The sequence below is a fragment of the Sphaerodactylus townsendi genome, linkage group LG08 (genome assembly GCF_021028975.2).
Source record: "Sphaerodactylus townsendi isolate TG3544 linkage group LG08, MPM_Stown_v2.3, whole genome shotgun sequence".
In the NCBI taxonomy this organism is placed as follows: domain Eukaryota; kingdom Metazoa; phylum Chordata; class Lepidosauria; order Squamata; family Sphaerodactylidae; genus Sphaerodactylus; species Sphaerodactylus townsendi.
The window spans coordinates 97,428,286-97,667,687 of record NC_059432.1 but is presented as its reverse complement, the minus strand read 5'-3'; the positions used below and the strand labels follow the sequence as shown (position 1 = coordinate 97,667,687).

Below are 239,402 nucleotides of genomic sequence, written 5' to 3'. Positions count from 1 at the left end.
AAGACTGTCAGCTGCTCTCTCCTTGGAGGAGGGTTATTCCACCTACGCATGCAACAAACTGGGCCAGATCTCAACTCGGTGGGAAGAATCTAGCAGCCTGTGAATTGGTACCCCCATAAGTTGTTGCAAAAACTGGAGGCAATTGCAAGATTAGATATTTTTGGAAGTTGCAGGATGCTTGCAACTGGGTCCCCGAAGCAGTGCAGCAGCAGAGGAACACGAAACAAGAAAGACAACCATTAGGAACAGCATGTAAACCAGAAATAAGAAAACCCGTTAAATCAGCAGAAAGCAAAATAAATAATATGAGTTGAAAACACCCACACAAACCAACATAATAATTTATCTGATAGTTAAGCATGGGCCCATCGGCAGATACATAAATCAGCAGATACAAAAATCAACATATGGGGCACACTACTACAGAAAACAGATAGTTCTGAAAATTTGCGGGGCTCCCCCAATTTAAAAAAAAATCTGAAAACAATTAAACATAAGAACATATGGACAAGCCTGCTGGATCAGACCAGAGTCCATCTAGTCCAGCACTCTGCTACTCGCAGTGGCCCACCAGGTGCCTTTGGGAGCTCACATGCAGGAGGTGAAAGCAATGGCCTTCTGCTGCTGCTGCTCCTGAGCACCTGGTCTGCTAAGGCATTTGCAACCTCAGATCAAGGAGGATCAAGATTGGTAGCCATAGATCGACTTCTCCTCCATAAATCTGTCCAAGCCCTTTTTAAAGCTATCCAGGTTAGTGACCATCACCACCTCCTGTGGCAGCATATTCCAAACACCAATCACACGTTGCGTGAAAAAATGTTTCCTTTTATTAGTCCTAATTCTTCCCCCCAGCATTTTCAATGAATGCCCCGTGGTTCTAGTATTGTGAGAAAGAGAGAAAAAATTATCTCTGTCAACATTTTCTACCCCATGCATAATTTTACAGACTTCAATCATATCCCCCCCCCCCTCAGATGTCTCCTCTCCAAACTAAAGAGTCCCAAACGCTGCAGCCTACATGGAGGGGGGCTGTTAAATATGGATGTTTAAATAATTAAATATGGATGTTTAAATCATTCCCAAATCTCCTCCTCTGTCAATAGAGTCCCATGGTGGTGATGACAGGAGTGGCCAGGAGCTAAGCCAACCTTAACAGTGATGACACCGAGGGTAATGGGCCCAGGAGCTGCAGCGGAGTGGAGTGATCATAGAGCCATGGTGGCGAACCTTTGGCACTCCAGATGTTATGGACTACAATTCCCATCAGCCCCTGCCAGCATGGCCAATTGTAGGGGCTGATGGGAATTGTAGTCCATATCATCTGGAGTGCCAAAGGTTCGCCACCACTGTCATAGAGGTTGGGAGCCATACCAGGCTCATTAGCAGCAGCAGCATCATCAAAAGTGAGGGGGCCAAAGACACAGATAGCCTGGGGGAAGAAAGCTAACAGGGGTGAAGGATCCCCTGCAAACATTGTGGGTTCCCATGGGTCCAAAACTAATGCACATAAAATAATGGGGATCTGTAGTGGGACAAAATGGTCAGAAGGGCACCTTTATAACCGAGTGTGGACTAGGTACAGCATTGCCTGTATGCAGTGGTGGGACTCAGCAGGTTTGCACCACTTCAGCAGAACCGGTTGTTAAAATGGTGTTTGTAAACAACCAGTTGTTAAATTATTTGAATCCCACCACCAGAACTGGTTGTTAAATTATTTGAATCCCACCGCTGCCTGTATGTCAAGTTGGCCAGTTGACTCTTCTCATTGTCATTTAATGTTGTACTTCTAGTCCTATTGCATTGTCCAACTACATTGTTTATTATATAGCATATACTACATTGTCACTATTGCTCGCTTTGTTTAGTAGTCTACTTGTAGTTCTACTGCATTTTGCACCAAGGTCCTATACTGCATGATTACATTTTTCTCTTTCACTCTCAGTGCTCTTGAGTCTCAGTGAGAAAGGTGGCCTACAAATAAGGTAAATAACTAAATAAAAGTAAACTCCAACTGGTCAAAGGATAAAACTACTGGGGGCCCTTCAGAATAGACAACAACGTCTGGAGGATCAAAAACAAGGGGGAATGTGGGATCTCCTTAAGTAGAGACTAGAAGATGCTCTGGGTTGGGAAATTCCTGGAAATTTGAGGATACAGCTTGGTGAGGGGAAGGACCTGAGTAAGGTATTGTGCTGCCAGCAGGCAGGGACGGGAGCAGGTCTGACCCTGCAGGTAAAGCGGGTGGCAAGCACAAGCGCAGTCAGGTCACAGTCCAATGAGTCAAGGCAGGGGGCTGACAAGACGTAGTCAGGTCACAGTCCAATAGGTCAAGGCAGGCTGGGAATCAATGAAGAACCAGGCACACAGTGGCTACATGTAACACACTTGTTGCACCCAGGCAGAAGCAAGCTCACAGCACAACTTATATGGAGAGCCTTGTTCAAGGGGCTGAGATTCTGCAAGGAGTTAATCCTCATAAGATGCAGAAACTTCTAATCACCCCTATCTTGCTGCCAAATGAACACTCCTTCTTTGCTTTTGCAGTAGCAGCCTCTGCTTCTGCCTCCTATGCACAGCTGGCTCATCACTGGATTCCCTAGGATGATCTTCAAGCTCCTCCCCCTGTATGTCATCAGGCAGGGAAGGGCTGGGCGTTGGCTCTGCTGCCTGGTCTTCCTCAGGAGCAGCCACCTCTGGCTGCACTGTGTCCTCAGGTTCTGCCTCAGAGTCCTCTGTGTCCTGGTAAGTAACCAGGGGCTGGCCCATGACAGGTATAATGCCATACCATCCAAACTCCAGAGTTGCCATGCTAACTCATCCCTGTAATCTAGAGTTCAGCTGAAATTATGTGAGATCTCCAGGCCCCACCTGGAAGTTAGCAATCCCACCAACAAAAACATCTTGTGCTGCTTGAACACCGAGGTAGTTTCCCTCATTGATGGCACAGGGCAGACCCACCAAGCTCACTTTTAGAGATTATGGCAGAGTGGAGATTTCCCAGTCCTCTTCAAACACCGTAACTGTAGAACAATGTGTTTTATCTCCTGTAGAAGTGCAATTGAATGTCAGGAAGAACTTTTGGGTTCTAGCAGGGAAAATCAAGTTCTTGTGTGAAGTAATGCTTTGGCCATCAGTTGGCAGTTACTCATCTCAATTATTATTTTGGAAAACAGATTGCTGGTAACCTTGAAGGGATTATTGTATAACATTTCGAAGTCTGAGCTGGCATGGCTGCTTGTCAAGGGAAAGAATAGAACGCTGTAAACCATGCAGAGCCTATCCATCCGATCAGACAAGAGTCCAAATTGTAAATAATGAAATTAAATGCAGTGACTGACTAGAGAACTGTAACTTGAGTATAAATGAGAGTCTGACTCACATCAGGTCCCACAGACTAAGGAGACAGATAAATGCTCATTAAAGAAAGCCTGGTTTTCGGCAGCAGGGATGGGCCATTTAAAACGCTAAAGTAAAATTGATTTCTTTATCAGCCTCAATAGAGAAATTGCAGGAAGTGAACAAAAGGCCTTCTGACTAACAATGGGGAATTTAGGAGAGTAAAACAAGCCGTCCGCAGCTGCAAAGGGCTGTGAATAGGTTTGCCCACAGATGCTATTTAGACGGATTTTCCCCCCACAACAATACTCACCATTACGCTATTGTTTAAAGCCATTTCTATCCACTGCACTTTATCCCTGTGGCCCATTGGTGATTAAGCAGCCAGGGTCTTTATCAGAGGACACATTAAATTGATTTTGCTGTATTGCTGCAAGGACTGATAGAGGAATTTAAATAAATTTAAATAACAAGAAGGTTTCCCCCCCCCCTCCCCCCATAACAACTAGTTATGGTTGCTTGGAATGGCCAGTGACAGAAAGGGGGAGAGGATGGGGGTGCCGGTGAAGTCGGTGTGACATCACTTCCAGTAAAAACCTGGAAGTGACATCATACATGTTTAGGAATTGTCAGAAACTGCTTGGTAAAATAGTAGAGTTTCAATGTATTGTCGAAGGCTTTCACAGCCGATTCACCTGAAATGGTCTGAAATTTGGGTTGTTGTGTTGTGGGTCTGGGTTCAGGATTTTGTTCCTAACATTTCGCCTGCACCTCTGAAGATGCCAGCCACAGATGCAGGCGAACGTTAGGAACAAAATCCACCAGACCATGGCCACACAGCCCGGAAAACCCTCCAGAACCAGTAGAGTTTCAAGCGATTCCTCAAGAAGACAAATATCACCCAATGGCAATTTTTAAATATTATCTCTCTAACCAGCTTCAGCAGCAGTGGTAGAAAATGGGACCTGGTGTAGGATAACCCCACTAGTAGAACTGTTTTCTGCTAAAAGGGCTGCCATCTCACATGCACATTATCAAGTAACAAACTCTGAATTCAACAGATGTTAATGACTAGGCAAGAGGGAGACAGCCTTGCTAGTGTTTGAAGAACCAAATTTTGACAGTAAGAAGGTCCGATTTCAGAGTCTTGATGAGATTCTCTTTTGGCAGGAAGTCGGAAGCTTTAAAGAGTTTGTTCATGTGATAGGACTACGGTTGAAACACTTGACCATTCTTTGTTTCTATGCCCTAAATACAATAAGATACGCATGAAATACATGAATTCCATTTTCTTGCAATGTTCTCAGTGGCATGAGTGTTATAAGATACCCAATCTCCTGAACAGCTCTGATGTGCTCTTTTGTGAAACTGTTGCAAATTTTATACTGGAAATTAGTAATTTTAGCAATTTTAACTGTATTTCTTAACCTTGTTTTGTTTTAAAATTTTGTCCCGTTTTATATGCCAATAAAGGCTTGTGTTGGTGTAAGTCGGAAGCTTTAATAAGTCGATAAGTCTTTTCCCCAACTTGTATTGTCCATGGAAGTCATGCGATGCACGAACCATTAAGCAGATGCATTATATTTACATTTAAAGAGGATTTTTGATATTAACCTTCCTTCCTAGTGTTGTGGGACATGGGCTAAGACGCACACAGAAAATAGTTTTTTTGTGGAAATTTGTAATTTAGAGATGATCAGACATGAATTTGAGATGTTTGAACAATACTAACCATTCCTTACGAGAGTTCCCAGATGTGAATCTTAAGACCAGCATTGACTGTTCTTGAATAATAAAGATGCATCTGTGTATTCACAGGTATGGCTAAATTGCACCTGGGTGCACATTTTCAAATTTCAGATAAGAAAAATGAATGACCACATGTCTTATTGAGTCAAGAATCTGCAGATCAGTCCTAAATATTCCTGGAAACAAGGCCATTCACCAAGGTCTACTATGCATTTAACTAGGTGTATCAGTGATGGGTCACGCCAAATAGGTATGAAACAGGGAGGGCATAAAATGGAGAAATTATATCTGGGGGAAAAGGGTGATGATCCTTTGTTGTATCAGTGCTGGGCTCCTACAACTATGTTGCCTTTAAGAAGGTTCTAGCTGCTCTAGCAGATGAGACACATTTCTTGTTAAATCCATAAAATGAAAACTTGCATCACCAATTTGTCTTGGGGCTGAGCAGGGCAAGGAGAGAGGTTTTAACTCTCTAATTGCCAGTCTGTTTTTCTATTTGAAACCTGGCTCACTGCTTTGTTACACACATTTTGAAGAGGAAAATCGTGACTTTGTTTTTTTCCCCTTTAAAATGCTATGAAACAATCTGGAGCTCAGTTTCAGACTGGGAAAATGAGTACGATGAAATACTCTCCCTTCTCAACACATCCTGAGGCAAATTGAGGCTGATATTTGCATGTTATAGAACCAATAAGACCCTGTTAAACTCTGAGTAGAGTGGGGCCAGGAGAAAAGCAGCCATAGTGGAGGCAAGAGAGAGGTCAGGAAAAGAAACATGACAGTGTTCAGTATCCCTAGCCCACCCTTTCTCCTAAGCTTGCCAACCTCCAGGTGTGGCCTAGAATTTACAACTGATCTCCAGACTACAAAGATCAGGTCCTTTGGAGCATATGGCAACTTCAGATGGTAATCTTTGTAGTACACCATAGATTCTAGATGAGATGCCTCCTCAAATTTCCCCTTCTCCAGGAACTGAACCCAGGAGCAGCAGTGACGTAGGAAGTTAAGAGCAGGTGCATTCTGATCTGGAGGAACCGGGTTTGATTCCCTGCTCTGCCGCTGAGCTGTGGAGCCTTATCTGGGGAAGTCAGATTAGCCTGTGCACTCCCACACACGCCAGCTGGGTGACCTTGGGCTAGTCACAGTTCTTCTGAGCTCTCTCAGTCCCACCTACCTAACAGGGTGTTTGTTGTGAGGGGGGAAGGGCAAGGAGATTGTAAGCCCCTTTGAGTCTCCTACAGGAGAGAAAGGGGGGGGATATAAATCCAAACTCCTCTTCATTATCTTCAGGAATTTCTCAGGCCAAAGTCGGCAGCCCTACTTTCCCCTCATGAAACTGCCCCCCAACCTTCCAGCTACTTTATAGATTTCAGCAGTAATCTCTGTTCAAAATCAAGATATCTGTTATTCTTGAGTTTAACTAGACTAGAGCTTAGCTTTGGCTTCCCCCTCCTCATGCCTAATCTTGTGTCCAAAGCTTGAAAGGCAAAATAGGCAGGGAAAATATTCATGCCCCTTCCGTGGCTACACTCCTCTCTGGGCATGACACGAAGGGAAAGGATAATTACCAACTTAGTACCACTATGGTCAATGATGTCTACATTTACTAACAGTCCAATCCTATGCAGGGTGTGTGTGTGTGTGGGCTCAGGGAGCCAGAATGGGGATGCATCAGCATATTTGCCCACTCCACTGGCGTACACCAGTGGGGAGGACAAATTGGGAGGCAGACAGACACTGCACAGCTCAGCGGTGCCCAACCTGGAAATGCCTACTACCTGAATAGCTGTACCAGCCTAAACTTGGCCACTAGCACAGTTGGGGGTGAGTTAGGGGCATCCCCAGGATTTCCACCAGGGCTTTTGAGCTAGGAATGCCCCTGGTGTGGGCCTTGGACTTAAGCCACCCCAAAGGTTGGTGTAACTCTATTGAGCCATGTAGAGGACTTTTAGGCGGCTGGATTTTTGTCTTCCAAACCTTCAAAGATTTCTTTTTTTTTTGGTTTTGCTTTCTCCCTGCACCATTTGAAAGCTCTCCGGACACCCCCCTCCCCAACCACTGGAACCCTGTGAATTTGGCTGCCCATCTTCTTATGTATGCACAAAGAATAATGATTCTCACAGTGTTAACCTAATATACAGTACACAAATATTTTTAAACAATTGCTACCAGCAATAAGTATTACAAAATTCAAGCCCATCAAAGTAATTCAAGTCTATCGTGAAACTAATAAGGTCTGTTGTTGACAAGGGAAAAACCTCGTGGCCCACAGCCCAACGGGCCTTTCCTGGTGGTGTTACAGGCCAATCCACCCCTGGGCTGATGTAGTGTTCCTGACTCTGTCCTAGGAAATACTCCGATATTTGGGGGTAGTGCCTGTGGAGGGGTGGATTTTGGGAGGGATTTTGCCTAGAATTCATAGTATACCACAGAGTACCATTTTCTCCAAAGAAGCTGATTCCTGTAATCTGAAGATTTGTTGTAATGCCAGGAAAATCCTAGGGAGATGTGATAGCTGAACCAATGGCATAGAATCAAAGAGCCTAACCAGTCTGTGTGCAAGTGCTGCCAAGCTACTTCCAACTTATGATGACCTGATGAATCAATGCCCTCCAAAACATCCTATCATGAACAGCCTTGCTGAAGTCTTGGAAACTAAGGCCCCTTCCGCACATGCAGAATAATGCACTTTCAATCCGCTTTCACAATTGTTGCCAGTGGATTTTGCTATTCCACACAGTAAAATCCAGCTGCAAAGTGGATTGAAAGTCATACATCTACCTTTCCATCTGGCCTCCCGTGGGCACGGGGGATGGAAGTGCAGCTAGACGCCATCTGTATTTTTATGGGTTCTTGTATTATACATACTGATGTATTAAATTATGGTTTTACGTATGTTTTAAACTGTTGTTCACCACCCTGAGCCCTTAGGGGGAGGGTGGTATATAAAACTTTTATTATTATTATTATTATTATTATACACATAACAACACAGCACAAGTGTCTGGAATTCATCTCTGAATATCGAGTCCTTCCCAAGGACCTAGGATATTAGAGGTATTTGCGTAGAATATGTGCAGTTCCTAGAAGTGCTGCTTTCTGCAGCATGTGGACTGATTTATTTATTAATTATTATTATTATTCTGAATGTGCAGAAGGGGCCCAAGGGTTGCGGCTTCCTTGACTGAGTCGGTCCATCTCATGTTAGCTTAACCAATGGTGTTGGTATTTTCCAAATGGACTATGTTTGCTTCCCTTTCTCTGCCCCTTTGAAGCCTGTGCATAACTCAATTGGCTTGTTGTGGAATCAAATTAAGCTTCTGTCCAAACTATTAATTTGCATCTAGCACGGTTTAACATACTGCCCCAAATAGAGGTTACTGCTTTTTATTTTACTGCTTGCCCTGTAATTCTAATTCTAAATAGATTCCTCCGTGAGTTTCAAAACCATTAGCACCATCTGCTGAAAGAAACTATGAAGAACATGCATTCCCCCTGAAACAGCTTCTGTCACAATCCTAGAGAAGACAACCACGATCCAGTTTTTGTGAGGGGTTTATTCACCATAATTTATGGCAGATTATGCAGAACTATACAGCGAGCAACCATGGTTTTTGTTTTAATTACAACTGAACAGTTTATCTTCTGAAGGGAATGCAGGTTGTTCTGTGAAGGCAGGATAAGACTGAAATATTGAATGCATAAAACCTTGGGGGGGGGGGTTGAAGACAGTGAGGGAAGGAGACAGGAATGATGTTGTGCTTATGATGCATATGGCAGACAGGCCTGATTTGACCGTATTTCACCCAGCCCTCACCCAAGGGTTCCCAACTTATCCTAGAAAGGGCTTTCTTTCTCTCTATGGTACCTGCTGCCACCACCTGACCTTTGTAGGAATTTCCTACTGGGGAGGGTCAGCACGCTCCAGCTTCCTTGCCAACTGCACAGCCTTGCCTATGTGTCTCCTGCTTCCCTTCTCCTGGGTATGATAGGGATGGTTTATGGCCTGGTGCTCCCCTGGAGGAATAGCTGCTTGCCAACTGCCAGCCTTCCCCCTGACATCCTCCTTTTAAAATACAGTGGAACCTTGGTTTTTGTTGGTAATCCGTCAAAAAAATCGATTAAAACCAAAACCAATGAAAACCAAGGCAAACTTTTTCATAGGAATCAATGTAAATCCAATTAATCCATTCTAGGCACTCCAAAAAACATACCAAAACCACATTTTTTTGCTGAATAAACATAGTGTTTAATGATGAAAACAGTAACAAACAATAACACTAGGACCAGCTTCAGAGCCAGTGGACCAATGTCGCAGCAGAAAGCTGTCCAAAGAGGTCTGTTTCTGACGCCTCTTTAAGATTTGTCTGAAATGGGGCAAGCCATTGTCATTAAACAAGTTGTAGACATGGCCTGCAACAGCTTTGTCCGGGTGATTTTTGCACCTTACTGCAAATCGATGAAAACCGAGACAAATTTTTCACTGAAAAAAATCAATGAAAACCGAAACCGGTGAAAACCGAAGGCAATGAAAACTGAGGTTCCACTGTTTTGTGTCCAAGACAATGGAAGGCTATGTGGTACATAGCACTGCTACCAGCATCCAACATTAAGAAGTATTCATTAAAAAGAAAATGTTTACAAGCATAATTTTAGCACAGCACCAGACTGAGCAAGGAATTCAAAAGCAACGAGGGACTGACACAAATCTACTGTCTGTTTCTCTGTACACACCCTATCAGTTGTTAAAATAGGGCAGGGCTGGCTCTTATGCTTAGGATGTTTCAGCAGCTTACAGATTCTCCATTGTCTGGAAGAAATCCTTCAACTCCTTGAGCAAGCACATGGTCAAAATGGCTGCTGCCTCCAGAACCCCAGCAAGAGATCTGTTTCCTTTAACTGTCTCAGCCAGAAGAGGGCTCCTCTCTGCTCCCAAGGGTTTTATCAGTTCCCAGTCCCCATCCCCTTGATGTGGTCCATCTGGGTCAAGGAAGCTTTTCCTACTGGATCCAGGCATCTTCTTCCTGAGGCCCCTCTGTCTTTTTGAGACCTCCAGATCTATGATACCTGCTTGGAAAAGGAGGGGGGGCTTAACCCATCCCATTGTCTCTCACTACCTGAATTAACATTTCAAAAGTTGTTGGGCACGGCTGGATGCTTTCTACTCAGAGGAAATCACAATGCAACCTAACTTCCAGTGAATACCCAATGTGACGCTTTTGTCTGAATCCTAGAGTGTCACTTCTGCTTGGTGATGTCACTTCTGGAAATTTTTGAAAGTGATGGTGCAATTCCAGTTTTCATGGCCACTTCCCACCACCACTACTCTGAGCAGTGGTGGTCAGGGTGGGTTGAGGTCTGCTCCTTATAGGGTTCTCCTATTGCAGGGGTCTTCAAACTATGGCCCTCCAGATGTTCAGAGACTACAATTCCCATGAGCCCTACCACTTGGCCATGCTGGCAGGGGCTGATGGGAATTGTAGTCCAGGAACATCTGGAGGGCCATAGTTTGAAGACCCCTGTCCTATTGCAAATGCACCTGGAGTTCTCCTATTGCAACTAATCTGTAGACAACGAAGATCAGTTTCCCTGCAGAAAATGGCTCCTTTGAAGGATGGATTCTAACGCACTATACCCTGCTGTGGTCCCTCCCCTCCCCAGGCTTCACCCCACCCCCATATTCATGAATTTCCCAGCACAGAACTGGCAATTGAAAGTAGAGGTTGCCACAACAATGGCTATCCAAATGACTGCCATAAAGGCTGGATCTAACCATAAAATGTTGGGAGATTCCATCAAATGCTAGGACATTTATATTATTTAGTCAATTTCTATCCCACCATTTTTATTTCTTATGAATAGGAGGCATCCAGCCTTAACTTTAGAAATGTTAATACAAGTTACAACAATCTAAAAATGCATTCAATGTTACAATAAATCAGCATCATAATCAGATTTTAAAAATCCCTTTTAAAATCCCTAAAAGCAATTAATAACCCCCTCCCTGCTCCCCCGCCCAATTCAAAAATTCTCCTATGATTCAGCCAACTGTTTCCAATTGGGTACTTCCTGCAGACCTAAAGGCATCCTCCAAAGGTGGAGGAAACCCAAGGGTGGTTCTTTGGATTGGGACAGAAATTCCTTTGCACTCTGTAAAAACTGTCTGAAACGTTCCAGGCCAAACACAAACGCTTCTAAACCCGCTGTTCATCCTGAGCGGTCCGGAGTCCATCTCAGTCTCTAACCTAGAACAGCGCGCACGTGCAAGATGAATGAAAGCGAAGGCCACCCACCCCCGCGCTGACGCAAACCAATGACGACACGCCGGGAGGACCGCGCCGTACGGCAAAGCTCGGAAGCGTAGTCACATGGCAAAGACGCGACTCGGATCTTCTCACGGGGCGGGGCCGTCGGGTGCATTAGCCAATAACCGATGCGGAGGCCTTTCCCTGTTCGTGAGAAGAGCCCAAAGGCTTTTTTTTTAACATCCCATGCGCAGGCGCACTCGCGCCGCCACAGAGGGAACGCCGGCGGGCTGGAAGGTTTTTCCCCTGCCTTTCGCGGGAGGGCTGGTCTGCGCATGCGCGTTGCCGTGACGCTCCTTCAGCCCGTTCCTTTCCTGTGGGAGGTAAGTCCTCGCCCGGCGGCGCGTGCGGACCTCTCCGCTTTCCGTCCAATCAGCCACGCGCGCGGTTGTATTTGGGGGTGGGGGGCCAGCGACGGTTGTGAGGAGGATGAGGGGCAGAGGCGCGCGTGAGGGAGGGCGGCAGGGGGCTCCGTTAGGCCGGGCATGAGGCAGCTCCTTCTTGAGACTCGGGCCATTGACACGAGGCCCAGTCTTGAGGGCTGCGCCTCTCTCTGCTGCGGCTTGCCTGCTGCTTCCTGTGTGGGAGGAGAGACGGTTCAGCCTCGCTGGCATTCCAGTGTGGGGGGCAAGGCGATTAGGAAACAGCTTGGCCCAGCCAGCCTTCCCTCCGCTTGAGTAACCACCTCGATGCTTCTCCCTTATCCCACTTACTGGATCCTAATGGGTGCAGTGGCGGGTGAAGGTTGTGGCAGAGGGAGCAAAGCGGACAGATGTGGTTGATACCCGTTCTGGACTCAATCCTCCCATGTGGGGGGGGGGTGCGGTTTAAGCCTAAAACCGTGTAGAAAAGGGACGTTTGGGCGGGCTCAAGGAGGACAGTAGTACCAAATACCTGCTGGAAAAGTTGTTTTTGACCTGCCTTTCTGAGGTGCCCCACCACTTCTTCAAAAGCTGTTGGGAGAGGAGCTCTGGCACAGGGCCAGAATACAGCCTCCCCTGCCCCTTCTTGCAGCAGCTCGTGTTCTTGGAGCATCGAGGTTATGTGCAAGATTGCTAAGTCATGGATTTCCCTCCTTTCCTGAAAATCTGGTTGGGCACACCCAAAAACGCTTGAATGCTGGGATAAGCAGATACGAAGGGAGGCAAGGCTTCTATATTGCTCAGGTGGAGTAGGGAGTTTTGGCTGATGCAGCTTACCACGCAGGAATGTAAAAGGCTTTGCCTGCTAACATTTTTGTCCTTCAGCATGAAGGTATAGGATCCCCGTTTTCTTTTGCTCTTGGTAGCAGCTGCAGCTTTCCCCGTCAGCCGGGCCTGACACACCCTTTTCAACTTGCAGACTGTTAAAAATTAGTTTGATGTGAGATCACTAGATGATCAATAGGTTGGTTTCGGCTTCCAGAGTGAAAACTCGTAATGTCATTAGAGTTAATATGGGCGGACTTCAAAGAAACCCTTCCAGCGCAGGTTGTAATATGAGTTGCTACTGCTTAATAAAAGCTGTAATAACATAGCCACACTCAGCATCCAATGCCGGTTTTCCCCCTCCGGTTCTTAACGTACTTCCTCTCTCCACGTAACTTTATCCCAAGGATAAGCAGCCAGGTTCAAACTGTAGTTGTTGCCAGCCTTCTCTGTGGCTGGAGGTTTCCTTCTGCAGCCTTCCCATCCTATCAGTCCTGTTGCCATTTGATGTTCATAGAATCATAGAATTGGGGGAAAAAACCCCAAAGGCCATCAAGTCCAACCCCTGCAATGCAGGAATACATAAAGCACAATGTTCCTGAATGTTATGGTAGGTGCATGCACATGTGGCTCCAGAGAACCACAGCAGCACTGCAAATTATTCATTGTTATTAGTTATTATTTATTTGATCCTTCCCCTTTCAGGCTCAGGGCAGTTAGCAAAATATTCATACAGTATAAATAAAACAATCACAAAGCTGTATATCCAAATTTACATAGTTAAAAACCTAACTGGCTAAGATGGTGCACAAATAGTAATGATTGTCTCTTGTTGTTCACAAAGACTTCAGTTTTAACACCAACGGACATGCATCACTAATCGGGTCCAGCAGGAGAGACCACTTGATGCACCTTTGAAAAGCTTTCATTATTCCACACTGACGAGTCTCACAGTGGTGGTAAAAAGTGCTGTCAGGTCACAACCAACTGTGCCTCGATGTATGGAAAGCAGGTTACAGATGCAGTGTAGAGTCGTCACCCCCCACCCCACACACACACAGAGGAATGGGCTTTATCAGCCATTAGGTTGTGTGTTGTAATGTTTGAACTGGACTTGGATATATAGCAGTTAATCTTCCACATATTGGTTTGGCTTGAGACACCTTATTTGTAAGCCAATTGTTATCCTTGTCCTCTGCAGTCTTTCTATCAGTTTGAGGAGTGGGTTAAAGCAGGGCTTTGAGCCTTTTATGGACTAATCTGAAGTGGTTCCTGAGCTTAGCCATCAGTCTAGTTTCCTTTGGTACACTATAGTATCCTAACATGAATAGATATACTGATGCAAGTTGGGTTAGCTATACCATAAGAAACGTAACAAATGTGTACTTGGAATGAGAGCAGAGATGACACAGGGCTGTTTTATGCTGGATTGGAAAAAATACTGCTTGTAAGGTTGCTGACAGCTGGAGTGTGGTGACCAGAGGAGAGGGTGTTAGTTTATGTACAAGATGTACTCTAAAGTACCAGATTTTATTCCATAGTTGACTATTGTGTTCTGTGAAAGGGATGGGCAAAGTTCAACATGGATGAGTTGATTGTCTCACTTTGTAGCATCTGCTAGAATACACATCACATAATGGCTGATGAAGTTGACTTCACCACTGGAGATGCCGGTGCTTCTGCCACCTACCCCATGCAGTGTTCTGCACTTCGCAAGAACGGATTTGTGGTGCTCAAGGGACGTCCCTGCAAGATTGTGGAAATGTCCACTTCGAAGACTGGCAAACATGGTCATGCCAAGGTAATATCTTGGTATAGTTTCATTCAGTGTTTTGTATTTTTAAATTCTGGTACATGACTGCTGCTAATACTAAACAATCACCAGCAACAATGTAAGGTACAAACCTACTGTAACGTTTTAAAATTTTATGTGGGTTTTTTAATTGAGAGGTAAGTTGTAGACGGAAGGGGGATGAGAAAGCGAGGTAATTGGTTGACGCTGGGGCATGACTGAGACAAGTATGCTGAACTGAGGGAGTCAGAGTGTATGTAGAACTAGGTGTAGAGTGTGTGTAACCTACTCCTTGCATGGCAACTGTAATTGGCTGCCTTCTTATATATTGCTGCTGGCTGAGTTCTTTGCATGGAGTAAAGATATAGCAGAGAGGTGTCTCAGTACTGTACACAAGATTGGCCAGCAAGACTGACTAGCAAACTGATGTCTGTCCCAAGTTCTGTTTGTGCCTTTGAACATCTGATATTTGGTCCCAGCCTTCCCGTGGCAGCCATTTTGTGGTGGTGGCCAGTCCCCACCCTCCAAATTTCCAAAGAACCCACCAGCTCCACAAGATTGGGGACTCTGAGCTATATGCTTCTGTAGGTGCTGCCCCATGTGTTTGAGCTTGGGTGCCTCATTCAGGAATGTGCAACGGTTGCACGTTTTCCCCATAGCACTGGTACTTACCCTTCTTTTACCTCTGAATAATTCAGTTTTGCGTAGTTTGTGGAATCCAGGAGAATGGCAGTCTTCCTAACTTCATCAGGCAGGCCATTCCATAAGATGGGGGCCTCAACAGAGAGTGCGTGTGTACAGGCAGTTGTTGATTTTACCAAGTTTTCAGGTGGTGCCTGCAGAAGGCCCTGTTCAGACAAGATAAGCTGTTTTGGCAGAGCATCGCGGAAGAGGAAGTCTTGCAGATATGAGGACCAAGGCCATGAAGAGCTTTGTATTTGATAGCCAGTGCCTTCATTGAGCCCAGTAATGGGTGGCCAATGGAGTGACTGCAGAATGGAAATGGTACACATACTCTTCCTAATTCCCTATAATAACCTAACTGGTGTTCTGCACCAGCTGGAGTCTCTAAATTGACTTCGAGGGCAAGACCTTTCTAGAGTGTATTACATCCATCTAGTCTTGATAGCTCCAGTGTATGAATCCAGCTGGCCAGATAAGCAGTGTCAAGGTAGGGGACCCTCTTATGTGTTTGACTGATTTGGAAGACTGTGTTTTTAAGCTGCATTAACTTTATTCTCCAGCACCAGTGCTAGATCCAGTATAACCCCTAGATTTTTAACCCAGTCAGAGGGGATCGGCTGCATCCTTGCATTTGCCAACAGGTTTGAACTACTATAGTCTGTCTCAGAAAAAGGTGTGGATAGGGTTGTGTGTTCCCCTGCCACAGAACTCAACATGCTGGATCTGTTGTAGAATGCTCCACCTGGGTCCTAGCCCCCAATTAGCCCTACTCCCCCCATCTGTTTGAAAGTAAAATTACATTTCGACATTCAGTCTTGTACCAAAGCACCCCATTCAGTAATGCACAAAGTAATTGTTTTGACAAAGGCAGTGCTTAAAAATGAATTCTCATATTCATTCAAGACTGTTCGAATGCAGAATTTTCTTGACCGCTGGACCTCAACTGACTGTACGAATATCTTTTTCTGAGACTACAGTGAGACGGGCTGCAGTACAACAATGATAAGATGGGCTTGTAATGCAGGCGTTGTTTATTTCATCCGTAGCAGCTCTCTGAGTAGTAGAAATTAGTTTTACATGTATACATGATAATTCAGAGCACTGGATGGAAGCAAGATTGTCACTGCCGATTCCTCTCCCCCAGCTTCAAGGAGACAGTAAAGTAGAATAATGTAGGAGGCAAAATGGTGAAGCCTAATTCAGATATAGGGATGTACGTAAAGAAGCTTTAGGCATCTAGTTAACTTTACTACATGAGATTATTAATGTAGGAAGAAGTACACATCAGTGTTGTTGCTTCGGTTTGGGTATAACGATGGTGGTGGAAAGCGTTGTCCTGTTTCATCTGATTTATGGCAACCCCAGTGGGGTTTTCAAGGCAGAAGAGGAAAAGAGGTGGTTTGCTATTGCTAACTCTGCATAGCAACTCTGGACTGCCTTGGTGGTCTCTGATCCAAGTACTGACCAAGGCCAACCTTGCTTAGTTTCTGAGATCAAGCTAGGCTGGGCCATCCAGGGTAGAGTCACTACAGAATCCTTGCTTTTGGCTTATCTTTTTATTGAAACTTGCTTATTTACATCTTTGACTCAGTGCTGCCGTGGAAGGTTGCTGGGTGACCAAGGCGCTGTTCTATGAAGGAGCTGATAATCAGTACATACACCCATATTTGTGTGTGTGCCCTCGAATCACAGCTGACTCCCGTGACTCCATACGGTTTTCAAGATAAGAGCTATACAGAGCTGATTTGCCACTGCCTGCCTCTGTGTAGGCTGAGAGTTCTGAGCGAACTGTGACTGACTCAAGGTCACCCAATAGGCTTCATGTGGAGGAGTGGGGAATCAGATCTGATTCTCTAGATTCCACTCATAACAACTATGCCGTGCTGGCACCCATATGTATAGTTCTTCAAAATCTTGTTCCACAATAGCTTGCTGTCACAGCTGATAGGATTCACATTCGTGGCAAACTAATTATCTTATAATTTGAGATACCATACTACGCTCTTTAAACTTATATATCTTCTGAAAAAGGAAGTTCTATGTAAACATATTCTTGTTACTATTAACCTTAGCCAAGAATATTAAAAATAGAGATTACAGTTTTCTCATACATATATTATCTGTTGGATCCCAGTTCTCACACCACATCTTTGAACTATATTGTCACTTCTATATTTAGCTGGACATTCTTGCTATTAGGCGTTTCTTGCACCTGGCTGACATATCACCATTAATATGAATTGTACTGTTTCTAATCTGTCAGTAGCTATATTAATCTTATTCTTTTGTTCATTACTTTCTCCAGGGCTGTTCTGTTCTGGAAACCTGTGTCATATTTAGCTGAGAGATCTGCCCAATTTTAGCATGCAGAAGAATTGTCCATTATGTTTTTAGCTGCTTCCCCATATTTCTGACTATATTTGTGAACGTGAGTTTTGTGCTTTCAATAATTTAAGTCTAAATATGTAATAAATATTATTTTCAGGTCCATCTAGTTGGCATTGATGTTTTCACTGGCAAAAAATATGAAGATATATGTCCTTCCACTCACAACATGGATGTACCTAATATCAAGAGGAATGACTATCAGGTAAGCGCACATTTGAATCTAGGCCACTGGAGTTTTTTGTTGTCTAGGAATAATGTGATAACATAAAACAAGTTGCTGTTTTTTACTGGTAAAAAATTCTCTTCCTTGATTAATTTTGACTAGCCAAGGGTTCGTCAGTGCTGGTAGCAGCGTCTGATTTCCCATGCTGTCTCAGGAAAGAGCTATTTTCCTACTTATTTTGTTTGGCAGTGGTTATACTCATCAATAGTTCCTTACCCTTGTGTGAGTTCCTTGCTTTAATGGCAAAATAGTAAAGCGAAATGGAAGATTTAGACTTGTTTTAACATATTGGTCCTAACAATCTCAGTCTTTCATACTACATTATTGATAACATCTCTGTACTAACAAAAATCAGCTGTATTTAAGAATCTTTGGTAGGTTCTATACTATGTAAATTTTGGTGCATCTTACCAAAAGTTTAGAGGTTTAGATTTAAATGGACTTAGCACTCTTATAGTCTCATCCTACAGTAAGATGTACCTATGCTATTTTGCTAAAACTGAAGATGATGATCTGTAATGGTTAAACACAGATTAGTAAGGGATAGTAAGGGAACAGAAACTGATATTTTGCAGTATTTTGAAATGACTTCCCATTTGAATGTGGCAGCAGTTTTCTGTGTTTGCTGATCAAAGTGGTGAAATTTGTGAAGATTGCTTAAATATTAAGAAACTTGGTTTTGAATGACATCACAAATCCATGGCTGAAGTTCTACAAATAGCACTAGCCGTATTTAAAAGCAGATATAAAATTATTTAGGAAGAGCCCTGTGAGAAGCTGCAGTACAGCAGGCTCCGCTCGTGACATGAGTTTGATCCAAATAGAAATCAAATAGCTGTTTCAAGGTTGACTCAGCCTTCCATCCTTCTGAGGTTGGTAAAATTAGTTCCCAGCTTGCTGAGGATAAAATGTAGATAACTGGGGAATGCTATGGCGAACCACCTCACGAACATAATCTGCCTATATTTTGTCTCACCAAAAGAATAAACCAAAATTGGAACTTCATTCACCACATGCTGGACCATCTTTGTTTTAGCATGCTCTCTTTGGGTCCTGGTGCCTACTTAGTTCTGCTCCAAATGGAACATTGAAACACAGGCGGATTCCACATGGGCCAAAAACAGCGGTGTGAAAACCCTTTTACACCATTTTAAATCATTTCACACCACTGTTTTTGGCCCATGCGGAATCCACCACAGACAGTCCAGCATGTGGCAAACGATGTTACAATTTTTCTCTTGGTGAATCAGAGTATAGTCAAGATAATGATGTGACATTATCCTGTGGGTTAGCAATGACCTGGTGCTTGCACAGGGCCTACCTTTACCTTTATGAAACTACTTGGCTGTTGTAGAATATCCTGTACGGATTTCTCATTTCTTAGGAAATCTGTTTTGACTCAATCACTACCAAAAGCGGGATGTGTAGCTTCACTGCACTCTCTGCTAAGCTGAAACTCTCAATGCTTAAAAAGGTTATGTCCAGGTTGTATATCCTGGAACCCTGAACGGAAAACTCCCTTGTCTCAATCACAAGGTAAATAAGTCCAGAGAGCAAAACGCACATGACTCATGCTCAGCTTAATGCAGCCACTGCTGTGCAATCTAGCCTGTTCTCCTCAGGTAAATGTACAGTTTCATTAGCAAAGTGAAAACTAAATAAAGGTTGTCTTTTAAAAAATTTCTTCCAGCTAATCTGTATTCAGGATGGTTACCTCTCTTTGCTGACAGAAAGTGGTGAAGTTCGTGAGGATCTGAAGGTGCCAGAAGGTGACCTAGGCAAAGAAATAGAGGGGAAATACAATGCAGGCGAGGACTTCCAGGTAAGAACATAGAGAACTAAATTCAGTTGAGGTGATGCGAGAAGATGGCCAGGTGGGCCTTTTAATATCCTGAGCCTCTGGGGTGAATTGAAGGAATCGCAGGTGCTATCCTTGATTGCCTGAAAGAACTATTGCAAATAGCATTTCTCTGATTCTTCTGTTTCTCATTCTCTGTCAGAAGGGTGGAGCACAAATGCCCATGTCAGACTTGGGTTTCTCAGGACCCATTCCTAAAGATGTTAAACGTTTTAGGGTGGTCAACCTGACCTTCCCTACTGTAATGTTTTTATTTGGACAAAAATAGCCTATCAAGATAAGAATTTCAGTATTTTTTAAAAAACATTCAGTAGGAAGTAACTTTGCTGTGCCCTCTTGCATACTGATAGAACATTCTATCTTGTTCTAGATAATTGACTCGTGTTCCCTATATAACATTTTTAAAATTAATTTATTCAAAACTGTTTGGGGAGCACTTTGTGAAAAATGGATTAGAATGTGAGAAATCGGGGGGAGGGCGGTATACAAATCTAATCAATCAATCAATCCTGGTCCACGACACACAGCGCTGCGATCAGTTGCCTTAACTATATCAGTTTGTAAATATAATCTGTTTGTTTTTTCCTCCGTAGGTGTCGGTCATGTGTGCAATGAGTGAAGAATGTGCCGTAGCCATAAAACCTTGCAAATAGGGCCACCAGGATGGGAGCAGCTGCTTAGGTCCCGGCAACTGCAGATCTTGTATTTTAGTTCTGATAATCACCAAAGCTATAACCTTCACTAGCAACCTCGTGTCTTTGTTTGAAAATAGTGCTGACTAATGTTGCAAGCCATTTGGCAATATTAAAAAATTGCTGAAGCTCAAGTGCTTACAGGAATGGCAAGGCAGTCAAAACTGTCATTTTAGATCATGAGGTATCAAACTAGTTTGCTTTGCTCAAGTGGGACTTTGTGAAGCCGTGCCAATACCCAGGTAGTACTAAGTTTGGATCAAAGGACGTGTTCAACATTTTAAACAAAAACGAAAATAAAACCGATTTTATCTTAAATACCGCTGAGTTGTGGCTTGCACTAAAACGTGAATAGCAAGTGAGCTAGAGACAAGGGAACTCGTGATCAAAATGCCAGTGCTGAAGGCCATGTGCAACTATCTCTGTAGTCTTGTTGGTTCAGTCTTAACACAAGTCACCATTTGCCTGCGATGCAAACATCCAGAATATTGGGTGCTTTCATACTCTGGTTAATAGTGCACAAAAGTGTGGGGGCAGGGTTGGGGGCGGGGAAGATTCACTAGAGGCCTTTGATTTCAACATGCAGTTCAGTCACTCTTCTGCTAGTTAATGGAAGGGAATGCCTCCAGTATAAAACAGAAATGGGTTTTTAGCTCTGTTTAGTTTTGTAGCACAAGTAGACTTCTCTTTTGGCTTGAGTAGGACTTGGAGCAACCGTGCACATACTGACTTATACGGAGGCTAAATGTGAACACGTTTCAGCCAGCTGAATATAGGCCAGGAGCTGTCAAATCTAGTAAAGGATTATATATGAGTGCTTTATAAGTGTAGGCACTTTGGGGCTTAGGATATGGGGTAACTCTAAATCTACTTGTGCAAGACTTAATTACACTGAACAAACAAATGCCTAATATAATTGAATAACTAATAACTAGTCTATATGATCTTCCATGTGTAAGATCATACTTCTGCTTGGTGTTTTGGGGGAAGAGCCTAATTACTTAAATTTGCCTTAATGTTAGTAGCAACTGACTAACTTGAACTAATGACTTTGGGTTGTTATAACATGCCTAGTTCATTACTGGCAGCTTTCTTTTTGGCAGGATTTTGAGCTTCAGTTAGGGAAAAAATGGTTGCCCTTAATTAATGAGGTTGGACTAGTGGTGAACGGTAAACTGCACCAGGGTTTCTCAGTAGGCTATCAAGCAAGTATCTATGCAGAGACAGGGCACAAGACAGCTTGATTTGGCAATAAACACTCTGGAACTAAGCACAGTCTTGACATAGTTGTAAATTTTACTACACATTTCATGATCTAGGGCTACTAGAAAGCGGAAGGGGTTTGGGATAATGCTAGAATCTAATCATGTGATCATTCGTAAATAGTTGGTTTCCATATTCAGAGTAGAAATGGAAAGTCCCAGTTTGAAACATTAGCTAGTCACATTGATCATGATCTCACGTGCAGTTATCTGCCAGGCATGAACAGCTAAGAGAAGTGAACCGATGTCAGAAAAATGGAAGGGTTCTGTTAGCATCCTACTACTTGCATCACCTTAATAGGTACAGGTAATGGTCTGGAGGTTTCTGGCTTAAATGTATTATTAAAATGTCCCCCTCCTGTTTGTTTGTTTTTTAAAGGAAAAAAGGGGGTGTTTTATAATTTCAACTTTATTTTTTTAGCTATCTGGCATCATGGGTAATCTAGCCTAGGTGAATACAGAAATACAGCATCTGATGGACAGATGGTACATTGGGCACTATTCCATATACAACTGTGCAATTTTTCAGTTAAACTACAGTATTTGCAAGACTATAGCAAAGCCATTTCACTTGTAGAGGGCAATCTGTCTACAGACCCATCAGGTTTACAGTAAACTTAACTTTGTTAATAAAAGCTTGAAGTGCTGTATCTTTCAGGTACTTTGAGCTATTTCAGGGTAATTGTGCTTCTCTGAATTCTGAATGGTTCTTACTTTGTAGTTGAAAAGTGAATGCAGTTCCAAGAGCAGGCTCAAGCTCTTCTAACAAGCTGTCGCCCAAAAATGAAGGCTGAACAGCTCGTTCCTGCTGTTACTTTGTGCTGGCCCAAGCTTTCATGTGTTGGGGTCCATTTATGTCTTATGGTTTTTCCTTAATGTGCTGTTGGTGTTCTCGCCTCAAGTGTTAGGGAATTGTTTTTTTTTTTAAAAAAGAAACCCAAATTTACCTCTTTGTCTCTTTGTGTTCCACAAAACCGCTGCTAGTTGAGCCATGACTTGAATATACAGTCTTCTCAGGGCTGCTCTTGCGAAGAACTGAAAGAGCTTAAGTTGATTATTTTAACAGAGCTGCTTGAAAGTCTTACAGGGTTTTGTATTCCATAAATTTATAGCATGCTTATGATGCAAATAGAGTTCTAGTATATCGAGCGTTAGCCTAAAGGAGTCAAACATTTGTGACCAGCCTACTCCAGTGACTAGATTACATGTTTGACTGCAGTAAGCTTTAAGTGTTGGAATGTCGACTGTGTCTGGAAACATGAATAGAGAAAGCCGTGCTTAAGTATTTTCATTCTGTGTAACATACAAAACTCATACATTATATTATAATCAACATTTGTCACAGTATAGCTCAGACACTGGTCCCTGTAGCTTTTATCTGCATTGTGGTGTCTAGGCCTTTTAGAACTCTGAATGCTTGTGATCAGTGACTGTTACATTAAAAACTGAAAATGTTAAAAGTGTGCAGACATAGGGGTCTTTTTTTATTGTGACACATATTTGTTCAGACAAGTATGCAATATATCTTCTGGCTAGTGAATGGATGCGTTGTTCATTATAGAAAAGTGACTTTAAAAGCAAAACTTGAAAGGTTTGTACTTTTCTGCATTTCTGTAATAGTGAAGTATTCATGTGTTAAAGAGTTTTTGGCTTTTAACAATTGTTTTATTGAAATGTTTGAATTATGACTTGGGTCACAGCAAAAAGAATAAAGTTTCAATAAACCTTAAGACTATCCGCTTTGGTTTTTGCAATCAGATGTTTTATGGGTACTTCACGATAGATGTTTTAAATACAACAATGGTAGCAAGAGTCCTGAAGACTGCAGGCATCTACGGGACAGTAGTTGGTTTATCTCAATGTACTGACATGGCCCCACCCCAGATGTTCCATTTCCCATTGCTTAACACATCCCATATACTTAACTGATGTGGTAGCCTTGCCAAAGAACTATTTCAAGGAGGTTTATGTAGCTAGATGAGGTAGGCCAGAGATAAAATCTGCACGATGAGATTGTGGAATGGACCTTTATTTCACATATCTTCTATGTCCCTGCTACAGAGGTGTCCAACTCTGGCGCTTCAGATGTTCATGGACTACAATTCCTATCAGCCCCTGCTGGTATGGCCAGTTGGCCCTGCCAGCAGGGGCTGATGGGAATTGTAGTCCACGAACATCCCAAGCGCCAGAGTTGGACACCCCTGCCCTATTGGCTTCTGCTTGAAAACAGCAGAACCTGCCTGCCACTTCTAACAGGCCATTTACTGTGGTGGTGAGAGGTTTTAGTGTTCCTTTTGAAGAAACAGGAGTTGCAACCTCTCATCCAATTCCTCTCCTTGAGGTCCGCTATCCTGCTGCAGCTTTAATCCATGCATGTGTTGTGAATAAATTCCCAGCCGTGGGGGTGGGGGTGTATCTGGCATTCTGGAATTACAACTGATATTCAGAGATCAGTTTTCCTGGAGAAAATGGCAGCATTGGAGACTGGACAACCTGGCATCACGTCCCTACTGAGCTACCTCCCCTCTAGGCTCTGCCACCAAATGTCCAAGAACCACTTGGAGTTGGAAACCCAACGCCTCCTAACTGCAGTGTTTTTTTGGGGGTGGGGTCATAATGAAGATATTTACTTTCAAATGGAGAAACATCCCTATGCCTTTTAAAGACTAGAAAAAAGGCAGAAAAGCCGTCAGAACAAGTTCTAATTGCTATCTTTCCATTTGGGGTGGATTTGTCTGTTCTGCAGCCTTTTAAATCACCAGCTCTGCCAAAAAAAAAAAAGGTTTCCAACTTTCAGGCCTCCAGAATTTTGCCTTTGAAACTACTGCTTAATGGAATGTAGTGTGCCATACTTATGTTTTTAAGTTCTAAATGATACGTCGAGGCATGGGCTGAAGACAGGGCTACGTCTTTACCGGCTGAATTGCTACCTGCCGCCAGGATGTTAAGGTTCGGGAATCCCTGGTAACTTGCAACGGAAGCAAACTTGATCACCCCTTTTTAAAATCTGAATGTTCACACGCATTCCAGTCTATTCCCAGCGCTCCAGCCTCGCACGTGGACAAAACCCATCGAGGCCAGTCCCTTGAGAAGAACACAGTCCCAGCTCACTCAATGCAACTCTGCACAATCTACAGGTGCGGATGTGACGTATTTCTCTGCATTTCCGGAAATGCCAAAACCAGGCTGATCCTTGGTCCCATAGAGGAACAGGTTTTTTATTCACAGTTTAAAATACCTGGTTATTTTGGCTAACACATTTTTGAGTGATAAACACGAAAACTGCTCCTACAAGGCAAATTCTATGGGTGTGAACCGAATTAGTTGATTGGGAGGCTAGGGGTCATCTTCTGGCAGCTTGAAAACTTGATGCATAAGCTTATTAAAGTATAAAGCTATTAAAGCACAAGCTCTGCTTTGCCAGACATGCTAAACCTGGGGTGTCCAATTGTCGCCCTGCAGATGTTCCTAGACTACGATTCCCATCATGCTGGCAGGGGCTGATGGGAATCGTAACCCAGGAACATCTGGAGGGCCAGAATTGGACATCGCTGGGCTAGCTAGCCTGTTACAACATCATCTACGGCGACAGAATCATTCCACAGGAGCATCCACATTAGTCTGTGGCCCAAAGCGATCTAGTCCCCGAAAGTTTATGCTGCAATAAAACCGTGTTACTCTTGAAGACTACACAGGGCTCCTGCTCAGTGGTGGGATCCAAAATTTTTAATAACAGGTTCCGATGGTGGTGGGATTCAAACAGTGGCGTCGCCGCACAGACGCACCTCCACTCCCTATTGGGCAGGGAGGTTGCTTTAGTAACCCCTTCTCGGCGCTCGGTTGGATCCCATCTCTGCTCCTGCTTATTCCAGATGCACATATTTTTGGAGACATCTTCATTTCTTCCCTTCCTGTCAGGCTCGTGCCACCTCCATAGCCACTCACTGTACTCTTATGTGAGGTCGACGGAATCCCTGGATGCCATTGACAAAGTCATGTTCGTTTACCCTTCCTCTATGACCGACCTCGGCGTGCCGTGCGTCATTACGTCACTGAACAGCTGGCTATAAATACCGGTTCTCGCACCGCGTTCTTCCTTTTAGGAGGGCTTCTCCGAAATGGCGCCGGTGAGCTTCTTTTCAAAGCAGTCGCGGGGCAAGCGTGTTGCGGGTGGAAGGAAGGGTGCTGGTGCGGGTGCTGCTAACCCAGTCTTTCCCTCCTTATGGTTCTGGTACCAGACTGAGTTGGTCGTTCCCTTTCTCTCCCCGCGTGCGTCTTCTGTGCTGACTTGGAAACAGGGTTGTTTGCACCTTCTGTCACCTTCTCAGCGCCCAAAAGTCTGGGTGCTCCCGGGTAAAAGGGATCACAGCCCACCCAGGTCTGGATTTACCTGCAGCTTCTCCCAGGGTCTATGATAGACCACTGGAAAAATAGAGCCCCTTGGAAATCCACGCTGAGGCTTAAATTTCTCCAGCAGGAAACTGGTCTTTAAATTCTGGGAGACTTGTTCTAATTATGGGACTGACACTGAACACATTTATATATGCAGTTTTAGCATCTGTAAAGATCTTGATTTTATTAACTTCATTCGCACTCCATCCTTCTCCATAATGTGGTCCCAAAGCGACTTAAGTCACTCCATTTTTAATCATAGCAACTGAAGTAGATTGGGCTGAGAGGGTGTGATTGGCCATAGGTAGCCCAGCAAGCTTCAGTGGCAGAATGGGAATTCGAACTTGGGGCTCAGAGATCGTGGTCCAATTCTATAACCGCTGCACTTTGCTGACTATCAAATCTGCAGCGTAATTGACTGTTTCCTATATTATTCGGAGGCAAGTCAAGATTTGCTGTTGAACTTCCTGGCCTGGAGCATCCTACCCCAGCTCGCTTTATTCCACTTTGTTCCTGCCCTTATGACCCATCTGTAAGAGTATGGCTGATTTTTTTGGGGGTGGGGGGGGGGTTCTTGACCCATAGTTTGAGAACCGCTAATGCGGGTTAAAAATCCCTTGTCCACGACAATCTATTTTTCCCCCCTGTCATGCTCAGCCTTGGAAGCGGTTGGTATGGTTTGTTGCTCATTGATCCTTGTTTGCTGTGTATGAACTGAAAATGAGCCTCAGAACATAAGAATTATGTGTAGTACAAAAGCTTCCTTTGTAGCATGCTATGTGGAGAGGGTTGACTGAATGCAAAAAACTTGAAAACCGCTGGAAAATTGTTGCTAAACTGTAAGTAATGGCTGTTTCTGTTCTTGTATTTACAGTCATATATGTAAATTGGGATTTCCATGTGTGAGTGCACTGGTAGATAATTCCACGAGCGTAGCTGTGCTAGTCTGTTCTAGCAAAGTAAATGATGCAGCTTGATTACTGTACAGTCATTGTAAGAGTGGGGGGAAGAACTGAGATTGCCCCAATGGATGGGTGACAATCAATCCCAGTTATTCTCTAGTACTTTTTGTAGTTCACTTGACTGCTTGGAATGGGCAAATACAGATGAACACATAAGAGTGTTTGATTCATAGTAATTGCTCCCTGATTCCCTTTGCTATGGAGTCATGGTCTTAGTTTTGTTAATTTGGCAGAAAGACTCATCGGGCATCATGTGGTGTCAGAGTGAAGTCAGGGCTGATAATCTTGGTTCTGACCTGTGCCTTGGTGGTTTGGGATTCTCTTTATGAATTGTGTAGATACTCAGCAGTTTGCATTGGTAGTTAATGGTCTTGCCTTTGAGTACTGTGAGAAGAAAGCAAACAACTAGTGTCTGTCGAAGGCTTTCACGGCTGGATTCAATTGTTGTGGGGAGTCATTCCGTGCTGTAAGGATCTTGTTCCTAGCGTTCCAGGATCTTGCGGTTGGCATCTTCAGAGATGTATCACAGAGGGACAGACTTCTCTCTGTGATACACCTCTGAAGATGCCAGCCACAGATGCAGGTGAAACGTTAGGAACAAGATCCACCAGATCACGGCCACACAGCCCGGAAAACCCACCACAACCAATTGGTGTCTGCGTTGTTCTGTATGTAGGGTAAGAGATCTTACTGTCCGAAGGTATTTAAAAGCTTCAAGTTAAAAACCTATTGTAATAAACGTAAAATAAATGTTACCATTCATGGTGCTTCTCTTTCTTTCCAGAAAAAAGATAAAAAGCTTAAAAAAACTATTTGCAAGTATAACCTTGATCTCACCCGTCCGGTAGAAGATGGAATATTTGATTCAGGAAATTTTGTAAGTAGTTCCACTGTTTACATGTCTCTAGTTTGGGTTAAGTGGTGAGAAAATAGCAATATGTATTGAACCTCAGTGATGATAACAAAATCTGATCTTTTTAAAGGGGAGGTAGCATGTATATAAAGTTTTTACTTGAATTCATAATGAAACATTTACTTGCTAAGGGAGATAATAACAGAAATCTTGCTGTTCCCTGCCTCCTCCAACCTCGCCTACTAGTTGCATTTTCCATTGTCTGTAATAACGCTGACTACAAAATAATACTATATTTTAATTACTATAAATAATTACTATAAAGTAATAACACTGATTGTTGGGCTAGGGTTCCTTCCCTAGTCCCACAGCTAGGGCACCATTCCCTAGTGTTGCATTTTTTTTCTTTGTTGAATTAGGAGCAGTTCCTGAAGGAAAAAGTTAAAGTGAATGGAAAAACAGGAAACCTGGGAAATGTAGTTCACATTGAACGCTTTAAGAACAAGGTCACTGTGACGTCTGAGAGGCCGTTGTCGAAAAGGTAGGCTTTTCTATTCCAGGTGGCATGTTCTCTCTCTGAGGAAGAGGGCATCTTGATCTTGGGTGACTTCCTCTAGGTGCTCAGGGAGGCGGGACACATTTTGTTCATTTTTTTCTTCTGTGTGGGAGCCACCTGAGCCCAGTTGGTTTCCTTCCTCAAACCAGGGTAGCCGCTGGGAAATAGCTCTTCACCGCAACTACCCCACCTTTTTTTAATCCCGTTTGTTCCTTTTGACCAGGGGTCCCCAAACTAAGGCCCAGGGGCCAAATGTGGCCCCCTGAAGGCATTTATCCGGCCCGCCAGGCATGGCGGCGATGGCTCCATTCATGTGCAGTGGGGGCTCGAGGGAGAGGAGGAACTGGCCCCAATGGCTGTTGATTGCAGTTACATGATGGCACCCCCAAATCTCCATGAATTTTCTGACCCGGAGTTGGAAACCTTACATGTGGCAACGCCTGCTCCGCCCTTCCCTCTTGGCTACTCCATGTGTTGCTGTCAGGCTTTCCGTTCCGCCTCACTCCCATTGGCATCAGCCAGGCTGGCGAATCGCTCGCTGCTAGGGAGGAAGATACCTGATCCTGGGTTAGATGGAATGCTTCATTGGGAAAGTTCTGCTTTTTTTTTTTTACAGGGGAAGGTATTCCACAGCCTCCCCAACAATATTTGGAGCCCACCCTGTACTTGACATACTTTGGTCACTGTTCTAAAAATAGACCACGACAGAAAGGCTGAAAGGTGAAATCAAACATTTTACAATCATTTGGGCATAGGAATTTGTTCATAGTTTTTTTTAGTCCGGCCCTCCAACAGTCTGAGGGACAATGAACTGGCCCCCTGTTTAAAAAGTTTGGGGACCCCTGCTTTTGACTGTTCGTTGACTCTTTTTCTTGCTTTCTGCAATTCTAGGGAGTTTTTAACTCTCCCAGTCATTGGGGACAAATTGGATAAGTTCCTGATTAAGGCCAGAGGGCATCTTGTCCACCCATCGCAAAAGTATAATTATAACGTAAATGGACTGCAGAGAAAGGGAAGATGGCAAGGAATTCATAGAACCATGAATGTTTAATACAGTTAAGCACCAAGGAAAGAGCATCAATATTCTTCAATTTCACCAAAACCAGCTTCTTTTCTTCCTTGCGGTTCTACATTTTTCTTCACTAGAACAGTGTTTTTTTACACCTGTTCTTGTTATGCTCCTCCCAATTCTTGGTTTAGCTTGGGGAATACTCAGCTTGGCTCAGGAAGCTCCTGCGTGGGGAACAGGAAGCGAGAAAATTGAGCAACTGGTGGGAATAGCCCATAATCAAGATTTCCTCCTTAGGACACAAGGAACCCTCATATTGAATATCCCAGGGTATTTGGATAATCTTGTGAATGGTTTAAACTTCACATAGTGGTATTTTGAGGAATTAAGGTCTTCCTCTGAAATACCTTGGCTTAATAGAATAACTTGAATCATATATAATATCATTTTTCATAATGGCTTGGAATAACTAGATTCCATTTGTGCGGATGAAAGTGTTTCTTCCTTAAGAGTGCAACTTTCTCACTTCAAGCAGAGTTTTGGAGGTGAGAAAAATTGCACTCCATGGTTTGAATTTCTTTCTGTCTGTGAAAGCATTCTGGTGGATCCACGACACTGTTGATATAGAATGCTTCATGTCTTTCTCAGCAAGGTGGGCTTTGTTTGACCCTGCATTATGAATAGGGGGGCTTGCTTGCTCAAGGCCAAACGTCAAATTCACGGGGGGAAATGACAGTTTACTAGGGGTCATCTCGGTACACGATTCAATTTCTTAGCCACCCTGCTAGCCCTTGGTATAATTAAGGGTATGTCTGCTTACTTTATTCTTAAACTTTTATTAGTCTAGGTCAGGGGTTCCTAACTATTTTGAGGCTTTAGGCATCTTTGGAATTTTAAAGGGGTGTGTAAATTCCACTCCAAACTATCTGCCATGGGGGGTGGAGCCAAACCCAAAATGGCTCCCTCCAGAGTTGGAGCTAATCGGAATAGCTTCCTTCTCACACTGCTTGTGTTTTAAAGGTACCTGAAGTATCTCACTAAGAAGTACCTCAAGAAGAACAATCTGCGTGACTGGCTGCGTGTGGTCGCATCTGACAAGGAGACCTACGAACTGCGGTATTTCCAGATCAGTCATGACGATGAAGAGTCTGAAGCTGAGGAATGAGCAAGGGCTTTTGTGAGGGAGTGTTTTGTTTGACGAGCAGTGTACTAATAAACTTTCTGTTCGTGAGAACATGTTAAATTATTGTGTCTGTGTTAAGTGCCATCAAGTCACTTTCTGACTCACAGTGATCCTATGAGTCAGAGTACTCCAGAATGTTCTGTTGCTAATAGCCTTGCTCTAGTCTTGCATACTGAAGGCTCTGGCTTCCTTCATAGAGTCAGTCCATGTCACGGTGGATGTTCTTTTCCTGCTGCTTTCAACTTTTTCTGGCCTTGTCTTTTCCAGTGACTCTTTATCCTCTCGTAGGGCAATTCCGCACACGAGTAAAATAGGTTAGACCCAGTTCCCTGAGAAGGGTACTAACCTAGGTCGAAGCCATTGTTGTTCCCCACTGCTGTTCCCCACTGCAACCAGCTTGATCCCAGCTCGGAGGGCGGAATCATCCTGTGCCTCTTCGCTGCTCCGTTTAGATTGGCTACTGTTCTACGGTCATGTTCCGTCTATCCCTACACACGTTATAAAAAAAATTCCACAGAAATGGAGGGATGAAGGTGGTGTTTTTTGATTGGCCAGCTGTACGCATGCCCGAAACACTCAGCTGTGATTGGCTGAATGGGGGACTCCTGGCACCAGAGATTCCGTGCTTCACTGGAATCAAGCTGAGTTCGAGCGTGGTTCCCTGAAAAAGTAGTAGTTCCCAACTGGAGTTGGAAATTTGACCATTACACGGGACGAAGCTGGTACAAAACCAATTTGATCCCAGTGGCTGTGCGGAGCACTTAGGTCGAACGCAGCTCGAACTTAGGTCGATAACGCAAGTGCGGAATCGACCATAATGTGACCAAAGTATGATAGCCTCAGTTTAGTTATTTTAGTTTCTACAAACAATATATACCCTGAATTAAACCCAAAGTTCCCGAGGGCTTCTGGGATTCATTGCTCTCCACAAAAGGCCATCCTGATGAACTGTAATTTGTCCACCTCTTGCAGTCAAGGTCTCTGCGAAACAGGGGAACCGTGCTTCTCAGCTGCCTTTACATATTAAAGCACATAATATAATAATATCTGAAAGATTAACTTAAGCTTGTATCTGATGGTGTGGGCTCTCGTTCTTGAAAATATGCTGGAATAAAATCTTGTGAATTGTTTAAGTACCACTAGACATTTTAATCTTAATCCCCGAGAATGAAAAAAAAAGGATTCTACATTTAAGTGACTTTCACCCCTTCCAGGGACATCAACATTTTTGATATAATAGAGTTGAAAATAGCTAGTTGGGCAGCGAGTTTATATTTTGTGCAAAAAACTAATGCCGTAGTTCAATCAGTTGTAAGCAACTTCTTGCCCACTAGTGGACAGTATCGCACCATAGTATCTATGAAATAGCACAAAAGGTGGCCTAGCAGTTCTAAATCAACATCTCATATGTACAGTTCTCTGAATTCAGATGTAGGTGAGTTTTTTTCCTTTTTAAAAAGCATTTGCATTCAGACAACTGCTAAACCTTTATGCAGGTTGGGAAACTATAGGACACTTTTCACACAATCTATTAGTAGAGGGAGATTACCATTCTCTTCTAAGATGTCTAGGTTAGCACGGTGGTTTGTGAACTTTCATCTACTACAGCCTACCAGGTATGCAGCATGGTTATCAAATATCTCACCAACCTCGCATAAAAACGACATAAAACATCTCTGCAGATAAGTGAAGAAGAATAGTGTGCAGTTGATTTGCAACAGACATGGCAACAATACCAACTGTGGGGCATTCAACGCAAGAGGAGCAGAGATGGTTTTTGATTATCTTCCTCTGCATAGCAACCATGGTCTTTGCTGCTGTCCATACTTGGCTTCTGAGCTCTAATGAACTTGGGCTAAGCAGGGCTATCCATGCTAACGTTCCAGTCAAGGCAATTTTATAAAAGTGAATTATGTAGGCAATACGATACATAGATCTCAGCCATTCACTGAGGTTTTTGTGCCTCATGACCATCATCCAATTCCATGTTAGATTTGATCCCTTTTTCCCCCTGTATGCCATGTGTTAAAAAAAACCTCTGGGAGAAATATGGGATATTTATTCTGACAGTGGGGAAAGCAGTACAAAACAATGTTCCTTTGCTTGCTGTCCGTGCTAATGGTGATTGCTTATAATCCTGAATGCCCATCACTCGCCTCCCAAATACTGGCTGGATCCCCAAGGTCTGTATATTGACCTTGGGGAGTGTCACCCCAAGATGTAAAAAAGTGGACTGTTCTGCAAAGGAGAAAGACCAGAAAATAGGGACTGACCCTAAATAAGGGCAGTCAGAGTCTCTGCTCAGATATTAAGCCTTGTCCTTGTTAACAGTTGCCAGAACTGCGCTCTAGTATCAGTGCAGTGCCTCTGCCTAGACTCTAGAATTTCTCTTTGGAATCCCAAAACAGAACCATAATAAAAATCTACATTCCAAAAAGCAGGAAGGATGCCACATACTTTGGGGCCTGCGCTCAAGTGACAAGTCAAAGTAGCTTTATCTGTCATGGATAGAACAGAGGTGCAAACCCACTCTTCTGGGATTTCGATTAAACGGACATTTGTTCATTGTAGGCAGTTGCAGTCTATCCTAGTTGACAATTTTCTCCCTAGGAATTTGATAGGAAGTCACATGCAGGACGGCTAGCAGGGTCTGGAAAAACATACATGCTTCTGATTTTTGTTGTATTTGGCTGGCACAAAGCAGTAGTAATTTATTGTGCTGTAATTTGGACAGTTACAAGTGGGTTGGGAAATGCTGTGTTTCCTGCACGCCTGTTGTTCGTCCTTTTGTAGTATCCTGCTTGAATGAAAGCTATTCATCCCAGGTGCTCAGCCAATGTATGAAGAAAATAGTGGATTTGATGGGCCTTTGGTCTGACCCAGCATGGCTCTTATATTTAGTGTTCTCAGTCTTTGGGCTCTTGAAAACAGCAGGTGGGTTGGGGGGGACAGGTGCCCTCCTCCCCACCACGGTCCAGATGAGAATTCTCTCCCCACCCCACCCCCCGTCACGGCTTTTGTAAACTGAGGGAATTTTATCCCTCAAATGGCACTGATATCCCTGTGATGGACTTGGGGAGGCTGTCACGTCTTAGCCAAGAAACTCCCTGGGTGACAGTCTCATCTTCACCCGCCCCTGTCATGAGGAAAAAATGGATGGAAAGCAAGGTCCTGAGCTCTTCAGAGGAAGGGGGGAAGAGAAAATTTTGAAAGGGAGTCCCCCTTTTAAAAATACCTTAAACTTCCTAAATTTGTATACTATTTTTATTAATTTTCTCATATATAATTGACAAACAAAAAATAATATACAGCTATCTATGAACTGTATAAGTATTGACTCATTGGAAGGAAGGAAGGAAGGAAGGAAGGAAGGAAGGAAGGAAGGAAGGAAGGAAGGAAGGAAGGAAGGAAGGAAGGAAGGAAGGAAGGAAGGAAGGAAGGAAGGAAGGAAGGAAGGAAGGATCCACTTGGTTTTTTGTGTTTGTGGTTAGCTTCTTTTAAAAATATAATTGAAATCCAGCTGTTGATCCTGTGACTAGGTTTAGTGCTGTGCAAAGATCACACAGATGTCAAGGCTATGGAAGAGAAACAGACACTTAAAAAAAGTTCCACTCTCTTATCAGCAAAAGCACGGCCCAGAGATTGAGGGAAACAAGCGAAGCTCCATTAAAATAGCCATTTGGGAACAATCATGTCAACACAGGGGCTTATTGGCAGTTTTCAGCAAAGCCCTATCAGTAGCAGCAGTATACCAGCGACAACTGCATGCCTCTTGTTTTCGGAGCTTTGGAGTTGAGATAAATTGTGTTATGTGTGGGCTAAACAAATGTTGCCCGATTAGCAAGCGATACTCTTGAAAACAAAGAGCCCGTTGTCCCCTTGATACAGGGATGCGAGACTCAACCAGAATGGTTGCATTGGCTTGCTTTCCCACTCAGTACTGTGAATAAAATAAAAGCTGGGTGGAGGGACAGAAGATTAAAAGAGTACCTAATGTTTATTTTTCTTCATGATACACTGAAGGGGAAACCCCCCAGGATATTTGATCAACTAACACGAACTTTCTGTTTGCTTCTTCACCTTTGCCCCTGAATGTGTTATTAATTTCAGGAGTCTGGGCTTGTTCATTGGTAGGTCCATTACACACAGTGAATGCTGCATAGCCAGCCAAAGCTTACACGTGTACGTGCTTGGATTCACAGGTTATATCAAACATGGACAGGAATGAGAGCAGGAGCAACAGGTGAAAGCCGCTATGGTGTGGTATTTACCCTGTTTCCCCGAATATAAGGCATCCCCTGAAAATAAGACATAGTAGAGGTTTTGCTGACGTGCGAAATATAAGGCATGCCCCAAAAGTAAGACGTAGCAAAGTTTTTGTTTAAAAGCACACCCGACAAACAGAACACAGAAAAATAAGACATCCCCTGAAAATAAGACATAGCGCATCTTTAGGAGCAAAAATTAATATAAGACACTGTCTAATTTTCGGGGAAACACGGTAGGGTGTTGGATGAGAATTTGGGGAACTTGGGTTCTGCTCTGTAAAACTTGCTGGGTATCCTATGGCCAGTCCCCCCTCTCAGCCTAGCCAACCTTACAGGGCTGTTGTGAGGATAAACTGAAGGGAGAACCACGCACACCACTCTGAACTCCGTGCTTCCCTATATGGCAACCCTATAAATTCATGACCTCCAAAACATCCTGTTGTTAACAGCTCTTGCTCTGTGGTGCCAAAGACAAATTTATCACTATATGGATGTTTTAAAGTGCTAAACAAGCTTTGTCTGCTTTGTGATTTTCTGGTATAAACTATTATTTTTATTTTATCTGGTTTTATTTTGTGAGCTGTCTTGAGCAGGTCTCTGAAAAGGCAGCATATAAATATTTGTAACAAATACATTCTTGCCAATTTCTTGGAAACTAATTGCCGTTTGCACAGGGCCCAATAGTCATTTCTCTGGGCTTGGTACAAATTCATAACACACGTGCACAACACTCCTATAACGCCACAGTGTTTTCTTCTGAGTTGTGAAAGGAAAAAAAGGCATATTTTATCTCTGAAATTATGTCAGTCAACCTTATTTATTTATTGGTTGAGCAGACGTAACCATTGTTTTTTGTTAATTAATTGAAGTCATGCAAGACATTGTAAATTTTGTTTCCTTCTTATTTGGAAACTTTCTATGTTTTAATCTAATAAAGCAATATTAAAAAAAGGAAAAAACACCTTATTTATTTATTGTATTAAATTTCTATCCCACCTTATCTCTGTAGGGCTCAGGGCGGGTTGCAACATAAAATTATACAATCAATAAAAATCATTAAAATAGCAATACAAATATTAAAAACAATAAAACTCCAACGCCTACTAAATAACAAAACAGATGTTTGTAGGTAATACAATCCCCATCGCCGCCTCACCCACCCCTTCCCCCCGGAAGGCCAAAAGGAGATGATCTTACATCAATCAATCCAGCTGGCTAGATGAGAAAGGCCTGGTGGAACAGCCAAGTCTTGCAGGCCCTGTGGAATTGTGATAGCTCCTGCAGGGCTCTGACATCGCTTGTTCCACCAGGCTGGAGATAGAGCTGTAAAAGCCCTAGCTCTCGTTGAAGCCAGACAGATATCTCTTGGGCTGGGGATCGTGAAAAGGTTTCCCTCTGACGACCGGAGGGGCCTTTGAGGGCAATATGGGGAGATGCATTCTGGAAGATATGTAGGTCCAATACCGCTCACGGCCTTTAAGGTCAATACCAATACTTTGAAAATGACCCAATATGCTAATCAAAGGCTTTTCCCGCTTTCCCATGTCTTAGACCCATGGTGGTGAACCTTTGGCACTCCAGATGTTATGGACTACAATTCCCACCAACCCCTGCCAGCATGGCCAATTGGGAATTGTAGTCCATAACATCTGGAGTGTCAAAGGTTCACCACCACTGTCTTACCTCCTGACGTCTTGACAGGTTCAGACCGTGAAAGTTTCCCACTATGGATCAGCAACAGTTCCCCGCCAACATGGCCAATTGGCCACGTTGGCAGGGGCTGATGGGATCTGTAGTCCATGAACATCTGGAGAGCTGCAGGTTGCAGACCCCTGTCCTAGGGGAGGCATTTAGAAAAAAACGTCTGCAATACAGCTTGTATGTGGTGACACGCTTTATGCTTCCCGAACCTATTAAACATTAATCCAGAAACTGGAAAATGGTTAATAATAAGCTTATTCCTACTTAAGAAGGGGGAAAAATTAGTGAAGGTGAAATGAAGATACTGCTGCTTAACTGGATGTGAGGTTTAAAAGCCTTCCTTGTGGGTTTTTAATAGATATGGACGTAATCTGAATATTATGGTTACCTTTGAATTCAGATCATTTGATACAGCAGCTCAGAGGACAAGCTGTGATCCGGGAGGTAGGTACCCAGTCCAAATCTTAATTTCTGCCCCAAACAGTTACACTCGCCTTTAGCAAGCCATATCTTCAACCTGGGAATAAAAAAGTACAAGACTGTTACAATATCATGAGTGTCATGACCAGGGATCCCTGTGGCCTTAGCCATAGTGTTCCTGTCACCTCAGGAACCTTCCACAAGCCTCAGATATTCTCAACCTAGATAGCGACGCAGGGAACCACTGCTAGTGGTTGACAGGCCTTCCAGCAGACAGCCACACCACCAAATGGCCTTTTCCTGCCTGATCCTCTGACTCCCAGGGGCTTTTATAGCTTCCTTTCCCCTACAGCCCCTCACTCTGAGCCCTACTTCCTTCCTGTAAGTGTTCTTCTGCTCCCTTTAAAGCTCTTACACCTTTCTTTGCTCTTGGCCCGTGGGAGGAAAGCAAGGGCTGGCCTCCTGCCAGATGGGGCTCTGAGGCAAGCTCTACCTTTGCTGGTCCTGGTCAGGGATACCTGCTGCCTGTGCTCTGGGTCCCAGTATAAATTGGGCCCCCACATGTTCAACCATTATGTCTAATACATTAGTCCCAGCACACTTCTGGTTTTGACAGGTCCTGAGACAAACTGAGGAATTCCGTTGGATGTAGTTGGGCCCATATATTAGTGGCTACTGCTCTGAGTGGAGAAAGTAGCTGATAATTAACCAGGGAGTACTTCAGCTCTATGTCTACGCCTGAAGCGGACCAGGGGAAAACACCTGCCCAGGGTGCCCCCCACCTCCGCTTGCCTTAGTTGGTGGATGAGGGCGGCGGCGGTCCTGGACAGCCAGGCCGGACCGGGCCGAGGGGTGATTGGCGCCCCCCCCCAATTGACCCTCCCATGTTCCTCTGGCAGATACGCCACTGATCTATACCTTAAAATGGGAAATTTCTGGTGATTTTGAGGGGATGGAGCTTGAAGAGAGCAAGGTTTGGGAAGGCAAGGAATGTCAGTGGAGTATGATGCCATTTTCTTCTGGAGCACTCTATTGTCTGGATATAAGAAGAAGAAGAAGAGTTTGGATTTATATCCCCCCTTTCTCTCCTGCAGGAGACTCAAAGGGGCTTAGAATCTCCTCGCCCTTCCCCCCCCCCTCACAACAAACACCCTGTGAGGTAGGTGGGGCTGAGAGAGCTCCGAGAAGCTGTGACTAGCCCAAGGTCACCCAGCTGGCGTGTGTGGGAGTGCACAGGCTAATCTGAATCCCCCAGATAAGCCTCCACAGCTCAGGCGGCAGAGCTGGGAATCAAACCTGGTTCCTCCAGATTAGATACACGAGCTCTTAACCTCCTATGCCACTGCTGTTATACAGTTATACAGCTATACAACTGTAATACCAGAAGATCCCCAGGCCTCATATGAAGATCCGTAATTCCCCTTATGCCACTATCGATCACCTTTCAAGTTGCTTTCTCTGACAGAGCTCCCTCACTGGAATTTATCACAATAGAAAAACAGAAGGAAGGTGATTTCCCAGTAGGTGGAGCAAGATGCAGAGGAATCTTTTTTGCATGCCGCTGAAGTTCTCTGTGACTCTTGCCTCATACAGAAAAAAATAAGAACTCGCTCATTGCATGCAACTAATTGCTGATTGCTGCATCGAAACCTCTCTCCCCCACATTTATAAGTCTCCACACATAAGGAACCTTTTCTTTGCCAAAAAAGAGTCATTTCTGAAAGCTATCGCCATCAGAGGTGGCACTCGGAGCCCTCTCTGTGGGCACGCGCACACAGAGTTTGTCATGTGGGGGTGGAAAATCATCCCCCACACAGACACATCTAGGCTGGCCTGGGCCACTGAGCACGACATGCGCACACCGTGCTGAGCAGGGAAAACTCGGCTGGTGGGCCTGGTGCCTGTGCTCCAGGTGACTGTTGCCTGAGGGGGGGGGGGAGCAGAGGAGGCAGAGATGCTAGAGAGGCACAGAGCGGTGCATGCGGGACTTGCTGGAGGCTACAGCAGACTGGCCCCTGCTCGAGCGGGTGGGGTGGAGGAAGACAGAGCCAACCGTTTTTTTCTAAACTAAAACCTCAGCATTCAAGTTAAATTTCCGGGTTGGCACTTTGCAATAAATAAGTGGGTAAATAAATAAATAAGCGATAAATAAGTTTGGGTTGCAATTTGGGCACTCGGTCTCGAAAAGGTTTGCCATCACTGACCTATAGAGGTGTGGTCAGCTTCCCACCTCACTGACCATCCTTGCTGCCACTCTCAGCGCCATTGCCTGGCGCTGCTTCTCCGGCTGCCCCATGACCTCAAGTGGTCATCAAAAGGCTTTATCTTTGAGGAGAGCCCAGGAATGACGCTGCTGAGGGGGCTGCCAGAGCTGAGCGCTAGCTGCTGTGTTGTCGCCTGTAGTGTGAGTTCTGATGGAACTCGTGCTACTTGGGGAGAGTAGCGCGCAGCAGATGGTAAGTGGGGAAACGACCATGTGACTTCATGGAAAGCCATATGGAGAAAGATGAGAACAACAGATACACAGAGAGAGGAGGGATCAGAGGACAACTCCCAGCTGAAGACAAAGAGTAAGTGGGGAAATGACCACACATCTCTAGGTCAGTGATGGCAAACTTTTTCGAGACCAAGTGCCCAAATTGCAACCCAAACTTATTTATCGCTTATTTATTTATTTACCCACTTATTTATTGCAAAGTGCCAACCCGGAAATTTAACTTGAATGCTGAGGTTTTATTGGGTATTCCACCCAAGCACATAACACTTTTACACTCTTAGAGTGATGTAGTGCCACCCCCCTGGATCCAGGCCTGCTGAGTCGCTCACTCCAATACATTTTAGCCTGGCCATTGGCAATGCTGGAGGTGACAGATGCCAGCTCTTGAAACGGTGCCACCCATTTCTGGATCCAAGCCGCCAGTAGTGCGAGGAGGAGCCATTATGATGAGCTTATTGCATTGTTCTCTGATTTTGTAATCCAGATAGCTCACACTGTCAATTGTGCATAATATAATGTTTCATAACATGATCCTCTGGTCTTGTAATCCCTGAAGCATCATCTGGACGATGTTGCATTTTTAGTACAATGTTCCCTTATGTTTGTGGGTTGTCTGTATCATGCTGTTCTGGCTACATTGTTTTATGTGGTAATTTGCTCTGAGTTTAAGCAAGAAAGGGGGACGATAAACAAAATAAGTGGATGCTGTGATCAGCAAATAACTATCTACTGGTGTTCCTGACTCAAAACATGTCTGGCTGGCCTCAACCAGGGTCAAGGCATTCTTGGCCAGCCCTAGTTTCTAACCTTCTTCCAGGGAAGGAATCAAAGCTCAGGGAAAGGGATCAGAATCAAGGAGTCAAGAAACTTTCTGCTTGGCTTGAGAGCATTTGCTGTACCTTCCATGTCCATTCTGTTCCATCTTTGGTGTTTTATTATCAGTTTGGGGACCTTATATTAGGATATACTCTTATTGCCTGCCAGCATGGTCAATTGACCATGCTGGCAGGGGCTGATGGGAATTGTAGTCCATAACATCTGGAGTGCCAAAGGTTCGCCACCACTCCAGTCCTTCCCTTGATCCACCAGGAAGCATAAGTTTACCCCTTTCACTAGTCCAAGCTGTACCATGGTTCTCCAAGCAGTGTCTTCTGCCCGTATTACCTGTCTGCTCTCCCTAAATGTGCAGCTGTGGGCATTCACAGCAGTCTCTCCATCCAACAGCAAAGACAAGGCAATGCATTTGAGAATTACCAGTTTTACAATCTGACCATTTCCTCCACCCCCACCTCTATGCTGGGCTACCCATTTTGTTTGCATCTTTACACTGAATTCCTTATAGTCTTTTGCACAGGTGGTACAGAGGCGTAGTGGCTAAGAGCAGTGGCTAAGAGCAGGTGCACTCTGATCTGGAGGAACCAGGTTTGATTCCCAGTTTCGTCGCTGCTGTGGGAGGAGCCTGGGAATTTCAGGATTGCTTCACACAGCTGCTCTTGTTGAACATGGCTGAAGCTGTGCCTCTGTTTGCCACAGGTAAGACAGGGGGGAGGGCAGGAGATAGTTTCTTTGAGTCTTCCTAAGGGAGAGAAGGGGGACAGCAACCAAACCCCTCCTCCCTCCCTCCTCCTCCTCCTCCTCCTCCTCCTCCTCCTCTTCTTCTTCTTCTTCTTCTTCTTCTTCTTCTTCTTCTTCTTCTTCTTCTTCTTCTTCTTCTTCTTCTTCTATAAAACAGCCTTGCACTTAAAATAAAGTCTGGGCTTACATCAGTGGTGGGATTCAAATAATTTAACAACTGGTTCCGGTGGTGGGATTCAAATATTGTAACAACTGGTTGTTTACTAGCACCATTTTAACAACCGGTTCTGCCGAAGTGGTGCGAACCTGCTGAATCCCACCATTGGCTTACATGTTTACTCTTGCCCACTCTCAGTCCGTTATTGGCCCTTTCCGCACAAACCTTTTAAAACATTTTGAGGCAGAAAACAAGATGTTTCCTCCTTGGAGTTCCACATTGTTTTTACCTCAAAATGTTTTAAATAAATCCCCCTTTAAAATGATTCTCTGGCTGAAAAATTTTCAAAACATCTTCAGTTGCTGTATGATCTATTGACTATGGGCCTTTCCCCACTTACCTTAAGCCCCGCGCTACTTGAGGAGAGTAGCGCGGGGTCCCCCGGCACTCCCCACGAGTTGAGGGGCTTTGCGATAGCGCCTCTCGGGACGCTGTCAGCTGTCGGGGCACTGGCCACAAGTGGGTATCCCAGGCGCTCTTTCCACCTGCACCTTTTGAGGACACGTGGGGTTGTGGGGATGCCGCTGAGAGCAGCGCACGGCATAGGGGGGATCGAAGAGAGTGGGGAAAGGCCCTATGTTCTCCACATTTCTCTGCTTCCCTGAACTTCCTCCTTGGTGCTCACTTCCCACTCACCTGTTTATTTGCAGCATTTTTTTTTATTTTGCGGAGTGGTGGTAGTGGTTGACAATCTTTGAAGCAACAAGTATACAAGCAGTATAGAATGCAGCACCAGGCTGTTAAGCTTTGGAACATCAATTCAACACAGAACTTTTTTTTAAAAAAAAATCACATAATGGCAACCAGGAATAGTTTGAAGGGGGGTGAATGATGAAGAAGAAGAAGAAGAAGAAGAAGAAGAAGAAGAAGAGGAGGAGGAGGAGGAGGAGGAGGAGGAGTTTGGATTTATATCCCCCCTTTCTCTCCTGTAGGAGACTCAAAGGGGCTGACAATCTCCTTGCCCTTCCCCCCTCACAACAAACACCCTGTGAGGTAGGTGGGGCTGAGAGAGCTCCGAGAAGCTGTGACTAGCCCAAGGTCACCCAGCTGGCGTGTGTGGGAGTGCACAGGCTAATCTGAATTGCCTAGATAAGCCTCCACAGCTCAGGCAGCAGAGCAGGGAATCAAACCCGGTTCCTCCAGATTAGATACACGAGCTCTTAACCTCCTATGCCAATGCAGACATATATTGTTGTAAAGGGGGCGGGGGGGATGAAATGAAAATGATTTAGATACATTTTAGAAGATTTGTGCCGAAAGGACCACTGTTTCTCCCAAGTGCTTCGAGTACAGCTTTCATTTCATTTTCTAAAATGGCAGGTTCTTCTTAAAAAGATTCTTCTTTTGATTCTCATTGGCTTACCTTCACAAATTGCCCATACTGACATGTATATTATATGGGCAGTTTGTCTCCTAACTGAAAACAAGATCCTCAGGCTGTTTGGAGCATGTTTCTAGAGCAAGATCTCATGGGCTAGAGGTTAAGAATTCTATTACCAGCAATTCTTTGCTTTCAACTGTTTCAAATGGCAAACATTTATGATGAAAAAGAAAACGAGCATAATTCAGACAACGATTGGATGGCAAACCTTTGATCTTCACCAGAGCGCTTCCGTTATCTTTTTTAAATTTTTTAATATGGAAAGAATAATACAATTTGTTCCAAATCCTTTGTGCTCATTTCTGGGGAGGGGCTGGCTGGTGATCGTCCGTGCCGTAGTGATCTCCAAAATCGTATTTGCATTCACTACATTCTTACAGGGGTTGCCAGGTGCCAAAGATAACATCTGGATCAGCAATTTCTCATAAACGACTGGAACACAGAAAAGCAAGGAGAATCAGAAGAAGCCAGGGATCCAAAAATAAATTCAAGGTGCACAAACAACCCAATTGAAACCAGATGAGAAACTGAGTCTTTGTTTTGGTACAGAAGGCAGAGAAATGCTTTCTTCTCCGGGCTGAGCGAACCATGAAAGATTAATGTGCTTCCAGTCTGTCAATATCCCTGTAAAGCCAGCAACCGTACCTAGGAGTTGGTTTTGGAATATTCACCTGGCTTATCAAACACGTCAAGCCCGATTAGCAAAATTAGTACTGTTTAGATTAGTTAAAAGTTCTTCCTTTCCAGCGTCAAGCGATGGCCAGGGATAACTGTGTTTATTTTATTTCTGCAAGTACTATTGACAACATAATGTATACAATTATGTTGCCAGCAATTAGACTTGCAAGAAAAGCAAACCGGCACGGGAAACCAGTGGGGTTCTGAAATGAGTCAAGGGTTGTAAAACAGCTCTGGTCTCAGAAGTTTATGAACTCTGAGGAGGAGATGGTGACTTGGCTGTCTGTTGACATTTCTGTTTGATAAGGCAAGTTCTTTTTGGCAGGAGAGCAGGAAGAATCTCTCCTTCAAGATCTCCTTCCACTTGTGTCACCCTGGGAGGCCATATCTGCATTATACTTGGACTGGCAACTCCTTTTTTCCCCCTCCATCCATTGGATGAGTCTGCCCTGGATCAAGAGCATCAAACATGTCCTGTGAGTTGAGTTCTGAACCCAAAACTCAAATCCTAGGTATGCAGAGGGCCTGCTGTTGTTTGAGCCTGCAGTGTCCAAAGAGAAGTGGCTTAAACATACTTTGGCCCTTTCCCCACTTACCTTAAGCCCCGCACTACTCTCCTCAAATAGCGCGGGGTCCCGGGGCACTCCCCACGACAGGGGCAGCGACAGTGCAGCCGCCCCAACGCTGCCGCTGTCGTGCCCCCTCAGTGTGCGGCATCCCTGGCGCTGGAGAAAACGGCACCTTTTGATGACCCCGTGGGGATGCCCAGGTGCGTGCCAGGGATGCCGCACACTGGGGGGATCGGGGTGAGTGGGGAAACGCCCAGTGTTTTCCTGACTCGAGAGAGGCACTACCTCTTCTGTTAGGGAACTTTAATGTGTTCTGACGGCTGCACATGTACTGCAGGTGGGGCAAATAGTGACACCCCAGGAAAGGAAATCAGGGCTGGGAGACAGACTTAAACTCCCCCTCCCTTGTGTGCCGCAGTCCTGATTCCAGTTAAACCTGGGGACTGTGTTCTGAGCAAGGAATTTGCAGTTCTTATTGTGTGGATCTGGATGGGACGCCAGGAAACTTGGAGTTTCTAAGACATACAGGTTGCACGTGGATGTCCTCATCTGCTAACTAGGCAAAAGCAGGAGGCCAGGCTTGCTTGCTGTATTTATACAAGGTCTGATCAGTTCAGAAGCTTAATCCTATCTACAACGGAAAACACTGTAAGTCTAGATTTCCACAGGAACCTTAGGGTTTGCAACACTGCCTCGGAGAATGCTCAGAGATTTGGTGAGGGATGCCTAGGGAAGGTGGAGTTGGAGGAGAATGTGATGTCACTTCCGAGTGACGCTCTAGGCTTCCTTTCTGTTGGTGTATGCAAGTGTCAACTCTTCAGTCATGAAAGAGTTAATGATGCTGTTTGTTAGTAAACACTAGCAAATTAGCATAATCAATGGGAGTCTCAAGTAACTAGTTACCTGCATTGATTGTCACTGGCTAATCAATATATTGAAATAGACTGTGTGTCTATTGCAAGATATACAATACACGCACATACGCCATTGAGAGGAAGTTGTAAAAGTAAGTTCCCATCTTCGTTCTTAGTCAGAGTCACACTTTTTCACATTTCACTCCATGATTCTATGAATTGGGAGCCTTTAAAAGTGTAATTGTGAAGAATCTGATAAAATGAGGGCAACACTGTTCTGAGGTCCTTAGAGGACGTTCAGTTATGCATAATGATGATGACAGAAATCAAAAACTCTTGCTGTTCGTAGTCTCATGAAGTACAGAGATCCAGTCATGCATCTTTTACAGGTATGTTTGGCCTTGTAAACATTCCGTAGATTTTTATTTTAGGATGGAAGCCATCAGCCATTCCAGAGGTTTTTATTTCAGTTAGTTGTTTATAATAATGATTTTGGAAGGGTAAAGCCCTCTGGAAAATAGTTATGTGCCTCTTTCTTCTTGCTGCCATTGGTTTGAAATGAGATATTCCATTCAAAACAGTTCCTCGCTTCCATTTGAGGGCCTGAACCCAATAAAATCTTTGAATCGCTGACAGAAGTCTACAAACAATGTGTGAAAAACCTACCATTTTGATGCAGTGGCCAGAATGGTAGGTGTCTGTACTTTCGTTTCATTTTTGTGGCATCTTTTATGCTTTTCGAGTTTTGCTCAGAAGGATGATAAAAGGAACTTATAATATAACTTATAAAATCTTCAAACAGTCCTTTCTGGATCAGTGGTTTCAAACTTGCAGCTTTCTAGGAAGCCGATTACGAACTTGTCTAGATGCCACATTTGCATGCCTTTGTCTAGATACCACATGTACATGCCTCTGTGCAGGCAGACCAGAGCTGTGGAAACAATACGGGTTGCTGTCGTGCCTTCGCATGGAGGCGCATTTTTGTTTTCTGTCTTACCTCCCTCCGCTGCTTAGCTATGCAGCAGGCAGGCATGAATCCCCACAGCCATGCTGACAGTGACATAGGTATAGATTTTTAATGGGGTAGGTTCAGTGATTGAGCTGACTTTCCGGCTGTTTCATTCCATGCATTGTTTCAAGCAAGCTGGACATGTAACAGGAGGGGTTTGAACCTGTGAAACCCGCCCCCCCTTACCTACGTTCTGAATGCTGATGTTTCAGATGGCATGAGACGTCCCTGTGACCCTACATGGCTATGCAGCTGCAAGACGGGGACTTTTTTAAAAAGGGAAGCGTGGCCGATTTAATGCATCTCCTGTCCAGCTGTTCGCTCACGAGTGGCTGCAACCCAGGTTTAAACAAAAAAAATTGTGGATAGTGTGATTCTCAAAAAACCCAGTTCGGGGCACTTAATACGGGGCAGCCTTGCTTTAGGGGCGGGAGCTGTGCGAAGTCCCCCCCCCCCCAAAAACGGGTTTTTTACTGTCCCTATCCCGGCTTTATTGGCCTGTGCGGAAGGGGCCTGAGTGTAAACCAGTTCTGCCCTTTTCTGCATGAATTTTTTTTTAAAAAAAATGTTGATTCAGGCCCAATACTGCTTTGATTTATTCTCTGAAATTCTGCATAAATTTTTCTGGCCTTAGTTTTCACTTCGATTTTTTTTTTGGCTCTCCTCTCCCGGGCTGTGTGCGTATTCGCTCTTTTGAGGCCACTTTTACCTCGATCTTTTTCTGGAAGCCAATTTTGAGCCAGCGTTTTTCTATAAGGTTTGCTTTGTCCCGCCCACCTCCAACCCACTTTTCAATGATTGGCTGCCATCATTATTAAACCACTCCCTTCCCGCTAAAAACAAGTGATTTCGATTTTTAGGGCTTTTTTTTTAAAAAAAAAAGGCTGTGTGTGCTCTGACATGACTAATAATGACTGATGACAACAGCGCTGTCCCTTGAAAGTCCTCACTATTTAAGCCACATGCAAAAGAATATAAGCTGACTCAAGAATTGTAAAAATGCACAGGGGGACAGATGTACTGAAGGACCCTGCCCAAACTGATTCCAGTGCTTGTGAATAGACAAGAAAATAAGGAGTAACTCAAGAGCAAGGAAAAGGTCTTTGTTGGAAGATGAACAGGGAGTTCAGCAGGAAAGTGATACCATAGAGTCCACCCTCCAAATCTACCAATTTTCCAAGGGAACTGATGTCTGTAGTTGTAATCAGAGGTGGGATCCAGCAGGTTCTCACAGGTTCCCGAGAGTAGGTTACTAATTATTTGTGTGTGCCGAGAGGGGGTTACTAATTGGTGATTTTGCCATGTGATTTTTGCCTTAGTTACGCCCCTCCTCTCAGCAGTAGTGCGCAGAACTTGAAGCAGTCTAGCAGGAGGTGCACCGGCGTGCGTGGCAGCCTGTACCTGCATGCATTCGTTTCCCACCCAAGGACAGCCCCGCCCAGGAATGCCCCGCCCCATAGTGCCCCACCCAGCCCCATTGGCGCTACGCCACAGTTTGAATCCCACCACCATGGGAACCTGTTACTAAAATTTTTGGATCCCACCACTGGTTGTAATTCCAGGAGAACTCCACCCTCCCCACCCTGTAATCTGGCCAGATAGTTAGCAATTCTGGACTGGGAAATTCCTAGAAATTCGGAAGCAGAGCATGGAGACATGTGGAGACAGAGAATGAGGCATACAGCACCCCAGAAGCAGTGGTGGGATCCAAAATTTTTAATAACAGGTTCTGATGGTGGTGGGATTCAAACAGTTGGGCTTCCACACACACGCACCTCCAGTCCCTATTGGGCAGGGAGGTTGCTTTAGTAACCCCTTCTCGGCACTCAGAAAAAATTAGTAACCACTTCTAGAGAAGTGGTGAGAACTGGTTGGATCCCACCTCTGCCCAGAAGCCATTTTTGTTGGTGAAAATGGAGTAAGAGGGAAGCCAGAAGTTCTTCCTGTCTTCTTACAGTGCTCTAGAGCCAAATGGAACCTAGCACTGTTAGAGAGCAGCAGTGGCATAGTGGTTAAGAGCAGGTGCACTCTAATCTGGAGAACTGGGTTCAATTCCCCGCTCTTCCACTTGAGCTGTGGAGGCTTATCTGGGGAACTAGATTAGCCTGTGCACCCCAGCACATGCCATCCGGGTAACCTTGGCTAGTCACAGCTCTACGGAGCTCTCTCAACCCTACCCACCTCACATGGTGTTTGTTGTGGTGAGGGAGGGAAAGGAAATTTTAAGTCCCTTTGAGTCTCCTTACACAAGAGAAAGGGGGGATATAAATCCAAACTCCTCCAAACTCCTCCTCCTCTTCTTCTAGACACCCTTTTCTTCTGTGTGACAATGACTTGGGACAGGTGCCCTGGTCCCAACATGTGAAAGATATAGTTGGAACCTTAGTAATGTCTGAAAACTTGTCTAGGTTTCAAAGGCCTTTGCATTTACTATCTCACTTTGGCTCATTCCGCACATGCAGAATAATGCACTTTCAAACTGCTTTCAATGCTCTTTGAAGCTGTGCGGAATGGCAAAATCCACTTGCAAACAGTTGTGAAAGTGGTTTGAAAATGCATTATCTTGCATGTGCGGAAGGGGCCTAAGCCTTCTGACAACCTTGCAGAGCAGGCCAGTGTTTTTCTTATGTAGAGTGGGGCTGCAGCATGAGTGTTTAAATATTCTAGGAAATTCATGACTTTCAAAACCTTTCAACTGCCAAGTATCTTTCTGGGACCTTTTATCCATGAAATACCGCATACAATCCATCTTCTTCAGAAAAGAATGCCGTTCTGTAATGTTTTAAGTCACCTTGCCAATTAAAGCATGGGATATGGCAGAAAAAAACTCAGTGATGAAAGGTCTTTTAAAATGGGTGGGGGAAGGGAGCCTAGAAATTTAAACAAAGCCGGACCACATTAAAGATACTAATTGGAGCTTTGCTCTGAAAAGACAACCTGTCCAGAAGAGAATCCTACTTTCCTTCAACAGTTTCAAAATAAACTCAGTGATTATGTTTTGAGGTTTGGGAAAGAAAATTATATGTGGTGGTCATTTGACGGCAGGGATTGTTGTGCTTTCTTGTAACTTGAGGCCCTGTTAGTTTCACAAAACAGAATAACAAAAGAATGATTAGAAAAGGAAGAATCGTAATCCATGAAAACTTGTGCCCCATGAAAACTTGTGCCCGAGGAGCTGCATTTCAGGGGGGCTTTGGGGCTACAGGAGGAGGGTGATGGACAAGTCATGCTTTGCTCTTGAAAATCCTTCCATCTGCAGAGATTTTTGTCAGGCTCCAATGTAGGGTTGCCAACCTCCAGTGGTGGGATCCAAAAATTTTAGTAACAGGTTCCCATGGTGGTGGGATTCAAACTGTGGCTAGCGCCAATGGGGTTGGGCGGGACATTCCAGGGGCGTGGCTGAGCATTCACGGGGCGGGGCATTCCTGGGCGGGGCTGTGGCAAGGACGCAGCCACTGTGCTGGTCTTTGGGCGGGAAACGAATGCACGCAGGCGCAGGCTGCCATGCACGCCGGTGCACCTCCTGCCAGACTGCTTCAAGTTCTGCGCGCTACTGCTGAGAGGAGGGGCGTAATTAAGGCAAAAATCACGTGGCAAAATCACCAATTAGTAACCCCCTCTCGGCACACACAAATAATTAGTAACCTACTCTCGGGAACCTGTGAGAACCTGCTGGATCCCACCTCTGAACTGACCTCCAGGCACCAGAGATCAGTCCATCGGGAAAAAACGGCTGCTTTGGAAAGTGGGCTTTTTGGTATCGTACTCCATTGAAGTCCCTCCCCAAACACCACCTTCCTTAGATTCCACCCCACAGATCTCCAGGTATTTCCCAGTCTGGGGCTGGCAACCCTACTGAGGCCCAGTCTGCAACATGCTACATGATTCTAATTCATTTTGCTGTAAAAGGCTCAAACAGGTGAACCTTGAAATTTGGCCTGCTGCAACTTTTATTTGTGAGGCCAGGCTTGATTTAATACCTGCTATGAAGGAATTGCTCAACTTTTGTTTATACAAAAGTCAGAAACATTCGGCACAGGTGAGGCTTTTTGAAGTAAAATTTACACTATTTGTCTTCTTTGAGGGGAATGTAAAGGTCAGGTTAATAAAGCGTTATAACATGAATGTGGCTTGTAATGGAAAAATAGGAAGGAGGAACTTGTGATGGTTACAAAAAAGTGATATTTTGTAATTCAAGATTTATCTACAGTGGTTCACAGAAAAGTATTAGTAAGTATTAATACTTTTCTGTGAACCACTGTAGATAAATCATTAAATACTGAGATTGATCTCTCTTGGCTTTGTGTCATAAACATAAGCTTCATCAAACATCAGTTCTTAAATTGGAGGAGAAAGGAACGAATACATGATTTCCCAATTTTCTTCTTTAAACTGGCCTGGGATCACTCCTTTTGCTAGAGCTATTTCCCATTAAACGATTCTGGATCACCCTCTTAACACTGGAGCTATTTCCTTTTATAACTGACCATGAATTCTTCCTGATCTTAAAACAAAGTGTGTTTTCTCACTCCAGAGAAGAATCTTCTACAGACAGCTTGCAGCTCACTCTGCTGGCTCCAACTCTGTCCATTAGCAGCTCGCCTTCAGTGGTCAGTTCAGTGTTCTATCATCCCTAGACTTCCATTTGGATTCCCTGTCAATCAAGGAGTTCTATGACTGGGACAACTCCTCAGAATGCAGCTGTCCATCACACCTGCTTTCAGCACCTGTCTTTGAATGTGAGTGAATGAAAATGGGTGTTTTCCTTTTTACAGAGAATAGTCAGGGGTCTAAGGGCCAGAGTGTGCTGAAGTTTTCTGATTTGAACTCAAACTGTGTAATTTGGCCTCAAGAAGCCACTGTGAGTTGAGGGTCCCAATACAGATTGGGAATGGAGCAGGCAAGGTTTAACTTTTTCCCCGCACATCTTTGGAAACGGCTCCTACATGTTCTGTCAGGATAAAAGATAGGCACAGCAAGGATAAGAGGTAAGCGAAGAATCCTCCCCACTCCTTTTACCATTAAGCTGCATCCAACTCAAGGCAAGAGATGTTTACAAGTGTCTTTCCCACTGCCTGCCTCTGCATAGCAACCTCCTTGGTGGTTTCCCATCCAAGTGCTAACCAGGGCCATCCCTGCTTAACTTCTTAAATCTGAAGTTTCCCTACAGGGTCTAAAAGCAGCTGGTTTGGAACACTTCCAATGGGGGGGGGAGGACTCAGGGGAGTGAAAGACAACCCTTCTCCAGCACCATTCGCCTGATCCCCCTCCCAAAACACACAGCTGCTTTCTAGGATCCACAGTGCAATCCTCAGCAAAGATTCACCCTGCTAAGTCAGTATAACTCTGCTTAAGATTTCACTGTGGTCCCTTCCGCACATGCAGAATAATGCACTTTCAATCCACTTCCAGTGCACTTTGCCGATGGATTTTACTGTGCGGAATAGCAAAATCCACTTGCAAACAGTTGTGGAAGTGGATTGAAAGTGCATTATTTTGCATGAGCGGAAGGGACCCTTATCCCACACATCTGGAATTCCAACTGCAAACTTCTAGCACTGCATATAGCCTTGCCTCTAATACCTACGTTCTGTCCTTTGGCAGTCCATTTCTCCCAGCTATTTCATTAAGTAGTCTGAGCTGGACGGTCATTATATTAAAAGCATCTGCAGATTTTAAGGATCAATCTACACATACCAAAGTATATTGTGGAATAAAATATTTTAATTTACAGGCCCAACCTCCTTCTCTAGGCAAAATCCCACTAATAATTCGGCGATGTGAGGAATATCAGAAAGTTCTTTTGGGCAATAGGGTACTATTTAGTGCAGGAAACTTGGGAAAAGCAGATACCTATGTACAGGAAAATATTAAATACAGTTTAGACACTGTATTTTTTTCAAGTTTTTGTTTAAAGCATTAGAAATAGATCATGATTATGGGCTCGGGAGGGTAGACAATAAAGAAACCCTCCCTTCCTGTTTCCAAACTGACTTCCTCTCAGGAAAAGGTTCAGCAAATATATGTGATTTATTTTTTATCCATACATCAAAACTCGTCACAATTACCAAGTCCACACTGAAACTCGAACAGCACAAACATTCAAAATATCCCTGTTAATGGCTGTTTTCTTTCTCATCTGCATATCTCAGAACCGCCTCTCTTCTCCAATAAGTGCACGTGAAATGATGTCGAGTTGCAAGTCAGCTTTTGGTGATCATGTAGCGTTTTCAAAGCAAGAATATATAGTTTACTTTTGCCAATGGGATGAGAGACAGTGACTCATCTCTGTTAATTTGAAGCCGCAGTGGCGATTTTGGCACTCTAGATAAGATGGATCATACTTCCCATCAGCTCCCTTCCAGCATGGGCTAATTGGCCATGCTGGCATGGGGCTGATGGGAATTGTAGTCCATAACATCTGGAGTGCCAAAGGTTTGCCACCACTGACCTAGGGCAATCCTAAGAAGGTCTACTCTGAAGTAGATTCTATGGCACGCCAAAAGACTTACTCCCAGGTAAGTGTGCACAGGGTTGCAGCCCCACTGTGTTTGTTATCGAGGGGAGATTAAAATTAAGCCGGGATAGGTTTGAATCTGGGATTTCTCAATGCCTGCTGTGCAGCATGAAAGCCAAGGCATTATAAATCTCCAAATGGGAGTTGTGGCTCAGTGGCAGAGTGCAGGCCAGGTATGCAGAAGATCCCAGAGAGCCAGTGTGGTGGAGTGGTTAAGAGCAGGTGGATTCTAATCTGGAGAACTGGGTTTGATTCCCAACTCCACCTGAGTGGCAGAGGCTTATCTAATGAACCAGATGTGTTTCCACACTCCTGCATTCCTGCTGGGTGAACTTGGGCTAGTCACAGTTCTTGGGAACTCTCTCAACCCCACCTACCTCACAAGGGATCTGTTGTGTGGAGAGGAAGGGAAAGGAGCTTGTAAGCCATCTTGGGTCTCCTTACAGGAGAGAAAGGTGGGGTATAAATCCAAATTCTTCTTCTTTTTCTTTGTCAGATAACTTTGACTCTTGAAAATTCATACTATGGAAACTTTGACTCTTGAAAATTCATACTATGTTAAGGTGCTCCTGGGCCAGAAACTTGCTCTTCTACTGGCAGACCTGACCAACACAGCAACTCACCTGAAACCATTGATTAAAGGAGTTTCAGTCTGGATCCCTTGTGGAGAATGGCGAGACGAAATTAAGAAATAAATGAATGCAATAAATAAATGCAATAATTAAAGTATTCCTAGAAGGATCCTCTTAAAGTCTGTTGCACACAGCTGGGTGATTTTCAGGCCAATCAGCCTTGTTTTCCTATAAAACATCTGCACCTCCTATAGCAGTACTAAAGAAGAAGCAGGGGAAGGATCATAAATTGATGGGGGGAAGTTAATTGTCCAGCTGCTTCCCAGATGTGCATGATACAGCTTTTTAAATGAACATATTTTCCAGAAACAAGTGTATATTTTCCTGGCTGTTTGCCTCGATAAGGCAGATAGGTGTGTCCGTGTGCACGTGCTCATAGCTATAAACCTTTGAAAATTCCCACCCTGTTTTCTGTTGATCGGTCTGTGTAACACACCTGCTTGCTGCATCTTGCTGTTTAAACCAGAGTCTGATCTGGGCCCCATTTGACCCCATTTAGACATTAAGCCACTGTCTGAATAGCTAATGCCTTTGGCTTTTCTCTGCCCACACTGTGCAGATTTCTGTACCTCCTGAATTATCTTCCAGAAATAGCCTGAGGGTCCAGAGAGATGTTGAAGGTGGTCGAATCCCCACTACCGTCTTAGCCAGGTTTCAGAACACAAACTAACCAGGTTTGAGGGATTGGCCGACCAGCCGTTAGGTTTCAGAACACAAACTGCACCATCTTCGCAGTGCCCTGAAACCTGGCTAAGACGGTAGTGGGGATTCGACTGGGGAAGTTGTCCCTCAAACCTGGTTAGTTTGTGTTCTGAAACCTGGCTAAGACGGTAGTGGGGATTCGACCGGAGCCAAGTGCCCCCCCCCCCCATTTTTGCCATCAAGTCAAAGCTGACTTATGGTGGTCCTGTAGGGTTTTCAAGACCAGAGAGGTCTTGAAAACCCTACAGGACCCTTGAATCATGGTTTGTTTCATATCCCCAAACTGAAATTCTAATCAACAGTTCAGTATTTCCTAAGAACCCAGGGGGATGACCCCCCCTGACATTCAGCATGTGCAGAGAATACTCAGATCTGCCCAATTGCACCTTAAGCATCATGCTGGCAGAGGATGATTCGAACTGTAGTCCATAACATCTGGAGGGCCACAAGTATGACACCTGTGCAGGAGCTGAGGACGCTGTTCACGGCACACATCTGTACAATAGAACGGGACCTTTGGCAACAGGGCATTTATCATACATGCTCACACAGCCATGCTCAGCCGGCCCTGTCAAAATCCTTTCTGCAAACAATCTGTCCTTGCTCATCCCATGTGGCAAAGTCCTTTCTGTTGTATGGGGATCAGATACTATGCCGTGAAGCAAAGATTCAAGATAACATTATGTATACAACCTAGCTCGATTGAATCCTTCAGCTTTACAAATGTTCTATTTTTAACAGAAAAATCCACTTTTTAAAACATTGTTTTATGTGGATAAGGCAGGATAGGTAGAGGGCTCTTAATATATGTTCAAGGATCTCGAGCATGTGCCTTCAAGTGACTGAAAGAAGTCCAAAATTGGAGGCAGAAGGAAATTTTACGACCCCCTTCCCAATTGATTTGCAACGAACTCCTAAAGCAGATTGTTTCTATTGGTATTCTATCTGCATTCACATCTTGCTAGAAATGGAAAAAAGCTTGGATGCTTCAACAGCTGCAAAAGGAAAGGATTGTGGAATAAAATATGTTGGGGGAAAGCATGTTGCTAGGCAACACCATATCCCATTTCTTCCAGTTCTCCTTTCTTTCCCTTGAGGACCATCAGGTCTTACAGCGACTCAGTAATCTGAAAGTTGCAGCTATAAATTGAAGCCAAGCTCCTTGACAGCAGGCACAAGCTTTAGGAGATGCTGATACCAGAAATGGAGCATCACAGAATCAGTCAGTTGAAACCGACTTGGTGGAAACAACAGTAGTTACATAAGAATGGTCTTGATGAATCCAACTGAGGTCCACCAAGAGACCAGCATTCTGCCTCTAACTGCTTTTCGGTTTAACCGCATTGAGGATGAAGCCTTTTTATGTGAGTCCCAAACATCTGGAATTCTCTAATTCTATACCTGGAAATTCTGTTGAACGTAATGGCTAATAGATTTTATTCTGGTTTTTCCACAACAAGCTCAGGGTGGTTTACATTTTGGATTTATGACAACAAAAAGGTTGGCAATGACATAAGAACATAAGAACAAGCCAGCTGGATCAGACCAGAGTCCATCTAGTCCAGCTCTCTGCTACTCGCAGTGGCCCACCAGGTGCCTTTGGGAGCTCACATGCAGGAGGTGAAAGCATGGCTTTCTGCGGCTATTGCTCCCAAGCACCTGGTCTGTTAAGGCATTTGCAATCTCAGATCAAAGAGGATCGAGATTGGTAGCCATAAATCGACTTCTCCCCCATAAATCTATCCAAGATTTATGGACAAAATTGTATAACAGAACAACAGAAAGCCTCATATTGATTCACCATTCGTCTATGGAAGTCAGCATTATCTATTGTAACTGTTACCAGGTCAACAGAGTCTGTGGCAGGGGTCTAGCACGATCCCCTTCATTGCAGTTGCTCTCCCCTCTAAAAAAAGATTCTCCACGTAACGAGCTGCCCCTGTGCAAATTTCCCCAGCTTCATTATTTTGAAATCCATGTTCTGTAGCTGCATTTCTGTTTTCACCATTCACGGTTGGACTCACTTCTGATTTCACCATTATAAAGATACAGTCAAAGATTCTGAATCAGGAAGTGGGAGCTGCCCAAAAAGTCCTGTTGCTGATGGATGCACCCCAAATTCTGAAGCGTGAGATGTGTTCACTGACAATGCTAGAGGCCATGTGAGACCCTAATGCCCCACCAGGGGGCCTCAATGGGGTTCATCAGTTGCCCTCTACAGTAGATGTTACACTTGTTAAAGATTTCCCAACTTCCGATTTGACTCTGGAATTCTTCTTTCCCCCCGCCCTCTAATAGAGATCTTTATTCACATGACAGGGATAAGCTCCATTTATGCAGCTTTCTCATAAAGGATAATCTTCATACGTTAATTTTCCTTGCCAAGGAAAGAAGATGACCTTTGATTTAAAACAGAAGTCCAGAGGGACCTTAAAGACATTTAAAGGCATTTATTTCATGAGTCACAGCTCACTTCCTCAGGTATGATTCATGAAAAGTCATACTGAAATAAATGTTGTTAGTTTTTAAGGTGCCACTGGGCTTCTATTTTTCCAAAACAGACTAACATGGCCAATCCTTTGGAATTACTTTGACATTAGCCTTTCAGATCTTTATCTCAGTCCAGATTCTAGGTGGTGTGTATGTACAATTGCATAAACAAGCATATCACATCTCATGAGAAAGCATGGGTCCCCGGAAGAATGGGAACCAAGACACTGTTCATGCAAATCCGGATGGTTTTCATTACGTTTGCTTTGCTCCTTGCCATCTTCCTTTCTCTGCCACCATGTTTCTATTTGCACGTAAGCAATCATTCATACTGCCTGTTGTTCTGAGGAGAAAATTGTTCCCACTAGGAATGAAAAGGATGGCTTTAATTTCCTTCCTTTAGACCAGACTTCAATATGGCCCCTCAGTCATCAAAGGCAATTTGGAGGCTAACAAAGGGAGACCAGATTTCATTTTATAATGAACAGCCCTCATAATGACAAACCTAATTTTGGAAAAGTAGTTTCTACCAGAGGATCTGACATTGGAAAGGTCTTGATCAGGGATTCTGGGAAGAAATAAAGACTTCCTGTGTTTTATATGCCTGCTCCCTCGTACCTATATTTTGCTTGTCAGTTGACATTTTTGAATTCATGAAACTGCCTTCTACTGCCTTCTGTCATTGGCTTGTGAAGCCCAATGCTTTCTATTCTGACTGGCAGAAGCTCTCCAGGGTCTTGGGTAGAAAAATTTTCACCTAGGTCAGGGGTCTGCAACCTGCGGCTCTCCAGATGTTCATGGACTCCAATCCCCATCAACCCTGCCACCATGGCCAATTGGGTTGATGGGAATTGTAGTCTATGAACATCTGGAGAGCCATAGGTTGCAGACCCCTGACCTAGGGGGGCTAATCTCTATCGTCGGGACATCAGTTGTAATATCAGGAAATCTCCAGGTCTCACCTGGAGGTTGGCAAACTATTAATCACAGAACTCGGACACTCTGGCCCACACCTGACAGATCTTCTACTGCCAGTTGGCTTTTCCAATGGACTCCTGCAGCAAGAGAGAGCAAAGATGCTGGAACTTCGGAGGAAAATGAACACCGTTTTCCCTGCCTTGTTTTGCTATTGTAATGTTCTCTCATTTTGCAATACAACTTCTTGTACTGTTTGTTTATGTATAGTGCCACTTTCGCAGCCCATTTTGTGATGCCATCTTCTCAACTAGCGTTGAAGTGTAAGAAGACTCAAAGTGGCTTGCAAGCTCTTTTCCCTTCATCTCCCCACAACAGACACCTGGTGAGGCAGATGGGGCTGAGAGAGTTCTGAGAGAACTGTGACTGGCCCAAGGTCACCCGGCAGGCTTTGTGAGTCAGAGTGAGGAGATAAATTGGGTTCAGCAGGTTAGAGCTGCCCACCACTCATGTGGAGGAGTGGGGAATCAAATCAGGTTCTTCAGATTAGAGTTCACTGCTCCTAAGCATTACACAATGCTGGCTCTCAATAGAAGTTTCTCCCACAATGAAAACTTCCTCTTCTTCTCTGCAGAAACTGTGTATCTAAGCACTGAATGGAACACTGCGCAATCCAAGAGAAGGTTTTTTTTTAATTACTCAGAGCCCACTTTCAAAACCTTTTGTGCCCTCACCCCTATAAAACTATTCATGCAAGTCAAGAGGAGAGAATTCCAGACCCAAAGATAACATGGTTGCTGCTGCCTTCCTTCACTTTCATCAGGCAACACGCGGATAGATTTTTAACAATATGATTCCCCTATGTAGGAGGTGCCCTGTTGATAGCAATTGGAGCTCAAGTTTCTCGTAACTGGACATTCCACTGTGGGGGCCCAACCGTTTTCCCAAGGAGTCGTGCTGAGTAAGCTGGACAGAGCTACATAGGTTTAGGAATATTTTGTTATAGGCTGTGTCGCCTTTGTTAGATAAGCAAGAACCAAGAACATGGTTTACTGAAATGCCATTCATAAGAACATAAGAACATAAGAACTAGCCTGCTGGATCAGACCAGAGTCCATCTAGTCCAGCACTCTGCTACTCGCAGTGGCCCACCAGGTGCCTTTGGGAGCTCACATGCAGGATGTGAAAGCAATGGCCTTCTGCGGCTGTTGCTCCTGAGTACCTGGTCTGCTAAGGCATTTGCAATCTCAGATCAAGGAGGATCAAGATTGGTAGCCATAGATCAGGGGTAGGGAACCTGCGGCTCTCCAGATGTTCAGGAACTACAATTCCCATCAGCCCCTTTCAGCATGGCCAATTGGCCATGCTGGCAGGGGCTGATGGGAATTGTAGTTCCTGAACATCTGGAGAGCCCAGGTTCCCTACCCCTGCCATAGATCGACTTCTCCTCCATAAATCTGTCCAAGCCCTTTTTAAAGCTGGAGAGTTCAGACTGGAGGGTTGCGGGGGTGGGGAGTTGATTTCAGGAAGGTGGGGAAGTTTTTTGAGTCAGCTCTCTGTTCTGAATGGCATTTCAGTAAACCATGTTCTTGGTTTTTGAGCTAGGCCACTGCAGTGAACTGCTGGAAGAGGGAGCAATCTATTATGACAAATTCTGGCATGTTGGCATGATGTGCAGTGCAGAAAGCTGTTTTGAAGAACAGAAGGTTAGAGCCATAGAGTTCAAAGGAGCTTAACTGGGCTTTCTAGTTCAACTCCCTTTTCAGTGCTGGATATCCAAATACATCATATTCCTGCTTCAGTTGGAGGACTTCTGACAAAGGAGAAAACAGGCACCCACACCAATAATTGGATCTTTTTCAGTTGAACTATTCTAATCTTTAGGCTCATTCCGCACATGCAGAATAATGCACTTTCAAACTGCTTTCAGTGCTCTTTGAAGCTGTGCGGAATAACAAAATCCACTTGCAAACAGTTGTGAAAGTGGTTTGAAAATGCATTATTTTGCATGTGCAGAAGGGGCCTTAGGAAGCTTCCCTTAACTGAAAACTATCTAAAGCAGATGTCTAGTAATAGGCATAGAAGACATAAACTGGATCATACCAAGTGAACTGGCCAAATGGTAGCATCATGCTCTTAACTTTGGGGCACCCTGTGAAATTGATGGGCAATAGATGGACAAAAGAAACTATATGTTCATTCAAATTGACATTAGGGTGTATCCTATGATCCTATAAGGAACCTTCTTCCAGTTTAAGGATCTTTGTCCAATTTAAGTGACTTTTCCTCCAACAAAACAGCCATTAAAGTTGGAAGAAGTCTCTTCAGGTTGGAGGAAGGGTTCCAGAGGTGGGATCCAGCAGGTTCTCACAGGTTCCCGAGAGTAGGTTACTAATTATTTGTGTGTGCCGAGAGGGGGTTACTAATTGGTGATTTTGCCACGTAATTTTTGCCTTAGTTACGCCCCTCCTCTCAGCAGTAGCACGCAGAACTTGAAGCAGTCTAGCAGGAGGTGCACCAGCGTGCATGGCAGCCTGCACCTGTGTGCATTCGTTTCCCGCCCAAGGACCGGCGCAGCGGCTGCGTCCTTGCCACAGCCCCGCCCAGGAATGCCCCGCCCCTGGAATGCCCGTCCACGCCCCCGTCGTCCCCCGCCCAGCCCCATTGGTGCTACGCCACAGTTTGAATCCCACCACCATGGGAACCTGTTACTAAAATTTTTGGATCCCACCACTGAAGGGTTCTTCTTGTTTAAGGTTGCCCTCGGATGACTGCTTCAGGCTCTGCTGCTGGGCACCTTTTCAGCACAAAAAGTACGTGGTTGTACTCAGCTTGTCCTGCCGATTCCGGAACTGTAAAATATTCCCTTCAATTTTTTGTCCAATGATTCTCATATCACGGCTTTGTGTCTTCAAAGACAGCTCATCCATTTTTTTTAAAAAGGAAAAGCTATATATTGCCAGAATCAGCAGGACGAGCTGAATTGGCAGGACGAGCTGAGTACAACCATGACCTTTTTGGGCTGAAACAGCACCCAGCAGCAGAGCCTACAGAGCAAATGTCCGGGGTAACCTTCACCAAATAGCTGCAGGCATGGAGAATCCCTGCGGCACCATAAAATGCAGGGCTCAAGAGTTTTAAACTCAGGCGGGAGGAAATGATGGGCGATAGAAAAAAAGCCTCTTTCTCCTCTCTGACACCTTTTTTTGTCTGTGTTGTTTGAACAAAAATGATGGGGTGGGACATTTTTTAAAAGACTTATATGTGCTGTGCATATAATGGACCTCTCTCTCACTTAACTAGCCCTGATCTCTTAATCGGCATTAAACGTTTCTGACTGCGCTCTCATGCCAATGTGAATAGGACCTCACCCTTCGTCCTGTCATAGCTATCAGCTATACATTTACTTTTCCATCTTACCTTCAAAGAACCCACAGAACAACTCTAGAAAATACATTGGTAGTATCAGAACAAATCATGTTTTCTCTCTGAAGGGTAGCCAGTTGATTGGCCCTTTCCACACCTACCGTTTGCTGCGTGCTACTGCCCCCAAATAGTGCGTGGTCCAGCGGTGCTCCCCACAAGTCCGGGCGGTGACAACGCAGCCGCCCCGACTCTGCGCTCTAACGTCCCTTCAGCGCACGTCATTTCTGACGCTGAAGAAACGGCACCTTCTGACTGCCCCGCGCAGAGCACGGGGCAGTGGGGAACACGACCCCAGGGCGGAAATCGCGCACGCTCAGAGTAGCGCGCTGCAAGGCCCAATTGACAGCTTATTTTTCCATGGGATCTGAATCTTGACCATTAAATCATTATTTCCTAATGCTGCAAAAGTCATCAACCCGCCCCTTCTGAAGAAGATTAAATCCTGAATTTTGGGGGTGTGTGTGTGGTGAATTCTCCGAGTAGTCTACCAAACCAGCTTTTCCCAGGAAGGTTCACGATCACTCTTCACTTCACACATTCAGCCCTAACTATCACACTAGACTTAATATTATTTTCACCCATTTAGATCTTCCCCCACACAGCTCCTGCCACATCTGTTGCTGGGAGTCTGCCAGTGGTGGTGATTTAAAGGCTTCAGTCACAGGCCACCGACTCTGTGAGTCAGTCTATTAAATGCTTCCAGAAAGTTCTCCCAGTGATTATTTCAAAGCCATTGGGAAGCTCTTTGGAATGTTCGCGGGGCTTTATGTCAAAACGTTCAGCAAATATCACACAAGCTCACTAATTTCAGAGGGAATTTCTGGATTATTATGCAAACATGCTTAGCATTTTGAAAAGGTTGTTCTTTTAACTGAAATCTTCCCCCACTTTTTCCTCCAGTAAAAATTTGGCTGAATATTACAAACTCTCAACTTTGGGAAACACCTTTTCTGTGAATACCTTCTGTTAAAAACCTCTGTGTTGCAAAAAAATTCTTAAAAATTCTTTTCTGTGAGTACCTGCTGTAAAACCTCTGTGTTGCAAAAATTCTTAAGTATTGTAGATCTATTTGTTCAAGGGGACAATGGTTTGTCCTATTAGGCCTTACCATGGCCCTGCTTGGATCGAGTCTTTTCTAGAACACTCCACATCAATGCCTCACAGCGGAAAAACTAGTCATAGGGCCTTTCCCCACTTACCTTAAGCCCCGCGCTACTTGAGGAGAGTAGCGCAGGGTCCCCCGGCACTCCCCATGAGAGGGGCGGCGACAGCGCAGCCGCCCCGATGCTGCCGCTGTCGCGCCCCCTCAGTGCGCAGCATCTCTGGCGCTCTTGCAAAGGGCGCCTTTTGATGACCCCGCGCAGAGTGCGGGGTCGTGGGGACTGAGAGCAGCGCGCGGCATAGTGGGGGATTAAGGTAAGTGGGGAAAGGCCCATAGTGGGTTTCAACCTCTGTGTCAGGGAGCCTTGGTTTCACAGAATTTTAGAGTCCTAGAACTAGAAGGGGGCTTATAGGCTATCTTCTAGTCCATCTCCCTCTGTTAGTGAAAGTTTCTCACTGAAGAACCCCTGAAAAGATTCCAAGAGAATAGTGAAAGAAAACAGTATCTCTCATCTAAAATATCTGAAGGCATGCCGCACAGAAAGGGAGAAAGACTAGGAACAAAAAAAAAGACAAGTTACATGTTATAGCTGTCTCTGAGTTGGCTTCAAGGATTTTCAGTCAGATGTTGTTCAGCGAGTTCTCTGCTGGGGATGAAACTTTGAAGTGTACAGGGTCCAGTCTGGATCAAAACTGTGTTGAATGGGAAGAGGAGGTTTAAGCACCCCCCTCGTGCCATCTGAAATAACCACAATGTGAAGTTTGACCTTTGTTCTCTGATGCTTTGTAGGACAAAGATCTAATGGTCTTCACTTACAGCAAGGTTGAGTTCCACTGAACATTAGAAGAAATGTCCTAATGGTAACTGTAGTCCAATAATTGAACCCCTTACTTAAAGGTGATTGGGTTCTCCATTGCTGGAGACCTTCAAGCAGAGGCTGGACAGACATTCGCTGCCAATCAGTGGTGGGATTCAAATAATTCAAATAAAAAAATTTAACAACTGGTTCCCATGGTGGGATTCAAATAATTTAACAACTGGTTGTTTACAAGCACCATTTTAGCAACCGGTTCTGCCGAAGCGGTGCTGAACTGGCTGAATCCCATCACTGCTGCCAATGCTCTTGCTTTGCATTTCTTTCATGGAAGAGGGAGATGGACTAGATAGCCTATAAGCCTCCTTCTAGTTCTAGGACTCTGTAATTCTGTGTATATGCCTAATAAAGGTTCTGGATTGGATTGGATTGGATAATTCTTGAAACCAACCACCCTGCTTTTCTCCAAATGCCTCAAGTCCAGGCTGTTAACCTGTTTTTAATATTTGTTTTACATTCATATTGATTGATTTTTTTTCAATCAATAGATTGAAGCCTCTTTGACAATAGATTGATTTGTTTGTTTGTTTTCTTTTAAAACATGACAGTAGCTTTTGTCATTGTGAACAGCAAAGTGGGATAGAACTATATGAAATAAAATTGAAGACCTGCAGTCTTCCAGTTGCTTCCTCCAGAGTAATCTTTCACAGATGGAGCAGCCGTATAGAATGGCTTCAGAGCGAGCATCATAAGACTCACAGACAGAATAATCCAAATTGAAATGCTCTTAATTGTGGATGAATCCTGCTCAGGTTAACAGTGTTTATCAATAGTCATGCATAGCTGCAGAAATGCATGAAGTATCCATTTCTGAATCATTCATCCTAAGGCTTCCTTAAACTGCACATTTAGCCCCCCAAACCCAGCTTAGACAGCATTACCTCAGGCTGAATTGGGCCAGCTTGGTATAATGGTTATTCTAAGTAGGATCTTGGAGACTCGGGCTCATTCCGCACAAGTAGAATAATGTACTTTCAAACTGCTTTCAGTGCTCTTTGAAGCTGTGCGGAATAGCAAAATCCACTTGCAAGTAGTTGTGAAAGTGGTTTGAAAACACATTATTTTGCGTGTGCGGAAGGGGCCTCAGCCACAGAAATTTGCTGGGTGATCTTAGGCCAGTCACACATATTCATCCCCACCTACTTCACAGGGTGGCACAATAGAATTCAATAGCTTTAGGCTGGAAAGAAAAGAAAAAATGGACAATCCAGAAATGGTTGGAATATATGTGGGAACAAGTGACACTAGACATTTTCGATATAGTAACAAAAAATAAACTGTGGCAAGATAAACAAGGTGAAATTTTGAAGATATGGACAAAATCTGCGGACTGAATGAAAGAAGCTGGAATCAATGAGGAGATATGGGAGAAGAGATTACAAAGAATGAACTTACTGCTGTTTGTTTGATAAAACTATGAAGAAAATACAGGGGGGAGGGGAAAAAGGGGAAAATGTATTGTTTGAAAACGAATGAAGAAGAGTATTAATATAAAATGGAATATTCAAATGATACAGTAAAAATTTTTTTCAAAAAAATAGAATTCACTCCAAAACTGCCATTTTGTTTCAGGGAACTGTTGTTCTCAGGAAATTGCCAGCTCCCACCTGGAGTTTGGCAACCCTAGCCAACAGGGCTTCCACAGAGCAAATTCTCTTGCAGTTTCCCAGCCCCATTCACTGGCAAAGACCAACCTGGGTGGAAATGGCCATATTGAGGATCTGTAAAGGATTCAATGGTGTTGATGGTGAAGTAACCTTGAGTGCATTCCACAGCCCGGGCGATGGGCCAGATGCATCGGCGGAGACTTTATCTTTGCGCGGGAGATGAAGTCTCCGTTCCCATGGGAATCAGGAAGGGGGGATGGGGTGAATGGTATTATAACCTGTGCTTCTGGCGGGAAGTGTCATTCCTGCCACTGCGTGTACTTGAGCTTTCTAAGATGTCTTAATAAATGGACTTTCATTACCACAAAAGCCTTTTATTTCAGCGCCTATGGAATTCTTACATTGTGGCAGGAAATCCAATTCATCTATATCTTTGGGCAGTGGACCTCCTTTGTCTTGGCGCATGGAGAGGTTGGAATGTTACTGCGAAGGCGCGGTAGCTCCCCCAAAGAGGGCTCCCACCTTCCCCTTCTGGATCTAGAGAAACCGCAGGAGAACGGGCCCTGCCAGTGGCTCTTTCCGCCCTCAGACAGCACGAAGTCTTCCTTTACCCGCTGGAACGAGTGGACGGACGACGACGATGGGGACTTCCATGAGTCGTTTGGGGCCGTCCATGGATCGAGCGCCTGTGGAACGGATCTCTACCCGTTCTCGTGGATTACAAACCTCAGATGCAACCTGTCATGGAGGAGACGGCTTGACCACCTTTCATAAAGCGGCAACCCAGGAATCCATTGAACGCATTCCTGGACTCGGTGATTTTGGTGATGCTCCCAAGGAACCACCGCGGCACAGCACTGGGGCCCATTCAAATGACACCGGACTCAACCTGGAATTGGGAGGGTATCCGCATCGCTTCCCAATCGGATTCCCCATCCCGTCCGGGCGACCGCACCTGAGGTGCCTCGGGAGCCACCGGTGGCGGCGGGCTACGGTGTCTCCGAGGGCTCGCCCTGATGACGAAGAGTCTGAAGAAAGCCTGCATTCCCAGCCGGACCGGTTTCCTCTCCCATCGAGAAGACTGGGATGAGGAAGTAGGGCTTACTTCGAAGATGCCCAAGCTGCATGGAACCGCGGAACGCCAGCTATGGGAGGAGGAACGGCACAGTTGCAGCAAGAGCGCTAAACCCTGCAGAGGGACCGGAACAGCAACGAAAGAAGTCCAGCTCGAGTTGGACCGCGCCAAAGACGCCCAACGGCACAATATGCCCAGAATCTGTCAGTCCATGATAAAGTCCTGAACAGTCCAGACTGGATTTGTTAACGGCAACGCCGAAAAGCCGCTCAGGTCCCGCGCACGCAAAGTGAACTCACTGAAGCCCTTAAACGGGACCTAACTGCTTAAATTAGGGCGAAAAGCTGCTTTGCATGCTAATTCAAGATGTACAATGCAGAGAGGAGCTGGCTGCTTTGGAGAGGGAACTAAGGAGGCAGCAGACCAGAGTGGGCCGCAAGTTGGAACCTATGCTGTTACTGATCATGCCGGTGCCAGGGGCCACGCGACTGGGTCCTGCCACCCAAATGCCAGCTGCACCGCCAGCCTTCCATTCCAGCCCCCCCTGTACAACAGCAGCTTCGCCCAACCTGCTCAGCCAGCGCAATCCACCTCCCAGCAGGCTTTCAAGAGCCGCCGAACGGGCTACTTTCGCCCCTGATACCAGCCCGCTTTGATGGGACCGCCTAAACTTCCTACTTCATCTTGCAACTCAATGCCCACTTTGAAGACTATGATGATCTCTACCGGTCTGAACGCTGGAAAAAATACGGGACATCGCTCAGTCCTAGATGGGCGGCAATGACTGGTTCGTGGACTGTTTTGGATTTGCAGGATGAGGACTCTCGCACAGTGCCCGTGATTCCTCCAAGCTTTGAGAGCTGCTTTCAAGATCCAGGCCGAGAATGAAGCTATCCGCATCTTCATCAAAACCATCCAGCAAGGCAAACCGCCTCGCTTGCAGAATTTGTCCCGGTGGAATTTCGTATGCGGCCGGCTGCTCGACTTCCTCCTGAGTGGCCTGAACGCATGAGATGCGAATACTTCTCGGATGCTGTGGATAGCAAGCTACGTGGAAACTGTGTTTTAATCCGGTTCCTCGTACTATTGCAGATTGGATCCAGTTGGGGTCTCAAGTGGCGCCTCGCTTTGGAATACGCCACAAGGAGGCCGCCCCACGCTCAAACCACTACCGTGGCTCCACTACCGCTTCCAGCCGCTTCTACCGAAACCAATTTCCCAAACGCCGTCACGACTTGGGTTGTGTCTTTACCGCGGAGGGCCAGGTCATCTAGCCAACTGTCCCAAGAAGCAAAACCAACCGCCCAGCTCCGCTGCACTCCGCCTGCCAAACCACCACGAGGGTCAGGGGTCAGCTTCCCACTGGCTCGCCTAAAGCGGTGGACCGAAGGCGACCCAGAGGAGGGGAAGCAGCTGTCTGTCTTTCTTCAGCCCCCATGGACGTGGGCCCGACTCCTGACGCGGTGAGTGAAGGCAGCGCCCCATTACTGTTCAAGCATTTCTGGCCAACCCCGCTAAACACACTCGCATTATAGCCTCGGCCCTTGTGGATTCCGGCTGCTCCCACTGCTTAATGCGCCCCAGGTGGCAGAGGAGCTAGGTCTGGACGGTCTCCCTGGCTAAGCCCATACCATTCACCCAAATGGACGGCAGCCCCTCGAAACGGCGCTGACCGCCCAATTCAAAACACAGCCGGGTTCTCCTCCGCTATACCGCACCATTGGGAGAAAATTAGTTTCATTTTAGCTTCAGTGGCCAAACACTCCATAGTTTTGGGCATGCCTTGGTTGTTGTTACATGAACCAAAATTCATTTTGGAAAGAAAGGATCCTAGAATTCACTGACCCTCCCCGCGTGAACACATGAATTGGGAAGAAAATCCAACGCCTCCTGACACTTCTCTCTGGCTTCCTCAGTGATTGCTCCCGATTCTATTGACATCCCACCTGCATATCTGTGATCTAGCCAGAGTTTTTCAGGAGCAGGAATGCGATCAATTGCCACCCCACAGAGAGACACTGACTGTAAAATTGTCATACAACCAGGGGCGAAACTGCCCAAGGGTAGAATCTACCGCGATGAGTCCCAATGAGGAGAAGGAACTTCGTGCTTTCTTTCTTAGACAAGAACCTTGCTCATGGGTTTCATACGGGCGGGCTACCAAACACACACACGCTGCTCCCGCTTTTGTTTGTCAAAAGAAAGATGGCCTTTACGGCTTTGCACAGATTATTATCGAGGTCTCAATGCGGTCTCCTGTCCAATAAATATCCTTTTGCCTGGATCAAGGACCTTTTAGATGCACTCGGCAAAGGGACGATTTTACTAAAATTAGACTTGAGAGAAGCTTACTACAGAGTCAGAATTGCTGAAGGATATGAACACCCGGACGCGCTTAATACAAAGTTTGGACAGTTTGAATATTTAATAATGCCATTCGGCTATGGGGCCCCCGGAGCTGGTATTCTTATCAACTAAGTTCTCCATGATTTACTGTACAAGGGAGTTGGTTGTATATTTAGATGACGCTTTTAATTTACTCGCGAAACTATAGAAGAGCATGAAATGTTGGTCCGAGAGGTATTGAAACGCTTTGCTTGACAACTCTCTCTTTGCCAAACTCTCCAAATGCTGCTTTTCTATCAGACCTCCATTGACTATTTGGTTAATGGATCTCAGCCTCGAGGGCTTAAAATGGATCCTGCTAAAATTGATGCAGTCCTCCAATGGCCTGCCCTCACCAACCGCAAAGAACTCCAGTCAGCTTCTTGTCTTTGCTAATTTCATCGGGATTTTATACCCCAATTTGTTGAACTGACTCTCCTCTCACAGACCTCTTACGCATCTAAGGGTAAGATTCACTGTCCGCCAAGCCCGGCCCCTTCTCTGGTCTGAGGAATGTCAAACAGCCTTTCAACTATTAAAATCTGGCGCTTACTTCACCGAACCTATCCTAAAACACCCCGACCCAGATCTCCCGTTTGTGGTTCACGTGACTGGACAAAGCACTCGGGCAGCCCTGTTGCAGAGAAAAAATAAAGATGGTAGACTGGTTCCGTGCTTATTTGTCTAAAAAAATTTCTGGTGCCGAACTCAACTGGACTGTGGGAGACAAGGAGACTGCGCCATCAAAGCAGCACTCTCCACTTGGCGCCACTGGCTGGAGGGGGCTAAGCACCCTTTTCAAGTTTGGTCGGATCATAAAAACCTGGCAGCTCTTTCCACCCCTCAAGATGTCTCGCAAACAACTTCGCTGATTTCTTTCTTTCAAGCTTCTCATTTACAGTCCATTTTTTCCTGGGAAACTAACAAACTGGCTGACGCCAGGCTTCGCCGCTTGCACTGGGAGGGGTGGAGCTGCCTTTATGCAGACATTCCACGCACCGCTTCTTTCCTCCCAGTTGGGGTTGGCTGTCATCCCGATCTCAACGCCCGCCTCCCTCCACCACCCTCGCTCCCAGTCTCGCTCTCCTTTCCTGGGCGGAATTGGAGGAGGCGGCTGCATGAGCCCCCATCGGCTGAAGGGGACTCCCAATTGGCGCTTTGGAGAATGGAGTTTGGCGGAGGGGGAATGTTGGCACGCACGCCTCCCTCCGCAGCAAGTTCTTGAAGCTTGCCACGCATGCCCGCTCGGCTGGACATTTTGGCTTTTTGAAAACTCTGCACTTAGCCCGCCGGGTAGTTCTGGTGGCGCGAATGCGCAAAGACATTGAGGCTTTACATTAAAGGCTGCCTCGGTTTGTGCAGAAGCCAAAACCATCCCGGAAAGCCCCATGGACTGTTGAAACCTTCTCCCGGTAGCTTCCTCACTTGGGAAGTCATCTCCATGGATTTCATTACCGACGATTTGCCCGAAAGTCATGGCAACACGGTTTTATGGGTGGTGGTAGACTTATTCTCTAAGCTTCCATTTTATTCCATGTGCTTCCATCCCCTCTGCTCCTAAGTTGGCACGGCTGTTTATTCAACATGTTTACCGTCTCCATTCCTCGTTGTGGTATAGCTCCTCGTAATCGCCCCAATTCATCTCAAAGTTCTGGAAAGCTGCTTTTGGGATTGTTGGGAGTCGCCTCTCGCCGTCACTTCTACCACGCTCAAAGTGACGGCGTAGACGGTGAGAACGAACAGAACCCTAGAGCAGTATTTACGTTGTTACACCAACTACCACCAAGACAATTGGTGCGAAGCTATTCCGCTTATGGAGTATGCAGCCTACAATAATGCGGTTCATAGTAGTACAAAGAAAACCCCTTGAAATTGTGTCTGGTCGCCTCTTCCTCACAAGAGCCATTAACTACCTGGGCAGCTGCTTGGACCCCCCAGAATTCCAACAATGGATTTCATCCCTAGCCGAGGGATGGAAGTCGGTCCAGACCGCTTTACAGCAAGCAAAGGACTCCTTAAAACTGCAAGCGGATAAACACCGCCAGATTTCCTCTCAGGGCTCCTGGGTGTATTTATCTACAAAAAATCTCAGAGACGTGCATAAATTTTCCAAACTTGGCAAGAGATTTGTGGGACCTTTTCAAATTACTAAAGTGATTAATGATGTCACTGCCCGCTTAGATTTGGCTCTAACTCTCTTAGTAACATCCATCCTGTCTTCCATTCCAGCTTGCTCAAGGAGGCTCCCCGGCCTTCGATGCCTGGTAGACCTCACCGGAGAGGCCCCTCCCACTATTATTGATGGCCACAAGCACTACGAGATTGACGCTTATCCTGGACTCTCGCTTTAATCGCAGAACCGCTTGCAATATTTAGTTTCTTGGGTGGGATATTCCTCTGGGTATAATCAATGGGTTTATTCCTAAAACATTGAAGCCCCCACCCTTATTTCTGCTTTCCACCGCGCCTTTCCGCATACACCTGGGGGGAAGGGGCCTTCTTTAGGCGTGGCAGAGTGTAAAGGCTTCAATGGTGTTGATGGTGAAGTAACCTTGAGTGCATTCCACAGCCCGGGCGATGGGCTAGATGCATCGGGCGGAGACTTTATCTTTGGCGCTGGAGATGAAGTCTCCGCTCCCAGGGGAATCAGGAAGGGGGGATGGGGTGAATGGTATTATAACCTGTGCTTCTGGCGGGAAGTGTCATTCCTGCCACTGCGTGTACTTGAGCTTTCTAAGATGTCTTAATAAATGGACTTTCATTACCAAAGCCTTTTATTTCTGCGTCTATGGAATTCCTTACAGGATCGAACATAGCAACTTGTGCATGCACTGTGTGGGCTTTACCATCAGCAAAGGCATAGCAAGGGGGGAAAGCGCCTGGTGCACCGGTGCATCCTCCACCCCCGCCCCACCCTCACAGGGGCGCGTGCCCGGTGCGTTGCACCCCCTTCCCCTTGGAGCTAGGCCTCTGCCATCAAGTTATGACTCTTCACAGATGTTGCCTGTCCAGTAATCAAGTGAATGAGAGAGGAGACATAGGGGTATAAAATTCTGGGTGCCTGGATTGTACCATGGCTAGGGTTGGGGGATTGCTGGGAATCTGAGCAAGAGAGAATAGAAGCAAGACTGTCATGATCTGGTCTCATGTGTGTTCTTCTGAACGTGAAAGACCCAAATGTGAAAAACAGAAAGAATTCTTATTTGGGGACCCACAGTTAGCCTTATTAATTAGCAGGAGTGAGCAGTACCTCAGATACATGGATTACACTCCCATCACTCGCGAGGGGCTGATGGGAATTGTAGTCCATAACATCTGGAGTGCCAAAGGTTTGCCACCACGGTTCTACACACTCCTGCTGAATGTTGGCGGTTGTTGATGCTGTAAAGCAGTGTGAAGAAACTAAAGGCCTTTGGGAACTGAGCGTGGAGGAGTTCTTAGTCTGACTTTTTCCATACCTAGCCATGACTCAAAATACTTGTCCTGTGAGAAAAGATTTGACCCCCCAAGACGTATCAGAACAGAGATAAAGGTACAGAATAACACGTCTTCTCTTTGCTTTTATTTAATCAGGTTAAAGAAGTGCTCTGTGGTAGGCAGTTTCTGCAGATGTTCTGCAAAATTCTCAGCCACCGTTGGCTCCTCCTGAGTTCAGAATTAGCTTTTCTTTCGAGCTCTGACTCATCCCTCTTTCACATTTATTGATAACGATTTCTCCACTAGAGTTGCATTTCCTGGCATTAATTTTTAAGGCAACAGGCTGTTTTTGAGTCAGAATCCAATTCCACAGGTCTGTTTGCTAGGCAGAGTTCTGAAAGTCGCTCCAAGCCTCCTGCTCAGTTCCCCCCTCTTAATAGTGCAGGTCTGCTACTTCGATGATGGGCGCAGTGCTCTCAATCAGAATAAAATATAACAGACTGAGAATCGGGATGTCTGTGTCGTTTACTCTAATTTGCCATTACAAGTTTGATCCAGAATCTCACAGAAGGCAAATCTGTATGTGGGTTGAGGGTGCGTGGGAAGAGACCAGGAGCTCTGTAAAACAGTGATGTGATTGCGATAGGCAGCAATCTTCTGCATACACATCAGTTTTAAACCCTTGTGAAAATGATAGGGATTATTTCTGGGCAAGCATGGCCAAGATCAGCAGGACCAGTTCACTTCTCAAATGACTCCAGGGGGTCCTAAACCCAGGGAGAGGGGAGATGGTAAGGAAGGAGGCAGTAGGTGTGAAAGCTTCTCAATGCCTCTGGTGCCACTTCTCAATGCCTCTGGTGCCGCTTCTCAGTGTCTCTGGTGCGGCCTGGGGTTCCCAAAGAGAGTGCCCCTGGGTGTCTTCTGTAGCTTGCCTTGGCCCCTGCTGTGGGTTGCTTCTGCTGGGTAATGATACTCTAGAGTGCTGTTATTGCTGTTCATAGCAGGGCCGGAGCGAGGGAGAACTGCGCCCCTGCCATGCCCCTGCCTGCCCCTGGAATGCCCCCACCCTGTGCCCCCCGGTGTGTTTCACCCCCCACCTCTTTGGCGCTACGCCACTGGTTCATAGTCACAATGCAACCGCCATACAGGGATATTCTCCACCATTTATTTCTCCTTACATCTACCATTTCCTTCCCCACTCCCATCACTGGACAGCAGGCTTTTTGCCAGCTTTCAAATTACAGTGCAAAAGGAAAAAAATGGTAAGAAGAAGAGTTTGGATTTATACCCCACCGTTCTCTCCTGTAAGGAGACTCAAGGTGGCTTACAAGCTCCTTTCCCGTCCTCTCCCCACAACATACACCTTGTGAGATAGGTGGGGCTGAGAGAGTCCTGAGAGAACTGTAACTAGCCCAAGGTCACCCAGCAGGAATGTAGGAGTGTGGAAACACATCTGGTTCACCAGACAAGCCTCCACCATTTAGGTGGAGGATTGGGGAATCAAACCTGGTTCTCCAGATTAGAATCCATCTGCTCTTAACCACTACACCACGCTGGCTCTAGGATGAATGATTCAGAAATTGATGCTTTGGGAGAATAGATAGTTCAACCAAGATAAACCTTAAGGGTGGATGTCAGCATAATGATGCTGTGCAGAATCGTAGAATCACAGAGTTGGAAGAGACCACAAGGGCCATTCAAGGGCAACCCCCTGCCACGCAGGAATACACAGACAAAGCTGCTATTTTTCCTTCAAGGGTCAACGATCTCTTCATCAGATGACATTTGCTGAAGGGAACTTTGACTCCTGAAAGCTTATACCAAGGAAATCTTGTCTGTGTTACTGGACTCGAATCTTACTATTGTTCTATAGAGCAACCTGAACCTATGCTCTTTTACCAGCTGGAAAAACTTACATGTAGTCCTGTAAGGCAATGCTAAAACCAAACTGTGTATGGTGGCATATGGTGGTGTGTGTAGGTGTGTGTGTTTGTGTGTGTGGCATTGCGAGAGCCAAGTGATAGAACATGTTTTGTGAGAGGAAGGTCTCACACTCTGATTCCTGTATCTTTAATTCAGTGGGACAAACACCATCTCTTTGGAGCCCAGGAATGGCTCGGATAGGTCGAATCCCCACGTAATTTGCACACAGATCCAAACCTGTTCGTTGTGAAACTGTGTCCTCTTCATCAGAGTTTCTCCCTCCCCACCGCAGCGAGCACACAGCAGACACACCTGGTTGCAGAACTCTTAGCAATCCCCACTACCAGGCTAGCTCGCTTCGCCGGTCTCCCCTGATTGGCTGGCGTGCCTTGATGGGGTGGGACCTTTTCCCACTGCAGAAATGTACATTGTTAATCGTTACCTGTGTAAACAGTTAATTGTTAAACACTTAATTGTTACCTGTGTAAACCATTAACGATTCAAAGTTACATGTTTGACTGTTTAACGTTTGCGTCCCCTTCTGCTGGCCTTCTGCTGGCCGACTGCAAAAGCGGAAACGAAACCAAGGAAAGGCTGCACGTGCATCGCAGCGCTGATTGGTTGCCCGAATTTCGCATCACACTCCAGGACAGGAAACAAGTCAGGGTTTCAACCCTCATCCCTCCCCTCAGATCAGCTCTGAACCGTGTTAATTGGGTCTATGCCACTTGCAACCAGGTCCTGCCGGAACATGGATTAACGGGGAGAACGAGCGCCAGAAACGGAATCTGCCACGCAAGCAATGGGGAGGTCGTCCCTCAAACCTGGTTAGTTTGTGTTCTGAAACCTGGCTAAGACGGTAGTGGGGATTCAACCATAGAAAGACATAAGAGTAATAGACTGGTTAAGAGTGGTGGACTCTAATCTGGAGAACTGGCTTTATTTCCTAGCTCTTCCCCATGAAGCCTACTGCTTGACTTTGGCCTAGTCAAAGTTCTCTCAGGTTTCTCTCAGACCCAGCTGCCTCATAAGGTTTCTATTGTAGGAAGGAAAGGTGATCACAAGCTGTTTTGAGTCTCCTTAAGTGGGGTGAAGAAAACAACTCTTCTCTTTCTTCCCCCTTCTGTTTTGACCCCAGTTCAAATTGGCACCTGTCAATTATATTCGAAGCAGGTACACATCTAAGAGAAAGTTCTCAAGACACCCCTCAAACTTTGTATGCACTGGACTCCTGATGATTAAGTCTGGTTCTGTTTGTGGATCTCCCTTTCAGGTGAAGGAGATTAAAAACAAAACAAAACCCAAACCCATATATCCTCTCCAGTTATTTGGATGGAATGCAAAAATAATCAAAACTTAGAATCGATGGGTATTTTATGCTGTCAGCCCCACTATAGTTGTGACTACTGCCTCAGGAACGTTACAAGCAGTCTTTTTCCACCTTAATGCATTCAGACATTTGAGTGGCACTGAGCCTCAAAGTCTGGAGGTCGGTTTGCTGCAACAACTCACAACCCATCAAGTCGACTGATTTATTGAGGCATGGACTATCACTCAGCAAGAGACCTAGAGCGAAATGTGATAGCTGAAGAGAGATGACGGGTCGGCGATAAACAACGTGTTGAAGGGCTCCTGTGTAAAATCTGTTAGATGCAGACATCTAGAATGTCATGCTTCTTATCTATGGCCTTAGGCAGGTAAGAGCCTTTTCTCTTCACTTCTTTCTTTTTGTCACAAAGGATCAGTGCACATAAAGCATTTGGCTCAGACTCCCTACCAGTCTTATGACCAGTTCGTACTACCTGAACAATACAGGCGGTATAACCTTTTCAGATCAACCTTTTTAGATCAGAGGAGTTGATCTGAAAGTATTATATGTTCACTGTGAATGTACCTGTTTCTCTCTGGGGGCAAGCTCTGGAAAAAGGGTTTTTTTTCCCAGTGTAGTTCAGCTTGAACCGGAGAAATTTGGCCGTGGAGGATACCACTGTGTGATTTTGGAGAAGTGGAGATGAAGATGGGCAAATAAATGGGCAAACATCTGCCTAGCTCTCCAGTAAATATCCTGGCTGGTCTGTTGGAGGTGGTGGTATTGAACCATTCACTATTGTTGCAGGAATTTCACCTGTCTGCTCCCAGCACTTTTATCAGCACCCTGGCCCCACCCGCTTTTGACCTGGTGAGGCTGGGTCAAGATATCTTTTCCCCGTAGGTCAGGTAGCTCTTCCTGATGCCCCTGTGCAGAGGTGGGATCCAGCAGGTTCTCACAGGTTCCCGAGAGTAGGTTACTAATTATTTGTGTGTGCTGAGAGGGGGTTACTAATTGGTGATTTTGCCACGTGATTTTGCTTTAGTTACTCTCCCTCCTCAGCAGTAGTGCTGTGAACTTGAAGCAGTCTAGCAGGAGGTGCACCGGGCGCGTGGCAGCCTTCCGCGCCTGCGCAGCATTTGTTTCTGGCCAAGTGATTCATGGCCAAGGCTCCTTGCCACAGCCCCTCAAATGGGGCCCACCCAGCCCCATTGGCGCTGTGCCACTGTTTGAATCCCACCACCATGGGAACCTGTTACATAAATTTTTGGATCCCACCACTGCTTTTCCCCCTAGGTCAGGTAGCTCTTCCTGATGTCCCTCTGGCATCTTTTAAGTCCTCCAAATCTATGGTACCTTACTGGCGAAGGCGTGGAATAAGCCCATTTCTCCACAGCCACAACGACACTACATCTCTTGGCAAAACACATGCTTAGAGATGTTTAGCTTTGGGAAAGGGTAGGGAAGGAGAGACATGATAGAGAGTGTGGAGGGAATAGTCAGGGAGAACCTCTTCTCCATCTCTTATAATACTAGATCGTGGGGACATCCGCTGAAGCTGAACAGTGAGAAATTCAAACAAACAAGAGGAAGTATTGCTTCACACAACGCGTAACTAAATTGTGGAACTCCCTGCCCCAGGATGTGGTGATGGCTGTCAATTTGGTAAGCTTTAAGAGGGTAGTGGATAGGTGGTCCATGGCTACTAGTCAAAACGGACACTAGTCATGATGCACCCCCATTCTCTCCCATATCAGAAAAGCATGCGTACTCTATTAGGTGCTGTGGAACACAGGCTGGATAATGCTGCTGCAGTCATCTTCTTCGTGGACTTCCTAGAGGCACCAGGCTGGTCACTGTGTGGACAGATTTGGTCTGATCCTGCAGGGCTTTTCTGATATTCTTAATTTCATTTTAATCTGGAAGATGCTGTGATGTTTGCTAGGAAGTCTTGAGGTATGTTCTGTCAGCGGCCCATATCTGCGCTCCTTTGATTTGACAGGTGCTTCTAATCCAGAATTCTTATTTTCCATTTGATGGTCGACTGCTGTCATCCTCGTATATATGCATGTAACGCTTTCAGACTCACTCCTATCGTGACAGGAACAGAGAAATAACATCGCAAGATACCTCTGAGCAGATATTTTTAAAGCGGGAGATAAACACCGGTAAGGAGTCTGGGGATGATGCCAGAAAAAATGAGTTGATGGAGCTTCCATGTGAGTCTTGACTGTACTAGATGTGTGAGCATAATCATGCATTTTCCCACTGGTGCAAGCTTATGGACACTTTAAATCATTCCAAAGCTAGGGATGAGGTAGGGTTGCCAACTCTGAGATTAAGGAGGCTCAGGAAGGTGGAATTTGGGGAAGGGAGATACCTCACTGGAGTGTAATGCCATAAACTTCACCCCCCAAAGCAGCCGTTTGCTCCAAGGCAGAGGTGTCAAACTCGTGGCCCTCCAGATGTTATGGACTACAGTTCCCATCGTCCCTGCCAGCATCATGCTGGCAGGGGATGATGGGAACTGTAGTCCATAACATCTGGAGGGCCACGAGTTTGACACCTGTGCTCCAAGGTAACTGATCTGTATTGTCTGGAGATCATTTGGAATTCTGGGAGATCTCCAGGCCCTACCTGGTGGTTGGAAACCCTAAGATGTTGGCACCTTTGGAAGGCTGATACCGTAGGTCAATTTTTTCCTCTTTCCCATAAATGGCAAAGAGTTACAAAGAACAATACAGTTGAGAAAGTGTTGATATTTGGAGGAAAAGCCATTTGCCTTCTGGTGGTGCATGGGAAGAAGACGCCATGCTGCAGTTAAGCAGTTGCGATTAAGGCCTCTAGGCTCAAGTAGTGTAATATGTAAACAAACCTGCTGGGTTCCTTCATGAGCAGCTGGCATCCTTTCTTTGGAGGACATGAACAGGTCTTCCTAAGTTCCTGCTACGACTATTATCGTAACACTAGAACAGGCTCACCCATCAAAGCTCTTGGGTGGCATTAGATTCCAGACAGTCAAAAGGAAACGCTTCTTCCCTCAGTGGGAACAATGAGATATAAATAAAATAAAATGTACAGAGCAGGATCAAAAGCAGCTGAGGAAATGGGACAAACGGAAAGGGTTAACTCACCCCACTCCTCTTGTGCCTGATTCCGCAGCTATGTTATATTGTATTACATACATATTACATATATACATTAAGCACACACACATACTACATATGCATATACAGATCATTCCTCTGTAGAAAATGGCTGCTTCGGAGGGCAAGCTCTATGGTATTATACTTGAGGGACCGTGTCTCCCCATATTGCCCCGTTTGGTCTTCAGAGGAGAACCTACTAGAGGTTCCCGGCCCAAAACGCATCCAGCTGGCCTCTACCAGGGCCAGGGGCCCCCTCTGGTGGAACAGGCTTCCTAGGGAGACCAAGGCCCTGTGGGACCTACACAGTTTCCGCAGGGCTTGTAAAACAGACCTGTTCCGCCAGGCATTTGACCAGCCAGGTTGATTGTTGACCCAACTACATCTGGTCTCCAATTACATCTGGCCTCCGGTGGGCTCAGTTGGGGGGGGGGAGTGCGGATTGAGTTTTATCGCCATCTGTTTATATTTTTTTAAGTTCCTGTTAGTATTGGTAGTTTGAGTGTTTTTAGAGTGTTAGATCATAATTTATGCTGTTTTATTCTGTTGTTTGCTGCCCTGAGCCTTTCGGGGGAGGGCGGCCTATAAATTTAATCAATCAATCAATCAATCAATCAATCAATCAATCAATCAATCAATCAATCAATTAATAAGTAAGTGAGTAAGTAAGTAAGTAAGTAAGTAAGTAAGTAAGTAAGTAAATAAATAAATAAATAAATAAATGCCAAGCCAAGATTCCTTTCTCCCCTAAACCCTGCCCTGAGCTTCATCCCCAAATCTCTAGGAATTTCTCTGCTCTGTGTTGGCAAAGAGCGTATGTGAATCAGCGGGATCCAGTTGCTGCTTGGGATGGTCAGGAAGGAGTCCCCAGCTTCAGTCCTGGTAGGGGCAGAAGTGGGCTGTTAACCATGCCATGGCAGGGCAGACAGGTGTCGCGGCGCTTACCCCAGAACATCATCAGCATGCCAAGTGTCGTTCCACCCCAAATTTTTCACCAGGAGTCCCTGTGAGCTCATGTCTTGACAGTATTGACAAAACAGAATATCAGTTTTGCGGTGTCTTTTGCAAACAAATGGTGCTCGCTTGTCGACACCAAAGCAATTTGGTAAGGATCTCCGATATGTAATTCATATAGGAAAGAATAAAGATGGCAGTCATTCGTTAGGTGTTTCCAAGGGTGTCAAGGATAAATGGATCTTCATCTGTGGCTGCGAGAAACTAGAAATATGATTGTGCTCAGTCTCACCCGCAAGCTTAATGAAACATCATCCATCTTTCATGAGGAAATGGGATGCAAAGCTTCCCGAAAAGATTTGTATGTGACAAATCAGCTGCCAGGCTGGTAAAATGCCTTCAAAGCCGGCAGAATACTTACGTGGTCTTTGAGGTCTTTCTCTACACTGGCTTGACTGTCAGGAAGGAGAAAGTTCTTTTGTCCCAGAGGCAATCCTTGAACCTTTGGAATGCTCCCAGAAAAATATTAAAAGCAGGGTCTGTTCCACACAGCTGAAATAAGATGTCCTGAGGATGCAAATAAAGGCATCTGGGGAAGGCAACTCTGCACAGTCTTTTCCCCAAGATGTCCTTAGGATGCCTTATTTCTGCTCAATACGTCTTTTTAAAAAAACCACTTCAAAGCAGTGGTGGGATCCAAAAATTTCAGTAACAGGTTTCCATGGTGATGGGATTCAAACTGTGGCATAGCGCCAATGGGGCTGGGCGGGGCACAACGGGGGCTGGGCGGGGCATTCTGGGGGCGGGGCATTCCTGGGCGGGGCTGTGGCAAGGACGCAGCCGCTGCACCAGTCCTTGGGGGGAAACAAATGCACAAAGGCGGAGGCTGCCACGCATGCCAGTGCACCTCCTGCTATATTGCTTCAAGTTCTGTGCGCTACTGCTGAGAGGAGGGGCATAACTAAGGCAAAAATCACATGGCAAAATCACCAATTAGTAACCCCCTCTCGGCACACACAAATAATTAGTAACCTACTCTCGGGAACCTGTGAGAACCTGCTGGATCCCACCTCTGCTTCAAAGTGCACCTTTTCCCCCTAAGTTGCTTGCAAGACGTCTCCTGCCTGACTGTGCAGAATGCAGAGCTCAGGAGGCATCTTATGTTTCGCGCCCAACTGTTTTGCTCTCTGGTCGGTTTCACCCTCAGCTTGTGTCCAACATTTTGTGTGCTGCTGAAGGGATTCTCCCTGCCACCGTTTGCTGAAGGTTACTCTAGGAATCCCGCGGCGCCTAGACAGCCCGGTCTATCAGTTCACCAGCATGGCCACTGGCTAGCGCTGATAGAGGCTGATGGGAATTGTAGTTCCTGAACATCTGGAGAGCCGCAGGTTCCCTACCCCTGCTCTAGGATGTTTGCTCTGCAAGGCTCTGATCCTGGGTGCCTTTTCAGCCCAAAAAATACACAGTTGTACTCAGTTGGTTCTGCCAATTCTGGCAATGTAAAGTTTTTCTATTAAAAAAAAAATATTTTTTTGGAAAAGCTATCATTGTACTTTCAACAAAATTGATCATTTCTGTGGAGATCAACTGTAATAGCAGGAGATCTCCACCCACTTCTTGGAGATTGGCAACTCTATTTCTCACTGATCCATTATGAAGACCAGGGTGGGGGGAGGTCTGTTGCTCCTTAGAGTCCCCATCTTTTTACCCTGCAGGTACTTTGGGAATTCTGACACAGCATGATGGATACATGATGGGTACAGCTACAAAATGGCTTCCACAGGAGGAAGATGGAGCCAGCTGCAAAATGGCTGCCACAGCTTACCTTCAGCCACACATTGAAGATCCTTGTGTTGTAGAGACAGCTGCTGCCAAAGCAATGTTTTGAAAAAATTTGCACAGCCAATCAAATATCCAGCAGACAATCAGAAGCCTTGCTGGGCCAAAGCCCCAGTAAATCTAGGAGGGCTTTAGCTACTTCCCTCAAGCAGCAAGGCATTTTGCCTCGGTGAAGTCTTTCCCCTCTCCAAGCTATGCCCTCAGAATCCCCAGCGATTTTCAAAGCTAGAGAAGGCAACCTTACTTGGTGGGCCTCAGGAAAGCTTTCAGTGGGCACCTTGGTTGGGGACCCCAGCATCAGAGGAAGGACAGAGAGTAAAATTAAGAAGTAAAACTGAGATCTCAACGGACTGAGCTTGGCTGGACCACGTCTTCTTTTCCATGACCACATCACTACTGACTCGAGTGTTGATTCAAAAGAAAATCAACTATGCATCATAAACCAAATGTAGCAGGCTCTCCCCTCTCTTTTTATCCCTCATCCATTTGAAAGACATTGCAAAAAATTACAGGACAATATTATGTCCAGAATCCCCAAAATAGTGACTCCATTATCCCAATATCTATACCATTATAGGGAAACGATTTTATTGGTTTTATGTCTTTTAATTATTTTTGTTTTTGTTTTTGTTAATTTTTGATCTGTACACCGCTCTGAGCCCTTCACGGGAGAGCGGTTTATTAAGTCAAATAAATAAAAACAAAAAAATAAAAAAATAAAATTCTGACTCCTTCTTTTTTTCTCTTTCTCTCTCTTTGAGGTACTCAAGAGTTAGCACACAAGAACTCCCTGTATTCTCAGCTGTATCATTATTTTTGAAAACCAGTTTTTTGTTCGGCTCGTTGATAGTTTAGAACCAAAATGAGTGGCAGGCTCCTCTTCTAGCAGAACTACGTGCTGGTCTCTTTCGCTGTGGTCTTCATTTCGCGGGGTTTAACGACAGCTGCCCCACCCCAACAAACGGCTAATTGGATAGAAAATGCTTTCCCTGGAAAAGTACACAGTGGAGACGAAATGAAGCCACACTAGGGGACACTTTTAATTAAGCCACATCAATAGAACATTCCCTTTGATGAAATGCCAAGGGTCAAAACGGCAGAGACGGAAGAGAGGACTTTAAGGTGAAAATTACACAGAGTACCCAGTGGAAATTTATTTAATGAAATAAATAGCACAAAGATATTTCATCATGACCCAGAGAGAGAGAGAGAGAGAGAGAGAGAGAGAGAGAGAGAGAGAGAGAGAGAGAGAGAGAGAGAGAGAGAATAACCCACAATATTTTAAAAGAATCACCGTTGCTATGTTCCCTCCACGTTTATTTCTGCCCCATCCTCTTGAAATTCACGAGGCTTCTGTACTCATAACTGAGGGTTATGAATCCAGCTCATGGCTGTCTTCATTTGATATTTTACACGCTCCCTTTGTAATCCAATCCTTCTCATAGTAGTTGGCAAACAAATGTAAAAACAATGAAAGAACAAAGAAGGCACAAGAACTGACAAAGATGAGGAAATGAGAGCCCTCTTTTCGTGAATGGAGTTGGGTCCAGAGAAGCAACCAGCTGTTTACTCCCTTTCTCTGATGGCCTCAGGGAAGGTAGATAGCAGCTCTCTCACAGGTCTTTTCAACACAAATCCCTCCAAATGTTTGTAAAACTTTTTCGATTCCCCTCCCCCCTTTACCACAATGTATGTCTGCCCTCATCCCAGTGGTGGGATCCAAAAATTTTAGTAACAGGTTCCCATGGTGGTGGGATTCAAACTGTGGCGTAGCACCAATGGGGCTGGGCGGGGCATGACGGGGGCGTGGCCGGGCATTCCGGGGCGGGGCATTCCTGGGCAGGGCTGTGGCAAGGACACAGCTGCTGCGCTGGTCCTTGGGCGGGAAACGAATGCACGCAGGCGCAGGCTGCCACGCACGCCGGTGCACCTCCTGCTAGACTGCTTCAAGTTCTATGCGCTACTGCTGAGAGGAGGGGCGTAACTAAGGCAAAAATCACATGGCAAAATCACCAATTAGTAACCCCCTCTCGGCACACACAAATAATTAGTAACCTACTCTCGGGAACCTGCGAGAACCTGTTGGATCCCACCTCTGCCTCATCCCCTCCAAATGATTCCTTGCCGCCATTTTGTGATGTTTCCCTTTTTGTTTGAGAATGTTGTCTGAATGATGCTTCCACACTTCACAGCGGAGGGCTACAATATTCTGGGGCTGCTGTAGTCCATCCTTCAATTATGAGTGCCCTCCCCACAAATAAAGAAAGCTGCAGGAAAAACAGACAAAGGGCAAAGAGTGGGCTGAGAAAATGGTGCCGAGGAGGAGGTTCAGGGAAGTCAGAGAGGTCCGGGGAATGTCTTAAAGGGATCGCACAGGCAAATGAAGCCATTTTGAAAACGTTTCAAGAATCATTTTAAAAGAGCATTCATTTAAAATGTTTTCAGACTGCAAATAAAATGTTTTGGGGTAAAAACAATGCGGAACCTCACAAAAGCAGCGTTTAATTTTCTGTCTCAAGACGTTTTAAAGTATCTGTATGGAAAGGGCCGCAGGCTCTCTCAACTGCAACTGGATCCACGCAGAATGGAAGGACGTGTCTGTTTGAGGTATTCAAAGCACTGTAGTGCTGGGTTCCCCAAACATTTAACTAAGGGAAAAATATCAGCACACAATCTCCATTGGTGGAAGTTTGGGTTTTGTAGACTCGACCCAGTTCTGGTTGCACACATTATGCATGGAAGTGAATGAAGATGTGCACACCAAGAAATCCCTGTTAATTAAATGAGCCGCTACTTGACTCAGCAGAAACAAACTTTTGTAGTGGTCTATTCATTAGCCAGCTCAACAGGGACTTGCTGGGGAAATAAACAGAGGCATGTAACCCTGGGCAGTGGATTTCTTCTCTGCCTAATGCACCCTAGTCCTGATTCAGCAAAATACCAGTTCCCGCTCTAGAAAGTTTGTGGGCTGTGCAATCAATGCCTCTTGATTCTGCTTTTTCAAGTCCTGTAAATGTAATTCCATAGAGATCAAAATATCTGGGGGCCGGAGGGGAGGGGGGTAACCAAAGGATACTCACACAGTCCATTTCAGTGTTTGCTATAGCTGGTGTCTGTTTTGAATGAATCATTTAGGAACTATCAAGGACAGTCTGATACTTGTCACATATCAAGCATTGTGCTCTCTTCCAATCCTGTGATTTTATGACTCTATGATCCATTTACAGCCATCATTTTCCTCACTGTGCCATCCCACCAGGGAGTTTTTTGAGGGTTATAGCAATTATTGATTGCTATTATCGGTGCCACACAATAAACTGCAGTTCATTGAAACCGCAAAACACTGCTGCATTCTCACTGAACTTTACTATTCATTGGGAAACTTGCTGAAATGTCCTTGCTTAAGTACAACTCAGCCTCTCTCTGCTGCCAGCAATAACATTTGCCACAATTTCTAAAAAGAACACAGTGTGTCCTTGGGGAACACAAGTAGTACTGGAACTAGCCCAGAAGCAAATCACTCCCCTAAAAATTCATAGCATTATCTCACAATGGATGCATAATTGGGAAATTGTTTCTCATAATGATGATTCACACTTTAATGTGGGAACAGTTACACCAGAGACCCATTTTTCTTTTAATCCAGTCACGGTACAACACTGAAATACTACTTCTTATATCTTTTCTATTCAGACACTCATTTACCTTTAGGGAAGAGAAGAAGTAGCTGATAATTTCTATATGATCTGTAGGGAGGAGCTGACTTTTCCTCTAGTCTCGTTTACCTCACAGTGAAGTGTGGTTCCTCATTGGCTACTTGATAGTTAGATGCCTCTTCAAGGGCTTTGGAGGAAGAAGAAGAAGAAGAAGAAGAAGAAGAAGAAGAAGAAGAAGAAGAAGAAGAAGAAGAAGAAGAAGAAGAAGAAGAAGAAGAAGAAGAAGAAGAAGAAGAAGAAGAAGAAGAAGAAGATTGGATTTATGTCCCCTCTTTCTCTCCTGTAGGAGACTCAAAGGGGCTTACAATCTCCTTGCCCTTCCCCCCTCACAACAAACACCCTGTGAGGTAGGTGGGGCTGAGAGAGCTCCGAAGAACTGTGACTAGCCCAAGGTCACCCAGCTGGCGTGTGTGGGAGTGCACAGCTAATCTGAATTCCCCAGATAAGCCTCCACAGCTCAGGCAGCAGAGCTGGGAATCAAACCCAGTTCCTCCAGATTAGATACACGAGCTCTTAACCTCCTACGCCACTGCTGCTATTGACGATGCCCTATATCCCACCTGTTTGGGCAGACGCTAGAAAGAAACTGTTTGGGGTTGGAATATTGCTAGCCAAGGAAACAGAAGTCTGTGGGGTTTTTTTTGCACATATGGGGTGTACTTTGAGGGAGGGTTACTGGATAGGGGGAATGGGGGGACAAAACCTCAGGGGTCATTAAACCTCTGGGAATCAAGTCAGGTATCTCGTTTTCATTGAATGTTTGGGTTGGGTCTTGTTAGGTCTCAGAACCTTAAGCCAATAAACGGTCTCTGAAGTATGGATCAGTAGCGTTTACTGAAGGATGGCTTACATGATGTTACTTCTGACACCAAACCAGAAGTGATGTCATTACATCAGTGCAGCGGTCTAGGATTCACCCCAAACTCTATCAGCTTGACATGACGATGTTACTTCTGGTTTTACACTGGAAATGACACCGCATATTGGCATGACACTGGCATGATCGTCTCCGCCCTTCAGCATCTCCCTGTGGGTTGCCAGGTACACTCCCCTAAAGAAAATTTGAAGCTTTTCTGTAGCCGAAAGAGCCTTCCACCAACTTAAGTAGCTCTTACCTCAAGGAAAGAAGTTCGAGGATGGCTCTGTAGGTTCAAGACCGGCTCCTTAAGATGGAGGAACTTCCTCCAGCCAAGCTTGAATACATGCCACTATCTGTGGAGGAGTTATTGTATCTGCAGGAAGTGTCCCTAGTGCAAAATATTATGTGTCGAGTACTCAGAAAATGTTATTTCCCCACAACAGAGGAGCAGCTTTCGGAGAAGATGAGCAGACTGTGAACCACAAATGAAGAACAAATGAAGACTTATTATGCAACAACCTGATTGTTTGGAAAGGCTTGCTGACAGAGTTCCAAGATCGACTCTGTTGTGTCTTACTGCATTTTTCAGCAGTATGCTTGATGGCAGTTTTGCAGTTGTTGTTGTTTTGTCCTAGTAGTAGTCAGTGGTGGGATCCAAAAATTTTAGTAACAGGTTCCCATGGTGGTGGGATTCAAACAGTGGCATAGTGCCAATGGGGCGTGGCGGGGCATGACGGGGGTGTGACCGGGCATTCCGGGGGCAGGACAGTAATAATTTCTCTGTTACTGTAAAAAACTCTTACTGTAAAAAAAAGTTCCTAATTTCCACCTGGTGTCTTTCTGTCCATAATTTAAACTCATTATAGCAAGTCCTATCGTCTACTGCCAACAGAAACAACTACTTCTCCTCTAATTGACTGCCTGTCAAATACTTAATACTTTCAAATACTTAATTTTGTTTCTAGAAATCAAAAGAAGGATACTTTCCTTAAACAAGGAACTTTACCATATTTCTAAAACATGTTTTTAAAAACAGTCCAACAGGGAGAATTATCCCGTTTTCTACCTTCGCTAACCAGCCACATAGGACACAACAGGACTTTATGATTTTTGGACCTAATGGAATTTCTAATGGAAAAGCAGACCCAATTAGTAACCCCCTCTCGGCACACACAAATAATTAGTAACCGGAATAATAGATGATATAAGAGTAAATAGAACTTTGGAACCAATGTATAAAATAATGATTAGAGCAGCACATGCAGTGTTAGCGTTGGGCTGGAAAGATAACAAGAAATGGACAGTCTCAAAATGGTTAGAATATATTTGGGAACAAATACAGCTAGAAATTTTTGAGAGACTGGCAAAAATACACTATGGCAAGAGAAATTAGAAGATATTATAAAATTATGGACATTGTATGAGAAATGGATGGAAAAAGCTGGATTTAACGAAAAACAATGGAACAAGAGAATAAAAAGAATGAACCTTCTGCTGCTTGCGTGAATAACCAATGAAAATAAGGAGGGGAGGGGGAGAAAAAGGAAAAATGTATAGTTTGAATAAACATATTGAATGTAACAAATATAACAATATTCTATACAATAAAAATTATATATATAAAAAACAAATAATTAGTAACCCCCTCTCGGCACACCCAAATAATTAGGAACCCACTCTCGGGAACTGGTGAGAACCTGCTGGATCCCACCTCTGGTAGTAGTGCTGTGAGACCTCAAGATAGCAATATGCTTGTGAGTCGCCAGTTGCATGCAGTGCCAAGCCAGCTGTGACAAGGTCTTCCTGAAGCCAGGTGTGGAGAGCATCACCCTATCCTCTGCTCTGGGGTGTGAGTGGGTGGCAGTTGCTTGGCTCCCTTGCTGTGAGGAATAGCCATGCTGATGCTTCCAATAAATGCCCTGCTGTAAGAAATGAACTGCACAACGTCACTTAACGCTACCACAAGCTTTTGAGCTATAGGGGAGGGCAATTGAGACTTGGTATAGGGTATTGTGTGTTAATCCAGGTTCTCCGATGTTAGGATCATATCATCCCCTGCCAGCATGATGCTGGCAGGGGATGATGGGAACTGTAGTCCATAACATCTGGAGGGCCGCGAGTTTGACATCTATGGTATAGGGGTAGATAGGATCCTCTCGGACTTGTCCTTCGTCGGCTCCTGCTGCTGTTACCCAGAATGCTGTTTTTAAGGGCTCTTTCCTTCTCTCTCCCTTTGTCCCCCATAAGAGCTGGATGCGTTCTGCAATCTCTTCCCATCCTAGCTTAGATAGATAGCTAGAGTCATTTTTTCCTGCCCTGTTTATCCGATAGGGAGTTCTCTTTCAGTAAAGAACTTCTATTTCTTTTCTGAGCGACAAGCCTAAGTGCGAGCTTATTCCTCACACAGCCAAACGATAGAACTGAGAAGATGTACAGAGACTCACCTCTGTCTTCTTGTCTGAGGTCCTGAAGCTGCCTCAGGCTGAACCAGATCCTTACTCTGAATTAGACCATCGGTCCAGAACTGTCTATTCAGACTGGCAGAGGCTCTCCAGGGCCTCAGGCAACTGTCTGTCACATCACCTACTGGCTGGTCCTTTTAAATGGAAATGTCAGGGATTGAACCTGGCACCTTCCGCGTGCCAAGCAGATGTTCTATTGCAGGGCCATGGCACAAAAGACAAGGAGAAACATATGCTTTGGATTTATTAATCTTATTCCTCTCAGTTTGACAAGGGATGTTCCAGAAAGGTTTTGACCCATTATGCACGGAGTGTTTCCCGCGAGGCTCCTTTCCCCTGTAGGGGGTGTGTGTCTCCTTGTGTTTCCTTATTTGCATGCGAGGAGGTTCCTCACTGCCTGCTGCATGGCTTGCCTGCCCACACTTCCAGGTTGCTCCCCTGTTTAGTGCAACATTGAACATTGCTGGCTTCCCCCCCTTTTAAATGCAATATTGATATCCCTTATACCGATATTGTGTGAGCAACTATCACTGCTTTTTGTTTTTTGAGGGAAATGCAGGCCATTGATCCCTTTGAGGAGTGCCCCCCCCAACTCCTCACAGGAATCAACAGCCAGCATTTCCCTAAAACCCCTACAAAAATGATGATAGCAGCCCACACAATATTGATATAAGGAATATTAATGTTACATTTAAGGGATTAAAAAAAGCTTGCAGTATTCAGTCTTGCACTGGACAGGGAAATGACCCAGAAGGAGCAAAACCCCGAAGCAAGGGGGAGACATTAGGGTTTCCCTGCTCTCGCTAACCAAGGGGCTTCCAGGATCTTCAGCGCCGGGATTGTGTCAATACAGGTGGGATTGTGTCAATACAGAAATTTATGCCTCAGAGGAAATACCCTCACTGCAGGATAGAGTACCAGTAAATAATCGGCCTTTGTCAATAAATTGTTCCTTAAGAAGCAAAGCATTATCTCCAACTGTATCTGTTTTTTCTATTACGCAAAAGAATTTGATTCTCTTTCACATGTGCATATTTGCAGGGGTGTAGCAAGGGGAAACTGTGCCCAGGGCACGTGCGCACCCTGCGCTCCGCTGCTGCTCGCCCATGCCCTGCCCCTGAACACCCCCCATGCCCTGGCCACGCCCCTACCATGTCGCGTGCCTGAGGTGTTGCGTCCCCCCATTCCGTTGGTGCTACGCCACTGCATAGTTGTGTATTTACTTTTCAATGGCAATATCTCCTGCTGTGACTGTGTGTTTCTGTGTCTATGTGTACAAAGGGGCATGCTGGGGTCCTTAATGATTTTAAGTTCAATGGGCCCCCTTGACATTACCACCACCACCCCAGTATTTTTTGGTGAAAATAATTTGGCATTGACAGGCTCCATGTGGTGCTTAGCTGAAGCTTAGTGAGACTGTGTATAAATCCAGGTCAGTGTACAAGTAGCATATCTATGTGGGTGGAAATGACAAGATAGCTCTCCTTTTCAGCAGGATGTCAGCCAGGAGGGAAAGACCCTTGTAGGGCTGACAGTCTCCATGTGGACTATCTCTTGGGATTACAACTGATCAATTTGGGATTACAACTATCTCTTGGGATTACAACAGACAAAGATGTGGAGAAAATGGCTGCTTTGGAGGACAGATTCTATGGTGTTGTACCCTGCTCACGTCCTTCCCCTACTGAAGCTCGACCCTGCTTAGGCTCCACCCCAAATCTTCAAGAATTTCCCAATCCAGACTGGGCATGCCATAAGGACATACGAATACAAGATAAGCAATGCTGGACCAGCAGTGACGAAGGGAAGGGAAACTGCACCCGGGATATGAACTGCCCCTGCGCCAACTCCAGCCCCACCCCCTCCCACCCGGAAACGCCCCCACCCCCTCCATGTGACTGCAATGGCGGCGCCCGGGGCAAGCTGCCCCAGATGTCCCCATTGCAGCTCCGCCCCTGTGGACCAGGCCGAGGCCTATCATGTCCTGCAGTCTGTTAACACAGTGGCCAACCAGGTGCCTCTAGGAAGCCCACAAAGAAAATGAATGCAGCAGCGTCATCCTGCCTATGACCCACAGCACCCAGCATAATATATTCAGTCCACAGAACTGGACTCTCTTACATGTTCGCAGTATTTACTTCACACAGTCTTGTGGAATATGAGTTCCAAGAAACGGGTCATGTTTGGTCTAGAGTGCTGAGGAATAGACCCTGGACAGGGCAATAGGAAAGGGTTTGGAGATCACTGAGTCACCTGAGTAGTATTTAAACATATTTATGGGCAGAATGAAACGTTCCCAAAAATCTCATCTACAGTAATGAAGCATGCTGTTCACATAAACCTTTCATAGCACCACTAACTGCCATTGATGGATTCCATTGGGGGATATTTGGATTTCATCACATACAGAATTTATTTAAAGTCACACCAAACACAACTGCAAAAAACACTTGTAAAATAAATTTTTTTAACACTGACAGAGACATGCCCACACAGAGGGTATGAGGAATCTATGTTCGTATACCCCACCCTTATCACTCTGCCTTTCCATTTGCAAACTCGAAAAACAAGGAAATGACATCCGAAATATCAGTTGGATACTGTCCCGAAAGAGGCAGGGTTAGCAAAGGGTTGCGTACTAGCTTTGTTCGTGTAAACTGACATGATCAATTTGTTCCATTAGGGCTCCCGTGCTTTTTGTAAATCCCCCTGGCCCTGATCTTTGCAATGTACAAAACATTACTTCAGAGAAACTGAAATCTTCAAAGGGTACCTATTCAGAGCTCAAATGTCACAGATAAGTCATGTTTAGTGTTTAGATAAAACCTCACTTCCTAAAGGATTGTGCATGTACCGTGCACTGATACCCTTCTCTCTTAGATCTGGTTTCCATGGTGACACTCTTTTATATTACCTAGTGGGATTCACCAGATTAAAATGGCAGCCTTGAGGCAATTAAAATATATGAAACTTCAGCTTTATTTACATTTCTCTGTGCGGGGAAACATAATACTTGATGCAGATAGGAAACAAGGATCCCTGGGACTCAAACAAAAGGAAATAAAAGCTGTCAGTGTTTGTCTTAGGCGTGATGAATAATTGTTTGTCAGTGACATAAAACCATTGCAGACAATAGACTGTTCAGTAGAATATCTGCAACACAGAAAACAAACCATCCAGAGAGAAAGAGGATTTTGCATTTGGAGTTTGGAAAAATAAGTATTCAAAAAGTGTGATATAAACAGTAACACTGAAAAAGTTGGCAAAAATTGTCAATTTGTAATATGCATTTTGCTCTTTGAAGGTAAATTTTTATTGTGTTCCAGATGCTCGTTGCATGAAATTGTTACTCCATGCATAATTCAGATTGGGAACTAGGTGTATGCATAATTCAGATTGAAAACTAGGTGGATCTGCAGATGGGGTTCTTCAGACGAGTCAGGCGAGGCCAATAGCTGCTGCTGGCACATGCTCAGAAATTATTTAATTTCCCAATTTAAAAAATGTTCAGCTTTTCCTAGAGCTGAAACTGACTTCAAGCTTTTTTATTTTAGAAAAGCCACTAGGCTGCAACTAGGCTGGCAAGCTCTGGGCACTTTTGCACATGCAGAATAATGCCATTTCAATCCACTCTCAACGCACTTTCACATTGTTTACAAGTGGACTTTGCTATTTTACACAGTAAAATTCAGCTGCAAAGTGCATTGAAAATGGGTTGAAAGTGCATCATTCTGCATGTGTGAAGGAGCCCTCTAAGTTGGGAAATACCTGGATATTTTGGGTGTGGGACCCAGGGAAGGGTTAGCCATTTTCTTCAGCGGAACGCATCTTTCTAGCCTGGAGATCAGCTATAAAAATGAGAGATCTCTAGGGCCCACCGGGAGGCTGGCAACCCTATTTGCAGCTCAGGAAGGCAACAAAACTGTCCATGCAGGCAAAGAACGAAGGCAATGAAACTTGGTTGAATGAGTGGGTGCTTTCAAAATTTCCAGAAAAAGTAGAGGGTGTCCTCACAAAATGGCAGCCATGGAAGATTGGGTCAATTACAAAATGGCTGCCATGTGAGATAGCTACAAAATGTTGGCAGATTCCAAATCAATCATCCTCCTGTGAGGAAGGTAGCTGTCTCCACATTGGTGCAGACCCAAGATGATACCTCCTGCTCTAAGAAACTGGTTTGCTTTGAGGGAAACAAGCACATTAGCATGGGTAAATATATTGGTGGGCCCCGTGATGCTCAAGACTGTGGATATCACAAGCATCCCCTTTAAGCAGGGGGAAAGGTGTGCGGTTTCTTTAGGCTGGGTCTGAGGGGCAAGGAAAATGAAGCAGATTTTTCAAACGAAAGATTGGAGGCTCCCTCCGATAAAGTTACACATTTCTTCCACCTCTCAGCTTTCAGAAGAAGCTGAGGAAGAGAGTTAGTATGAGAAGATGAGAGAGAGAGAGAGAGAGAGAGAGGTGTACAGCATACTCAAGTTTCTGACACTGAGCGAGTTTCTACTAAATCCATCCCATCTCCTGGTAGCTCAAACAGCAGTGACATTTGGAGAATCAGACTTAAACTATAGCCTCACTGTGTGCTAAATTCAGCCTCGGTTACAATTTGATTTTAAAAAATAGCTTGTGTAGGAATGAAATATGGCAATGAAGGATTCCCGGTTCAGCGTGGCCCTTCCTGGCTCATCTGTTTTCATATTAAAATTTTGCTAGGAAAGCCTAGCTGATTAATCTTAGCCAATTCAGTATGCAGTGTGTCAGAACCGTAGACTGAGATCAGGAAATTGTGCTGTAGGAGAACTGTTCTGTAACAGAGGTAAAATTTTTGACTGGAAATCCAGCCCCCGACACAGCCTTGGACCTCATTGCCCCTTAAGGTTTATTTATTTGTTTAAAACCAGTTTATGCTGCCTTTCATAGCCAAATAATGTCCCCAAGGCAGAGAACATAAAACTTTAGAACATTAGAACATTAAAACAGCATTTGCAAGAATGTGTAAAGCAATACCATAAAGCATATAAACCCAGAACCTGGGAGGAGGGCCAGTAGTGGTTATTGGGGAATATGTCAAACCAAAAAAACAAATCTCTGCAACTGCTGGTGTATGGCAACGGTAGAGGGAGATGGAGGAATCTCCTTGGGGAGGGAGTTCCAGACATTGGTCACCACAGCTGAAGGCAATTTCTCAGGTTACCATCCATCTAGCCACAGGTGTCAAACTCGCGGCCCTCCAGACGTTATGGACTACAGTTCCCATCATCCCCTGCCTGGCAGGATGATGGGAACTGTAGTTTATAACATCTGGAGGGCCGTGAGTTTGACACCTACAATTAGCCTAAGATGGCATAGGCACCTAAGATGGCATAGGCATAGGAGCCGCAATGGCGTAGTGGGTAAGAGCGCTCTTATCTGGAGAACTGGGTTTGATTCACCACTCTGCCACTTGAGCTGTGAAGGCTCATTCATTCATTCATTCATTCATTCATTCATTCATTCATTCATTCATTCATTCATTCATTCATTCATTCATTCAGTTAGTTAGTTATTATTAGATTTTTATAACCGCCCACCCCTGGAGGGCTCTGGGCGGTGTACAGCAAGGCATCCAGAAACAAGAATACATAGATAAATTCACAAATTAAAACTCCATAAAAAACTGAGGAAGTAGGTTAGCCTGTGCCCTCTACCACATGCCAGCTGAGTGACCTTGGGCTAGTCACAGTTTTTTGGAGCTCTCTCAGCCCCACCTACCTCGCAGGGTGTTTGTTGTGGGGGTGGGGGAGAAGGGAAAGGAGATGGTAAGCCCCTTTGAGTCTCCTTTCAGGATAGAAAGGAGGGGAGGTATAAATCCAAACTCTTCTTCTTCTAAGTGAGCCACCCCACTCCCCATGATGACCAGAGCGGACAAGTAGGTTCATATGGGAGAAGGTGGTCCTGAAAGTATTCTGCCCTTAAATCAAAGTCGCTAGGTCACAGGACTATAGTGACAGGGGAAGATATAACTGGCAAATTCTGCTGTCGATTTGCAGGGAAAGCAGGCGAAGGAGGAAAAAAAAAGGGAGGCGTGTAAGGAAACCATGATGGACGTGTAGAGGCCTTTCAACTGAGCTGAGATTTAAAAGCAACATGTACAAGAAATGGAAAAGGGGGGAAATTACTAAAGAGGAATGCAAACAAATAGCCGGGATGTGTGGGGAAAAAGTCAGAAAAGCTAAAGTGAAGAATGAGCTCAGGGTTGCCAGAGAGTTTAAAAACAATAAAAAGCCTTTTTAAAAAAAATTATGTCTGTATTAAGTTCACCTTGAACCAATAAATAAATGGCTATGGCCGACGTGTTTTTTCCACACCAAGTCATATTGTCTGTTGTCATAACTGTTATTGTTGTAGGTGAAGGGTGGCAGATCCTTCCCTTGGTTGGCAAACGTTCCACATGCAAAAGCACCGACGTGAAATCAGAAGTGACGTTTACTGCAATATCTGGCTCAGGATCGTTAGATAATTGACACCTCGATCATACGTAGCAATTAAAGAAGATTTGTGCGTAGACATGTGCACTGCCGGAGAGATATTTCCCTGAATGTTTCATAGGCCTTGTGCAGACTAGCTGACTGGAGTGGGAGGGGTGGGTATCAGAATGGCAACATATAACAATCTAGAAATGTGCAAAAGGGTGTGTTCATGTGATGCAAATCAATTAGAAACATTAACTCACCAATTATTCCGTTGTCCTAAATCGGCAAGTATTAGAGTCAAATACTCTAGGTCAGTGATGGCGAACCTTTTCGAGACCGAGTGCCCAAATGGCAACGCAAAACCCACTTATTTATCGCCACGTGCCAACACGGCAAATTAACCTGAATACTGAGGTTTTAGTTTAGAAAAAACGGTGGGCTCCGAGGCATGCATTACTCGGGAGTAAGCTTGGTGGTAGTCGGTGACTTTGCTTTGAAGTAACTGTGCAACTCTTCCAATGGGTGAATCACGACCCTAGGAGGGTTTTCTCAGAAGCAAGCCCCACTGCCAGCAACCAAGCTGACTCCCAGGTAAAGGATCGTGCTTTAGTTCTTCGCATGAAAATCAGTGGGGTTTAACAGCACTTAACAGGGTTACCTACACTGCTTCCCCAAAACTGGGTCTTAGGTTTAATGCTAATAATCGAGCCCAGCAGGCCAGGCCAGCCTTGATGTGGGGGGGAGGGAACTCTGTTTGCCCGTGCCCACAGAGAGGGCTCTGAGTGCCACCTCTGGCACCTGTGCCATAGGTTCACCACCACTGCTGTAGGTTGCTTTCTATGATACCTAGCGAGCTGGATGAACTAAGCAGACTATTGTTCTTATTAAATAATTCTGATGCTACATTCTGTAAAATGGCTGCGAACTTTCTGCTGGAAATATCCCATAAGCAAACAGTATGTATGAATCAACTTCATTTGTTATATGTTGCAAGCTTGTATTTTGATGCGATTTAGATGTGATTTTATACTGTTTATGCCAAATAAAGGCTAAACGGGGGAAAAAAAGAATGGCAACAAGTACAGTGTCTGAGCTGCTTTCTCTGTCTTTCAGGAAATCATTTGACAAGCTGTTTCCAGGAAACCAGTTCAGAGGGGAATACACAGCCTGGCCAGTCAGTCCATCCTTTTTTACAATTTTTACCAAATAACCTCTGCCGCCCCCCCCCTTTTTTTTGCTAGACATTATTTCGTAAAAGCTGGAAGCAAAGCTGAACAATGTACATTGATAATAGAAGATCACACAGAAACACACCGCTGCAGTAATCCAGCCCAACCCCCTGGATAATGCAGGAAATTCACTCCTCACCCCACCCCACTCCCCCAGTTACCCCTGCTCTATGCAGAGGTGGGATCCAGCAGGTTCTCACCAGTTCCCGAGAGGGGGTTACTGATTATTTGTGTGTGCCGAGAGAGGGTTACTAACTGGGTCTGCTTTTCCGTTAGAAATTCCATTAGGTCCAAAAATCATAAAGTCCTGTTGTTTCCTATGTGGCTGGTTAGCGAAGGTAGAAAACGGGATAATTCTCCCTGTTGGGCTGTTTTAGAAACATGTTTTAGAAATATGGTAAAGTTCCTTGTTTAAGGAAGGTATCCTTCTTTTGAGTTCTAGAAACAAAATGAAGTATTTGAAAGTACTTGACAGGCAGTCAGAGGAGAAGTAGTTGTTTCTGTTGGCAGCAGACGATAGGACTTGCTATAATGAGTTTAAATTATGGATAGAAAGATACCAGCTGGAAATTAGGAACTTTTTTTTTACAGAAAGAGTTTTTTACAGTAACAGAGAAATTATTAATGCCCCGCCCTCGGAATGCCTGGCCACGGCCCCTCGTGCCCCGCCCAACCCCATTGGTGCTACGCCACTGTTTGAATCCCACGACCGTGGGAACCTGTTACTAAAATTTTTGGATCCCACCACTGGCTCTATGCCTACAGGAAGGTAAAAAAAAACCTCCAAGACCCCTGGGCCAATCTGACCTGGAGGAAAATTCCTTCCTAACCTATGTGTGCAAATTTGTATAGGGAAAAAAAACGTACTTCCAAATACCTAAAACAACAAGAGATGCCATACTTCTTCAGATGTGAGATCATAGAATCATCGAGTTGGAAGAGACCCCAAGGGCCATCAAGTCCAATCCTCCTGCCATGCAGGAATACACAATCAAAGCACTCCTTTGGCCATCCAGCCTCTCTCCTGTTGACACCTTGGCTGACTACTCACCAGCGCTCTGGCACACAGTGGGACTGGAAGTGCGTCATGGCAAGGAATCTTGTCCCGATGTCATCTTCTTTGCGGCACGCCAGGAGAGGAGGCATGGTGGGGCAAAATTTTTTGTTCAGACATGGTTCCTTTTGCCCCACATGTGCTTCTCGTTTTCCATGGGGAAGGCAAGAGCACTTCTGGCCTGACTTTTCGTGCCAGAGTGGGGTGAGGGTGGGAAACAGCGTGCCGTGGGTAGTCTGCAGTGGCATCTTTTGTTGGTGGAACAGTCTTTGCACTGGAGGGATACTCTGGAGCAAGCTGAACGAAACGGGAACACCCAGCCGCAATTTTGCACGACACTAAATTAATAAAATCTGACTTGTTCCTGTGGCAAATGGTGCGAACTGAATGCAGAGCAGCTTGATTAAGATTTGTTAACGAGGAAAAAGGACGACTCTTTTAAAAATGCATAAAGTTCAGTAACTGCAATGAACAGACTCCATGACCCTTATGGCAACATTAGCATTTTGTTACGTACTTCCCACTTCTCTGACGTGCGAGAACTTCCACAGGCAGGGCTGTCCGGGCTGGTTTCCTTTAATGCAACATCGTAAACATGTTGAGAGCAGACAAGGACGCATACACCAATACCACTATGTTTACAGGCAGTGGTGCATGCTGCTCAGTGGGACTGGTGGGGCAGGAAGGCCAATCATAGATGCATCCAGAATCAACAGCAAGTAGACCAAATTCTGTATTTGCCCCGTCTTTCTCCCTTGCCTGTCAACCCTACCCTGAACTGCTTGGTGAGGACAGTAAAGAGGCAGGTGGGAGTGGGCAGCTTGAATTGGTGGGTTCCTGTCCCTTCACAGGTGTCAAACTGTGGCCCTCCAGATGTTCATGGACTACAATTCCCATCAGTCCCTCCCAGTATGGGCATTGGCCATGCTGACAAGGGCTGATGGGAATAATAGTTCATGCACATCTGGAGGGCCACAATTTGACACCCCTGCATGAATCAGCTCCTACTATTAATAGGTACAAAACTTCAGTTGTGGATCAATTATTATCACCCTGATGATGAAAGTACATTTGCCTGGAAACCAGTAGTGTGTGGTGTGGTATGTGTGAGCGTGCTGCCAGTGTGTCTAGGTATTAAATGTATTAGTTATAACATTAGCTGGTGTAACAATGGCTGCTAAATTGAAGAAGCTGTACTTCGTAACTGGTTTCCACCATACGTAACGTTGTCCTTCAATAAAAAGGAGGTAGCCACCTAGAAGGCCAAAACCTCTAGACTATGGTTGAGGGCATCACTTTTCCTGAACAGAAGACATTCTTCTCTTGCTAGACTGTTTCCTGCTACTTGTCAATGGATTGAACCTTGAACATATTTCTACTTGTTTTTGTCTGCAATAAACAATTGGCCCTGACCTGGATGACCCAGACTAACCTAACCTCCTGAAATCTCACAAGCTAAGCAAGGTTGGCCCTGGTTAGTATTTGGATGGGAGACCACCAAAGGAGGCCAGGGTAACCCTGCAGAGGAAAGCTATGACAAACTGCCTCTGTAGTCTCTTGCCTCAAAAACCCTACTGAGGTCGATTCTGCACTTGTGTTATCAACCTAAGTTCGAGCTGCGTTCAACCTAAGTGCTCCACACAACCACTGGGATCGACGTGGTTTTGTACCAGCTTCACCCCGTGTAACAGTCCAATTTCCGACTCCAGTTGGGAACTACTACTTTTTCAGGGAACCACGCTCGAACTCAGCTCGATTCCAGTAAAATGCGGAATCTCTGGTGCCAGGAGTCCCCCATTCAGCCAATCACAGCTGAGTGTTTCAGGCATACGTACAGCTGGCCAATCAAAAAACGCCACCTTCATCTCTCCATTCCTGCGGCAGTTTTTTTAATAACGTGTGTAGGGATAGACGGAACATGTCCGTAGAACAGCAGCCAATCGGAACAGAGCGGCGAAGAGGCACAGGATAATTCCGCCCTCCGAGCTGGGATCAAGCTGGTTGCAGTGGGGAACAACAATGGCTTCGACCTAGGTTAGTACCCTTCTCAGGGAACTGGGTTGAACCTATTTTACTCGTGTGCAGAATCGCCCTGAGTTGCCATCAGTCAACTGCAACTTTATACACACAATCGACGAATGAGAGTGTGCATATTCTGGTATCTGGTCATATGTAAATGTTTAAGACTGGGGAAAGATGAACATATCTAGTTTTCATGGCAGCACAGAAAACACTGCTGGTGGCTCAGAAGTCCAAGGGCTGTGGCAAAAAAGGTGGGGTTATAGGACTTGCTCAGGGGTAGAATCCTTGGTTTCCATGCAAAAGGCCCCAGGGCCCAGGTTCCATCCTCAGCATTCCCAGTTAAAAGAATCAGATGATATAAAGACTCTACCTGCAGCCCTGGAGACTCGCTGTCTGTCAGAGTAGACAATAATAACTTTGGTCATCACGCCAATAATGGTGTGACTCAGTATAATAAGACAGCTGTGTCATGCACAGATGCTGTTTTTCCTCTCCTTTCACTCAAACTCTACAGGTCATTTAATGTTTGAATTACCTTGACTTATCTAATGTGGAGTATTTAATTGGCAGGTGCAGTTGCCAAATGCGTTCAGGTTGTTACAGCTTGGCAAACCTGGCCTTAGAAGAGTCAGTATGATGTTCTGTGGAAGAGTCAGTATCTTTGGAAGGCATGCTAATTTAAGCAGAATCTGTTCTTTTTCAAGGCCAGTCTTACAGTGCTTGTTAAAGGGTTACGGAGATCACAATTGTGAATTGCTCTGAAATGGATGGCGGTCACAACCCCACTGAATAGCTGGGTTGTCTTGTATGTATGGGAAAATCCAGCTGCCAGTGATTGCTGCAACACAGCAAAAGCACATCGACCAAGAACATCTGGATGCAGCTGTGGCCTCTATAAATGCAAAGTGTTCGTTATTATTCCTGGTCCCAAATATAAAACTTCTGTTGACAATATGGAACACAGGACTACCATTCTTTTAGAGCTTTCCCCTTAATATCAAACTGAAATGTAAATTTCCACTGCAGTGTCAACAAGAGCCAGCAAAGAGATATTAAGGAAATTGAATGTGGAGCTTAGTCATCTTTTACATAATTGCCATGACCACACAACAAGGCAAACAATTACTTCAATAACCAGAGGAAGTCTTGCATCTGGCGCACAAGAGAAGGACATGACTTCCTTGAGAAAGGAAAGCCACTTGACATTTAAGGTACCAAAACGAGAATTGATCTGGAGCCAGAACACTGCTCTATTGGTTTCTATTCAGAGGTTATGATGTAAGCATGACACATCATCATTAGATCTAGTGATGCACATACCTAAATGCTGGAAAGCGGCAGACAGACAGACAGACAGACAGACAGACAGACTGCTGATGATAGACAGACAGACAGACAGACAACGACGACGACGACAACGAAGATAGATAGATAGATAGATAGATAGATAGATAGATAGATAGATAGATAGATAGATAGATAGATAGATAGATAGATAGATAGATAGATAGATAGATAGATAGATAGATAGATAGATAGATAGATAGATAGATAGATAGATAGATGAGGAGGAGGAGGAGGAGGAGGAGGAGGAGGAGGAGGAGGAGGAGGAGGAGGAGGAGGAGGAGAAGGAAGGAAGGAAGGAAGGAAGGAAGGAAGGAAGGAAGGAAGGAAGGAAGGAAGGAAGGTAAGTAAGAAAAGTGGAGGCTAACATAGACTCATCTGCCATGAATTTGTCAAATCTGTTCTGTGTGAGGAGAATATCACCACATCTTGTAGGACCAAACGGGTATGCACTTTGCCCATGCTCAGATACATGGTCGTCACATGTTCCAGGCCTGACTGATCCAAGACCTGACTGATCCCAGACATAGGAAATGGCTGCTGGGGCCAAACCCAGGATCTGCAATTCCTTGTCAGTGGGGTGGATGCCTCCCCTGAAGGTTCTGCTGATCCTTTGACTCAACCACTACTTTTAACATTTTTAACATTGTCCCTCTCCTCTGTTACCTTCATAGAGGGCAAGTTAGTCCTAACTAACTAGAATGATGAATGACTGCCTCTCAGCAAGAAATACCTATTCCAACCAGAGCCCATTGATTTTAATAGATGGAAATAAATCTGTATAGGATTGCACACTTAGATCAATTTTTTCCCTTCATCATGAAACTGAAGGTAGCATACAAAGCAGCTGCAAGGCAAGTCTTCTGTCCAGGCATCTCCGTGCATCATTTCTTTGGGTCTGGTACAAAGTTGAAATGCAGCTAGTTGAACTGCACCTTTGGGTCTGGAATAAAGTTGAACTGCACCTGAAATGGTAGTTTGGTGCCACCTTCAAAATGAATGGAATGATCCCAGCAGAAACTTTCACACAATACAGCTCAGTTCATCAGATGCCTGACACGGACACATACATGCAACTTCAGGATGAGACAGATGAAGAAAATTTTCTATTTGATTTCTGAAATATAGAAAGACCATATTATGACCATGGTCTTGCAGCCTAGAGAGCCAGTGTGGTGTAGTGGTTAAGAGTAGGGGACTCTAACGTGAAGAACTGGTTTGATTCTCCACTCCTGCACATGAAGCATGTTGGATGACCTTGGTCCAGTCATGGCTCTCTCAGAACTCTCTCAATCTATGCAGAGGCAGGCAGGTACAGTCATGGTTCTCTCAGAACTCTCTCAGCCTATGCAGAGATAACCACCTCTGAACATCTTTTGCCTTGAACACCCTACAGGGTTACCATGTTGGCTGTGACTTGACAGCATTTTCCACCACCACCACCACTTGCAGACTAGACCCTCACTCTGGCCTCCTTGGTAGGGCTGCCAAATCTGGCTTGCAAAATTCTTGTAGATTTGAGGTGATTCCTGTAGAGCAGAGGTGTCCAATTCTGGCGCTTCAGATGTTCATGGACTACAATTCCCATCAACCATGCCAGCAGGGGCTGATGGGAATTGTAGTCCATCAACATCTGAAGTGCTAGAGTTGGACAACCCTGCTGTAGAGAATGGAACTGGAGGGAGAAGAGAACTCAACAGAGATATAATGCCACACAGCCCTCTCTTCAAAGATGCTATTTCATCCAGGAGACCCTGGCCTCTGTAGTTTAGAGATTAGCTATATTTCTAAGAGAACTCCAGGCCCCACCTGGAAGTTGGGAACAGTACTTCAGTACAGAACTCCAGTACAGAACTCCAGTACCCATTCCCTCATTTCCCTACTTGTAGCTTAGCCACAGCACAGCTACTGGTTCACGTGCATTCCAGCCCTAATTGGAAATCTGAGATATACCACATTTCCACTCTCTCGTTTTATTTGCTCCAGAAAGCTTGTTAGCTTTTTGGCTCCATCCTGCATATTTTCTGTCTTTTAAGCAGAGCGAAAAGAGATTCTCCTCTTCCTCGTGCACCTTTCCCCTTTGAAGATTTGGAGAAGCACAGCACCATATGTTTCCCAGCGGGTTTCAAACTCGCGACTGATTTTGGATTGCAGTTCTTTTTGTGCAAAAGCTAAAGGCGGCGAAAGCTATCCGGGCGACTAGATGCAAACTCCAGGAAAAACAAGGAAGGGGCCATCTGTGCGAAACAGAAGAGAGAAAAAAGTCTAATCAGAAGTCAGGCCGATCACACAAAATACCATCTGTGCAAACAGGCTGCAGTGGCGAGGAGTACAATTTTACTGACACAACAGTGCGAGGAGACGGAGGCCAATGTTTTATCTTCAATACAAAGATGTTTCACTTTGAGCAAACGTGCCAAATATCAGAGACTATTGTGGGAGATGTGAGTTTGGGCCTGTCCAATGCAGGCAGAAAACCACATCAGAGAATGTAGCTCAGGGGTGTCCAACTCTGGCGCTTCAGATGTTCATGGACTGCAATTCCCATCAGCCCCTGCTGGCATGGCCAAGGGACTGATGGGAATTGTAGTCCATGAACATCTGAAGCACCAGAGTTGGACACCTCTGATGTAGCTAAAGAAGAAGAAGAAGAGTTTTGGATTTATATCCCCCCTTTCTCTCCTGCAGGAGACTCAAAGGGGCTGACAATCTCCTTGCCCTTCCCCCCTCACAACAAACACCCTGGGAGGTGGGTGGGGCTGAGAGAGCTCCGAGAAGCTGTGACTAGCCCAAGGTCACCCAGCTGGCGTGTGTGGGAGTGTACAGGCTAATCTAAATTCCCCAAATAAGCCTCCACAGCTCAGGGGGCAGAGCTGGGAATCAAACCCAGTTCCTCCAGATTAGATACGCGAGCTCTTAACCTCCTACGCCACTGCTGCTCCATTACACAGCAGGCACAGGCACATACTTCCAAAAGAGAGGGTGTTTATTGAAGGGCATTATCTGAAAACCATCCGGAATTAAATTGTCTTGGCCGTTCATCATCAGCTAAAGATATGGGGGAAAGAAAGTCAACATTCAGATACACAGTTTGGTGCGGCGGTTAAGGCCATGTGGTGTCTAACCTGGAAAGGTAAATTTGATTCCCCACTCCTCCACATTAGTGGCGGACTCTAATCTGGTGAACCAGGTTTCTTTCCACACTCCTTCACACTAAGCCTGCTGGGTGACCTTGGGCCAGTCACAGTTCTCTCAGAACTCTTTCAGCCACACGTACCTCACAAAGTGTCTATTGTGGGGAGAAGAAGGGAAGCAATCCATACGGCACTTTATGGTTGAGAAAAGCAGAAAAGCATAACTCCAAACGCTTCTTCTTCTACAACCAGCTGTTTTCTACCGACTCACATCCAAAGTGGAGTACCTCAGGCACAAATCAGGTCGCTATTCCCTTGACTCACCTGTGGTCCTTTTATATAGTCAGACAAGACACCTGCTTAGCTGGAGTCAGACACAACCTCGGGGAGCCAGCATAGTGTAGTGGTTAAGAGCAGGTGGATTCTGGAGCAGGAAATCTGGAGAACTGGGTTTGATTCCCCACTCCTCCACCTGAGTGGCAGAGGCTTATCTGGTGACCCAGATGTATTTCAGAACTCTCTCAGCCTCACCTGCCTCACAAAGTGTCGGTTGTGGGGTGAGGAAGGGAAAGGAGCTTGTAAGCCACCTTAAGTCTATTTACAGGAAAGGTGAGATATAAATCCAAAAATAAACATACTCTTCTTCTTCTTCTTCTTCTTCTTCTTCTTCTTCTTCTTCTTCTTCTTCTTCTTCTTCTTCTTCTTCTTCTTCTTCTTCTTCTTCTTCTTCTTCTTCTTCTTCTTCTTCTTCTTCTTCTTCTTTTCCCAAGTGCATTGAAGTCTGAATTGGCTTGGGAATGCCTTGTAGGGAGAGAGGGGCTTCCCAAATGCCATGGGAAGGATTTATTTGCCTTTCCATTGTAGGGTTGCCACCATCCAGATGGGTCCAGCATAATAGTAAAAATGGGGGAAAGTGCACCTATAGGCATCAACACTAACCACTCTGCACCAATGGCCATAAGGACTTTCTGTAATAAAATTATTTTGGAAAAAACCTCCAAATTTATCTTATTTATATAAGAACATTACAATTATTCTCAAAGGACATCTGCATGTATTCTGCACATAACCAGATACCAATACTTTCCAGCAATAATAATGCATTTGGTAACACACCCTGCCTTAGAAATAGCAGCTCGATCTATTTCAAAGTAGCTGGACACAGCACAAGGGAAAGACCTACACAGCTATGTCTGTTCAACTGGTAATTCTTGGTATCAGAACACAGAATCGCCCCCAAGTATCCCTGCCTTTATTTTCTAGATACTGGCATGCTATGGAACACAGGCATCAAATTCGCCGCCCTCCAGATGTTATGGACTACATTTCCCATCATCCCCTGTCAGCATCATGCTGGCAGGGGATGATGGGAATTATACTCCATAACATCTGGAGGGCTGCGAGTTTAACACCTTTGTGAGGGACCTGTGAGGACATTGCCTTTAAAGTTCAAGCAGGAAGTCAGCACTGGATTTGCAACCCTCTCTGCAAAAACAAAAACTAGCATCATCAGCAACAAACTAATCAAATAAGAAGAGGAATGGAGCGCTGACCAGAAGCTATAGCCTGAAAGTCCAGCCAGAAGAGGCTATTTCCATCCCCTGCAGTGAGTCATGATAAATTGGAGATTTCCTTTTCGTCATTAAGTGTGTCTTACCCTGCCAAATCATTATGATAATTGCTATAATGCTTGTGAGGTAGGTGGGGCTGAGACAGTTTGGAGAGAACTGTGACCACCCCAAGGTCACTCAACAGGCTTCATGTGTAGGAGTGACGATACAAACCCAGTTCACCAGATTAGCGTCCGCTGGCCTTGTAGAGGAGTGGAGAATCAAATTTGGCTCCCCAGATAGAGTCCACCACTTTTAACCACAACACCACACTGACTCTCAGTGTGGGATATAAAAAGGGGGTATAAAACTTTAAAAAAACTTTAAAACACTCATGCTTACAAAGAAGAGGAGGAGAAGGAGAAGGCGTTTGGATTTATATCCCACCTTTCTGTCCTGTAAGGAGATTCAAGGTGGTTTACAAGCTCCTTTCCCTTCCTTTCCCTACAACAGACATTTGGTGAGGTAGGTGGGGCTGGGAGAGTTCCAAAGAACTGTGACTAGCCCAGGGTCACCCAGCAGGAATGTAGGAGTGTGGAAACACATCTGGTTCACCAGATAAGCCTCTGCCACTCAGGTGGAGGAATGGAGAATCAAACCTCGTTCTCCAGATTAGAATCCACCTGCTCTTAACCACTACACCACGCTAGCTCTCAAGTGACACCCACCCATTAATCCAGGAGTTCCAACTGGAGGCCAGACCCTCCAATTGTAAGCAGCGTCGGCTAATAAGCAGTTGATACATTGGTACCGATGGCTTGATTTCAACAGCAATGAGCTGCCACCAGCGAAGGGCCTGACTTTTGCTGCCTCTGATTCATTATGTCTGATTCATATGCAGTAGCTCCCTGGGGACTCAGGCTGTTTCCCTACCATGAGTTCTGAGTCACACTGCCCCTGTGCTCTGCTCGAGTGCTTACTGGAGCTTAGCAGCACCTGAAGCTAAAGAAGGGGGCTATGACCTCCATTACAAAACTGTAGTTAGCAAATCAAGACAAGCGGCAGAGATGGGGGGAAATCCTCAAGCGCCAAAGAGCCCTCCTGTGCAGGGAAATAATAGAATTTTATCAGCTCCCATCAGGGTGAAGATGGGGGGGGGAATGAAAGAGGTTTGCCCTGAAATTGGGGAGGTATGTAATTGATTGCAGCAATTAGCAGGATTGAAATTGCATAACTGCACTTGCATCTGGGCAGAAAATTACAGTCTCTGTTGGGGAAATGTCAGACATGACTTTTTAAACAAGAGGGAGAGACAGGGAGGGAGGGAATGTGCATGTTATCCCATTCAGGTGTAAATTTAAACATGTGAAGCCAGGATGGAATCAAAATTTGACACTTCTCTCCTCCTTACAGACCACTCCAATAAAACCAGCTCTAAAATGGGCAAACTCTGTGTTGAAGAAGAAGAGTTTGGATTTATACCCCCCTCCCCTTTCTCTCCTACAAGCTCCTTTCCCTTCTGCTCCCCACAATAGACACCTTGGAAGGTAGGTGGGGCTGAGAGAGTTCCAAAGAACTGTGACTAGCCCAAAGTCACCCAGCAGGAGTGTAGGAGAGCGGAAACACATCAGATTCACTAGATAAGCCTCTGCCACTCAGGTGGAGGAGTGGAGAATCAAACCCGCTTCTCCAGATTAGAATCCACCTGCTCTTAACCACTACACAACGCTGGCTCTCGGAGACCTTGCCCATAAGGAAGTAGCTATTCCAAATGTTTTGATATTTACCACATCTGATTTGGCCCACTTTGTTCACTGACACATGTCACCCGCCAGTTTGCATTTTTATGACAGAGGTGTCAGAGTTATACCTTTCATCACAGGCTATCATTCAGTGTCAGTAAATGAAATCCATGCTTCCCCAACTTTGTTCCTCCTACAGATCCCAGACATTTGCTACCATTGGGATTAGCAACCCAAGTGGCATTAATCTTTGACTGCATCAGTGGCAGAGAACAACCTCTTCCTCATTTCAGATTCCGCTGAACAAGTCTTGATTCTGAGCAACAAGAGTGAAGCGCGGCGTTGTTGCGTACTTTCTGAATCATTACAGTTTAGCTAAGGGACATATTTGCTTTAGTATCAAGATCTGTAATTGCCATTCAAATAGAAGACCTATTAGTTGCAGACAAATGCACACAGGAGTAGCGTCAGGCATCAAAGGTACTGAATATTCACATGCAGGCTGTTTAAGAATAGGAGGTCATGTTTTCTGGGTTTCCTTTGCAAGTGTGCATGGGTTGTGGCTTCTGAAAGGAGTGTATCTGAACATGATTCAGGTAGGTGAACAAACAATTCAGGACTGAAAGTCATTCAAGGAACTGATATTGACCTTTCAAAGCCTTGTGTGGCCTGGGGCCCTTTCTGCACAACCAAAGTAAAATGTTTCGAGCAGTGGTGGGATCCAAAAATTTTAGTAACAGGTTCCCTCGCCAGCCCCCCCTCAGCAAAGGGGGCAGTGGCGTACCTAGGCAAACCTGAGCCCTGGGCAAAACCTGAGTTGGATGCCCCCCCATGGGCAGCCACCCCACCACGACCCCAAAAAGTTTTTTTGCACCAGGTCATTTCTAAATCATCATCACATTATATAAAATGCCCCAACTCACAAATCTGAACACAGCAATGGTGAAACACACAGGTTCTTTGATAGAGACTGGTGAGATAAAAGGTACGAAAGGCTGAGAATCAATGAATTGCAGTACCTGAAAGGGATTAACCCAGTTCAGGGAGTTACATTATTAGTCGCAGTTGCTATATGGAACCTTCACGTTCAAAGGCAGTATGCCTCTTGGGGAGGCGAGGGCGTGGAGATGGAAAAGCGGACCCAATTAGTAACCCCCTCTTGGCACACACAAATAATTAGTAACCCACTCTCGGGAACTGGTGAGAACCTGCTGGATCCCACCTCTGGTTTCGAGGCAGGAAATATAATGTTTTCTCAGTGGAGTTGCGTGTGGTTTTACCCCCAAACATTCTGAAAATGTTTTATTTCCAGCCAGGAAATGTTTTATATCCATCCTCGTTTATGATTCTTTAGCCTGAAATGTTTTCAAAATGTTTTCAGCTCGATATGATCTATTTAACGCGTTTTCCGTGCCTGTCAGCCGTCCCCAAACTTCCTTCTCAGCACCATTTTCTATCAAGTTACTGAGTTCACTTAGTTCCTTCTCACCTGATTATTTTAATCATTTCTGTTTTCTTGTGGGGTGGGGTTTAAAATCTTTGAAGTGTCAATTATGTGCTTATCTACCTCCTATATAAACCTGCTAACAATACTAAAAAATCCTGAGCCATAACCGTGTTAGTCTGTTGTAGCAAAAACAAACAAGATTTTTCTGACACCTTAAAGACCAACAAAATTCAAACATAATGTAGACAAGAACAAAGGTCAGCAGGACAGTGGTAATTGGTGATAATGTGATTTTCCTAGCTTCACAAATTAACACCTGCAATGACTGAGGAATCCCATGGCCTTGTTAACTCTTGGAGATGTCTCAGATTTCTTGCTAAGTGAAAACAATAGCTTCAGTAGGCCACAAAGTCTGTAGCTAAATAATTATTCCCCCATTTTTCCCCTTAGGGAACCCCAAATAGTTTAAAACCTCATTCTAGCCTTCTCTGTCCCGTCCTTACAACAACCATCCCATGAGATAAGTTAGGCTGAGATGAAGACAGGTTGGATTAAAGTTACCCATTAAGCTTGCATGGCATTATGGGAATTCAAAGATGGGCCTCCTGAATTCTATGGCCAAACTAGACAGTCCTTCATGGGATTTGGGCTCTTGACAATGGTCCAGGGGGTGGGGAGGTAGGAGCCCCTCCACCCCTACCACCCCCTCCTCCTGAGCAGGATCAGGGCCCCGCGGCATTTGTAAACTGAGGAAATTCCAGAGATAAAATGGCAGCAGCGGCAGCCCCAAGAATATCATATAGGGATGCCAGCCTCCAGGTAAAACCTGGGAATCCCCTGGAATTACAGATCATTTCCAGACTACAGAGATCAATTCCCCTGCAGAAAATGGATGCTTTGGAGAGTGGACTCGATGGCAGCGGTGGCAAACCTATGGCACAGGAGCCAGAGGTGGCACTCAGAACCCTTTCTGTGGGCACACATGCACAGAGTTCACCGGGGGGGGGGGGCAGAAAATCCCCCTCCCCCCACACACACATCTAGGCTAGCCTGGGCACAATCCTTTACCTTGGAGTAAGCTCGGTTGCTGGCAATGGGGCTTGCTTCTGAATAAACCCTCCTAGGGTTGTGATTCACCCATTCGAAGCTGCCATGCAGTTGCTTTCCACCGAAAGCTACCCCCAGAAAGTAATGTGCACCTCTAGAGCCAAATCCATTTTTTTTTCTAAAACTCCTTTGGTATTCAGGTTAAATTGCTGCCGTGGTTGAAGCCTACCTTTGCAATAAATAAGTGGGTTTTGGGTTGCAATTTGGGCACTCGGTCTCGAAAAGGTTCGCCATCACTGCTCTATGGCATTTGTATCCGGCTGAAGATGGTATCCTCCGCAGGTTCATCCCCAATCTCTAAAAATTCTTTACCTGGGTCTGGCAACCCTACCCCCCATCCCCTGCCGATGGGCAAGGGAGACCTGGCAAACCAAACACTATATCATTTAGTTTGAGAGCCAGCGTGGTGTAGTGGTTAAGAGCAGGTAAATTCTAATCTGGAGAACCAGGTTTCATTCCTCACTTGTCCACCTGAGTGGCTGAGGCTTATCTGGTGAACCAGATGTGTTTCCGCACTCCAACACTCCTGCTGGGTGACCTTGGGCTAGTCACAGTTCTTCGGAACTCTCTCAGCCCCACCTACCTCCCAAGGTGTCTGTTGTGGGGAGAGGAAGGGAAAGGAGCTTGTAAGCCACCTTGAGTCTCCTTACAGGAGAGAAAAGTGAGGTATAAATCCAAACTCCTCCTCCTCCTCCTCCTCCTCCTCCTCCTCTTCTTCTTCTTCTTCTTCTTCTTCTTCTTCTTCTTCTCCTCCTATGCAGTGGCATAGGAGGTTAAGAGCTCGTGTATCTAATCTGAGGAACCCGGGTTCGGATTTCCAGCTCTGCCGCTTCTGGAGCTGTGGGAGGCTTATCTGGGGAATTCTAGGATGTAGCCTGGGCACTCCCACACATGCCAGCTGGGTGACCTTTGGGCTAGTCACAGTTCTTCTCAGAGCTCTCTCTAGTCTCCACCACTCTACCTCACAGGGTGATTGTTGTGAGTGGGGGAAGGGCAAGGAGATTGTCAGCCCCTTTGAGTCTCCCTGCAGGAGAGAAAGTGTGGGAGATATAAATCCAAACTCCTCCCTCCCTCCTCCCTCCTCCCTCCCTCCCTCCTCCTCTCTCTCTCTTTCTTCTTCTTTCTCTTTCTTCTTCTCTCTCTTTCTTTTTCTTTTCTCCTCCCTATGCAGTGGCATAGGAGGTTAAGAGCTCGTGTATCTTAATCTGGAGGAACTCCGGGTTCGGATTTCCCAGCTCTCTGTCAGTCACTGAGCTGTGGAGGCTTATCTGGGGGAATTCAGATTAGCCTGGGCACTCCCACACATGCATACAGCTGGGTGACCTTTGGGCTAGCTCACAGTTCTTCTGAGCTCTCTCAGCTCCCCACCTCCACTTCTTCTACAGGGGTGATTGTTGTGAGTGGGGAAGGGCAAGGAGATTGTCAGCCCCTTTGAGTCTCCTGCAGGAGAGAAAGGGGAGATATAAATCCAAACTCCTCCCCTCCTCCTCCTCCTCCTCCTCCTCCTCCTCTTCTTCTTCTTCTTCTTCTTCTTCTTCTTCTTCTTCTTCTTCTTCTTCTTCTTCTTCTTCTTTCTTCTTCTTCTTCTTCTTCTTCTTCTTCTTCTCTCTTCTTCTTTCTTTCTTCTTTCCTTCTCTTCTTCTTCTTCTTCTTCTTCTTCTTCTTCTTCTTCTTCTTCTTCTTCTTCTTCTTCTTCTTCTTCTGTGCTTATTCCAACATCTAACCTAGGGTTACCTGCCAGGTCGTGGTTGGGAAACAGCATTTGAGGGGTGGGAACCTGGGGAAAGCAGTGTTTGGGAAGGGAGGGGCCAAAGCAGGGGACATCCCTCTAAAGCAGCCATTTTCTCTACAGAAACAAATCTCTATTTTCTGGGACTCAATCGTAATAGCAGGAGATCTGCAGGCCCCACCTGGAGGCGGCAGCCTCACTCTAACTTCTATACCTCACTGGCTGATGAAGGGAACCTCAGCCATCGTTCTTGTGGAGGTAACTTCTCTCTTCTCCCGGTGAATCAGCAAGAAGCAATGACAATTAGGAATGCTAACTTGCCAGCTCGGTGTCCTGGTTGTGTCTGATGAAGGAGGAGGGGTCTGTTAGATATCATCTTGCTGAAGCTCCTCCCCCTACCCCCAAACCTGGGAATGGCCCTGGTTGGTTGCAGTAGCATGTATGTGTAAAAATAATCCATATCTTTGTTCTAAAAAGTACATCAGTCCTCCCTAGCCGGTTAGGCATTTGGTAGTTGTGCTGGCAGAGATAAGGGTAATTAAATCTTGCCTTCCAGTATGGAAAGAAATCTTTGAAGGCAAAGTGGCAAATATAGATCTGTCACTAATTGGCTGGGCTGAGTTTTTTTTCACACATGGAAGCTGCACGGTGTATATTTGATGAGGATTGCAACGATTTGCTAAGGATTAATCTGGCTTGAGTAATCATTCTAGCTTCTCTTCCCACCCTTGCCTAATTTGCAGGCTGAATACATTAAGAAATTATTTACTCCTTGGGCATTAAAAACATCAACAGTCTATTCAGTGCACATAAATTACTCTCTGTTTTGCACTTTTAGGAGATAGCTCCTTCCTCGCTGCCTGTTTCTCGCTCATATCTCTAGTTTTATTCATAAGACGTTCAGGTGTTGGTAAACAGGGGCAGCTTTCCAACACCAGCAAGGAAACCTAAAGCTTCCCCGGTGAGGTGAAGATTAAGGTACGCCCTATCCTTTCATTCTGTGTCCTACACTGTGCAGCAGTGGCGTAGTGGCTAAGAGCAGGTGCACTCTGATCTAGAGGAACCGGGTTTGATTCCCAGCTCTGCCGCTTGAGTTGTGGAGGCTTATCTGGGGAATTCAGATTAGCCTGTACACTCCCACACATGCCAGCTGGGTGACCTTGGGCTAGTCACAGTTTTTCGGAGCTCTCTCAGCCCCACACATGCCAGCTGGGTGACCTTGGGCTAGTCACAGCTTCTCGGAGCTCTCTCAGCCCCACCCACCTCACAGGGTGTTTGTTGTGAGGGGGGAAGGGCAAGGAGATTGTAAGCCCCTTTGAGTCTCCTATAGGAGAGAAAGGGGGGGATATAAATCCAAAACTCTTCTTCTTCTTCTTCTCTTTTGGTTTTGTCATAACTGGGCTTTTTTATTAGTGCATATTAATAGTGGAAATCAGGATACCTAAGGATTTCACCCCCACACCTATACCTGGGTAGGATCTAGGAAATTGTAGAGGTGGTGGTGGGGAGGCAAGTTTGAATTTGGACAGAAAGAGAAACAGTTTCGATTCTGGAGAAGATTAGCAAGAAGCAACCTTGGGAAGCTACAGAGGTGTACTATTGCTTCAGGGACATGCTGCCCAGGGGGACCTATGGGGTTAAATGTCCCCATTTGGCAGCCATTTAGTCACGTGGAGGGCAGAAAATCCCCCCCAAACCCCTCCTCCTTCCCACCTATGTCAGAATCTGGGGGCGACCCCTGCCTTGGACTCGCCCAGTCGCCCCACCTCAGCTACCTGGCAACCTACCATGAGCCGTGCGAGACCGCGGAGGCCAGGAGGCCTGAGACTGCAGCACACAGCTCGGCAGCAAGCAGCCCCTTGGTGGGCAGCTCAGGTACGAGCCACAAGAGGACAAAAAGAGGACCAGAAAGAGGAGCCAGCAGGCCCTAGGACAGCTCCATAGGGAGGCCGTGGGTCAGAGGTGGGATCCAGCAGGTTCTCACAGGTTCCTGAGAGCAGGTTACTCAGAGGCGTAGCTACCATGGGGACATCCGGGGACAAGTGCCCCGGGCGCCACCTTGTGGTGGGCGCAAAAATTGCTGGTTCGTTAGTGGCTTTTTCTATTTTTCAGGGTTTTTCCCATGTTTGGCCTGCAGGGGGCGCAGTTTTTAGGCTAGCAGCACCAAACTTTCAGACTATTGTCAGGTGACTCTCCTGATGATACCAGCCAAGTTTGGTGCAGTTTGGTTCAGGGGGTCCAAAGCTATGGACCCCCAAAATGGGTGACCCCATACTCCATTATTTCCAATGGGAGCTAATAGTAAACGGGGCTACCATTTTGAGGGTCCATAACTTTGGATCCCCTGAATCAAACTTCACTAAACCTAGGTGGTATCATAAGGATAGTCTCCTGCTGATACCACCCAGGTTTAGTGAAGTTTGATTCAGGGGGTCCAAAGTTATGGACCCTCAAAATGGGTGCTCCCACCCTCCATTGTTTCCAATGGGAGCTAATAGTAGATGGGGCTACCCTTTTGAGGGTCCATAACTTTGGACCCCCTGAACCAAACTTCACCAAACCTGGGTGGTTTAATCAGAAGAGTCTTCTGAAGATAGCCTAAAAGTTTGGTACTGTTAGCTTAAACATTGCTCCACTGACAGGCACCCTCAATTTTCCCCCAGGTTCTTTCTTTAAATCCACCTCCTTTGGAGTGGATTTAAAGGGAGAATCTGGGCTCCCTAGATTAAAAAAAAAAACATTAAAAGTATTGTTGAAGACTTTCAAAAACCAGATTCAACTGGTAGTTGTGAGTTTTACAGGCTGTGTAGCCATGGTCTGATAGGATCTTGTTCCTAACATTTCGCCCTGCATCTGTGGCTGGCATCTTCAGAAGTGTATCACAGAGAGAAGTCTGTTATAAGAGAAGGCTGGACACAGTGTATAATAGACTTCTCTCTGTGATACACCTCTGAAAAATGCCAGCCACAGATGCAGGTGAAACATTAGGAACAAGATACACCAGACCACGGCCACACAGCCCAGAAAACTCCATTAATAACCAACATTGAAAATGATGCAGTTTGGGGTGGGGAATCTACCCTGAAACAGCATCACTTTCAATATTTTTTAAACTAGGGAGCCCAGAGTATCCCCTTAAGGTGGATTTAAAAGGAGAATCTGGGCTCTGTAGTTTAAACATTAAAAGTTTAAACATTAAAAGTGATGCTGTTTCAGGGTGGATTCCCCGCCTTCAAAAAATAGCATCACTTTCAATGTTGTTTAAACTAGGGAGCCCTGGGTGTGTTCAGATTTGTGTGTTGGGGCATGTTCTATAATGCAATGGTGACTTTGAGATGACCTGGTGCAAAAAAATGTTGTTTGGTCGTGGTGGGGGAGGGATGCTGCCCAAATGGGGGGGGGGGCGCAAAACTCAGATTTTGCCCCGGGCTCCATTTACCCTAGCTACACCCCTGGTTCCCTACCCCTGGTCTAGGGCAGGGGTCTGCAACCTGCGGCTCTCCAGATGTTCATGGACTACAATTCCCATCAGCCTCTGACAGCATGGTCAATTGGCCATGCTGGCAGGGGCTGATGGGATCTGTAGTCCATGAACATCTGGAGAGCCGCAGGTTGCAGACCCGCAGGTTGCAGACTATACAAACAACTTTCCAAAACTGACTTCCCAAAGGGTGATAGCTTTCCAAATGAATCCTGGCACTACATCTTTAAGCGATTTCACCATATTCAAAAAACTATTATGGGGTAGTTGTACTATATAAGTGCAGTCAATCTGCTTTTACACCCAAAAGGCTAATTCACTTGTCCCAAGACAATCATTGTTTTTGAATCTTTTGGCTTGGGCATATTTTGACTTGGGCTAACCAAACTCTGGTAGCTTTTGGTCTTGGAAATCCTTCGGTAGGCCCAATACTTGTAGCTCAGTTATGATGCTCTCACAGGCCCCTTCCGCAAACGCAAAATAATGCGTTTTCAAACCACTTTTACAACTGTTTGCAAGTGGATTTTGCTATTCCGCACAGCTTCAAAGAGCACTGAAAGCAGTTTGAAAATGCATTATTCTGCATGTGCGGAATGAGCCAAAGAGATCTGAGCTGATAGTCTCTGACGTTGTGGGGAGAGGAAGGGAAAGGGGTTTGTAAGACACCTTGAGCACAAGAGATAAAGGTAGAGTATAAATCCAGACTCCTCCTCCTCCTCCTCCTCCTCCTCCTCCTCCATAGCCTTTCAGGGGAGGGCGGTATATAAATTAAATGTATATCCATTCCATTCTTCTGACAACTGTGTGGGTGGAGTGTAAAGGAGTCCACATGTCTAGAAAATGTGGCAGTAGCCATGAGAATCTCTAAACACTGGTTGCTTAGCATCCTTTGCACATCTAGCATGAACCAATGCATAGGGTTGGCGGCCTCCAGAGATCAGTTCTCCTGGAGAAAATGGCCCTATGGCATTATATCCCCCTCCCAAAACCAAGCCCCCCTTAAAACTCCTTCTCCAAAAATCTCCAGGTGTTTCCCAACTCAGAGTTGGCAGCCCAACCAATGCCAGATGCTTTTGCAGCATTTTGAAGTCTTCAGATCAGAACATAATTCTGACATATTTTAAGAGGGAGAGAAAGTCAGCCATCTCTAGCCACTATATTTCTGAAGGACTAACTAGTTTGTGTTGCACAATAACCACCTATCTAGTGCAATGATCAATAACAAAGTCTCAGTAAACTCTTCCATCTGGGAAGAGAAAGCAACCGACACAGTGTCAGAGAGCTTTCCCAACATGCCAGTCAGTGTTTCTTTCTCACTGTTATGGGACCATTTAACCCAGTGTTTCCCAACCTTTTCGACATCATGGTACCCTTGACCTCGCTCTTCATATCTCAGGGCACCCCTGAGGTTCATTTGAATTTTTTTTGCATTTTTTAGGGTTTTTTCCATTTTTGGCCTGTAGGTGGGGGGAATGGCAAGCAGGGGGAGGGGAGGGAAAGCAGCATTGACAGCCGCATTGTTTGTTTGCCTAAATTCGACATGGATTGGGGGGATTTAAAGGGAGAGCTCTGTTTAAATCTACCCCCCAATCCACACCGAATTTAGGCAAATAAAACAATGCTGTTTCTCAGTGTTGTTTAAAGGGAGCCCATGAAGCTTCCAACCCCCCCCCCCTTCAAAATCCATTTGATTCCGGGGGGGCAGTCGGTTGCATTGTCATGGTACCCTGGGACGTGCTCATGGTACCCCAGAGTACCACAGAACCCCGGTTGAGAATCACTGATTTAACCAATGTGGATATTCCTGCTCCTGTGGAGGCCCTCAAGATAGTGCATATACCCATTTGACTGGTTTTATAGAGTAACTGTGGAGCAGCCTGATTCTAGGGGGGGGGGGGATTGAATGGGTTCTTGGAGGCAGCCTGGGGCCGTGCTGGAATGTTTGCCCATCCCACCAGAATAAATGACACTTACGCTAGCGAGGAGGGAAAACTGGAAGGTAGGTGGGCACTGCAAACTGTGGTGGTGCCCGACCCCCAAGAGAGTCTCACCCTCAGAGCTGTGTTAATGACCAGGAGTAGACTGGCACAACTTGGGGCATTCTGTGGGCATTCCCGTGTGTGAAACCGACTTTTGTTGAGTCCACTGGGCACTGGATCTGGGAATGCCCCCAGAATAGCCCAAAGACTTACACCATGTAAAAGTGTGACATAAGGAGGGCTTTCAGGCAACTGGGGAGTTTCTGGCATTTGTTGCCTCCCCACACACCCCGGAAGCCTTCTGGAGGCGGTGTGGTAGCGTGGCAGTGGCACCATCCTCAGTCCCTGAGCCCTGTGGATTGGGCTGTTAGTCTGCAGTAGAACTGCTAAACCTGAGTCCAGTGGCACCTTAAAGACCAAAAAGATTTGGGGGGATATGAGCTTTCGAGACCCAAAGCCCCATTTGTCAGATGCTACTTAATATTAATCACCAACCGTTCTAGACACTGTGGATTTGCCTGTTTTTCTGTCAAAGGCCCCCTATTCCAGTATCCAGACTCCTTCAGCTAATATTTAAAATGTACTAGAATCACAAGAAATAGCTCCATATGAGACTCACGCGCCTTGCGCATGAATGCCTCGCAGCTCCCTTATCAGTTCTGGCAAATCCAGAACAACGTGTCCCTCCAGTATTACACATCAGTTATCCTCATGAATCTTTCTGCTCACAGACATATTCTCACCCAGAGAAACGGCTGTGAAACTGCGCTTGTATCCCACTTGGTGGAGAGCGATTTCTAAGAGAATCTACCCACATAGTGGGTGAATTGGCTGCATGTTCTCGTATGAGCCCAACAATTTTAGAAGAAGAAGAGGAGTTTGGATTTATATCCCCCCTTCCTCTCCTGTAAGGAGACTCAAAGGGGCTGACAATCTCCTTTCCCTCTCCCCCCAACAACAGACACCCTGTAAGGTAGGTGGGGCTGAGAGAGCTCCAAAAAGCTATGACTAGCCCAAGGTCACCCAGCTGGCAGATTAGAATGCACCTGCTCTTAACCACTATGCCACTGCTGCTCTTCTTCATTAGCTCTTCATTAGAAGCCCTGTTTCGTGTGCCTGTGTCTTCAGAGGGGAGATGGTTAAACGCCAAAGTATAAAATCTTTTATTTCATGATCTCTCACTTGAGGATTTTTTCCCCCTGTAACCATCCATCTAGCTCCAAATCTGTAACCCTTTGGCAACAAATTAAAACTTTTTTTTTGCTGATACATTTGATGATTTGGGGTTGATATTTTTTAGTTGGTTGATAAGCCAATGTGAAGTTGTGGTGGAAGGGTTGTTCTAGGATCTGAAAGACCTAGATTCCAGTCACCACTCTGCAATGGAAGCTTGCTGGGTAATTTTGACCCCCTCATACCCTCTCAACCCGACCTACTTCGCAAGGGTGCTGTGAGAATAAAATGGAGAACAGGAAAGAAATGTAAGCTGTTTTGGGAACCCACTGAGCGGGAAGCCAGGGAATCAACAAAATAAATACCTTTCCCACACAATTTTTAATGTCACATGTAGCAATTATATGCCAACTTTATTTTGTTTTAATTGACAATAGACAATTATTTCATTCTACCACTGATTCCCTAGTTTGATTGTATGGGAACTGCAGATATTATATTCTGTGGTCTTTTGAAATGAATTTTACTGCTGGTTTACAGTTTTAATGTTTACTGTTTTAACGTTGCTATTCTATAAACCAGCTAGAGATCAATTTCTTTAATGACCCAGATAGTGGGCTGGATCTAGCCAGATTTTTCAGTCACTCTCACTGAATTCTCACCCTTACAATAGCCCCCTATTTTACATAGGTTTTGTTCAGGCAGTTCCTATGATCACTAGCATGATCTTTATCCTTGTTTCATTCATGGAAAGATTGGTTGGACCCAGCCAGCACAAGCCAACCACTGTGACCTCCAAAAGACGAGGATTTACTTTATGCATGAAATTTTAGCAACCAAACATTCTGGACATATTTCTAAAAATAACCCATCTAATCCAGGCTTCCACCTGGCTTCTATCCAAAAATACAGTATTAAGGATGCCCGGGAACAACTGCTCACCACCAAATTATCCAGCCAGCTACAATTTGACCAAATTGGAGTTCAGCCTTTCTCCAGTGAGCATCCTGACTCATCAGTTCTGAACAAACCGAGGGTATTGCGGTGATAATTCTTCCTCGCACCACTTCTCCACAGCGATTGCATTCCAAAAGAGTTCATATAGGAAACAGTGCATGTGATATAGAGCTGGATGACATGTCTGGCACCAACCAGATAATTATTATTTTCTTCTGGACGGGATATAAAATTATGTTTTAATTAATATTTGTGTTAATGTTGCATTGCTGGAAATTGCTTTCGGAGCCAATTTTTCCGGTTGTGAAGCTGGGTAAAAAAACCAGTAAACAATAAATAAAGTCAAGAGTTCTGGGAAGTCACACTGGGCTGGGCTGATCTCTTGTTTTTAGTCTTTTGCTTTCCAATACTGTTTCCTTCACTTCTATAGAGGATGGGAAGCTGCTATGAAGGCAAACCTTAAGCCAGAACTAGCCAAGGTGTTAGTCCATATGGCTGTAAATAAAAATCAGGAAGAGACTGACTTTTGAGGTGGAGGAGGAGGAGGAGGACTAGGTTTTTATTCCTTCCTTTTCACTACCATAAGAAGTCTCAAAGCAGCTTACAATCACTGTCTCTTTCCCCACACAGTAGGAGGAGGAAGAAGAAGAGTTTGGATTTATATCCCCCCCGGTCTTTCTTGTAAGGAGACTCAAAGGGGATTACAATCTCTTTTCCCTCCCCTCCCCACCCACAACAAACACCCTGTGAGGTGGGTGGGGCTGAGAGAGCTCCAAAGAACTGTGACTAGCCCAAGGTCACCCAGCTGGCGTGTGTTGGAGTGCACAGACTAATATGGTCCACCAGATAAGCCTCCACAGCTCAAGTGGCAGAGCGGGGAATCAAACCCAGTTCTCCAGATTAGAGTGCCCCTGTTCTTAACCACTACACCACGCTGGCTCTGTAAGGTAGGTGGGGATGAGAGGTCTGAGGGAATTGTGACTAGTCCAAGATCACCCAGCAGGCCTCGTGTGAAGGAGTGAGAAATTAAACCTGGTTCTGCAGATTAGAGTCTGCGCTGGTCTATATTAAATGACTCATCCAGCAGTGAGATACAGAGACAAGTTCCAGGTAAATGGGGCCCAGTCCGATTCTTCAGGACCAGGGACAGCGCCCAGGGAAAGATGTTGCCTGGGACTTTTCTGCATCAGGTTTTGCTCACGCTCAGTTTCCTAACTGCATTGGTTTCCCCCTTCTTTACATACAGTATTGTTTGCCAGTTATGGTCTTCCCCTTTCCCCGTGTTTTTTTTTCAGACCACCACTGTGTGTAAGTCGGGAGAAAACTCAATACAGTTAAGAAGCCAAGAAGGAGCAAAAATCTTAGGGCAAAAGACTCCTGTACAGTGGTCCAAGCTCAACTAAGCATCTAAAAAGCAGGCCTCTGGCTCTTCTAAGCCCTCTTTAACTTCCTCAGATCTCCAGGAGACCAAGGGAGCAAGCTAACTACTTTTGACAAAATGTCCAGCACTCTAGCAGTGAAAAGTGGGCAAGGCTCTCTCAAGCAGAGCTAATACTAATTTTGACAGCTCTTAGAATAAGCAGCATATCTTCTTCTACGTCAGTGCATTGGACTTGGGCAACCTGGCTTGAAATCCTAGCTCAGCTGCAAAGTGGGTGGCCTTTGGCAACTTACTGGGCCCCAGCCTTGACTCTCCATCTGTTAAGCAGGAATATAGTAGCATACCTTGGAGAACAGTTATGAAGATAAAAAAAAGACAGAGCGTAGTGATTCTGATGGCAGGCACAGTAGCAAGGAGGGTTCTCTTGGGTAACCTGGAACTCAAGGACTAAAGCACAAGAGCCTATGCCAAAGGACACAGTTGAAACTTTGCAAATTGATTGCTCCAGCAAGGTTTCCCAGTGGTACAATTTGAACCCAGGTCTCCCAGGATCCTAGTCCACACTCTAGCAACTATGCCATGCTGCTGTCCCTTTTGGCAAGTTCCTTTGGTCAGGGAGCCCTCGGTTGACTCACACAACTCTAACAATAGGTTAACGGATGGTGTATTGTCAATAGTACTAAATGACAAAAGGTTGCTTCATACATTATACTTTTGAGTGTGTTCTTCAAAAGGCCACGTGTGAATGCTTCAATCAAGTGGGTTCATGTAGTGGATACTTGTTGGGGAATGGAGATAGATAGAAGTTTTATGCTAAGCATATACCTTGGCCGAACTGCTCCTGATGTATAGTTCAGTGACTGTTTCCCCAGAAGACTCTCTTTTATACTGCAGGGCAGTATCATATGTCTACAGTCACTGCAGAGAACCAGCAAGAAAATTGTCCCTTTCATACCCCAGGAGCGGAAATATGGGGACCCAATTTTGCAGCTAGTCTGCCTCTCAGCTCCCCATCCCCACCCTGTGTTTCCACCATCCATTGATTAGGCAGGACTGAATTAAATCAGTAAACAACAAAAATTATACCCTGCTTTTGGAGATAGGTCTGTTGCTACCGGGGAGGGGGGGGGGGGCACATGGAGGTAATGTCTTATTAGAAATAGTCCATGGCCTCTTTTCTCAATTCACAGATTATCACTGGGGAAAAAAATGCTGGGCCTTTTCCTTAAGGGAATACAAAGGGAAATATGCAGGCAGCTTTCTACTAGATTGCTTTGGAAGAAATGGGAGGAGAGAAGCTTAAAGACAGGTCTGGAGCTGAGTCAAGTTAATCCTTTGCAGAACAAATTCATTCCTTCTTTTCTCTGATCCACGGCCTTTTCTCCCGGGCCCCTTTGCCACTTACTTGTTTTTCTCCTCTTTAATGTCAACATTCGGAGTAAAGCTTATATAGGTCCTAGCTGAATAAGGATGGAATAGGCTGGTGAGAGGATGTGGTTGCCAGGGAGATAGGAGAAAGCCAGGAAGTGAGTGGCAGATGAAGGAGAGTAATGGGGGGTGGGGGGAGGTCCATGGGGAGATAGAGTGGAAAAGACACTGCAGGGGGAGAGGGAAGCCTCTGTTGGAGTTGTAAAGGGACAGAAAACATATCAGGCTCAGCACAGCACCCTGAACTAAAGCTTTGTGAGATAAATTATTGGCAGCAAAGGAAAAGATGAACCAAGCCGATGCCATTTGGACAAGGCTGACCCACGAGCAGCTGATAAAATTAATAGCTGCAGGCAAAAGAATTTTTAAAAGCAGCTTGAAATGAAAGGGCGTGAAGACGGATCAGCTTCCCATGTAGTCATGCGAGTGTTGGGTGGGGGTAAGTGTGCACACGAATAAAGGGCCTCAGATTTGAGGCAAAGCTACTGTTTGAGTGTTTACGTGTGAAGCACTGTTATGTCACAGCAGACTTATGGCAAAAAAACAGCAAAAGTCTTTCAAGGCAGGAGAGAAGCAGAGGTGGTTTGCCACCGCCTTCTTCTGCAGGGTCTTCGTGGAGGAGTCTCTCTTCAAAGTACCGACCCTGGTCAGCTGTTTAGCTTCTGAGATCTGATGCAGTTGGGCTATAGCTGTACCAGGGGTCTGCAACCTGTGGCTCTCCAGATGTTCATGGACTACAATTCCCATCAGCCCCTGCCAGCATGGCCAATTGGCCATACCATGTCATCTGCCCTCCATCTGTTTGAGTGTACATAATTACATAAGTCGGTACATTATCCTCTGTCTTGAGAGGTCACTCAGCCAGTTTGTATTCACAGCAACACCACATTAATTAAGAGACCCCTAAATAAATAAAATTGACTTGGCATTAAAAGACATTGCCTGTGTAGTAGATAACCCACTCTGGCTGGACTGCAGGAGGAATGAACATTAGGATTAAAAAAAATATATTAAGGGTAGTTCAGCAATGGAATTGCTGCCATGAGAAGAAGAGGAGTTTGGATATATATCCCCCCTTTCTCTCTTGTAAGGAGACTCAAAGGGGCTTACAAACTCCTTTTCCTTCCTCCCCCCCACCCCCACAACAAGCACCCTGTGAGGTGAGTGGGGGTGAGAAAGCTCCAAAAAGCTGTGACTAGCCCAAGGTCACCCAGCTGGCATAAGCTGGAATGCACAAACTAATCTGGTTCCACATATAAGCCTCCACAGCTCAAGTGGCAGAGTGGGGAATCAAACCTGGTTCTCCAGATTAGAGTGCACCTGCTCTTAACCACAACACTATGCTAGGGGAGGTGATGAGCTCCCCCTCAGTGGCAGTTTTCAAGCTGTGGCTGAAGGAACTCTTGTCAGGGAAATTCTAGGTTGATCCTACATTGAGCAGTGGGTTGGACTAGATGTCCTGTTTGGCCTCTTCCAACTCTTACGATTCTATGATTGATGCGTCCACCTCCAGGAGCAGAGAAACCTCACAAAAACATCCAGCTGTGACAGGTGCCACCGTCAGGTCGAAAACTCAATCCATGGATTTTGCTTGCAGCAGGAGATTTCTCTTCCAAGCTTTGAAACAAGCGTAGGGAGCCCAATGAATTCCCAACCCCAACGCAAAGATTGCTTTTCGCAATCAGCTGTCTCGAAAGCTGGATTACCAGAAAGCATCCGACGACAGACCGGTTTTCTAAAAGGAAACTCAAATGACAGCAATCCTCCTTGTGAGTCTTGTATCTATTTAGCATGAAGGATTTCACTTTATTTTACCTCGCCCACAATTGAAACATATGGGCTATAACTAGTGGTGGGATTCAGCTGGTTCGCACCACTTCGGCAGAACCGGTTGTTAAAATGGTGATTGTAAACAACCAGTTGTTAAGTTACTTGAATCCCACCACCAGAACCGGTTGGTAAATTATTTGAATCCCACCACTGGCTATAACGCATTCTGAAGTTTTTGCCTCTTTGCTGTGGTAGTGGAGTCAGGGCTACCAATCTTGATCCTCCTTGATCTCAGATTGCAAATGCCTTAGCAGACCAGGTGCTCAGGAGCAGCAGCAGCAGAAGGCCATTGCTTTCACATCCTGCACGTGAGCTCCCAAAGGCACCTGGTGAGCCACTGCGAGTAGCAGAGTGCTGGACTAGATGGACTGCGTTCTGATCCAGCAGTCTAGTTCTTATGTTCTTATGTTCTTAGGGCTGTTGTAGGGATACCAACTTGGGTGTGGAACATTCCCTTCTGACCCATCACATCACTAGGTGAAGTCCACACTGTGGCTGCTCATGCTTGTAATAGATTTTAAGGAACGGAACATGAATGCATTGGCCTGCCTTGTGGAGTGGGTGTCGCTAAGCTAATGTCCGCAAAGCCTTTCTCTATTGCTGCTGTGATTCTTGGGAGTGGGTCTAGGACTGCAGTTTTGCCTTAAAGCTATTTTCGAGAGTAACCAGCAATCAGACGAAAAAGATGCTAATGTCCTCAGAAAGACATAAGGTCTCTTCAAGACTGCGGATAATCTCCTGAATGGGTGATTCTTTTGTGTGAGCATCTGTGACCAGGACTCATGGGATGCATGAGGGTGTCGGTGTGTGAAACAGTCTTTGGCAGGTTTGAATGAGAGGCAGAAACCGTTTTCAGACGTTCACCAGCCTGTGTGCTGTAAAGGTGTTGAAGAGAACAGGCCTGAAACCTGAACAGCCATATAAACAGTCAGACGTTCACCCCTGCACAAACACTGCAGTGAATGGGCATCCCAGGCACACTCGATTTCCCATGATGTATGCATTTTACGTTCTTACATTACACTCAATGCACATGCAGGTAAATGTATAATATAAACCCCGCGTTTATCCAGGGAATGGCTCTTGTTTTTATTTGTAAAGACAACCTGCTTTAGCTCTTTCAGAAAAATGGACGCACGCATATCATGCAGAGCGTATATACACCGGTCGTAAAAATGTGACCAGTGCTTCAGCAGCGTGTGCGCGCATCACCAAAATCCTATTTGCTCGGCAACATTCCCAATTGTGTGTAAACCTCTGGACATTTGTGCAGCCAAACATTGCTGCAAATGTTTGGCTGTACATGTGGACATCAAGGGATGGCCCCAAAGGTGTGGTGCTTCCGCTGTCTATGCATGTTCAGCAAATGTGGCCACAAATGTCTGGGGATGGCTAGTGGGACAGGAGGATCCGTGAGCCTCATCCTTGCAGGAGAACCAACTGGGTGGGGGCGGGGTATAGCCTTATGGATGCAGGGTTGCTGCCTGCCACGGGAGTACTTGTTTGCTTCCACTTGCACACTAGCAAACGTGGCTTTAATAATTAAAAACAAAACAAAAACAGCCCGGGTCAACTCTCCTCCTCCAAAAAGAATGAGGTTTACTGGGGAGAAGCGGGAAGTGTGTCATATTAGGGATTCTCCTTTCAGTCTTAGGTATTCTCTCCCCTCAAAGTCAACCAGCTGCGATGTGGGGGAACTTCCACGAGTCATCCGATCGAAAGGGAGAGAAATAGATCTCCTCTCCCCGCCCCCCACATACCCCTCCACCCTCTTTCCCTGACCAAAGCCCAGGCATCACTGTCAACCCGCGCAGGGAATCAAGGGCTGGAGGAGAGAGAGGCGTGGGCGACGGGGCAAAAACAGCCGGCCTTCCTCCCGCCCAGGAGGTGGCAAGGGGGAGACGCGCGCCCCGGGGATCTCCGCGGGCCACCTTAAGGCTGCCTAGAGCACATCGGTCACGTGTTGGCTGGGGGAGCGGCGGAGGAGCGCTCCTCTCCCTCCCCCCCCCCCTTCCCGGCCACAGAGGCAGGCAGGAGCCGGTGGTGCTGCCAGCTCCTGCCCAGGCCCCCCCACCAGGCTCCTCCCACCGGGTCTTGAGTGACAGGGGGAGCCGGCCCCTTAGCCCCCCCCTCCCCGGTCCCACTCTCTCGCCCGGGCGCGGCAGGTGCAGCCACAGCCTCCGCCTCCCGCAGCACCTGCCTCTCCTCCACTTGGCCTCCCTGCGCGGACCTCCTGCTTCCCCCGGGGTAAGTGGCTTGCCCCTCCGTACTTCTGCCTGGCAGGGAGAGGGAGGGGGAGAGAGGACCCGGCCACGGTGGGCGCTGGCAGGCAGAGGTGCCCCCGTGGGGCGGGGCGCGCGGAGTTGGTCCTGGGACGGGGCCAGTCGGAGGGGAGCCCGGATGGAGGCAGGGATGCCAGGCAGCAGCCGACGTCCCTTTTTGCGGAATCAGGAGCCGGGCAGGGCGACTCCGGAACCGAATGCAGCTTCCTGGCTGCTCTCTTGGCGTCCCAGCCCTGGGAGGAAGGATGGGGCCAGTAGGGAGGGTCTGGTAGTAGTTCTGTTTGGGTTTGGGGGGTTTGGCTACAGCGGCGAGTACACGTGTGTGCAAGTGCACACTGCTCAGGAGGAGAGGGGTCAGCCTTTATTCCCGCTGTCTCTGCCTCCCGCTGTTCTGGCCAGTTCCGTCCTGCCTCAGATGCGCCCATGGGCTTCGCCTCTGAATGGAAAAGGGATGGCATTTGTCTCTCGCTGTGGATGTTATTATTATTATCATCATCATCGCTGTTGTGTGTCATTTAGACAACCTTTTCTGAAAGTTCAAGTCGTTTGGCAAAAATTGTCTTGTGATCCCCAAAACCACCTTGTAAGGTAGGCCGGTAATATTGTCCCCTGTGGAGAAGTGAGGGATAAGGTTCAAAGCTGGGTGGCTTCCCAGAGGCCACCTTGTATCATCTCAGGGGGCGTGAGATTTTTTATTGGGGCTTCTTCTACCCCATTTTGCTGTGTTTTACTAAATCTGATGATTCTTTGAAATGGACGGAGGAGCAGCTTTTGACATTTTGACAAACGCCCACTTTGGTGTTTCCTTATGTGTGCTCCACCTTTCTCCCCAGTGGCTTACACCAATGGCTTGCACCAAAATGGCTTACACCAATCTCCTTTCCCCCATTTTATCATCACAACAACCCTGTGATGTTGTTTAGGCAGACAGTGCGCGACTGGCCCAAAGACACCCAACAAGCCTCCATGGCAGAGTCGGGATTCAACCCTTGGTCTGCCAGACCCTAATCTAACCACTATCCCACACTGTCTCTTAATGGAAACTGATAAGAGGCTGTCAGCACAAAGGGTGAGGTGAGAAAGTTATAACGGTGTTTCCCACATCTGGGAATCGAGTGTCCTTCTGAAAGCACAAGAAGATGAAAACACTCAAGAGATCTCCCTTTTGTTTTCCATTTGGGCCACCCCTGCCCTCCCATTTATGCATACGGGAACAGACTAGATGCTCCTTGTTCTGGTGGGCTTTCCGGGCTGTGTGGCCGTGGTCTGGTGGATTTTGTTCCTAACGTTTCGCCTGCATCTGTGGCTGGCATCTTCAGAGGTGTATACGCAGCCGTGTATTCAGAGGTGTATCCGGCCGGGAAAGCCTTCGACAATACATAGATGCTCCTTGGTTTGAAAGTGTATCATCTAGACACCATTTTACGAAAGTTCAATTTGTTTGGCAAAAATTATCTTGTGATCCCCAAAACCACCTTGTAAGGTAGGCCGGTAATATTGTCCCCTGTGGAGAAGTGAGGGATTACGTATTAACCTGCTTTCTTCCATGGTGGACCTCCAAAAGAAAGGAACAAAATGCAGCTACCCTGACGCATCTTAGTGGGGTCTCCCTCTGAGGAGCCGGAGAACAGTTTGTTTCAAACGTGCTAGAGCCAGCTGCTTGCGCTGGAAAGAGAGGGACAGAGGGCACCGGGGATTTCAGACTGATGAGCTAAGGATTAACAGAAACCAAGAGTGAGAGACAGCGGAGGGGACAGATCAACACAGACTCGAGCAGGCTGAAATGATGCATTTTCTGTGCAGCGCTAACCGCCTCTCCTCCCCCCACCCATCAGCCAAAAAGAGAGAGAGAGAGAGAGGCTGCTTTGTATCAGGTTATGAAACAACATGAGAAAGAGACGTGCGAGGGTTTCTGGAGCAGGGCGAAACAGAGTGATGCAGCAAACCCTGATATATAGCCTGCTTGGGAGGAGAACAGAGAAGGGACCGGAGGATGCCCAAGCCATTTGATATGTCCTCTAGGGAACCGGGCAGACTTGATGGTGAAAAGGACCGAATCTTCCACCCGTGTTGCTGTGAAAAAAGATCATGTTGCTAAAAAGGGCATAGCTAACCTCATCCAGTAAAGCTTTTGAGTGATGCATTGTCTATCGTAGTCCAGTTGAAATGTATAATTTGAAGCTGGCTTTCTCCGACTGTGTTTGCTTTGGGTCTGCCTCTGTGTAGCACAAGATATGATCTGTGGATCAGGAGCACTGATGGAGCCCAGTCCATTTCTCTGCTAGAGCTGCCTTCCAGCTTCTTGTCCTAAACTAGCTCCTTTGTCTTGAAGAGCTCTTTGCGAGAGAGAAGTTAAAACAAGTGGTGTAGGAGGCATGTTATAGCTTGGCAACCTCGTGAATAAGATGGGAGCCAGGAGGTGGCTAATTCAAACGTCAGCCCCACAAATGGCCTGAATTGGTCATAGGCCGGGGGGGGGGGGGTCTCAGAAGCCAAGCAGGGTGAGCCCTGGTTAGTAACTGGACGGGAGACCACCAAAGAATTGCAGGGTTGTTGTGCAGATGGAGGCAATGGCAAACCACCCCGGTTAGTCTCTTGCCTTGAAAACCCCACAGGGCAGCCGTGATTTCACAGCACTTTACACACACAAGTCACTTTCTCTCCGGAAACAGCTTCGATGCACTAAGCTGTGCCATAAAATTCACTCACTGTGCCATTCTGAGCAGAGCCACACCCTTGAGCAGCCATTGGCCACAGTGGACTCAGGAAGTGTACAATATTCAGCAAGCAGACTTGCAGCAAGCCTCGTTCACTCTGGTGTAAGAGTTTGTTGACTAAAAGAAGTGGAAAGCTCAAACTGGACTAAAATCTTGATAAACCCTTCAGGAGCCATTAAATCCCAGTTTATTTTTGATGGCATAGAGTCACAGGCTACCTCTCTGGAACGATGACTGCTTCTCATCCATCCCTGGTTTGCACCTGCACTTCCAGGCCAATGATACTGCCTTTTATGCGTACTCCCATACTTGTTCTACATGATGCTCTTTGTGGGTTTTTCTTCCCCCTATCCCTTAAGACAGTGGTTCTCAACCTGGGGGTCGGGACCCCTTTGGGGGTTGAACGACCCTTTCACAGGGGTCGCCTAAGACTCTCTGCATCAGTGTTCTCCATCTGTAAAATGGATAAGTGTTAGGGTTGGGGGTCACCACAACATGAGGAACTGTATTAAAGGGTCGCGGCATTAGGAAGGTTGAGAACCACTGCCTTAAGGCTTTTCTGTTTGGCATCCCGTTTTGAGCATTAAGGCTCTTTTTAATGTTCCCTCGCTCATGCCTTTTTCATGCACTCCAGTGCTCATGACCTCCTAATCTTTATTGTTCATCTGCCCTGTAAACGTTCAGCAGTGGACACAGAATGAAACAGCGACACAAAAGAGATCTGTCTGCCATGTGGAGGGTGGGTGGGAATCCGAGGCCTGTTTGACTTGGAGTCGTTAGAGTTTTGACGTCTCCGGTTGTCTGCTCTGTTCAACAATATTAATATAATAACACTTAGGGGCTTTCAAGTTGCTGCAGACTCTCTGGGTCATGGGATTTGCAAGGGAAGAGATGAGCAGAGGTTGTTTTCATTGTGTTCATCTGCATAGCAGCCCCTGCCTTTCTTAGTGTTCCCCCATCTAAGTATGAACTGCTGTTCCCCCTACTTGGTTTCCAAGCTCTGGCCAAATTGGACTATTCTGGCTGCTGTTAACAGCATTAAAGGTACCAATATTTGAATGTTTCCAGTGGCAGGATAGTGCAGGCAGAAAACCAAGACTGCCAGCACCTCTAGGACGGCCCCATCCTAGAGGTGCTGGCAGTCTTGGTTTTCTGCCTCGAAAATGGTTTTCTGCCTGAAAAAGCAGGAAAATACAACATTCTGTCTCAGGACTTAAAATGAAGTTGCCCACATTTGCAAATGAGCCAACTGGAAAAACACGAGCAATTGCATATACTATTTCACAGAGCCGAATCCTTTGCTTTGCATCCCGTTTATAGAGGAATATGATTGCTTAAGTAGTATTATTCTATATGTGCTTTCCTCGTTTCATAAAAGTCAGACAGGAGATGAATGTTCTATGCTTGTGGTTCTCAAATGGCATTTCACGTCTGAACTCTGCTGTTATGAATCCAAAATTACTACTAGCTCCTATTCCAAATCCAAAACCTTTATTAGGCATAAAACCGGTGTGTGTCAGGAATTCCAAATACAATAAGGAGGTCATTATTGCACAACTTGCAGTGCACAGAGTAAAAATATAGCAACAGTTTCAGAGATTTCAACATTAGAGTTATTTAGAAGCTTAGCCATTTTTATCTTATCAGAAAGGTAGCTCCTATTCCTGTAGTCATAATCAAGAGCACAGATGAGAGTCCCCAAGTTACCCATAGGCAAAAAGTTGGGCTTTTGCAGTCCATTAAATTCCCCATTAAGTGATTTTGATTATTTCTTTAAAGTGTGGGGAAGGAGTTCAATGGAAGAAACAGGGACTGTTTCTAAGAGAAATGTCAACTTTTCCTTGAAGTCCCTACCTACCAACCCTTTCTGCATTTTAGGTATTGGCTGGATCAGAGGAAAGGTACCTGGGTCTGCTTCCCAGCCCAGATAACTCCGGAACATCTTCTGCCAGACTTTAGCGGGGAGTTATGGCTCAACAATAGAGTATGCCTGGTATGGGGAAGGTTACAGGTTCTGACCTTGGCATCTCTAGTTTAAGGGGCATGGTAGCAGGTGATGTGAAGAGCCTCTTCCAGAGATGGTGGAGATCCTCGGCCAGCCTGAATAGACAGTACTGACCCGTGATGGGCTGATGCTGCTTAAGACAGCTTCCTGTGTTCATCTGACTGATGGAGGAGGAGCCCTGTGTGGGCACCTTCCTAATTTTGTTTTACCTTCCCTGGGGAAAGTTGGGGCACCAAAATGGCTCACAATTCTTTGTTGACCTCTTTCTGATCTACAGCCCATAAGAACATAAGTCCATTTCATCATTGACAACAGTTTTGTTGCTTATAGTTAGGAGTGACTCAAAATGATTTTTTAAAAAGTCTTATTTGACTATTAGAATCGTAAAATCATGGATGAGACCCTGAGAGCCATCAAGTCCAACCCCCTACAATTGCAGGAACACACAATCAAAGCACTCCTGACAGATGGCCATCCAGACTCTCTTAAAAAATCTCCAGCAAAGGAGAGTGCTCCCTATGGCCCCTTCTGCACATGTCAAACAATGCACTTTCAATCCACTTTCAATACACTTTGAAGCTGTGCGGAATAGCAAAATCCACTTTCAAACCATTGTGAAAGTGGATTGAAAGTGCGTTATTCTGCATGTGCAGAAGGGGCCTCTATTTTTTCTCCTTAATGATATTAAGCAAAGGCAGATATCCAGAGGTGTGTATGCTCCTTGGGTCAGGGGCTATCTTTTTGTTTTTGTTACATGAAAGAGAGAAACACTGGTCTAAAATGTGCAAGTTGGTGGATCAGGCTTCCTAAAACCACAGCACTGAATTTTAGCGAGAGAAAGGCGCTGTCCTTGGTGCTGAATTTCCATTTTCTCAGCTGCACTGGACAGCAGAATTGAATATAAACCCTAAACAGTACTTCCAAAATTGATTCGCCCTTTTCAGTCATTATGGCTGCACGAACGAGAAGTTCGGCCACTGTGTTTATTGTGCGACATTTGATCCTCCCAATACATGTAATTGCTGTTTTGACTGGAAGCGGCCATGTGCCTGTTCTCAGTCTCTGGTACACAAGTATACTTCCTCGTCGTTGCCATTTAGAATGAAAAAAAATCTGCTCCCCATCATTCACGTCACAGTTGTATTATTAATCAAGAAAAAAGCTCAGGGATTAAAATTATATGCAGTCACTTTCCAGTAGAATTCCAATCTGCTGTCAATGGCATTAAGTCACATCTATATGACTTTGTCTTGTTTTTTTTTAAGTAAAGCTCTCATTATGTTTAAATAGCATTCAACACCTTCTCAATAATTATTTAGGATCTACATATATCTCTCTATACTGCACATTCATCTGACGGGACAGCCAAGTCATCTGAAAAATGAAGCTTATCTGGCAAAATTAATGTAACTTTTAAATCCGTGTCCATTTATTAGATTAAAAAAAAATCTAAGCAGCCTTTTGCATCTCCAAATGAACTCATCTGTATTCAAGTCATCTGACATAAAAAGAACAGGTTGTGGCTTGGAAGCAGAGGATCTGCTTAGCATGCAGAAAGCCGCAGGTTTACTCTGTGGCGTCTCCAGTTAAAAGGATCAAGAAGTGAGTGATGTAGAAAGTCCTGACACTCTGGAGAGCTGCTGTCAATCAAAGTGGTCAGTACCTTGATAGAGCAATGGTCTGATGTAGTATAAGGCAGCTTCATGTGTTCATCCTTCAAAAATATTGACTAAGTAATATCTCCCTGTCCTGGATAGCCCAGGCCAACCTGTTATTGTCTAATCTCAGAAGCTAAGCAGGGCCAGTCCTGGTTAGTATTTGGTTGGGAGACCACCAAGGAATTCCAGGATTGCTAGGCAGAGGCAGGCAATGGCAAACCACCTCTGAACATCTCTTGCCTTGATAACCCTACAGGGTTGCCAAAAGTCAATTGTGACTTAATGGCAAAGTAATAAATATAATCGTTATTATTATTTGTGGGGCTTTCAAATCCAAACAGACAAAGTGTTGGCATGTAATGCACCAGACATTTCAGTGATCATGGATACAGCAATACCTGGTGACAACAGGGTCATTGGAAAAGAACATGAGAAGATCGCCAAATACCACCATTTGAAAATCAAGATTCAGCGACCATGGCACAAACCAGCTGAGGTCGTCCCTGTGGTAATTGGCACTCTGGGAACCATTCTGAAAACACTAGGATGGCACTTGAAACATCTTCAAATCAACAAAGTCAGTATCTGTCAGATTCAGAAGGCAGCCCTGCTGGAACCCACACAAATACCACACTGATACATTACAACGTCCCAGGCCTCTGGATGAGGCTCGAATTGTAATGAAAGGCCAACAACCAGCTAAAGAACTGTCAGTTATGATATTAAATATAATAACATCACTCTTATGTGGATCTTTGTCAGGTTTCAGAATATGGGCAGTCTTGCTCCAATTGTAAGTTTGTAGAGTAACTAACAGTACAATCTTAAACTGAGTTACACCCCTTTAAAGTCCATTGAAGTCTTAGAAGGTTGTAACTTTGCTTAGAATCTCATTATTAAGTTCTTCTGGATCCCCGCCCCCATTTTTTACTGTCTTTAGACTGTGTGGGCTTCTTCTACCACTTTGGTGATGTCAGATTTTTTTTTAGGTCAAGTGGCCACATATGGGTAACGTCAGTGGGTTGAAAGCCTGGCAACCTTAGAGATCCACCAGTGAATGTAGAAGAGCATCGTTGAAAGGCAGGTGATGTGGCAGTCTGGCAGTCACTAGCAAGCAATGAGAGCTGATTGTACTCTACAAGGGCTCTACAAGGGGTGAGGATTTTCAATCAGATGTATTCTGGGAATTTTATCCTTTGAAGGCCACGTGAGCCTGATTCAGACTGGAACTGTGTTGTACAGGAAAAGGGGACTTATACTTTTTTTTCCAGTGTAATTTTTGTGACTCAAAATGACCTCAGGCAGTGACTCTTTGCCCCACTGGAGAAGTATATTTGTAGCCCATCAGTAAATGTAGGGTTCATCGGTGGGGGAAATAGCAGCTCCTTTTGGGCCATGTCATGTTGGGAAGTCTGGGCTCCTGGGCATCTTGGAATTAAGTTCTAGAACCCCCAGAACCTCCTGGGCATCTTGGAGTTAAGTTCTAGAACCCCCAGGTTCAGGTCAGACATTCTTGTGGCCACTGACTTTGCAACATGAGAATCAGCCCTCTAAGTCTGGTCAGTGCAACATGAGAAACCTTCCAAGAATCCTATGTTGTTGTTGTTTTTTAAAAAAACCAACCTATACACAGGTATAATATTACAGAACGCTAGCAAAAGCAAAAGAAAATGCAGTTGCTATCTAGATCTACTTGCAATGTAATCCACCTAGAGAAGACAGTCAGGATTTAAATATGATGGTCAAAGAAGGAGATTTTAAAAACTCTTGGGAAGTTCAGTGGAAAACATAAAATGAATGAGACATGGAGAAGATATCTTGGGCTCAGAATTCTTTTCCGTGTACAGAAGGAGAACTTGTGATTGCAACGGGCTGTACTTTGGGGGCATTGCTTTTTAATGTGCACTCAACAGTGTTCTAAAAGGCAATGCTGTGGAGCCATTTCTGTCCAGTTCTGACGAGTGTGTGATCCATCTTAACTGGTTTCCTGCCCCTCCCCTTTTGTACTGGTAAGCTTGTGTGGTATGGAGGTCGAGGGGGGAAGTTTTAGCCTTGGTTTAGCCTTCTCATGTTCCAACCTTGGTTGGAAGTTTTAATGGCGGAATGTTTTGTATATGTTTTCAATGATACTTGTTGGAAGTTGCTCTGAGCCTGCTTTGGCAGAGAGAATGTGATATAAATCCAACCAATCAACCAACCAATCAATAAGGTGAACGGAAAGGCAGGTTTAAAATGTCTAAAATAAAGAAATGAATGAATCAAAATCTGAAACAGTCCTGGGAGGGTGCTGTTTGCCACATATGGGGCTACCGCTGTACTGATAGGGCTCTGTATCAGATTCCCCAGGGAAGCAAATAAAGAAAGGAAATGCCAGGAAATAAAGGAAATAAAGAAAGGAAATAAAGGAAAATACCCCCTTTCCCTGTGCTCAGTATTTACAATCAGGGTTCTTGCACCTGGAAATTATGGAGCTCTGGGAATGCTGTGACTTGACCCAAAAATGTACTTGGGGAAGCCACTATGTGTAGCTTGTCCTTCTGGCCAGAAGTCTGACTGATACACCTGTCACAGTAATGTGATCTTCTGGATAACAACAGCCATAGTTCCTTTGTGGTACATGGAATAAGGCTTTCCTGGAATTATATGGTGGCTGATCTGAGAGTTGGCACCGTGCAACCGCCGTTTCCTTTGAAGTTTAATTCATTTCAATGCACAGCCTTCGATCCCAAGCTCTCTGGGAGGCTGCATAAATATTTACAGCCTTGTATTAAAGAGGCAAGAGGGATAGATCTCTGTTCTCAGAGGACTCACAATCTAAGCCCTGCTTCTACAATTACTTTCCACACACACACACACAATGCATAAGCCCCGGGTCTGAAAGGCATGTTAACTTCACACCTGACAGAGCTAGGTGGGTGGGAAAATTGCCATGTCTGAAAACATTCCAAAAACCGTCCATCTCAGTGAAGGGTGGATTATTTTTTTGGCTTGGAAAACTGCTGCAGCAGAAGTAGGAAGTGAAGGTTTGGATGTGTGTGGGGGAGGGGTGGCATGCAAGGGAGGGGAGGGAAGAGGAGGGGGTCCGGCATCTGGACCTGGCCCACCCAACCTAGTGGAGGGGGGGAGGGGGAGGGGTGGCATGCAAGGGAGGGGAGGGAAGAGGAGGGGGCCCGGCACCTGGACCTGGCCTACCCAACCTAGCGGAGGGAGGGGGAGGGGTGGCATGCAAGGAAGGGGCGGGAGGGTGGCATGTAAGGGAGTGGAGGGAAGGGGAGGGGCCCCAGCATCTGGACCTGGCCCACCCTAGTGGAGGGAGGGAGAGGGAGGAATGGGTGGCATGCAAGGGAGGGGATGGAGGGAGGGGTGGCATGACATATTGAATCATATGGTCAGAAAAGCTTAGATGACTACCCAGTCCAGGTCCTGACCAGAAATACAGAGCACCCACCCTTCCTCAGCCCAAGAACCAGGCCACAAGCAGCAGGCAGATTAACTCCAGAGATACAGGCAGCTTAACAGATGTGGAAGACTCAACAAATGACCCCATTGCTTTCTACAGGGCTGTTTCATTGGGCTGTTCCTTGGCCAAGCCTTTCAGTGGCCAAAACACGCCCCTTCATGCCATGATATCAAACTGAACATACTTGGCAGGTGTCCATCTTCATGCAGAAGGAGAAGCACCCCGGAGGCCTCTGCATGAATCATAAAGTTTCTGGAGCATCCCATGATTTAGGAGTAAAGCCAAAGAAAAAAGTATTGGGACAAAGCATAGAGTAGGCTGTGTACTAGAATCCAGGAAGGGGTTTGATCTGGCCCACAGGGTTAAATTTAACTCTTTCTGTCACAAGGGAGAGACTTTCTAGTAAATATGGTAGCTGAAATGGAACCCACTTTCTGAGTTTAAATGCTAACTTATAGGTGGCCATTAGTGCAGGGTAGAAGCCGCAAAATGTGTGGAGAAACTCTTCACTGGAGGGGTAGGAAAGAGAAGGAGCCACAACTGACCTCATGTTCTACATTTGGGGGGCAATGGCGGAGAAGGCCCTGTCAATCTTCCTTCTGATAAGGTAGGCACACAGACTAGAGCAATAGGTTTCAATTCTGGGACAGGTATACATTATTGGTATTGGTCCTAAGGCATTTAAAGATTGAACACCAGCATTTTGAACTGAGAGAAGAGTAGACTGGAACCCTATAAAGTTAATATAACAGTGGCTGTACGCTTTTTTAATGACAAACCCCACTGTTTTTTTATATTAATTGATGTTTCTAAACATGCTTCAAAGACAGCCCTAAATTAAGGATAATACTGTATTGGTCTTATCTGGATGCAGTCTGTTAAGAATGCAAGAAATGACCCACTCAATCTGGCCAGTGTTCCATCTAGTCCAGCATCCTGTTTCATACATCAGTCAACGAGTTCGTTTGTTTGTTTATATAAGTTTTTAAATCCTGCCCCTCCTCTTTTGGGCTTGGGGCAGTGTACATCAGTACAAACAATTGAAAAACATTTTAAACATTTAACATCCCATCAATAAATGCAATATAATAAGATGTGTCACTTCTAGAACATCATTTAAATCTGCACAACAGCGGGCACTAAAAAATGTTCCAACCCTGATAATTTAATACTCAGTTGATAGACAGATTGGTCCTGGAGGGCTAGCATACAGGGCATAGAGGCCAAAGCTTTCCATTGATTTTCCTCCTAGCACTGGGTTTCCAAGGCATGTTGCCTCTGAAGGTAGAAGTTCCCTCTAGTCCCCATGGCTACTAACCAATGGTGGACCTCTATTGCCTTGAATCTGGAGGTTCTTAATGTGAGAGGAAAAGTTTTATACAATACTGCAGGTCAAGAGGATCGATAGGAAAACCAAGCGGGCATGGAGATCCAGGAATGTAAAGGCGGGTAAATATGACTGTTGATTGTGGAGGATACAGAAGGGCTTCAAAACAGAAAGAGACAAAGTCCAGCAAGGGAGGGGAGGAAGGGAGGGAGGGGAGGGAGGGAGGGGAAGGGGGCCCGGCATCTGGACATGGCCCACCCACCCTAGTGGAGGGAGGGGAGGGAGGGGGAGGGGGAGGGATACCATGCAAGGGAAGGGAGGGAGGGAGGGAGGGAGGGAAGGGAATGAGGGGTGGCATGCAAGGGAGGGGACAGAGTGAGGGGTGGCATGCAAGGGAGGGGAGGGAAGGGGAGGGGTTCTGTTGTTAATTTAGAGTGTAGGGATCAGATGCTTAAATAGTCCCCCCCCCCACATACACACATACATAAACACACACTATAAAATTAGCATTCCAGGGAAAAGGCGAAACACAACCTTTCCCCCTGTGATTTTGTAGCTCCAGTCGGACAGTGTGTGAACCTATCAGCCGTCTGAAGTGGCGCTGCCCAGTAATGGATAGTTCACGCATGTTATTTGGTTCTGCTGTGAGTAATTACTCGAGGAGTGACTGTTACACACATCACAGCTTCGTGAACGATTACTAATTCCTAAAGAGCGAGGCACAACTGAGCCATGAAATTTAACTGCAAGCCGGCTTGCTGCCGCAGGGCAGTATTCCACGAGAATGCTCTCGCCAGCCATTTGTCCCTGGTGCTTGCAGAAGATTACTTTGGCTGGTGGGCTGCATGCTGATCAGCTCCTAATCCCAAATTAGAGTATATACTTGTCCCCACGAGAACTGGCCCGCCTCCTCTTTCATGTTCCACAAGGCCGCCGGAGTAAAGTATCACCACATGATAATTCTCCCTTTCCCCCTCTTTCAATAAAACGGTCCGGCTGAAAGCCAAGCATTTATAGAAAATAAAAACAGCCGGTGGGGATCCCGGCTAGAAAGACTCCAAGTGGTTCACACGACTCTCCCTTTTCAAGCCCTTTTATGTTATTGTATCAATAATTTACAGTGCTGCGCAGCACTATAAATTAAGTTGGCAGAGCAGGCTGGCCAAAGAAACAGGATTTCGTGTGCTGTGACTCACCAGGTTTATTTACATGGGTGAAATTACAGGACCAAACTACATTTTTTCCCCACACTTTGCTGGAATGTGGCGGATTGTTGCATAAATGAGACTGTGGCATTAAAGTATCAGTGTGTGGGAGTGTTGATGGACAGCACAGCAGTGTGAAAAATCCATGCGAGGCTGAATAAAGCTGGAATAACTGCAATAATGTTGATCCGTGCTAAATCTCAGCAGGAGGTATAGATTTCTGACCTAAGCCTGCAATTAATATCTTATTGTAGAAATTAGGCATTCAATAGTGTGTAATATGTGTATGAAAACATGGAGGTGGGCAAGTGTTGTGCTTAGGAAGCTAGTGGGAAAAGGAGGCCAGCTTTCCAATCTCTCTTCAACTCTCTTTCCGCACAAGTCACCTAAAACGTTTCTAAAATATTGAAGGGATTTGAAGGGATGAAGAAGAAGAACAAGAGTTTGGATTGATATCCCCCCTTTCTCTCCTGCAGGAGACTCAAAGGGGTTTACAATCTCCTTGCCCTTCCCCCCTCATAACAAACACCCTGTGAGGTAGGAGGGGCTGAGAGAGCTCTGAGAAGCTGTGACTAGCCCAAGGTCACCCAGCTGGTGTGCGTGGGAGTGTACAGGCTAATCTGAATTCCCCAGATAAGCCTCCACAGCTCAGGCGGCAGAGCTGGGAATCAAACCCGGTTCCTCCAGATTAGATACACGAGCTCTTAACCTCCTACGCCACTGCTGCTCCTATGTCATGTTGTCATGTTGGTGAGGGAGCAAGCGTGTTAGACTAGGACCAAGAGTAATGGGTTTAAGGTGAAGGAAAAGAGATTCCACCTAAGCATCAGGAAAAAAACTTCCTGACAATAAGGGCTGTTCGACAGTGAAGTGTGGTGGAGTCTCCTTCTTTGGAGGTTTTTAAACAGAGGCTGGATGGCCATCTGACAGAAGTGCTTTGATTGAGTGTTCCTGCATGACAGGGGCTGGACTTGATGGCCCTTGGGATCTCTTCTGACTCTATGATTCTAAGATCCCACAGAAACACACCGCTGCAGTAATCCAGCTCAACCCCCTGCACAATGCAGGAAATTCACTCCCCACCCCACCCCACCCCATTCCACCCCACTCCCTCAGTGACCTCTAACCCTTCAGTTCCTTACTGGTAGAGAGCAAATAAGGATGGGGTGGAGGATCTCGATCAACATACGGAGCCAGCCACTAATCTGTGATTATTTTTTCCTGCCATGTAATTCCCTCTTGCAAGGCTGCAACAGTTGAGGGACGGGGACTTTCAAGAGTGACAGCCCTTTGCTCTGACTTAGAGCAAGACCATCTGCTCCATCCAGACAAGGGTCGTCTGTCAGTATCCCATGTGACTAAAATAGCCATGGATTTCTAACGTGGCTTCTCTCTCTCCTTTCAATCCCAGCCTCTATTTCTGCAAATGCTTTCATTTATCACAGATCCTGACTTCCTGAATTGTGTTGATTGTCTAGGGTCGAATCCCCACTACCGTCTTAGCCAGGTTTCAGAACACAAACTAACCAGGTTGGAGGTCGTTTGTGTTCTGAAACCTGGCTAAGACGGTAGTGGGGATTCGACCGGGGAGGTCGTCCCTCAAACCTGGTTAGTTTGTGTTCTGAAACCTGGCTAAGACGGTAGTGGGGATTCGACCTAGAAGATAAGGTGAAGGAGGGGAGCCACTCACAATGTGAAAGGGCATTCTGGTCAGTGCAGTGGCGGAGCTACCAGGGGAATGGGGGGTGCGCCACGCACCGGGTGCACGGCTTTGGGTCATGTGGGGGGTGGAAAATTCCCCCCTCCCCTTTCCCCCCATGCCCCCCCACAAAGCCCCCCCACACACTTAATTTAGCAAACCAAGCAGGCTGGAGAACAGGCCTGCCTGTTCTGATGGGAACTACATTTCCCAGGGTCTCCTGGGAAATGTAGTTCCCACACAAGCAGCCCTGTTCTCCGGTTTGCTAAAGTAAGTGTGCGGGGGGTGTCGTGGGGGGGGGGCAGGCATGATTGTAGGCTGCAAAGGACCTGGTGGGAACTACATTTCCCAGGAGACGCTGGGAAATGTAGTTCCCACCAGAACAGGCAGGCCTGTTCTCCAGCCTGCTCAGTTTGCTAAAGTAAGTGTGGAGGGGGCACCACGGGGGGGGGGGCACGGGGGGCACAAAAAAGCCAGCATGTGCACCAGGCGCACTCTGGCCCTGCTACCCCTCTGGGCCAGTGTAGGTTTTGTGTTTGTATTTAAGGTTGCCAAGTGTCCTGGAGCCCTGACCTGGATGGCCCCGGCTAGCCTGATCTCATCAGATCTTGGAAAGCTAAGCAGGATCAGCCCTGGTTAGTATTTGGATGGGAGACCACCAAGGAATGCCAGGGTTGGCTATGCAGAGGCAGGCAGTGGCAAACCAATCAAGTCCCTTGCCTTGGAAACCCTCCTGGGTTGCCGTAAGTTGGCTGCAACTTTGCAACCATGCACAACTAGCCCAGAGAAGAACGTCCTGTCTTTTAAATAGAGATTTGAGGTGTAGAAATAGACAACAGAAACTATTCCTAGCATGGAGGTGGATAAAATTGCCTGATAAATAACATCCAAGTAAACCTCTATTAATGTCACCTGGAATGCTATCGTTCAGCATAGAGGTCTGCAACCTACGGCTCTCCAGATGTTCATGGACTACAATTTCCATCAGCCCCTGCCACCATGGCCAATTGGCCATGCTGGCAGGGGCTGATGGGAACTGTAGTTCATGAACATCTGGAGAGCCGCGGTTGCAGACCCCACTTTAGCATGATCTTGTCAGGTCTCAGAAGCTAAGCAGGATTGGTATTTGGATGAAGGACTCCCAAGGAAGGCTTTGCAGAGGAAGGTCCACAACAAATCACCTCTGCTTATCACTTGCCTTGAAAACCCTGCAAGGTCTCCATAAGTTGGGTGCAACTTGACAGCACCTCACACATACAGACAAGTCTATATTAAAGAGACAGGGACATCTTTTTCTTTAGGCAGTTGGCACTCGGTTGAGAAATCAGTTGAGAAATTACTGGTGATTTGGGAGTGAAATCTGGAGAGGGCAAGGTTAGAGGAAGGACCAGATCTCAGCAAGATGTAAAGCCATAGAGAACCCATCCTCCAAAGCTGCCATTTTCGCCAGAGGAAATGATCTATGTAGTCTAGAGATCAGTTGTAAATTGAGGAGAGTTCTAGGCTCCACATGAAAGCTGGCAACCTTTGTTGGCAGCCCTGTATCTCCTGATGCTGGAGCTTTTCCATGCTAATGTATGCAAATACTGATGAACTTGTTCTTTCTTTCTTTCTTTCTTTCTTTCTTTCTTTCTTTCTTTCTTTCTTTCTTTCTTTCTTTCTTTCTTTCTTTCTTTCTTTCTTTCTTTCTTTCTTTCTTTCTTTCTTTCTTTCTTTCTTTCTTTCTTAGTTTGCTTTTGCATCCCTGGAATTGTGTACAAGTATGTTAAAAACATCAACCGCGAGATGTGTCAGAGAAACATAAAACAAAAAAAAAGCTGGCTTGGCTTCTAGCATCCTTCAGCTGCCTTTCTTTCTCTACGGAAGATTCTGCACAGGCTAAATATAATGGTTTAAGGGCTGTGAAAAAAGTGTTATGGGGAGAAGTTCCCACAGAACTCACCTCCCCCCCCCCCCAACGCTTCTAACCCGTTTTATTTTGCTGAATTCAGGTTAAATGAAAATCACTACATTAGCAACTTTCCCCCGTTAACCCGGGTTTCACATGCTTCCTGCTTGCATGTGTGAACCATGGCAAGTAGGAAGCATTCTGTTTCCCCCATTCCATCCACCATCATGGTGGTTTCTGTTGACAGCCGCCATTAGAGTGGATTCTCTAGGCAGCCACCATTTTGTGCCAGTATGTTTGTGTGTGTGTGGGGGGGGGGGTCCTCAGGGGGGATCCTTGGATGTGTATTTCACAGGGAAACAGGGAAACAAATCTCACATCCTGTCGCCAGGCTCCCAGCAATCCCAGAGGGCCCCTGCACCCGCTGTGCAGATGGCAAGACAGGCAACATGGATTCATTTAACCCATTTGTGTTGCCTGTACAGAAGGGACCTATCTGCTGATGAGATAAAGAAGGTGGACTGGCAGGGAAAATCTAGGAGAAAGAAACTGGTTTCTTTCTGTTAAGTGAGGGCCATTTCATATATGCACAGGGAACTCCCCGAAATCACAATAGGGTTGTCATCAGTGGTGGGATCCAAACATATTAGTAACAGGTTCCCATGGTGGTGGGATTCAAGCTGTGGCGTAGCGCCAATGGGGCTGGGCGGCGCACGATGAGGGTGGGGCATTCCTGGGTGGGGCTGTGGCAAGGACGCAGCCACTGCGCCGGTCCTTGGGCGGGAAACGAATGCATGCAGGTGCAGGCTGCCACGCACGCCGGTGCACCTCCTGTAAGACTTCTTCAAGTTCTGCGCGCTACTGCTGAGAGGAGGGATGTAACTAAGGCAAAAATCACGTGGCAAAATCACCAATTAGTAACCCCCTCTCAGCACACACAAATAATTAGTAACCTACTCTCGGGAACCTGTGAGAACCTGCTGGATCCCACCTCTGGTTGTCATCCTTCAGATACAACTTGGAGGTCTCCCAGAATTACCACTGACCTCCAGACAACAGACTTCCCCTGTAGAAAATGGCTACTTTGGAGAGTGAACTCCATGGCAGGATACCCCACCCTCCTAAACTCCACCCCCAAATGTCCAGGAGTGTTCCAGCCTGCAGTTGACAACCCTAGATCAGACCCAATCCGAAGCAGGTGAGCTGTATGAGCTCAGAGTGGCTTGAAGTGTAGCCACGACGAGAAACTGAAGTGTCCTGGCGTATGAATAATGCAAAAACTGCTTCCCTAACTGAAGATGATTTTGTGCCTGTAAACAACTTGCTCGATGTATCTGCAACATGATTGCTGTTTTAGTTAATTTTCCCTAATGAAGCACGGTGCTGCAGTATGAACAACACTTTCTAATAGCAAACACAACCATGGCGAAGCTGTGGGTGACAAACTTTTGATTAACGGCAGCGAAGATGTAAGAGCCAGTGAGAGTCCCTCCATTAACGGCTCTCTCGTCTTTTGAAGGGCAAGGGAGTGACTGACAATAAAAAATGGAGCTTGCGGCTTTATACTGATAAAAAGGGGTGTGAAGCATGAATATGAATCCCGTGCCCTATGAGGAGAGACTTAGGGAGCTGGGTATGTTCAGTCTGGAGAAGAGAAGGTTAAGGGGTGACTTGACAGCCACGTTTAAATATTTGAAGGGATATCAGGTAGAAGTGGGAGCAAGCTTGTTTCCTGCTTCAGAGACGACAACAAGGAGTAATGGATTCAAGGTACAGAAAAGGTACAGGAAGAATTTCCTGAAGGTAAGGGCTGTTCGACAGCTGAATGCACTGCCTCGGAGGGTGGTGGAGTCTCCTTCTTTGGGGGGTTTTAAAGAGAGGCTGGATGGCCATCTGTCAGGAGTGCTTTGATTGTGTGTTCCTGCATGGCAGGGGGTTGGACTTGATGGCCCTTGGGGTCTCTTCCAACTCCATGATTCTAAGAATGTGCTGAGATCCACATAAGGCCTTTGGGGGAGGGTGGCACTTTCCCCAAGAACTTTCACTGCATAAGTGCCCTACCTCCTGCTACAAAGTTTTGCTGATTTACAGTATGAAAGCATTTGTCAGTGAAGACCATCTTTGGAGGCTCTTATCTGGCAGGTTCTACCAGGACCAGCATCAGGGGAGGGCCAGTTGCCCATCTCTGAAGCCCCTAATCCAGCTGCTTCTTCTCTTTGCTATTGCTGTTTGCTCAAATGAGCCAGGAGGGAGAAAGAGTGGCCACCACCCATTCCCTCATCATCTACCTCTGGACAGCAGAGGAGGGCTGAGATTGGGATGGATCAATAGTAGGGTAACTATGTATTGTCGAAGGCTTTCACGGCCGGAATCACTAGGGCGCTGTGTGGTTTCCGGGCTGTATGGCCGTGTTCTAGCAGCATTCTCTCCTGATGTTTTGCCTGCATCTGTGGCTGGCATCTTCAGAAGATCTGAGGATCTTCAGAGACCCTCTGAAGATGCCAGCCACAGATGCAGGCGAAACGTCAGGAGAGAATGCTGCTAGGCCATACAGCCCAGAAACCACACAGCACCCCAGTAGGGTAACTCTTTTGTATGTAGAAGGTCCCCAGTTCAGGGTGTCTCCAGTTAAAAGTGTCAGGCTGTAGAGGATGGGAAAGAGCTCTACCTCAGATCCAAGAGAGTGTCTAACAGTCAGAGTAAATGTTATTGATCTCAATAGACCAAGCGTCTGGCTTCGTATAAGGCAACTTCATGTGTTCAGTCCTCAAAGTGCCAGGTTGGATCAGGTACTAGGTCTGTGGTGGTGAACCTATGCCACTCCAGATGTTCATGGACTACAATTCCCATCAGCTCCTGCCAGCATGGCCAATTGGCAAGGACTGATGGGAATTGTAGTTCATGAACATCTGGAGTGCCAAAGGTTCACCACCACTGTACTAGGTGACAGAAAAGAGCTCTACTCAAGACCCTGGAGAGCTGCTTTTGTTTAGAATAGACAACACTCACCTCAATGGGCTAAGTATCTGACTCAGCTAAGGCAACTTCATGTGAGCCCAAAGGGAAATGGCAGGGGCAAGTCAGGTTGGGCAGGGGAAAAAAAAAACCCTGGCCCTTTAACGGAGGATTGATGCATTCTATGGCATGAAAAATAACATCACTTGATCATTCCTTCCAGATTGAACTGACACTAGAGGTACTACCAGTTGAAAAGTTGGCAACCTCAGTGGCAAGGCATTGTTGGGTGGCAAAGGACACCCATAGACCAAAAAGAGGCAGAGCAAGAGGGGGGCTATGGGTGCACATATGAAAACGTAAACAGACTTAGCACAGTCCTGCTTGCACAAGATCTTGCGCAACAGCTATCTCTTTTTCTCTCTGTATATTATGGTGCCCAGAAATCAGTTGCACATAGGGATGCCAGTCCTCCATGGCCACTGGCAAGGGATCGGGGTGTATGTATGGGTGCCAGGTCAAACTTGGGAAACTCCTGGAGCTTTGGGGATGGAGCCAGGGAAATGACCTTAGTGTCTGGAGGCTAGCATCCCTAGCTGCCCAATATTTTGTGCAAGTGAAAATACAAGAGGGAATGCAATAAGTTTGAGTTAGTGGAAGTGACTTTTGCGCATTTCTGCTTGTGTTAGTGCTCTTGGGCAAGTGGAAATTTTGAGCTGGAGCCCAGAAAATGGAACCCAGAGCAACAACTGAATTTTCTGCCACCCCCCACCCCCAGTGGGCAGCTCAGTTTCTCACAGAAGCGGGGTGGCTCAGCCAGGCTTCTCTCTGCTGGGTGACAGGAAGGCCACACGTGTGTGTGTGTGTGTGTGTGTGTGTGTGTGTGTGTGTGTGTGTGTGTGTGTGTGTGCGTGCTGCCAGTCCCCAGCAACAGCTCCCCTCCGATGGCCTTGGAGAGGAGGGAGGAGGGGCCCTGCCCGGGGAGATATGACCCCATATGTCCCCCTGGGTGGTAGCCCCTGTTCTTGTTTCTCCTTTAATGTGTGCTGGAGGAAAAAACCCACAACCACAAAACACTGTAGTACCTTAAAAGCAAATGCATCCTTCCTGGTGTTACTTTGCTGTGGCCCCAACAGACAGAAGTAGTTTCAGACTAGGGCCCCAAAAGCCCCCCTTGGATTGATGTTTAGGAGCAATCTGCGAAACGGAAAGGAGCAAATCTTTTCCCAGAAAACCACCATTTGTCCACTTTAATTCTCCTTTTAATAAAATCCCTTACCCAAATATTTGGGGCATACGCTAAGTTTTCAGCTGATTAGCAGCGGGGATGAAAAATGAAACATTTGCAGCCAAGGGGAGCATTATGTGCCTTGAGGTTTTTCTATGGTTTCATTAGGAGATGTTTTAAAGGTGGAAAAGATAGAAGGCTTTAATTATGAAGCGCTCGGTCGAAACCCGTCCAGATGTTGCCGTGTCTTTTCTGAAGCGGCAAAAATTGTCTATTTGGGCATTCTTTGGAACAACCCGTCTTAAAGAAAAGACTCCTCTACTCTGGAGATAAGAGCCAGATTATTGGTCTAGTCTATTCAGAGCACTGCTCCCTTGGCACTAGTTCTCCAGGGCCTTTCCCACAGTTGTCTTTTGAACTGATTTTCTGCATCCAAAGCATGCGCCCCACCGTATTCCACAGCACCAGCTGCTGCATGTGGAATCCAGGACTCACAAGCACTGGACCGCCACTGATGCGTCCAAGGCTTTTTCTGTCTTAAAAAGGATGCCTGTACTCAGAGGTGGGATCCAACCAGTTCTCACCACTTCCCTAGAAGTGGTTACTAATTTTTTCTGAGTCCCGAGAAGGGGTTACTAAAGCAACCTGAGGAGATAGAGGAGATAGAAAAGAGGAGATAGAAAAAGTGCAGAGAAGGGCAACGTGGATGATTGAGGGACTGGAGCACCTTCCTTATGAGGAGAGGCTGCAGCGTTTGGGCCTCTTTAGTTTGGAGAGGAGGCGGCTGAGGGGGGATATGATTGAAGTCTATACAATTATGCATGGGGTAGAAAATGTTGACAGAGAGACATTTTTCTCTCTTTCTCACAATACTAGAACCAGGGGGCACACATTGAAAATGGTGGGGGGAAGAATCAGGACTAATAAAAGGAAACACTTCTTCACGCAACGTGTGATTGGTGTTTGGAATATGCTGCCACAGGAGGTGGTGATGGCCACTAACCTGGATAGCTTTAAAAGGGGCTTGGACAGATTTATGGAGGAGAAGTCGATTTATGGCTACCAATCTTGATCCTCTTTGATCTGAGATTGCAAATGCCTTAACAGACCAGGTGCTCAGGAGCAACAGCAGCAGAAGGCCATTGCTTTCACATCCTGCATGTGAGCTCCCAATGGCACCTGGTGGGCCACTGCGAGTAGCAGAGAGCTGGACTAGATGGACTCTGGTCTGATCCAGCTGGCTTGTTCTTATGTTCTTATGTTCTTATGTTCTTAACCTCCCTGCCCAATAGGGACTGGAGGTGCGTGTGTGTGGCGGTGCCACTGTTTGAATCCCACCACCATCGGAACCTGTTATTAAAATTTTTGGATCCCACCACTGCCTGTATATACGGTTGCACTGTTTGTTTTTCACCAATCCCACTCTTGCTCTGCAGAACCCCAGTAGGGATCCCTGAGCCACAGGAACAATATTTGGGGGGCTCATGAGGTTGCAGAAGAACAGGGTGATCTCTGTGGCCCTCTACCCCTTATGAAAAGGGTACTTAATTTTTCTTAACAGAATGGATGTATACAGGCCCATTATGTCATCCTCCTTACCACAACCCTATAAAATACGTCAGTCTTATTATTAATATTATTTCTGAGATTTAGAAACTGCAGATTACCTAACCTGAGACTACCTGTGAGAATGGACCAGGCGAAATTTGAAATTTATTTCTATTCACCTTTCCGGATGTGCATTTTTTAAACAATCAAGTTGCAGCTGATTTATGGGGACCCCATACAGTTTGCAAGGCAAGAGATGAACAAGGAATGGGACATATATATATGAGCTTTCTGGGAAGAAAACTTGTACACCACTCTACTATGTAACCAATGACATTTCTTTTAAAAACCTCTTAATGACAACAGAGTGAACTTCGAGTTCTTTTCAGGTTATTATTGCCTCGGGGTAAATATCTGCAGAAAGTCTCAATTTCAGTCAATCAAAACAATCACGTTAGCACCATTTTTTGCTAAATTGATTTAACCACTGTATATATTAAAAGCGAGTTATAAGGGAGAAGAAAAATCCTGTGCATAAACAAAGAGAAGCCTTTTTCCTCAGGCAGTTGGAAAGATATTGTTTCATGCTTCCTCTCCAAAGTTCAGGGCATCTTTTTACAGCATAAACTTCCTTTGTGGAACAGGACACCAGAATCTTGTGTTAGTTTTCTTGTAGCCTATTAAGTCCAAAAATACAGCAAAAAGTGGACATTGCAGAAATGTAATAACAGAAGCATCAAATACACAGGCAGGCTGTAGATCAAGTGTCCCACAATCAAATGTAGAAAAAACTCCCCACAATGGTGATAATTTCATTTCTGAATTAGGTCATATTATTAAACAAACCTGTGGTCCCCTTGAATATTAGCTGGTTATCATCAGAGTTCCTGTTTTGAGCAATAGGACAGGAGAGCTTTAGTCTGCTTTATGAGTTATTGAAAATACTTGCCTCCAAGGATAATCCACAAGTCTCTAGAAATATCTTTCATGTTATCCTTGATAGTTTAAATGAACTTTGTCTTTTCCCTTCTCGTATATAGTCGGCCCACTTCTTCAGCCTTAAGCATTTGTTTCAAATATCTCTCTCTCAGAACACAGACAATCTAATAATTCAGGGCCGTCAAGTCGCACCTGAAGTATGACGACCCCTCGTCGGGTTTTCAAAGCAAGAAGAAAAGGAGAGGTGATTGCCTGTCTTCCTCTGTGTAGCAACCAGAGGTGGGATCCAGGAGGTTCTCACCAGTTCCCGAAAGTGGGTTACTAATTATTTGTGTATGCCGAGAGGTGGTTACTAATTGGGTCTGCTTTTCTGTTAGGTCCAAAAATCATAAAGTCCTGTTGTCTCCTATGTGGCTGGTTTGCGAAGGTAGAAAACAGGATAATTCTCCCTGTTGGGCTATTTTAAAAGCATGTTTTAGAAATATGGTAAAGTTCCTTGTTTAAGGAAAGTATCCTTTTGATTTCTAGAAATAAAATTAAGTATTTGAAAGTATTAAGTATTTGACAGGCAGCCGATTAGAGGAGAAGTAGTTGTGTCTGTTGGCAGTAGACGATAGGACTTGCTATAATGAGTTTAAATTATGGACAGAAAGATAGCAGCTGGAAATTAGGAACTTTTTTCTTACAGTAAGCATTTTTTTACAGTAACAGAGAAATTATTAATGCCCCACCCCCAGAATGCCCAGCCATGCCTCCGTCGTGCCCCGCCCAGCCCCATTGGCGCTACGCCACTGCTTGAATCCCACCACCATGGGAACCTGTTACTAAAATTTTTGGATCCCACCACTGGTAGCAACCCTAGTCTTCCTTTGCGGTCAACCCTGCTTAGCTACCAGGTCATTACAAGATTGGACTCATCAGGGCTATGTAGGCTGCTCACCAATTTAGAATGGGAATGAATGTACATGTAAGATCTTTACTGGACCAAGTATGGTACTAATACTTGTGCTCTCTCTTTCTCTTTTTCCAGTCACGTATTTTTTCATCACAGGAGCGTACAAGAAGGCTTCAAGCCCCAAGCCCAAAAGGTTACAAAACCTTCACTTCATCTTCACAAGGATGAGGCTTTGAGTTGTCACGGACCTCTTCTGAGGTGGGTTGCTGCTGGAGTGAATGCTGTCGAGCTCCATCACTGGACCTAATTGAACTCACACCTGTCCTACTGGCCATTGTTTCAATTCTCTGGTGTTACAATGAGCGGCATCCTGTCGTACTTGGATCCCCGGCGGATCCAGTGGGGTGCCACGTGGTATGCCATGCATTCTAGAATCCTCCGCACGAAACCTGTGGAATCCATGTTAGAAGGGACTGGCACTACCACGTCTCATGGGACCAAACTGGCCCAGGTACTCACGACTGTGGATTTGGTTTCACTGGGTGTTGGAAGCTGCGTCGGCACTGGAATGTATGTGGTCTCTGGCTTGGTTGCCAAGGAGATGGCAGGCCCAGGTGTCATTGTTTCCTTCATCATTGCAGCTGTAGCCTCCATTTTGTCTGGTGAGTCTTCTCCAAAATGTATCGCTGTATTGTTACCCTTTATTTCCCGTAAAAATTATAACTGATTCCATGTATCATCTGAGATAGTGGCTTTGATTCTGTTTCGTGAGCACCTCCCTTAATCCTGATCACACTAATCCTAGGGTTGCCAATCTCCAGGTGGGGACTGAAGCAGAGGCGTATCTAGGGACAATGTAGCCTGGTACAAAATCTGAGTTTTCCGCCGCCCCCCCCCCCCCAATGGACAACCACCTTCCCCCACCATGACCAAACAACTTTTTTTTTGCACCAGGTCATCTCAAGGAGGGGGAAGGAGGAGGGGAGGGGGGTAATTTTCCACCCCCCATGTGACTAAATGGTTGCAGCCCAGGGACATTTGACCCCATATGTCCCCCTGGGCTGTATGGCCCTGGCTGTTGGGTTGGCTCTGGGTGCTCAATGCTAGGCCCTGGTTACCCCCAATCTCCGGGAATCTCCCATCTCAACACTGGCAATCTTTTTTTTGCCATCAAGTCGCAGCAGACTTGTTGTGACCCCGTATTGTTTTCAAGACAAGGTTCAGAGGTGGTTTGCCATTGCCTGCCTTGGTGGTCTCCCATCCTTGGTGGTCTCCCATCCAAATACTGACCAGTGGACCCCGCTTAGCTTCCCAGGTCTGATGAGATTGGACCAGATTGGGAATTCCAGGTCAGGGTGACCATTGTTCGTTCCTATCGTTCATGCACGGAACAGCTTCTTTCTAAGCTCTGGAAGAAAGAAAGGATGATTTGGCCAGCCTGAGCCATCCAGATCAGACCTCTTCTCAGTGGTGGGATCCAAAAATTTTAGGAACAGGTTCCCATGGTGGTGGGATTCAAACTGTGGCGTAGCACCAATTGGGCTGGGTGGGGCAAGGCGGGGGCGGGGGCAGGCATTCCGGGGGCGGGGCATTCCTGGGTGGGGCTGTGGCAAGGACGCAGCCGCTGTGCCGGTCCTTGGGTGGGAAACGAATGCACGCACGCCGGTGCACCTCCTGCTAGACTGCTTCAAGTTCTGCGTGCTACTGCTGAGAGGAGGGGCGTAACTAAGGCAAAAATCACGTGGCAAAATCACCAATTAGTAACCCCCTCTTGGCACACACAAATAATTAGTAACCTACTCTCGGGAACCTGTGAGAACCTGCTGGATCCCACCTCTGCCTCTTCTTAGTAGACGGAGGACGATGACCTAATTTATAAATCACAGATTGTATTTCATTGGATTGCAAGCAATGAGAAGTAAACAAGCTCTGAATGAAAGCCATCCAAACCTGGCTTCACTGAGTGAATTTATCCAAGGGTATGACGTCTTGTGTGCTTTCTCCGGAATCGTTCTCTCTCTGGCATTTGTCCTTTGCAGTTCAGTGATAGCAGACAGACACAGTGTTCCAGTATTTGCTGCTGAAAGGAAGCCTTTTGTTTTCAAGACCTTCATTCACATGTTGGGTTTGAAGGTGGGTGTTGGTTTAGACAACTTAGACGAACGTTAATATGACATGTTAACTGTTGATTCAATAAAAGGCCCATGCTGAATTGTTTTTAACGTCTTTCTTGAAACACTGGGAAGATATCCTAAGACCGTGGTGGCGAACCTTTGGCACTCCAGATGTTATGGACTACAATTCCCATCAGCCCCTGCCAACATGGTCAATTGGCCATGCTGGAAGGGGCTGATGGGAATTGTAGTCCATAACATCTGGAGTGCCAAAGGTTCGCCACCACTGTCCTAAGATATAATTCAGTAAGTTTGGGACGCGTGGCAACAACTCACATCCAATTCCTGTCAAGGCTCCAGCACCAGAGGCGTATCTAGGGGAAATGTAGCCCAGTGCAAAATCCCCCCCGCCCCCCATATGAGTGGCTGCCCTCCCCTACCATGACCAAAAAACTTTTTTTGCACCAGGTCTTGAAGTTGCACCAGGTTTTGAAGTGAGTGTATGGACCCGGGGGGAAGGAGGAGGGGCAATTTTCTATCCTCCATGTGACTAAATGGTCACAGTCTGGGGATATTTGACCCCATATGTCCTCCTGGGTGGTGCGCCCCTGTCCAGCACATGATCGCTGCCTTCCCCCCTAACAAGAGGCTATACAAGCTTGCTGGGGGAAGGAGAGGCGTTCAGTTGGCCAGTGGCTATGCATGCTTTAAAAAATCAATGTGTGTCTCTCACCCTCCCCTTCAAATGTTGCAGCTATTTTGATTTCATTCAATGTGTGTCTCTCATCCCCCCCGCCTTCAAATTTTGCAACTATTTTGACTTCGTTTAGTCTCACACTTCCAGCATTTCAGGTAACTAAAATAGGTTGTGAAATGTCCTGTCAGTTAATCAAAAGATCTGCGTTTCATATCACTAAGATAACATAAGTTGCTTTGTTGCTAAAGAGTGAGGATCCCAAAGTATGCTTTTAAAGGGCATGGGACGGAGACCGTTCTTGTCGCCGTCACAGATACGCTCCGTATGCAGCTGGACCGAGGCGGATCGGCGCTGCTGGTATTGCTAGATCTTACCGCAGCGTTTGATGTGGTCGACCACGACCTTTTGGCCCACCGCCTGGCCGCTTCCGGAGTGCGGGGCATTGTCCTTCAGTGGATTGTCTCGTTTCTCCGGGACCGGACTCAGCAAGTGTGGTGCGGAGATCAGCCCTCCCGACGGTGCCCGCTTCAGTGCGGTGTGCCCCAGGGGGCGCTTCTATCTCCGCTATTATTTAATATCTATATGCGACCCCTTGCTCAGTTGGTACGGAGCTTTGGGCTGATCTGTCACCAGTACGCTGATGACACTCAGCTCATTCTGTTGATGGAGAGGAGGGCGGCCATCGCCCCTGCAGCTCTACAGCATTGTCTGGAGGCGGTTGCTGGTTGGTTGCAACAGAGCAGGTTAAAACTAAACCCATCGAAGACGGAGATCCTCTGGCTGAGACGCGAAGGGGAGGTCGGGGATTTCCAGCCGCCGGTGTGGGAGGGGGCCTCATTGGCACCAGCCCCCTCTGTCCGCAGCCTGGGGGTCCACCTGGATTCGTCTCTTTTAAGGAGACCCAGGTGGCCCATAAAACCCGGGCTGGCGCTTTTTCCATCTCCGACAGGCCCGTCGGCTGGCCCCCTTCCTCTCCCAAGCTGACCTGGCCACTGTGATCCATGCAACGGTCACCTCCAGGCTAGACTATTGTAATTCGCTCTATGCTGGCCTACCCTTGCGCCTGATCCGGAAGCTGAAGCTGGTCCAGCATGCAGCAGCGCACCTGCTTACAAGTGGTGCCTATCGTGACCATATCCAGCCTGTATTGCGCCAGCTGCACTGGCTTCCAGTGGAATTCCGGATCATCCACAAGGTATGGGTATTAACCTTTAAGGCCTTGCGCGGCCTGGGGCCCTCGTACCTTCGGGACCGCCTTACCCCATATGTCCCTGCACGGCCTCTGCATTCAGCAGAGGCCAATTTACTGGTGGTCCCCGGCCCCTCAATGATAATGGGTTGGCTTCCACCCGAGCCAGGGCCTTTACGGCCCTGGCTCCAGCCTGGTGGAACACTCTCCCACCATCTGTCCGGGCCCTGCGGGATCTTGGAGAGTTCCGCAGGGCCTGTAAGACCGAATTGTTCCACTGGGCCTTTGGGGAAGCCGGCCGTTGATGGTGTGCGCCCTTCCTGTGTTCTCCCTTTACCATCTTGGGAGCCTATAACATCTATACCGCCTCCTCTCCGGGAGGGGTCTTTTATCTACTGATAGTTTATATTGGACGTCATGTGACTTGCATGGAACGCTGTAATTTTTATGTAACTTATGTATTTATTGATTGATTGATTTTAAATGTAACTGATATTGCTGTATTGTTTATGACGCTTGTTGTCCACCGCCCAGAGCCCTTAGGGGATGGGGCGGTCTACAAATATAATAAATAAATAAATAAATAAATAAATAAATAAATAAATAAATAAATAAATAAATAAATAAATAAAGGAAAGATCAATCAATGTGTGGCTCCCCCCCCCCCCTTTCAAATTTTGCTTTTCAAAATTTGTGCCACAAAGACTTGGGGAAAACCAAGTCACTCTCCTTCCTTCACCTCCAAACGTCAAATCTGTTTGTTCCAATTTCCTTCATCCAAGTCACATGCAAACATTCAGTACTAGGCTTGCCAACCTCCAGGTGGGGCCTGGAGATCTGGAATGACAACTAATCTTCAAACCACAGAAATCAGTTCCTCTGGAGAAAATGGCTACTTTAGGAAATGGACTCTATAGCTTTACAGCCTGCTGAGAACTTTCCCCTCCTCAAACCCTGCTTTCTCTCATTTGCAGCAGACATATATGTCCGTTATAAAGAATATATATAAAGAAATCTTACAGCGTTCACTACTGATTTAAACAGATCCTGCCTCACTACTTCGCCCACCACCAACAGCTGTCTAGAGCCCATTGTATTGTTTAGCACAACGGGCTTTACTGCTACTTCTATATAAAATAAATTGATTGGGGTTTCTTACTTTCCTTGTGCCATTGGGCACTGTACTGAATTCTACTTTCTCTTACAAGATTGAAATTCCAGTTGTGGTTTACCAGGGTTCAGGGAACCGTGTGTGTGTGTGAGAGAGAGGGGGGGGGGGCGGAGGGAGGAGGAGGAGGAGAGAGAGAATTCTGTGCAAATATTGATAAGTACGTAATTCCACTTGTGCATAGTGGACATAATCCTGCTCACTCATCCCCATATTTGAGCAGTCAACTGATCATGTGAAGTGAGCTCTGTGCACATATGTGTGTGTGCGTATGTGCATACACATGTCCATGTGCATACACACCTCCATGAAATCAGCTGGAACGAGCATTGTGCAGATAAAAGCTCTGAAAAGCTGGCAGGCCACATGTGTGTAAGAAGGTTTGCATTTCTAAACTTCCCCACTCGCAACTGGCATCATTTTTCTGGGGTGCTGTGTGGTTTCTGGGCTGTGTGGCCATGTTCTAGCAGCATTCTCTCCTGACGTTTCGCCTGCATCTGTGGCTGGCCTCTTCAGAGGATGATAGTAGGAATGGAAAGCAAGTGGAGTATATATACTGTGAGGTCCACTTGCTTTCCACTCCACTTGCTTTCCATTCCTACTATCAGATCCTCTGAAGAGGCCAGCCACAGATGCAGGCGAAACGTCAGGAGAGAATGCTGCTAGAACACGGCCACACAGCCCAGAAACCACACAGCACTCCAGTGATTCCGGCCGTGAAAGCCTTCAACAATACATCATTTTTCTTCCCCATTCATTTGTGCCCACCATTCGCCTTCACCACTTGAAAACTTTTTGCGAGCTTTAAAAAGCAAAGTAGTCAGTACATAGCTATATCACTATAACAATACATCTACTGCCTATTTAAACCATCCGTCCAAAAAGCTATCCAAGGGGCACAGGGGTAGGGGAAAGATAGGCATGAAGGAAGCAGGAAGCAAATCCTGTGCCCCACGTGGGTGCTTCATTATCCCTGCGAATGCCTCCCCATTTCACAGAAGCAGACAGTCTACAACGGGAAGAGAGCCTCCTTATATTTTATGTCTGTTTTGAGGATGGTTGTTTCCCCAGTGCCTTCAGATCAGGAGAATGAAATGACAGATCAATAGGTTAGTCTTTTGCGGGGCTCCTTGCGGGATATTTAAGACAGGCTTTCTGCCTGGCCGGGCCGATTGTTTATCTGAGACGGAAGAAAGGTGGAGAGATCCCAAGACAGCAAGAAGCCATGATGCATCACGGCACTGCTTTTTTTCAGAGAAGTTCATGCTTGGTATTTTTATTAGTTGCCTGCTGTTCATGTTTTATTAGCTGCCAAACTTTTCTATTAGTTGGGGTCAGTAGCCTGGCTGGCCCATAACTCTGAACTCAACTGCTTTCGTTGCTAATGATCAAGCCAATCTATAGTAATGATCTACAGGAAGAATTTCTAATTTGCTCCTAATTCCAGGTTAGGTGCATTTTACCTGGGACCCTTTATAAAAAGAGTGAGATTTTTCCAAAGGAAATTTCCGCTTCCTATAATTCAGCCCCATAGCTTGGTAGAAAATAGAGACAGCTCCTACTTTCTCTAGGGAGAATTTAAAGATCTTTCACAATGGTTGAGAAACCATACCATATTTGGCATATCCAAAAAACCGCAAACCACTGAACATAAAATTTCAGATGTATTTATTTAGGGTCATAGACCAATAGTAAAGCATGGAATAAAACAATACAAGGTCCAGAATAATAAAATGAAAGACATTTCCAAGGAAACCATAAAATCATTCAAGATTTATAATTTGCTATAAAAATAGGAAGTGGATATAATTAACCACTGAAACAAAGGTAAGATTATTTAAATCTTACATGGTAATAAAATTTTTGTTTTAAAATACTATATGACCCAATTTGCCATGAGTTTTAATCACACAGGCAGAGGACTGTGCCTATGTGATTAGAGTTTTCCTCAGCTGATAATTTGTTGCTGAGGAGGAGAAAAATCTTTGCTTGTAATGGCTTAATAAAAAGGGCAGCAAAAAAAATACATGAGCCATAGTCTCAGCATCTCCTGTAGCACAAGCTCTCTATCTCAGGTGGAATGTATTAGTAAAAGAGAAGAAGAAGAAGAAGAAGAAGAAGGAGGAGAAGGAGAAGGAGAAGGAGAAGAAGAAGAAGAAGAAGAAGAAGAAGAAGAAGAAGAAGAAGAAGAAGAAGAAGAAGAAGAAGAAGAAGAAGAAGAGGAGGAGGAGGAGGAGGAGGAGGAGGAGGAGGAGGAGGAGGAGGAGGAGGAGGAGGAGGAGGAGGAGGAGGAGGAGGAGGAGGAGTTTGAATTTATATCCCCCCTTTCTCTCCTTTAGGAGACTCAAAGGGGCTTACAATCTCCTTGCCCTTCCCCCCTCACAACAAACACCCTGTGAGGTAGGTGGGGCTGAGAGAGCTCCGGGAAGCTGTGACTAGCCCAAGGTCACCCAGCTGGCGTGTGTGGGAGTGCACAGGCTAATCTGAATTCCCCAGATAATCCTCCACAGCTCAGGTGGCAGAGCTGGGAATCAAACCCGGTTCCTCCAGGTTAGATACACGAGCTCTTAACCTCCTATGCCACTGCTGGTCATAAAATGAGACCCCGCTGTATCAAATCAGTAGTCCATCCATTCCAGTATCCTGTTTCACATAGTAGTACTAGCAATAGGGGAAGGAAGCATCCGCACACACCTGTTCGCTAGTCTGTGGGTGCGTTCTCACCTAGGTCTGGTTCCAGGTTGAGGGGGAGGGAGGCCCTCAACAGAGACTATTCAGAGGCCTTCCCCTCCTCTTCCCGCTACCAGGACTCACATCCACACCTCCTGCTGATAGGCACAGGGCAAGGCCCTGTCCACAGAGCAAAAGCTCTAACCGGTTACAAAAATAACCATCCAAAAGCTTCTTCGGTGTTCAGAGATTTATTGTTTTCATTCAATTCTGCGCAGAAGAGGGAACTCTCCTCTGTTAGCAACAGGGAGGAGGTTCAAGGGGCTGTTGCTTGCATAACATAATTTATACCCTCTTACAAACATCCCTCCTTGTCTTCTGACCATTGGTTTGAGTCAAGAAGACGTACAGACCTGGTCATCTCATCCCACCTTTTACCAAACCTTGCCCATTCCCATATTTGGTGAAACTTAAGTCAAAAACACCTTGCATAAAAGGTTTCTATAACAACTACTGGTTTCTATTTTACCTTTATCTGTATTTGTGAGCTTCTGCTAATTCCTTATCTCCTTGGTGGGGCCCTGTTTTCCCAAACCACCTGAAAAACTCAGTGTCAGGCTGCCCCATGAGTTTCGTTTCTTCCAACTAAAGTAAGCTTCTGAAGTGCTTGGTGCCCAGTGAATTACTCTCATATAACTTGTATGATTAAATACAGTGGCTTAAAACATCATAAACTATATGTCTATATCACTGCCTCCACTACATACCTTTGACCTGCCTGTGTGTCCTTCCATTGCCTATTCATGATCCCCACATTGCCCACATGCTCAGCCACTGTGCGCTCTTTCCTCCAAATCACTGGGTTTTGCATGTGGCTGATCTAATGGAATTAATGACAGTCTAGACCAGGGGTAGAGAACCTGCGGCTCTCCAGATGTTCAGGAACTACAATTCCCATCAGCCTCTGTCAGCATGGCCAATTGGCTGACAGAGGCTGATGGGAATTGTAGTTCCCTTTTCTCCTATAGGAGATTCAAAGGGGCTTACAAACTCTTTTCCTTTCTTCCCTCACAACAAACACCCTGTGAGGTGGGTGGGGCTGAGAGAGCTCCGAGAAGCTGTGACTAGCCCAAGGTCACCCAGCTGGCATGTGTGGGAGTGCACAGGCTAATCTGAATTCCCCAGATAAGCCTCCACAGCTCAGGCGGCAGAGCGGGGAATCAAACCCAGTTCCATCAGATTAGAGTACACCTGCTCTTAACCACTACGCCACTGCTGCTCCTCCAGGGTCTCAGATCAAGGTCTTTCACATTACCTGCTTCTTAAACTTGCTGTCAAGTTGCAGCTAACTTATGGCAACACTGTAGGGTTTTCAAGAGACATTAAGAGTTGCTCTTGCATTGCCTGCCTCCACATCAGGGTCTTTGTATTCTTTGTGGTCTCCCATCCAAATATATACCAGGGCCAACATTGCTTAGCTTCTGAGATCTGAAGAGATCAGACTAGCCTAGGCCATCCAGATCAGAGTAGCACCTGTTGCCTAATCCTTTTTGAAACTGGAGGTATCAGGGATTGAACCAGAAGCCTTCTGCATGCAAAGCAAATACTCAACCACTCAGCTGTGTGCCCTGAGGCAACATTTCTGGATCCCCGAAGTAGAACTTCAGGATTTTTAAAATTAAACAATTCAAAATGTATTCAGGGAAAGCAAATATTTAAAAAAATTGAAATAGGAGACGCAATGCCAACAGTGAAACATCAGACTTGGGACCAGATGACGGAGAGTATTGAATAGATCCCCAGATGTGTGGTTCAGCTGCAAAACACAGCTGTGAGCTAGATTCATGCCCATAATATGGGGCTCGACATGAGTCAGGGTTCAAGTCCCCCCCACCAGTCTTTCCCAGTTGGGAGTGTCCACTCCAGGCCGGTTTTGGCTCAGAAAGAAACAGTTCATCTTCCCCAACACCGTGGCTTCGATCCACGCTGCACCTCCCCCCCACTTCGCACTCCTGGCAGCTAAATCCGACATCTAGCGAATCTCATTACTGATCCCCGGCATTGCAAGTATTTTGGCTCTCTGAGCTCAAAAGCGCTATTGCGTGAGGGCATGGCACTCTTTAGTTACCAGAAGTTCACTTATCAATTTCCAGGCAGGCTTTTGTCCCTCTTGGCTAGAAGGGAAAACAAACCTCTCTGTCGAAGCTGACAGCTGGCGTGTGGTGTCCAAGGCACCGCCCAAATTGCTAATGACAAGGAGAGGGAAAAACCCCTTCCTTTGCAAGGGAAAAGCTTGCTGTTTCAGGTGTGGCTAGCAACCGCACGAGCCAAGTGTCATTTTTAGTTGAGCAAACCGACTTTGATAATGCTACAGACAGAGGGCCTTTCCCCACTTACCTTAAGCCCCGCGCTACTCTCTTCAAGTAGCGCGGGGTCCTCGGGCACTCCCCACGACAGGGGCGGCAACAGCAAAGCAACCCCGACGCTGCTGCGGTCGCGCCCCCTCAGCGCGTGGCATCCTTGGCGCTGGAGAAAACGGAACAACCGCGCTCTGCGCGGGGTCATGGGGATGCCCAGGCACGCGGCATAGGGGGGATCGCTTCGAGTGGGGAAAGGCCCAGAAACAAAGGAAGGAGGATGGCTACCTTATCAAGTTAATTAAAACTGACTGGGAAGCCTCAGCCCTAACAACCTGGAGTAGTTACATCTTGTCAGACCTCAGAAGGTAAGCAGGGTTAGCCTTGGTCTGTATTTGGATGGGAGGCTGCCGAGGAACTCCAGGGTCGCTATGCAAAGGAAGGCCGTGACAAACCACCTCTGCTTGTCTCTTTTCTTGAAAACCCCATGAGGTGGAACTTCGTGAGATCAGCTGTGACTTGACAAGACACTTTACTTACTTACTTGGAAGCATCTCCAGGGTTTTCTGGATGGCTGGTTTTTCTATCAGACATGTAAGTTTTGAGCTTCCCAGACCCAAGAGCTGGTCTGTTCCTCCTCGTGGCTATGACATGAGGGGAGAAGTGACTTCAGCTCTCTGCTGGCACCATTTTTGTGTCCTCAGGCCACCTTGTGAAGCCGCTCTTGCCACCATAGCGAAATTATATCACTGAGATAGCTGCCCATAATTTTTGCAATGTGTCGCATTAGTAGACTTGAGTCGCACAAAGGTCCGCGCAGTCACCGAAGCAGAAAATAATCAAATCTGAGAATCTGATTCTGTGACTTTGGGTACTTTCCCACTCAAATATGACTTTAGGTACCGACGGCTTCACTGCAATTTAATCAAGGATCCTCGTATAGAACAGCAAATCTCCTACCTCCGCCACAAGGGGTTGTTTTTTTAAAGAAGCGAAGATCATAACAAGTTGGCTGTGTTGGTTGTTCCCTTTCTGCTTTCATCTTGAAATGCTTTCATATCCCCTGAAGAAAAACATTTTCCTAAGCATCGAGCTGTATTTTTATAGTCCCCTCAGCCATTTCCCCCTTTTTGATCATTGCGAGTTCTGTTATTTGTAACAGCAACGCATTCTTGGAAAGCGAAAGCCGGGCAGAGCCAGGGAGTTACAAAATACGTGTAACTGAATATTTTGTTTCACCTTCTGCTTAACCTTCAGCAGCAGTTCTCATAAAAGCATCTTGATCCCAAACGGTGCAGAGGAGGAGCAGCGCAGAGGAGTTCCCCTCTCTCGTCGGCTACTAAGGGGGTCAAAAAAAGCAAAGTGAGAATTACAATGCAAGAATCCAGCCCGGGAGATCAGACAAAAGCACTGTAAAATCACATTTTGCTTTGTGTTGTCACCCAAAGCAGTTTAAAAATAAACTGCTTGATACTGAAGAAATCAAGCAAACAAGAGAATGGGGTTGCCAACTTCCAGGTGAGGCCTGGAGAATTACAACTGATTTCTAAACTGCAGGGATTGGTTTCCCTGAAGCAAATGGTGGTTTCGGAGGATGGAGCATATGCAGTGGTGGGATCCAAAAATTTTAGGAACAGGTCCCCATGGTGGTGGGATTCAAACTGTGGCGTAGAGCCAATGGGGCTGGGCGGGGCACGACGGGGGTGTGGCTGGGCATTACAGGGGCGGGGCATTCCTGGGCGGGGCTGTGGAAAGGACGCAGCTGCTGCGCCAGTCCTTGGGTGGGAAACAAATGCACACAGGCACAGGCTACCACGCACGCCGGTGCACCTCCTGATAGACTGCTTCAAGTTCTGCGCGCTACTGCTGAGAGGAGGGTGTAACCAAGAAAAAATCACGTGGCAAAATCACCAATTAGTAACCCCCTCTCCGCACACACAAATAATTAGTAACCTACTCTCGGGAACCTGTGAGAACCTGCTGGATCCCACCTCTGAGCGTATGATATTGTACCCCACCGAAAACCCTCTCATCCCCAAATCCCATCTTCCCCAGGGTTCATCCCCAAATCTCCGGAAATTTCCCAATCTTGTGTTGACAAACATATTGCAGAAGGTAATAGCTCAGGTCCAATATGATAAAAAAAAACATGGTTCATGTTAAGTGTGGTTAGTTTGTGAAACTGGGACTCAGCTCACAATCACTCATATCCTGGTTTATAGTGGCAAATTTTGCCTGTGCTGACTGGGAGAGCATTGCCAGAGTGCAAGTTAGGACAGTGGTGGCGAACCTATGGCACTCCAGATGTTTATGGACTATAATTTCCATCAGCCCCTGCCAGCATGGCCAATTGGTCATGCTGGCAGGGGCTGATGGGAATTGTAGTCCATGAACATCTGGAGTGCCATGGGTTCGCCACCACGGGGCTAGGATTAGTCGAAGGTGTTTGCATTCTGCAGACTTTGAAGAAAGGGTGTAGATGCATTCAAAGGCTTGAGATATCACCATAAAATTGTTCCAACAGATAGGCATAATGGGAACTGTGGCAGAAGAAAAACAAAATGGCCATTGGACTGATGGAATTATTTCACATCCAAGGGAGACCCAAAAGTAACACCATTCCTCTCTAGGAATCACCAGAAAATGTGTGGTTTTACAATAGAGATGTATGATGTTACTCCCAGGTTTCCTTGGGAAGGGATGTCAGTCACACCATCACCGACAGTGCCCTACCAGGCTTCTGCAAGTTACCAGGCTGCATGGCTATCCTAATGTCATGTCACTCAATAAATGTGAAGACTCGAGCTAAGTCTCCCTTCGACTTCCTATTTCCTGTTTACCACAGTACATCTTCCAACGGGCAATGCTTCCAACTCTGTCGTTTTCACCTCTACTATATCTAAGAACAATACCCATAATCAACAACCATAGTTGCTGAAACAGCCTACATTCAGAAACCTCACTAACCATAGTTTGATTAAACCCTGGGTTCGCACACTGGCTGAACTAAATCATTGTTCTGAGACTGCAGAATGCTGAGGTCAACAATGGAGCCGTGATTAGGGTGCTGGACAGGTTCAAATCTTAACTCTGCAATGAAGCTCTCATGGAGTTAGTCTCAGGCACCTAGAGTTGTAAGGATAAAACAATGGATGAGGAAAGAAGAGGAAGAGTTTGGATTTATACCCCCCCTTTCTCTCCTGCAAGGAGACTCAAAGGGGTTTACAATCCCCTTTCCCTCCCCCTCCCACAACAAACACCCTGTGAGGTGGGTGGGGCTGAGAGAGCTCTGACGAACTATGACTAGCCCAAGGTCACACAGCTGGCATGTGTGGGAGTGCACCAGATAAGCCTCCACAGCTCAAGTGGCAGAGCGGGGAATCAAACCCTGTTCTCCGGATTACAGTGCACCTGCTCTTAACCACTACACCACGCTGGCTCTCAGAACCATGTAGTCTGTCGGGAACTCCTTAGAGGAAAGACTGGATAATTATGTGATAGACTGATTCCTTCATGTGCGCCCCCTTATAAGTTTCCCAAAGGCATCTGGGTGGCTCCTGTTTGCACAATCACAAAACGGAAGGAACAGCAGCTGAGTGAGAGTAAAATTGCACATCTGCCTCTCTTAGTTGCAGCTGTGGATATGCATTGTGTACATCTTTTTGTGTGCCGTTTTAAAGTAAAATCTCTGATCCCACCCGACACAGGACTTATGTTCCAGACATATTGTCCATAATAATCATGAGTCCTACTTTACATGAGAATAAATAACATGCAAAAAAAAATCTGCCACTGAGTATTAATAATTACCAAGAAGTGTCAGCTACAAGATAAATATGAAAATGTACACAAATGATATGCATCCAAATATATAATCATAATGCAGATGACAGAAGCATCTGGTAATCTTTCCATTTCAACACCAGACTTCTTCTACTGACAACCTTCTATAATCCATAGATTTTCTTGATGACTCTATAATTATCCCAAACCTTCCAGCCAGTCTAATCAGTCGCTCCTTTTAATGGCTGTAAATAAATACTTGTTATAGGATGTGCCTCTTCCAGCTGCAAGCGGAAGATTACATTTTCCAAAGCTGCCCCACATTAATAATTCCCTGTAAATGGAGAAGCGGAACAGCCTGTGAAGGTCTAGGCTAGAAACCTCTCTCCCTGATAATAATTCGGGGGGGGGGGGGGGTAGCCATGGTCATCTGTTGCTGCAAAAAGTGCCACCTTCAAACTGTCAGGATTAGTAAAATGGCTGACAGACAAACAAGATGGCTGAGACATGTTCAGCTTCCTAGATTAGCAGAAAGCATCATAAAGTTTTAAGTTATGAAAAGTTCAAGTGACAGAATTCCGTAAAAAAGTAACAAGCGTAGATCTTTGAAGGGATTGGTGGAAAGTTATGGATCAGTCAGTGGGCGGGGCTTGTTGCTGAGGCAGGATAATGTTTCCACTATATGAGCCTGAGCCTGAACTGGAGTTGGGAGCCTTTATATGTTACCTCCTTCTCTGCATATTTGTTCTTCGGTAATGAGCTGTCTGTAAAGTAAGCTGTGTGCTTAGGAAAACTGTGTGCTGTATATAGATTAGATTAGTTTATAGTGGTAGTCTTGTATATTCTTGCAACTTATTAAGTAAAGGCCTTCCTATGGAAAGAAGAACATGTCTGAAGAGTGTTTATTTCCCTAAGTGAAGAAGGTTCCTGTTGTGTGCAAGAAGCCTACACCACTCTCTCCTTGCCACGAGTTTTACCGTTGCGTTTAATTACCTCTGCCGACACAAACCTGCTGGATTATTTAACTTAATATTTAGCAGAGTCATGGAATAAGAGACCATGAGATAGTTGCTGGTTTTATATAAATGAGTTTACTTACTAATAGGAAGGGTTTACATGGAAGAAGATAAAGAATAGCTTTCTATTCCTATCACTAGCTTGGTTACATTGCTTATCGCCATGTGATCCCATGTGGTGTCTATCTAGCAAGGCAGAGATTCACCTCTTATGGTGATCTCAACAATGTGGCATTGTGCCTTCTGTGTGCTCTGTGTGAGACAAAGAAACATACTTAACTTTATAACTTCTGACTGACTTGTCTCACATAGCCAATGCTGGAGTTAGCTGACCAATAGCTTAATCAATGAACTGGCCATAAAACTCTGACCTCAGGATCTAATTAGCGTACACATAGTTAACCCCTTCATGTCTGAATTGTGACTTGCAAATCCCAACAAAACCTAACTGAATGTTATTCCAGCGTGAACCTTTGTGGAATTAGAACCCATCTCTTCAGAGGCAATGACCAGATCCTCACTTTGCAGGCATTTTATGTAGGGCTTTGAAAACTAATTAACAGCATGGTCTACAGTTGCCACTTACTCACTGGAAGTTTCTTGCCAGTGCTCCTCTCCCTTCTGAGCTGCTGCAACTTTGTGGGGCTGTGTGGGATAACTAGTAGGGAAGACCATGTGCAGTGCATCAATATCACTTCCGGGCAATGACCTGGAAGTGATGTCAACGTGTTGCGCTGCTGGTGGTGGAAAGTGCCGTCAAGTCACAGCCGACTTAGGTTAACCCCCATAGTTGCGCTATGCTCTAGGAATTCCCCAAATTCTATGATTTATGGGATTCCTAGAGCAGTCCAGAAGCAAACGGAGACATGGTACCAGCTGCACTTCATTCCTTCTACACCCCCGCCCCCGGAATGCTTAGGAGACTACCTTTACCTTTGATGCTATTTACGAGCTAAGGTACACTGCAGAAAAATTGCCAAAGCTTCATTTCCAGCCCATAGTTTTATTAGTCCAGTTGACATTTTCAAACAAAAGCATCCCAATTGCATCCAACTGGACCAATCCCTAATACAAAGGAAAAAATGCAGACGCACGATAGGTCTTCTTGTCTGAAGCTCATTTAGAAAATCTGGGGCAAGCCTTTGCTATTTGCGTGAATCTTTAATGGGCCAATAAACAAGAGACTGTATTCGTGTCACGTACACAAAATAATTGGATTTCTGGCGGCAGCAGCTAGCCTTAAAACCAGGAATGTGTTGAATATGTGTTGTTTGACACAGAAAAAAACACTTGTTTCTATCTAAGGGGGTGCTGAAACAATCTTTTGCCTTGCGATAGAAAAAAAACACTTTGAATAACTTTCATGATGTAGTAGACCAGTGGCCTCACACTGCACGTGAGAGACCCATATTGGCCCTTAACATCAACCAAAAGAAGAGGAGGAGGAGGAGTTTGGATTTATACCCCCCTTTCTCTCCTGTAAGGAGACTCAAAGGGGCTTACAAACTCCTTTCCCTTCCCCCACCCCTCAACAAACACCCTGTGAGGTGGGTGAGGCTGCGAGAGCTCCGGCTAGCCCAAGGTCACCCAGCTGGTGTGTGCTGGAGTGCACAAGTTAATCTGATTAACCAGTTAAGCCTCCACAGCTCAAGTGGCAGAGTGGAGAATCAAGCCCGGTTCTCCAGATTAGAGTGCATCTGCTCTTAAGAACATAAGAACATAAGAACAAGCCAGCTGGATCAGACCATAGTCCATCTAGTCCAGCTCTCTGCTACTCGCAGTGGCCCACCAGGTGCCTTTGGGAGCTCACATGCAGGATGTGAAAGCAATGGCCTTCTGCTGCTGTTGCTCCCGAGCACCTGGTCTGTTAAGGCATTTGCAATCTCAGATCAAAAAGTTCAAGATTGGTAGCCATAAATCGACTTCTCCTCCATCAATCTGTCCAAGCCCTTTTTAAAGCTATCCAGGTTAGTGGCCATCACCACCTCCTGTGGCAGCATATTCCAAACACCAATCACACGTTGTGTGAAGAAGTGTTTCCTTTTGTTAGTCCTAATTCTTCCCCCCAGCATTTTCAATGAATGCCCCCCTCTTTACTACTACACCACGCTGGCAGTTAGGTTTGAAGTAGGGTAGTCAACCTCCAGGTGCCACCTGGTGATCTCCTGTTATTACAATTGATCTCCAACTGACCAAGATCAGTTCCTGAGGGGGAAATCGCTGCTCTGGAGGATGAACTGTACAGCATTACGCCCTGCTGCAGTACCTCTCCTCCATAACCCCCCACCCCCAAACTCCATCCCTAAAATCTCCAGGTATTTCCCAACCCAGAGATGGCAACCCTGCAAAAGATCCATGTGTACCTACCGGGAGCAGCAGTGGCGTAGTAGTTAAGAGCAGGTGCATTCTAATCTGGAGGAACCGGGTTTGATTCCCCGTTCTGCTGCCTGAGCTGTTGAGGCTTATCTGGGGAATTCAGATTAGCCTGTACTTTCCCACACACGCCAGCTGGGTGACCTTGGGCTAGTCACAGTTCTTCTGAGCTCTCTCAGCCCCACCTACCTCACAGGGTGTTTGTTGTGAGGGGGGGAAGGGCAAGGAGATTGTAAGCCCCTTTGAGTCTCCTGCAGGAGAGAAAGGGGGGGAGGTATAAATCCAAACTCTTCTTCTTCTTCTTTGACACGGGGCCTGCACCTCAAGAGAGGTTTGCTGCTTACCCATTCCTAGGGATGCCAATTTCCAGCTAGGGCATGGAAGTCTCCCAGGATTCCATCTAATCTCTAGACCACAGCTGTCAAACTCACGGCCCTCCAGATGTTATGGACTACAGTTCCCATCATCCCCTGCCAGCATGCCGCTAAAGAGTTCAGTTTCCCTGGAGAAAATTTCTGCTTTGGAGGGGGGGGGGGGACTCCTGACCATTATAACCGGCTGAGGTTCTTCCCCTTCCCAAACCTTGCCCACCCCCAAATTCACCCCGAAAGTTCCAAGAATTTCCCGGCTTGGAGCTGGCAGTCTTACCTGTTCCTTTGGCAGCGGCTGTTCCGATATGGTGTCAGAACCCCAATAAATCCACAAAACTCTTGTTGCAGAACAGCAGCTTTATTGAAGTAAGGGTCTGCCGTGGCAAAGCCAAGATTGAGGTTTTCCCGCTCAAACAGCACATAAGAGCATAGACACTTCCCTCCCCCCCAAGCCTGGGAAAGAGCGCCTAAAAGAAAACGCATATAGATAACAGTTAAAGAGAGCATTCAGTGACCTTGACGCCACCTGGCCTCAGCACACATTCTTCAGTAGTAAGAAAAGACAGTTAGAAACAGAATTAACCCCCACCAACCTCCCTCCAGTGAAACACAGTGCAGCATAAGCAAACCCCCTAAATACAGGCCTCCTGACACATGGGAACCAACTGCCAGCCACAACTGCCAACTGTGCTGAGTTTCCTGAAACATGGGACCAGGTGCCATATAAGGAAATGGTGCTCAGAAGATCCAGGGCTGTCTTAATAGCACTCTAGGCCCCTGGGCCCAGCAGTGCATCGTGGCCCCTACCTACACAGGAATAAAAATGTAAACGGTCAATAAAATCGAACATATATTTATTGGTACTTCCAACAAAACCAGTGTTTAAATATTTAAAAACATGCTGCACAGCAACAATTAATCAACACAGACGTCTGAACAATATAACACGAGCCTTTAAAAAGGCAAAATGTCAATGATACTCAATTGGTAAACTGTACAGACGGAGACGGCACGGTATGAAATTACTATGAATTATTTATTATTAATCAAGGGCTCAACACAAACATTTGCGAAACTTCTTTGAAGAGAATTGCTGTATAATTGGCTTGGGGTCAGGATGTCGTTTTCCAAACGTATGTGGGAAAGTCCATTCAAATGCCGTTGTCCCGTTGTGCTGCGAAGCTGATTTTTTTATACGCTTCAGTCTTGAAAATGAACGTTCTCCTGCACAGGCGTGTCTGGCTGCAGACGTGACCGTGCTACTAAATCAGAGGAGAATGCCACTTATTGTCATAAAAATGCGTTTTCCAATAACAAACATTCATAGTTTAGCATCGTATTTACCGTATATACTCGTGTATAAGTCGACCCGCATATAAGTCGAGGCACCTAATTTTACCACAAAAAACTGGGGAAACTTATTGACTTGTGTATAGGTCGAGGGTGGGAAATGCAGCAGCTACTGGTAAATTACAAAAATAAAAATAGATACCAATAAAATTACATTAATTGAGGCATCAGTAGGTTAAATATTTCAAAGAAAAACAGTAAACTAGCTCTGTAAGTGGAAAAGAGGGTCAACAAGAACAATATGTCTCAACAATAACTTTAAAAGTACAAAAACCTTAGCTCAATCAGCAACCAAGCTAAAACACAAGAGTTAAAATCCTTCAAAACTGGATTTTTGGTCAGGGGAGGAATGTTTATGTTAACAGTACCAACATTTCAGAGTATCTTTAGGAGACCCTCCTGATGATACCAGCCAGGTTTGGTGAAGTTTGATTCAGGGGGTCCAAAGAGTAGCCCCATCTACTATTAGCTTCCATTGGAAACAATGGGGGATGGGAGCACCCTCTTTGGGGATCCATAACTTTGGACCCCCTGAACCAAACATCACCAAACCTGGCTTGTATCAGCAAGAGATTATCCTGATGATACCACTCAGGTTGGGTGAAGTTTGGTTGAAGGGGTCCAAAGTTATGGACCCTCAAAATGTAGCCCCATCTACTATTAACTCCCATTGGAAACAATGGGGGAAGGGGCACCCCCTTTGGGGGTCTATAACTTTGGATCCCCTGAACCAAACTTTATCAAACTTGGGTGGTATCATCAGGAGAGTCTCTTGAAAAATCCCTGAAATTTTGGTGCCACTAGCCTAACCCACCCCCCCGGGAGGCCGGCAAATAAAAATCCTAAAATATTTTTTAAAATATTTCCAATAACAAACATTCACTCGCGTATAAGTCAAGGGGGACTTTTTCAGCACAAAAAATGTGCTGAAAAATTCAACTTATATGCGAGTATATACGGTATTTATTTATTGACAGCAAGTCACAGCATACATAGATTAGCTGGGTTCCCTATGATCATGGGGGCCCTGGGTCACTGCCCAGTGTGCCCATGTGTTTTACAACAGCCCTGTGAAGAGCCACAGGGGACATGTCAAAGGGCCATCTGAGGCTCCCCAGACACCACATAAGTATCACTGCATTAGATTCATTTCAGTATTAACTTTGTATGTTTTAGCGGGGTTTCATCCCCGTTTGTTAGCTGCCCTGAGACTATGGTGTAGGCTGAGGTATAAATTGCAGAAATAAATAAATAATAACTTATTATTTTTATTTTGTTCAATGCATTTCTTCCACCATCTCTCTGCACAAACCTCCAAAACAGCTTATAAAGCAGGATATGAATGAACAACCAGCAGAACGTGATTAAAACTCAAATGAGCAGGACTACCATGTTTCCCCGAAAATAAGACAGGGTCTTATATTAATTTTTGTACCCAAAGATGCATTGGGAGGGCTTATTTTCGGGGTAGGGCTTATTTTAGGGGAAATACGGTACCTTCACAATTCATTAAGGTGGGCTCTCAGCAACCCTGTTGCTTCTAGGTCACGTGTGATGCAAGCTGCATCCTCATTGGCAGGAGCACCTTCCTGGATCACACCATCCTGATCTGTAATTACCGGTAGGGCTTATTTTTGGAGTAGGGCATATATTTTAAGCCTCCTCCAAAAATCCTGAAAAATCAGATAGGGCTTATTTTCGGGGTAGGTCTTATTTTCGGGGAAACACGGTAGTGACTGATTCAAATGTGTACACCCAATCACAGACCATGAGAGAACCCACATGTATGTGATCAGAAGTATCTTCTGTTCCATGTGCTAGGGCTGCCATCCTCCAGGTGATGGCTGGAGGTCATCCCACTATTACAGCTGATCTCCAGGTAAGCGAGATCAGTTCCTTTGGAGAAAATGGTTGTTTTTGAAGGTGGCTCTATGGAATTGACCCCACCGAGGTCCCATCCTTCTCCAAACCCCGCCTTCCCCAGGCGCCACCTGTAAATCGCTTGTGTATTTCCCAACCTGGAGCTGGCAAAACTATCCATACATGGAAGCTCTTCACTTCCTCACTTCCTACTGCTATCCTCAAAATGTTGCCCCTGCAGGACAGGGGGTTCTCCAGAGCTTTTCTGAAATAAGGCTTAAGGGGCTGTAGCATCCCACCCATGATAGGGATAGTATATATGTGTATTAAGGCATTTTAGTATGTGTATTGTTATGGGTATTAGAGAAATGTAAGATTTAAGCAAGACACTACCTCTGGCAAGAAGCTGTAAATTCGCTGATGTAGCTAAGGTTAAAAGAAGGCAAAAATTGAAGCCAAGAGAGATAACGGGGAGGAAAAACAGGCTTGGTTGATATAGCAACCAAAATCCTGGTACGGGGCAAGGGGAGGTATGACATAAAGAGCATGCCCAAATATGGGAAAAGGTAAAAGTAAGCAAAAGGGGGGGAATGTCAGGAGTGGCCCAGCCAATGAGTAAAGAAACAGGGGGCCACTCCCCACTTACCTCTTTTAAGTGCAACGCCGCAGCGACCCCGCGTAGAAAAGCCTCCACGGCTTTTGACCACGGAGACATTTGTTCCCCACTCATTTGCCATTCACGAAATAACGCGGGGTTCCAGAGCGAGAGTCCCGTGACAATCGAGTGTTCTGATTGGCTGGCACGCGTGTGCGTCATGGACACGCGGAAGTGGCGGCCAGCCGAAGGCGGGCCTCCATTTTGATTGGCTGAATGGGTGCCACCAAGCCATGGAGCTCGAGCAAAGGGAGCAATGTTGGCACGTCTCCTGGTGCACACGTCTCAATTTTAGCGAGTATGTGCATTGTAAAAGAGATGTCGCCTCGTGTCTACGTCATCACATAGCTTCATGTTGCGCTCTCTGACGGGGACACCCTCCCTAATCAAAATGGAGGATCCTTTTGCCTGATTGGCCGGTTCGCTGTGCGTCACAGCGAATCAACCACGCGTAAACAGCCGAAGTTCCCCACCACCCCGCGGCAACCGCGGCGTTTTTGAAAATGTTGCTCTTTGAAGAGGACCTAATTTGACGCGCGCCAAGGAGGTGGGAGAGCAGCAGATTCTGGGCAGCTGCGCAGTGGCCGCTGGTGATGTGGGGAACGTCCAGGATCCCCGTGTCTTTTCAAGACGTTACCCCGCGGCTTATGGTGAGTGGGGAAAGGGCCAGGGTGCGTACGCTCAGGAAGGGTATGTTTGCAAACAATAGAGCTCTGAGACTCCTCCCTGAAGCTCACAGGAGATCTCCCGAAACTGAAGTTTTGAACGAATAAAACTTTGAAACAAAGGAATCTTTTGGAACTGGTTTATTTTACCTGCTCTGCTCTGTGGCAGGGCTTTGCTCTGTGCCTATCACCCCCACACTGTACATGCAAAAGTAAATGGAAAACATGCACAGACCACTTGGGATCCTGAAGAAAGCCCATAGCCAGAGCACAGAGAATTATGTAAGTCCTATGAAAACTGGAATGAGATCTCTAACTGCCTTGTCCAATTAATCAGACGTCTTTGAGTCAATATCATTCTATGTATCAACGCCAGTCTTCTTTTAAACCTCACTGGCCTATTGGCTAATGCCGGGAGCTGACTTCAAGATGATTTTTCAGCTCAAAAGTCTGGAATGGCGTACCTGTCTTCATCAGGGCATCTGTTTCATAAATCTTTCAGGCCTCCTCCTATTAGGCAGTGTCTTGCGTTTGCAGCTTGCATACATTTTTAATCAGCTTGGAATAATGACTTCACATGCTGAGGAACGGCTGGAGCGCCCTTTCTTTTTTACTTCCCTTGTCCCCAGATGGCACCACAGAAATAAAAGTCTCAAATATCTCATGAAAAAAAAGCTTTTATTATCCGAGCAAGTTTAAAGGCCCATGAAATATGCAAGAACCGCCACAGAGCATTTAATTTTCAACAACCTGCTTCTGCACGTGAAGGTGGGCATACGCAGTGGGCGTTTAATTGCAAAAAGAAGGGTAACATGAAAAAAATGGTTTCAACTGAAATGGGCTCATATACAAAATGGTTGCTAAGGCTGAAGCAGTTTTTTGAAATCTCCCTGATATGTGACTTTGCTCTGAGCAGAACATGTCCTTTTAATTACCTCTTTTAAAGTGTTGAGTCCTCTTGTGGAGAAAAACAAAAACAAGTTTTTAAATAAAGAAAGCAATGACATAAACATGAGGATGCAGTCACAGGACCAGATCACCCTGCTGTCTGAAGTGGTACAATCCAGACGAAGCTTTCTGATCCTCAGACAGCTCATTTGCCATGAGTGTAGAAGCGCAGGAGCAAAACAAACATACACCAAGGCCCCTTCCGCACACACAAAATAATGTGTTTTCAAACCACTTTCACAACTGTTTGCAAGTGGATTTTGCTATTCCGCACAGCTTCAAAGAGCACTGAAAGCAGTTTGATAGTGCATTATTCTGCATGTGCGGAATGAGCCCATGTGAGTAACAGTACGGTGTAGTGGTTAAAAGTTAGATTTGGTCAGGTTTCAAATCTTTGCTTATTTATTCATATTCCTACCCGGCTTTTCTCCCAATGGGAACCCAAAGCAGCTTAAAAGATCTTTCTAACCCATCACTGTTTATCCACGCAACTCTGTGAGGTAAGTTAGGCTCTAGGGATTTTGCTGGCTTTTCCCTGATCTTTCTTAAATCTGCTTTGTTTTGAAGTTTTGGGAAGGATTGTAGTAAGGATGACTGCTGGGTAGATGGGTAGATTTGGGTTTTCTGGCTCACCTGGCAGGCATTTTCTCTGACTCTGTTCCTGCAGCAACCATTTTTCCCCCCCCTGCCAAGCAGGGTATTTTTAAAAATCAGCACGAGAATATGATTATGTTGCTATACTGTTGTAATGATTGTTATTCTGTGAATTCCCAGCTTTCTGTCCCCCTTGCTTGTGAAGATATGCCTTTTTTCTTTATCTGTTGAAGGGAGGAGTGCCTCTTGAAAGCCCATAACCTTTCCATCCCCCCCCCCCCCAAAAAAAAACTTGTTGGTCTCTAATGCAGGCCAACACAGCTACCCTCTGAAACTTTTCCCTTGTATCTCTGCAGAAATAAACAGAAATAAAACATCTTTAGGACATTTTAAAGAGGCCTGGGGTTTTTTTCATTTTGTGTTCCCACAACATGGACGTTTCCTCTGCTTGCAGATCATCTGCATGCGATTTCTGTGTAAAAAGTAGATGAATAAAATTTGCTTTGCCTAGCGATTCTGTGCACACGTCATTTTTCCTTTTTTTGTTTTGTTTTCAGGGGGATGTCTGTGAAGCTACAGGGACATAAATATGCACATACTGCAGCTTCACTAATTGTGTCAATGTAGCTTCTCAGATATCCCCCTCAAAACAAAAAACAGGAAAAACAACAGGTGTGCTGGATTGCTAGGCAAAACAAACACTATCTACTTTTTACAGTGAAATGACGCAGAGGAAACCTCCATGGGGAATATTCACAAAGCAGCACACAAAATGACGGGTGGAAGCGGTGGAAATGAAAGTAAGAGGTTTGGATGGCAGAAATAAAGCATTTCCTGCCTGCTTTTGTTCGCTCAGCAGGCAGGAAATGTTGTTAGCCCGGGTTTAGGGGGAAAGATCACTAGTTTAGCAATTTTTGAAAAACCTGAGTTGAGAGAAATAAAACGGGCTGATGTCATTTTGCGGGACAGAGATCTGCAAAGTTCTTCACCAAAACACTTTTTATGACATCTTCAGGACATTATATTTATGTTGTGCAGAATCCAACTTGCTTTAAAAAAAAGAGAACTGGGAATACGTAGAACCTGCCACAACTATCATTACCATACTGTAGTGCTATAAAACTGATATTGTGCTAATTTTTTAAAAAAATTGCAAACGCTCTCATGGCCCAGGTGAGAAGGGTGGCACCTGCGGGATTGGGGCAGGGAAACCTGCTATATAAAGGCTCTGTTGCTGCTGTGCTTTATTTGCAATCACATGGGCAGTGCAGGAAACCAGAACATCTCGTCCCATGTAAAAGACACTTTTAGCTTCCGCCATGGTTTAACCACCTATCAAATTTTCTTACATGGTTTAGCAAAGGGCTGGGCAAATCCCAGGTATCAGGTCGCCATGAAACTTAGAAATGTCACTGTGGTGCTTAGTATTTTGAACAATTATTTTATTCTAGTATCTCTCAGCAGTCCTCAGTGAATAACAGAAGGGGGTCCCCAGTTTTTTCACTGGTAAAAAAAGAAGGGGGTCCCCTTTGGCCACGAAAAGGATTTTGTTAGGATAGGAAATTAAAGAGAGGAATTGGCAGAAATTGAGCAAAAAAGACTGGCTGGATCCAACCCAAAGTTTCTTGTACGACAAAATTAAATGTGAATGAAGTTCTTGTCGTTGTTTGTTTTCTGCTGCTCCAACGACAAGGACCAGGAGTAATAGGTTCAAGGTGAAGGAAAAGAGATTCCACCAAACATCAGGAAAAACTTCCTAAGGACTATTCAACAGTTAAATGCACTACCTCGGAGTGTGGTGGAGTCTCCTTCTTTGGAGATTTTTTAAACAGAGTTTGGATGACCATCTGTCTAGAGTGCTTTGATTGTGGGTTCCTGCATTGCAGGGGATTGGACTTGATGGCCCTTAAGGTCTCTTCCAACTCTATGATTCGATGATTCTACCACCAGTGATACTTTTCAGTATGCCACTTGAGGCTCTTGTAAGCACCATTGTCCCATATTGCAGGAAAGCGGGCAAGACTATTGCCTGATTGGGCTTGTGGTTACTAAGTGGTTCCTATCTTGAAACAGCCACTTTAAGAGGATTGGCTGAGCTGTGAGCCTTCCTGAGGTATGGGCCTCGTGTCTAAGATAAAAGCAAATGTGGTTCTTTTGGTTGACGATAATTGCAAATGTGGATTTCTACAGACCATGTACCAAGAGTCATGGCTTTACACCGTTCACTGATGGTGGATGAATTCATTTCTTAACCATTTGCCGTTTGTACTGGCTCTAATATTCAATTAATTGGAGCTTTGGAGAGCAATAACAGATCTATGAAAAAAGTGGCAAGGTTAAATTATGGTTAGAGGCTAGCTTCTTGTCAAGTGATGACAATGAGGGTTACTCTTATGTATTATTTATACACTACTTCTGTCCTGGTTTTAATAAGGTTATAAGAAACTGTGTAGATAAAATTTGGGGGTAGCAATAATTAGAAAGTGTATTTAGTATGTAACCCTAAAGGATGATATATGAGTCTAGATCCCAAATTTAGGGGCTAGAGCCCCAAAACTGTCAAAGCCGAATGGCTAAAGCTGTGTTTCCAATAGCCAAAGCAAGCTTTTTATCTGAATGAAAACTGTGCACTCTTGATCCCCCCCTCCAAAGAGTTACTCCGAAATTGAGCTGAGTTTGGAGTTAATCTCCCTCTAAATTTCTGTGTGAGTCATTGTTCTAGACATGTCTCCTAATAGAAGGAGCAGTATCTCATGCAGAGATCCAATAGGCAACCTCCTTTGGGAGTAGAAGGTTTATGCTATGGCTTAGCTTCAGTAGTGGCAAAATGACCTAATCCCACGTGAAACAAAAACACAACAGAATTATAGCTCCACCCCTCACCCCCATCTCACCCTCCGGAAGTTGTTTGAAAGGAGGCCAGCTCAGTACAGTGTTTCATGCAGATATGCAATAATTCCACCAGATATGGAGGCATAAATGGAATTATATGCTACCACTTAGAACAGTGACTCATGCAGAGATATAGAAGGCAGCCTCCTTGGCGAGCGGGTCATTTTGGGCTCATTAGTGCCTTTTATTATTTACAGTGCAATCCTGATAAGAGTTACACCCTTCCAGGCTTATTGACTTCAGTAGTCTTAGAAGGGTATAGCTCTGCTCAAGACTGCACTGTCAATCTCTATTTAACGATATGCTAGGAGCTACATCACAGCCTACTAGTCGGTCCTGGCCCCCACTTTTGGAATTAACTGGGCTGAAAAATTCGAGCAAATCATAAATAGAAAACCAGTCAAAGTCCCAAATTGGTGCCTCTGCACAGCTTAGAATTGGCTCAAAATTGTACCTGTCTGGCGGAGGCTGGGATTCACTTTTCAATTACAGGGTTTGACAACCCAGGCTGGTTGTTGCTGCTTTAGATCTAAGTGATGTTAATAATAGTCTGTCTTTCAGAACGGAGAAAGAAGAGCAGCCTTGAATCATTAACAAAGTCTACCAGTATAAACACAGAGCGGGGCTGTTTGCAAAGGATGGATGTTATCGGTGCCTCTGTTCACATTGCAATTGTTTCTCTGTTATAGGGAAGGGCATTTTTTTTTAAGCCCAGAGATTACAGCAATATCAGGTAGAATGAAACACAGGCCCAGGGGATCTTATGACCTGGAGGGTCACAGTCTGCAGATGGATTTGCTGCCCCAGATATCGCTGTAAGCACAGTTAGGCCCCTTCCGCACATGCAGAATAATGCACTTTCAATCCACTTTCACAATTATTTGCAAGTGGATTTTGCTATTCCGCACAGTAAAATCCAGCTGCAAGGTGCATTGAAAGTGGATTGAAAGTGCATTATTCTGTATGTGCAGAAGGGGCCCTGGTGATCCACTACAGACCGTCTCACTGGGGCTTAAATGGTTTTGAGCACAAGTCCCCCCTTTTGAAGAGCATTCTGTAACCTGCATCTCTTCAACCCCCAAAAAGGCCAGGAGCGGCCAATGATGTTTTCAAAGGGTTTAATCTTTTTATTTATTTATTTATTTACTTGCCTGATTTATTATTGCATTCACTTTTTTTTTCATCCCCCCCCCCCCCCCCCCCGGTCAGTCGTAACGCTTTCCAGGAGGAAACGCAGATGCTGAAACGCTTTTGCTTTCACGCTTGTTGGGATGAAATCCCGTGGGCAGTACGCCTCTGCGTGCAGCCACTGCAACCCCGCTAATGCTGGAATGCGGCACTGAATGTGGTGCCAGTATCCCAGCATAGCAGGGGCAGGCCAGGGTAGGAATCATTAGTTGTCCCCCTCCCAGACATTTGGCGTACTATGCAAGCAGGCATGGATTGAGGTCTTCGTGAGCTCCTGCTTCTCCCATGGCAGACAGGACAAATCACCCCTGTCTTGGAGGCCATTAAAGTCAAGAGGCATTTCCTGCTGTGCGACCTTGTTTCAGCTGGGATAAATTCTCAGGAACTGCCCTTTTCTCTTGGCAGAAAAGCACTTTTTTTATCAGACCTTTACTAGCAAAGCAGATTGATGCCTGAACTGGGTGGCGTGGTTGGAGCCCTGGACTAAGATCTGGGGGAAGCAGGTTCGAATCCCCACTCTGCAGGGGAAGGTTGCTGGGTGACCATGGGCCAGCCACACACTCCCACCAAATCTACCTTGCAGGGCTGTAAACGGAGGAGAGGAGAACGATGGAAGCCTCTTAGCGTCCCCACTGGGAGGAAAGGCCCGGTATAAGTGAAGTCAGCACAGAAGAACTGCCAGAGAAGAAAGATGGTTTTTAAAGTTACCATCAAATGACTGTAATGCCTCTCAATGCCCCATCCGTCAGTGTGATATGACAAACAAATGACGAGGGTCACTCTATTATAGAGAAGCCAGATGAGAGCCAGATGGTCACTCTATTTAATTTATGCTTCCGTTTTGCGCAAATACCATTAGGCACACTCTAACCATTTATGCTGTTTAAAAAAAAGAAAACCAGTGGTTACTTCTCCAGCTGGGTGCTGTAAAATCTGCAAAGCGCGGATTTGAACAGAAAGGCAATCTGGCTTTAATTGACATCATCAGTATTTATTTTTGCCTCCTTTGTCTCTCTCACTTCCTCTAATGGTCAGACCACATGTGATGTCGAGGGTGTGATCAGATGATCCGCCATTCAGTTTAGTTGCAAAAAGTAGCTGAGTGGTGGGGCTAGCTCTGCCAGCGTTGAGCACATGTAGGGCTGATGGAAGGGGGAGGGGTTAGCTCTTCCTAGGTTGCCAATCTCTTGGTGGTGGCTGGAGATCTCCAATTGGCCATGCTGGCAGGGGCTGATGGGATTTGGAGTCCATGAACATCTGGAGAGCTGCAGGTTGCAGACCCCTGTATCATAGCGGATCTCCAGGCAACACAAATCAGTTCACTTGGAAAAAATGGGCCCTTTAGAATGTGGATTCCATGGTGTTATGCCCCATTTAAGTCCCTCCCCCCAACCCTGCCTTCCTCAGGCTCCACCCCCAAAGTCTGCGGGTCTTTCCCAACCCTGAGCCAGCAACCCTAATTGTGCTGTCTCCACATTAAAAAAAATGCCCATCTGGACTGCTTTTTAACTAGTGGAGGGCGGGGGGAGTGTGCTATGGAATGGTATGTATCTCCCAATCTCATCAAATCTCAGAAGTTAATCAGGGTTGGTACCTGGATGAGAGACCACCAAGGAAAGCTCTGTAGAGGAAGGCTATGGCAAACCACCTCCACTTCTCACTTATCTTGAAATTGCAGTGCTGGGGTTGCCCTAGGTTGGTTGTGATTTGGCAGCTCATATCTGCATACATAAGAGGGAAAGACAGGGTAGGAAAAATACAGGAGCCTTTCTTTTTCTGCACTGGAGTTAGATCCAACCTGGGGAAGGGTGATCAGTTTTTGATAAGGGGAGCAGGATGGGAAAGCAACATGGCCCAAATTCCCTGCTGACATGGCTTTCCTCAGTGACTAGTTGGCTTAAGGAAAGACTAAATGCATGAAACTTAAAGTATTTTTTTTTTGCAATGGGTGGGATTTCCCAACTAACCAGCATAGTCTCGTAGTTAAGTGTGGCTAATTCTAATGTGGAAAACTGGGTTCGATTCCCCACTCTCGTGGAACCTGCTGGGTGACCTTGACCCTTCTTTGGAGGTTTTTAAGGAGAGGCTCAATGGCCTTCTGTCAGGAGTGCTTTGATTGGGTGTTCCTGCATTGCAGGGGGTTGGACTTGATGGCCCTTGGGGTCTCTTCCAACTCTATGATTCTATGACCAGTCACAGTTCTGTCAGAACTCTCTCAGCCCGTGTGGAGACCACCTCTGAAGGTCTCTCATCTTGAAAACTCTTTGGGGTTGCAATAAATCAACTGTGACTTGAAGGCACATTCCACCACTAGAACTTCCCACAGCAGTCCAGTGGAATTTATTACTGAGAAGATCTGAAGACAGCATTCTATCCACTACACCACCCTGGCTAGATTGTGAAAGATTGCCTCTCTCACAAAATATGTCCACCAAACCCATGAACTAACATTCACTAATACTACTGAAGAAGAAGAAGAAGAAGAGGAGGAGGAGGAGGAGGAGGAGTTTGGATTTATATCCCCACTTTCTCTCCTGCAGGAGACTCAAAGGGGCTGACAATCTCCTTGCCCTTCCCCCTCACAACAAACACCCTGTGAGGTGGGTGGGGCTGAGAGACCTCCGAGAAGCTGTGACTAGCCCAAGGTCACCCAGCTGGCGTGTGTGGGAGTGCACAGGCTAACCTGAATTCCCCAGATAAGCCTCCACAACTCAAGCGGCAGGAATCAAACCCGGTTCCTCCAGATCAGAATGCACCTGCTCTTAGCCTCTACGCCACTGAAGCCTTTGACTGCACTGGTCCAGTGTAAGATCCAGCTGGCCATGCTGTCTAGATAGTTAACAGATAGTTAACAGATAGCACAAACAGTTAATTTAATTTTGCATTGATAATCCAAAACTGGGGATTTGAATGTTTCCTTGGATTTTAGACAGCAGATTGGTAAAAGCTCTGGTATATAATTGGTTTTCTTGATTTCTCCACCACTTTCTTATGGTTGCATGCGTGTCTCTGTCCAGGGGTCTGCTATGCCGAGTTTGGAGTGCGTGTTCCCAAAACCACCGGCTCTGCCTACACCTACAGCTATGTCACAGTGGGAGAGTTCGTAGCATTTTTCATTGGATGGAACCTAATCCTGGAATACCTGATTGGCACAGCAGCGGGAGCCAGTGCTTTAAGCAGCATGTTCGATTCCTTGGCCAATCACACCATCAGCCGCTGGATGATTGACAGCGTTGGGACTTTAAATGGACTGGGTGAGAATTCGCTTTTGACGTGTATTGTATTATGTATTTATTTAATTGGCTCATATGCCACTCTTCCCCTTCCAGGCACAGCGTTTTATAGAAAACAATGAAATCAATTTAAAACAGCATATCGACCCTTTCGACTGACGGCAGCAGCACATTTACATTACAGTCCTGAACCTAGTAAGGAAAGAGGGTGGAAGAAGATGGAAGGTGGGAAAAGGGGGAGGCTGAGATGGAAAAAAACATAGCTGTCTCAACAGTATGCCTTGTGGAACAACTCTGCCTGAGAGGCCCTGTGGAACTGCATCAGATTCCACAGGACCTGGGTCTCATTGGACAGAGCATTCTACCAGGTTGGGGCCAAGGCTGAAAAAACCCTGACCCTGGTTGAAACAAGACTGACATCTTTCAGGCCAGGGACCACCAGCAGATTTTCCTTCACTGAGTGCAGTGATCTTTAGGGGGGGTATACCAGGAGAAACGGTCCTGCATCTGGTAGCGATTTGTGTCTGTTGGATTCTGAAAGGCAAATAAATGAGTACACTGGAAATCAGAGGATGTCCAATTGCAAATGCTGTGGGCATCTTTTCAACAACACTTTGCTGGGCAGGATCTTTCAACCTGTGTGGGTCCTTTGTTAGCTCATATGTCAGTGAACTCCAGCCCAGAGCTAGGAATCCATGGCCAGTTTTTATCAGCAAGGCCAAATTCGGAAACAATTCCTGCCTTTTTTTTTTTGGATACTTCCTGTACATCTGTCCAGTGTGTCATTATGTGCTACTGACATATTCATCCTACGCACAATTACCCTGATCTAGAGAACTTTGTGCACCCGGGTGGATCTCAAGCATTCAGGGAATTCCTAGTTCGTTTCAGCAGAGAATGCCACTGCACTTACATAAAGGAAAGCTCATGTAGAGTGGCTCCGGAATAGAAATGCATAATGAAAATAATTTGGGCAGAGAAAGTCCATCTGGACTTTCTGTGATCTGTGCAAAGCTCTGAGATTTGATTAGCAGTGAGCCCTTTCACAAAGTATTTTGTATTGTGTTATGAGCAGTATGAGCAGATGGGATTATAACCTCCACTGATTTCAAATTTAAAGCTGGTCCCCATGGTGAAATTTGGTGAACACATAAAGCTGCCTCATACTGAGTCTGACAGTCAGTGTCAAGATCGGTATTGTCTGCTCTGACTGGAAACGGCGCATCAGGGTGTGAAGCAGAGGATTTTGGTCTCCCCTACTGCCTGATCCTCATAGCTGCAGATGGCAGAGATTGAATCTGGGACCTTCTGCATGCAAAACAATTTCTCTACCATTAAGTCATGGCCCCCTGCTACCACTGATTACTATAACCCTTTCACATTTGGAAAGTTGTCATAGTCAATAGATATTGAATATTTATGAACATCCTTACACAGAGTCAAAACATCTAGCCCAGTGGTTCTCAACCTGGGGGTCGGGACCCCTTTGGGAGTTGAAGGACCCTTTCAAAGGGGTCGCCTAGGACTCTCTGCATCAGTGTTCTCCATATGTAAAATGGATAAATGTTAGGGTTGGGGGTCACCACAACATGAGGAACTGTATTAAAGGGTCGCGGCATTAGGAAGGTTGAGAACCACTGGTCTAGCCCATAGCTCACCATCTGTCTGTTACTGGTGGGCAGACTCTTAATGATGCTCCCTTGTCTCTGTTGGTTCTCAACTGAGCTGCAGAGGGGAAAGAAAGGGAAGACACATCGTTGTTACGTCTGGCATGAAAACCTGAAGTGATGTTGACAATGCTCTAAAACTCTTCCCAATCTCTGTGGTTTTTACCATAAGGATCAGGCAAAATCCTAGAGCACTGGTGATGTCACTTCCAGGTTCCAGCTGGAAGTGACACTGAAGTGTCACCAATGATCTTTTCCCCATGCCCTGCCAGTGGCCTAGCAATCCTTCTAGCCCTGTAAAGTCTAACCTGGTGGGAGAAGGCTCTTAGGTCTTCGTCCTGCTACCTGACATCTTTTTAAATGGCGATGCCTGGGGCTAGGCCTGGAATCGCGTGCATGCAAATTATTATTATTATTATTATTATTATTATTATTATTATTATTATTATTATTATTATTATTATTATTATTATTATTATTATTATTGCATTTGTATACCGCCCTCCCCCAAAGGGCTCATTATGTGCTCCACAGTGAAGTGCTCCACAGTGAAGTGATGTGTCCTCCCTCAAGGAAGTAGCATTGAAGTTGTTTCCCACCAATTCCTTTCTTTGGCATTCTTTACTTCCTTCTGGAATAAGAGGTCTGACACGGTGCCCTTCCCCCCTTCATAGGTAAAGGAGAAGAATCCTACCCAGATCTGTTGGCCTTGGCCATTGCTGTCATGGTAACCATTATCGTTGCCCTGGGTGTGAAAAACTCAGTGGGATTTAACAACGTCCTCAATGTCATTAACCTGGTTGTGTGGATCTTCATGATGATCGCTGGACTCTTCTATGTCAACGGAGAAAACTGGGATCAGGGTCAGTTCCTGCCATTTGGATGGTCAGGGGTGAGTGTCTCACAGATTGTGCCTTTTTCAGCCTGAAAGGTCAAGGCTGCACAGGAGAATACAGTCCGAATTTCCCAGTGAAGGCCTCCTGTCCAGATCCTTTCTTCTAACCTTTCATCCTCTTTCCATCATCATACCTGAAGTGCTGTCAAGTTGCAACTGACTTGACTCCAGCAAGGGCTTCAAGACAAATGAGAAGCCAAGGTGGTTTGCCATTGCCTTCCTCTGCAGAGTCTTCCTGGGTGGTCTCCCATCAAAGTACTGACTGTGCTTAGCTTCCAAAATTGGGCTATATACCATGCAGTCTTCCCTTCCTTTTCTGTCACAGCAATATAGGTAGTCTCCTTCCTTCCTTCCTTCCTTCCTTCCTTCCTTCCTTCCTTCCTTCCTTCCTTCCTCCCTTCCTCCCTTCCTCCCTCCCTCCCTTCCTCCCTCCCTCCCTCCCTCCCTCCCTCCCTCCCTCCTTCCTTCCTTCCTTCCTTCCTTCCTTCCTTCCTTCCTTCCTTCCTTCCTTCCTTCCTTCCTTCCTTCCTTCCTTAGAACTATGAACTCTAGAGAACCTTCTGGGATGTTTGCCCTAGACTTTCTAAAAATGGAGTCTTGGCCATCCCCAACTATCTGTTCTTTGATTAAATGTTCCTTGCTTTTCTTAGCCCCTTTCAAATATGTAAGATTCAAAATGGGCCACTGTTGGAATTGTCAGATGTAATGGAATTAACAGTGCTGTAACGTCATTAGTGTTCCCTCTGAAAAGTTGACGGCAACCCATGAATTAATACTGAAGCCAGAAGCCAGAATTGCACAGTCACTATGCAAGTGCTAGCAAGAAAACAGGTCGCTGAAAAACCATGTTGTTAAAGGTGCAGTGTAACAGAATATAAACAACTTGGTCACAGCTCAGTGGATGTTTACTCAGAAGTAACTCCCACTCTTTCCAGTGCTGTTTGCCTTTGAAGGCTGCCATCTCATATACGCAAGAGTAGTCATTACTAAGCTCAGTGGGATATACCTCTGACTAAATATGTTTGGAATCTGGCCACTATGTGGTCGTAATTGTTTCTTTTCATTGGTTCTCTGTTGATTAGGTTTTAATGAAGTGCTAATTTCAGGTAGCCAGCTCAAGGTTGACAAAGGACCTCGGTAGGGTTTAATGCCACAGAGTCCACCTTCCAAAGCAGCCATTTCCTCCCGGAGAAGCGGAATACATGTTTTAAATAAAAAAGTAATAAACAAGCTATTTATATAGTCTGGAGATCCATTTTAATTCCGGGAGATCTCCAGTCCCTGTCTGGAGGTTGGCTACCCACTGGCTGCTGTTGTTTATGGTTATTATTTTTATGCTATGGATATTTTTAGCTGTCATGATTGCATTGCTATTGTTATTGTTTTAACTCTTATTGTATACTAACTGTTGTGGGTTTTCTGGGCTCTGTGGCCGTGGACTGGTAAGAACATAAGAACATAAGAACAAGCCAGCTGGATCAGACCAAAGTCCATCTAGTCCAGCTCTCTGCTACTCGCAGTGGCCCACCAGGTGCCTTTGGGAGCTCACATGCAGGATGTGAAAGCAATGGCCTTCTGCGGCTGTTGCTCCCGATCACCTGGTCTGTTAAGGCATTTGCAATCTCAGACCAAAGAGGATCAAGATTGGTAGCCATTAATCGACTTCTCCTCCATAAATCTGTCCAAGCCCCTTTTAAAGCTATCCAGGTTAGTGGCCATCACCACCTCCTGTGGCGGCATATTCCAAACACCAATCACACGTTGCGTGAAGAAGTGTTTCCTTTTATTAGTCCTAATTCTTCCCCCCAGCATTTTCAATGTATGCCCCCTGGTTCTAGTATTGTGAGAAAGAAAGTAGTTTTTGCTTCTAATGTTTGGTCCAGTTCTGTGAATGTGAAGATGCCAGCCACAGATGTGGGCAAAACATTAGGAACAAAAACTATCAGACCACATTTGCACCGCTTGGAAAACCCATGACAGCCAGTTAATTCTGGCCATGAAAGCCTTTGATAACCTTTTAAAAAATAATTTGGATTGTTGTAAGCCTCCTTGAGTGTTATTTTAATAACAACATATTTTCTAAAATAAATAACCAATGGGACTGATTGTTGCTTCCAAACGTCTCCAGATTGGGCCCAGTGGGCTTTAAAGTTCGTCCTATAAAATATACAGATGGATAAGCAATGCTATGAAAACCACCAAAGAGCATACTAAATAGGTTAGAATCTGAATCTGACACCCTTTGCCTATTAATGTTGCCTCTATGAAACACAGTGGGAGCAAATTAATTATGTGTTCCTGCTTTGATTATGTGCTCCTGCATTGAAGGGGTTGGACTTGATGGCCCTTGGGGTCTCTTCCAACTCTATGATTCTATGATTCTAAATTAATGTCCAACATCTCAAACAAGGTAGACAGTAAAAGGACTGCTGGGTCACCCAAACGTGGTTGGAGAAAACGAATGCCAACCAACCCATTTTCTGGGCCCTCACCTGATTGAACTCTTGCCAAGCTTGTGGTGCCAAGGAAACCACACCTACTCTGCAAGTAAGCCAGACAATGGCTTCCTACCATGTTGGGAATGTTTTACAATAAATGTACACAAAACAAGAAAGCAACAGAAGAAGAAGAAGAAGAGTTTGGATTTATATCCCCCCTTTCTCTCCTGCAGGAGACTCAAAGGGGCTGACAATCTCCTTGCCCTTCCCCCCTCACAACAAACACCCTGTGAGGTAGGTGGGGCTGAGAGAGCTCCGAGAAGCTGTGACCAGCCCAAGGTCACCCAGCTGGCGTGTGTGGGAGTGTACAGGCTAATCTGAATTCCCCAGATAAGCCTCCACAGCTCAGGTGGCAGAGGTGGGAATCAAATCCGGTTCCTCCAGATTAGATACATGAGCTCTTAACCTCCTATGCCACTGCTGCTCTTGCCTCTTTGAGGTTGCCACAGGTCAGCTGTGACATAGCAGCACTTTCCACTATATATGCCATTCTACATGCAGGAGAGGAAGCGTAGATAGAAAACAGCCCCACCCGCATTCACAATTTTTCTTCGGCTAATTGAGTACTCCTGCACTTCATAGTTTGAGAGCCTGTGCCAAACACATCATGAGTTGCACACCACAAAATGATATGGAATTCCGAGGGAACTTGCATAATTATTAGAGTTGAATGGAATGTCTGATAGCAAAGATTTCCATCACTAAACGGTGCTTTGGGGGGAATGAAATTTCCCAGAACCTCCCTTCCTCTTTCATGCCCCGTCACTGGTATTTTTGGCTGTTTTGCCACTGCCGTTTTTTCCCATTCTCATATTGGTCTCTTCCTGCTAGTTTGCTGTCTCGTAGCTGCTGGGATTTGGCAACATGACAAAGTCACGGCGAGCATCATGCAAATGAATAGAATTGCCTGAACTTTGCACGAGCTTTGTTTGCTCCAGTGATATTGGTATATAGTCAAACTGCATTGGTTATGGCCAATTCCGCACATGCAGAACAATGCACTTTCAATCCACTTTCAATGCACTTTGCAGCTGGTTGTTACTGTGCGAAATAGCAAAATCCACTTGCAAACAATTGTGAAAGTAGATTGAAAGTGCATTATTCTGCAGGTGCGGAAAGGGCCTCTGGTTCCACTGCTTGCAGGAAGGGAGCGAACAGATAAGAAAAAGGACACCAATAAAAGCAGTAATATAGCATCTGTATACTAACGTAGGTGTATTTAATATTAACAAAAGGCATCCATATAAACATCTACAGTGAAAATCATAGAGGTTCAAGTATTGTACATCCAAATTGCAAGTCTATAAATGGATAATAAATGGGACCTCAAAGGATCAAAATGCAATTTCAAAGTCAGGTTCACAGAAGCATAATAAGAAGTTCATACATTCATAAAGTTACAGGTTCACACATGTAGACAGGTACCCTGGTGAGTTCCTGTTTTGTGGATCAGAAATTCCACTGCATAAGTAATTAATGTGCGCTCTTGCCCACAACAATATAGGGACACTATCTTCATAACAGCTCATTCACTTAAAGTAGCTTAAACCATAAGCTGTGGGGTGATAAAAGCATCATCAGCAATGCTTCTATGAACCTGACTTTGAAATTTCTCTTTGATTCTATCTCATGAGGTCCCAGTGGGGGACGCCCGGAGCAGGTGTTGCCCCGGGCACCATTACCCCCCGGTACGCCTCTGGAGGGAGGACTTCAGTGGGGTTATCTCTGTATCTGCATACTGCCATAGAGTCCACCTTCCCAAGTGGCCATTTTCTCCAAAGAACTGATCCCAGGAGATCTCCAGCCACCACCTGGAGGTTAACAAGCTTACTTATTCCTCAATGTTTCTCTTCCTCAAAGCAAACAGCCAGTCCACTGCCTCCTTCGTGGAGGCGGGGCTTCGGAAGATTCCAGGATGTATCACCTCTGTGTCTGCAGGGAGTACCCATCCAGATCCACTATGGTGGATTCATCACAGGCAAATATAACAGTTATAGGAACACAATACAAACCAGTTTTCCCATATGCTGTAGATGCGTATGGCAAGAGAGCTAGCAGAGTAGCTTCTCTTTTAAAGGAGGCCAAACTGAAAACTCTCTTATTTGCGTTGGCTGTTTTTCTGTAAAAATGTTCTGTGATGTTTGCTTTGACCAGTGCGTAATGCTGCGAGGTAGGTGCATAGTTTATAAATGTTAGCAAAAGAGCTTACTGGAAATGTGATTGGGTTTGGATTTCCTGCCTTGCTAAGATCCATTTTTATCTGAGGTTGAGCAGAGGCTGCAAATAGCCACACTGGGCTGGGTCCAATTGAATTTGTTGGACTGATGTTACTTCTCTTGCAAAGATCAGGCCAGGGGCGGGGGAAGCAAAAAGGAGATTGTCAATGCTTTCCATTCCCCCCTCCCACACACACACATTAAAAAGTAAAACAGTTAGATTTTGAGTCAATTTAGCACCTTAGAGACCTACACAATGTTCAGATTATGAGCTTAGATCCCAGTTAGGTGTTGCAAAGAAGACACTCAGGATGCAGAGTTACTCACGGGTGTTACAACTCATGGGTGTTACAAAGATCCATAGGAACATCAGAAAAAAATTGTGCACCCCTATCCTAGCTCTCTTTAGCCATCTATTTTCATCCCACTCTTCCTCCAAGCCCAGGGGGCCAGGACAGAATGTATAGGTCTCCGCTTGACTTCCTACCCCCATATTTGCAACACAACAACTGTATGTGGTAAGTTAGCCTCAGTGACTGGACCGGAGTTCTCCACTGGAGGTCATGGATGGGTGGGGTTTAACCCTGGAACTCCTAGGTCCCTGTGTGACACTCTAACCCCTACACATCACTACCATCATTTAGTCTATGTTGCTTAGCCTATCTAATCTGAGCTCTTTCACTACGCAGGTGCTACAAGGCGCAGCCACCTGTTTCTATGCCTTCATTGGGTTTGACATCATTGCCACCACTGGAGAAGAAGCCAAGAGTCCCAACACATCAATCCCTTACGCCATCACTGCCTCACTTGTCACCTGCCTGACAGCCTATGTATCTGTAAGTATAAGACTACAAGTCCCACTGCGCACTGGACAGTGCCCAGATTAGGTTATAGAAAAGTACAGAATGGTGGGTAAGAGTGTGAACCATTGTCTTGGGTTCAAATCTTGCCTCAACTTCCGGTGAGCTTGGGGTGGGGAGGGGGGCGGGATCTAAATTGCTTTGGATTTTTACTCTGGTTTAGACCGTATGCTGTGTTGATTTTAAATAATTTATATTTTATGTAATATATGGATTGTTTCGTTTTATCGTGTTGTAAGCTGCCCTGAGCCCTTTGGGGGAGGGCGGCCAATAAATCAAAAGTATAAATAAACAAATGAACGAACGAACGAATGAATGAACAAACGAACGAACGAACTTGAGAATTTAATAAGTGGCTTTAGTAGACCATCTGCAACATGGGGGTTGGTAATACTACCCTACTTTACAGGGACATAACAAGGAGGTAATGAGTAGAAGTAGAGTTGGTTTCTTATACCTGGCTTTTATCTACTTTTAAGGATCTTAAAGCAGCTTACAATCCATAACAGATAGGGAGGGAGGTGGGGCTGAGAGTGTTCTGAGGGAACCGTGACTGGCCTGAGCTTCCACATCAGGCTTCTTGTGGACGAGTGGGGAATCAAACCTGCGTCTCCAGATTGGAGTCTGCTGCTCTTAATTCACTCCACCATGCTGTCTCTCCCCTGCTCTTAAGCATTGCACCACACTGGTAGTGTGGAACATCTAAAGATCAGTCATGATCTACAATCTGCTGGGGTTTCTGTGGTTTCATTAAAAAATAACTCAACCCCCTTTTCACTTTTAAAATCTGCTCAAACACAACCGTGGGCTGAATCTAAAAGTGCCCCTGTTCATAGAAGGAGTCCTTCCCCGAGTGAATATGCTCTTTAGGATCGAATTCAATCCCGTGGTTTATTTGAGGGCTCAAAGTGGGGTGATGCTGGAAATGTCAAGAATGGATCGTGACATATTTCTTGTTCCCTAAAAATCAGGACCGTGGTATATGAGATGGGGGGGGGGGGGCGGGGAACCACCCCAGGCTGCACCATTTTCCCAATCTGAAACAGCTTCCAGGAGCAGCTGTTTGTTCAAAATAGGACTCTTTAGTTTGGAGAGGAGACGTCTGAGGGGGGATATGATTGAAGTCTATAAAATTATGCATGGGGTAGAAAATGTTGGCAGAGAGACATTTTTCTCTCTTTCTCACAATACAATAAAAGGAAACACTTCTTCACGCAACGTGTGATTGGTGTTTGGAATATGCTGCCACAGGAGGTGGTGATGGCCACTAACCTGGATAGCTTTAAAAGGGTCTTGGACAGATTTATGGAGGAGATGTCGATTTATGGCTACCAATCTTGATCCTCTTTGATCTGAGATTGCAAATGCCTTAACAGTCCAGGTGCTCGGGAGCAACAGCCGCAGAAGACCATTGGTTTCACCTCCTGCATATGAGCTCCCAAAGGCACCTGGTGGGCCACTGCGAGTAGCAGAGAGCTGGACTAGATGAACTCTGGTCTGATCCAGCTGGCTTGTTCTTATGTTCTTATGAGACAAATAATAGTTCCCCAAGTACACTTTAAATCAGGAAAATGGTATGGGGATGGCTTAGTCCCAGTCCAAACTGGGCTTCTTGCACGCCTGGTTTTTAATGAGAAGGAAATGTTGAGAGCTCCACTCAAAGAACAATCTTACCTATCTTGTGTCTGCGTGACCCCTAGAGTTGCTTTTACCATGTGCTAGAAGGTACCTTCACGTTTTAGGTTATCTCAAGCCTGAATATCAGGATGGGCAATAGAGTGGGAAGTAAAAAGTTGCTTCCAGAGAAACTTTAATGGAAGCCTGAATATTAAGAGATCCAATTTTCAGTACTTCTCTTTCATACTTTTGAGACTGGTGAGGTGCTTCAAGCTAGCTGTTGTTGATTAGCAGGGTGAAGGAAGAATAAGTTGCAACTTTTTTGGAGGTATCACAGTGCATTCTAGAAGTGCATTGTTTTAATTGTAAATTTTGCTGTTGTAAGCTGCCCTGAGCCCATTTTTGGGAAAGGTGGTCTATAAAATGAATTATAATATAAAAATATATATAAATTACAATATTCACAGAAATAAAAACACACAAGTGGAGATATGGGATTTTTAAATACATATTTTAATACATATCTAATACATTCTTCATTCAAATAGCCACATATATATGCACACATATTTACATTACTAACACACAACCCATGTGCTGTTCACCCTCCCTATTCACATACCAGTCCCACACATACCATTCACATACTTAGTCTAACAGTCAAGTACTATTGTGTGAGTTCTGGCTCCTCAATTCCCTGTAGTCCTTCCCAACAGCAGCCCCATCTATCTTTAGGCCTTGTGTGTTGACAATTGTTTAAACTTCTGAAAAGCTGGAATATTCATGAACATTCCATAACCCCTCAATCACTGAGTCAGTTAGAGAGGGGACTTTTTTTTAATGAAGTTATCAAGGCTAATAGATACAGAGATAGCCTGGATTTATTTCAGGGTAGTGATGGTTGTTTTATGCTTCAGCAAATGTATCTGATTTGGGAGGCAAACTGATAAGTAACTGCCCCTAGGGCAGTTACATCAGGGTCCCCTCATATTGAGGGGTCCTGCCATCCCCCCCCATGGGGGTAGGTTTTAAATTGGGGTCGGACGCCTTTTATTATGTATTATGGTTTTTGCTGTTTTATGAGTTTTAAGCTATTTTATGGGATGGAGCCTATGTGTTTATATTTGTACGACCGCTCCTGTTGATGTTGTAGTGAATGTTGTTCACCGCCCGGAGCCCTTCGGGGATCGGGCGGTATACAAATTAAACAAACAAACAAACAAACAAACAAACAAACAAACAAATAAATAATAATAATAATAATAATAATAATAATAATAATAATAATAATAAACTCACTGTTTTCCTGCAAGCCTGAGTTTCATCTCACCTTTCACACATCATTCTGCATGCCCTTGCTAATTATCCTAGCTGATTATCCCTTTGACTTCCCAAATATACAGACAGCTAAAAAGCTGCCTTAAATTCAAGTTGGTTGGGCAATGCAGTGGTCTTGTGTGTAGGTAGTTGTTTACCAGAGGTGTAGCTCCAAGTGGATAGGGCGGGCCCCAATGCTCCCGGCCTGTGCCCCTGTGGGGACATGGCGAGGGCCTTCCGGGAATGTTCCTGGGTGGGACAGGGGCATTCTGGGGCATGGCGGGGGTGTGGCATGGCGAAGAATGCACCAGTGCACTGGGCGCTTTTCCCCCTTGCTATGCCTCTGCTGTTTACACTTCTGAACAACTGGGATGTTCATGAACATTCTATACCAACCAGCAGCTGAACCAGTGGTTTTAGAGGGCCTGAAGTGATAATGGTGCTCCAGCATGGAATCTTCCACACTTCCATACCTGGAATCCTTTAGGTGTCTCGTTATATATACGCTGCTTCCATACACAACTAGGACTAACCATAGCTTGCTTCTTTCCTCTGCAACAGGTGAGTATTATCCTAACTCTGATGGTGCCATACAATGATATCGATACTGAATCTCCCCTGATGGAGATGTTTGCGATGCACGGATTCTACGCTGCAAAGTTCATCGTGGCCATCGGTTCTGTGGCGGGCTTGACCGTGAGCTTGCTGGGCTCCCTTTTCCCAATGCCTCGTGTAATTTATGCGATGGCAGGCGACGGGCTTCTCTTCAGGTAAGCTTCGTCTACTGGAACAGTCCTCTTCAAAATGGCAGCCCCCACTTCTTTCTTCCCCAAAGCAAGGAACCGATCCTGCTTTCCTCCTCCTCATTGAATCAGGAGGTGTTTCAGAACAAAGGTGTAAGATATTAAAATGTCTGAAACAATCAGAATTCATCTAACAGTTATATAGCATTTAAATGTTAAAGCAGTTGAGGAACAGGTGGACTGAATTTTTTGTATTGATGCCAACTGCACAGAAAAAGCTGGCTGAATGGAGGGCTCATGGGGGGGGGGGCTGCTGTTGCTGTGCAATTCCTACACATTTGGAGCATTTACTTGCCCTATGGGAACATAGGTTGTCCAAACAGGAAGTGTGGCCTGAAAGAAATCACAGGAACCAGCACTTCTAATGCTGCTAACCATTCCTAGAACATCCTGATGTCACTTCTGGGACCAAAGAGGGATGTGATGTCATGATGCTGTAGGACAGGGATCCCCAGCATGGTGCATGTGGGCATCATGGTGTCTGCTGACTCCTTTTCTGGTGCCTGACAAGTCTTTTTGGAAAGTGGGTGGACCAGATAGGGCTTTTGCTCAGCAAGGCTTCTAATGGAACATAAGAACATAAGAACTAGCCTGCTGGATCAAACCAAAGTCCATCTAGTCCAGCACTTTGCTACTCGCAGTGGCCCACCAGGTGCCTTTGGGAGCTCACATGCAGGATGTGAAAGCAATGGCCTGCTGCTGCTGCTGCTCCTGAGCACCTGGTCTGCTAAGGCATTTGCAATCTCAGATCAAGGAGGATCAAGATTGGTAGCCATAGATTGACTAATGGAAATTTGATTGGCTGTGTAATTTTTTTAAAAAAATGTTGCTTTGGTAGCAGCTGGCACTCCAGCACAGGGATCTGTGCTGTGATAACTGAAGTTAAGCGATGGCAATCATTTTGTGGCTGGCTCCCCTTCTTGTGGCAGCCATTTTGTTGCTACACCCAATATGCTATGTCAGAATTTCAAATGTGCCCACAAGCTGGAAAAGGTTGGGGACCCAGTTCTAGGAATTTCCAAATTTCCACATTTTTTTACCATAGTGATTTGAAAATTCCTGCACCATCATGGAGTCACTTCCTCTTCTGAAACAGGATGTGAATCTTGACCACTTGATCCTTTTTGTTCATTGCTCCCTTGCCGCACCATTGGGTAATGGTGGTGGATGGGGAGCATTGGTAGGAGGTCCCTTGCTAGAACCACATAAGTGGCTACCCTATTTTCAAGGCTCTGGTCTGAACATGGGCAATAGTGTTCCATGCATTGTCAAAGGCTTTCACAGCTGGAATCACTAGGGTGTTGTGGATTTTCTGGGTTGTATGGCCATGTTCCAGTAGCATTTTCTCCTGATGTTTCACCTGCATCATGTAGCATCTTCAGAGGTTCTGATGGTAGTAAAGCAAGTGGAGTATGCATACCTGTGGAATGTCCAGGGTGGGAGAAAAATCCATTTGCATTGGTTAAAATTCCACATAACACATGCAAATTGCACCCTTCACATTTTTAACCAATGCAGATAGTTCTTTCTCCCACCGTGCACATTCCACAGGTATATATATACTCCACTTGCTTTACTACCATCAGATCCACTGAAGATACCAGCCACAGATGCAGCCGAAACATCAGGAGAAAATGCTACTGGAACACGGCCATACAACCCAGAAAACCCACAACACCCTAGTGCTCCATGCCTTGAAGGTGTTCTGAAATATCCCAGAATCTCTTAAACTCTGTTACCGCTGGCTCCTGCCTGTTTACTAGACTGGGATAGCTCTGCCCCTAAATTCTCAATGGGGAGTTGATGTGCTACATGTTCATTTTTAATTTTGATCCTTTCACCCTCTAGGTTCCTGTCCCATGTAAGTTCCTACACGGAGACGCCCGTAGTAGCTTGCATTGTCTCAGGGTGCCTTGCAGCGCTCCTCTCCCTCCTAGTCAGTCTAAGGGACCTGATAGAGATGATGTCCATCGGCACACTTCTTGCCTACACTCTGGTCTCTGTATGTGTCTTACTCCTCCGGTATCAACCGGAGAGTGACATTGACGGCTTTGTCAAGTTCCTTTCTGAAGAGCATACGAAGAAGAAAGAAGGGATTTTAGCGGATTGCGAAAAGGAAGTTTGCTCTCCCGTGAGTGAAGGCGAGGAGTTTGTAGGCCCACCGACCAACACGTGTGGTGCAAAAAACCTCCCGTCTTTGGGAGACAACGAGATGCTCATTGGGAAATCGGACAAATCCACTTACAATGTCAACCACCCCAACTATGGCACAGTTGACATGACTTCAGGAATTGAGGCAGATGAGTCAGAAAATATCTACCTCATCAAGCTGAAGAAGCTTATAGGGCCGCGATACTACACAATGAGGATCCACCTTGGATTACCCGGGAAAATGGACCGGCCCACAGCAGCTACTGGTCAGACAGTCACCACATGTGTCCTCTTGCTTTTTATCCTGATGTTCATCTTCTGCTCTTTTGTCACTTTTGGGGTGGACTATCTCTACATCCAAAGTTGGTGGGCTATCCTTCTGGTGGTGCTGATGGTCCTGCTGATTGTCATCTTGGTCTTTGTCATCCTTCAACAGCCAGAAAACCCAAAAAAGCTCCCCTACATGGCCCCATGTCTGCCTTTTGTTCCTGCCTTTGCAATGCTTGTAAACATCTATCTCATGTTCAAACTTTCAAGGATCACATGGATCCGGTTTGCCGTCTGGTGTTTTGTGGGTAAGTCCTAAAACTGGGGTGGGGGTGGGGTGTTGGTGTTGAAAACAGCCTGATAATTCCATGGAAGAGACACTTGGACATTTAGATTAGAATCTTCCCATTAGAAAACTTCAGCTATATCTAAATTAAATATCTTCCCACATCAAAACAATAGCAAAGAAATTTAATCAGATGGCTTGTGCAGAATCAGTTCTGCTTAATATCATTTGCTGTGCCTTCCGTTGTAAGTGTGAGTAATTAATTTGTCCTATGTTTGCATGGACTGTTATGTTACTGACATCTGTTTTGAAATGCAAACCTTCATTTGGGGGACCAATAAACCTTCATTTTGGGGGCCACAGCAACCAAGTTCAACTCAGTTCGTCCATCTTGAACCGAGCTCAGAGGGTGGGATCATCTGTGGAACCACTTTCGCTCCTCGTTTCTGATTGCCTCACGTTTTACGGCGGGAAACGTGAGCGTGTGTCTTTTTTTTAGTTTTTATACGTTGCAGCTACGTAGAATTGGCGCCAAAACGTAGCTAAACACACCTCTTGATAGGCTGAACGAGGAGTTATGTATGAGCCTTTGTATGAGTAATTACCCACTGCAGAGTCTACCTAGGTTCGATCCGGTTCCTTTAACTTGGGAGTAACCCTCGTCACTCCCAAGTTAAAGGAACCAGATTGAACCTAGGTAGACTCTGCAGTGGGGAATTACTCATACAAAGGCTCAGTGAGCTTTGAAGGGCTTGCAAATCTTACCACACTGTTTTATAAGTGAACTATCCTTACAGCTCGGAAAACCCACAACAACCAGTATCCTTACTCCTTTTAGACAGACATGCAGGCAGGCAGGCAGATATAAAGGGTGTAAGGATAGTTTATTCCTCTGTCTTTCATTAGTGAGACTACTGCTTCATCTCTTAAGTAAGGTTAGCAGTCATGGGGTAAGATAATAGGTGCTTTTATGAATTGAAAATTGGTGAAATTTTCAGGAAGCTGTGAGTGGGATCAAATGGACTGTTCTCACAGCGGAGAGAGGTCAGCAGTGTGGTCCCACAAGGACCAGAACTATTTGATGTGTTCACACATGATGTGGAATGGGGTGGTGGTGAACAGTGTAGCGGCCAAGATGGCGGACGCATACAGGGAAAGGTTGGTGACACCTCTACATTCATGGTTCTCTGCTGTTTGAAACAATATATTTTCTCCAAGCGATTCCACCAGAATGGATACCAAGAAGGTATACCCATGAAGTTGCTTTATGTTGAGCTGAACTATTGTTCGGCCCAAGTCTATATTGTCTACTCTGACTGGCAGAATCTTAGTCTGTGATCTTTCATACCATATCATAAGTCTTAAGTCACAACTGACTTATGGCATACCCCCATGGGATTTTCAAGGCAAATGTTGAACAGAATTGGTTTGCCATTGCCTGTCTCTGCATAGCAACCCTAGTCTTCCTTGGTGGTCTCCCATCCAACTACTAACCAAGGCTGACCCTGCTTAGCTTCTTAAGGCTATTCAGGTTGCTGTGGCATTGTTACCTGATCCTGTTAACTGGAGATGCTGGTGATTGAACCTGAGGCCTTCTGCATGCTCTTCTATGTCACCATGGCCCATTCCTTGGAAAATAAGTTGTTAGACTCAGTCTGGAAGGGTGGGGGGAAGTGCTGAAATAATTAACCTGCTGCAGGATGTGTGTGTGTGTGTGTGTGTGTGTGTGTGTGTGTGTGTGTGTGTGTGTGCGCGCGCAGGCACATAATGAGTTTAGCACCTTTCACCTTTGGTATTTAAAAACAGTTAAATTTTGAGGAGGAAGCTTTTCTTGGGTAATGTCTCTGGGAAGTTTCATGCAGAGGCGTAGCTGGGCCAAACTGCATCCAGTGCGCAGTCTATATTTTCCGTGTCCCCCCCCCACAGTGCCCTGCCCCCCTCCCCTGTGGTGCCCCACCTTCCCCCTTCCTTTTCGTAGAACTTTTTCAGGCTAAAAAAAGGTATATTCACAGTTCAGGCTTAAAAACAGCTTGATGGGAACTATACTTCCCAGGAGACCTTGTGAGCCCCAAGGCCTCCTGGGAACTTTAGTTCCTCAGGGCGTTTTTAGCCTGTACTGTGAACAGGCCTTTTTTCAGCCTGAAAAAGTTCTAGGAAAAGGAAAGGAACTAAGGTAAGTGTGGAAAGGGGGGACACCACAGGGGGGAAGGGAGAGAGGTCAGGGGAAGTGGGAGAGGTCGGAGGAATTTTGCACCCCCCACATGACCCAAAACCGCGTGCCAGGTGCGTGGCGTGCCCCCCTGTCCCCTGGTAGCCCCGCCGCTGGTGTCATACCCATTTGGGTGCCAGAGTAGGAACCGCAAACAGAAGTGCGTTTTCCGTGAAAACCAGTGGAATTGAGTACTTAATGATTAACCCAAACACATGCTTTTATGATGCTAGAGAATCTGCATAAAATGCTGGGCAAAACAAACCAAATTTGAACTGAGCTAAAATGTCCATCCCGAGTTTTGACAGGCGAATGCTGATGTGAAACGTTTCATGCAGGATGACAATACTAACTCATACTTCGCAAAGATATGTTTACCAGCCAAACTCTCCTCCCTCCTGCAGGGTTGCTGATTTATTTTGGCTACGGCATATGGAACAGCACGCTGGAGATCACCGCTCGGGAAGAGGCTCTCCACCAGAGCACGTACCAGCGTTACGATACTGACGTTGATCCCTTCTCGGTCGATGACGGCTTTTCCTACGCTGAAAGTGAAAACTATCAGGACTGGGACCCTGCTGATGACAAAGGTTTCACTTACCAGCAGATGTCAGAAGCCCAGGGAAGCAGTCGGACAAGTAGCAAATCCAAAAGTAAAGGGAAACACAAACTGAACTCAGACACGCTGATTTCCAATGATGAGTTAGACTACTCGCCAGAGTAGGTGCAGTGAAAACACAAGGCTTTCCGCTTTTTTGTCACTAAGCTAAACCTTTGGGCTACAACGCAAAGCCTTCTTTTGATTCTCATGTCCACTCCCATCCTTTCAATAAAGTTTCTGTTTTCAGAAATTATATACGCTCGCACGCTCGCTCACTCACTTTTCTGCTCTTCAGGATGGTTCTGTCCAGTACTGATCCTGAATCAACAGAACACCCATTTTTTTAAAAAATGAGAAGTCCCTTGCTATAGTCACCACTCACAGTCCCAGATTTCCTGAGTGTTGTCAGAATCTCAGCCCATTGGATGGGCTGGTTCGGCTGGGCAGTCTTTCTGGATGTAGGATAAGTATCAGACAAGGGCTTCCCAGTTGCAGGGATTTTATAGGTTTAATGGAGAACATGCCCAACAAAATAATCAGCAACATAAAGTTCCAAGTTCCACTGAAAGGGCGAAATGCTTTCCCCATGGAAAATACTCTGATACAGTTGTAGAGTTATAAATCAACTGTTAAGATTATTCGGCAGAGTAAACCCTGTTTCTCCGAAAATAAGACATCCCCTGAGAATAAGACATAGTAGAGGTTTTGCTGAAGTGCCGAATATAAAATATCCCCCAAAAGTAAGACATAGCAAAGTTTTTGTTTGGAAGCATGCCCATCGAACAGAACACCAGAACATGCAGCTGTGAAGTGGAAAAATAAGACATCCCCTGAAAATAAGACATAGTGCATCTCTGGGAGCAAAAATTAATATAGGACGCTGTCTTATTTTTAGATAACCACGGTATCAGTATATTCGGCAGAGTTATTCGGCAGAGTATATCAGTATATTCGGCAGGGTTATTCGGCAGAGTATATCTTTCATTTTTTGGAATGCACCCGTCAAGTCAATCGGATTTATGCAGGGAGAGGCCATAACATTTTCACTGAGATTGACTCAGGAACAAAAGAATGATCCAGTAGATGACAGTCATTCAGGCCGGTGTTGCCCCAGGGGAACAAATACCTTTGTGTTCAACAAAAATACTTTTCTCTTTTGAAACTCATGGCAGATCTTTTGTGTTTTTCTTTTTCATTTCCCTTGTTCGTCATGTTCTAAATTCATCCTGCCCCAGTTATCTGGTATGACATTTTGCATGATAGGACCAGAACGATCACATCTACTAATCCACAGTGGCCTCTTCGGGAGTTCTTTGCGGATGCCTTGTCAATATGTTCGGCCATTTTATTTAGCACTTACTTGTGGACACTTTGACTGCCCACAACCTATAAGAACGTCACATCCTGATCTGTGTTATCTCCACCAGAATAATGCACCAAACATGATCTGTATGCCACCTGTTTGCCTCCAGTTGTGATTTCAATAGGTGACTCATGTAGCCAAGCTGCATGAATGGTCAGATCACAGGACAGAGCTCTTGTGATGCTATACCTCTTCTGATTATGGAGGAGTCATATCTTTGAATGTTCTTATTCTCCTCACATATACAAAAAGAAAAGCTTATTGCACTAATCTATAACCCTTCTCCTTCACCTGCCCATTAAAGTGTAGACAGATTTCTATGTGGTTGAACCTTCAAAGAGCCCAGCAAGAGCTGCAACATGAAGTTCTCCTGATCAGGTCATCTCGGCTTTGATGACTAGTTCTTCTTAATTGCTGTTTTTGTGATACAAAAGTCATAAACAGCGCAGCTCTGACTATAAATACCTCCCTTTATGAATGGCCAGCAGGTTAAACACAAAGCTACATATGTGAACATTAATTGATATTAAAAACCTTATTTCACACTATGACTTAAGAGGAACCTAAGCAGAATAAGTTAAGACTAAGAATTAAACTTCCACAGTTTAGATCAAGTAAAACTGCAGAGGGGTTGCCATGTCACTCTGCTGTAGCAAAATAAGACAGAAGTCCAGTGGGAAACTTAAAGACCAACTGGTTGTTGTGGGTTTTCCGGGCTGTGTGGCCATGGTTAGGAACAAGATCTACCAGACGATGGCCACACAACCCGGAAAACCCACAACAACCAGTTAAATCCAGCCGTGAAAGCCTTCGACAATACCTTAAAGACCAACATTTATTTCTGTGTCTGCTTTAGTGTGTCAGAGCTCACTTCTTCAGATGCAGTGGGAAACTCTAATTCATGAATGCTCATATAGAGATAAATACCATTAATCTTTAAAGAAGCAATGGACTTTGTATGTAGGTCATGCATAGCCGTGGTCCAAGCAGCTCAGTGTGTTCACACTCAGTTAATATGCAAATCTAAATGTTCTAAATTATTATTATTATTATTATTTATTTAATTTGTATACCGCCCGATCCCCGAAGGGCTCCGGGCGGTGAACAACATTCACTACAACATCAACAGGAGCGGTCGTACAAATATAAACACATAGGCTCCATCCCATAAAATAGCTTAAAACTCATAAAACAGCAAAAAACCATAATACATAATAAAAGGCGTCCGACCCCAATTTAAAACCTACCCCCATGGTACTGCATCTTTAATCCACAAATAGCTAATCCATAAGGGACTGTTCAAATGGCAGAGCCAAGCATAGGTTTACTCTGAGGCAGTTAATGCTATAATCCTCAGTATACTTCCCTATGAGGAAGGTTTGTTGAATGCAGTGGGGTACATTGAAACAAATGCACAAACACATGGAGTCACCTTCTTGTAAATCAGACCATTGGTCCATCACAGTATTGCCTCCTCATTGAGCAACAGTTCTCCAGAATCTTAGATGGAGGTCTTTCGTATCACCTACCTGATCTTTTTTAATAAAAATGCTAGGGTTTGAACTCGTGACCTTCTGTGTGCTAAGCAGGTGCTCTGTCATGGAGCCTAGCCCCTCCCCTGAGTAAACATATCAGATCAGGCTAGACAAATGGGTTTTGGGGGGAGCAGGAAGATGTTTCCTCCCTCAGTGGGTTCTGCAGATCCACGCCTCATTACAGAAGGCTCCGCACCAAAGATGCACTAAAAACAGAGAACATCCTTCAATTGCTTGCAAGCTGTAAGAGGCAAATTTGCTCAGATCTTGCCTGCCTTCCTTTTTCATCAAGCCAACCAAACTCCAGCACCTTCATACGGAAGGCTCCTGGGTGGAAGGGGAACGATCCAGTGGTTTGCCTACCACCTACTCAGACTCCAAGCTTCCCCCCTTTAAATCCTGGCCGTAGAACTGAGAAGGAAACTTAAGGAAGGGCATTTCGCTCTCTCCTGTCTAAAACAAATGTCAATCCTTTGCGAGACACAGAAAGAGAGTGTCCCTTGGATTCCACTCCCTAGCAAATACAATACCACCCCGCTCTGCAAACAATAATATATTTATTTATATCACGAATCCTGGCCAAGAGAACCAGGTTTCTATACAAATGTTATGCGGGGAGGATAAAAATGATCTCTTTGGAGGTGGGACCCTGTGGAGCACTCTGTGGTGGCCAAGAAGAAGGGAGGCAGTGACCTTTGGCTGATGCTCAGAGAAAGCAAAAAGTATACGGAATTACTCAGAAGAAAAATTTCCTGAGGAATGAGGAAGGGCTCTGGGATTCCTGCCATTTCTTGTAGGCTTCTGCAATGTCCCTTCTGTAGTCTCAACTGTATCACCATGCTACCTGCTAACACGCCCCTCTGCCACACTACTACCACCCCTTTATCCCGGTCTGCCCTTTCCTTTCAACTTGGCCCGTTCACCTGAGATGGGAATGGTTATGCTGCCATTTCTGTGTTCTATGCAGCACTACGCATACATGTGGTGCTTGATAAATCATGACTCCCAATATTACTTCATCTGCTTGCATTAATAGCAGTGGAACTATTGCTTGCGTATTACCATTCTAACATTAAAACAGATAGATATTATTAAAAATGCAAAATGTTGCCTGGAAGGAGAAAACCCTCATCTTATTCCTACAACTAGTCGCAGTAATCTTATACTCTGTCTCACAAAAAGATGTTAGCAGATTGCATATTCCTCCGCCACAGAACTCCATGTCAGACCTTCTTTGTTGTGGAATGCTCTGCCTGAGTCCTAGTGCTGACCTAGCCCTCCTTTTCATCCATTTGAAAGTTTGACGATAGACTATCAGTGAACTATAAATGCTCTTGTATCAAAGTACCATGTTCAGTAATGCATAAAATAATGGTTTTGACAAAAGCAGTGCATAAAAATGAATGATAATTCTCATATTTGTTCAGGACTATATTCTAATGTGGAAGCATATGATTTTGTCAACCACCGCAGCACAACTGACTGTATGAACATGAGTTATATGAGACAGAACATAGTAGTAGCAAAGTTTTGTTTCTTCTAATCAAGTATTAGCTCTTTAATATCTGACTGCCCATGTTATTATTAGCATTCTTATGGCTGGACAGGACTGCTGCTGCCATTACTGATTCGAATACCCCCAGTACCACTACTAGTAATAATATCAGTAGCGTTACTTATTTCATTGTGTGATCGAAGCAAAACCCTCAGTTGCAATCTGAATACTCCAGAGCAGCCCCTGTGACTTTTCTAGGATTCCTCTGAAGCAAACATCTCTGAAGCTACAAACTAGATTATTGACATCATCAGCCTACTCTGAAAGATATTTTTTCTAGTTTTATTTTTATTTTTCATTAAAAAGGTTATTTGGATCTGCTGAAGAGTTCTGTGGAATTCAGAAGCTTGACATTGCAATTTTGTAATACTTTGGCTGGTCCTAATAACCAACACTATATATTGCCCTATTATAATATTGGAAGTGTGTGATCCCCATGTCATTGGGTATTGTGCTAGTGTAACCATTAGGAAACAAGTTTCCCTTCTTCAGTGCGAAAACTTCCCCTCCCCAGTCTGCTCTTCCCACCACCTCTCAACTGGGTGACGGGAAAAACAATGAGAGAATGTGAGGCATTAGTGTCTTGGTGGTGCTGTTACAGCACTTTTGGTGTGACCCAGGACGAATTTCCACTGAAAATTGGCACCTTTTCATCCAGATTCCAACATCCTCACTGCAGCATGTTTCTAGTGAAGACGTCTAGGCCTGCCCCTTGATGGGGTGCCTGCTGTCAGAGGTACAATTGTTAAGCTAGCAGCACCAAAATTTCAGAGTATCTTTAGGAGACTCTCCTGATGACACAAGCCAGGTTTGGTGAAGTTTGGTTCATGTTGGCCAAAGTTATGGATCCTCAAATGTGTAGCCCCTATCTCCTATTAGCTCCCACTGGAAACAATGGGGATGGGGGCACTCCCTTTGGGAGTCCCTGGACCAAATCTCACAAAGCCTGAGAGGTATAAGTAGGAGACTGCTGATGATACCACCCAGGTTTGGTGAAGTTTGGTTCATGTTGGCCAAACTTATGGACCCTCAAATGTGTGTAGTCCCCATCTCCTATTAGCTCCCATTGGGGTGTTTTTTTCCCCAAAAAGGTGCATATACAAGTAGCTCCAGGAAAATCCCATGATAAGGGAGGGGGGGAGCACCAGAAACAGGACTGATCTGTGTTCCGCGATTTGGCAGTGGGGAGATCACAAGGAAACCTGGATATTTCGGGTGACCATCCTAGGATTAATCGCCAGTGGGAAATCACCCCCAGAAGTGATGTCATTATGCCAGGTGACACACCAGCATTTGCCTAAAACTCTATGGCTAAACCATAGAGTTTGGGGCAAATAATAAAGCATCTCCCCTACATTATGATATTAATTATAGATTGCACTGACAGTGACATAACCATGTTGCCAGTGATGTCACGACATCACCCGTAAGGCTTCCCTCCTCACCAATGAGTCACCCACTGACAACCCTAATAACTATTCACCTCATTCATTTACATGAAAATCCAGATTGTGGATGATCATAGTAGCACAAGATACAATGGCGGAGCAGATCTGCTGTGGTGTACGGGTACAGAGGAACACATGGGTGTTGCGGGTGGGGCCAGTAGATGTCATCCCATATGTTCACTGAATACATATTCCACCTGAATTTAATGAGTCTATTGAAGGGCCTGACAGTGCATTCGTAAACAGAGTTATACCCTTATAAAACTATTCACTCCAGTGGACTGAGGGCTTTGTAACCGTGGTTAAGACTGCATGGTAAATTTCTGGTGGAAGCTCGTAACAAAGCTAGATGGGCAAAAATTATAAACCAACAGCAGCAACTTGAGTCATGCTTTTAAGGTGACGTCTGCTAGCCCACCAACTGGGCCTTCAAGTCCGCATTATCACATAGCCAACTAGGGGGCAATCCTGAGACAGGAGGAGGGGAAGAATCACAGCTATGGTGTGAAGGGGCAGTGCCAACTTCCCATGAGAACTGCTCAGATGTTGAGGGAGCTCTCAAGGCGTGGAGACTCTGAAGGGGCCTGTGTCAGGAAAAGCCAGGCCCTTCATTAGGCAACCAGAAATCAGCTGTGGAAGACACACTGTCCCTTTCTCTTCAGGCTGAAGAAGCAGGGTCAGGAGGAGGACAAGAGTGACCAATGTTTCCTCCCCTCTCAATCTGACGGCACCCCCTGCTGGCAGGGACCCACCAAGCTCAGGCCCATTTCGTACACAGTGATCGAATCCCCACTACCGTCTTAGCCAGGTTTCAGAACACAAACGACCTCAAACCTGGTTAGTTTGTGTTCTGAAACCTGGCTAAGACGGTAGTGGGGATTCGACCAGTAATGAACATTTATTCAAAATACAAAGTCCCTGAATTCCGGACTTGAGCAAAATTTCCATCTCTGTTTCCTCTGCCTCCCTCATCCCCAGCTCCGGGCACTGGAAAGAGTTTGTAAAAACTCTGTACTTGTAAAAAAACTGGAGGCCAAAAAGAGGCTAAATTTTAGCGAACGGAGACTACTTTTCAAAATTACCTATACCTTTGAGAGTGTTTTTGCTGGAGACCCCAAGCTATTTTTGTGCCCAAGGCAAAAAACAAAAGGTCATTTAGATAGCCCCTCCAACACAAAATAACATGGGGGCACCTGTTTGATGTAGTAGTTTGTGATCCAGCGTTCCTTAATATCCAGATCATACCATGGTAGGACACCTTCCTAGTCCAAAAAGATTTGTCTGCTTGCTGATCAGCATCTTTGCTGTAGAGAAACATACCATCGATTTGAGGGACGTTTTTTTTCCCTCTACGAGCACATGATGGATTCAGAATCTTTCTTTTTTTGCCACGTAGGCAGCTATGCACAGAGAGGGAAGGATGTGGTATTTCTAAGAGCGCAAAAAGGCATTTGACCATAAACAATATCGGTTGGGGTGACATTTTGTGCAGACGTAAGAATCACACCTCCTCTCCTGACTACAGGGATCAGTTTCCCTGGAGAAATGGCTACCAATCTTGATCCTCCTTGATCTCAGATTGCAAATGCCTTAGCAGACCAGGTGCTCAGGAGCAGCAGCAGCAGAAGGCCATTGCTTTCCCATCCTGCACGTGAGCTCCCAAAGGCACCTGGTGGGCCACTGCGAGTAGCAGAGTGCTGGACTAGATGGACTCTGGTCTGATCCAGCAGGCTAGTTCTTATGTTCTTATGTTTAAATGGATGCTTTACGAGGGTGGCCTCTATGGAATTGTACCCCGCTTAAGTCCCTTCTTCCCCAGGCTCCATCCCCAAATTCCAGGAGTTTCCCAACTTACATCTGGGAAATTAACCCCTCAGCCCTTGCCAGTGGCCAGAAAAGGATCTAGCCAGATAGTAGTTTTAGAAGGCTGGCTGGATCCAACCTATAGCGTGCAGTTTTCTCTTCAAAGATATTTTGATGCATGCATCATTTCTCACATTCCAAGCTGTCACCTCCATGAGTGGAAGACCCTTGAGAACTCTTTGTATGCACAGGAAGCCCTATTGCTCTGGTCATGGGACCAGAGGAGCGGGTTTCTACAATTACTTTACTCCAAGTCCCTGCACCTGAGCTTTGTCACTGAAAAAGATTGCCAGTGTCTGGAAATGGCATTTTGTGTTACACATTCAATCTGCAAATGATTTCCCTGGCTTTAATTTTTTCCCCCCCACTTGGTCGATTGTTGGTACAATTCCCACTTGTTGTGTTGTTTCTTTGCAGACAGCATTTCCTGTGAAACAATTCTCTGCAGTTCGGATATGAAATTGATGTATTTGGGTTTTTTTTTCAAAGAGAATAATTTGTTCTCAACTTTATTTATTTGTGATTTCCAAACCCCATTGGTGCACTATGCAATGGGATTTTGTGGCGTGTCATGGCAAAAGACAACACTGTTTATACAGCTATCTCAATGGAGTGACCTTTATTTTGAGAATGACTTGTGTTGTTGACTATTATATAAAAACTATATAAACATTTTGACTTGTCAAAACACTCTGAAAAGAAACCTACAGTTACCAAATGTGTATATTTTAATAGATGCATAAAGCTTCATTGTGTGCCTTTATATTTACAAAAAAAGGGGGGGGGGAAGGTTATAGAGAAAGCCAGAGAAATACAGTCTCAGCTGGGCTTTTAAATGAAACATTAAACCAAAAAGAGACAGAGAGGAAGGAAATCCCATAATCTATATATTAATATATATAAATATTTGTTAAGCTTACAGTATCTGAAGGTCTGATATTTTTCAAAATGAATTAAATATAAACAAATTTTGCCTTAAGAGCTTGGGGGGGCAGAAATTCCTTTGTAGAAGAATGATTGAAATGGGATGCTTTTGGTATTTACATGCATTGTTGTGGGGGGAAATGGTTATTAGTTTACACAATAAAAAGTGGAAAAAAACAACCGTGGATTGAGTCGAGGGCAAGTCTGTCATCCTCCGCTCTTTGGACATTTCTCTCTTCAGCTGAATTATTTTCAGTTCCTTTCCTAACAATCCATGACATAGAGTTTGTCTTTTTTTTAATTGCTGCAACACAATGGGTTGACCCTTTCATTGCGCCATCTACTATGACCCTAAGAGTAATTCCCCACTGTAGAGTCTACCTAGGTTCGATCCGGTTCCTTTAACTTAGGAGTGACCCTCATCACACCCCACAGCAACCAAGTTCAACTCAGTTCATCCATCTTGAACCAAGCTCAGAGGGCGGGATCATCTGTGGAACCACTTTTGCTCCTCGTTTCTGACTGGCTCACGGTTTACGACAGGAAACGTGAGCATGCGTCTTTTTTAGATTTTATATGTCGCAGCTACATAGAATTGGCATCAAAACATAGATAAACACACCTCTTGATAGGCTGAACGAGGAGTTATCTGATCGCATCATCATAGCTTCAACAATAATAGCAGTTTTTTTAAAAGGCGCGCTTTTCACCGCCACGACTCTCCCGTTCTGCACATGCCCAAAACACGTGTCTTGATTGACTGAATGGGAGAATCGCCCCTGACGATTCCCCACTGTCTATCTTACAACTGAGTTCAGCCTAGTTTTGGGGAAAAAGCTGTACTTCATAACTGGAATCAGAAATTCCAGTTCTGAGGGGACCAGAACTGAAACAAAACCAGGTCGAACTCAGCGACAGTGGGGAGTTGCTGTGACGAACCTAGGTAGAACCTAGGTTGACTCTGCCAATGGGGAATCACCCTAAGATAACTTTCCCTCTCAGTCTTAATAAATGCATTACAATACACTTGAAGGTGCAATTTTTTTTGTTCCAGTGCATGTCATCTTAGAAAGCATCGTGTAGTGTTTAGGAGCAGCAGACTGTAATCTGGGGAACCAGGTTTGATTCTGCACTCCTACACAAGGAGTGGAGACCTTGGGCCAGTCACAGTTCTTTCAGAACTCTCTCAGCCCCACCTCCCTCACAAGGTGTCTGTGGTGGGGAAAGGTAGGGAAGGAGTTTATAAGCTGCTTTGAAATTCCTTATGGTTGAGAGAAGCAGGGTATAAATCCAAACACTTTTTCTTCTTCTTACGCTTTGTGACACTGGACATCATTTTTCACATTGCTGCCCACTTACTCCATTTGTGGATATCTTCCTAAAGCTCTTCACTGTTGGTCTTCTTTGTCATCATCTTGAATAATTGTGCGTCATCAGCAAACTTGGCCACTACACTATTCATCCCTAGTTCCAGATCATTTAGCAACAAATTAAATAATACTGGCAACCAATAATGATCTTTATGGGACCCGATTGCTTACTTACTTCCATCGTGCGCTTACTTCCATTCATTCCTACTCTTAGCTGTTTGCCATTTCAACGATTTTTAATTCATCAGAGAATCTTATCCCCTGACTGCTAAGTTTACTCAGTTCTCGTCACTAGTCAATGGCTAAGGATCACGAAAGGATCATGAATTCAGGATCATGAAAGAATTGTGAAACAAATACAAATCAAGAAAAGTATCTGCTAACAAGGTGTTGTAGAAATCACAAGTTGGATTATCTTAAATTAGAGTAAGAGGCCACATCAAAACCTTCTGTAAAGTTGTTTTGCTGTTTTCTGTATAGGTTGGAGGACATGGGATCACGGGATCCGTGATCAGATCACATGCTTTTGTCTCAAAAAGCTGCAGCACTGAGGAATACAGAATAAAACTCTCCCATCCCCGCTGTGTGCATTTTCAAAACTTCCCCTCCAGACTTGTTTCTTTGCCCCTTTTTCAGGCTGCATTCACAGCAGGCTTATGGGGCAATGGACATTCAGAGTTGGCTTGCCGTTGCCAACCTCTGTGAAGCAACCCCAGACTTCCCCGGTGATCTCCCATCCCAGGACTTACCCTGCTTAACTTCTGAGACTGGACAAGACTGTGCTATCCTGGGCTATTGAGGTGAAGGCTGTGTTGCTGTGGTAAGGAGGAAAGGCAGGCACAATTCCAGGTGGCAAACCATAATGACGTCCATTCCTAGGCCTCTAATGAAGTCAGCACTCATGAAAGATTTTGCTGGAATAAATGTTGTTAGTCTTTAAAAGTGCCATTTGACTGTTGTGTTGTTAGGCACAACATGTCCTGTATTTCCCCCACCACCACCACCACCACCACCATGTCTGTAGTCCTTTCCTTACCCACCCCCATCCCAACATTTACAAAAGAACACGACTTTTTGAAGCTACATCACACACCGGGTAATCTAACCATAGAGTCTACCATCTCCTTGAGAGTCCACCTCAGAAGAAAAGCTGAAGCTACAGACAGTACATAAGAGTTGCTCCTGCCTATTATATCAGCTGTTGAGGGGAGGTCTGAGGAGTCCGATGGGCCTTTGTGAATTTGCCCCTCCTTCATTGCCCGCTCCTAGAGCCAGAGAGCTCTTGCCCAAGACAATGCTTCTCAGTGCTTCTTCTAGGCTGCAAAGCCTTTACATAGCTTTTGGGGATAACCATGTGACCTATGGGTAGCCACTATTTATAGCACTTTGGAAGACAGTGCCATCCTTGTGTTGCCAACTTTGGGTTACAATAGAGAATGCTATTGTCCCACGCCACCCTCCCCCCACACGCATACATCAGAGGTGGCCAAGCCCACAGACCAGGATAAATAGAGGGGCCCCAAAGAAGCCACTGGACGTTACTCCCAACAGCCCACAGAAGGGCCATTCAAATGGCAAAAGTGTCAACATTCTCTTCATGCAGGGGAGGAGCTATGAAGAAGTCAACATTGCTGGATACAAAGACAACCATTTACTTAGTGGGAACTTAACCCCAGTGTGCATGTAACCTCTTGGTCCGCATTCTCCTACCAAGTGGAGGGGAGAATTTCATCAGCCTTCCACACCAGAAATCTGGGGAAGCACTAAAATTCTCCTCATTGCTTAGTGGGACGAAACGGGCCCAAACTTAACAGAACAGCAGAAGAAAATAGTTCTTTGATGGAAGGTCTGCCCTGATCACGCATAAGATGTGGGGAAAGAGAGTCCACTGAGAAGAACAAAAGAGGCACACACATCAGGGAGATGGAACCTTTCTCCTTCTACAGCTTATCAGAATCTGTTTTCAGTGGAAGAGCTAGATATGAGTCTAGTAACACCTTGAGGACCACCAAGATTTCCAGAGTAGGAGCTTTTTGAAAGGAAAAGCTGCCTTTGTCAGATACCCACCTGAAGGAATGAAGGCAGCCTTGACTCTCAAAAGCTCATGCCCTGGAAATCTTTGCAGTCTTTACAGTGGGGTGCTGTGGGGTGCTGTGTGGTTTCCGGGCTGTGTGGCCGTGTTCTAGCAGCATTCTCTCCTGATGTTTCGCCTGCATCTGTGGCTGACATCTTCAGAGGATCTGATAAAGGATCTGATCACTATCAGATCCTCTGAAGATGCCAGCCACAGATGCAGGCGAAACGTCAGGAGAGAATGCTGCTAGAACACGGCCACACAGCCCGGAAACCACACAGCACCCCAGTGATTCTGGCCATGAAAGCCTTCAACAATACAGTCTTTACAGTGCTTTTGGACTCACATCCAGCTCTTCTACTGATGATCAGTGCTGCTATCCACCTGAAACTGTCTTCATTTGGGATCCTGTACCAGAAGTGAGTCCAACTTAGTATAAGTGTGGGGGGAAAGCCAGAAGACGTGAGTGGCAAGTCTAATTTTAGGGTTCTCTTAAGACTATAAAACCTGAGAATATAGTAATTTTAAAAAAAATTGAGAGAGAGAGAGAGAGCGCTCAGTGGAGGAAATTATTTGAAAAGCAATTGCATGCGTTGGAATCCTGTTATTATTTAATCTGGGAAGTTTACAGTGCAATCTAAAGCGAGTATACTCACAATACTACTGAACTTTACTCCTAGGAAAGTGGTCTTAAAATTGCAATTTTATTTTTTATTTTATTTTTTTATTCGATTTGATAAACCGCCCTACCCCCAAAGGGCTCAGGGCTGTGTACAACAGATCAACAGCAAACACAGTAAAAACAAATCGAATATGGGGTGCTTCAGTGGGGTGTTTAATAGGGTGTTTCAGTGATTGCCACTGTGCTTGTGAGTGCAATGGGGCCCACTGGTTTGCTTCCTAATACACACTTCCTCTTTAGCTAGACTCTCTCTCTTCCCCAAGCAAGGACCCAATCTTGGCTTTTCTGTACTTCAGTAGACTCAGCAGCACTTCAGAAGAGCAGAGAGGCCATGCCTTCATTTCTGCAGAGACTACCCATTTCAATACAGCCACTTCCTTTGTAGGCCTGGCTTGGAACCTCCAAACATTTTGTGAATTGCCATGGTGGACATTTTGTTATGGCACCCACACTTGGTTGCCATGACAGCCATGTTTAGATATTTGAAGGGATGTCATGTTGGTGAGGAAGCAAGCTTGTTTCCTGCTGCTCCAGAGACTAGGACCAGGAGTAATGGGTTCAGGTGAAGGAAAGGAGATTCCACTTAAACATCAGAAAAAAAAACTTCCGGACAGTAAGGGCTGTTTGACAGTGGAATGCACTACCTCCGAGTGTGGCGGAATCTCCTTCTTTGGAGGTTTTTAAAACATCTGTCAGCAGTGCTTTGATTATGTGTTACTGCATTGCAGGGGGTTGGACTTGATAGCCCTTGGGGTCTCTTCCAACTCTTATCAGTCTATGATTCTAGTAGGGGATTAAACAGCAAATCACCGGTCCAGCAAATTGTTGCTCCAGTCGAGGAACAAGCTCAGTGTCAGAAGCTTGAAGGGATTAGGTGGACAGAACTTTGTTGACCTTGTGTATGTATCACTGGATCCCTCTGAGCTATTAGCTGCAACATCACATTTTGACTTTCCACTACAGTTGTGTTGAAGTGTGGCAAGAAACAGGCCAGAACTTTTTGCAGACTACAATGCTTGCTCAAAGAACAATCCCCACCAGCACGAGGGAAGTTTAAACCCCCTGTCTCTATGCACCACGGACCCATAATTGGCCCCACACATTCTCAGGAGATATGCCTGAAGAAATTACATAACAAGTATTTAGGCCCTGTTTCTCATCACCCAACCTACCTTTCATGAAGGTGTTGAGACTAAAATGGAAGAGACACTGCTAGGTATGCCGCTTGAAGCTCTGCAGAGGAAGGGAGGGCTCAAAATACAACTGAACTAGAAATACAAAATACATGCTTATTATGAATATCAAACACAACCTGAACATTTGCTATAATATTATACATGAACTGAGCGCTGAACATGAATCCAGAACATAACTAAATGAAAGGTACGTTAGCAATGCCAGCTTGATGCATTCAGGCCATGAAGAAATGTAGCCAGACTGGTTAGCCAATCCCCATTTTGCTCTTTGAAATTTGTCTAAATTTGTCTAAGTAGAAGAAGAAGAAGAGTTTGGATTTATACCCCCCCCCCCTTTCTCTCCTGTAGGAGACTCAAAGGGGCTTACAGTCTTCTTTCCCTTCCCCCCTCACAACAAACACCCTGTGAGGTGGGTGGGGCTGAGAGAGCTCCGAAAAGCTGTGACTAGTCCAAGGTCACCCAGCTGGCATGTGTTGGAGTGCACAGACTAAGCTGAATTCCCCAGATAAGCCTCTACAGCTCAGGCAGCAGAGTGGGGAATCAAACCCGGTTCCTCCAGATTAGAATGCTCCTGCTCTTAACCACTACGCCACTGCTGCTCCTGCTGCCTCTGCGAAAAGTAGAGCAATACTACAGTCAGTGATGGAGTGCCTCTTTACAGATTTCACAACCCAACAGCGATTGTCTCAGATGCTCTCAAGACATGCTCAGCCCCCCTTCCAGCCCTCTGAATGGGGTCCATTTAGCAGAAAGCAGCATGCTCAAAAACAACACACTCCACAATCACAAAGCCACACATCTGTGTGTTACACATTCCTCGGTGGCGCCCACATCTCACAATGCCAGTGCTTATTGTTTCTCTTTGGGGGATACAACGAGGGACTGTACCAGGGGCCTGTGATGTAATGCGCACGAATGTTCTGCCAAGGAGCTGTGGAATGGCAGTCCACATTGCGAACATTGTGTCAGAGTTAGAAAATGAAGAACAAACAATATGAAATTAACACAACAGCTTACAGTGAGTGGTAAAACTTTGTTTGCAGTCTGCTTGACTCCAAAGTCAGCTCAGACCAACACGGTCAGTGTCCACTGGGCAACATTTAACTTCTCTGCAACCAGCTAGTATCAGAAGAGTTGTAAATTCACTAGAATTTTGTTTAAAAAAATGACACAAAGTTTCCACTTACATAATGCTCTCATTTACAGGACAGAATTGATTCCCAATTTCCTAATAACAAAAATTCCCCTACCTTGTTCAAAATCAGTAGAACAACTGCACACAGACACACAGACACACAGACAGACACACAGACACACACACACACAAAACTATCCGGAAAGGAAAGACATTTGTTGGCACAATGAGAAGAAATAAGACTAGTAATGTCAACATTTATTTTTGGATATTGTACAGTACTTCACTTAGAGAACAAAGGCATCATCAGTATTCATTGGATTTTACTGAGCTGGCATCTGATAGATTACAGTATACATTTTAGATAAGATCCGCTTCAACAGCGCAGGTCAGAATACAAATTAATTGGGGGGAAAATAAAAAGGGAGAAGTACATTTTTAGCAACAAACCTGTACAAACAAAATGGGGGAGGGAGGGGCTGGCCTGGGGATTAGCCCCATTACCTATATTTAAGACTATGTACAAATGTTCTGTTATTTACCTTGTAATTAGAAACATTTGGCTGTGCCTCCTTCATACTGATGCGTTTAGACAAAAACACTGTTGCGACAGTGATCAAATTCCTTTTTAAAGTACACAGAGAAACAAAAGGAAAAAAACCCCTAATCTCACAAAAAGGGAAACATTTGTGCAGATGGAACAATACACCATCTTCCTCCCTGTTCCACCATAACTTTGTCCCTGCAGTGGCCTTCAAAAAGCACGGGGGGAAGAAGAGATGGAAACATAATGTTGGAAAAATTACCAGTCATGCAGACAATTCAAAACAACCTGTACTTGTTAGCTCACTTTCTGAAAGGCAGAGAGAGAAAAGAGAAAGGACAGAAAAAGACCAGACCAATCAATGCTTTTCAACAGTAATCATGAGCCCATGAGCGTGGACACTTGTACAAATTCAGAGAATGATCTGGCCTATTAAGAAAAATCATAAGGATTTCATACTTTGACAATATCAGATATTTGGGCTAGTTCGGCAACTCTTCGTCCAGGGACACACTCACGTTGTGCGTGAAGATGCAAACAAATTCGACACGCAAAGAAGACCCATCAACCCATTTCAAAGCACTCAATGAAGGTACGAAGTCTCCAGAGCATTTTATACATGGGCGCTTTTAGCATGGGTGGGAGAGCTGGATCCCGAGGCGTAGTAGAAACGGTTTTCGCCAAACGACTGAGCATCGCCTGAGCAGCAGACAATGATGCACCCTCCAAAGAGGCAAAGAGCCGAGCCAATCCAGCCCGTGTAGAGGGAGTATCCGAAGCTCATAATCATTGTTTCACGATGCGCGCTGACGGGGAACCAAATCGTTGCCACGATACCACACAGTGCTGGGGAAAAAATGTTGAAAAGATCACCACTCTACTTAGGAACATAAGAACAGGCTACTGAGTCATCTAGTTTAGCATCTTGTTTCTGTACAATGGCCCACCCAATGTCCCCAGAAGACTTATGCCACATTTTTGTCACCTTCCCCAATTTTAGTAGCCAGAGAGTCATCAACTCTGAACATGGAAATTCCATTTATCATTGCTAATAGCCATTGAGGAATGTATGAAACCCACATTGTTTACCAGACACACTGGAGGCATTGACACCAACTGAGCAAGTCCCCTGGTTTTCAGAAGCAATATAAATATTTAGGGGCAAAGACTTTTCTTAGTGGACTTCACATAGAAGAAGAAGAAGAAGAAGAAGAAGAAGAAGAAGAAGAAGAAGAAGAAGAAGAAGAAGAAGAAGAAGAAGAAGAAGAAGAAGAAGAAGAAGAAGAAGAGGAGGAGGAGGAGGAGGAGGACGAGGAGGAGGACGAGGACGAGGACGAGGAGGAGGACGAGGAGGACGAGGACGAGGAGGACGAGGACGAGGAGTTTGGATTTATATCCTCCCTTTCTCTCCTGCAGGAGACTCAAAGGGGCTGACAATCTCCTTGCCCTTCCCCCCTCACAACAAACACCCTGTGAGGTAGGTGGGGCTGAGAGAGCTCTGAGAAGCTGTGACTAGCCCAAGGTCACCCAGCTGGCGTGTGTGGGAGTGTACAGGCTAATCTGAATTCCCCAGATAAGCCTCCACAGCTCAGGCGGCAGAGCTGGGAATCAAACCCGGTTCCTCCAGATTAGATAAACGAGCTCTTGATCTCCTACGCCACTGCTGCTCCTCACAACATGGATGGAAGGTCTCACAATATGGATCTCACAATATGGATGGAAGACAGCAACACCACAACCTTGTTGAAGCGCAGTCAGTATAGGTCTGGCCTGTTCCTGGATGGGAAATTGGAACTCTGTAGGGATGGTTATATAACCATTACAAGGTCTTCTGGAGAACTATGGACGGCTTAGTGGAATGGCATTAAATCACATCGTAGTGAACTTCACACATTGCTATGCAGCTCTTTGAAGAAGTATTTCCTTCTCTAGTCCTCAACCTGCTTACCAATGCACGTCATTGGCACTCTTCCCATGCTAGTCATAATGTTATAAATTTATTTGGAAGCCCGAGAGCCTAATCAACACGACCTCGTGTCGCCTGCCTGGCCTCCACAATCCCATCAGCCAGACAGGATGTAGGAGTTCAGTGCTTGGAACTTAATTCCCAAGTCTGCGTAGGTCCAGTGCTGATCTGAATCAGGTCCCAGCACACCTGAGAATTACATTGTATGTATAGAATTCCCCCAGCACAGCTGTTCAACAGGGTGAGAGGGTGGACATGTGGGCAAGACAAGGGGTCTGTAATATGTAATCAAATCCTTCATCAAGTCATCTATTTTTTTCTAAACTAAAAAGGCCTGAATGCTTCAGTCTTTCTGTACAGGAAAGATAATTTGATCACTTATATTATCTTTTTTTCCCCTAATACAGTGGTGGCGAACCTTTGGCACTCCAGATGTTATGGACTACAATTCCCATCAGCCCCTGCCAGCATGGCCAATTGGCAGGGGCTGATGGGAATTGTAGTCCATAACATCTGGAGTGCCAAAGGTTCGCCACCATTGCAGTACTTTTTCAACTCTATGGTACGCTTTTGAGAGATAGTGGCAGCAAGAATGACGTTCAGGGTTGAAACGTGGCAGACCCTCAGAGAAAATGGGAAGCATGACTCAAAGAGGAGAATGATGTTATTCCTGTTGAGGGCCAGGGAAGGGCGGTGGCTCAGTGATAGCGCACCTGTTTGGCATCCTGGAAGCCCCAGGTTCGATCTCTGGCCTATCCAGTTAGAAAGACCAGATACTCAGTGATGTGAAAGACCACTACCCGTGCCCTTGGAGAACAGCAGCTCTTGATGGAGCAATGGTCTGATTCCATATCAGACAACTCCATGTCTGTTCATGTGTAAGGCAATGAGACTCTTACAAAACGAAGCTCAAAAATGTATGGCTAAAACTATGCTTTTTCAAATGAGTTTCCACATCTGAGAAGCATCAGATTGGCTGGTATTTTATTTCCTGCAGTGGGAGAGCTGTCCTGGATTCAGTTGTTGTTGCTATTGTAAGATGCCTCGAGGCAGTGTAAAAGCACTGAGGTTACAAAAAGAAGGAAAACATGGGGGGGAAAGAAAACAGAGAGAAACTGTTTGGTTTAAAGCAACAAACACACGACAGAGCCTTCTGCCAGGGAAAGAATATAACTTTCCATGGCTGAAGCTACTAGAATGGAAATTATATTTGTATTGGGGAGAAGCACATGGAAGGCAATACATTTCAGAGTTTAAATCTAGGAGTTTTTTTAAACACACAGAATACAACACAGTCAAAATTAAGCCTTTCCAGTCCAGATTTGAAGAGAGATTTTAAGCGTGTGCTTAGCTCTTCCAGTGAAAAAACAGCAGAATCTTAAAAGTAGTTGACGTTGGCCTAGTTACGGGTACAGTTCCATTAAACCTGCAGGGGAGATTTGGCCTCAGTCCGACATCTTGATCCATTTCTTAGAAGCAAAAAGCCCATGCATTTGTGATGTTTTGAAACACAGATGAGTCAGTTGAAGAAACCATCTGGTTTTTTCCCCATAAAAGCTCTTTTGTTGAACAAACAAGCAATCCTCCACAATTATCATTGCTTGCTCCCCATTTCCTTCTAGAATTTGATTTTTTAAAATATTACTGTCGCATAGATATTGCCTTGTGACCCTTGATAAAGCGTACTCCCTTGAAGCAAAAATGTCACAGGAGAAGTGACCCATTGAGAGATTTAAAGCTGTGTACCCAGTGGTGGGATTCAAAAATTTTAATAACAGGTTCCGATGGTGGTGGGATTCAAACAGTGGTGCCGCCGCACACACGCACCTCCAGTCCCTATTGGGCAGGCAGGTTGCTTTAGTAACCCCTTCTCAGCACTCAGAAAAAATTAGTAACCACTTCTAGAGAAGTGGTGAGAACTGGTTGGATCCCACCTCTGTGTTTACCCCATCTCCCTTGAACAGAGTTTCAGAGGGTAGTCGAATTGGTCTGCATCAGATCAGCTAGATTCAAGTCGAGTAGCTCCTTTGGTAGGTTTGACTCTCGAAAGCTCATACCCACTCTCAAAATCTCGTCAGTCTGTAAGGTGCTACTGGACTTGAATCTGTTAACTTCTGTTAACTCCCTGTTAACTTCTTGACACTGAAAAGATGTAAGGCAACATGCATGGAAAGATCAGCATGCAGTGGTTAAGGGTGGACTGTAATCTGGAAAACCAGGTTTGATTCCTCACTCCTCCACATGAGTGGTGGACTGTAATCTGGTAAATTGGGTTTGTTTCCCCATTCCTACACATGAAGCCTGATGGGCTAGTCACAGTGATCTCAGAACTCTCTCAGCCTCACCTACCTCACTAGATGTCTGTTGTCGGGAGGGGAACGTAAAGTGAGATTATAAGCTGCTATGAGACTCCTCAAAGGTAGAGAAAAGCAGGGTATAAAAAGCAACTCTTCTTTTTCTTCTTCAAGGAGTGTGCATAGCTTTGGAGGAACAGAATCCACATCTCAGTTCAGCTGTGGAGGCTGCAGGTTGGCCTCGAATGAGTCACTTTCTCAAATGTTCAGCTTCCCACATTTGACAAGAGAATCCAGCAAACTGTCTCAAAGTGCATTTGTGCCGTTTAAATGACAACAGGAAGAGATTAAGTATTCTTAAACAGTGTTCAAGGTCAGATACGTTTTCAGACCAATCCAAAGTGTTGGCAGCTGGAGACCGGCACCATCTGAAAGTCTGCCATAGGGCTAAATTGAGTTATGCTGCTTGAAAGTCCAAGGCCCGAGCCGTTGCATTCCTGACCCTAAAGCCCGGGGGGGAAGCCAACTAATGTCGGCTCCACCCATGGGAACACCTCAGCCCTCCCCCCCCGTGCCAGTATCCAATCAGACGCCAGCACTTCTGGTGGCATCGGCAAGCATTTCCTGGAGCTGAGGGGTCTCTGATGCGCCAATCTGGCTCTGCGCTGCCTCCATCAACCCGTTTGCCTCCCAAATTCAGCCATTCGTACTAAAATTATACTGTGTTGTGCTCTAAAGGGGAAATAGTTGTCTCCAAGTAACTTACAGTGTTCCTTCTTTGGAGTTGTACTAACTGAAAACTAAAGCAACCAGTTATTTGTAGAGCACCTTCCATGAAGGCCATGATTATTGATTTGTACTAAATTTGAGTGCTTCTGCAGCCCAGATCAAACTACATTTTTATTTTGAACGAGGACAAAAGTACAAAATGATTGCCCCCTGATATATTATAAATATATATTTCCCCCTAAATATACATATATAATCAATGTATATATTAAATTAGGAATTGGTTATTAAATTATTTGAATCCCACCACTGGTCACGGACGTATCTGCTCCAGGGTCTGCTACTTTGGTGAAGAGGATTGTTGAAAGGGCTTTGAAAGAGGACTCTTTCCAGCTGTATGCCTCTTTCAAACTGCCTTCGGTTCTCTGGGGGAAGGATATCAGCTGACTGCAGCCTTAATTAGGGTATGAAAAACTCCGCTTTGCTTTTGGATTTAATGGGGCTGTGATGATTAGGAAGAGTTAAAGATTGAGGAGGGGCAATTGAATAGTTGGAAGGGAAGGCATGGGTATTATTGTGTCCTCAGAAACTTATTTTGATCTCTCATCAAGTCAGGTGTTGGAACTGAACTCACTATTTTCCTGGAAGATTTCCAAGAGGTATTGTAAACTACGCATTAGTTTTACTACAGCCGGCAGCAGATGGGACAATGTCCCTGAGCACTTTACCAAGGCTAGGAGATTTATTTATGTACTTAGAGATTTATTTTTGCTGGATTGTCTGCTGTAAACAGCAGTTTGAAGTGGCTTACAACAGAAGTAAAAACATACAATAAACTCACAGCCATCTTGTCCCAAAAATGTAATAAAAGAACAAAGTAAAAAAAAAATCCACAGTGTGTGCTTGTTTCATGGCAGCCACTTACCAAAGAACATGTCAATCTACAGGAAAACTTTTCATCTATAGATGAAGAATCAGTAGATGCACTTTGCTAAGGAGACTGATGCACTTTGCCAAGGACAGCATTCCTCCACTTGGGGGAAAGTTTTACCTCTTCATAGAATGGGACACAGAGTCCCTGCCCGCCCACCCCCCACCTGGCAATCAAAGGGCTGAGAACAAACTCTATACTGTAGGGTGAATGTAGTTTCTATAAACTCTCATAACTCTCTTAACCATCTCAAACTCAATATGTTTAAAATTGTATCTTACAGTGGTGGCGAACCTTTGGCACTCCAGATGTTATGGACTACAATTCCCATCAGCCCCTGCCAGCATGGCCAATTGGTCATGCTGGCAGGGGCTGATTGGAATTGTAGTCCATAACATCTGGAGTGCCAAAGGTTCGCCCCCATGGTGCTAGGTCTTGCCCAATTGTCGGACAATAGCAGTCATCCACAACTGCATCTCTCTCTCTCTCTCTCTCTCTCTCTCTCTCTCTCTCTCTCTCTCTCTCTCTCTCTCTCATGTCACCGTCCATCCTGTAGGACAATCATGTCGGTTTTCTCTCTCTTTTGCTGTTTCTTTCCGGTATGTCACCACCAACAAAGGTTGTTTCTCCCTTCACAATTTTCCATAAACACAACCCTTCCTCTCAGCCCACCACGGGAAAAAATAATTTTCCAATCAGTCTATTGCATCCTTTGGTCTATCCAGCACACCACTATCAAAATCATACACTCTGACCATGCGATACACACCTTAAACAGCTGTCCCCTCCCAAATCCAGCTCCAGCACTATGTTCAAAGCCCTTTTCCTCATTCCTCTCCATTCTCACATCATATTCTGATAAAGCACTTGCGATATTTCTGGGTTCAGAAGATCACCAGAAGGAGGAATAGCTAAAAACAATTTTAATATGAAGAGTAATAAAAATGTCCTGCACAACAGTGTCCAGGGGCCAATATTCATGTTATGCCTGACCCATCTCTGAGTCACACATTCATGGGTTGCAGGGACTAACTTCTCTAATCCTCTTGGTTGCTTTGCATGGATCTAATGTTGCGAGAATGGGGGACTTCAGGTTTCCCTCCCAAGGCATTTTTACCAGCAGTAACAGCTATTTGGGGGGGGAGAGTGTTTGACCCTTCCTTCTCCATTTAGAGCTCTATCCACATCAGCAGGCAATAATGATAGAAATGGCCTGAATCCAACCACCCATCAGCATAAGGCAATAAGAGTAGAAGATCTTTTTAAAAAAAATTCCTTTCAACCACCCTTGGGAACATTGATTCCTAAGGTTCTTGGAGGCTAATAACCATGTGGGTTGGAAGGAGGTGTGCAGTGTGGAGGGGGAAAGAATGCAAATTGTCCTTCCTGCCTTTTCTTCTGTGCCACTCCCCCTTCCTCCCCTCCCTTGCATGCCACCCTCTCCCTATCTCCCCTCCCCTCCTCCCCTCACTCCCCTTCCCTTGAATGCCACTCCTCCCCCTCGCTCCCCTCCCCCTCCCTTTGCTAGGGTTGGTGGGCCATGTCCAGATGCCGGGCCCCCTCCCCCTTTTCCCCTCCCTTGCATGCTACCCTCTCCCTATCTCCCCTTCCCTTCCCAAGAAGAAGAAGAAGAAGAAGAAGAAGAAGAAGAAGAAGAAGAAGAAGAAGAAGAAGAAGAAGAAGAAGAAGAAGAAGAAGAAGAAGAAGAAGAAGAAGAAGAAGAAGAAGAAGAAGAAGAAGAAGAAGAAGAAGAAGAAGAAGAAGAAGAAGAGTTCGATTTATATCCCCCCTCTCTCTCCAGCAAGGAGACTCAAAGGGGCTTACAAACTCCTTTCTCTTCCCCCTTCACAACAAACACCCTGTGAGATAGTTGGGGCTGAGAAGCTCTGAAGAACTGTGACTATCCCAAGGTCACCCAGCTGGCATGTGTTGGAGTGTACAAGCTAATCTAGTTCACTAAATAAGCTTCCACAGCTCAAGTGGCAGAGTGGGGAATCAAACCCGATTCTCCAGATTAGAGTGCACCTGCTCTTAACCACTACACCACGCTGGAAGGAGAAAATGAAAGTACTTTTGCCCTAGGGGTGTCAGAACCCCAGTTTTCCTATGTAGAGTTTCCCCTTGTCACATCTGGGGCGCTCTAGAAATTGTCAGGAACTCTATGGTAAAATCTTCCTGTAAGTAAATGAGACCTTAATTTTCTGTTTAATTTTTCTCCTCAGATCCAGCCCCCCCCCCCAACCCTTCCACTGGTTCTCTATTTTGCCCCTCTTTCCCCTTCTAAATGCAGCCCCCTGACCCATGTAACTTGAAGAGCATGTGCAGATTGTGACCTTCGGAGTCAACATTTCTGTGGTTGGACAGAACTGCTGGAGGAAAGGGGAACCCGGTAAAGGTCTGCATGCCTTGAACCCATAGATCATTGGATGCAACACAAGAGTTTGGGGTTGGATCCCATGGATCTGCTTAGCTAATGGCAGGGATTTTCCCAAATGCAAGAAGCCTTCCCCTGGATGGAAAAAGCTCTTCCACCAGTTGAAAACCTTCTTGAATTATTGACTATTAGTGAACTCGGTCCTTATTGACTTTTAGAAACCAGAAGATAATTCCTTACACCAAGGTCTTTAGACCATTTCACCCACTTTTGATACTAAGCTCTTTCTCCAGGATCTGCCCTTTCTTCTTTTGTTTAGATGCTGATTTTATCAATTAGTTCACCCCTGAGAATTACTGTTGGGATTTTATCACTCGTTTTACTCAAGACCCTTTAGAACTTTGCTTAACACTCTTCCACTCCTCCGTCGTCTTGCACAAAAATTTGGCCTTCCTGTACATTTTTAAAGATAGCCACGGTTTCTGTTTTACCTCTACACTGGTGTTCTTCTGAAGCATCATTACGTCCAAGTTGGCAAGTTTGCTTCTAACCATGCATACAAACTAGGGTTTGGAGCTCACAACGGTTAGCAAACGTATATGCTACATATGCAGATATGCTGATATAATCAGCCCTGAAATGCAAGGGAAGGGAAAATTCATACAAGCTGGGAGGAGAATGGGAGGGAAAAGGATGTCAAGTAGGGCTACCAACTGAGAAATTCCTGTAGATCTGGGAGTGGAGTCTGTCATCCCTTCAAATCCCCCCTTCCCCCACCACACCAATGGAGGGTTTGAGGGTTTTTTAAAAGCACATGCTCCGATGCCCATGCAAATGCCTCTCAATTCACTGCAGCACTGACTTGGAAACAGAGAATCCTCACCATGTGGAATACCATGTGGAATACCATGTGGAATCCTCACCATGTGGAATACGGTCCATGAGTGCAGTGCAATATTTTTTTAAGTAACCATTTTTATCAGATCAGAATTCAAGGCCAATTGATTGCCTGGATTTTCTGAATTGCAGACAATGTGAAGTCCCCGCTATGGCACTGAGAAGTCCCTGCATCTCTGCTCCTGTCGGGCAAGTGAGCAAGCGTGCATGGCATGCACTGTAATGAGGCATGATGTCAGCGCTGGCTGCCGAGGGAGAAGGCTGACCGCAGGGCAGGGCAGCACAAAGAGGCCACTCTCTGCTCAGCCGTCCTCCGCCTCCCCCTCAACTAAACAAACGGGTGAAAACAAGACACCAAGGCCTGTTGTTGCGAGATGAGGAGGCCTCAAGAATATGCAGGTGCTGGCTGAGACTGTAAAGCTCATTGTTATCGAGGCGATACTGGCTGTGTCTTCCACCTCTCCGAGAAGAAAGAAAAAGACACTGATGTGAGAGCAGCTCAGACCCACATAAGTGCAGCACGCCACACAGAATGGCGCCACGGAGGGCACCCAAGGACACGACTCTATCTTCACACTTATGGCTCTACGCGGGTGACTGTTGTAAACCCCGCCTTTGAGCTCTGCTAACTGGAAGGGGGCACCAATGTTCAGCGCAGCAGCCGCGCATGACCTGATAACAAGCAGGAGATGGCAATTAAGGGATTTCCATTGAGGGAATGATCAACATTATCGGAACAGTAACATTACTTTTTGCATGACCCAGAAGTAGCATCATACTACACATGGAATGTATGTACGATGCTCCAGCATTTGCCCCAAGTTCTATGGTTTATTCATAGAGTTTTGGTCAAATGCTAGAGTGTCACTTGGCATGATGATGGCATTCCTAGGAAGAGATGTCATTATACCGGGGATATCAAGTGTGTGCTCACATTTTGCCTGGAAATTCTATCATACCTTCTTTCAGCTGTCTTGGAAACTATTATCCATCTGCAGCCCAAGGGTAAGATATATTATGATAAGATCTGTCAGTTCAGAACTTCTGAGTCAGGGAAGATAGTTATGGGGCCTCTTCTGTGGTGGTACCTAACTGCCCTGATCTGGATGGTCAAGGCATAAGATGAGTCAGCCCTGGTTAGTTCTTGGACAGGAAACCATCAAGGAATACCAGGATCACTATGCAGTGGAAGGCTTTTGTTAGTCTCTTGCCTTGAAAACCCTATGGGTTTGCCATAAGTCATCTGCAAATTGATAGCACCTTATGCACACATGCACCTAGGCTGTGGAATTATATGCCCACACTTTTTTCCCTTCTCTAGTTTGTTTACATTGTTGTTTTTTTATTGTAAGCAATTTGGGCAAAGCAGAACAGAAATACTTTAATAAGTTAAAATCTGTCTGGCACCTAGATTTTCAAGATTTAGGTTCCAGGTCAAAACTTTGGGTCACCAAGGATTTGGGTTGAGTTTATTTTTCTTTTTACTTTTAGATGCAAATGGCGCCTAAAGTGGCATACAAGGCTGTTTTATTCTCTCAACAGCCACCCGGTGAAGTTGGTTAAGTAGAGTGTGTGTGTGCAAAACCGTGACTAACCCAAAGTCATCCAGCAAGCTTACGTAGTATGAAATCAGTACAGGCTAGTGAACCAGAAAACCCCCCAGTTCAGGTCTCCAATCTGCCTTGCCTTGAATTCCTATTAGGTGAACCATAATTCTCGCAGCATTAGCCTACCCTGTAGGATTATTATATAGCTTACTGTAGTTATGTATAGATAGGGCTGTCAGCTCTAAATGGGAAATCACTGGGATATTTGGGGGGTGGAGCCTAGGGAGGGTGTGGTTTTGGGAGGAGAGAGACCTCAGTTGGCTATATTATTTTATGTTATTTTATTGAGTTTCATACCCATCTCTTCCCGGCCCAACAGCCAGGCTCAGAACAGCTAACAAGGTCTAAAAAGTACATCAATATTAAACAATCAACAAATTTAAAACTATCAACAATAAAACTTTAAAATTCTTATTTCAGATGGCGCTAGTCAATACAATGCCAAACAGCCTACCTTCTTCCCCCAACTTTTACCCTTTATTTGGAATAATGTACTTTAAATAACACTCGACCTTTGCCCAATGGGTGGGAGGCAGGTGAGCTAAGATCATGCATATCTTACCCAAGAGGATCAATAGGATTCCGCCCAACTGGGATCGTCGATATTTGGCCACACCGGGTTCGTGGCCCATTCGGATACAAGGCAGGACAGTCACCAGCAGAAACACAGCAGGGAGTCCCAAAACGGTAGCTGCGATCATCAGTGCTCGACAGGCTTGGACATACCCTGTGAGAAGAAGGAGAAGGAATTCAGATCTTGGGTGCCTCCTAAGAGAACATGTACCACAGGCCACGGTAACTTCTTTTTGGCTCTAAAAACCAGCCTCCACATTTTAGGAGCCGTTACGTCAGCCTACAGGGTTGTATATGACCATATTTTCCAATTACTGATATCACTAAAAGTATCTAGTGCCACAATGAAATTTCTAGGCCCAATGGTGACCTAGCACCTGGAATTTGTTACGCCCTAGTGTACCAAACTTCAGTTCAGGGATTCTGAAACTTGACAGCAGTTCAGCTATTTACTCAAGAGGTACTCCATTTGATTGGGGAATAAATGGATAAGGGCCCGCTCTGCCACCCTGCACTTAAAGGGGGGTTGCCAGCTCCAAGTTGGAGCCAGAGGAAGAGGGGATTTGGGGAGAGGGGGTAGTTCAGTTGGGTATAATGCCATAGAGACCACCTCTCAAATTGGCCATTTTCTCCACGGGAACTAATCTCTGAAGAAGAAGGAGGATGAGGAGGGAGGAGGAGTCTGGATACCCTGCCTTACTCTCCTGTAAGGAGTCTCAATATGACTTACAAACTCCTTTTCCCTTTCTCTACCCACAACAGACACCTTGTGAGGTACATGGGGCTGTGAGAGTTTGGAGAGAACTGCCACTAAGAACATAAGAACAAGCCAGCTGGATCAGACCAGAGTCCATCTAGTCCAGCTCTCTGCTACTCGCAGTGGCCCACCAGGTGCTTTTGGGAGCTCACATGCAGGATGGGAAAGCAATGGCCTTCTGCTGCTGCTGCTGCTCCCGAGCACCTGGACTATTAAGGCATTTGCAATCTCAGATCAAAGAAGATCAAGATTGGTAGCCATAAATCGACTTCTCCTCCATAAATCTGTCCAGGCCCCTTTTAAAGCTATCCAGGTTAGTGGCCATCACCACCTCCTGAGGCAGCATATTCCAAACACCAATGACACGTTGCGTGAAGAAGTGTTTCCTTTTATTAGTCCTTTTATTAGGTCTAAAAAGTACACTAGCCCAAGGTCACCCAATAGGTTTCATATGGATCAGTGGGGAAAGAAACCTGGCTCATTTGCCGTTCATGTGGAAGAATGGGGAAGCAAACCTGGTTCACCAGATTAGAGCCTGCCACTCTTAACCACTACACTGGAGATCAGCTGTAATTCCAGGAAATCTCCAGCCACTACCTGGACAATGGAAATGAAGCCTGCTGAAGGATCTTGGGTTGGTCACATTTCTCTCAGAATTCTCTCAGCCCCACCTACCTCACAAGGTGTCTGTTGTGGGGAGAAGAAGGGAATGGGTTTATAAGCCACTTTGAGACTCCTTCCATTTGAGAAAAGTGGGGTATAAATCCAAACTCTTCTTCTTCTTCATGTCTAGCCTGTGATGGCCAAGAGTGAGGTCAGGCTTACCCTCCCACACATCAAGCTTGGCAGAGCCAACATGAAGTTTATTTATTTTTATTTATTTATTATTTAGACTTTTATACTGCCCCATCCCCGAGGGCATTTACCAACCAAGAAATGGATGGATGGCTGAGTTGACCATGAGCCAGCTGCCAGGATATCTGACCCACAGGGGGCTCAAACTCCTAACTTTGTGAGTGGCAGTGCAAGCACTTAACCACTACGCCACGCAGCTCCTAATTCTAAAGTGCTGCATAGTAAATAATTTTCATCATCATCCAGGGCAATTCAGGGTCCCAAACAGGGAACATAAAACAACTGGTTCTGGTAGATTTTCCGGGGTGTGTGGCCGTGGTCTGGTGGATCTTGTTCCTAATGTTTCACCTGCATCTGTGGCTGGCATCTTCAGACGTATATCACAGAGGGAAGTCTGTGTATCACAGAGAAGTCTGGACACAGTGTGTAACAGACTTCCCTCTGTGATACACCTCTGAAGTTGCCAGCCACAGATGCAGGTGAAATGGTAGGAACAAGATCCACCAGACCACGGCCACACAGGCCGGAAAACCCACCACAACCAGTTGAATCCGGCCGTGAAAGCCTTCGACATACAACAACTGATGATGGAAAGTGCTGTCAACTCACAGCTGACTTATGGCATCCCCTCGATGGGGTTTACTAAGCAAGAGATGTACAGAAGTGGTTTCCTATTGCCCACTTCTGAGTAGCAGCCCCTGGACTTCCTTAGTGGCTTCCCATCCAAGTGTCAATCATGACTGACCTTGCTTAGCTTCAGAAATCTGACAAGATTGGGCTAGTCTGGGCAAGAACTGTACTACGGGACAACTGCGATAGAGTAATTCCTATGACTGTGAAGCTGGGAAATCCCCAGCTCATATCTTTCCTCCTCCATAAATTCACTAGCTGGCTTCATTCGAGATATCACATAAAAGATACCACATAAAAGATAGATATCACATAAAATGCTAGATATCGCATAAAAGAAGCAGCAACAGAAGCAGGATTTGCTGGCACGACATTTCTCTTTAGGGCATTTTGCATGGCATAAAACAAATAAGGAGTGAAAGAATGGAACTCATAGACTGCTTCAAATTATAGCTGGGGAAAGGAGGGAAGGTATTATGGGAAAACTCAGTTAAACATGCAATTCGGCTCAGGACACAGAGATATCCAACGGCCACAATTACAGGTTATAAGGCAAACAGGTTTTCTAAATAGTCATGTGGGCAGGTTACGGGGTGTTTGGAGGAGAGAATCAGTGAAAGGGTAGTGTTAATCCCCTTCCCACTCAATATCCCTTTTCCCAATACACACGAGCCCTGCTTCCCAGCTCTTTGGCTCTCAGCTAAGCTCTGTGACTTGGATTATACCTAGCCAGGACACCAAATGGTCTGGAGAAAGGGATTATGGGAAAAAGCAGCAGCAGGGGGAATGGATTTAGTACTCTTCACCTAGACTACTGACCCCTGCACAAGGACAAGGCAGTAAAGACCTGAGGCAGTAGAGCAGACTGTAGTACTTCAGACAACGGGAAAGAAACACATTGGCTACCAACCGCCAGCCCTGTAGTTCTCCCAGAATTAGATAAGAAAGATCAGTTCCTCTAGGGGAAATGGCGGCTTTGTAAGGCGGACTCTGCTGAGCTCCCACCCCTCCCCAAACTCCGCCCTCCCCTGGCTCAGTGCCAATCACCAGGATTTTCTCAATACGGAGCTGGCAACCCTACAAACAAGAAAAGGAGGGACTAGTTGGGCTAAAGCCTCTCTCTTTGGTATTTGAGTTTTTATTTGCATAGTATTTTTGCCCTCTTATTGTGAGGAGAAGGGAGGCAGAACTCATTGGCCTCTTCGTTACTCAGCTGTCACTCAGCTAGGGGTGGGGGAGGGGAGATTGCCAGAAAGCCGATGTTGGGGCAACAGTGTGATGCCATTTCCAGTGAATACAGTTATCCCTTCCACATCGCCACTTTTCCCATCACAGTTTTGATACATTATGGGTTGGTTGGAATAAGAAATTAAATGGGAATTTGGGGGGAGTTTTGCAGAAGCCGCAGATAAGGTGTGAAGGCCAGCAGACGACACAGAAAAAGTTATCTTTTAATAACATAAATATAGAAGAAGAAGAAGAGTTTGGATTTATATCCCCCCCTTTCTCTCCTGCAGGAGACTCAAAGGGGCTTACAATCTCCTTGCCCTTCCCCCCTCACAACAAACACCCTGTGAGGTAGGTGGGGCTGAGAGAGCTCCAAGAAGCTGTGACTAGCCCAAGGTCACCCAGCTGGCGTGTGTGGGAGTGTACAGGCTAATCTGAATTCCCCAGATAAGCCTCCACAGCTCGGGCAGCAGAGCGGGGAATCAAACCCGGTTCCTCCAGATTAGATACACGAGCTCTTAACCTCCTATGCCACTGCTGCTCCTATACCCAATTTCTTTTTAAAAGTTAAAAGAAAATAAAAAGAACAACCATCAGACTTCTTCTCTGGTACGAAGGGAGGGCCAAATTTTTTTAGGTGGATTTCCAGATCGTGGGGGGCCCTGTGCCCCTTACCCCAGTGATGTGGAAGGGATAACTGTACTCAGATGTGATGCTAGTTTGCTGATGTGTTTCAGACAAAATTCTATGGTCTTATCCCCACCCTTTGCAATTAGCCCTGTAATCCTAGTACTGAGGGAAAATTCAAATTGTGACTTGAACGCCTACCTGTACTAACTGTACCACTGAGGGTTATTTGCCTTTGTTTGGATACATGTGTAGCCAGACCAGCCTGTCTCCAGAGTAAGTTGGCAAACACCAATTTGGGAACTTGCTTTGGAAAATTCTGACAAAAGAACTAAGAAAAACAAAGAAGGAACATAGCCTGTAAGCTATGTCCAAAGAAAACACAGACGCAGGTTCAGTTAAAGTATGTGCCCAGTATTACATCTTGGAGGACCAATTCGAAAAGGTATGCATTCAGATTATAGGGCTGCAACATTCTTAGGAAAAGTATTGGAAAGGATGGTCACTAACATTGCTGAATTCATAAATAAATTAAACAAGCTGAACTTTAGGCCTTCCGATCATGAAGGCTCTGTAAACACAATAATGTTTATTAAATTACCATTTTTTTGCTAATGCAATGAGGCCTCTTAAACTGGGCATGAAGCCTCAGCCTGTCTTAATCCAGTTCTGGCATCTGAAGGTAATCCTTCCTAAACTGTACCCTGTCCCAATTTTATGAGCTCTTACCTCCCAAAGCACATGAAAACCAAATGAGTAAACTTGGCCTTGATTGCTTTTCTGCTTACTAAAACAAAAGGGGCCCAAAGTGTGTCAAACATATCAATGCCCAAAAAGTACTGATTCTTTGTACTCCTTTAATGCTAGCTTAACACCAGTACTTCTATTATTGATGTTTTCTAAATGGGGCACCACAGTTGAGAGGTAGATGGCATGCAAAAGGTCCCAGTTTCAGCTGCAGGGGATACAAAAGATTTTGACTAGAGAGCCAGTCTTAGGCTGGTTCTGCATGGGCCAAAAACAGTGGTGTGAAAACGGTGTGAAAATGGTGTAAAAGGGTTTAAAACGGTGTAAAAGGGTTTATACCGTTTTCACACTGTTTTCACACCACTGTTTTTGGCCCATGCGGAATCAGCCTTAGAGACCAATGGCCTAGCTAAGACAGCTTTGTGGATTAGGTTTGAGTAGTATACGCTGGGAGGGTCTTGGTACATAACCATAAAGTTCCTTGGTGTTCTACCATTCAAGTACTGACCAGGTCTGACCCTGCTTAACTTCTGAGATCTTATGAGATAGGGTTAGGCTGGGCCTTCTAGGGCATGGCTTATTTGCCCTAGGCAACATGGTGTAGTGGTTAAGAGCAGGTGGATTCTAATCTGGAAAACTGGGTTTGATTCCCTACTCTTCCACCTTGGCAGAGGCTTATCTGGTGAACCAGATGTGTTTTTGCACTCCTACATTCCTGCTGGGTGACCTTGGGCTAGTCACAGTTCTTCGGAACTCTCTCAGCTCCACCTACCTCACAAGGTGTCTGTTGTAGGGAGAGGAAGGGAAAGGAGCTTGTAAGCCACCTTGAGTCTCCTTACAGGAGGGAAAAGTGGGGTATAAATCCAAACTCTTCTTCTTCTTCTTTTTCTTATGAGATAGGACTAGCCTGGACCTTCTAGGTATGGCTTATTTGCTTTATAGTTTTATTTCTACAAATACTTGGGGGGGGGGGGGTAAGCGAAGAGCAGTGATCTATCTAGCATATCTTTAGCTTGCTCTCCCTCCAAGAACCACAGAGTAGCACACACAGGTTCCCCCTCCTTATTTCATCCTCATAACAGGTAAATGTGGCCAAGAGAGTGTGGCTATGCCAAGTCTTCTCAACAGAATGGGGATCCCAACCCCTCCACTGCTCGCCCAATACACCGACCACACCAGCTCCAAATACTAAACTAAACTAACAGAACTCTGAGAATAATTGTAAGCAGGTCTCTTCAGGATCCTGCTCAGGTATATGTGAAGGGACTTACGCCCAGTCAAGTGTTTTTAGGATTGCACTGAAAACCAGTTAAACGAGAGTTAAATTAAAAGCCTATTAGTAGTCTTATTGATTTCATATCACAACAGACATTAATCATGAGAGTATTAAAAATGGATCAGCTATCCACAGAAACAGGTAAGAAAATTCAAAGGCCTTCCTAAACAACCAGTCGTTGTGCTTATCCAGATGGATGCAATTAACAGATTTCCCTAAGAAGAGCATTCCACATACACAGGGCCACCACAGAAAAGGCCCTTTGTTCACATCCCAACGGCATCAGATAGAAAAAGGATGTTCAGCAAGGAGAGATCTCATCTACCCTAAACTCCAATAGGTATAATAAGAAATGGTATCTGGGAGAACTTGGCCTTATAAATCAGCATCTCCCCCAAGTGTCAAATAGTAACTCCAGAGAGAGCTGTTTGAAAGAAAAGAAATGAGTACAGGGATAAGGAATAACCCCATTCTTCACATGGCACTTCCCTGATCTCACTAGGGGAGTTTTGCATTTGATGTTTCCCAATTTTAAAACCACTGCTCAGAGACCCATTAATTAAAACAAATCATTTTGCCTCCTTTTTTCATCTGCAATATGGAACATAGCAATGCTGGCCAGTGGCCTACCTTGTAGAGGTGTTTTTAAAGATTATTCAGAAAATTTTCAGCAAAATTAGAAGCAAAAATCTTTTCTAGAGAAAGGCCGTCATAAAATGCAGCAAAATAGATACCATTCAAATAGAGTATCAGATCTCTCTCACACACTATTTTCAGTGCATTATATTAAGATCCCTGCATTCAAAACTCGAACCAGACTCACATGTTAACATTTGTTCAGTCTTAACACACGCTGCTTGAAAATCTTGGCAGTATCATAACAACCCATCCAGGCGGATATCTGATTCCCATTTTACAGATGGTAAACTGAGGCTCGCATGTGTGGACTTTACAAGGATGGACAGAATTGGGTAGAGTGCCAGGCTAGGATCTGGGAGTCCTGAATTCGAATCTCCACTCTGCCATGCAGGCTAGCTGAGTGACCTTGGGAGAGTTGCACCCTAAGATGAACTTATACCCTCAGATGAACTTCACAGGATGGTTGAGGAGACAAAATGGAGGAGAAGAGAATGGCAGATGCTACTTTGGGCTCCCACTGGGAAGAAAGTAAATGAGGTCAATAAAATAAACCTCATATGATTGCAGAGCTCTCAATGCCCAATAAATCAGACACTGGTTCAAATTGGAGTAGAGAAGTCTACACAGAGGAGAGAAGAAGAAGAGTTCTTCTTTATATTCCCCCTTTCTCTCCTGTAGGAGACTCAAAGGGGCTGACAAGCTCCTTGCCCTTCCCCCCTCACAACAAATCCCTTCTTTTCCCCTCTCCTTGCCCTTCCCCCCTCACAACAAACACTTTGTGAGGTAGGTGGAGCTGAGAGAGCTCTGAAAAGCTGTGACTAGCCCAAGGTCACCCAGCTGGCGTGTATGGGAGTGCACAGGCTAATCTGAATTCCCCCGATAAGCCTCCACAGCTCAGGCGGCAGAGTGGGGAATCAAACCCGGTGGCTTAGTGGCAGAGGAAAGGTTTTAGAAGGTCTCAGATTCAACCTCTGGCATCTCCAGTATAATCTTCGACAGCAATATTAAGAAAGACTTTCTTCTGCCTCAGATTGTGAAGAGTCACAGCCAGCCACAGAAGCACTTTGGCTGAGGGACCAGAATTCTGAATCAGTATAAGGCAGCTTCACATGTTTATCGGTTCACTCTAACGCCTCAGTGATACCACAGTGTCTTCATTAACCGTGAATCCCATCGCTAGGATCAGATTGTACTGCCACCTAATGGGAATGAAGGCCTTAGCCGTAAGGTTGAAGGATAAAAGATGTGATCCCAGGCTGAGTTTCACAGATTTCCATCTGAATGAAGTAATTGCCGTATCCACACCTGAGCGTGTGTAGAGTGTCCTTTTTCACCATCACAACCCTCTCCCAAATGCTTGAGATTAGGAAGCAATGCTTTCAAGGTAGAACAAAGGGTAACAAATGAGTTTGGTTCATTCTAACTTGCTTCAAGTTTTGAAAGCAGGGATCTTAATGTAAGGCACTGTGTGTGAAATGCAGCCCCTTTTAGGTATAAATTTGTGGGTCGGATTTTGCACCCAAAAGGTTCCCCAAAAAGCCTACACAGAACTACCTCTCTCTTCCTTCAAACATAACCTCAAACCACACTTTTGTGAGTAAGAGGCATTAACCCCTTACTATCCCACAATTAGAAACCCCAAAGTCTAAATTGGCATAAATGCCCTTTCTTACATGAACCTCTGCTATCCTCATCTTTCTCCTTTTCCCATTCCTTCTGTTGTTTTCCCTGTTCTAAGATATATGGGACTTATCATGTCTTGCCTCTGTTACTCCACAAAACGTTCCCATATACCCCGATGATCCATGCAAAATGAACAGCAACAGAAATGGCACCATTGACTCATAGCTATCCTGTCATGAAGAGCAGCACCTGAGCGTTGCTGAACATTCCATACCTGGTAATATGAGGATGTCTACCAGTGGCTTGCAGTGATATAGCCCCGTCGCCATGACACAGTCTGCCCACAGCCCCTTGGATCCCAGTTCGTCCATCTTCCTGCAGGTGGTGATGGTGTAGCCACACGTCACGACCCAGTCGTTGGTGGAGGTGGCCACGATCAAGCCGATCCAGCCCACGAAACTCGCCACAAATCCAGTAAGGTGCAAGCAGGTCGCAACCATCTTTCTCCCTGAACTGGAAGGCCACGCAGCCCGAAGTGGGGGGAAATTGAAGAGGAGGAGACTGAGGATAGGGACAGAAAAGATTTACAAACGCAACTTGGAGGCTGATGAAACAGCAGGAGCTGCCTTTGAGCTGTCAGCAGAGGGGACTGGAGCCAGATGTGCTGGTGTCCTGGGTGGTACTGACAAGCCTCTCATCAGTTAGTTCGGCCTCTGGGAGGAGTCCGGTCCCACATAGATTAGTGGGAGGTATAACAGAGAGTGCCAAGTTTTGCTTTAAAAAAACAAGAACAAAGAAGAAATCCTTCTCAGCGAAACAATGAGAGAAGTTAGCCCATGGGAGTGGAAAGGGAGAGTGAAACAAAAACCCACAGATACCAGCTCGCCCTCCCTTCATTCTACTGCAAAGCAGTCTTCTAAACTGTAAATTCAACAGGTTAACGCTTTGATAGCTGTGTTGCAGAACTAAAGGCAATATTCAATTGCTCAGGAAGCAGAGTTGGATTTAGCCTAAAAGAAACCAGAGAAGCTTAATAGCAGTTAGCCCAGTAAGGCCTTAGAAACGGAACAAGATTTTTGGAGCATAAGCTTTTGGGAAAAGTGGGGGGGGGGGGGGGCTTTGACTCTTGAAAGTTTATACTTAAAAATCTTGTAGGTCTCGACTGGACTCAAAGCTAGATGTTCTGCCACAAAGTAGTACAGCTACCGTCTGAAATTAATCCCACCTTTCTCCAAGACCAAGTTGTAGTCATTCCAAGTTTCTTCCTTGCACTGAATGCATTTATAGACTGCTTTTCTGTCAAGACCTAGAAGGTGGGTTTTACAATTTAAAAATTCGAGAAGAAGAAGAAGGAGGAGGAGGAGTTTGGATTTATATCCCCGCTTTCTCTCCTGCAGGAGACTCAATGGGGCTTACAATCTCCTTGCCCTTCCCCCCTCACAACAAACACCCTGTGAGGTAGGTGGGGCTGAGAGAGCTCCGAGAAGCTGTGACTAGCCCAAGGCTAATCTGAATTCCCCAGAGAAGCCTCCACAGCTCAGGCGGCAGAGCGGGGAATCAAACCCGGTTCCTCCAGATTAGATACACGAGCTCTTAACCTCCTACACCACTGCTGCAGAGGGTGGGAGATGATTTCAGGCTAATGGTTGTCTTTGCAGGGGTGGATGATGGGGAAGAGGCTGCCTCAGCAATTTTCTCTCAGTCGCTCAGGGGTTCCTTCAGGAGCTGAATGGGATGCTCTGGCTTCTCCTCTTGTTTGTCTTCCCCTTAAAATACTACTTTTTTTTGTTCCATTTATTTCATTAATCAGCCCTGCTACAAAAATAGATGCTGGGTCTGATGCAGAAATGAAATGTGCTATTAATACGGTTGCCGAACTCCAGGTGGTGGCTGGAGACTTCCTGAGCTTACAGCCGGTCTTGTGGTCAGATGACAACCAGTTACTGAAACAAAATCAAAAAGTCAAAATCTTGATCTATTTATGCCTATTAAAGGTTAATAAAGATAAAGATAAAAGATTACAGCCGGTCTCCAGTGATCAGTCCCCCTGGAGAAAATGGTGTAGCCAGAATGGTGTAGTGGGTAAGAGCGATGGACTCTGATCTGGAGAACCAGGTTCGATTCCTGACTCCTCCATACCAGTGGTGGACTCTTATCTGGCGAAATGGATTTGTTTCCCTGTTGCTTTGATTATGTGCTCCTGCATGGCAGGGGGGTTGGACTTGATGGCCCTTGTGGTCTCTTCCAGTTCTATGATTCTCTCCCCACCTACTTCACAAGTTGTCTGTTGTGGGGAGGGGAAGGGAAGGGAAGGTGATTGTAAGCCTCTGAGACTTACAGGAGAGGAAAGCATATAATAACAAAGTCTTATTCTTTTTCTTTGGAAGGTGGTCTGTTCAACATTAAAACCAGATGAGATCCCTCAGTGCCCTGTACTCACCTCTTGCCTTAACTTAACATTGTTGTTCCCATCTTCAAAAAGGGGAAAAAAGAGTACCCAAACTACTACCACCCACTCAGCAGATCATTAAGGAGACAGTCTATAAGCACTTGGAAGGGAATAATGTGATCACTGAAAACCAACATAGTTTTCTCAAAAACAAGTCATGCCAGACTAATGTTATCTCTTTTTTTGATAGAGTGACAAACTTGGTAGATGAAGGGAATGCTGTGGACGTTGCATACCTTGGTTTTAGTAAGGCCTTTGACAAGGTGCCCCATGATATTCTTGCAAGTAAGCTGGGAAGATGTGGACTAGACAACGCAACTGTTAGACTGATTTGCAATTGGTTGACTGGCCGAACACAAATAGATCACTGTTACTTGCATTACACTGACTGGAGTACTGAGAGCAGTTGTAGTGTAGCAGGTAGAATGCCGGACTGAAGAGATCTGTGTTTACATTCCTTCTCTGCCATGAAGTAGATCCTGAGCCTGTGATACTCTCTCTCAATCTAGTTTATTCCACAGAGGATGAAGTGGAGAAGTGCACCACCCTGAGGATCTTGTAGGAATGGACAAATAAAAGTGTTTGGTTGTTGTGGGTTTTCCGGGCTGTGTGGTCTGTAGATCTTGTTCCTAACGTTTCGCCTGCATCTGTGGCTGGCATCTTCAGAGGTGTAGTCAATACACAAACATCCAACAGCGCGTTGCATCAACCGCTTTATGTGCTAAAAGTGCATGACAAACAATAAACTGCATATATACAGTAAAAACAAGTGCAATAATCCATACAACTGCACTCTATGTGCCAAGTATTAACTGTTCTGTTAAAGTGTCCGTATTCGCACGCAGCACTTCCGGTTTCTCACAACGTCCTCTCATTTAATATATACAGCGATCCCTTCTATCTTTGATATTTCCAGGTCAAGGTTCTTAGTTATCTAGATGCATGCATGAGCATACTGTACTTTCAAATTGATAAAACTCTGCCCTCCCAAGTTGAATCAGTAAATGCTATACTTGAGAGATGGACGGACTCGTCTGTGCAGACTCCGTCTGTGTAAGATGAATGGAATGCACTGCCTTAGCCGTTTTCAAATAGTCTTCTTCAGATCAGGTTTTCAGATGTCAGCCATAATTGGGGTAAACATTTCTTGGTGAGGCTTTCACATTCCTGCCTATCCCCCTCTGGCTTTCTTCAGAGGTGTATCACAGAGAAAAGTCTGTTATACACTAGCCTTCAACAAATTAAAGTATAGTTAAAGAAGTCTAGCCCAATTGTAGACCCTGCCACAAAGAGCAGTCTAGTCATCCTTAGGAATGCAATCCTGTGAATGATGTAATGTGTGACATCTTCAGATGTCACTATTGCTTTGAGGGCAGTGATTTTTATGAACGTTGTAGCCAGAAAATGCTTACATAATAGTTACTGAGCAGTAGGTTCCAGGTGTTCTGGTCCAGGCTCTTTCCAGTTGGCTGCGTCCCACGAATGATTGGGCTGTTTCGCACACAGGATCTGCCTTGTGACAAAATCATCAGCTATAACCAACCCTGAGAAAATGGCTGTGAAAATACTCACCAGGTTCAACAGCTGAACCTGGCTTTCTTCCAGTTCCTCCATTTCCACATTCAGTAACAGGTTCAAAACTCTGACCATTAGAGCAGCCTATTCCACATTGATGACCTATGCCCCCTCTCCCACACTCAAAAGGGCATTGTAGCACTGTACATGTTTGTCTGTTTGAATAAAAACTATATACACATGCTATTAAACCTTCCTAATGCTGCCACCCATAGTCCAAACAGAGAAATAACACTTTTAGGTTCAGGATTGTAATTCATAACCCCCTACATAACTTCATTAAATGCATGCTATTTTGATGTATTCAGTTCACATTTAATTTGGTTTTAAAAACTGCTGAAACGAGAACTTAATGCTAAAGCTAGAAAGTATGTTCTCTCTGTGCCCTGTCACCTGCGTTGCAAAGAAGCAGGAAGAGTCTATAGACCAAAAGTCTAATGGAGGTGTTTTGGGGTTTGTTTGTTTTTTTGTATTGTCAAAGGTTTTCACAGCCAGAATCACTAGGGTGTTGTGGGTTTTCTGGGTTGTATGGCTGTGTTCCAGCAGTGGTTTTTTTTAATGCATCTCAAAAGGTTGGGTTATTTCCATATATAAAGCATGCCTGTCATGACCCCTAGTGGAATTCTCTTAGCACTGCACTCCAGAGGTATCACTAAGGGCTTCAACCCCAGCCCATTCACAGAAAGAGTTCATACACTTCACTTGTCAAAATCTTGTGTACTATTTGACTGGTGCTTAAATTAGGGCTGCCAACTCTGGGTTGAAAATTTCCTGGAGATTTGGGGGTACGGGCAGTCTTTAGGAAGGGACCTCTGTCAGGTGTAACAACATCATGTTCACCCTCCGAAGCAACCATCTTCTCCAGGCAACATCATCTCTGTAGTCTGGACATCCACTGTCATTCTTGAAGGTCTTAAGGCAACCATGTAGTAGTTGATATGAATCACAGAAAACCCCCAGAAAACCCAGATCAGTTTTTTTTTTCAGGGCTTTTGTTTACTGATTAAAAACCCTGACTTTTTAAATCTCTCTCCCCCACTGATCTGGGAGTCCTTTGGGAGTCTGGCAGGATTTTGTATTGCTTTAAAAAAAAACCTGTACAATTTGCTGGACCAAAGATGAGAGTGGGAAAAAAGGTGCATAAAAATTGGAAAGCAAATGCCACTCTCAAGTGAGGCTAAACCAGCCTCCAGTCTTTCTGGTCCGAAAACTGAAGTGAACAGTACACAAAAGAAGCATTAACAGATGCATTGAACCCCCATGCAATTCACTGCCTGTATGCACCAAGCGGAAGAGAGCAAGAGGGTTTGACATTAGATTTGTTTATTTGTATGTTGATCCACAATCTATACAGGATATTTACAATGCATGAAAAATGGAAAACTGCACAAAGTACAATTGAGGTATAAGCTAAGAGCACAGTATGTCATGTTTCAATAAATAGAATTCAAAAATTTGTAAACTAAGTGACCAGATAAATGCATCTTGTATTTTACTAAAACCATAGAAAATATCTGTTTTGTATCACATGAGGTAGAGGACAGTTTCGTGTGTGTGTCGTGTAATGCAACTACAGCAACTCCAACCATAGAACTGTACATCATTGGCAAAAACATTGAAAACTGTTGGGACACACCAAAAGTGTGTTTCTTTTGGTCATTGTATTTGTTACATTGATGGAACACAGGCTCTATAAACATTCAATAAATTGTATTGTAGAAGGCTTTCATGGCCGGAATCACTAGGGTGTTGTGGGTTTTCCGGGTTGCACGGCTGTGTTTCAGTAGCATTTTCTCCTGATGTTTCACCTGCATCTACAGAGAAGATGCCAGCCACAGATGCAGGTGAAACATCAATAGAAAATGCTACTGGAACATGGCCATACAACCCGGAAACCCTACAACACCCTATTAATAAATTATACTTTATACATTATTCTCTTTGAAGTGTCTGGCCACAACCCACAAAGGTATTTTAGGTATTACCTAACGGCTTTTCATGTCTACAATACTTAAAATAAAAACTTTTTCAAAAACCCACCAACCCACACATACACTGTAAACAAATTTCAAAACTTGTAAAAGTACTTTGCTGGGGCACAGAGGTTGTTGTCCAGTGAACATCTCTAAAGCCTCACTGAACCAACAGAGCTACCTCTCTAGATCGTGGCAATATGTTGAATCAACACACACTTTTCAACAGCACCATGAATACACAAAAATAAATGTTGTCAGTCACATCCCTGCTCGATCCGGAAGGCAATGCAGCTGCCTTAGAACACTGAAGTCAACAATTTGTGTGTGTTCACAACTAGAGTTATTTGAAAGCAACTGCACTTCCTTCTTTTCCAAGTGAGGTATTAGGAAGAATGAATGGACTGCCATACTTCAGTTGATATTAATGAAAACAAACTTTTTTCAAACCACTGAAAAAAATCAAATTATCCTAAATTGTGGATGTATTGTAAAAGTAAGTTTGTGCAACCTGTAAATATGCGGCCTTGTGATCTTCTAAAAGAGGGCACCCACAGAAAAAAAATAATTAACCAAATTAAGTCCCAAAATCTTTCTAGTAAGGAAAAAGGTGGACTTGCCTTACACAGACACAGATGCAATGAATGGTCAAGTTGCATAAAATATTGTTAAAGAGATTAATCGGCTGCTTCTTTGATAGAAATATTTTACAGCTGCAGCAAAAATGGAACTACAACAAGCATGTTACAAATATATGTAAGTAACTTGTTGCGTTATCGCGCTATCAAAGTTATTGAAATTTGTTAATATTTGTTTGTGTGCATATATATCAATGTTTACACTTTTTTAATGATCAAAAGAATTTTTGGGAACTGAAGGGAAAGTGTTTTTAAATGGTCCTAGGAAATGCTCGGCAAAGGCTTCCAAGCTACAGCGTCAAGCCGTCTCCATTGCTGTTGTATAACTGAAGAAAATCTGCACAGCTCTTTCAGGAGAATATGGAAGGTTAGTTGCTTGCGGCTCCAAGGACGTGAAAATAAGCAGCACGGAGTACGCAAACCCGATAGATCTCTGTACTCCTTTATAGCACAGCTTACTGAGAGAGTTGCATTAAAATACCTGGAACTATGTACAAATGATTTTACAACTATCAATATATTAAATATATAATAAAATTAACCCAAGAATGCAAAATATACCCCCCCTTAATGACCAAATATTCAAGCTAAGTGAAAGAAGCCCTACCAAAAGAAAAAGAAAAGCACAACTTTTGCCTGGACACACTTCTGAAAGTTTGCTAAAACTTGTCATCTAATGTCAAACGGATGGCTCTTTTTCTGAGCCCGGGTGTCCCGTGGACCACCGCAACAGGAAGCGCACGCTTGTTGTACTCTACACAAATCTCTCTTAAATTTAAAAACTAGGAATGCCAGGAAGTGTTTCTTTTTTTAAAAAAAAGTGCTCAGCAGCCTTGCTTCTAGGCATTGCTTAAATTCCAGCTTTCAAAAATAGTTCAGTCCTTTTTCAGAAATTCGAATGAGGATAAACGGCGAAGCAAGTCTACTGTCTAAAAGCCCACCGCGTAGGCAAAAAAAAAAGCAGCTTTCACTAGTAATGAACATACAAAATGAGCATGCAAACACTACCATGGATAGGATT

The 239,402-nt window shown here is 45.3% G+C and overlaps 4 protein-coding genes across 4 annotated transcripts; 3 read left to right on the top strand and 1 right to left on the bottom strand.

Annotated features, from left to right (window-relative positions):
* The first annotated feature begins 11,564 nt into the window (after positions 1-11,564).
* On the top strand, positions 11,565-23,206 carry EIF5A2 (eukaryotic translation initiation factor 5A2). Its single transcript, XM_048505922.1, has 5 exons — positions 11,565-11,713; positions 14,189-14,378; positions 17,539-17,643; positions 19,355-19,486; positions 20,116-23,206. Exons 2-5 carry the CDS (start codon positions 14,214-14,216, stop codon positions 20,173-20,175), a joined length of 462 nt encoding a protein of 153 aa, XP_048361879.1. The 5' UTR covers positions 11,565-11,713; positions 14,189-14,213; the 3' UTR covers positions 20,176-23,206.
* A 2,298-nt stretch (positions 23,207-25,504) lies between these two features.
* Positions 25,505-30,491, top strand: RPL22L1 (ribosomal protein L22 like 1). The gene is made up of 4 exons (XM_048507011.1): positions 25,505-25,603; positions 27,615-27,707; positions 28,103-28,224; positions 30,269-30,491. The coding sequence occupies exons 1-4, from the start codon at positions 25,595-25,597 to the stop codon at positions 30,411-30,413; spliced, it is 369 nt and encodes a 122-aa protein (XP_048362968.1). The 5' UTR covers positions 25,505-25,594; the 3' UTR covers positions 30,414-30,491.
* A 93,525-nt stretch (positions 30,492-124,016) lies between these two features.
* SLC7A14 (solute carrier family 7 member 14) lies at positions 124,017-197,072 on the top strand. Its single transcript, XM_048506819.1, has 8 exons — positions 124,017-124,236; positions 147,931-148,457; positions 178,703-178,939; positions 181,260-181,477; positions 186,884-187,030; positions 190,550-190,758; positions 192,640-193,517; positions 196,109-197,072. The coding sequence occupies exons 2-8, from the start codon at positions 148,154-148,156 to the stop codon at positions 196,426-196,428; spliced, it is 2,313 nt and encodes a 770-aa protein (XP_048362776.1). The 5' UTR covers positions 124,017-124,236; positions 147,931-148,153; the 3' UTR covers positions 196,429-197,072.
* Positions 197,073-211,687: 14,615 nt separating this feature from the next.
* Positions 211,688-232,431, bottom strand: CLDN11 (claudin 11). Its single transcript, XM_048507108.1, has 3 exons — positions 232,021-232,431; positions 223,355-223,519; positions 211,688-212,840 (listed from the first exon to the last, which is right to left on the bottom strand). Exons 1-3 carry the CDS (start codon positions 232,244-232,246, stop codon positions 212,608-212,610), a joined length of 624 nt encoding a protein of 207 aa, XP_048363065.1. The 5' UTR covers positions 232,247-232,431; the 3' UTR covers positions 211,688-212,607.
* Between the last annotated feature and the right edge of the window lie 6,971 nt (positions 232,432-239,402).

What these genes read in the sequence shown, in the direction of transcription:
- EIF5A2 (XM_048505922.1), top strand. Translation starts at nt 14,214, where the DNA reads ATGGCTGATGAAGTTGACTTCACCACTGGAGATGCCGGTGCTTCTGCC. An exon ending in GCAAACATGGTCATGCCAAG is followed by an intron (nt 14,379 to 17,538) that starts GTAATATCTTGG and finishes TATTATTTTCAG; the next exon opens with GTCCATCTAGTTGGCATTGA. An exon ending in ATGCAGGCGAGGACTTCCAG is followed by an intron (nt 19,487 to 20,115) that starts GTAAGAACATAG and finishes TTTCCTCCGTAG; the next exon opens with GTGTCGGTCATGTGTGCAAT.
- RPL22L1 (XM_048507011.1), top strand. An exon ending in TATTTGATTCAGGAAATTTT is followed by an intron (nt 27,708 to 28,102) that starts GTAAGTAGTTCC and finishes TTGTTGAATTAG; the next exon opens with GAGCAGTTCCTGAAGGAAAA. An exon ending in GAGAGGCCGTTGTCGAAAAG is followed by an intron (nt 28,225 to 30,268) that starts GTAGGCTTTTCT and finishes TGTGTTTTAAAG; the next exon opens with GTACCTGAAGTATCTCACTA.
- SLC7A14 (XM_048506819.1), top strand. Translation starts at nt 148,154, where the DNA reads ATGAGCGGCATCCTGTCGTACTTGGATCCCCGGCGGATCCAGTGGGGT. An exon ending in TGTAGCCTCCATTTTGTCTG is followed by an intron (nt 148,458 to 178,702) that starts GTGAGTCTTCTC and finishes GTCTCTGTCCAG; the next exon opens with GGGTCTGCTATGCCGAGTTT. An exon ending in GCCTGACAGCCTATGTATCT is followed by an intron (nt 187,031 to 190,549) that starts GTAAGTATAAGA and finishes CCTCTGCAACAG; the next exon opens with GTGAGTATTATCCTAACTCT.
- CLDN11 (XM_048507108.1), bottom strand. Translation starts at nt 232,246, where the DNA reads ATGGTTGCGACCTGCTTGCACCTTACTGGATTTGTGGCGAGTTTCGTG. An exon ending in AGACATCCTCATATTACCAG is followed by an intron (nt 223,520 to 232,020) that starts GTATGGAATGTT and finishes TTCTTCTCACAG; the next exon opens with GGTATGTCCAAGCCTGTCGA. An exon ending in AATCCTATTGATCCTCTTGG is followed by an intron (nt 212,841 to 223,354) that starts GTAAGATATGCA and finishes TTTTTTCCCCAG; the next exon opens with CACTGTGTGGTATCGTGGCA.